Source organism: Astatotilapia calliptera, chromosome 19 (assembly GCF_900246225.1).
Source record: "Astatotilapia calliptera chromosome 19, fAstCal1.2, whole genome shotgun sequence".
Taxonomy (NCBI): domain Eukaryota; kingdom Metazoa; phylum Chordata; class Actinopteri; order Cichliformes; family Cichlidae; genus Astatotilapia; species Astatotilapia calliptera.
In genome coordinates, this window is record NC_039320.1 from 23,281,736 (window position 1) to 23,570,093 (window position 288,358).

At 41.6% G+C, this 288,358-nt stretch overlaps 12 protein-coding genes across 23 annotated transcripts; 5 read left to right on the forward strand and 7 right to left on the reverse strand.

Moving 5' to 3' along the window:
• The first annotated feature begins 30,298 nt into the window (after positions 1-30,298).
• On the forward strand, positions 30,299-32,730 carry id2a (inhibitor of DNA binding 2a). The gene is made up of 3 exons (XM_026152696.1): positions 30,299-30,771; positions 31,101-31,161; positions 32,024-32,730. The coding sequence occupies exons 1-2, from the start codon at positions 30,418-30,420 to the stop codon at positions 31,155-31,157; spliced, it is 411 nt and encodes a 136-aa protein (XP_026008481.1). The 5' UTR covers positions 30,299-30,417; the 3' UTR covers positions 31,158-31,161; positions 32,024-32,730.
• Positions 32,731-34,104: 1,374 nt separating this feature from the next.
• kidins220a (kinase D-interacting substrate 220a) lies at positions 34,105-81,299 on the reverse strand. Of its 7 annotated transcripts, none has more exons than XM_026151219.1 (32): positions 81,147-81,299; positions 77,588-77,746; positions 76,233-76,331; positions 75,444-75,542; positions 74,161-74,259; positions 73,718-73,816; positions 73,404-73,502; positions 72,427-72,624; positions 72,222-72,320; positions 71,817-71,915; positions 70,087-70,185; positions 69,809-69,986; positions 69,534-69,698; positions 69,241-69,420; positions 68,017-68,182; positions 67,666-67,817; positions 66,820-66,920; positions 66,495-66,680; positions 66,171-66,311; positions 65,055-65,292; positions 63,585-63,676; positions 61,073-61,217; positions 60,467-60,629; positions 46,492-46,670; positions 43,293-43,504; positions 42,443-42,556; positions 41,733-41,792; positions 38,489-38,605; positions 38,185-38,283; positions 37,013-37,231; positions 35,889-36,110; positions 34,105-35,530 (listed from the first exon to the last, which is right to left on the reverse strand). In XM_026151219.1, exons 2-32 carry the CDS (start codon positions 77,717-77,719, stop codon positions 34,640-34,642), a joined length of 5,142 nt encoding a protein of 1,713 aa, XP_026007004.1. In that variant the 5' UTR covers positions 77,720-77,746; positions 81,147-81,299; the 3' UTR covers positions 34,105-34,639. The 7 variants fall into 7 exon arrangements, with proteins under 7 accessions (XP_026007004.1, XP_026007005.1, XP_026007002.1 ...); XM_026151220.1 differs by lacking the exon at positions 41,733-41,792 and adding an exon at positions 39,798-39,830 and having other exon boundaries at positions 81,143-81,299; XM_026151217.1 differs by having other exon boundaries at positions 81,143-81,299.
• A 2,378-nt stretch (positions 81,300-83,677) lies between these two features.
• mboat2a (membrane bound O-acyltransferase domain containing 2a) lies at positions 83,678-128,095 on the reverse strand. The gene is made up of 13 exons (XM_026151727.1): positions 127,347-128,095; positions 105,735-105,880; positions 100,547-100,624; positions 95,768-95,863; positions 93,407-93,462; positions 90,593-90,647; positions 89,163-89,349; positions 88,396-88,588; positions 87,706-87,809; positions 87,544-87,608; positions 87,139-87,271; positions 86,196-86,347; positions 83,678-84,636 (listed from the first exon to the last, which is right to left on the reverse strand). The coding sequence occupies exons 1-13, from the start codon at positions 127,428-127,430 to the stop codon at positions 84,468-84,470; spliced, it is 1,518 nt and encodes a 505-aa protein (XP_026007512.1). The 5' UTR covers positions 127,431-128,095; the 3' UTR covers positions 83,678-84,467.
• Positions 128,096-139,891: 11,796 nt separating this feature from the next.
• On the forward strand, positions 139,892-198,608 carry asap2a (ArfGAP with SH3 domain, ankyrin repeat and PH domain 2a). 4 transcript variants are annotated; one of them, XR_003270733.1, is made up of 30 exons: positions 139,892-140,469; positions 158,286-158,358; positions 165,900-166,045; positions 167,880-167,954; positions 175,727-175,776; positions 179,787-179,916; positions 180,778-180,863; positions 181,543-181,618; positions 181,699-181,785; positions 182,185-182,193; positions 182,875-182,978; positions 183,542-183,611; positions 184,388-184,475; positions 185,212-185,260; positions 185,549-185,715; positions 187,164-187,297; positions 187,849-187,943; positions 188,857-189,046; positions 189,206-189,291; positions 189,662-189,777; positions 191,167-191,234; positions 191,341-191,448; positions 192,440-192,665; positions 193,167-193,307; positions 193,697-193,793; positions 194,223-194,281; positions 194,393-194,472; positions 195,057-195,176; positions 195,792-195,854; positions 196,830-196,884. XR_003270733.1 is itself a non-coding variant. In XM_026153075.1 (29 exons), the coding sequence occupies exons 1-29, from the start codon at positions 140,341-140,343 to the stop codon at positions 196,902-196,904; spliced, it is 2,934 nt and encodes a 977-aa protein (XP_026008860.1). In that variant the 5' UTR covers positions 139,892-140,340; the 3' UTR covers positions 196,905-198,608. The 4 variants fall into 4 exon arrangements, 3 of the variants coding, with proteins under 3 accessions (XP_026008860.1, XP_026008861.1, XP_026008862.1); XM_026153075.1 differs by lacking the exon at positions 195,792-195,854 and having other exon boundaries at positions 196,830-198,608; XM_026153076.1 differs by lacking the exon at positions 195,792-195,854 and having other exon boundaries at positions 195,060-195,176; positions 196,830-198,608.
• Positions 198,609-198,785: 177 nt separating this feature from the next.
• itgb1bp1 (integrin beta 1 binding protein 1) lies at positions 198,786-202,698 on the reverse strand. The gene is made up of 7 exons (XM_026153079.1): positions 202,602-202,698; positions 200,993-201,107; positions 200,830-200,908; positions 200,605-200,735; positions 200,390-200,482; positions 199,844-199,993; positions 198,786-199,759 (listed from the first exon to the last, which is right to left on the reverse strand). Exons 2-7 carry the CDS (start codon positions 201,062-201,064, stop codon positions 199,676-199,678), a joined length of 609 nt encoding a protein of 202 aa, XP_026008864.1. The 5' UTR covers positions 201,065-201,107; positions 202,602-202,698; the 3' UTR covers positions 198,786-199,675.
• Positions 202,699-202,947: 249 nt separating this feature from the next.
• Positions 202,948-212,023, forward strand: LOC113012754 (cleavage and polyadenylation specificity factor subunit 3). The gene is made up of 18 exons (XM_026153078.1): positions 202,948-203,154; positions 203,279-203,342; positions 203,593-203,690; positions 203,796-203,924; positions 204,003-204,180; positions 204,289-204,378; positions 204,481-204,631; positions 204,822-204,997; positions 205,085-205,243; positions 205,678-205,824; positions 205,918-206,070; positions 206,179-206,287; positions 206,478-206,576; positions 206,778-206,872; positions 207,291-207,378; positions 211,447-211,513; positions 211,649-211,745; positions 211,825-212,023. Exons 1-18 carry the CDS (start codon positions 203,084-203,086, stop codon positions 211,924-211,926), a joined length of 2,073 nt encoding a protein of 690 aa, XP_026008863.1. The 5' UTR covers positions 202,948-203,083; the 3' UTR covers positions 211,927-212,023.
• Positions 212,024-212,655: 632 nt separating this feature from the next.
• Positions 212,656-214,562, reverse strand: LOC113012756 (dnaJ-like chaperone JEM1). Its single transcript, XM_026153081.1, has one exon. It carries the CDS (start codon positions 214,552-214,554, stop codon positions 213,400-213,402), a length of 1,155 nt encoding a protein of 384 aa, XP_026008866.1. The 5' UTR covers positions 214,555-214,562; the 3' UTR covers positions 212,656-213,399.
• Positions 214,563-218,500: 3,938 nt separating this feature from the next.
• Positions 218,501-223,444, forward strand: LOC113012738 (transmembrane protein 151B). Of its 2 annotated transcripts, none has more exons than XM_026153049.1 (2): positions 218,501-219,076; positions 221,526-223,444. In XM_026153049.1, exons 1-2 carry the CDS (start codon positions 218,963-218,965, stop codon positions 223,125-223,127), a joined length of 1,716 nt encoding a protein of 571 aa, XP_026008834.1. In that variant the 5' UTR covers positions 218,501-218,962; the 3' UTR covers positions 223,128-223,444. The 2 variants fall into 2 exon arrangements, 1 of the variants encoding a protein (XP_026008834.1); XR_003270732.1 differs by having other exon boundaries at positions 219,010-221,352; positions 221,526-221,570.
• Positions 223,445-225,534: 2,090 nt separating this feature from the next.
• lrr1 (leucine rich repeat protein 1) lies at positions 225,535-242,286 on the forward strand. The gene is made up of 5 exons (XM_026152463.1): positions 225,535-226,096; positions 227,488-227,586; positions 228,780-229,032; positions 240,860-241,334; positions 241,435-242,286. The coding sequence occupies exons 1-5, from the start codon at positions 225,914-225,916 to the stop codon at positions 241,688-241,690; spliced, it is 1,266 nt and encodes a 421-aa protein (XP_026008248.1). The 5' UTR covers positions 225,535-225,913; the 3' UTR covers positions 241,691-242,286.
• Positions 242,284-244,917, reverse strand: dnaaf2 (dynein axonemal assembly factor 2). Its single transcript, XM_026152462.1, has 2 exons — positions 242,895-244,917; positions 242,284-242,804 (listed from the first exon to the last, which is right to left on the reverse strand). Exons 1-2 carry the CDS (start codon positions 244,653-244,655, stop codon positions 242,424-242,426), a joined length of 2,142 nt encoding a protein of 713 aa, XP_026008247.1. The 5' UTR covers positions 244,656-244,917; the 3' UTR covers positions 242,284-242,423.
• A 2,442-nt stretch (positions 244,918-247,359) lies between these two features.
• LOC113012439 (Krueppel-like factor 11) lies at positions 247,360-250,965 on the reverse strand. Its single transcript, XM_026152654.1, has 4 exons — positions 250,757-250,965; positions 249,665-249,967; positions 248,361-249,300; positions 247,360-248,146 (listed from the first exon to the last, which is right to left on the reverse strand). Exons 1-4 carry the CDS (start codon positions 250,769-250,771, stop codon positions 247,845-247,847), a joined length of 1,560 nt encoding a protein of 519 aa, XP_026008439.1. The 5' UTR covers positions 250,772-250,965; the 3' UTR covers positions 247,360-247,844.
• A 21,002-nt stretch (positions 250,966-271,967) lies between these two features.
• Positions 271,968-287,806, reverse strand: grhl1 (grainyhead-like transcription factor 1). Of its 2 annotated transcripts, none has more exons than XM_026152489.1 (16): positions 287,637-287,806; positions 285,284-285,476; positions 284,935-285,008; positions 284,304-284,437; positions 283,967-284,199; positions 283,265-283,347; positions 282,830-282,983; positions 282,391-282,502; positions 281,906-282,000; positions 279,037-279,280; positions 278,440-278,567; positions 276,771-276,799; positions 276,486-276,571; positions 274,959-275,044; positions 274,491-274,555; positions 271,968-273,261 (listed from the first exon to the last, which is right to left on the reverse strand). In XM_026152489.1, the coding sequence occupies exons 1-16, from the start codon at positions 287,654-287,656 to the stop codon at positions 273,147-273,149; spliced, it is 1,851 nt and encodes a 616-aa protein (XP_026008274.1). In that variant the 5' UTR covers positions 287,657-287,806; the 3' UTR covers positions 271,968-273,146. The 2 variants fall into 2 exon arrangements, with proteins under 2 accessions (XP_026008274.1, XP_026008275.1); XM_026152490.1 differs by lacking the exon at positions 287,637-287,806 and adding an exon at positions 285,581-287,310.
• Between the last annotated feature and the right edge of the window lie 552 nt (positions 287,807-288,358).

Genomic DNA, 288,358 nt, shown 5'->3' on the forward strand with positions numbered 1-288,358 from the left:
CAATCAAAACAAAAAGATAAAACAGTTGGACAAAACAGAAATAATTTGAGATTATAAATGAGTCCCTTGTAAATGAAAATTATTCCCTGGAAGCGCACGCACGCGGTGTGTGTGAGATTCAGAGACTTTCCATTAACTGCTCTAAAGCTGACAATTCTGACACATTGGGTTCAGATCATTTCTAGTTTTAGATTAATTTAGATCTACTTATCAATAACATGTACATCTCCTAGATGTGCTCTCTGCAGCTCTAACTACATGCAGTATATTGCCATCGCGTACTGAGATGACCTGAAAATGAATGGTATTCAGAACCCAGCTGCTTGCACAGAAAAGTGGGTTTAGAAATGGCAAAGATGCCACATATGCATAACTATAAGATTAGTGCAGATTGATATGCAACTCATTTCCAGGGCTTCAGTTTGATATCCCTATCACAGCGCTGTAGAAATGAGTGTTCACATTTAGCTGTCCAAAAACTGGTCAGTCTGGGTCACAATCCAAAAGTGTAGTTTGGCCAAAACCTTTGATCTGGAGATCAGAGTCTGAAACTTGCACTTTATGCCAGAAATATTTGTATTTTGTACAAAGTGTCTATATGTGTTACGAAAGCATGGTAGAGAGACATGCAGGTAAAGAGTAAAAGATGGCAGACACAGCTTTTAGAGGTAAAAGGGAACCAAGAGAAAAGGCAGTGATCTTTCAGGGACTGAGACGCACAGCATCACTGAGGTGATCAGAGCCGTGACCTGACACGCCGATGTCCCAGCATGCTCGGCAGATGTGGGTCAACTGACATCTGTTTCTCACTGCAGCCTGGGCTCAGCTCAGCTCGGCCTGACCCAACCCTGCTGCCATATTCATCCTAATAACCACTCCCATAATCACCAGGGATTATTCTAATATTAGTGAGTGCACACACACAAAAACACACACAGTGACTGCTCTGATTAAGGTATAGTGCTCCATATGGTTTTTCTGAAGGGTTTTGGGGGGGATTTGTATGTTTTTAGCCTTTCAGTGAAAAGCCTTGAAAAAGCCAGCTTAGTGGGGACTAAAGAGAGCCTCTGCATAAATAATATTGGAAAATAGCCTGGGATGGTGTTTGGGGGGTCAGGCTGGGGTGAGATGTGCTCCACAAGCAGAGGTGCTCTAACAATGACCATGCATCATGAGGTTACTGAAGCCTCGAGGTTAGGCACTGGAGAGAGACAGCGGTGCGCTGTTTGGTCTCCATAAAGGAGGGATTATGAACCACTGACAGGATGTGTGAATCAAGATGGCACACTCACCACACAACAGGACTAGAAAGAGACACTGCAGGGGGCTGTCAAGACAGAGCTAGAGTGAGCTGGGAGGATTACCATATAATGATGAAAGATGATGAAGACTGATGAATGGATTGTTGGCGTTTTAGCTATGGGGGGAGGGAGGACAGCGTGCTCCTGTGAGGTATTTCAAGGATGGATGCCAGAGCTTGGGATTTCCACTGCAAATTTTTTTAATTGCATAGATTTGTTTCAGTTTTACTTCAGTGTTTCTTTAATGTGAGCACTTTTTTTTTTTACTTGTCTCATAATATTACAGACGCATCGTGCGCATTTATGCGATACAAGTCTTTGTTGTGTGTGAAATAATCTTTTCCCCCTCTTTTGGAGGCTCTCATTTTTCTCTAAGAGGTCTATTTGTGGAAGTCATGGCCTGCTGGTGTTTATGACTCTCCCTGGGCCCGTACTGCTGCTGTTTTTTTCCCCCGCACAAACACGCACACACAGTGGGCCCTTACTGCTGACACTCAACTTCATTCTTTGCTGCAGTTGCATCTGTTGTCACCATGGAGACCTTGTTTACGACTTAACCCCCCTTGCTCGCAAACACGCACACACTCACTGTAACAGAGAAATAGACAGGCTGCGTCTCCCTCTGTGTTTGATTTGGTGTTATAGGACCCATCGGATCACAGCCCCCAGCAAGCCCAGGCCCATATGCATAAACACACACACACACAGCAGTTGGCCTGGATGGTTGCAGCAGACCCATGCTAAACACAGAGCCATAAGCGCCACACTACCTAATCACCTCCAGGCTGGTCTGGATAATGACATTTGTTAAGGCTTTGACTCAACCTGCGTGAGTCAGAAGGCCAGTCTGTCTACCTCTGCTCTCACACATCACTGGTATGAAAAGAGAAGCTAACAAATAGCCACACGAATTATGCAAATCAAAGCAGTAGAAGCATTTTGGTGAAGAGGCTTAACTTGAATGCGCAAAGTGTTGGGTGTGTTCATAGATACGTGTCTGTGTGTGAGTGTAGAGGCCGTCCTGCTTAGCAGGCGGCATCATGCAGGCAGGTTTTTCATGAGATGGGGGAATCTGTTATGCAACATGTGAGAGCCTGCTAATCTTGCTGAACAGCCTGCTCCTCCTGGCCACCTCTCGGCCTGTACACACACACACACACACACACACACACAAGTGTGCAATCGCTCACACACACACCTTCTGGCCATCTTTCTAGCCATGCATGGCTACACACCCAGGTGGCCTTAATGGGTTTAAGAGCAGTCTAAGATCCTCCTGCACTTGTGCCCAGACCTGAAACCTCCTGTCGCTGCATGTGACTGTGCAGAAAGGCGCGTGAGAAGTCAAGAAGCCAAGGAGGAAAAAATGATACACATTATTGCAGTAGCATGTTTAAAGTTCAGTGGAAAACACTTTAAATGAAAGGCTTAGACTTCACTCTCAGTCGGGCATAATAAATGATGGCTTGTGAGGGCAATGATAAAAGTATTTAAATGTTACGGTGTCTAAAAGGTTATCACATCACTGGCATTTGGCAATTTGCAATTTTGTTGTTTTTCTGCAGCTCAGCCTCTAAAGTAAAGGTCAAAAGGTCAGGGGTCAGGTGGCTTCACTCACTAAACTAATTCTGAGCAGCATTACTCAACTTGCTGGCATATGTTCACAGGTTCCCAGCCGACTGGCTAAATCTGCAACAGACAAACACATGCACATGGAACATGTACACACACCTATCAGCCGTGACGACACCAGCCAGAGGTCTTGCCTCAAATGACCTCCAGGGGGTAGGCATCCTGCTGTAATTCCCTGAACTCACATGTGCCGCTGCACGGGGCTCCTCTGATGAGCAGAGAAGTAGAGCAAGGCCCGAGTTTGTTATTATTCTTTTAGATTGGCAGAGGAATCATTCCAAGTTCAGCTTATTAATCAGTCGCTTATCATTGTTCTGCAATGCCAAGCTTCTTTCCAATTAGTTCACCCTTTGAACATGCGAATCACGCTAAACTCAGTTGTGCCGAAGAGTCACCAGAGTGATAGAAGTGTGGGAATATTAACCAGTAGCTCGAACTCACAAGGCGCAATCAACAGTGAGAGAGCTTTTAAAAGTCGCTTCTTATCAGTAGCAGTTCTGGCTTATTTCATTTGTGCCCACAGCATTTCTTGCCATTTGGCCCCTGCTCCACATTTATGACAGCTTTGATGTGCTGCAAGGCTTCGGGCCCTCTCAGCATCCACAACTGCAGCGCAATGGTACAATAAATACTTTGATAACAGCGCAATCTGTAACTCAGGCAAAAACAAATAACACAGCAGTCCTTACAAGACTTCTTTTGTCAGGGTTTGGTTCTGGATTCATGAACCGAACAAAACAATTGGTTCCAGATTGAGGCGGGCTTCTGTTCTCCCCAGGGGGATGGTTTAAATATATCAGAGCAGAGAGGAGAAGGAATAACAGTGGAAATGGTGAGAAAGCAACTGAGAGAGGAGGAATGAGAGAAATGGAAAAGAATTCAACCGTGGGCAATGTGGGAACAATTAAAGGGGATGGATGGGAAGAGGCATTAATGGATGGTACATTAAATACATATACAATGAAACAAACAACAAATCAAAATAGAAAAAATTAAGTAATAGCAAAAAGAATTTACACGACGACTCCTTTATGGACTCATACAAAGTATAACATCGCAAAAATGTGCTTAACCTGAAAATGAGTTCTGGGAGAAACAGAAAACATTTATAACAGCAAATTAAGTTCTGTTCACACCGAGGGACAAAGACAATATTAATACAGAATTTTAACAGCTGAAGATATCTGAAATATCTTCCACTTTGCAATAACACCACTTCTATCTGAAAACTTCCCAAACTGATTAGTTGCATCCTAGACGGCATGGTTAGGTACTCGATTTTATACACCCTTGGCCACAGGACTGAAAACACCTGAATACACAGATAAAGCAGTGTGGACCAGTGCTTTTATCCATGTAGTGCATGTGTAAGTGCTTTAAAGCATTTAAAACAGCAATGAAAGCAAAAATTAGTCCATGTTGGATTTATGGATTGTAAGTAAGTTGGGGGTTATACCTGTTGACTAGCAGCTGCTGTGGCGGTGTGGATCTTTAAAAGAGTCTGTTAAATTGTGTCAGCAATGGAGGAAGTGATGAATATCATAGTTTCACCAAGTAAAGGCTCTTTTTTTAGCTTCATAAGTAAACTCCAACTATAAGAGGGGCCTTGAGTGATTTTAGTATATGCTGATTGGTTGACTTGAACACATGAAAACTTCATAAATGAAACAACTGCTACAAACCAGCTACTGGATCACTTCAGTGTTAGGCATGTGTTCTCAGCTCTCCATAGTGTGGTTACCCTCACTGAGTCTACAGAAAATTTTAGTCCGAAAACTGATTTCTTGTTTTGTCTCAACTTACGTCACTTAGCGACCTATAAGGAAGTAAAGGAAATATGAATGGCTTCCAGGCGGTTATGAGTTATGAATCAGTGACTTCTTCTTTTTCTTCTTCATTTGGCTGATCCCTTTAGGGGTCGCCATGGCAGATTATCTGCTTCCAGCTCACTCTATCCCTTACATCCTCTTCTGTCACACCTAATCGCTGCATGTCCTCCTTCACTGAACTTATCTAAATAAACTGGGTACTGGCACTTATCACTTTAAGTGCTAGGCTAACTCGCTCGGCGAGCTTCTAGACTTCGTGGTTTTTCTCTGTTCCTCTTCACATATGATGATTCACAATATTAAGAAAATGTTAGGGGTGGCATAAACATCACGGTTGAGACCAAAGAACAAAGCTCAGGGAGCCACTGGAAGTACGTTCCTGACGTCACAAAACATTAGCCGCGAGCTTTCGAGCTACAGTAGTCCACCGCTACCTTTGGAAATTGTCACTCTAGCACCAAAGGGAGGCCCAAAGGTGAATTTCATCTTGCAAGTTTCTTATGTGGCGGGTGTTTACTGAAAGTGAAAATTAGAGCCAAAGTTTGTACATAAGGAATTTCTTTTAAATCAGAGAAAAAGCCCCTGCCTGCAGACTGTGCTGACCTCTTGGCAACACAGCTTACCATGAGCGCGCAAGAGTGCTCTTTGCACTATTTTTGTACTGCTTCATCTATATGCTAGCTGGGTGCTGGAGGGGCAGAGAGTTTGTGCATAATAGGGTTCTGCAGGGGGGTACTTTCCCTTCTAGATCTATGCCTGTATTGGGCCTACTACAGTCACAAAAAGATCAACAAGGATTTCCTATTATCCAGCCCCACACCCACTCTCATCATTTAACAAAGCTGTGCCATAGTAGTGTCAAATATGACAGGGGAAGAAGAGATGACATTTTCTTGATGTTAATTATAAGACTCTCAATGCTCTCTCTCGCTCATACACGCATATGCAGAATCACTCTAACAAGTGCGTGCTTCATTCTTGAGAGGACGTAGCAAAAAGGACCTGGCAAGGGTTTGGCTAAGGTCCAGCTGCCTTCACACACATGCAAACACATACACACACACTTAGTTCTCATCTTGGGTGATTACATAGCCTTTCAAACTCATTTACACATGCACGCAGTCAAGCTGAAAACTAATTTGTCCCAACATACGCAAATACAAGCACACACTCATGCCCTGACACACACATTCAACCCCAAAGCATAAACATAATAAAAAACCGAGCCAAACAAAAAGGTGGAACATTGTGAATAAAGGCGAAAAAAAAAAGGACAACACACACATCCATTCTCACGCAGACATGCACCGTAACTATGCCCAATCTCAATTTCAGATGCTGAAAAGTGTGAAAAGTGACAATAATTTGACATGACAGCCGTGAATTGTAATATCAGACAAAAAGAATCTGATCCCATGAAAGGATTCATACACTGGATGATGAAAGAGGAAGTTTCCTGCTGTTCCATCCCTCCTTCCTCCCAGATTCAATACTGCAGCCTCAGTCATCAGGTGAAGCAGTACCTGTTTGGTCAGCTAATTACTCATCATCAAAGCTTTCACAGGTGTGGTTATGGATTTGCAAGTGTGTGTGTGTGTGTGTGTGTGTGTGTGTGTGTGTGTGTGTGTGTGTGTGTGTGTGTGTGTGTGTGTGTGTGTGTGTTCCCACAGATGCAAACAGAAGGCGAAGAGACACTCAGCAGGAAGGAGGCTGGTGTTGACTGAGCACCCATGCAGGGTGCAGAGGGAATGAAGACAAACTGCTGCTGTGACGTACAGAAAAAAATGTGCATTTGTGTGTGCGTAAGACAGTTCTCCAGTTGTTGTGTCCCAGAGATGCATCCTCAGGTCATCTGACACCTCTTCCATTTTGGACATAAGGGCCCTGAAGACACACACCACAGTGTGTCCTGTAAGATCCCATATATCAGCCTTGTTGGTGACACATTCGGCTTTTCGTGTGTGACCAGCAGCCTGAGGTCACATGACGGATCTTACAGCAGTTGTGAGGGGACCATACAGAGGAGCATCTGTGTGTACACATAGGGGGGTGGGGGCAGTTAACGTATATAAACGCATGTGTGCATCCTCCAGTCAGCTTAGTCAGAGCTAAACAAGTTTCCTCTGACATCACCTTGTCATCGCTGTGAAACTGCACTAACCATAAAAAGACTGCAGCATAAGGAAACCAATAAATGAGTGCCAAACCACAGCTGACTCTCTGAGCAGGTGGGATCAGCTGTCACACAATATAGAAACAAAAAAAAAAAAGCTTCTTTAAAATGTCGTATGTTCTCCACCATCTTCAGTGTTTTTAGCGTCAGACGTGAAATGCGATAAGCAGAAGCACTCCTGTCCACTTACTTTTGGTCTGTGGCTGTTCATCATGGTTCATGTCAAGTTCATCAGGTTTAAAAAAAATAAAAACATGATATCACAACATGCTATGACATTTTAGACAGTTGTGTGCTTTGAAGTTTGGGGAAACCCAATTTCTGTTTCAATTTTGTAACAAATTGCCCGTGATGCACTTCTGAAGTCCATAACTGGGAGAAGAGGCCAAGAAACTATTGGAGGCTCCAGGAAAGTAAATGATCTTAAGCTGTTTTCACACATGAAATCTGGGCAATGCAGAGAAAATGAAGTCAGGTCATTGCCCATACTTGCCCTTTCTCTCATGTAGCAAGCAGCGGGAGATGGTGCATATCGATACGAGCCAGGCTTGCTTCTTGTTTTCAGTCTGCACACTGAACAATGCTACCCGCTCCTGGAGGTTGCTTCATATTTAGCATTGAGCTATGGCATAGGTAGCAATCTAATCATTAAGAAAGAATCTCAGGTAACCTTAAAGTAGCCTAGCCTTAAAGTGGAGACCGTTAAAGAAGCGAGATGTAGCGTAACGTTTTGGGCAATTCTTGATGAAAGAAAATCTCCTTGTTATTTTCTTGCTCTTGTCTTAGATTAATCCTCTTTAATAAACTGTGTTTGAGAATCTCTAATATACCTAACTGAACTCCAGGGTACTCTGTTCACCTAAATAATTAGAATAATAAAAACAAAACCTTTATGTTGGTAGGTTGTTTAGTATAGTTTTTTTACAGGAAGGTTAACTGAAATACAGTTGTGGTATGTTTAGATTTATATAAAATGTTTGTATTTCCAGTTTCGTTATGGGGTTTGTTTGTTTGTTGTTTTTTTACAGTGTGAGACTACACATATGACCTGGTGCCTGTTCAGATTTACAAGAGCATTTCTGCCCAACTTCTTGTGTCAGCAAGCTTTGGTGTCGTTCTAGCCTTGGGCGCTTTCTAGCATGCCGTAGCATTTTATCCCAGCCACACAAGCTCTGATAACAAAAGACATGGCGCATTAGTTTAGCATCCTAGCCACCAATGCTAGTAATTCCTGCTTCGATATGAGCGAACCTGAGAAAGATGAGTGAAATATCTTACCCAGCCATGCCTTGATACAGGACTTGACGTATGTGGGAGATAGAGGAAGAATACAGAGACTCTGCGCCTCATCTCTGGGCAGCAGGATTAGAATGTTTACCCACTAATGTGTTTAGCTATGCCGGGGCAAGTAACACACACAAATTGGTGCATACTCTACACATAATATACAGACATAAATGCAGGAACAAACATGTCTTGTGTGTGCCTAATTTCACATATATATATATATATATATATATATATATATATATATATACACACAAAAACACTCTCACACATGTATAGATCCAGTACATTCAGCTGGTCTGGCCTTGTTTTGTGTATTTGTGGGTGCTGAGGTCTGCACCCATCTGCTCTTGTGTGTGTGTGTAATCTGCCTCAGACAGGCTACAGTGCTTAGAGGGGCCAGACTGCAAACACTGCACTGGGATGAGACACCTGCCACGGGGCTAAGACCAGAGCCCTGACGCACAAACACACACACAGATGGAGAGGCCACGGTTACCAGGGACAAAGCTGTCCACAGTCACTCAATTACTGCCCAAGCGGTGTAGCATTCAGGTGCTTTGTGCCATTTCAAACCATCGTTTGTTTTGTTTTTTTAATCACAAACTATGTTTTTTTTATGCTGCAATGTGTGGATTTTCTGTCCCTATGTTGCAACCATCAGTCTAATTGGTTGGTATTAATCGGAGGCACACTTGACAGTTCCATAACTACGGCGTTCATAATGCTCCTGTTGAGGAGGGAAAAATCTGTACTTATCCTCGTCTTGAAGTCTAGCTTTGAGCATCTGCTGTCAGAGTGTCACGTCTGAATTTAGCAAATGCCCAGGCACGAGGTGGCTGCGTTCTAAACGCCCAATGCTCAAAGGAGTGTCTGTCGTGCCGCGGCTCGGCGTGCCAAATCAGAGCTGGCTAGGAGCTCCCTATAGGCGAACAGATGGCCATTACTATCATTTATAACTTATTAGTGCCTATAATCCTACCTGCGTCAAACACGCCCCAACGCTTAGGACTGGCTCTCTTTTTTGCCTCATTTAAAACAGTTCTATGTGCCAGAAAAGTCCTTGTCACGATTTTCTCTTCAATCTTTCTGTATTTATAATCTGCAAACTGCGCGGATGACACACGTGCAGAAATATTATGATATGCGGCTATCTCTCGCTTAAAATCAACAGTCAACAGATTGCCCCGTGATGGTGCAGAGCTGGAAACCAACAGTACTGAATGGAAATGCAGACACAACATGTGGTGTGCGGTAATTTTCACCAACTGTAAAGGCTTACAGTGATATTTATTTTCATAACAATGCACCGTTGTCGCCTATATAATGGAATCATTAGGCTAATACGCAGCTCTCCATTTGAAGGCATATGCTGAGAGTGTATGTTACGGATGCCTACAGACACGCTCGTTTCTGCTGATTGATGAATTAGCCGACGCTCATCTTTAACGCGGTGCTTATAGTGCTGAAAAAATTGCTTTCTAGCAGATAGCAGCATCCTAACAAAGTCCTTCCTCCTACTTTGTCAGTCTCTCAGTCTGGCTCCACCGAGGCAATCATCAGTGATGCCTCACATTCACCACCCAAGCAGGTGTGGGCATTGACGTTTCTACTGTGAACAGGCTGCATCTGTCATGTGGCAAAGAAGAAATAGCTCCAATCAATGTCCCCCTCGGACACACACACGCACACACAGATACACGTTTCCGCGCGCGCGCTCCGCGATACGCTCACACATGCTCCACATGCACACACCCCAGGCACCACTGTTCTCCAGCAAACAAGGATATGTGGAACAATCATTGTAAACCATCCCGGTCGGCGGTGTGGGCGATCGATGAGACCGCCGTGTATAGAAAGTCAACACGGCCCTTTGCTTCGTCCCTGGACTTCAAAACAGTCGCCGCTCAGAAAGGCCAGAGAAATGCCGAAACCTTTGACTCAGTGTCACACCTCCCATCTGTCGCCATTTTGAGTCAGGCACTTTGTTGCAGCCATTTTGTGTCCCAGCCATTTAGCACTCTATTGAGCTTCAGCTGGGGATGCCAAATGGCGCGTGTGAACCCCCTCCACCCCCCCTCCATCATTTGTGACCGGTTTGGATGACAGACAAATAGATGGGCAGACACGCAGGCAGACAGAGAGACAGAAGGAAGGCAGATGACTGGCTTTGATGAGCTTTATGGGGATGTGTGCGGAAAGACAGACAGACGAATGTGTGTCGGCAAACAGACAGACAGATAGACAGACAGAAGGTATACATACATGTGTGTTTGCGTGTGTGTGTGTGTTTGCGTGTGCACGTTGTGTGTGAGCGGATGTCAGACCAGGTTGTGTGTTCCTGCAGTGGCAGAGATGAGAGGGAGAGAACAGGAAGCTGCTCTCCTGGAGACAGATGGACTGCCATGCTGTGGACACTCTCTCACACACACACACACACAAACTCACACACACACTCAGAGTGACACACAACAGTACAGCCAACAAGAGAACATATCAGAGCACGACTGCTGAAAACAGAAAAACACACCAACATGCTAGCCTAAACAGGCATCGCGGACACAGATGACGCACATTTGAGATAAAACGGAGGAAATATGCAAACTCTATAAACTGACTTAACAACAAATCACCAGAATTAGCCGCAACCATTGTCTATTTATGTAGCCAAGAACTTCTTCAAGGGACTGAGCCTCGTTTGATTGGCTCGTTGCAAGTTTGTTCGCAGAAAGGAAAAAAAAAAAAAGAAAAAAAAAAAAAAAGAATCCCAATGAATGCAGTGAGATGCTCATTGACAAACATACATGACACACTCGAGCTCATAACAGGTGTTAATCCTGCGAGCTTCAGGTATGTGGTGACAACCTTCTCACACCTGACTTGAGAGCTCTGGCGGATCTAGGTTACGCCAGGTTGTCACACAGGATATGTTGTGTGTACAGACACATGTACACACACACACACACACACAGCTTCTTCTCTTCACTTTTTTCCTGTCGCTCTTTTGAACAGCGACACACAGGAAAAGGAAGGAACAAGAGAGTGAGGGAGTGAAGATGAGAGAGAGTCTTCACAGACATCGACTCCAGCGGCGACAACAGCAGTATCACACCGTGTGTTTGGGTGTTTCTGCGAGTGTGTGTGTGTGTGAGCATCTGTGAGTGTGTGTGTGTGTGTGTGTGTGTGTGTGTGTGTGTGTGTGTGTGTGTGTGTGTGTGTGTGTGTGTGTGTGTGTGTGTGTGTACACCCAGGCACGTGTGTTAGGTGTGTTTCACAGGATTGCCAACACATCTCCTCGCAGCGAGAGCCCTATAGGAACAGAGACATCTGTGGAGTGAAAGGACGCCAGCTTGCATGGTCGTCTCTGGAGAAAGGAAAAGTTGGGGAGAGGAGAGGAGAGGAGAGTCAACAGGAGCTCCAAACCTTGTCTGTCAGCTGATAATTAGAGGCGAGACGCTGTCTAATATAAAATAGTTTAATCTGACCATATTCCTTAATCAAGAATCGAGTCTTCAAGTTAAGCAAGTGAGCAAATCTACTTTAAATCTGCACCTGCTAAGCCTCACACCAAATTTTTCAAGGTAAACGTGCAAAAACTGAGGTCGAAATCATCTGCACTTTCTTCAAAGCTGATAGTGAGTGAGCTAATCTAAAGTCATGTGACATGCGTGGTGACTCAGCTGTATGGCAGCAAAGAAGATCCTTACCATTAAAGCTAAACCTTAACTAAAAGTAGGTGCTGTGTCATTCTTTCAGGATAAAATCGCTCACGGTGAATATCAGCAGATCAGTGAATAAATATCGGAGGCGCTGGCCTTCTTCTGTGATTCATCCATAACCCTGCAGCCGGGGACTTCCACTGCAAATGGAGTTGATGACAATACAAGCAAATGTCCTCCTTGTGTGTACAAGCAAGAGCACTCAAGCAGATGTGCACTGCAGACCTTGGGAGTATGAGCCAGGGAACGGGACACAGGTGCACCTGCTCTCTGCTCTCGATGAAAGGTCAGCCAGATTCAGAGAGAGATGCAGCCTTCTAGTGTGAGGGAGCCAGTGACACAAAAAAAAAAAAAAAAAAAAAAAGTCAGAGAGAGCGAGCTAGACTGACACAGGAATAATCACAGCAACGGTAAAGTGAAGGCAAGATGAAGAAATATTTAACTTTCATTTTTCGCAAAGTTAGTGATACAAACTATTTGCTGTGGACCCTTTTTTTTTTCCAAACCCACTTTCAAAACCATCTTTTTTTTTTTTTTTTCTAAACAGCCATCATTGCCACATGTGGCTCCATGTCGGTTGCCAAAGTGCATTTCCAGCGATCTGAGCAGGTATACAGGAGAAAACATGTGCAGCCGGACCGGTGCCAGAAGAGACAGAAGGTCCGCAATGATGTTTCACTACATAGATTATGCAGATACCGCGGTCAGAACGAGGAACAGACAGAGTGAGGGAAACAGAGAGAGCGAAAGAGAGGGAGGGAGAAAGGGAGCACGAAAAACAGAGTAGGCGACAAACAAATACAGACAGAAAGAGAGGACAGCGACGGCGGCGAACACAGAAAAACGGAGCAAGTGTAAGCATGAGAGGGGGAACATGAGAGACAGAGAGAGGGAAGTGAAGCAGGGAGGGGTGTGTGTGTGTGTGTGCGCAGGCTACAGCTGGCAGAGGGATTCCCAGAGCCAACTGCCAGTGTAGTGGAGCTCCTTAACAACTTCACAGGCCTCTCAGAAAGGAGCTTTAAAGTGGCCACATGGCCTCGCCAGCACAGCAGAGCAGAGCAGCAGGCTTTACTTGGGCTATGTGCACACACATTTGTGCACATGCATTCATACACACACAAGCTCAAGCAAGACTCAGCCCGCCAGCTGCTGACAGGGACAAGAGTGTCCAGAGCGATAAATCTGCAAGTGTGTGTGTGAGGGAAGAAGGGGCGGGCGGGCGGGGGGGGTTAAGCAAGAAATAGCAGGAGAGCAAAAATCCTCATCTAGCTTTAGATACTCCACAGAAGTCACTGCATAGTTTCAAGTCACACTTTTCAATAAAAATATGAAGCCAGCCTCATATTTTGATATTCTGACCAAAGAGGCCACGTCAGGTTTTGCCTCCCTCACACCTGCAAGCCGATTTTATCTTTTACTGAGCTGCCTCTTTGCACAAATAGAAAAAATGCATTTCTCCAACTGCTGCGTTCATCCTCGTCTGTGCTCGTAGGGGTGAAAAAACGTGGTACACGCCACTCAGCAAAGCAGCTTTGCCTTTCGCCGTTTGATTCCTCCGATAACAGTAACCACCAGCTCATTGTGAAATGTCCTCAACAAGTTAAGCCTCCTAATTTCAAAATCGTTCCCTGATCCTTTAAACGCTTGGTGCAAAGCAGAAATTGGTTCTTTTATCGCTCTCTTTATATGCACGATTATCATTATCCCTCTTTGGAGCTGAACTTTGAGGAAGGGATGGATGAGGTTTGGGGGGGGGGAGTGGATGAGATGCCATCACACGACCCAGCTGTGTGTGTGGTGAGATGGATATCGCCCCTTTCTTTCTTTCTCTCTCTCTCTCTCTCTCGCACCTCCACTGGACGTTTGTCCGTCTGGATCGGCACAGTTGATTTTTCCAGGGGTTGTCCAGTCACAAAGGTTTTTCAGTCAGGATCGCGGTCTCTCCCTTTTTTCCCACCATCACTATGCTAGACCACCACTATACTAATGGTGGGGCATTAGCATTTCAAGGAGCCTCCATTAAGGAGGGCAAGAAAAGCTGCTCTCGGCGGGGGGAAATCCATTTTGTCCCAGGCTCCAACATCTGCTGCAGCCGTCCCAGCCAGAAGGACGCTCGGATAAAGCCCGAAGAGCCCTCTGATTTACTGTAATGACAGACAGACAGATAGACAGGCAGAACGGATGACCATATGCAGAAGAGAGGGAGAAAAAGGAAAAAGATAAAAACAACTTCTGTCTCACTGTCTGTCATTTTCTGGTGCTTTCTGTGTGCATGTGCCGGTGGTGGTGGGGAAGAGGGGAGGGGGCTGGGGGGGTCATGGGAAAGGCAGGTTGCCAGATTAGGCTCTCTGGGTAAAATCCTTCATGCCCAAAGTAGTGTGAAATTATTATTTTTTTAATTCTTAGAAGCAGAATGTCATAGTATCATAGACGTGGTATTATAATAACAGTTTAAGAGAAGCAGTAAGAGGACATCTGTAGTCATAATTAGAGGAGCTCACAGGCTGGTTGTCATCTGGCCCCACATAATGGCTGAAAGACCTGAACCAGAAACAGAAGACAAGTCGAGAGAGGGACAGAGGGACACGGGGCCTTGATCCCTACCCCATCTGTCCCGTTTCTCGCAGCTCCTTCTAACTTCTTCATCCCGCCCTCCCTCTGTAGTGGTCTCCTGTTTGCGTTGGTCTAAACCTACTAAGTCCCTCAGAAGCCTAAAGCCCGAACAGCACGGAGGTGAGCTGAATCACACGCCGGCCAGCTGGGAAGTCAAAGCTTTTAGCAGCTATACAGACAGGAAGCAGAAAACACCCGCAGTAGCAGCAGTAACATGAGGCCGAAGCAGGAGAAGAACGTGGGTTTGTTTTGGGTTTCTTTTTTTTAATCCTTACAATAACTCATGTAATATAATGACACCGTGCCCTTCTAATGATAGAGCATATTGCAATTACATGACTTTTTCCCCACCCAAAGGGAGCGTCTGTGATGTCATGGCGCCACAGCGTAGATATTTTTGTCCGTCTGCACAGAGCATGCTTGATAATAGCACATTCTCCGAGATGAACGCCGCAGCATTAGTGGCGGGCGTTTAACAACCTCTGGGTTGTTGTGACACAACACACCACCACGATGATGGATACTGGCTGTTGCCGTGCACAAAAATAAGAAACTTGCTGCAGCTGATAAATGCTGTATTTTATTTATTTTTTTTACAGCAGCAGCACATCTGACTGTCTGGCAGGATAATAACACGAGTTCATCTGTCTCTTTTCTTCTACCATCTTCTAGGAGTAAAGACACAGATACAAAGTGTCTGCGGGAGTTTAAACAGATGGAGGGCCTCTACTGGGAAGGAGTTTTTCGCCATAAAAAAAGAGGGGGAAAATGAGGCAAAAAATGTCTTAACAAGGCATTTATTCTCATTTTCTGTCTTAAAATATTTATTGTTCCATCTCTAAATGTTTAATTTAGACATAAAACAGTACTATTAGGGGCAGAACATTGTTTCCAAAGCATTTACTCTTCAGAAGGGGTGGAAATATGAAATGCTTCAAGATATCGTGAAGCTATTTTTTATGTATGCATATCAGAAAAAAATGAAATTATCTGTTAGTTAGCTTTTGGAAAAATTCTTGTTTCCAAAATGTAGTTTTTTAATATTCTCGGTAGATTTAATGTCTTAGTTTGCACACTGCAAACACACTCACACACACATATGAGAAGGAGGACGATGATGTCATCAAGTCAAGTCTGTGTCTCACATCATCAGCTGACCCGGTGGTGTCGCCTGCGGTGAGCACCTGGCTGCTTTCACCACAAGAGAGCCATTACATGTCAGAAGGTTGTTTAGAGCGCAGTCATTATGCACAAATACACGCACACACATACAGTACATAGAGCCAGCAGCTGGTATGCAACTCCAACTGGACAAAACAATAAAACTTGGAACACCGCAGCCCATTGGATGCTACAGAAACCTGGTGAATTTGGAAAGAGCTCTTTCTGGTTGACTGTATGTCTGTCTGTGTGTCTGTCTGCTTCTCTCTCTCTGTCTTTATTTCTCTGTCGTTCTCTTACTTTGGTGCCACCCAGCCTTGACGCCATAGCTTTTATGAAACACCAGCCTGACGGATGCCTTTTGCTCTGTGTGGTCCAGACGTAAGCCATCCAGGCCACTTGTGTTTGTGTGTGTGGGTTACTTTTTGCTCTCTCTCTCTCTCTCTCTCACACATACACACACACACGTCATCTCTTGCTCTGTCTCCACAGGTCTGGTTCTGAGCTCCATCACTCCTAACAATTATCTTTGGCTCACGGATCAGGCACCTCAGAGTCTGGGGCTGCTACAGACGAAGCACATGCCGGCTTAGAGATGTGTTTACAAGAACTGGGGGGTAAAGTACGTGTGTGTGTGTGTGTGTGTGTGTGTGTGTGTGTGTGTGTGTGTGTGTGTGTGTGTGTGTGTGTGTGTGTGTGTGTGTGTGTGTGTGTGTTCATGACAGAGAAAAGAGAGAAAATGTACGATGTTAGAGCAGAAGGCTAGCCTATAGTGCGCTACAGTCACCAAGACTCTAAAAGGAACGCTTGTAGTGCTCTTCCCAGTACCGGATCATGTCCAGTGTGCACACACAAACACACACAGACACAGCCAAACATGCACATACACATTCGCAGAGCCAGATGGACAGCAGTGCTAAGGCTTAGTTTAATGACAAAAGGACCCTCAATCTGGACATGGATTTATCACTCACTTTAAAGTCCATCTGCGAGAAGTTTGGACAGAAAACACAACTGCTCAATCTCACTGCCTTCCCCAGCTTGTGTTTGAGCAACTTAGCAACTCTCTCTTTTAGACCGCACTCACACACTTCGCCACACAGCGTGTCCCGCACCTCTCCTGTATCTTTAACAAATCTGAATGATAAATGTTTGAAGAGAGGGGCGGCTGCGCTACTTAGATTCCCGGGCCGGTGGCCCTGTCGTACAGGCATGCAACCATAGGCTTTTATTTCCTGGGTTTAGTGGTGTCCAGGGGCCTGGCAGCATGTGGGGTGGTGTGAGGGGAAGCTGAGAGGCAGATAGACAAGAAGAGTGACAGCACGGAGATAGACTAGCTACCTATTTATAGCCCGGGCCATCTGCAGAGCTCCCTCTTGTCTTTGGTCATCCTGTTCACAAAGGCTTGGAGGCAGATTCCAGCAGCCCAGCGCCCAGCCGCTCCATTCACTATTCATTCCAGAGCCGGCAGCACCATATGGATCCGGCCCCACTGCTGGGCCCTGGCCGGCCTGTTTCTCCCTCTCTATCTCTCTCTCTTCAGATTGACATGGTAATGAAGCCTGGGTGGCTTGCAAAGCGTTCTCCTTTCTTTTTCCCCCTCTTTCTTCCAGTGTCTTTCCCCTCTTCGCTCTCAAAGACGCCGGGCTTGAGCATGACCGGACACCCCCTCCTCCTTCCCTCCTGTTCTCTTCCTATTACTCTCCCTCCTCCTCCTCCTTTTGCAGCACTCGCCTTCTGTCTTTCTTTACAAGCAGCCCAGACACTCTCCTCTCCGTAGCCACTCTCAGACATTCAAATGATCTCATTTGATTCTCTCACACCTGTGAGGAGCTAATGTGACCTTAAGTGGCCAAGATGTTCTCTTGCCAGTTTCGCACTGCACAGAGATCGCCATCTCTGTCAGGGCTGACGCTGAAACAGAAATGAGTCAAAGTGTGTCACTTTTAAATCACCAGTGTCACATGTCAGCAGGAACACAGGATACTCCCAGACACCATATCCTCTTTTTCAGCTCACATCCCCTTTCCAGCTTGACCATCTCACTTTAATGAGGCATAAAAGGCGATAAAGCGGAAATAGAATCAGAGAAGGGGATTCCACGCAAGGAAACTGTTAATGAAGCTACAAAGCACAGCCCCTTGGGGGAAGTAAAACGACTGTGAAACTAAACCCAAACAGAGCTACTGTCAGGCTCTCGCAACCCTGCTTGGTCCTCCGTCATTGGTCGATAGGAAACACGAAAGGCTTTAAAATGAAATGTCTTAGTCTATAAACACCACATGCTTTCAAAAAGCCCTACTGAACAACCTGACACCATACCTCTGCAAATTGTTCTCAGAGACTTTGTCTTGCAAATATTAACTACAATCACAAGACTTTTCATCTGCCTTTCCCAAACATAAGATCAGAGCTCTAAGGTAAACGGTTCTTTCTCTACAGTACTATGATCCAGAGCAGTTTTATTTTGAAGTGGCCACTAATTGGTGCGTTTATAATCTGATATTCTCACAGCTACTTTCAGCTGTTATTACTGCTTGAAGAGCTAAGAAAGAAGACCCTAATGATAGCAGAAAAAAGAGAAAGTTTAGCAGCTGTTTGATGCAAATATTTTTTAAGAGGAACTGTAACTGCTAGAGCAAACTTTTGTGCTTTCTTGAGTGTTTCTCTCTAATTGCAGAAGGGCATGAAGAATAACTGTGTCCATGAGTATTTATTGCCGTAATATTTTTAGAAGATGGATAACGTTAAAAGTACATTAGTAGACCGAGGTATTATTCCCGCTGTAGTGTGCCAGTCACCTTGGGATCTGTGGAGCCTGAGGCCTAGGCCAGCCTAGTTAACCATGCATGCTGTGCTGGGCCTAACCTAATTAGGTGCCATCCCAATGTCAACACTGCTGCGTTCAGAGCATGATAAAAGACAAGGCTTCTCTTCCTCCTCTCAAACTGTGAAAGGGCTACAAAGAGCCGGGTAGGAGAGACCCTACCATCTGCAAGCTCCGTGTGTGTATTTGTGTATGCATGACTTTGTGTGATACTCGCATGCTGTCAATTTGCTTTAAAACACTCGCTGGGAAAGAAAACAGCTACAGGTTCTCTGCGCAATTGCTTCATCTTATTGTGAAACTGGTGTGGACTGGTGGGTTTTTTCTTAATTAAATTTAGAGCTTTTTCTGTGATAAGCCTTCAAAAGTGCATCCTGCAGCCAGCGGTACTTCATACATCCATCTACAATTTAATGATTCCACTTTTACTTTAGTCTAGGTGCACTCTGATTTCAATGCCTTTGTTTTTTGTATTCTTTTTTTTTTTTTTGGGGGGGGGGGGGGGGGGGGATTTTCCATCGCATCCAGAGCATCATTAAAGCAAAGACAGATTTTTGCACTGAAATCCCAATTAGGGTCGATCAAATATGGCTCCCCAAGCACAGAGGCGCGCACGCACACGAACTCAACGTTGCCTTTTTAATGTGTCGTCAAACCAGCCACTAATTCCATTTATACGGATAAAACACTCTCACAAATAGATTACCTGCTACATACGATCCTCTCTTTCACTGTGAAATTGTGGCACGGAGCCACATCCTCCCACTGCTTCTTAGTCCATTAAAATACAGATGAGAGCGTTTTACAGCCTGGGCCAACAGCAACGCCTCCCAGCTAATCCACCAACAAACACAAACATCAGATGAATTATCTGTAATGGAGAGGACTCTGTTCTGGCACAGCTGACGGAGAAATGAAACAAAACACGAGTTTATTTTGGTAAATATTTGGATTTCGTTTTGATTCTGCTTTTCATGTATGTAATTAGCTGGCAAATATAGATCTGTATAGAAACCTTTGCTCGTCTATGGAGGGTGTTGGTGTCTTTAGGTGTGCTTCCAGCAGTTCCTTTCAGAGCCGCTTCGTGCCTTTGCGTTCTGAAAGCTAAATGCGAAAGGAAAAGTTTCTTTCCTCTCAGCATTTGAAGAGTTTGTCAACTTCAGCGTCTAAAAATGCACTTTGAGAAGAGAAATCCGCTTTCTGAAACCTCCATCCATCCATCTATCCGTGGCCAGCAGCACACTTGACAGTTTCACTGGCTCAGGAGCCAAGCAAACAATGCTGCTCTGACAAGCGAATCTCTGCCGTGTCGGAATCTCATCTACTTAAAGCACTATTTATTCAGCACACATCCTTTTAATGCTGAATCTTGGCAACGGTGCATGAAATCCAGCACCTTAATTCCATTAGCTTGTTACTCCAATAAGTCCCAATAATCTAAACCTAACTGCAACACATACACAAACCCTGGAAATACACAAGCCATAGCTGCTCCCTCTGGGGCATTTTTAATAACAGTAATAGCCTTTAAAGGTTGATTCATTCTGCTGAGATAAAAGTAAATGGCCACATTAACCTGTTGGCTGGGACTAGCTGTGCTTGAGCTTGTCATATAGAGGAAGTAAAAACTAGCGGCAATGTGAAACACAGCAGGTTTTTTGAGGATTTAATGTAATTACATCACAAAGACGTAAAGATGCCACAGCTTAAGGAAGTTCTCCTTCAAACGCTTTCTCTCGGCTGCTTTTTTTGGTTAGTTTCCCACCGTCCTGAATGAAACGCCTTATGCTTGATCATAGTCGACACACAGGGGTGAAGCTATTGTTGATAAGAGACTGAAACTTCTCTTCAAATGGGGCTTAGCGAGTGTCATTCAAAGACTTTGCTCTTCATTTCAAAAGTGACTCAGCTTTTGTTAGTCAAAGGGTAAAGAGGGTCCTTTAAGACCTAGATGCACTTGGTGGGAAAGAAGCGATAAAATTGTGCAAGTGAAAGAGAGAAAAAATAATTTTTAAAAAAAGGCGAAGACGGCGTCAGCGTCGCGAGATAGATAATCTAAGAGGAAAGAGAGAGAGAGAAAGTGATGGGGATATTAAGAGTTCACCAAAAGAGAAAGGCATGAGAAAGTCCGCTGGTAAGTCTGATCCTGTGTGAGCCGATGAGATGGGTGACGGGTGAGGAGGGGTGAGAGATAAGAGCCAAAGAGGATTAGGGCTGTGAGAACCTTTGTTGTTGTGATCAGTTAAAAGCACTGGCTCTCAATGATCCACCTGACCACTTCGGTGTGCTTACAGCAGCAAATCTGCATGTGAGGCATGACAAGACAACGTCAGCAACCCACTGCAACACGGGGACCCACGACCACAAGTCCACAGCCCTGCAGACAGATGTTTAACAGAGCTGACGTCTGCTTTCTTTAAGCATCTTTACAAATCTTAAATCAAAGCGTCAGATACCAATATGAGTGGAGAACACAAGCATGAGTCATGTGAATCCAAGATGTGTCCAAAAGCATTCACCACATATTTTCCCATGTGTTGTCTACAGCATTGTTCACACTGTTTTATCAAAGTATGTGAACAATTATGAGCCAACGGTACCACAATAGAACTGCCTCAAACATATACATACTGTGACAAAGTGGATGAGCGGTTGAAATACTCTCCACTTGTCCCAGAAGTGACTTTTTGCACATTATTCTCTCTATATATTTATTCGCTATGATTTGTTATTGTCAAAGTAACATTGCAGCACTTACTATCCCGGGTTTGTTTGTGTAAGCATTATGTTACTAGCAAACCAAACATTCGGCAAATTAAAGCAAATACTCAGTTACATGTTGCTTTATATTTTTATTATGTTGCAGAATTCGTGCATACTCACGTTGTTTTTTGTTTTCAGTCTTCATGTAGGTCAGGTGTGAGGAAAGGCCCGCCCAGCATTTCCTGATTTTTAAAGTACTGATGATGTCATGTCTGACATCAGCAGGTTAAACCAAGAGGAGGGGTTTCTTTTACCATAGGAATGCTTCCTTTTGTTTGTTTCGGGATACAGCGGGACTTGTTGAATATTTTTTCTTATAGAGAGCAATTTAGTTGCATAAATGTGTTAATCAGACAAGTGGTGAGCTTTATGTAATTCTCAGTCATTTGTGTTTAGTTTTAGATTCCTCAGCTCAAGCTAGTGATACTGGCTAGACTAACTGAAGGGAAATTGATAGCCCTATATATAGTCAGTCTCTGCTGATTCAGAGGAAGGAGAGAAGAGTTGTGTTACTAAAGCTGTGTGGGTTTGGTGGGGGGGGGGGTTGTTAAGTTTTGCATATGATGGCGGTAACTGTGAATAAATTGCCTATCTCTGGGAACCCAAAATGTCTGCTGAGTCTGCTTACCTGCCACCTTCATTGACGCTCGAGTCAGATTATCTCACACATACATTCTTAAATCTTTTAATAAATTATGCTAAACATCCACTTGTCATGGCCTATTCATTTCTCCTTAAAGGTCATGACTGGCTAAAACTGATACTTTGGCTTTGCCAGCATAAAAAGGATTTGTTTGACACCACTAATTGGATTGATCAATGCTCAGAACAACGGGAAGGTTCAAAGACTACCTTCATCTTCACCTTAACGCAACAGCTAGATGGTTGAGACTTGGCTGTACCAACAGGTCAATGATCCCAAACACATCAAGACTGGTTTTGAAAATGATAAAGCAGGCTAACATTAAGCTGACCTCCCAAAGCTCCAACCTCAGATCTGTGCATTACGCTTAAAAGCTGCGTCTGTGGCAGGAATCCAGCTAATTTAAATGAACTCTACCAATTCTGCCAAGAAGAGTGATCAAATATCCAGCCAGAATTATGCCATAAGCTTGATGATGGCTACAAAAAGCATCTGATTGAAGTGCAACTTGTTAAAGGACATTTGACAAAATATTAGTGTGGGTGTGTGTATATATTTGAGCCTGTATGTATACTGTATGACCCTGTGTGTAGTAGAGAAGATCCAGAATGAATCCAAACTTGCGCACCTAATTCTTGTTTTTAAAGTCATTAAAGATGGATGCTATAGAATAATTCCACCCTAGAAAAGGCTGAAAGAAATCATTAAAATCCTAAAAATTACCATAACATTCATGCCCATGATGAACTTCTAACCACAACTGTATTACAGATAGAGCCATCATGACATCATCTACTGGTTTGTAACTTTTGGGTTTATTACCTGCAGTTTAGCATCATTACTACTGGCATTTCTTACCCTCAAAACAAGCCATTTATCATTTAACAGAGAATTTTGTTAGTGTCCTATACGAGTCTGTAAGTGGGAGTCGAATAACTCACTTTTGGAGCCAGAGTCAAGTGGCCATTCGAGGTACTGCACTTTTTGGAATTGGTACGTTTTGTCTGCCCTCCAGGTTGCAAATTAGGAGATTAGGGATTTTTGAAGAAGGTGTTAACCACTACACGATGGAGCCACTACATTCCATATGATGTAATTCTCCGTAGCAGCTTTAAAACGAACAACTTTTAAGACAACAAAATGCAAACAGCAATTAACATCACTTTAATGGCATGAGAAGGTGGCATGGGGTGAGAGGTGGGGTACACAGGTCCATTGCAAATATGAACACATAGTCTACAACATCCTTTCAAAATGCATTTATGGTGATGTACCGGTGGTCAGTGAATGTATAGGAGCATGTAATGTATCAAACAGGGCTGACCTGTTTTTACAGAAATAAGTGTGTTTCCTACATTAACTCTCTCTTCCTTCTCTGCTGTATAAATAGATAAAGATTGAGTAAGAGCAAGATGACTGTGGTTAGAAGGAAGTGGGCTTTGCTGCAACTAAGAGATACAGCTGAAGGAAACAGAGTTCTGCAAAAGACAGAAGTCAGTCCGAAATGTTTTCTTCTTGTGTTCCTGTCGGAGTGTGTCGCAGCAGTCAAGCATAAGGTCGTGTACCTTAAAGATATAAATCAATTTTTTGGTTGCTTGGCCCAGTGTATTGAACACAAACGTGACTCCAGCTATGACGTGTTTCTTTTAACTAAAAAAAGAAACATTTTTGTAGAGTTTATGTGCATGTGGTGGTCTGAGAATAAACCAAGAAAATTAAGGTTCTAAATATGCTCTTCATGGTTAAATATTGTGGTAAAGTAACCTACATGTCCCAGACAAATCTAGCATCCTCTCCAGCTAAAGATCCTTGTAGGTCTTTTACAGTGGTACAGCTGATTGTTTTTTTTATTGAAAGGATTAAAAATGAACAATTTTAGAACAATTTTGTACCAACATGACCCTACATGGTTCAGTAAAGATCTTTCAGCTTTAATCGTGGTAAGATTTTTTTACATTTTGTGTTATTGTATTATTTTTAGTTTAGTTTAGTTGTTGGGTTTTTTTTCGTTAATTATGTGCTTCCTGGCCCAAAATGTTAACAGCTGCAGCTCAGATGCCAAATCCATTTCTTAATGGTTTGCTCCAGTTTTGTTTTGCTTCTAGACTTATTTCAACAAACCCCTTTAAACTTTAACTGGCTTTTCTCTTGCATGCTCATGCACATTGCTTCAGCATGTTTCCAAAGATTCAAAGACTTGCTTTTGCAATCCATAAAGAAAAAACAACTTGAACTCTTAAACTCTTAAGGTCTGCTGAGGAAAAATGATATGATACAGCTCTCTGTATGCTATTAGAAATGGTCCCTGTGAAGAGATTGCTCTAGTTCCTGGAATGTCTTGCAAAACGGCAGTAATAACTTTACTGAAATTTGGTGTCGTGGATGAAAATAGGGGACCGCTTATGCAAGGCTAAAGCTTATTTAACCAAAATGGCTTTTTTGACACATATCATCTTTGAGACGAGCACGCACAACCGCATTACCACAGAATCCAAGAAGTCTGAGGGCTAGGTGGTATCAGAACCTAGTTTCACGTCTCATATACATTCTCAATTCCCCTTGGAATAGAGGAACCTGACAAACTGAACCCTGGGATTGAAACAGCCCCAAACTTCATCAGTTTAAAAATGACGAACACAATGATATTACACTGTTCCTGCACCTGTCACATCCTAACAGTAACTGACTAGTGGTCATTAACGCCACACGTTAACGTTGACTTAAAAAAACATTTTTGTCACATGCGTGTAGCTGTGACAGATAAGCAATCCCAACTCCTAATTTCCACTCACACACCAGCTCACCTCTCTTCTCCCAGCTGCATTAAGAAAAAAAATCTCATTTCCACAATCATCTTTTAACAATATTCTACTAGAACCCACACTGTCATACTCCCTGTGTGAAAGTGGAGATATGCAGATATCTGATTACGGGGGTGCAGACTGCTAGCTGCAGTGACAGCTGTACCGCAGTGATAGGTGGGCGACACAGCAATGTTAGCGTGTGATTGTATGCCAACGGGCAATATTGCCTAAAAGTTAAACTGCAGCCAACTTTTTCACACTGCCAACTGGTTGGTGGTTGTTTCTCTGTCCAAAGAAGCCGAGCGGTTCAGCAGAAAATAAGTGGAGTTCTAACTTTACACAACTAGTTGCTTGAACGGTTTAAACTATAGAGTAGGGGGTAGCATAATGCACATCATATTGCTGCAGCTCAACTGTCCATCTCCATCCTCCACTTTTTCTCCTGCAGCCAGCTGTGCGTTGGGGAGAAGCAGAAGAGGAAGGCCGGCCTCCAGGGAGGCTTGGAGTGGCCACTCCACCACCAGCCTGGAAGGCACTTGGACAGCCACGGCCTTTGTCTCCCAGACCAATCTGGCCAAGATCTCTCCCAGTGCTTGCATGTGATGCGGCCACAGCCTCTCACGTTACAGTAAAGCCAGGCATGGCCGTTGCTCAGAGAGCAGAGAGAGTCCCATCTGGACCACAGGACAGACTAAAAGACGGGCAGGAGGTGGACTGGAAGACAAGGAAAGCAACAGGATGGAGGATTTTAGTCAGCTGCCAGTTAAATCAATGCAACAGTCTCTCTGATCTTAAAAAAAAAAATCAAACATATCAGTATTTCACATAATCAAGTCACAAATGTGGGCTGACAACTTAGGGTGTCTCACATAACCTTTTAGTTATTCTACTGCACCGAGATAAAATAATGAGTCCAATGAATTTGAAAGAAAATGATTCAACAGCTCTTTTGATAATGAGTAAATCTGTGTCGGCTCTTGAGCAAAAATACCAACAAAAAATCCCAATGGTGGTTTTTGTAAGCTGCTGTTGTCTTATTGATTGACGGGTTTACTGAAACGCTAATGTGCAGATTACTTGACGATGAGCCTGATCGTAGTCTGCAGTTCAGCTGCGATAAATGTAAAAGAAAGCCTTTACCGTGCTAGAGGTGACTCGGGGGCTGATCACGCTTCACCCCACCGCATCACATCAGTGTTTGGGGGTGTGGGCCTATTTTAGCAAACCCCGCCCTGCAGAATAGACGCTGCTTAAAGAGTCACTGCACCACTGTTTGATGTGTACACTCCTCCACGCGACAGGCGCGTGGCAGCCCTACGAAGAAGAGACCGCTCGGTACTGAGGGACGGTGGAGAGCAAAGTGTTACTTGCGGTGTACTCGGCTGATGTCACGTCGGAGGACTCGGAATTGCAGGAGGAATTCAGTGTTAGGAAAGAAAGAGAGCGCGCGGTTTGTACGATCAAACCCACATTTGAGAAATTACGAGTTTAAATAACCGTTGAAAAAAAAAAAGCTTTTTAATCATCGGTGTTTTCTCCTCTCCGCTTTTAACCCTCTCCATCACACGGCTGGGGTCGATAACATCAGCCGTAGAGGGATATTATAACATTTTCTCCTATTTTTCTTGTTTTACTGTATTGTAATTGGTATTATTATTATTACTAGTATTATTATTAGTAGTATTTCTGCTGTTATTATGAGAACTGAAGACCAGTCGCCGTTCGGGTTAACTTTTAGGCGCACGGGGAGGACACTTTGATAGCCTCCACTGTGATTCACTGCATGCAGCAGGGTCGACCAAAAAGTTCATTTCTTTGCGTTTCCCGTAATTAAAGTATTGGCACCAGGAGACGATCGGCACATCGTTTAGAGCCAGCTTCATCTTTTTACCTTGAGAGTTAGGTAGGGAGAGGGGAGGAGGATCAACAAGTTCACCGGAGCACAGTCGGGCTGTAGAGCGCCCGACTCCGCTTTGGGTGCTGAACATTACTTTCTGATCCTTCCCTTGATATTTGAAAGAGAGTTGGTTAATGGGGATTTCTTAATTTATTTATTTTTTCATTATTATTATTTTTTTTTTACTATTCTGTTCGCTCAGATTGGATAATCTCTCTGAGTTACAACACTGTGTTACTTTAGAAAAAATTGGGAAACGTTTTGCAGTACTGCTGGAGTCCCAGAGGCATGTTTCTAAAAGTCTGACTGTGCGCTCACAAACTTTTGTGCAGGTTCTTTCCCTGCTTTTCGCAAGGTGATGCATGAACTCTGACACTGTGGTACAGAACAAGACATACAGCCACATATGGAAATAAGTATGAGCTTCATAGTAGAAAAGAGACAGATTACTTTAAAGTAAAAGAAAAAAGACTGGTTAGGTTTTGCAATTAAAAATAAATCAATCCAAACATAGTTGAACATAGGCCTGCAGTTGGTTTCTTCCCACACACCCACACCTAATCACAGAAAACAGAAAGAAGATGCTGACCGTTTGTTACCATTAACAATATAAAGTTTGGTGCAAATGAAAAGACAAAAAGAATTAATTTCATAATGACACTCAGAAATAAAACAAAGAAATTAAAATCTCCAATCATGCACTGAAACAGTCACAGCATGCATGAAGTCTTAGGAAAGTAAGAAGCATATTCATACTCCATAAAATATGCAAGTGTTCTTATTTAGCGGCATCCGTGGATCATTATGAGTGATTCATCTGTTATAAGATGAAGATTAATCAAGCTATTTTATATTCACTTGGGTTTTAATCTATCTTTGGCTTTAATGTTCCTGTGGAAAATCTTAATCCTTAAACTAGTGACTATAGATGTCAGATAAATATAGCCTAATGGAGTAAAAGTATGTCCACAGTATTTCCCTGCGGGTTGGGATGTAGCAGAAGTAGCATCAAATAAATACGGACCTGTAAGCTTATCCTCCATTAGCGAGTAAATGTAGGCTACTTAGTCACACTAGAGGCATCATAGGAGCGGACACGGCACTCGAAGAATCTCCAATTGAACTTTGTTTTAAAGACAGATATTATAGATCTATATAACTATATAGATAGACAGATATAGTTTTTAAAATCAGATTTGATTGGTGATTCATGCATTTGGCTACAGAAATTTAAAAATGGGCTATTTTAGATAATGCTTTAAAATAACCGCCCAAATAAGGGTCCAGATGTGTTTCAGCATGGCTGCGGGGTTACAAGACTTTCTTCTACATACTACAGAGGCTTTGGTCACATTCCTTTAGTGGTATTTTCTTCTTCTTCTTTAAGATTTGTAATGAGATAATCCGCTGGTCCCTCGAAGCACCACCACCAAAGCAGACTCCTCCGGAGACTCAAACCCGTCCCCGGTGTTAACGCTTCCCTGGTTCGGGCCCCGGCTCGATCAGCTGAGAAACACCTCTGACTGACATCCCCGAAACCCCGTCTCTATGGAAACCGCCTCGGCGGCGCCGGGAGGGCTGGCTCGAGGGCTGCTGTGAATGGGGTGACGTCACGGCGCCGGCGCCAGAGAGTCTGCTCCAAAGACGGAGAGAGAGGGAGAGAGAGAGGAGAGAAAGGAGAAACAGGGAAGAGTGAAGGCAGGGTGAGGCTGCGGCTGCTGCTGCTGCCGGTGATTCGCTCGGCTTTGTACCGACGTGCTCTTGCGCCAATTCATCACCTGTCTGTCAGGCATCAGTCAGAGGCGCAGAGCGAAATGTACACAGCTGTGGGAGCGAAAGGATGAAGGGGAGAAATGGAAAAATCCTATTGCACCAGATGTGGACGCAGACTGCAGGAGTTCCAGATTATATTAGAAATGAATAAAAAAAAATCAGGCTCGTCAGACAGCTGAAGGAGAAGCTGTCCGTGAACTGAACCACGCGCAAAACAATGGCACAGATGGTGTTTCACCGGTTTTTCTGAAATCCCGGAAACATTTCTTTGATGTATATTTATATATATATTTATATATTTTTTATGAGAATTTCAGGACTCAAACCCTTTGCATAGCTTCTACTATTATAGACTAGAGCGTCTTTCTTTGCCATGGGTGAACAGCCTTTTTGGGCTTTTTCATCAGGATCCACCCCTGAAATGCTTCTCTTGTGGTCCATTAAGCTGTAGAAAGCGGATTCTTTTGACTTGTGGGGTTTTCTTTGATTAATCCTGTCAACCAAATTGCCTTGCCAAATTACTAGGCCTATATTTCAATAAACTGAAAATACGAACGCTGACCGCTTCGTCGTCTTTTTAAAAGTACACTGAAACGCGTCATCTGGAGCAAATTTGATCCACAGTGCCAAAATCGCGCACATCACATTCAGCTGCCCCTGGGGGCAATTACTTAGTGCAGTATTAAGCAGCCCCCATCACCTCCAGCCGAAGAATGAAGCGTGTAATTCCTGCTAACAAATGACTCATTCAGAAAACATTAAAGTGTCAATTGTAGTTAATCGCCTCTTCACGTGTGTGGATGTAAAAGCTACATTTGCACTCTGCTGTGCCGAAGTGCACTGGGTCTTTATTAAAGACACATCTCCAACGTGAAAGTGGTCTAAACACGATGCTCTGGATTACTACAGTTTAATACAACTGTGGGGAAAAGTCGCTGGAGTAAATCGACTGATGATTTTCCCTCTGATTGCAACTGTCGCGCATCATGTCTAACGCACACACGCACTTTATTGTGATATATTTTACAGACTCTTGGCGTCAGTGAATACAGTGAATACATTTTAATCAGGTATTGGGTGCGTTAGTTAGTTAAACTGTATATTTCTGCCACCAAAACAAAACAAACATCCATAATCTTTCGTGCACATGGGTACGTTTCCTAGTGCGTATAAACAAACAAAACAATTAAAGGAAAGAAAGAAAAAACTTTGACTGGTCTGAACATTTCTTTCTGTTGGTAGCTGTTTCAGTTCTCCACTTTAAGGTTATTGTTCTCCTTCATGCAGGAACCTGCCTTCACGCCGGTCCGGGCTGGTGTGAATTAAGAGTCATCAGGCGCGCCGGACACGGTCACTATCATCACTGCTCCACAACTTCAAATCCACAGCTGAATGCGCTGATGCAAGAAGGAAAAATAAGTGCTGGCTGATGAGGACTTTGATGGTGTTCCGTAAATAGGATTAGCAGATAAACTCTTGAAAAGATCTCCTTTATTTATTTTTATGTTGAATTTAAATACACCTTTCTAAACCCACTGAAGCTCGACGCCGATCGCAAATCTATGGGGTCAAATTTAAAACGTGCAGGCAAAGGTGCTCGCGCCTTGCCGTTGTCAACTGACATCCATGAGAATCATTAATTTTCTTGATCAGAAACAGGTAAGGGCTTAATTTTCCAAATTGCCCACCGGAGCTGCTGAAGCGCCCTCTGGGTTCCGCCTCCAACATGCGTTGCCACTGGTAACCTGGTGGAAAGGGGGGTGGGGTTTGAATGAGAAGCGCCAATAGAGGGTATAAAGGAAGTTGAGTGACATGTTAGCAGCTCCCAATCAGCGCGTTTGGCCCGCCCGTGCCGCATGCCCAGCCTACTGGCTATATAAACCACACTGACAGCTAGGTAATCCAGTCTGATCGCAGATCGTCTGGCAAATCACAGGACTTAATAGAAGCAAGACATCCGACACAAGCAAACCCTCTCGCTCAACACTTACAAAAATGAAAGCAATAAGCCCCGTGCGATCCTTCCGGAAAAACAGCGTGAATTTATCAGAGCACTCCTTGGGAATCTCTCGGAGCAAGACCCCGGTGGATGACCCGCTCAGCCTGCTGTACAACATGAACGACTGCTACTCCAAGCTGAAGGAGCTGGTGCCCAGCATCCCCCAGAACAAGAACGTCAGCAAGATGGAAATCCTGCAGCATGTCATCGACTACATCCTGGACCTGCAGATTGCGCTGGACTCCAGTGTCGCACTAACCAGCCTGCATCACCCTTCCCGGCCGGGGCAGACTCCGTCCAGGACTCCTTTGACCACCCTCAACACAGATATCAGCATCTTGTCATTACAGGTAATTACACTGTAGCTGAGCGCGTATCCTAATTGAAAAGCGACAGTCCAGAGTGTTGTGAGAGAAAGATTTGGTGGATTTTTTTTCTCTTTTTTTCATGTGCGCGCATAAGCAGTGCGCCTTTGTAGCCTATGCGTAACTCGCACAAAATGGCTTGTTGGAAAGGAGGAGGGGGGGGAAATGGCATGTTATATATTTTTTTCCTCCTTTTGTTCAGAATCAGATGAGGAAGAGATTTGACCTACATAACACTATTGCAAACGCCAGACACATCATTCGGATACTGCTTAAAGAATTAACATTTGGTCGGTTTGTTTGTTTGTTTTCAGTCCCCGGAGTTGCCATCAGAGCTGATGACAGATGACAGCCGGACTCTGCATCGTTAAAGCGGTAAGTAGGCTGTCCTCATGTCTGCTGCTGCATTCTGTCCAGGGCTTTTAGGCTCCGCTACAGCCTGTCTCCCAGTCTGCTGGAGCAGAATGGGCTTGAATTACCATTTACCCATCCATTTGTTCCACCGCGAATGTCGTCTCACGTTGCTGTAATGGTCCCACTAATGTTTTTGTAAAAGAATGCGATGCAACACTGGGGCGTCTGTTATGGCAAGCACGACTTGGGTACATTTTTATTATTATTATTACTATTATTATTATTATTAGTTACAAGGCTCATCCGAAACAAAATTAAAGATCACATCACTGGCTTCTGCGAGACTTTAGTGTCACAGATTGATCGAACTATTTCGTGTCTCATCTGCTGTGTGGAAAGACGTAGCAGACTGATATTTCGCGCTGGAGTTTAGTGGCAAGATATTCGCTCCAGGCTGCTTGGTTTACTGTATATAAGTAGCAATCGTCAGGGTTGTATTATACCCTCTTGTGTCTATAATGAAGAGCATCTGCAACAGGAAAATAATGGCTGTTTGGATTACTGCTACTACGATGTCTGCACATAATTGGTACAAGAAGTGGGTAGGCGCCAGCTGAGCGGCAATTACGCTGATTCTTCCCCAGATTGTAGGCTGAAGTTGTGCGAGAAGTGTGTGTGTGTGTCTGCCTGTGTGTGCGTGCGCCCTCTCCTTTCCCCCTCTCTCTCTTTCTGTGTGTGTACATCTGGAGCGCAGGGTTTGCTTAGTATTGGGAGTGTTTGGTTAAATGTTAAAAACTGCGGCTTCCTCCCTGGCGCCAGTCTGTCCGGATCTCTGCCCTGTTTGCATTTTCTAAACACGCCTCTCTTTCTCAATCTTTTGCAGGTGTTTGGTCAAGACGTAAAAACACACACAGGACCTGGGGAGCAGGACTTCTCTCCCCCCCACCCCCTTCTCTCTCTCTCCCTTCCCTCACCTCCAACCTCTGTCCTCCAGGCCTGGATTTTTTTTTCTCCTCTTCTGACGCTGAAATCAAGAGACTTTTGCTTATTATGGGACAATCTTTATGTGATGTGTTTTCTGTTTGGACACTTCATTATTATTTAACTTAAGACTTTTTTATTATTATTATTTGTGGGTCCTTTCTGGAAATGGAAGGCGCGTTATATTCCCGACAGCGGGAGGAAAAACGAGATTGTCACAAGGATTATCCTCCACCCCACCACCACCACCGACTTAACCCCATCCCTCTTCCTCCCTCTTCACCCCCCCTCCTGTCCTTCTCCTCCTTGTTGAAGTCTTCGCTTTTTTTGCGGAGGTGGGAACGTAAATAGACAGCTTGGTTAGTTACTGTAAAAAGTTTAGTCTTGTCAGAATTGTTGGCACATGAAGGACTGGACGTTGTTTAAAAAAAAAAAAAAGTTAAAATGAAAAGAATGAAACCTTGTGAACTCTCATCGGGAGTTTATCTTGTATAGTTGCAGGAATTTCAAACTTCTGCAAAAGTGTAATGTTGTACTTAATTATGCTGAAACTTTTTATAAAAGTAATGTAAATTGTACCTTTTTATACAAAATAAATCAAAAACGCCATTTGGATATGTGTCATTTGGGGGAAGAACCACTTCGGGTTGGGGGTAAATGTGGTGGGCTTTTGTTTGTTTGTTCAGGAGATATTAAACCAGTGCGTAAAATGATCTAGTCAGATACAGAACAAGCTGAGGTTATCTGTGTTGGCTTTAGGTTGGATGTAAAGAAAACATCTGAGATGCATGAAAAACTAATCGTACAGAGTGTCCTTATCAGACCTGCAGTATGTGACCTATAATAGTCTTAAAACACAGCGTCAACACTTCTCCAAGGCAAACACGACCTGGAGGCACGGTTGCGTAAAAGCTTACTGAGGACGCACTGACTGCACTCTTACTTTCTCACATGCCGCTGAAAGTAAAAGGGATTAACTGGTTTAGGTTGTGAGAGCCAGAAGCCGAGGATCTATTGTTTGGTTTTTTTTTTAAATGGTAGACAATTGTGGGAAAGAGGTGAAACTATAGGTCTGTGATGGGTTGGATTCCGTAAGTCGAGCTATTAACTTGCCTTTCCCCTTTTTGCAAAACAGAAGTACGAGTCAGATCAAAACGTCCTAGAAGCATCTGTATTCAGACCAGATTTTGACTAATCAAACCCCACCGGTGTCCGCAGTTTGGACTTTATCAGCTTGATTCCTGTGAAATTAAACTATAAACCAAGTCAAACGATGACGGGAGTTCAAAATCAAAAAGCCACCCGTGGTCATTTGGCAGTCCACTGTTCTTTAAAGCAGGCATCAAAAGCGGACTGAGGTAGAAAGGGGGGGCAGGGGGCGGCTAATGCGTGCTGTTGGGTGACGTGATGGACCCCGCAGTGAGACCTGACAGTCACGTGTTGCAGGATCTCAAATGTTTCCATACCACTGACCCGCCAAGTAATCTGTGGCCTCCCATTAGGTGATTATTTTATTTATTTATTTATTTTAATAACCCCAAGGGATACTTAAAAATCTCCAAGTGTGGAAACAGTCACTCTTATACAAACCAGGAAAAATCTATTTATAAATAAAGCATGTCTTAAAGTTAAGACTCATTTACAGTTAAATGTAGAAGTACCAGAAATAAAAACGGCTCCTTAAAGGACACTTTAAGAGTTACTGTGTTGAAGTTCAGAGTCCTCAAACCTGACAGGCGGTGTCTGTACAACCAGGCAGTAGCACGTTTGTATGAAGAGTGCGCCATCTATCGGTCAATACGAATCCTACCACTGAAGACATTTGCTTTTCCTCACCACATCATTAGGTAAAATATGAAAGCTATTAAAAATGTGACTTAATGTGCGTATTCTGGCCTATTTACCAGCGAATTCCAATAATGTACTGCACAAGCAGCTGAGTTAAGTCGAAGAAAACAAAAAAGAAAACCCCCGTCAGACTGATTTCAAGAGTCCACATACTGAGGATGTTTATTGATTCACAAAACACACTTACATGTGACGCTTTGCAGTCTAGTTCATGCATTTCTATCACACAGAAAACAGCACAAGTGTCTACACTTTGTTCTACCTGAAATATTCTAGCAACCTCACAACATGCTTTGAAGGCCGAATGCCTCAGAAACACTAGACTTGTTTTCTCTTCACAGTCATGGCTACTGTTCTATAAGCAACACTTTATTTTGTTTTATTTTTTACTGTAACATTACCGTCACTACACACAGAAAATCCAAACTAACGACAAAAACACACGGGACAAACAAACAGACCTTACAAACATTTTTTGGTATTTAACCATCAACTATCAGATTTATCCTTTTCAAAAATCAAGGTGGTTGCTTTATTAAACCTTACAACTCTTCTTTGACTTTGTCCTTAACAACACAACACTCATCTACGCTAGTTCATCGCAACACAATACAAACATCAAGAACCACACTCCGCATGACCCTTCTTAGTGTAACAAACACGTGGCTTCTTAGAGGACGCTCTCCCTCTCGTCGCCAAGGCTGATGGTTCGCAGGTTCTGGTTGTGGTGGATGGTGGCTGCTGTGGTGTTGGCAGTGCTGCTGCCGGGGATGATGATGACATCTGGGGAGATGATGTTGGAGCAGGCGGACTCTGTGCCTGTGATGGTAGCCTGCTGCTGATGGCTGTTGTTGGTGTTAGTGTTGGTGTCGCTGGGGCTGCTTGTGTTGTTATTAAGGGTGGTGTTGCTGGCGCTGTGGTTGAGGTTGCTGACCCCGCTGGATGGCCACCCCTCATCTGGGCTGCTGGCCATAAGGCTGGCCTCAGATGGAGCTTCGGAGCAGATGGACATGCGGGCCACTGTGGCATCCTGCAGGCCGCTCAGGCTGCTGGGTAGGGGGCCTCTCTTCTTCACCAAGCCCTCCAGCTCCAGTTCAATCAGACTGGGCTTCAGTGCATCTCTCTGTCTGCCAGTCTCTCCTTCAGCCTCTTCCAGGGATGGGTCTGAGGAGCTTTCACTGGAGCGCATCCCCGAATCGGACGAGTCCTTCTTATCGATGAGGATTTCGGTGAGGAAGCCAGGCTTGGCAAGCAGCCCAGTTGGCTTGGAGCTGTGGGAAGACAGAGCACCAAATTTTGCCTCTTTATGGAGGAGAGGTGTGGTGTTGTCAGAGTCTTCTGGGCCCGAGTCTTCATCATTGGGCAGCTTGTGGTAATATGACCCAGCTCCTTTCTTCTTGGAGCCTGGAGTCCTGGAGGACGAGCTGTGATCCAGCTTTTCATCCTCTTCGCTGATGGGGTCTAATCCATCGGTCCCTGAGGCAAAGTCTGTGGCATCAGAATTCTTGGAGCTTCTCTTGGTGAAAGACTTGCGGCTGTCTTGATCAGATCCTTCCTTGGCCTGAGAAGAGGGAAGAAGTTTCAATGAGGAGAACATAAAAATATACTGAATCCTCTGCTGCTGACCTCTGAGAGACCACTGACAAAAGGATTCCTATCTCTGCCTCTGGTGCCAAGACAAACAAAGAATATAAGCCAATAATGATGAAATGCAAGAAGCAGTGGTCTCCATTTTCTCAGCTGTGACTTCGAGTTCCGCCATTTCTCAGTACAGCAAAATACAACATTTCAAAATCACAAGTTAACTACACGGTACTTTCCTCCAGTCATGACAGTAGAGACTTATTTGAATGAGCTATTTCTGCCATCAGCGATGTGGTGACAAAAACACGACAGTGTACTTGTGACTGTCCACCCACCCCTTTGTCCTCTGAGCTGGCAGCCTGAAGGAATTGTCCAGGGTGGGGCTGAACAGGCCTCTCTCCCCCACTGCCGGACATCTCCAGCTGGGCCATCTGAGCGATGTACTCCCTGTAGGCATCATGATACTCAGCCTGCTGCTTGTCTGTCAGCTTGCAGATGTCATTAGAGGATTCCTGGGAATTCAGGCTAGACATGCTTGAAGTGCGGTGATTTGCCACCTGAAAAAATGAGGAAAAAGTTTGGTTGGGGTGCAACATTCATCCGAGTCTGTCATGTGCTGAGTACAGAGTGCCTCATGGTTCTGGGCTATTGACTTAAGAGTGCATAAAACAAGAGTGCAACAGCATTTACTCTGTGTGCAATCAGACATATACAGCAGCATTCTAAACTGCATGAATATGTACATGAGCTTTTGTAGCTCAGATTGATTTTATTTGTAGAGTTTATTTTTTGCACATCTTATATTTCGACTGTATTTCTTACATACTGTTTGGCATCTGTCGTGTACAGCAAAGGAAGAGTTTCACTGTACAGGGAAACATGTTTCTTTAATGTGCATATGACTAGAAAACTTTGAAACTTGAAACTGAAACTGATCATTAGATCTGAAATATTCTAAATCTGAGAATTGAATGTTTCCAGCAAAGACCGCGTGTGGAGTGGGAACTGGAGGTCATCTGAAACAGCAGCAGTGTCACTCGACGTGTGACCGTTTGCATGTGTCTCAGATGTTTGCACACTGGAAATACAAAAAGGTGAAAATACCAAATAGGGGGCCCTTTGACACCTTTTGGTTTGCAGTAGTGTCTAAGTATTTTTAATTCTGCAAATTTCAAGACCATCGTCAGCTTCCTCCGCTGTGCTCTTCTTTTTTTTTGGGTTAAACCACATTTATGTGAAACTGCTGAGGCCATCAACACACTGGCTTGGTGCAGCGACCATTCAACAGTTTGGGGTCCGACTATTTCCAAGTGTAACATGATAACAGTTACGCTTAAAAGTAGCAACTTCAATACGGTTGCACATCTGCATGTGTTAAAATAATGTGCCCACACACACACTGGTTGATCACGCCGCAGTTGTGATATTTCTATAACAAGCTCGTGACAGGAAGACTAACCGGCCAGTGTGAGTTGTTGCTGCGTCTCACAGGCTCCTCCAGACCCACGCCGCTGAGTTCCTCAAAGCTGAGGTTGAGGCTGAAGGCGGCTGTTTCGCGCTGGGCTCCCCCTGAGCGTCTGCTGGGCTCCCCGAGGTGCACGCTGCTGCCCTGCTCGCTAGCAGCTCGGGACTCATCCTGAAGTGCTGCCTGGCTTTCAGCATGCCGCTGTTCTATGACCTTAAACAATACAGGACAATATATGTGATCAACAAGTCACTTAGCGTGTTGGTTTTTGGTGTGTTTAAATGTAACAAGTACATCAGACTGCAGCAACAACAACAACAAAAGCTTGTGAGAACAGAATTGGGAGCTGTTCCTTAAGTAGATCTACTCAGCTGTCCCCTCCTCCCTGACAATACCCTCCCTTCATCCAGATATCAGTCAGCAATCTTGAACCAGATGGCTGTGCTAGCTGCATCCTGGCAACACAACACTGGTTTTTACATGGAGCTGCAAGGCCACTGCACTCTCCAGCTGCTTCTACCCAAGCCCTGCATAGGATCTCCGGTAAAACACGACCAATCTGGGGCTCTTGCCTTGGCATTAAGAGCACAGACTGACATTTGATGAAGTGGAGCCGGCTACATGTGTTAGTGATTTGAGCCGACTAGACCTCTGGCTGGCTGACTAGCGCCTTTCTCGTAATACGGATTATAAAATCTCCATCCCAATATCTCAGCACAACACGAGATGTCTTATTATGTGATATTGTCTGGATTCTGGCACAAACCACAACTGAAACAAATATCACCAGCGGGGCCCTGGTATGGTTGAGTATACGTCAGAGTCGCAGAGGGGCAGTTGATATTGTTTGTGGCGGACTAATGCTTTCCCTGTCAGCCTACATATGACCACTTCTGTTCACAAGAGTTTAACGGGTAATTAATAAAAAAACAACTTTATTTATCCAGGAAAGGAAACTCGTGAGATTTAGAGCCTATTTTTTCAACAGTATCACAGGCCCAGAAAGGCAAGATTGACCAAGCATCTTTTCTGGAGCATGAGAAACCAGAGCTTCAAGAGAAAACTCGCACAAGAATGGTGAGAACATGCACACAATATTTAGCAAGATGTTGAGTTGCACAATATTATTGCATTAAAGGCACCTAAATGAAGCAATCTAGTCTCACCATTCCTCTGAAGAGCTGCCAGTCACCAAAGTTCATCTCCATCTCTTTCTTCAGCTCATCTAGGTTGCAATGCGTGAGCACCCGACCATTTATATTGGCCTGCAACGGATAAAAAAAAGGACTGGTTTGCTCACAGATTCAATGCAATTGCCTAGAAAAGCCCACAGAGTAGCGAGAACTTCATGAAGAAAAACACTGCATTCATATGTTGCAATAAATGTGACCATCGAAAGAATGCCACACAAAGATGACGACAAGAAAAAATGAGGTGTTCACATAAACTTCTTTTAGTTTAAACGCGTACCTTCTTAATGGTGGAGGTGTACTGAGGCAGCATGGTGGGGTCGATTCCTTCTAGCTGCCTGAGACGCTCGCACACTGCGTCTGTGTTCAAAGAGCTGAGCAAGATGGCGGGAGAGCCCTACATAATAAAACACATTAACATATAATTGGAACATATTAAGACAGCTTTCATGGAGTTAAAGTCACCAGAGCAAACACACGCACACATTCTGTTAGAGCAACTCATAACTCCTAACACACTGATTAGGGCAAACTGAGCAACAATTCCTGAGAAACAGACGTGCAGGGCTGTTAGCTGCGAGGCACACAGAGGTGCAAAACCACGATCTCACACTGTATTTCTTTCTATCAGTCACACAGTGTAAGTGTAAAAGTAAACATAAATGCCAACCTATCCAAATATGCTGTTATCTTCCCTTATTCTTTTTCTCTGTGTATATATAAGCGCATAATGTGTGTGCTCAACACTTAAGGGATGGAGTCTGTGAGTCTGTGAGCCGACCAACACCGAAGCGGCCTCTGCTGATGAGCAGCTACGTAGCTCGATGTGACTAACACCAGTTGCCTGTTGATGCAACTGGCTGTCTGTGAAGGCCTCACAGACAGCCAAAATGCCACCCGCTGGCACGGAGACCAAACAAACCTCATCCACCCTCCTTCAACCAACCCCCCCTCCCGTCCCTTTTCTCACCCCTCTCCCTCTGGCTCTGCTCGTCTTTGAGACAAGCAAAGTTCTCCTTTCTTTCTTCCTTCCTTCTCCCTCTTCTCTCCCTCCCTTCCTTCCTTCCTTCCTTCCTTCCTTTCACATTCCTCCCTGCTCAGCCTCCTGCACTGACCTCCTATCACTCTCTTTTCCATCACTGTCTTTCTCTCACCCCTCCATCCTTCCCTCCTCCCGCTCCACTCGGCTATTAGCACTATTAAGACAAGGCTTCAGTCTAAGCCCCCTGGCTTTGTTTCTGGTTTCGAGGGAGAGAAGAGCAGAGCTTAGCCGAACTGTGAGTGGTTGTTAGACAAAAAACCTAAGCAGCTCTTACAACACAGTACACAATAATAGGTGCCAACTTTCAGTAATGGCTAGGATGAAGACTGGCACTAAGGGAGTTTAACTACTGATCATATCCACACTCTAGAATGAAACTATGTTAGTGACTCTAATAATTATACTAGTTAAGTTGTGTTTTGCATTGACTTTAAAGCAACAAGTCCGTGTTTCTACAGCATGCAACGTACACCGGTGCAAGTGTTAGGGATGAAGCAGAGATAGGTGGATGATGGAAATGGAAGTAGCATCGAAACCAAAGGTGTACCTGCTTGAATTTGTAAGGCAGCGGCTTTAAATGCTTGATCAGGAGACAAAAAAATAAGAAGCAGACGGACAAGAAGTCAGACAAAAATACACACAGACATTTATAACACTGTGAAACCAGGAGTGTACCTGTGAAAAAAGAAGGCGGGGAGGCAGAAATTTAGACAGACAAGCAGAGAGACTGTAAGGACACATGTTAAACTCATCACCACGACAACAGTGCAGACATTTATCTGTCAAACAGTAGGAGGGGAGACAGCTAGCCAGCCAGTGTTGTCGGCCTGGAAAAGAGGAAGCTATTGGAAGTAGAATTGTCAGAGAAAGAGATTTTGTTTTCGCTGGAGTCAGCTGGCTTTTACAGCCATAATCTTTGCAGACAGAGCGGACTGCGGAGGACATAGAGACAGAAAGAAAGATCCATCTAGAGAATGAGACGTTTCTCACTCTGCAAAGAAAAAGCAGAAGTTTCGATTCACTGAAGGCCTTGAATAAGGCTCCTTGATTCAGACACCAAACGTGTCTTCTAAGAGCGTGAGTGAAAGCATGAATGTCTGCGGGTGTGTCCGTGTGTGTATGTGTTTGTGTGAACCCTCCCAGTGTGTGTGTGATAAGACTGTAATTACAGCTGGGCTGAGCTCAGGGCTGGGCAGAAGGATGGGGAAGAGGAAACAGAGCTCTGTGAGGGAGGAAGCGTCTTGGTAAGGAGATAAGCTCTACCAGCGCTGGGCTCATTGTCAGTATATATGTGTGTGTCTGTCTGTACGTGTGTTGCCAGCCCCAACAGTTGCTCTGATGATAATCCCAGCAGCCAGAGGAATCCATACTTGCACTTACATCAGCTAGGCAATTACACTGGGATAGGGCTGCTTATATATCCCCACACTAGGAATTACACACAAATGTACACATACACATTTGCAGATTTGTAGAAATGCAGGGACACATGAGCACGACACAAAGAGATTAAGTACAAACCAAAAAAGGGAAGGAAAATGTGAAAATTTATACTAAGGAGGAAAGAGCACAAGGGAGATACGAGGAACAAAAATTGGTATTAAAATATAAGAGACTGATGAAGGTATAAAGGATTTTTTTTTTAAATTAAAGACACAAAATACAGACAGATAAGAGTTAGACGGAATGAACATTACTCAGTAATCTATATTTAAATCTTTCATACAGCTCCTCTAAATGCTTGCTGGCAGCAGCCTGATAAGTGCCTTTGTGAAGCAGAAATCTCCCGAGTAGCGTTATCATCAAATTGTTCTAATACTGGCTGATTTCTCTTCAAATGTGTGAATATCTGGATGCAGAGGCTCACTTCTTTTCAGTGCAACTCCAAGCATCCTTGATGTAAGTTCACAGGACCTCTACATCCATTTACAAGAAGAAGAAGAAAAAAAAATCCAACCCGCTGTTGATTTTTGCACACTGCCCATCACTTATGATGGGCACAAAATGAGCAATGGGCAGTGTGTGTTTTTGGCTTTCGTTTTAAGACAGACCATTTTTGATCCCACACACTTTTCACCAAGACTTCGCAGTGTGAAATATCCATTTATAAGAGAAGTAGAGATTGCAGTGTGCCAGAATCAGAATTAACTTCATTCAGCGTGTTATAATTACATGTGTTATTGCTTGCACACTCCTTAGTGGGGGGTAATAATCACACCGGATGCAGCTTACTATGAGTATTTAAGCAGTCTGCAGCACGCAGCAGGCGTGACAGCTTATTTTAGTTCTCCTGGCGTTTGTAAACCACTGCAACAAAATAAGTAGCCTGCCGCACAACGAGGCATGCCTGATATTCGTGCAGCATGTGAAGTTTAAGCATCAGGCCTGCAGGCAGATAATGAAGGACTACTTTTTTTGTTTTTTGCATTAGTGTTGAGTTTGTATGTGCGTATTACACGTCCGCTAATGTTAGTAAGGTTACCATTGTGGGGTCAATGGGGCTTGTGTGGAAGGCTTCGCTGGCATCCTCTGCAATAATGTCCTGATATGGAGTGCAGAATGGAGACAAGGATTGTACAGGGAGACGTGTTAACGAGGGTTGGGGTTATAAGCATGCAGCCTACTGGGAGGACCTTAAACTTCTTAATTTGCGAGGGTAAGGCTTTACAAACAGAGAAATACCCCCGCTAAGGTCAGGACCTGGACTGTGAATGAGAACAGTGATAGTGAAAACAGGGAGTTATAAAATCATTGAGAGGAAATGAAGAAATTTAAAACTAAAGCATATAGAATCACTAACAGGACAAATGAGGTGTGCGACAGAAAAGGAAGTATTAAAAAAGGAAAGGAGGTCATACTTTGCGGTTCACAATGGACTTCACAGCACATTAAACACTGAGTGCTAAAACTCCACGCTGTCCTGAGCCTGAAATTTTACAAGTTTAATTATTTAATCTATTAACTTAACTCTGTGTATGTCTAATCAAATAAGACTTTTCTAGCTGCCAGGAAGCACTGCTCAGATGTCATAAACTTATTAACAAAGTGAACCAGAAGAGTAAAAAGCGTTTAAACTTTCAATCGATCCAGTCAAACAACGTCAAACACACTATTAACACTTCTTTACGGTGTATGTGCTACGGTGAGATGAAAGCACGTGTGAAATGCATTTAGCCCAACTTCTTTACTTACAAGTCCACTGGTGTCTTGCGGTTGACCGGGTGGTTTAATGGAAGGACGCGAGGATGAGGGGACATGGTGGGAGAAATGCCGTGGCAGGTGATACACGTGATGGGGGAAATAAGGCTACGAGGGGAGAAAGAAGGATTGTGGAAAGGCAGGCAGGAAGACAAAATAAAACAAAAATCATAAAATCATATAAAGGAGCATGAGCATGTGTACATATAACAGGAAAGGATGCTGGGGGGGATATCATGGTCATGCGGCACTGTCCAAATCTGCAATGTAGGTCAACTGATAAGGAATAAAGGACTGGGCAGCTAAATCCAGTAACTCTTTGAAATCCATCTTTATTTCAATAGGTGCTTTCTGACCAGAGGAGCCAATCACAGTTCTTAAGAAAAACAATGAGTAAATATTAGTAGAGATTGAAGGACTCTGATATTGGCTGTGTGAGTCTGCACTCAGTGAAAATGACAATCACAACAACCAAAGTAGATCTGAATCAATATGATTTAATGGAGACTATCAATGGTCAAGGATCAGATTTGGAGGCTAACATCAGCAGCAAGCTGCTGAAAGAAGCTTCTGTCTAAAGGAAACAGCTATTTGTAACACTACCTAAAAGAACATCACACTGCTTTCAACTATGTCCTTGCTATATTTCCTTTCCGCCTACATTTTTCCTAATTCCTCATTGGTATGTTCTCACATGGGACCACCCCAGTGGGTAGTCCTTAGACCTGTTTGGCCTGAAAGCACCTATTGTGTGCCATTTTTGGGTTGTTAGCATTGTCATTTGGCCATATAGACACCTTTTAGAGTGAGTTGTAGGTACAGGATGTAAGTCATGTTTCCTCACCCGGTTGTAGAAAGGGTGCTGAGGGCCAGTCATTCCACTGAAGTAGGCACTGTGTGGCTGAGGAGGCAGGGATCCGGTGAAGGAGCCTGCTGGGGAGCAGGCGGCAGAGTGTTGGGTGTAAACTGACTGGGGACGGGCCGCTGCCTCTTGGAGGGGCAGTGTGGGATAGGTCACTCCTCCGATGTGCATCTGCTCCCTGGCCGCACGCACATCTAATAGACGGCAGAGGCAGGGAAGAAGTACAATGGAAAGAGTGAGAGAGAGAGGAAGGGTTTATCTGTGATGCTGATTATCATGTCTTGGCGATGACTATAAAGACCCTTCAGATCCACCCACACATCAATAATTTAGCTTTATTTCATAATCTCTGGAGAGTTTGGACAGTTGTGAATTCAGAGGAAAAAAACTACATATCAAACAGCTGACGTACATGCCGGCAAAATTCTTTGATTCTCAAAGCACTGCAGGGAATACAACAAGAACATTGTTCGTGAACATGTTCTCCTTATCCCAGTAAGAAGAGAGTCAAACAACTACAGACTGGAAAGAAAATTAGCGCAGATGTTACGATTACAGAGACCTTCAACTGTGAATTCCACTCTCACATTGATTCCTATTACTCTGTTTGCTCACAAACAGCAGGCGTGTTGATATTCTCTGTTTTCCAGATTACCGTAATTGTCGGGCTATAAGCCGCTACTTTTTGCACAAGCTTTGAACCCTGCGGCTTTTAGTCAGGTGCGGCTTTTCTATGGATTTTCCATGATTTTTGTGATATCGTAAGACGATTTGTTTTGTTTGTTCTGCTGTTGTACGGCACTACGTTGCCTGGCGGAAGGATCGGGGTTCAAGAGTGGTATGTTAGTCACATGTCCGTCCGCCAGGCAACGTAGTGCCGTACGAAGTAGCGCGAAAAACAAACTTCAAAGTAGCGCTACGCATTCAGCGGGAGTCGTGGTGGATGACGAGCGGCGATAAACTTGCGAAAAGCAAGTTATGCCCAACTCCACCGGTGGATTCTGACAGCGTGGAAAAGTGCGAAAACATCCACGATCACCAACGGATTTTGAAGGGCTGGACTGCTGCATGATGGAGAGGAGGACACCGCCACGGCCCTTCAGAGGGTGTTCGACTCTGACACTGACAACGAGGATTTCTTTGGTTTTGAAAGTGACAACGAAGGAGAGAAGCTGAGAGTGGATGACGAAGCCATCATGAGCCTGTTCGTTTCCGACATTGGAGAAGAGGACTTTGGTGGTTTTAGAGCGCAGGAAGAAGAGAAAGATGGTGAATGACTGACTTTTCTTCTTGTTAAAGCCGTGTCACTGCACCTGAGCCTAAAAGGTAGTCCGAATCTATTTTCTGGTGTGCTGTAGGTTACTGTTATGTACTACATGTGCAAATATGTACCCATAACTTGTTTTTCAAAATATTAATAAAAGGGGTGTGTCTCCAAACAGCCATCTCTTTCCTGACAATTCCCTTTGTGCATATTCTCTTACATATGATAAGTCAACATTGAAACACCTGCGGCTTTTAGTCAGGTGCGGCTAATGTATGTACAAAACAGGATTTTCCCCTGATTTTAGCTTGTGCGGCTAATATTCAGGTGCGCTTTGTAGTCCGGGAAATACGGTATATGCCAGCCACGTGACGTTTTCTGGCACATGCAGCTCTTTGCTGTCCCCGTCAAATAAATTCGCCCATGTAAACAAACAAAGAGGACCATGTGAACTCATAGACATCATCCCGTAAGTGCTTTGCTACAACCGCTTTCACACGAACCATTCTGACTTTGAGAGAAGTCGTGGAGGAGGTAAGTAGGGAGCTTTGGTTAAAGCTCCCAAATTAAAGTTAAATAAGCCCGAAGACAGAACAGAGTAGCTCTGTGCGGCTGGCAAGAAAGGAAGAACCAGAAACAGAAGCAGGCACCAGAATGTCTCCTGGTTATACAAGTGGCTGCTGAATGACACGCTGAGTGAGACCCAATCCAGCCTGTGAACACAATGGGGGCCTTATGATGTGAGTCAGGCTCATGGGCGGGTATCACTGACAGCACTGCCCACTGGTTGGCCACAGGACACTGGGCACCAAGTACCAACTGGTCAGGGAGGGGAGCGCAGGGAGTTCGATGACTGGGTAGGAGCGTTGGTCACCTTCCGTTTCGCCGTGGATAAGAGTGGAGGCACAAACGCCCACAGTTTTGAGCACGTACAAACACATGTTTCATGGATGCATACACTACACGCACCTTTTTAGGAACAGAGTACTGTACTTACAGATCGGGGCGTTTGGTTGTAGTACTTTGTCAGCTGCGCCCTCCGTGACTCAAAGTTGTTTCAGTGGAACAGACTTTCTGTGTGTGCGAGTGTGTGTTTTCTGTGGTCTCATAACGCTATGATGCAGCAGCTTCACACCAGGCATCATCCACACTCCTGTACGGGCCGAATGGACGCTGACGCACGGTAGCGAAAGTACAACTCCGCTCTGGCTTACAGTTTAACAGTGATGCACTATTACGTCAGTGTAACTACAAAGTGTGAAATTTGGTGCTGCACTATGGCCAGATTGGAAACGGGGAGCGAAGGCATTGTCCTGATCGTACAGCGCTGGTCGACATTTGATTGTTTGGAAACAAGACCCACGCTGTGGGTTACTGAGAGCCCCTGCAGTGGGCGATTTTAGAGCAAACCCTGCTACAATGCTATGAGTAATGCCACTGCCAAATGAGCTGGCACTGCACCGGACACATTGCATAGAGGACAGTTTTCAGTGTCTCCATGCTATTGTTCACTATTCAGTTTGGGGGTTTTTGTCCCATCATAACAGCTAAATCATCCACGTGCCAACTGAGCTTGTCCGTTTGCTGAAGATGTCCATGAGATGTGGCTGAAAGCTTCAGAGGCAACAACAGAGTTCATCCCCTTCATGCTCCCTTTCCTTTCCCCAGATTGCAACAAAATAAAACAGATTTGGATGTGGTAGACTGCACTCCCCAGCACTATCATCAAAATACCAAATGAGGGAATATCTTTTGAAAGAATGCTAATCCCTGCAGGAGAGCACAGGAGACTGCCAAAGAGCACTGAAGTTGTTCTGACAGGATATTGCAACTCAAATATCTACTAACACTATGCTATTTATGGCAGGGTTTGTTTTTTTTTCTGCCATCTGTAAAATATACCATGTGTGTACAGACCTGCTATGATCTCCCGCAATTTGGGGTCCAAGTTAACAGTGCAGGGCAGAAACATCTCCACATCTCTGGCAGTAAGAACAGGCGTCCTGGAGGAGAGGAACACTTCAAAGCTGCGGATGTCTCCGTCGATCTCCAGCAGAGGCTCCACGTCCTTTGTGGTCGGGATGTTCTTGGAGATTCTTTAGAGGAATGAAGAATTTTTGAAGGAGTTATTGTAGTGAATATTTACCTTAATTGATACTTATTAAGACGAAAAATGCCAAGGACAACAAAAAACACATGGCACCACTGACTATTTGAGGGTGTTTAGAAATGTGATGTTTGCAACCACTGCTGGCATGACTTATCAGAATGTATGTATGACATTAGTTAACACCATTTTACTACATCTTGTATTGCACGTGAACACTAAATTAGAAATCAGAAAGGTAAATTACCCTTTGATCAAATACTTTAACAATACAAATAACAGAAATTTAAAAAGCACCAATTGGAAACAATATTACAATTTGACACCTTTTACTCCTCTTTATGAGTTAAGAACCAAAGAGAGCACAAGGATGACGACAAACTATTCTGTCTTACTGACAAATATGGCATAAATATGTAACTGCATGCTAAATTCTGACTTGTGGATTCATAGGAAAAAATAGAAATCATTAAATTCTGACAAAAAAAGGAAAGAGGAAACAACAAGCAGTTCTGTTAAGATTGAAAAGATATGACAACGGTCATCATCATCATGAGAGTAGAGAGATAACTGGATTTAGAAAAAGGCGAGATAGTGAAAGCGGGGATGTTCGAGTACAGATAGAGTGAGGGATGTTATCTTTTCTGAGCAGAGGAGGAAACCTGAGAAGATGACAATCAGGGTAATTTAGCAAGCAGCAGACGGAAGCGCGTCATGATGTGCTGCTACGGTTAACGTGATGTTTGTTATCACAGGCCCTAAGTAAACACCACGTTTGGAGGTTGTTCTGTTTCTGCATGATTATAGTTTTCCTGGTCTATACAGCAGGGGGGAAAAAGCTGTACTACATGAAGAACTTTAGATGAGAACAATTTATCGACGCTGTGTTCAGCTTATGGAATATTCCATTTTAAAACACTAAAATTAAAATTGTATAAACCAAATTTTAGACCCCGGAAATGCTGCATATGGATTACAAATGCTGAAAGGTTATGAAGTGAGGACTTTTATTTAAGCTGAATAATGTTAAAAGTGCTATCACAAAATCACAGAAAGGGTAAAATGAGGCCAAGGATACACAGGATACAAACAACAACAAGCCACAGCAATCAGTACATCTCGACCGATCCTATCATTCAGACAGGAAAATATGAAACTTGGAGTGACTTATGACACCGGCCATTCATCATGAGAGTATGCAGCTCTTATCAGATGAATGAGGAGACTTCAGTGGGGAGTAGACATTTTTCTCATCTCGGCTTCCATTTGTCATCCAAACCCTTCATCATTTTCTCAGTAGATGCTTTTCTCTCCCTACATCTCCCTTAACCTTCCCTCCTTACAGATCAACCTCAACTCACCCTCCTCTAATACATCATCCAGTCTGTCTAGTGGTGAGCTGTGCAGGGAATACAAGCTGGAAAAGTTGGGGTTTTTCTCAAAGACTGAGCTGTTTTCAACAGTGAACACAGACTCGTCTTTCTGTGACTTGATTGGATGATTAGTACGGCTGCTGCTGCTGCTGCATGCTAGCTAAGTCAGGATGAGGTCAGCATCTGGCCAGAGCTCAACACAGCAGACTGTTAGCTAATAATCCAAAATATAAACTAACTTAATCTGGTTAACACGGTGGCCTGAAATGTCCTCCATCAGCCCATTCCAGTGAAGTTCTCATACCTCAGTGATGGGTGGTCACAAACAAGTCCTTTAAAGGTGCAGAACACTCAGTTACAAGTTACATAATTTCCATTTCTGGCTGTTAGTTGACACTCCAGACTGCTTACAGTGAGTGAACAGGTAGGGCTCCAGTCCTCTGTTCAAGGACATTTCCACAGGACAGATGGCTGGTGATAGACAGGTCTGCTGCTGCAGCGCTAAAACCTGTGACCTTGTTGCAGGTTCATGCTCAAGTCTGACAAGAAATACTGACATTTGGGTGTCTTAGAGAGACATTCTGGCGTGTTTGGTAGTCATAATAAATGAAAAATAAATATATGACATGCAAATCCCGCATGTTGATAGCATATACATTATTTCAGTTGAATCAAGTGAATGTTTTCATATTTATCTTCCCACTCAGGATCTTCTCTTAGAACAGCCCAGGTGGCTCACAGCAACCCTTTGTACCCACCCAACTGCTACTTAGAAAAGACAGTGAGGAGTAGGGATGGGTACCGGTACCGGACATAAACGGTAGTAACCAGACCGAAAAGCAGCGCACATTTCGGTGCTTTATTTCGGCGCTTTTTTTTCCTGAAATGTCATACACTTTGGATTCCAGCCAATCATTTTACCTTTGCAAGCGTAGTAGGCGGGCCCAGGTACGTACGTTCTTTTAGAGCAGAGCTACAGATTAAAAATGCCCAAGGCGAAGCGGTCAAAAGTCTGGCTGTACTTCACAGCAAAAGATGCAAACTCAGCAGCCTGCAACAAGTGCTTTAAGCTGATACTGTGATACTGTCAAAGGAGGTAACACTTCAAATCCGATGAAACACCTGGTGACGCATAGCGTGTTTTTAAAAGCAGAGAAATGCGCCGTATTTGATAGCTTGCACTGTGCACCGTGCACATCTACTGCGGGTGTGGTGCCTGTTATCGGACCCGGAGTTTGCAACATCCCCCAAAAACCCAAAGAGGAGAGTCCTGGCCCCTAGCCCTGCCAGTGTAGCAGAAATGATGAGGATGATGATGGCAGCAGCAGCCGTTCTTCTCTGCGTGAGTAGCTTAATGTTGTTCGTGTGTAATTTACGTTGAGTAGGCTAACCACGTTATTACATTAATGCATGTAAGGTGAACTAGCAAACATCATCATAGCTACATGCGGCTGTCTTCTTGTTTGATGGCAGATACTAACTTCACCCTGGCCAAAAAGGCTAAAATGACCAAAGAAAAAGTGGAAAACAGTTAAACATGAGAGGTTTTTGGACAAAGTTTGTGTTTTTCCCCCCCATTGTTTAAGCACTGCTTCCAGCCAAGAGTGATGCCATAAATCCCCTATAGCTGCAGAAAAGGCTAACATTGTTGTCTTTTTACAAAAAAACAGCTAAACACGAGAGGTTTTTGGACAAAGTTCGTGTTCTTCATTCTTTAAGCACCGGTTCAAGCACCGTTTAAGCACCAGCACCATTTCAAAAGTACCAGTTTGGTACTGGTATCGGATAAAACCTAAACGATACCCATCCCTAGTGAGGAGACAGAAAAGGCTGTGAGTAGAGAGGACAGAGCAGCACAGCTGGCTCCAGTGGACAAAGCCCTCTCAGTGTTTCTTCCATTAGAACCTTTAATAAGACCCAAAAAGTTGAGGAAGCTCATTGTTGGCACACAGACGAACCCTCTGCTGTGACCTAGCGGATAACTGTGATTCTGAAGGCACAGCTGTTACCTGAGTGTACATGCACGTAAGCACCACCACTGATGGTGTCAGCCTGAGTGCTGATTCAAATAACACTGACGAGAACAATTATGTAATATCCACTGCAGACACCTGGGCAGTCAGGATGGGAAAATTCAAAGGCACAGATGAAGGGTGGAGTATGTGTTTAAGCGCATGCGCGAGTGTCTGTGTGTGTGTGTGTGTGTGTGTACTGTATGTGTGTGGGGGTGTTTGGTTCCTTTTCTCATGAACTGTATTAACCCATACACAGACTGAGAGAATCTTGTGCTTTTCCCCATTTCCAGCTGGCTTAGTGCTGTTTATTTGTGGGTCTGAAGACACAGACCAACAGGAGCCAGTGAGTCACACACACACAAACATGCATGCACACAGAGCACTTCCTTTTGCTATACAAAGAACATCCTCCACAGACTTTCTAAGGAATCTTATATCTTTTTATAGGACCACCTAAAATAACTCTGTAATGTGTAAACAGGAAAAAAAATTAGAAAGGGCTCCAATTATGAAAGTATAACTGAGACTTATTATGCTTAGATGTACACACAGACAGAAATTTTGGTCTACTACAGACTGTTTATATTCATAGATTTATTATAGCCCGAGGAGTCATATGTTAGATGATAAGTTACTAAGAATTATAACTGAAAATAACTCAATAACTCATTTATCTTGTCATATTTTCAGACACATTTGCTTTTGTTAAAACTGAGACAAGTTTCACAAACAAATAAAAAACCCTTAATTTATACTGGACAACAATGGCAACCAAGAAACTGGCTACAATGTGCATAATTCACTGAGTTGTGTGTTTGCTCTTGGTAATGCACAATGTGCAAGCATACAGGAGCACAGACAGATGTCTCTTCTAAATACAACTGGATTTGCTAAGAGCAAGTCAAGTACATCCATCATGCCCAGACAAACTGTGAGAGAATAAGAAGACGACTAAGTTCCCAACTACCTATTCAGACAAGAAAGGAAAGACAGACACTGAGTGGAAATCCTGCTTCAAGGAGGACCAAAACGTGAAAAACAAAACAAATCAACAAATAGTGGAAAAGGAACCCCCCCCACAAAATAAGCATAAACTGTACATAAAAGATGGATATAGCTACTGTGACCCATTGCCATATTGGGTTTCTGAAAAAGAACATGACAAACAGCTGATTTAGACTGGTAAAGCCTACAACGTAACCTACTTAAGCAGCCGACGGCATTGCCAGCATTCATGCGTCTGCATGCTGTATTATGTGTTAATCATCCTGTGGTTGTGTCCCGGTGTATTATATGCACTGGGACACAACCCAGCAAATTATAGTGGTGTGAAAAAGTGTTTGGAAGACTTGCTGTGGTAAATGAAATCATGAATTCTGCTTTCTACCAAAACATCCTGAAGGAGAATGCCCTGCCATCTGTTTGTGACCTCAAGCTCAAGTGCACTTGGGTTCTACAGAAAATGGAGACTTTGGCGTAGCCTTCGCTTGAATCCGATTGAGATGCTGTGGCATGACCTTAAAAAGGCAGTTTAGCTCGTTCACTTTCATTTAGAAAATGCAAGTATAACAAACATACAAAAAAATGGGAAACACTTTTCACACTACTGTAAATCTGGTGCAAGCTACGACTGAAACAAATGAAAAGCTAAGACTTTTTCCTTTCTCTATACATCCATTGAGATCCATTCTGACAGTTTCAGCAATCTCCCTCCAGGAATTTGCTGACATGTGCGAGTCCCTATATTGAGGCTATGATTATTACACCTTATATAATAATATATTACCATAAATGATATTTCAGTACTAATGGACTGAGAGCTAACAACTTGACTGCAGGAGTCTGGGTAACACGCTGAAATGCATGTACCCATTAAATGATAAAAACACTTTTAAAATGAGATACGACCACTTAAAATGCCAATATCTAGAATTCCTATCGTTTGAGATGTTGGCTGCAAATCACTATGGACTAATTAGTCATTCTTATCAGAAACCAGTTGCTTAATGAGAAGTTGGATGTTTTGTTTGCAGTGTCCAAGAAGCCACTACACTACTTTCAAGCAGATGAAGAAAAAATTTTCAGCAGCCATTTTTGTAGCACAATAGGCCCATTGACAGGACCAGGCTTATAGTTGCAGTCATGCAGGCGCACAGGTCCAACCTCTTGCTGTGTGGCGTGGCTACTGGGAGCTTTCTGGGCTTATCCAAATGCTAATAGGTCCCAAAGCTGACTGGGGCATAGCCTTTCTTCTCCTCTCAACTCCCACACACTGCAGCTGATGGGAAGGAGCAGAATTCATCTCGCTCGCTCTCTCTTCAGTACTCTCGCTGGGCACAGAAAGTATGAATGTGCCACTTGACTTTGCTTTATAGCTGCCCACTGTGCTTATGGGTGACATTCGCACACACGCCACAAAGAGGTGGTCTCTCTGCCAAACATTTCCATAAAGGGGCCCAAAGACAGAGAGATGCCTCAGAACAGACAACCGCCTGTGCGCATTGTGTTTGAGAAGCTCAAGAGTTTCGATGTCAGACACTGTGCGACCAGTACAACAATGTGTGGGTGAAGAAGTTAACCAGGCCCGGGTCCGGCACATTCCTCTCCTGGTCAGAGTCATGTCAGAGCTGCTGGTAGTGTCTACCCAGCATGTGGATGAAAACAGCGAGGCCCTCTCTGGAAAAACAGTGGACAGGCGAGTTGGCGCGTGGATTCACAGCATCAAGGCTGAGGGAGGTTATTGTTACAATGGAAGCTGCCAAGACCTCCACCACCCAAAGGCAGAGGGGGAGAGCAAAAATATGTTTTCACTTTAGATGACGCCATGTTCTTTGTCTCCTTAAAAATCCAGACGCATTTCCTTGATTTAAATCAAATGCTTCAAGTACTGTGGACACCCCTGTCTCTGCTTTCCTCTTCGTCTCTAACCTTCCCTTTTCCTTGCTTCCTTGTCTTGGCAGTGCCAACTGACAACTTGCGGCAGCGTCTGCTTTCCATATACATTTGTGGCAAAGTTAAGTCCAGTAATTGAAACTCTCTTGTACTAAGCTGGACCTGTGCATCCCAAAGCAAACCACAGAGACAAGCAGGCTAATGGGAAACACACCATGCTGATAAAAACCAAGCAGTTTCGGAGCAAGCGGCCTCTCAGTGAAACGGGCTCAGGGCTCAGTGGTTCCGTGAAATGTTGATTAAACTCATGTGTAGCGCCGAAATGGAGCCTCCTTGTTCCAGACCCCAAAAACCTTAACTGAACCCTCCACTCAGAGCAACTAGGGCCTCATTCTTGACAAATATTAAAACAGTAAACCTCAACTTAGTGATTTACGCACAAGAAGAGAGTTTGGAGCATCCTTGGGTCATTACACAGTTTGTTCATTGTGACAGTAATTGCACCATGAAGCTCATATCAGCACATGTGGTTGTTTGATAGCTGTAATGGCCAGTTGATAGGCCATATGATGCTCGGTTAAGTGGGGTGGACTGCTAAAGTGAAGACAAATGGGCAGCTGTAGATTATGCAGCTGGAATAAAAATGAATCCATACAGTGAAAAATTAATATGACAAACAAACTTGGGAGTCTCAGACTGGACGAGCAATCCTGTTCAACGTCACTGAAAGGGATACATGTGTCAATAATAAGAAGAGAAACTGGAATGAGAAAAAGAAAAATCAATGAGAATGTGAGAGAAAGAAAAGGAAATTACTGTGGTAAAACAAAAGCTTCTCCAGTTCAATTTGCATCCAAGTTAGAGGCAAGGATGTAAAGCCTCGCGTGATTATTAAGGACTTTAAAAAAAAAAAAGCAGACTGTTTGAGCAACTACTACAGAGGCTGACAACAAGATCACAGAAAGTCAATGATAATGTAGAAAAAAAGCACCTGTGAAACCTTTCAGAGGCTAAATCCTCAATATGTTTCTCTGGGCTTCTTTGCAATTTCCGTGTGGTTTCTGCACACATATTCTAACAAGCCCTAACCTCCATTGACCTTTGAAGGGCCAGGATGTTAATGTCAGTTAAGAGCCGGATGTGTGTGTGTGCGTATCAAGATTGCCCGTGGCTCCCGCAGTGGCTGAGTGGTGAATCTCACTGTCCCCTTAAAGGTCAGCGCCGACCCTCTTGTAACCCTGTGCTGCTATTTATAATCAGCCCCCACCTTCTAGCAGTTCCAGCACAAAGACACGGGAAAGCACGAGAGAGATCAGTGATAATGCTCAACACTGCAGAAATACCAAAGTATCAGGCGGCTGTCAGCTTCTCAGCCCTCTGCTCTTTTTCTTCCATCTAAGTGTCACATTTAAATGTTAACCCAACCTTGTGGTCTGATGGATGGGCTCTAAGACCGGAGCAGAGGTCAGCCAGAGGTGTAGCGGTGGGGCTTTTACTGCATTTAAAAATGATTATTTGTGCTTTGTACAAAAAGAGAACAGAGCAGCTCTCTTGTTTCTGACCAATTAGACTAATCCTTCAACCTCGGCTTGCAGGCACAAATGAAAAAGGCTTTAAGGATTTTCTAGCAAAGAATGCTGCACAACGTTCTTTCCGGTAGCCTCCCTGCACAAATACACACAAGAGCAGTCAAAAACTCCTGTTCCACATACATACACACACACACACCTCCTCCTGTGTCACCTGTACACACTGGCCAGAGCTGTCTTTTTTTTCCTTTTACATTTTAAGTAGCTCAGTAGGGGTTGGGTGGTGTTGGAGCTGGCTGAGGCTGATTCATGCCTTAGTCAACGCCAGCAAACACCTGAGGGATGCAAGAACGACAGAGCAGGCCAAATCGACCCACACGCATACGTGCACTCAAGTGGAATCAGCAGAGGACCGGTTTCACTAATATAAACAGCCACGTGGGACCCAGGGGACATGTGCATGAATTTCTGTGTGTGTGTCCACCACCTGGACTATCTCACTTGGAGCAGCAGCATCACCTGAGGCTTCAAATACACCCGAGACGCTAGCACACCAATGGCAAACGCCTCATGCGGTAATCCTGCTGGTATCTGGTCTGATCCTCTGTAGTATTCACAAGCTTTGGTTCCGTTACCTTATTTTACCTCCAGAGACAGAACTCTTTCTTCTTGCTCTCTCTTTCTTACCTCCCCCCACCCCCCAACTGTTCCTGTTTTTCCATCTTTATCTCACACCAACCCTAGTTTCGTTTTTGTCTCCGTCTGTCTTTATCTTCCCTTCAGTCAGGTGGTCTGTCAGCACACTAGTGTGTAGACTCAGTGGCGGTGTCCTATCAGCGATGGAGCCAGAACTCTATTGAGACACAGGTGACTTCACATTAGCCTTTACAAATTCACACACGTTTGGAGGCCTCTTGGCAAATGGCAGCGCAGTGAACGATCGAATTACCAGTTTTACTCTGTATTTCACTGAAATACCTCCTGGGTACAGGGACAATGGGCTCTCTCAGAGGACAGAGAGAGGGAAGAAAACCATTTTGCGCATTTGTCGTGCAGCTAGATTATAGAATGTGTTGCAAATGCGACAGAACTCCATATGAATGGGCTGTATGGTGAAGAATAAAGACTTTTTTTTCTTCATTTGAGGGCAGGAAAAGTTCAGAAGTGTTCATTATAACAAAAGAACAGGGTCTCGCCATTTTTTGAGTCCAGATTTTTAAGAGCTTATTAAAAGAACTCCGCATAAAGGGAATCACCAGCGTGAGCTTTGGAATGGCGCTTTTATCCCTGCACATAATTGCAACCAAATTACAATAATTGTGCCAATTAAAGTAATCCCGAATGAAGAGAGTGTCATCTTAATGTTTCAGTACTTGGGATAAGAGTCTCCCTAATTAAGAGTGAATTGGTGGGCTGCATATTCATTCAGACTGTGATTAGTGGAAAAAAAAAAAGTTTTTAAGTGTCCATCGAGTGGCTGGCTGTACATCACTGAAAGGGTGATTGTTTAGCGTATGAACGCTGGGTCAAGCCAACAAATCGGAGGTGAAAAGAAGATGAAAGGATGAGAGAAACGGTTCGTTATTCACAAGCCGTGACCTGGTGATTAAAAGCACAGAGGGCACAGAAAGTGGGAATTTTTTTTTGCCCACAATACTACAAAACATAGTGTCACTGTGTTTCTAAATACAAATTCACCTGACAACAATTTCTCTGCTGTGTTCTGCTTCCTGCACTGTGTGAATGTGTGTGAGTACGCATGTTTGTTGAACACAGCCTGCATCTCAGGGTCTGATTAATTACACCGATTCTCAGAGGAGTTGGGGGTGACATATGTTCTTGCACTGGTGTGAGAGCTAGCTAGTGTGTGAATTTTTGTGAGTTTTCTATCAACTGCATGCATAAGATTTGTGTGTGATTTCATGTGTGCACCTGTGTAAATTGCAAAAACTTGTAGTGGCAAATGAGTTTCAGTTGAAACATGCACGGATGACAACTCCTGAGTGTGTGTGTGAGAGAGTGTCTATAAGTCCATGGCATGCAATAGTTTGTGTGTATATATATGAGTGGGTGTGTAATGAACAGAAGATTCAGGTGCAACGCCAGAAACACACTCCTGAGTGCAGCAGGGGCATCCTGGCACACACAGGGTACCAGATGTCAGAGCAGCGCAGGAACCTGCTCAGTGGACCAGTGACACTTTTTTTTTTCCTTTTTCTAGAGCTGAAAACTGGATCTGGGCGTCCAGGAATAAACTCTCTTAGGACCCGACTGAACCCGCCCTCACAGATGATTAGATCCAAGTATGTTAACCCTACATCCAAAATTACTTCACTGTGAAACAAATTATCAAAAAACAAGTACAAGTCATTTGAAAGTCCCTGAAGATCCTGCAGTTAGCATATTTAAATCACATCCAAACCCGAAGATATTCAGTGTTTCAGAAACCAAAGAAAGCAGGAACTCCTTTGGTTCTGGTTCTAGCTACTTGAATGCCTGGAAGCAATATTTAATTTTTTCCACTAAAAAATAGCAACTTATCACATATTTTTGCCAACTGACTCATCCACTCACTATTTACACTCCTCGTGTCTTCATTGCTTATCCTTTCTCGTTGTTCTTTGGGTTTTTCTCTTTGCTAATACCTACCTTCTGTCAGCCATACTGCTACACTATAAAGCAAATTATTTGCTAACTTTGCTGGTTTGCTTTTTATTTCGTCATTTAGACATTTGATTTTTTTGCTGATTGTTGACTAATTCTGCATAATTAATTGCTGAACACCATGTCCTTAATGCCTATCCACTGCTTTTAATCTTCAACTAATGACAAAGAACAGAAAAAAGGACACAGCTGTAGTTAAGTTTAGAAAATATATTCTGATCACTTATTTTAATTTTTTTTTTGCTTTTTATTCACAAATACAAACCCCCATGGAGACTAGTACCAACCGTTCACAACAATAATAACAGATGTGTATTCAACATCCTAAAACTACTTGTTCAGACATTTAAATTCACTCTACAAATGAATTTCCATTAGATGGCAAAATGTAATATAATGATGCTGAAAAAGCTCAAGGAAATAAATATACAGCAATAACCGCAAAGCAGGAGAGGGCCAGGGTAGCTATAATCATCAGGTTTCTAATGGCAGCTAAGAAACAACTCCTGAGAAGAGACAATAACGAAGAGGAAGTAATGATGTAACCGAAAATGATAGTCATAATGCTGCAGGCTCCAGATCCAATTTACTAATGGAAAGAAAAAACTCAAAAGAAAGATTTGGGTTTGTTAATTTGACAACTACAAATTGAAGACTTGCAGATGTTGGTCTAAAGCATCTGAGTTTTTGTTTTCTTCTCAGGTTCTGTCAGTGTACTGGACACACCACAAGGCTGCCTCACTCGCCCAAGTGTTTTTTGCAATTTCCCCTGTGAAAGTAGTGACACAAACATTTTACCTATGCTTCGAGTAAAAGCTTGACTGCTTTGGACCAGTATCTCCTTCAGACAGTGCCGTCTTTGTTCCTCACACACCTCTTTCCCTCAGCTACCATGCATGAGCCTGGGCGGCCCTCAGTCTTAGCATTAACGATAGAAATCGCTGAAGTTATTAACCGATTACGCATTCTCCATCAGATTAAGGCGGCTGTACTAGCCTGTTCCTGCAACGGGAATCAGAAGTGAGCTTTTCTCTGCACGCCACGTCCTAAAATGACAGTTCACAGCCCTTCATTGATGCTTGTCAATGCAAAGCAAGTTAGTGAAAAACATTTAGCTGTTTCGAAATCCTGTCTGTTTGTGTGAGATAGGAGAGAAGGTGGGTAAGCATTTCTGTTTATTATTTCTTAAGAGTTCAGCTCACCCCCTTCACTGAAAGGCCTGTGTGTATTCCATAATAATTTACAGTGTGAGAGTTAATTTAGTTTTAATGTATGGGGCATGCAATCTGAACTGAGACCAACTAATGGTGGTTAGCCCCATTTAAAGCACGTTTGTACTTATGAAGATGGAAACAGAAAAAAATATTTAATTGCAACCACAGCTGCACTGTTTTCAGTCTTATGGTTAACAATAAGTTTATTTTTGATGCTGTGGTATACTTAGCTGTAGACACTTTTACAAAGAGAGGGCAGAGAAGAGGAAGAGCTGCTGCCTTGTGACTGAGATGCAGGGCGACAGTTGACCTATAAGGGGCTGACTCACCCCCCACGTTCACTTCACCACTAATATATTCACTTAGTAACGCTCAGGGGATGTGCAGTTTTGCTGTGTAAAAAAGGCTGTGCATGACAACTCGCACACATGTTTGCAAAATAAAACACAACAAAGAATAGATGAGATCTGAACCACATGAGCAAAAGGATGCTAAGTATAAAAAAAGGAAATTATCAAACTGGTCAAAGTGAAGCTGTGAAACGAGACGTGGGTGGATGTGTGTATTTTTTAACGCTCTGAAAAGGAAAGCAAATAAAAGAAGCTATCCACTTCTCAAACAGGCAGGCAATCCCCGAGACCCCGAGGTTCGTAGAGGTCAGTCAAGTGCCCATCCGTCGTTAAAGGGAATGAGACAGAATAACTCATCCAGAACAAAAAAAAGGGCCTAAAGAGCCTCAGATCATATGAAAGAGGAAGAAAAGAGCAGAGACAGAAAAAGACAGACAGACAGAGGCCTGAGTCTTATCAGCGGAAGATTGGTGTAGGAGATAAGGCCTCTAGGCAAGGCGTTGTGTTTAGCCTGTTCGAGGCTTCCTGTCATCATCATTAAGCCAGCTTCTTCGACGGCCACTGCGGAACAGAGCAGCCATTTGGAAAGACACTCAGCGAGGAGGAAGATAAAGAAAGACAGGGCCGTTGGTCAAAAGCAAGATGATGGCTATATTAGGTCTAATGAGTAGTCTAAGTACAACCCCATGCTGCGGTAAGGAGACTTGAATCCAGGCCTTTTGTTAGATGTAGAAACATCAGTTTTTATGGCTCTCTTATTTTCCACAATAATTACAGCAAAAGTAAGAACGTTTCTTTTAGGGTCTCCAGTGAATGCGAGTAGAGTAAACATACACAGGAGGAAATGTAGTGATATTTTTTCCCATAAAATGCAGAGAGAAACGAGACATTTAAAAATCTGCATTCTGTAGTGCCATATGGAAAAAGAAACGGTAATAACTTTTGTCCTTTAAAAAACCATAGAGCAAAAATCCAGTCTAATGAGGTAGTGGTTTGTGTTTGGAGATGGGGGATGGAGAGTTGTCGGCTGAATCTAGCTGGCTGAATAGCTGACAATAACCGTCTGTGACACTTCCCTGCCGCAGGAGTCGTGGGCGCTAGTGTATTGTGACAGAGTGCAACCTTTAAAGGCCAGCGATTGATGCACAACAGCGCCCAAACCCAGCGACTCAGCCTCTATCGGTCTCCTCCTCTCGTCTGCGGTGAGCACGCCTAAAAGCATTCATGACCTCACAGTATACACACACAGGGACAAGACTTTACTGCTCCTCTTGTAGACTTTAAAGAATTAGTGTCCCTTTGTGAATCTCGAATCCGGGCAATAACTCAGTCATCATTCGCCTTGAACATTATGGTCAATTACAAAATCTGTCTGACAGTTGCCAATTAGTGTGGCACAGCCTTTGGCACTACATGTGTACAGATTATCTCGCCTGCATGGAAAACAAAATCCTCTACTGCCACCTGCTGGTTAGGGTTACTTAAACAGAGAGCAATAAAAGCAAATTCTTAGCTGACATCTCAGGCTTTTTATTCCGGCTTGAAGATGTGGAATTTTACTCATCCAAATACATCCATCATCTAATTTTCACTTAGATAATTTAGTTGATGATCAGTCTGCTAGTGCTGCCCTCAAGTTAGAAAGAGAATGAATAAAAGGCAATAAAACAACCCGGGAAAGAAAGGCAAGAAAGTCAATAAATCAGATCAGTAACTAATCAAAAGATGATGTTTCTGTGTGTGTATACCTCTCATAGATGGTCTTGAGAGTAACCTGATCAGACATCCCATCAGCCTCTTCCAAGTACAGGATGATCCATGATGTCCTGTAAGGCCACTCTTCTGTCAGGTTTATCCATGACGCCAGTCGATCCCAGTTGAAGATGATGTGATTGGCGCGTAACAGACGACCTGCCAACAACGAATCAGAGGATTAGGGGCCACAGAAGTCACTTCCAATCTGCTTAATAACAAACATTTTCTTTTGGCTGCATCATTGACTTGTATAACATATAATGGTTTTGCTCACAAGCACTAATCAGCTATAGGGGCTTGTTATGCCAACTTGCTTAAAAACAAACTGTCAGTGGTAGTGCCAACTGTTTTTAATCTTCTACTCTGTTCTATTACTGTACCCCTTGTGTAATTTATTATAATATATTTATAACCTCTAAATCCTAAGTCTGCCAAGCCTTTGTGGTTAAATTAAAATTACTGTTTAAGCTTACAAGCAAAATGTACTCTTCATTAAAACAGAACTCTTGAAGCGCGGATGTTGATGTAAAAAAAAAAAAATGGCTTTATTACTGTAATAATATGTACAGTTCCCAAGCAGATCATGGTTAATTCCTCACCTGTAATAGAAACAATGTTGAGCAGCCTCCTCATGGTCTGTGGGCTGATGTCACAGAACCAGTCCTCGGTCACCAGCAGCTTGGTCAGGTCGAAGGACATCTGTCTGGTGAGGGTCCTCTGCATCTGACGCCGTCGGTATGTGTCCTTAGCAGACAAACACTCATTAGCATGAGGCTGGAGATGGTACATGCTGCATTTTACTTCACAATAAGTTACATAATGGATCGCCAAAAAACACTTTACACGAGGGACGTCCAACTCATTTTATATCGTGGGCCACACTTTGATCTTAAGTGGACAGAACCGGTGAAACTACATAATAAATGCATAAAATTACAGGAAAGGTTCTTCTAAGGTTCTTCTATATTTATAAAAAGTCTTCATAAATACAGTTAAAAGTTTAAAATCTGTGCCCACATTCACATTTTCTAAAGCTGTTTAATGAGCCAGATTGGAGTCTTTGCCGGACCGACTTTGGCCCACGTGCCTTATATTTGACACCACTGGTTCACAGTATATAATAAAGGGACCAGGAAAACAGGAAGTGTATTCTAGCCACACATGGAAAAGAAATACAGCAAAGGAACCATAGAGAGCCATAAATTTTTCCTGTTTAATGTTAGACTTCTAAACTGAAACTGCAGCAGTTATTGTGGACCCTGACTGATGTTTGTGAGAACGCACCCTTACTGTCCCGCTATGTGCATCATGAGACCAGAGGAGAGGTTTCATGGTCACCATGTGATCTAAGACCATTTTAAGAACCTTTGCTTCATTAGACTACGACTACATCTAGATGGGATCATTTCTATATTATTCCACATACCCCATATTTGAGAGAGAGATTTTATTTTAAAGTATCAGCAGCACCACAATAATTTTTAACAGCAAACACTACCTTACTCTCAACATAATCCAGTTAAGGTTTATACCGATAAGCCCTGTAAAAGAGATGTACATGGGTTTCTTTCCTTCCATATAACCAATCTCTTAATGGCCATGACATACACAGCACTAAATCTCTGTGACTGCACAGAAGAAATCAAAGAGCCGCTGTCCAACACTGAAAAGTCATGACACACAGGCAAGCTATTGACACAGATCTACCGGAGAACATCTGTGATGATTTCAGACAGCTGCAATGGTCATGAGCCAAGACAAGCCTTTTGGTTGACTTTGAAGTTGTAACACCAGTCTCATGACCTCTTTCTCAGAGAGATGAAACATATGGCCACCGCTCAGTCTGAACCAAAAAGGTCTATCATAGAGACACCTCTTTGGGGCTAGCTTTTTGGTATTTATTAACTTTTGCTGTAGCTTCACAGCGTCAATGGTTTATTTTGATGATTCCTTGAAGTGCTAAGAAATACTAAGCAGCAATTAGTTTCAATCCAATAAATGTTAAAATACTACAGAGATATTTACAGCATCACACTTAATTCAAGAAGTCACAGAATTTCAGTGTGGAGAGAGCTCATAGTCAATTTGCCCTCCTGCCCCCTCATTTTAATCTCCACTTCTAGAAATAGGGCCCTCCTGCCAAGTGCTAGCTAGCGGCATATAAAAAGAGAATGCTGCCCTGTATTAAAGGGGCCAACATCAATAATGGAGGATGCTGGGTAAACCCAAGGTACAACCAAATGTCAAACAAACAAACAAACAAGAAAGGAAAGTGGGAAGGAAAGGGGGGATTGGGGGGAAGGTCTCATAGGAGGGTGGAAGGCATCAGCGACAGCAGCAGAGTCACTTAGCCTCCTGCCAGCAGACCTGGTGCCAGTGTTTTGTCACAGGGACCCACTGCTGCTAGGCCTTGTCATTAGGCTGTGGCAACGCAGCAGGAAGGATAAACAGCCATTACATCAATTACACCAGGAACCTTGGCCGCACACCGAGCACCTCTCTCTTTTTGTCTCTGTGTGTCTCCTTCTGTCCTCTGGCCTCTGCACCGCCTGCCAACACCACGCCTGTACTGAACCCCTCCTCCTCCCTCCTTCAGGGAGGAGGCTGAAGAGAGATAGCAGTGAAGGTTTCTCAGCCAGAATATCTCACACGAAGCCAATGTTTTCTGGTCAAAGAGCAGTGAACTGGCAGCTTTTTCATTTTGTTTGATTAATATGTAGAAATCAAACGTGAATATTAAGTACTTTCCTAAACAGCGTGGGTTTTGGGGAAATTATTGAAACAAAAAAAACCCCCTGCCTGCTTTCATATTGTGTCCAAAGCTTCTTCAATGTGCTATTGCAGCCTTTTTGATTTGGGTATTACAGGCTGGTGCAAGCAGTGAACACTCCCTGCTTAAAGTAGAATTTGGACTAATGACACTTTGGAGTTTTTTTATTTGATTTTTCTTTTTATTAACAATCTGTTTTGAACTACCACGGCTCTTCCTCGTCTTCTTAACTTACAAACCTAAAGTTAGGAAATCAACCACTGATGTGTGTTTGTAAATCCCACCAAAATATTACATGTAATACTTTTTTTTTTTACAAACTTGACTTGAATAGCTGTTACCCTGCGGTTTAAGGCATTCTTGCTGCCAAGTTTGGCCTGGTCTTGAGCCAGGCTGCTTTGAGACATCTTCTTGTCCGTGTCTTCATGCCATCCTAGAGAAAGGGATGAAGAGGAAGAGTCAAAGTGTCAACAGAGACGATCAAGCATCACCAAGTATTAGATGTAAAACAGTTTATGAAACTATGAGTTTATAAAATGCCTCAAAGCTCTGTGTAAACCTACTTGTATATATTAAAGTGACCATATTATGCCCAGTTACAAGTTTATAACTTTAATTTGTGGGTCAACTAGAAGGGTGGGTCATGGTTTTCCCTTTACTATACAGGACCACTTTTTATTATCTCACTGAAACGTATCATTTCAGCTGCTGCCTCTTTAAGACCCCACTTACAAAAATTCCAATCTACTCTAGATGGGTCAGTTTGCCTGGAGCGTTGGCTAATTAGCGTAGTTCTATGAGGAGGAGCTGCCTTCTTAGAGCTAAATGGTAAATGCCCTGCATTTGTATAGCGCTTTACTAGTCCCTAAGGACCCCAAAGCGCTTTACATATCCAGTCATCCACCCATTCACACACACATTCACACACTGGTGATGGCAGCTACATTGTAGCCACAGCCACCCTGGGGCGCACTGACAGAGGCGAGGCTGCCGGACACTGGCGCCACCGGGCCCTCTGACCACCACCAGCTAGTGGCTAGTGGCTAACAAAATCCTGGGGTGTAGCCAAGAATATGATCCAGAACAAAAAAAGTCTTGCAGAAGTTGCTACCTTACATAAAGCATAACCTTGGTGCAGAGATGATCATGAGCAAAGGAACAACCCGTTAAAGACATTTGCAAATCTAGATTGTTTTCTTTAAAATAACAGGATCAAGAACAGTGCCCGTCGGTATATTTTTCTACAAATGTACTATGAGGGAATTGCTAACAAAAAAGCATTCACATCTACAAAAGCTTACAAATTTTGATGCCTCAGTGTGACAATTCCAATATACTATTGCTCTGGCTTGTGAAATTAGCCCCACAATGTGCTAACATTGTTATGGGGACACTGCCAAAAGTAATCAATTGGTTATTGGGTTCCTCACATGGGGGAAGTGCACATTGTTTTTGCTCTTGCAACCAGTAACAGAAGACTTAGTGTGTTTGCACTTGGTGAGACATTTTAGAGTTAGCATGGCTTCAACAAGTAAGTAAAAATGGTGTGTCAAACTAGCTGCTGAGTGGAAATGTTTGTTTTATTGTGACATAGATGTGGGGGAAGTAACACTTGACCTACAAATGAGGTGCTTTAAACTGTTCAGTAGCAGCACTCTATTGTGGGAGAGATTAACTCCCTTTGTAGTAAACTTTGGGTGTAACTTTGCAGACTTTTTCACACACAAAAAGCTATATAACACACTAAAAGACGACAGTAAAGAAAAAAATAAAGCACTTTAAAAGGAAGACGTGTAGCCTTTGTCGTCTACCTTCACCAGACAGTGGCTCCCCGTTGGTGGGTGCTGCCATGCTCATCTTTTTAGCTGTGTTAAATCCTCTGCTGTTGAGGAACACGGGCAAGTGGACAATGTTTCTCATGTAGTCGTGTCCATTGATGTTGGAGTCTCTTAGCACACTGTTGAGGTTTTGGTTGATAGCTTTGATGATAATATGGGGGTCACTGGCAAAAATGGAGATAAAAGGGCCTTTAGAAAAGAGGACCCTTACCTGGAAAGAAAAAGAAACACCATAAGAAAGTTTTTCAGTATCTTTCAGTTGCATTAAATATATGTTTACAATCTAATCACTCCATGACGCGACACCTCGAGGTAGTCAGTCAGCTGTAGTACTTAAACATAATGACTCCTGTGAGAGCTGACTGTCCACAGCACATGGTGCTGGGGAATTCCACTCGACTAACTAAGAGACATTGTCCAAGTGTCACAGGACATCAATTTGTGCTAGATGCAGTGCTGGTTTGGTAACCCGTAGCCAACAACCCTAAGGCTCGCCTGCAGGACGATGAACCTCCTGTCCAAAAGCAGCTGTCAGCAGAATCAAGTGAAAATGTTTTCACATGATGTCTGCATCTTTAATGCACATGATCTGTTAGCAAAAGTACACAGACTGAGAGAAAAAAAATTACATTTAGTTAATTGACAAATGTGTTGTTTGAGTCTCTCTCAAAAGAAAAAGGTTATGGAGTGACTGGGACATGCTTGCAGAGATGAGAAGATTGCATTAGCACACAGGAGGCTGCCGTCTTCCCTGGAATTACTTCACCAAATAATAACATTTGGCTAAAGGAAATTATATTAGAGCAGCTGGGAAAAAGAATCTAAACTTGGAGGCAAGCTGAGGCAGCTGGGAACACCAAGGTGGCTGCAGTGCAACAGAGATGTGTGGTCTCTGTGTGCACAGGTGAAAGACCCACTTTGTGTTTAAACCACATGGCAGATGCTCTAAAACTCTCTGGCTCATAGTTATAAATTTTCTTGAGCGGCAGATGTCAAAAAAATCTAATTATTCCATTATCTTGTTTTCAGTCAAGAGGAAGCTGCTCTAATTGTTAATCTGCCTGTACTGACGCACATGAAAACACGCACCGTGTCCAGCATCTGCAGCACTTTGTCCTGCTCGCAAGCATCTAGCCCATCAATGATAACCGCCATGCGTGTCTGGTTCTGGGTAAAGCCATCGATAGTTTTGGCCATTTTTGACATCAGCTCCACTTCATGTTTCAGAACCTGTGAGACATAAAAAACCCCAAAACAAATCAAAGCCAATTCATTTTCTATGAACTAAAGGAAATCAATTGAATTAGAAAGCACAACTTCATAATTTCATAAGCAAACTGAATGTCCCACTGTCATGGCAACAGGATGTCAGAGGATTTCCATTTTCTCTTGATTATGTACAATTACTTTTACCTTCATAAACCCTTCACTCTTGAGTCTATGCAAGTTGTTGGCAGCACTGTGCAGGCGTTTCCTCTGGGAGTTGAGGACAGAGTCAGCCACCTGCCACCAGGTCTTACAGTTGAGCAGCAGGGCCAGGCCAACCATGCTAGCCATCGCAATCAGCACTGCATTTACTGTCAGATTCCTAGGGTCCACCTGAGGAACCAAAAGATAAAAAGTAGGACTGAAACTCTGACACATACTGGGTAGGCTCTCTTCTTGTAAGGCTATTTCAGACCAGGATAAACAAAATACACCTACACAGTATTTTTTTCAGAGAACTAAAAACACCTACCTTAAAAATAGACAACAGTGCCACACCAGTGATCAAGCACCCTAGCATCAATGCAAAGAGTACAAATGAGGGAACACAACATGTTTTCTTCCATTTTTGACCTAAGGGGTTCACAGAAAGGAGACAGTAATATTACACAGATGCACAGAGGGCACAACACACCTTCACATGCTAAAAATACATCAAGAAGGATATAAAGACTTTTTAAGTTGAATAAAACAATGAATTAAAAAAATTCCTGCTACATCAGCAGCTACCGGTGTTTATACTGGGCTTACTGGGAGTTCTGGTCCGGAATCTACTCTGGAGCCTGCTCCTTCTTTCTATTCATTTACTTTCACCATTAACTTGCAAGTTTGTTTTGTTTATCATTTGTTGTTTGCTGTTGAAGCAGGTTAAAACCACTCCTGCATGACCAAACCAAATGTAGCTAACTAAGAGGGAGACAGATGTCGGGAGATTGTTTGCACAGCTTTCTTCAAAGGTCTATTTACTGCGACACAGGTATCTCTTGGTCTCTCGAGCGCTTTCTTTCATTTGTATTTCCGTCATATTTTTTGCCCACAATGACTCACCATCACAATTTGTGCAGTGGTTCACCAAGAAAAGTCCACAATGCTTATAAGACTCCCACAGAATTCCCATCATTAGAATTTTACACAAGTTCTGATTAATAAAAATACATAATTTATATTATTTATCCTTTGCTGAACTGCAGCACGTTTAAAAAAAAACAGCATTTAGTTATATAGTGTATTATTTGTAAATGTAATATTCTTTATTGTCTCAGTAAACTTTTTCTTTACGAGTCCTGACATGACTCATAAAAAAAGCCAGTAACATCACCTTGGATCTCATCACTCTTGAAAACCCTAAACAGCCGGGTGGCTAAGAAGCCAAACTCCCTCTCGCAGGCATCTGACAGCGTTGCAATCATTTCAGCCATTGACGTCTCTCCTCCAACACTGGACAGGCGATTATAATCAGTAAACAAGAACCTGCATAAAGAGCGAGAGAATGCAGATCAGTATTTAGTTTAATATCATCACTACAGCAGACATATACAGAGTTAGTCGACTGTGCTAACAAATGCATTGCATTTTACAACTTACAACAAGAAAATTGTGAAGGTGTATTTTATGTGTTGACTACAATAAATCGAGTGGATGTAGTTCTGTGTCTGTGCATCATTGTCACCTGACAGGAAGGGCGCGGGTGGTCTGCTCAGGGAGTTCACGAGGGTTGACAAACATCAGTTTGAGCAGCAGCTCCAGGTAACCGACATGACGAGCGAGCCGGGTGCTGATGACCCATGCCCAGTTCCAGCTTTCCCTCTCACGCCGGCTTCCAAAGTACACCAATACTAAATGCAAAGACATATCACAGTCAACAAAGAAAAAAATAACATTGTCCACCTTACTCCATTTAACCAATATCTGTGATTACTTTATCTTCTTAAACCTCAAAAGGTTTGGCTTCTGAAATTCAGTAAGATTTTTACCAGGACCAAGCCTCAGTGACAAAAAAAAAATGTGACAGGCAAAATTTTTCAAATGCTGTCAAGTATGGTGTAACCAGGATGATGATGGAGTAGGATTGGTTGTGCTTCTTGTTAAGATTTTACGAATTTAAGACACATTAAAGCATTCACCAAACATGCAAAAAATGCCCTGCTTCAAGACCAGGAGGAGACTTAAAACTCTGGGAGGGTCACAAACAGCATGCAGGATAAAAATCTACTAAATCAAATACATGCTGTGGCGCCCCCTTGTGAATATGAAAACAGCCGAAAGACGTTTCTTCACGCTTTAGTAAATTATGATTCAAACAAAGGCTGATCTGTAAGCACTGAGCTGGATCTTTAAAGCATCCATTTTTCTCTTTATTTTGTTCTTAATTGTTATTTTTCACTCATTGTTCCTATTTTTTATTTTTTTTGCTTTAGTCAATATTTCTATACTGTCTGCAGTGGTTGCTTGACTATGTTTCTACTAGTAATTGTCTCTGTATTAGGATAATAGAAGACCCCAAAAGCCTAACCAGGGACAAGATCTGCAAATTAAGTTTGGCTAGAAGTCCTAGCGTAGCAATGTTTACACGTAATGTCCACTAAACGGAATTAAAATTTAATAGTAGCTAAGCTGGTAATTTTTTTAAAAGGGGTTCATTACAACACTGTCACTGACTCATTATTAAAAGGCTTTGATTTACAGTTTAGATTAAATGTTTTTGCACAGCATAAAAACACGCCACACTGAAACAGGGGTCAAAATATTTTCCAGTTAAAGAATTCTGCTTGACATTCTCTTTGGACAGCAGGCTGACCTTTTATTCTCATCTCACTGCAGAGTGATTCAAATCAAAGCAGAGTTTTCCCACAATCATTCAGTACCCAGTATTCAAGCCGGTCTGTCTCCTCACCGAAAAAGATGTAGAGCAGGGCGAGGAGGCTGAGCGAGACCGCGATCGCCAGTTTGGGATTAACAGTAAAGCCCAGAACGACGGCCACTGAGCCGCAGAGCAGCAGGGTGAGGAAGACTACCAGCCATGAGAACTGGAACAATGGCTCTATCTGCTGGCCTGCAAATGTCTTCATCTCATCTGTTGAACAAGAGAAGAACGGAGAGGCGAAAACAAAAAAGAAATTTAAAAAACAATAAAAAGTACTTTCCACATCCCAGTACCACTTTATTCTCATCCAGGAGAATACATACCCTCCAGTTTCTTAAGAAGGAAAGACTTGCCACTGCCCCACTGAGCATACAGGCCAACGCAGATAGGCGGCTGCATCGTGGGCTCACTAAGGATGTCTGCTAAAGCGCTGCTATACAGGTCATAACCCAACATGTCTCCATCAGACTCAGTGGGGGACAGGTGCTCTGAGAGAAAGTTAGGAGGAAAAAATATTCAGAGAAAATAAACAGCTTCTTTTCTCAAATTCTGAACGTAAATTCTCCTTTTTTAGTTTGCAATGTGAAATGTGTCGTACTCGCTCCAAATATCTGCGTCAGGATGCTTTTCTGGTGGGTGCAATCGATGTTGTACGGTGTTTCTCCAGCTTTGTTGGGACGGTACAACAGGCGGCCATCTTTCGGGTTCCTCAGCAGCAGCTCGGCCAACTTTCGGCTACGCCCTCGAATGGCGATGTGGAGAGGCGTGTCTCCTTTCTGAGAGAAGAAAACACAGAGCTCAGTTAATGACTGTTCACTCCAAGCTGAGAACACAATCTAAAAACAGAAGCAAGACCAAGCGTGCTTTAAACAGTACCTTGTCCACTGAAGACACCTTGGCTCCTTTATCCAGTAGCAGTTCCACGATCTCTATGCTCCTCATTTTCGTTGCTTTGATAAGCGGCGTCTCTCCCTCCTAAAACCCAAACAAACACAATCACTCAATTAACTTTACAATGATTTCCCTTCAGAACTTCAGAACCACATCACCTTCGTATGCAGCAGACTATTTATTACATTACACACTGTTAAATTTCACAGCTTGGCTAAATCAATATGGGACTAATAATGTACAAAGCACAAAATAATCTATGCCTGAGGTTATTTGTTATCAGAGAGATGCAGCATGAACTCAGAGCAAGGGTCAGGCAACATATAAAAAGATTGAGGGGTAAAGTTGTGAAATAAAGTATTATACAGTCTTGAGAAACCCCTCATTTCTTAATATTTGCTTGGAAAGTCTGAAATAGGTGTAGCGATTTTTCGAGTCATGTCCAAACATATATGGATACAGAGTATATAAAGTATAGAAGAGTTTGCGTAATTCTAACAAGCATAAAATATTTGGTGTGACCACCATTATTCTTCAAAACAGCCTGAACTCTCTTGTGTAAGCTTACTTTTAATTTCTTTAGGTAGTATTCAGCTGTAGCTCTCCAGGCGTCTTAAAGGTCATTTAAAGCTCTTCTTTGGATGTTGGCTGCCTTGTTATTTTGTTCTCTGTTAAGATGATCCCACACTGCTTTAACAATGTTGAGGTTCGGGCTCTGGGCAGGCCAAATGCATTTCTCTGTTCCTTGCTGGATTTGTTCCCATTTGTTAGGAGATTACTTTACTGTTCACCTCATGCTCCACTTGTTCAGTTTCTTTGTTTATTTGTTTACTTATTTTTATTTTGCACACCTGAGATATGCTAAGTTTTTCAGCTCTCTGGAATCACCTACAATTTTATGTTTGTGTAAACTGTGTTATTGTTGAGATTTTATACAGATAAAACTAAAATAAAAAACAGAACAAGTATTTTGTTTTTTGCAGTAGGCTTATTGTAAGAAAATGCCTGAAGATACAATTTAAAATTGGGTCTTTGCTAAACTGCCTCATGTGTAGACATAACACTGTGTAGACAATGTGTTATGTGTAGACACAACACCGGTTCATCCTTGACTTAGGTGTCTTTTTTTGACCGGTTTCTTGAATGACTCATAGGTCAGTGTTAAGTGGCTTAAACAAAAACAATGCCTCTGAAAATGCTGTGGTACAATGACTGGACTGAAAATGAGTGAGAAAGCAGCCAGTGTACAAAGACAGACTCTGAAAAACCTTTAGAAAGCCTGGAAAACATTTTTGAAAATGAAAGAATTCCTCTGGAAGCAAAATATAAAGATATCACGGTGACTTTTGCACAGTATTGTATAAATCTAAGGTTTATTTTTATTTATTGTTATCCTCACCATTTGTTTAGTGAAATCCAGTTATAAAAGTGTTGCTATTTAGAAAACGCTCTGTAAAAGTGAAGGTTACAGCCTTCCAGATAATAATTTGTCCTCTCTGAACTTTGTGTGGAAACATATTTGCTGTTGTTGTCTCTGAATAATGGCCAAAATAAAAAAGAACAATGAATCAACACCACACATTTAAAAATAAATAAATAAATACAATTATATATAAATACCAATACCATGTTTTAAAATTTGATTTTCTGGAGGTTTTAAATTGCAACATAATCAAGAAATCAAATTAAAGAAGTTCAAAGGTCAAGAAAGATACCTTGGTGGCGCTCTCGGTGTCAGGGTTGCACTGCAGAATGTCTCTCACCATGGTAGCATTACCTTTCTCCACTGCCCAGTAGAGGGCAGTCTTTCCATCCTGATGAAAAATAAAAGCTTTTTTTGTACTAACAACAACAAATTGCATTAACAAAATCCCAAATAAAATAAAATATATATGGTTTAATATGCATAGCTGGGAATGCAGCATATTATGCTGTACTGTGCATATTTTTATGCACATTAAGGTAGGTCTATGCAACAACAACAAGAAATATCTGTAATTCTAACCCATGGGGAAAAGTTCACTTTACTGAGAAACAATAGGGATAAGTAAACAGTACTGATCAGTAGGGTGACATTTTACACCGAGCACATGAGAGGGCAGAAGGAGAGGAGCTTCTACCTGGCCCCTGGCGTCAATATCAGCATATTTGTTCAACAGAGCTCGCACTATCTCCACATGACCTCCTCTAACTGCTCCTATCAGCATTGTTTCCCCACTCTGCAAGAGAGAAACCAGAGAAAACCAAACAGAGAAAAGTGAGTTGTATTTTATTTCCATTGTATTTCATATCAGCCACTGCTGCTGCTACTGTCAAACATCTCACCCTGTCTGGAACATTGACGTAGGTTCCGGCGTCAAGCAGGTCCTGCACAATTTCTGTGTGTCCCTCCTTGGCAGCGATGGTAAGGGCTGTGTTGTGGTCTTTGTCTGTCTTGTTAACGTTTGGGTTCCTCTTCAGCAGCTCTTTGACGACCTCTGTGTAGCCGCCTTTCACGGCTACGATCAGAGCCGTCATTGAGTTCTGTGAAGCCAAGGAAAGAGGCATATTTAGACATCATTCGAACCCCTTTTTGCTATTCATTCCTATTATCAAACAAAAAATGTGCAGTTATCAGTAAAGATCATCCTTTCCCGCATGCCTGTTTATTTCAGGAGCTTTAAGAGACAATACACCCTTCTGTCAATGAACAATCTAGCTTAAAGAGCCTAATAACCCGGGTTTTGCAAACTCCACAGTCTCTTAGTCACTGCCTTTTAAACTGCTCTGTAACATTAGCTATGACAGTTCCATCCGATTACTGATGCAGCACGTAAAAAAAGCGCATCATTCACTTTGTATTAGCATAGATGCAACATGACTTGAAGCAGCACAGATGCACTACATTGCAGAAATCATTTGGGGGGGGGGGGGGGGGGGGGGGGGTTAAGATTGTGTTTTGTTCGTGTGGAAATAAAATAAATAATGCTGCTACTCAAACATTCCAGACACAAAATAATTAAGAACACTATTTTTATTAATAATAAAAGTGCCTTTGCTGAAACCTTTAGTGGCATCATCACAACTAATGCCAAATGAAGTTCTTGAGTACTTACATCTGTGTGGAGTAGTCCTTGAAATAAATGACAGCACTGTCTTGTTTATAGTTATGTGAACTACAGCTGAGGTGCTGCCTAATGTACAGCTTGACTCGTAATCAAAATAATTTACACAGAAAGGAAAACACTCCCTTTGACACAGTGTGTCCATTTTTATATGAAACGATTAGCATCACTGCTGAATGCTACTGACAGTCTACTTACTGCTCCTTCCTGGTCTACATCAGCTCCATTGGCCAAGAGGTGCATCACACAGTCATAGTGGCCCTTCCGGGCTGCCCAGATCAAAGGAGTGGTGCCATACTACAAATAAAAAATGACAGAGTGCAAGAGATGATTCAATCAACAACCTAGAGATTGATTAATCATGAAGGAAGGGCAACAAATAAGAGGCCCAGGACAGAGGAAAGGCACTTGGGGAATAAGAATGTTCTTTTAGACCGAGTCCTAACCACAAAGCACATCTTATGTGGGATTTAAAGCAAGTAAATAATGAGCATCTGTCAGTATGTAGTTACCTTGTCTGAGCAATTGACCTTGGCTCCGTGCTCCAGCAGGAGACGGACAATCTCTGCGTGGCCTCGACCTGCCGCCCAGATAATGGGGTAGACGCTGTACTGTTGGGGCAGAGGACAGCCGTGTAGTCATGCTGACAGTAACTAATGATCAGTGTTAAGCCCGCGGTCATACAAATGCTTCAAGCTGTAAAAGCAGATGATGGGGAGAGGCAAAGCACTGCGGTGCTTACCCCTTTTTTATCTTTAATTCTCAAATTTACTGACTTTTACCACTTATTTAAAATGAGACATTTCTCTCTATTTCCCTGCATTTACACAGAGTTTAAAATCATAACAAACAAACCAAATAATGTCTTTATTCAGATTATCAGATCACAGATGCCCAAAGATTTCAGAAGACACAGATAACATACAAATAACAATGCTGTGTTGAGTTTTTATACCTGTCCAGTGATGTTAGGGTTGGATCCTTTTTCCAAAAGCAGCTGGGCCACATCTGTACGACCTTTATAGGCTGCCCACATGAGAGCAGTCCAGCCTCCCTAAGTAGAAAACACAGATAATCTAGTTCAGCTAGTGAGGAGTTTAAGTGTACACGATCAGAAAACAGCAACACACACAACACATGTAATATTCAGTTTATTTTATTATAATAAAGAGGAAGACAAACAACAGTACTGACCTTACAGGCTAGTACAGATCTAGACAGATTTTGTGGTTGGAAAATGTGCTATTTAAAGATGACGTGACCCAGTAAGTGAAGTATCACACAGTGTCGTTTATTATAATCCCACTGTGATGACTGACTGTGATCTCTCCTACGCAGCTTAGACACACCATGAACGCCAATGAGTCAGCCCACCTCCTGACTCATTGCCATGGAGTTGCAGAGGCCAAGGATTTATAATGTAGATGTCTGGTACATAATACGAAAGCAAATGTATCCTTTGATACACGGTGATACATAAAGACTGTTAGTTTTCACTATCCTTACTGTGTTTTTTAACATTTCTCCCAGGATTTCAGCCCAGTTAGGAACAACATGTAGATCATATTTCCTAAGCATTGCTTTTAATCTTATTAATACAGAAAAAAGCTTCTATAGTTTGGTTACTGTCGAGTCTTTGCCTCTGACGAAGTAACTAAATCATATCACTGCCTATGCAAAGACAACCAGAGCCCAGTAAATGGGATTACTACTAGAAAGGAGCCATCAGACAGAAAGTAATTTAATTTTAGGTCGATTTCCAAGCTAATGCATTACTCTGTTCAACCAGCAGTGGAACTGTCACATCAAACAGAAAGCATTAATAAATATAAAAGGAATATATACCATTTCAGTAAATTCATAAGACTGATTTGAGGTCTTTTTCTTTTCTGTTGTTAAGCTATCTAGCCTTTTTTTTTATATTATCGTAAATTAAGTCATTTTGGTTGTGCTTGGAGCTTGTTCCAGCTCAGCAATATACCCCAAATACATTTAAGACTTTATTTGGTAACACTGATTGAAAGTAAGGGGAGTTAGTGAGGAGCTAAAGCAAAACAAAAGGCTATTGGCCAATACGTAACAGGTGTTGGATCACGTTTCACCCACAAGGCTAGCTAGATGTTGGGAGCCCAGTTTTCTAGCCAAATTTCATTTTTGCTCCTTTGTATTTGTAGTACAGTAAACACAAACTTTACATATTTTAAATGAGGAAAAATTTCACACCGTCTACATTCTCACCATGTCTCTGTGCTCAAGGTTAGCATTGTTCTCCAGCAAGTCCCTCACCACCTCGATGTGTCCCTCCTTAGCTGCCGAGATCAGCGCCGTCCAGCAGTCCTGTACACAGACACTACCTGTTACTTTGAGAACTCCCATTCTCTAAATCCACTTGACAGAGCATCTGTCAGAGCAATAAATGGGACGCTCGAGGATGGTTAGAAAAAAAAAAAAGAAAACCGCACCTACCAGCTGGTCGTACCAGGTGCTCATGGGAACGCGGTGTCGCATCGAGAGACAAAGGTGTCACAGAGCGCGAGTGTGAGACACGGACAGGACTACGAAATGGAAAACTTCCTCTCTCTTCTTTGACTTTGAGTGCGCCATGTGTAATAATAGGTTACATTACGTGAGATGTTAATAAGTGGTGTGAGAGCAATGCATGCGTGCGTCGAAGTAGGAGGCTGCATGCGTGCGTGAGTGTGTGCTGGGATCTGAAGTCGCAGGGTGTTGGCTAGTGAGTGGATCCTGTCATTTACTCAAATGAGCGAAGGTAAAAGTATGTAATAAGCTGTCATTATGGCTCATGACGGATCATAACAGCTGAGGGCTAAGCCCGAATGTGGTGAGTTCAGCAAGATGGAACATCAAGGCCACTAGTTATGTCTTCTTTGTCAAGTGGATGATGTGGTTTAAATGACCGCACTGTTTTTCACCTGTCCCTCCATTCTGCGTACATTGCGTTTACTCATGTTTGGGGCTGTGCTCTTTATTAAGAGATGACACGTGCGTGTGCATTTGAGAACTTACAATATCGTCCAAGTTAACGTTGGCTCCTCTCTTAATGAGCTCCTGCACTATTTCCAGACTGCCCTGCTCTGCTGCCACCATGAGGGGAGTCTGTCCATTCTGAAACAAGGAGACGCGGAGTACAGGTGGTTGATTATCCAATACAAATGAAATAAGACGTCACTGGAACAAAATGACAGATAGGTCCAACGATTTTATGACTTCATGTACAGTAACATAACTGATTACTGTCCCATACAAGTCTACACGCTGCTTGATATTTTCCACATTAAGGGAGAGGTCTGGAATTGTCTCAATTTTTCTTTGTCAACAAATTCATGTAAAGCCTAAAATTACAAAATCTGCTCTACTCGGGTACCAGACTGTCTGTCGCCGCACAATTTTATTTCTTTAATCTTTTAACAACCTGCTATGTGCTCTATTTTTTTTTGGTAAATGCTCCTATATGTAACTCGGGACTCATTTGCAGGAAATTTAGCACTTTGTGGTAATTACAGCAACAGCAAGAGGGTGTCTATACAAGCACTGTGCATAAACTACAGCACCTATATAGACAAACATGGAAACAAACAGCAATGTGCAACAATCAGATTTTGGCTACATGAAAATACTTATTAGTAGTAGGATCGGTTCAGTTTTGGAGTTCTGGTCTTTTTGTAGGATTTCTTGACAAAATATCATCTCACTGGCATTATCCTTTAAGATTGTATATGTTGCAAATACAGGAATCAGGCTACTTACAGCTGCTACAATCGTACAGTGTACAGTACACATAGTGTGGAGATACTGCATTACCTTTTAATGGCCTCGGATGTTTATATTCCCTTCTAAGCTCTATCCCTCTGTGTCTTTCAGGGTATACTGCAATAACGTCCTATGAGTACTAAGTGCACATAATAAACAATTTCTTTACTGTTGTAAAACAGTAGCTGACCTTTTAGTTGCAGCGACAAGAGATATCTAAAATGTTATCTAAAATAATTAAGAACGCAAAAGATAATAAAATAATAATGTTTTATGAGTACTATATCTTCATCCATCCATTCATTTTCTTAGCTACTAGCTGGAGCCAATCCAAGCTGATTTTGGGTGAGAGATAGGAAACAGCCTGGAGAGGTCACCAGTCCTTCATAAGGCAAGCACAAACAACCATTCATATTCTCACCTAAAGCCAAGAATCACCAATTAACCTAACAAGTATGTTTTTGAACAGGAAGAGGACACAAACTCCACACAGAAGGATTTCAGTTTTCCTACATAACACCAACTAAAGTTATTTTAAAGAGCCTTTAATTACTGCTTATTCTTCCCTGAACTTCTAGAGCCAACATTAAGGCTGCTGTGATGTGGCTTACATCACTCCTGCTGTCCACATCCGTGAACATGTCCAAATGCGCTTTGATGGCAGCCAGGTTCTCCTCGTCCACATAGCTGAACAGACTCTGGACAGCCAGAGAGGTCATCTTTAGGGACGTGCTGGTATCCATGGTTGACAGCTAACCAGCTATACACCCCTGCAGAATGAGAGCAAAAGCAGCATTCACAATGAGCTAAAGAGCACAACAATAGCTTTGTGGCCTGTGCAGCTAAATATACAGCACTTCTAAGAGACAAACAAGAAGTTAAAATCGTGACCGGGAAGAGGTGTGGCGTGCCTTTGAAGTGATGCAGTGGAATAAATCACCACTGTCCAAACCCCAACTTGCATGCATACATACAAGCAATAACAATACAGCAGAAACTAGATGGTGTACACATTAAAGTATAATATTTAAGAAACACACATATAAAAAGTTCGACATGTTGCAATATCCACTCTAATGCAACTATATTATCGATCACAAATTATCAGGACAATTTTTTTTGAGCGTGCATTTCAGAGGTCATTACAAATCTTTTAATATCATGTTAAAGTATCATTATAACCATACTTACAATCTATTAAACAAGCTTATTACACAGGGATGAGCAGGGGCTGTTAGTTCTCTTCAGTTTCGTTCAGTCTGTCTGCTGAGGCTGAAAACACTGACTGAAATTTGTCCACTCAGTATAATGAAGGCTGAGCAATCACAAAGCTCTGCTCAAGATAGTTAACCAAGCCATCAAATACCAATGAAGACAAACAATAGTCTTTAAACTTTGACTCTCTGATGTAATAAAGGCTAGGACAATCGGTGCACTCGACTGTTTGCTCCAATTATATCAGAGCCAGCCTTTTCTACCCTCCTCCACTTCCTGAAATTGGACATTGCGGAACTTTTGTACACAAGAAAAAAGCAGAGTTCTCCCTAAAAGTACTTTAGCACCGATAGGAAAAAAGCAGTAAGACGCAGTGACTATATGACAAATCAATGCACATAACCCACTGGAGCGAGATTATCTATAATTGGAGTGAACCATTCTCAAGAATTATCCTAAACCCAGAGACAAGCATGTTTCTAAATTTACTGAGTCATTTTAAGCCTTTTTACCTTAACTGGACGGCCAAGGTTTGTTTTTTTCTTTGACACTTTAACTACTGGGTATTGACTTACTCTATATTTAGAAAAGATATTCCCAGTTTAAGATAAAATGGCACAAAACTCCCATAAATGTACTGTATAATATATCTGGACAAGAAAAAGCCCCTAAAATATGTTTTCTTTTGAAAGGGGTTTTTACAGGAATTAGGGATTCAGCCAATCGATAAAAGCACTCATTAATCATTCATCAAGTTGGGCTCTTTCCTAATGGTCAGACCTACTTCCTGCCACAGTAACAAAGAATTAATCAGCTCCATTCATTGCTTGTAAGTTGCCCTGGCAATGGGCTTTATATACGGCTCAATATTTCACCATAATCCTTCAGACAAGCAGCTCAAGCTCAGGTCAATAAACACTCAAATGTCACATGCCTCTTGGGCTGTCAGTACAAAGGCCTGGCAGTTTACTCAAATGCAGAGTAACCAATCAATGCAAATATTTAACCTTTTTTTTCTGAATTCTTTATATTTTCAGTCAGGGATCGCCTGGTAACCATTTGCCCATATTAGACAGTGCCAGGAAGAGGTGAGAAAAAAATCCTTTGTTTACAGTCAAAGCAATTGGAGCCTGTTGACACACCCTCCCCAGCTTCTTGCCTCTCAGCATAATGGGTGGACAAATACACCCAAGAACCAATCAGTAAACATTAAGCGCTCTCTCCCTGTTCAGCAGTGATCAGAGTGGAGCTCAATCGCATCTTTTTCACAAAACACATGCACACTAAAGCTCAGAGACAATAAACCAGTAAAAAAGAAAGAAAGAAAAAACGTCAAAAATAAGCTGCTGGAGAAAGAAGGGAAAATAAGACCTACAATCTCCAGAAAACATTACTACAAAAGAAACTCTTACCTTCGTGAAGGGTAAAACTGGCAGTGGTTCTCTGCTCAGCTGCACACAGTTTCAACAAGCACTGCCAGGCTCAGGCTCAGCATCCCCCCCTTTTTACAAACAGCTGAATATTAGATGAGGGGGCTGGCCTACGCCCATCCTCACCCAACACAATAGAGGCACACGACCAGATATTCATTCATTACATGCAATGGCTTGGCACCGACTGATAAAGATAAAAGGCCAATTAGGATGTTTGGACTCATCTGTATGACTTAATTTTACAGATAATGCAATAAAGTAGCATGGGAGCTGTCACTTTAGTATCACTATAATCACAGTGTTTACAATGACTCAGGTGCTGATCAATTAAAATTAAATATTAAACTAACCCTTTGAATCACCCAACAATATAGTAGAAAACCAAACAATTTACTGTTATTAATGAAAATGAACACAGTTCTTGTGAAAGTGAATTAGTGCTATAAAAATGATCTACACACAGGATTCTGGATACAAAAATAAAGAAAAACAAAGGATTACCAAATAAATCAGTCGATCACTGCAAGTTATTTTCTAACCCATTCTTAAATGTGACAATTTATCAAATAAATTGTGTTGCTGCCCTGACAAAACAAGAAACTGGCTTTAGAAGTTCGGTTTTCTGGCATTTTAATGTCCAAAAGTCAAATCGACCAAGAAAATAATAAATTCTAATCAGTAATGAAAACACTTGTTACTTGCAACCCAATTCTCTTTGTTTCCAGCTGGAAAACTGACATAAACATGACATTTATAGTGTTTATATAAAAACACAGAGCACTAGCTAACATCACAAACCATCAAATAAAACTCCACGTCAGCTGTTTGGTTATCTGAACGCATTCAAATGTTAGAAGGGAACTAAGCAACACTGGATAGGGTCTCTAAATTTAACCTGTCAGCTTTTTATGACCAGTCATGTGGGTATGAAACTGCTGAGGATTCAGTTCCCTTATGCATACCAGGGTCTGCTAATGTCATATGGATAAGCAAAAACTGTCTCATGTTTTTGATACACACAGAGTCTTAAACTGCTTGGCTGTGGGCTTTGCAACGTGCACAAAGTTCATGGACACAACAAACTGACAGGCAAAACACCGTATCAACATCGTGCCATTTAAACGATGTTGATACGGTGTATAATATAAAGTCACCAAGTCTATGGTGCGTTCACTGCTCTGACCCCCATGACTCTTAAAAAAAGAACATCTGTATGACGCGCATATAATCAGATGGCTTTAAATGTGACGAGGCGAAGAAAGGTTTAGAAATAGTGTGGCTCGGTTATTCCGGTGTCTTGACAAAGGTCTTTTGCAAACACGATATTGCAAACACAGCAGCGACTTCCCGTTCACTATCACTAGGAAGCAACTTGAAAACACAAGCTAGCCAAACCTGGAAACGGGCTAACAGGCTAGCGTTAGCTTTCCAACAGGTCCCTACATTTTTATTTATTTTTTTTATCTCCTCTAAAAAGCTGGAGAAAAGTACACCAACAATTTTTTAAAGTAGTCTTACCTACGCTGGGTTGCTCTGTATTTTAATTCCGGTCCAGATAATCCAGTCACAAAGTCTTCGTTTTTTAAGCCATAATATCTTTGCTTCTATTTGACAGAGGAGCCTCGACCTGCTACAGTAAGACTCCACCTCCTCGCACCCAAGAGTACAGCAGGGTAACATGTGGCAAGAAAACTAACAGGGGGAAAAAAGCGGGGAGGTGGGATTTGTTTTTACTGTACGACATTAATTTTACAGTTTTAACAGTAACTTTATAGGTTCTGAGTTTAAAAACACAACAAAATATTTTTCTGAATTCAACAAGTAGTTAAAATAAGCTTTAAGCACAAAGCTTACATGCTGTGCGTTGCTTTTAGGCAATTCTGTTGATATAAAGCAAAATATTTAGCTTTTTCTTTGGTCGCCTATTAAAGTATAATATAAATGCTGAACCTGAGTAAAGCATCTGGATACTCCCCCCAATTTGTACTCAATTCCCATTATGATGTGCATGGAGCAGTAGATGGATAATCTAATGATGATGGCAATTTTGTTACACTACAAAGCAGAAAATAAGGCCAATTCCTTTTGTTTGCCTCATTTTTTTGACTTTGGGTGGATGAAGGATATATCCACACAAGTCAAGTATTGTTTTAAAAAAAAAAAAAAAAAAAAAAAGAGACAAAAATCAATAAAAGATAAAAACCCAATTGATAAATATGTTTTAATATATTTTAATGATTCTACTCGTGTTTCTCTTTAACATGCAAGAATCTTAACCTCCTAAGACCTGAACTCTTCCACGACATGCTTTTTTAATTTCTCTTTGATATTTGGTCACATTGGGGCCCAATGAATGTAAAAACAAAGAATTACCAGATTTTATTTATTTTTTTACCTTATTTTTGTTTTTAAGAAAAAACTAATTTTGATAGAACAGTAGCAGTATAATGTCCTCGTAAGTGGATATTAGACCCTTGTAGAGCAAAATTGTGTATTTTGGTCTAAATAACCCATGATGTAATGTCCACATATGTGGACGGCAGGTCCTAGGAGGTTAATGTTATATGCACATGTGATATATGCAGCTAAAGCCCTTTTGTACTAGTGTTTGCATTCATTTAAAAACAAATTACTTCGTTTTTTTTAACAGGACAAAAACAAATCATTTATGACATAATGGCAGTGTTAGTGTTTAAAAATAAGTTCTCTTTATTCCCCCACATAAATCAGAATTGTAATGTACTGTTATACAAATCTTTCAATAAATTTCCTTCTGACACAAAAATAACCAATATGTTCCACAGGCACGCACACGCACACACGCAGGCCCACTTATACACAAAAGAAAAAAAACCCCAAAATGCGCCATTTATGATTTGGCACTTTGGACATATGGAGCAGTTTGCATTGATCTGCTGGTTTGGGTGGCCATGCAGTGCAATAATCGCTATGTTTTTGAACAATGACATCCCTTTCCCCTTGGGTGGGCCGCTCTCACCTACACAGGGCCCAGGCTACAAATATAGTGAAGTCGAGTTCACATCAACGGGTCACATGAATACTGGTACACACACACAAAGTTATGGCAGGAAAATGCGAGTGTTATCTTAGTCTTAAAAACCAAAAAAAAAAGAAAGAAAAATCCCCAACTCATCTCTGCTGCTTTGTTACTACTTTACAGGAAACAAATGCATCAGTTTAACTTAAATTATTGAGAATGATTTTTGGAAAAAGAAAAAAAAAAGGAAGCATAATTTCAAAGTGATGTTGTGGGCTTTGAAATCCCAAGATTATATCTTGCTCTTACAGGTACATTTATGTGTCACTATTATTCAAAGAGCAGCGAGGTGCCTTGTAAAAGGTCCTCTCTGCACCATGTTTTCATTAACTACATCATTCATTAATCCGATCTAAGGATTTCAGAAAAATATCACAGCAGTCGCTGTTATAAGGTCCAACTGAGGGACTCTAGAAGGCTAATAAGGCGAGCCACGGACCAAAACAACATGAGGAAACAGGAACACCATACAGCAAATGCTGAAACATCCCCTAGGCTAACATTAAGTGCACACAATATGAAATAAGACCATTTACCACAACAGCTGACTTATGTGTTTGAAATTTGTACAATACTATAAAGTCACGTACATATATAACTGTAACTGGTTTCTTTATGTGCTTTTATGCACTGTGCATGGACCATTTGACACTTTATTTCTAAGTCAGTGCGGTGATCTGATTAGATTTCTGTTGCGTTTGTAGGACTTAAGACAATTACTGCACAAATAACTCAAGAAGGATGTAAATTCTGTAGGAATTCTGTTAATTAAAATCATTTTGGAGACTTGTTTTAACAACTGAACACAGAGGAAACCTGTCATGAGACAAATATCAGCAGAAATTTAAAAATAATAATAATTCTGAACCCCAAGTCAACAAGCCTTAAAAGGTATTCTAAGTTACCATAGGGTAAACAAACTCCCTTTGAAACACACATTTATCAGATGAGTCTTCTTTGCCCAACAAAAAAAAAAAAAAAAAAAAAAAAAGCAGCAGATATGAAAAATATAAAAAGATATCCAGTTATTAAATCTTTTAGACTGGAGAGGAATGAGATCTGAATTCCACTTTGAGATTCTCTCTTTCAGGCATAGTCAAGTCATCCCACAAAAAACAAAAGAGCATTCAGAATGGATTTCAATTAGTGTCATCACAAACATCTAAGTACAAAACACACACGATGTGAATTCTTCTGGAATAGAGATTAAAAAAAAAAAAAAAAGACATAGAAATCAAACAATATGTTGAGGATCCTAAGGCCTGTTTGAAATTGGCAGCTGATGATAAAGGTTATGTTTCTTTTACATGTACACGGTTTTCTGTTGCCACCTAACAGAGGCTTGTACCCAGACAATGACAAAAACCCTCCACATACTGCGCTTTAAATCTGTTTACCTTACATGAAACCACACTGGTGTAACTGCATTTAGGTTCCTGCAGCGTGCCATTCAAACTGTTATTTCACCTTCAAAGTACATAGAGGGTTTAAGGCAGCTTGGAGGTGTTCGTTTTCACTAATGTATTGTAAAGTAACCACTACCGCTCATTAGTTTACACCTTGGCCATTTCTTCACCTTGGTCTTGTATCCATGTCAGAAGTGTGATTGCTGTCAGCCTTGCTACTGGAAGTTTTTGCCAGGATGTAGACTTGTGTTTTCTGTCTGATAGGAGATATTTGGTTCTTTGTCAGGTAAACGGACTCAACACACTCCAGGTCTCAGTAGTTTATAGTTCGTCTCAGTGTTTCTGCTGCTGAAGGGGCGGCGCGTCACCGTCCCGACCCTCATGTGGTCTTTTCTTTCTGGTTGCAGTTGTTGTCTGTGCTGTTGTGATCTGTCTGGTTGTCCTTCTGGAGGTCGTCCTGCTGCTCTTTGGCCTGCCGGCGTTTCGACTTGACAGGTAGGGCCAGGACCACCAGCAGACATAGAAGATGTAACCCAAAGTACCAAGTCCTGCGAAAACATCGATGAGAGAGAATGTTGTTAACAAGACAACAGTAAACTGCATACTGCACATGTTTGACAACATGACTTTGTAGTAAACAAACAAACAAACAAACAAACAAGCCAGTTTAGCTTGCCTGCAGTCAGACCTTTCATCAACAGAAAACATCTGGCGCATCACAGACATAAAATACAAAAATTAAGACCCGGGACTGAAAAATGAGACAATCTTCTCCCAAAAGTCCAGCCCGGCTCTCCTCAGTTCCAGGATATTCATAGACTGCTACAAGACATGGCTCTACCAATTTTTTTGAGAAATGTTGCTGCCATCAAATTGAAAACAAACTAATATTTTTCTTAAAAATGGTACATTTTCTCAGTTTAAACATTTGATATGTTTTCTGTGGGTGGCTGTAGCTCAGGTGGCAGAGCAGGTCAGCCACTAATCAGAAGGTCGGTGGTTCGATCCCAGGCTGCCTCCTGGCTGCATGCCAAATATCCTTGGGCAAGATACTAACCCCATGTTTGCCTACTGGTGGTGGTCAGAGGGCCCAGTGGCGCCAGTGTCCAGCAGCCTCGCCTCTGTCAGTGGCTACAATGTAGCTTGCAATCACCAGTGTGTGAATGTGTGTGTGAATGGGTGAATGACTGAATGTAGTGTGAAGCACTTTGGGGTCCTTAGGGACTGAGTAAAGCGCTATACAAATGCAGGCCATTTACCATTCTGTACTCTATTGTGAATAAATTATGGGTTTATGACATTTGCAGCTCAGTAATGTTTCTTAACATTAAGAAACCAAGAAGAAGAAGACGAAGCTGTGAGCAAGGAGGGAGGGGGTGAGTGAGTGAGTGATTCGTTCATGCTATGATTCAGCACAGAGGGAGGGGGCGAGTAACTCAAATGTGCTGTTAGCATGCTAGCAGAGCGATGCTACTGTGAACCGAGGAGCTATTGTCTTGATGTGACTCAGGGTTTTTTCTTCCAGTTCAGAGCAGAAATGTTTTTGTTAAGAAACTGGCTGTTGTTTTTTTCCCCCCACACAATTTTAATTATAAGCTAGATATATTTCTACTAATGAAATTAGTTTGCTAATAGCAACAGGGATGAGTCAGTGTGTCAGTTGGGCTTGTGAATCATGAGTCACGAGTCAGTAAAGTGATTCTCGAGTATTGAACGATTCATTCATGATTCGCACATCACTACTACAGTGTCTGTTCTTTACTGCCTGTCTAGCAGCTGTTGTTGATGTTTGGATCGTAATTTCTTTGCAGCGACTGGTCAATGTTAAGGTCACTTGTTTTATTTCCTCCTCATCCTTCAATCATAAAGCTGTCTCGTTAACCATTACCGCCTGACAGGCTAATAAAAACATGTAAATTTCAACACTACGGGCAACGATTTCATTTACATTTTTAATACTACAACAATAATAAAGTTTAAGTTTGCTACAATACCACGGTAATCTCACACAACAGAATTGCTTGCAAAATGAATGTATTTTTTTAAAATAAGAAAGGCTGACATTGTGTCTCCTACTCCACAGTGTATAAGAAGCTCATAGACGTACCTGTAGAACTTGAGTGAGGGTCCTACTGCAAGTAGCACAAATGGCGCCACTGTATAACTAATGGCCACCTGAGTCCATGCCCACGTGATCACATCATAGATGCCCTTGTATGAGTCAGACACCAGGAAGTACGGCCTGATGTTGTGCCTTACCTGAAAGAGAAAGTATTTTTCTTACTGCAAGTTCAACTTGTCAATTTAAACATTTTAGGTAAATGAAGCTGTAAAGTTCGAATTATACTCTACCCACTCTTCCGTACGATAGACTAAAGTTGAGCTAACTGACCTAGTTCCAAAAATCTCCACATGACAGCAGGGATTACTGTCGGCTTCCACTCATTATCTGCCCATCTTTCTTTTGCGCCGTCTCTTTCTGTCCCTCGTAGATCTTAGGAGGAATCTATCTCTGAAACAGCTTTGTGTGGCAAAGGCCAGAAGTTGGCATAACTAGGTCAATGCTCTGCTTGTCTTCCTTCAGATAAAGAAGGATACAGTCGCTGCAGAAACTCACAACTCACTGCCCCGCACACAAAATTGACCGTTTCTGCATTTTATCTCTTTTATCCAGAGATTTAATGCATTCCTAGTGTACTATCAGTCCACTGTCTCTGCATAAATCTCCTCCTGTCTCCTCTTTTGACATAACTGGAATGAAGATGTCTGGCTTTGCTGAGATTAGTGGTAATGGCCTCACGCTCAAAACGAGGTTCAAGTGGCACACTACTTCATTATTATCCACTTGCAATCCATTAAGTGATTTTGTTGTGTGTTCGTTGGTCTGTTAAGTAGCTGTGGTAAATCTATAGAGGTCTTAAAGTCTAGTATGGCGGTGGCAAACAAATCAATTTTTGTAGCAAAATTTTAATGCAAGTTTTTTGAAAGTAAGTAATATGCAAATTCAGAAGCTTTTCATCAATTGAACAGTGTGCACTGCGTGTACTCACTGCACGTGCAGCCATGGTCATGCCGATGCCAGTAAGGAAGGTCAGATAGTAGCCAGGGTACACCCCGTGCCACATGGCTGACAGCAGGAAGGTGGCAGCAGTGGGGTTAATGGGACAGCGCTCGTAGCACACCCTGAGAAGAAAACATAACGCGTACATCTAGCGCTCAGTCCAAAAAAGTGGAGACCAATGAATCAAAATCTCATAAATGGGCAAAACTGTCTAATTTAAGTTCACTGCATCAAATACAAATGCTTCAGATTATAGGTTCTGTAAAATGTCTCCACATAAATGATGCAGGTATCAAGCAAACATTTTTGCTTATGTGTCAAGGACAATATACATGCACAACTTGTTCTCTTGCAGACTAAGAAAGCTACAGCATTATAACAGAAATGCTCTTACCTCTTAAGCCAAAGAGCTGTTTGAATGTTCCAATTGTCTAGGAACAACTTGAAACTGGTGGCGAACTGAAAACGAATACAGAAAAAAATATTCTTTCAGGCTTTACATAAAAAGTAGCTTTATCTGGATACAAAATAATAAAATGAGAACAAAGATCCAGACCTCAATGTCCAGAATTCTGAGATTTGATATCAGATCCCACCGTGGGGAGCCATCTTTGTTGTATCCGTTGAAGCCGAATCCGGCAGCATTGTTGATAGCATCAGCTGCGGGACAGAGGTACATGGGCTTCAGAGTAGAGCGACTACAGTAAAGAATGACAAGAGCTTCCCTCCCTGCAGTTTGTAAATTAGTGACGGAAACAAATGGAGCCTTGGATGCGTTTGTCTAAAATTAAGCACGACACCACTAGATCTTCACCACTAGATGGCACTGTTACCTCAAAAAATATCTTGAGGTTGCATTTCACATAGACAAGTTCAATTATAAAACTTAAAGAGGCAGTGGGGTTGAGCAATATGATCTTAGTAACACTTATAGACACACATTTCATCAGACTGTCCAGCTTATCACCAAATTTGAAAATTTGAATGCCAGTAGGCATAAGGTATTTCCTCCCTCTCCTGTCCCAGCTCTTCCTAACATTTTGTGCACGTTACACATGTTATTTAAAGACTGTTTCCTTTCCAGCATAAGGATATACAGTGTTTATGCAAATGTTTAAAATCTGCATAAAATCAGAATATACAGATTTTATTTGTAAACATTCAAATGACAGATTCAAATCTCTGAATAACACATTTATGGGAGGAAATGTGTTATTCACTGATAAGAAAGCCAAGTCAAACTCACCGAGCGTCCAGACAAAGTAGTACTTTGGCCTCAGCGCCAGCATTGCCAAGTAAAGGTAGACAACCTGGAGATGGAAGGGTGTGGAGTTTACAAAGTCGTCGTCTATCGAGCGCTCCACTGGGAGTAGCTTGTAGAGGGACAGATAGACGGCCAGCGAGATAGCACAGGTACACAGCTTGGAGATGACATCATTCTGGACAAAGGTGGGAGACAATAAAAGCAATTAAGCAATCCAATTAAACTCGGTGCACTCTATTATATTCAAAAACGAACGCTGGCAACATGACGAGAGGTGATGTTATTCTACAGAAACCCGGTTAAGCTGATTTGAAGGTAAATCAAGTCCTTGAGAATCCTTTCATGTTTTATATTTAGCAACATCTGTTTTCACTTTGTTCCTTTCTTTTATGAAACACTTAAACACAAACGCTAATCTTGGACTGTCGTTAAATTATTAATGCATTATGCATCAAGAATATATGAAAAACCTTGAGGTTTCGATATTTGCGTCACAAATTCCCAGTAATGTCCCAGTTTCTGTCACGCAAATCAAAACCCTGTATATGTATGGCAATATATTATTCTTAGGACTGCTCCACTTTGGGCCTTTTATCGAAATGTGCAATTTTACATCACAGTTATGTGCATTCAAGATTCAAGATAGTACCTTCTGTCAAGTAAAAACTGCAATTTTGTATTGACCGTTAGGCTCATCTGCCTAACCAATCTAAATGGAACTTAACTGTGTCCACTAATGTGCTTTGTACCTTGGGCGAGGGTTCGGTTTGCTTGTACTTTCCATTCTCCTTGCCGTTGGCGTTCTCCTGGTGCCGCGGCTGGTAGCACGTTCCTTCAATGAAGGCCTTGTAGTCGTTGTAGGAGCAGGTTGGCCCTGCCAGGATCCCCATGAAGTTACAGTTGTAGCTCAAGTATTCCAACAAACTGGGCATACGACTTGAGGAGACAGGGATTGAACATTAGAAAATATTCATCCATTCATTACAGAAACCAGACCAAACATATATGAGTGACTAAACCCATGTTATAATGCCTTAGAGCAGTATTGTCCATATCGACTGAGAAGAAGTAGGATTTATTCGACTGAACGGTCCAAGCAAAGATGGAGAATCTCGACTGACCCTGGAGACTTTTTTTTCTCCTAGTTTTTCCTATTTAAATTTCATCTGCTAGGTGAAGCACAGTCTGACTGCTGGAACATGCGGGATGTCCTTCCCAGCAGCCATTTCAGAGTAAGCGGCTGACTCAGAGTAGCCCAGCGAAGGATTGTGATGTCTAGGGCCTTAAAGCTACAATGAGTAGGTCTTCTAGTGATCACTATGTTTGCTCGGTTTTATAACCATCTAGGCTGGTTTGTGTAAGATTCACATGTAAAATATGTGTTATTCTTTGCTGTGCATTTTTTTCTATTCTGTTCTTTTTATTGGCTAGTCTTTTCTAACCTTTTTGACAAATATAAACTACCTGTTTCTAAACAACTACTTTTACTTTTGTTTTTGCTGCATTATGGTCTCCAATAGGAAGGACAAATGGCCTGCATTTGTATAGCGCTTTTCTAGTCCATAGGACCCCAAAGCGCTTCACACTACATTCAGTCATTCACCCATTCACACACACATTCACACACTGGCGATAGCAAGCTACATTGTAGCCACAGCTGCCCTGGGGCGCACTGACAGAGGCGAGGCTGCCGGACACAGGCGCCACCAGGCCCTCTGACCACCACCAGTAGGCAAACATGGGGTTAGTATCTTGCCCAAGGATATCTGGCATGCAGCCGGGAGGCAGCCTGGGATCGAACCACCGACCTTCTGATTAGTGGCTGACCTGCTCTGCCACCTGAGCTACAGCCACCCGAGGGGGGGGGGGGGGGGGTCAGTTATACAGCAGGATAGATGGAGGGGATAGGCATTCCCACAGTACAAGTCACCAGAGAGTAGTCAATGTGTTGTTTCCTAGATACAGAGTGCCTAACAACTGCTTGACAGCGCCAGAGAGACTGAAAGGGGAGGGCAGTGTGGCGATTGCCTATGCAGAAAGCAATAACGCCTTTATTAAAGAAAAGAGGATCATTGCTCTCAGACTGAATGCCAATTTAAAAATCACAGCAGCTTTTTAATTCCACTTGATTCAGTGAACTCATCATTTGAAGCATCAAAAACATACCTGAGTCACATACCTGATAGCAAAGTATTTCTGACCGGGAGTCAGCTGCCCTTCTCGCTTGGTCAAACCTACAAATGTAGAGAGACACTTCAATGCCAACAGGTGACGTGCATAACAGCTTCACAACACACACACACACACACACGCATTATTTTAAGCTTGTTAAGGGTCACAAGCATTTTTCTAATACACTATGCTATTTTAGCTCTTTATTCTGTCAACAGGATATGGATTGAAATGGATTACACTCCTGCCACAGCAGCTTAATACCATTTAAAACTATCAACAAAACATTTTGTACCATAGATTCTGCAGCGTTAATTGTACAAGTTAGCGTAGGTGCTACACAGGGCCTGACCAGGGTGTATAACCTCACATTCTATGAGGCGTCCCTAAACTGCAAACTTTTGGACATCGCTTCACGGCTTTATCCAGAAAGTTGCAGGCGCGTAAATCCCCTTTTTATTTGTTTTTGTCCGCAGCCCTGGCCTTCCTTAATAACACAATTCCCTCTTCATTTATGCTCATCAGCCACTTTATTAGGAAAACCTGATTGACTGGTTCTTAAGGCAAATATCTAATCTACAGGAAAGGAACAGGAACTTGAGGTGACAATTCACATGGGATCACCATAATAGAAGACTGGAAAATACATTTCCTGGTCTTGATTTGCTTAAGCGCCACAGCCTACCTGAGTATTGTTGCTGACCCTGTGAGCACAGTACCCATCTTTTGATGGCTGGTAACATGCCCTGATGCCACAAAGCTCAAGTCATCGCAAACCAGTTTCTTGGAAGTGATGATGAGTTCAATGTACGCTCACAGAATAGGTATAGAATGGGTTCAGACCACCATCATGTTGGTAAGGAGACCACCTGTCTAACAGTGGAAATTAACTTATGCTCCATCAATCGCAGGCTGGTAAATTTTCCTTCCTGGCTGGCAGCATATAGCTGAGCGGGACACAACAATATCACTTGCTACAGGAACGATTTCTTTACAATATTAACGACCGTTACATGGAAATTTATGGCTCACACACACCTGATCCTTTGTTACCTGATCCTAAACCCAACACACTCTTTTTTTTTTTTTTTAATATTCATTCTTACATTCTCATCTCTCTATTCAGTGCTTGTTTTTTTAAGATACCCGTCACCCCTTGTCCCCATTTCACATTCATTAAGCTATTATGTTGTTTAAAAATTCAATACAATATCAATCACAGCTGAGTTAGCAGAGGACAGTGAGTGACGGAGAGCAAAAGCAAAGGGTGTAAAGAAAAGATGATGCAACAGAGCAAACAGGGTGTTGTGTGTGCATAACCTCATCGCCTAACACTGGCTGTTCCACTTTGCAGTCTGCTCTTTGTTATGAAGACCAGTGGCTATGCAATTCATTATACTATGAGATTATATGCCTGTTGTGCAAGCTAATATTTGGTTAAACTTTCCTGTTCCTCGGGCCACAATTTAACCCTCTGACTCAATTTAAAACTCAAATTAAATATTGACCTCTGAGACTGTAAACTGTGCCATCGACACATGTATTCTAACAAAGGGAGACAATAAATATTGGGCAGGTAATCAGGATGCGGCACTTCGTTCATGGCCACTTATTAGACCAGGGGTGTCAAAAATCATTTAATTCATGGGCCATTTTATCTCAGTGGACTGGACTTAACAGCGTTACTGCATAGCTACCAAGAGTAAAAGACATCCAAATTTTTAAGCCGTATGTAAAGAATTTTGTGAAAATGTTTGCAAAAACTTAAAATAAAAACATGCTGGTACAGCTCCTTGGCTTAACCAGCTCAGTTCATTGTTGCATTGCAGGCCATGGGAAATGCGTTGTCAGTAAGAAGTTCTGTAAAAGTGATGATGATTCAAAACTCTGGTTGCCCAACCTGTTGATTTTGTCCATGCCACTCACATGTTACATCTTGTTCTTAATGATTTGGCTTCCTACAAAATACAGTGAAATCTCCAGAAAACATGTACTCCTGTGAGACTTTGCAAAATCATCCAGTGACACCAATGCATTTGGCATAATTGCAAAGAGAAGCAGTTAAAATCCTTATATCACACTATTCAAGTAAACATCATCCAAATTGTCATTAGACTGATGACTGTGTTCAGTCAGTACACTGAGGTGACTTAAGCCACCAAGTGGGCGCTAAACAGCTGTGAGTACCTCTCTGATACTCGGTTAGGTGTTCCTATTTTAAACATGATTTCACTTCTGGATCTTTATTTACTCCTCATTGGCACATGTGGTGTTTCAATTATATCAGCAAAGTCTCTATTTGTTCCAGGAGCGGAGGGAGAGTCAAATGCAGGTCAGCCACAGGGAGACAAATTGGACTTTTGCACGTCCACTAAAAGTTGTGTTACCTTAAAAAAAAAAACAAAGAAATAATCACAGGCTCTGCAGTATGTCACAATGTAACACGGGGCTGTTCCATCACATGTCTTGTCTTGACTTGACTTGACTTTTTGGACAGCACAAAAGCACAAAGTCTAGTTTAATTAGATTTGGGATTAAAGAAAGTCTTAACGGTTGAGAAGGGGGAAAAAAAACAATGCAAAGTTGGTCATTGCTCCATTATATAACTATGTTTATGCTCTCCTTCTGGTTCAGTAGCCCACTGTAGGAACTGACAACTGGCTCAGAAATGTGGCCATCTGATCTGTTTTCACACTCCAAAGAGAATTGAACTGACATTTTCACTTCTGTCACATCTGCTACTTCTTTTTTTCAAAGTATGCACACACACGCACGCACACTACACTGGAGACACACGGGCTTTAACGACACTTGTCCTTACCATCATGGATTTCAAATGCCATGCTGGTGATCTTCTGTGTGATAACCATCATGGGCCTAAAGACAGAGTAAACATTTAAAAAAAAACCAAACAGACCAAAAAACAAACACGCAGCACATTTAAGTCTCAGTGTTCTGACTTTAGGATACATACATTTCCTCATGCACTAAACCTTTGTCCTGAGTTTTCCTGCCTGGCTGCTATCCCATATTCATTTAGCAACTATTGTTTGATATTTTATGTGGAATCTTCCAATAACAGTGCAAACACTGAGTGGTAGTATCTTCACAATGGCTAGTTTCCTCCAGGATAACGGCAGCCTTTATTAAACTTCCTGTTGTTGTTTTTTTCTCCAGTTCTGTGCTGGTCAGCCCTCCTTATCCCGACTTAATGATATTCTCTATCAGTGCGGGATATGTATAAGCCTGAACTCAGAAAAACACAGCTCCTCTCCTGGTGCTTGCATCAGCACATTCTGGATTAATTTTATACATGAAAGCTGCTGGTGGCATGAAGTTGAGCTACAAACGGAAGAATAAGCCACAGGGTAGAGATTATTTGCTCTTTAAAGGCCAATTGGGTAAAAGTTGCAACTATGGGATGTTACTATGAGACTTAAGCCAATTATTTTTATTTATTTATTTTTTTTTTTTATCTTGCACGTTTTACGGATAAATATGTAAATGAGGCGTTATTTACCTATAGTACTGTGCAAAAGTCTTGAGCCACATGTCATTTCTTTATATTTTGGTAAGAAGAGAAATAGTTGCAGAGATTCATGGAAATGCAGTATATTAAATACAAACAGTTTGTATAATACTAACCAGCCTGAAAGTCGATATTTGATAAGACCACCTTTATTCTTTAATAAAACCTAAATTCTCTTAGGCAAGCTTTCTTGATAGGTTTTTTAGGCCTGCAACGTTTTGCCCTCCACTTGTCCACGCACACACTGACCACCATGCCAAAATATTTCAAGTTTTCAGCTAATAGCTCTTTAGGAATCACCTTATTGATGCAAAACTACTATTTTATGCCTAACTGTCTCATCTTTTGGCATCAAGCATTTTTGCAGATTCAGCAAAGAAATTGGAAGAAATTGTGTATTTCTGCAAAAAGTGCCTAAAGCCAGAATTTAAAATGCGTTGTATGTTATGTGTTGACACAACACGAGTATGTCTTTTTTCTGCCTGAATGACTCATAGGTCAGTGTTAAGTGACTTAAAGAAAAAAATGTATTTACTGTATATTAGTCATCTTTGAAATATAGTGTGGAGATATGTGGCTCAAGATATTTGAAAAAGAAAAAAAAAAAAACTTTCCTAATTGATTACACTGAGGCAATTATTTTTTGTGTGGAGATGTTTTTGTAATATGCAAAAAATGGATTAACTCAATAAATATGCACTACTACTCTAATTAAATAAACACCTATCTTAGACGTTTCCCCTATTAGCCCGAAAGAAACATAGTAAGGAAACAAAATAGTCCAAAATCTGAATACTGGCCTTAAATAAAATTCCCTTTTTCCGAAGCACATTTGGCTGGGGTGGGAGGTACAATGACATTTAAGAAAACATGTGATTTTGACATTTTGAGCGAAAACAGAGGGACAACAGATGTAGCTGAAGGAGTGAAATCTCACAGAGGAAGTATGGCTTTGCATTAGGTTGCTTAGTAACTAGCCACCCCCAACCTGCTGGGAGTGCGGGCTGTGTGCTCAAACTGTCAGACTGTCTGGAGAAATGGGAACCAGCCACTTGGAACTGCAGTCCCTGCCGACGTCCTCGTGCGGACACAGATGAGCAGTGGGACTCAGTCTTGTATCCATTTAGCTCGAGTCACATCCAATATTCGGCCGATTCTTATCGACGACTTCTCCTTTTAGCGTCATTTGTAGTCCATTTGGGATTCAAGCTCAATCACTGAAGGTCTTTAATGTTAAATTAAGGTCCAAAATATCTTAAAAGTGCACCGATTATGCCTCATTTTCTGTCATTTGGCAAAGTCTCAAATGTTGAGGTCAGCACACAAGTAATCCCCGTGAGCCAAACGTTCAGGCTTCAGTCTACTCAAAACACACAGTTTCCCTCAGACTTTAGAGAGGACAGAGAGGGGATTATTCTTAAAATTTGGTCAGCTCAGGCATACAGTTCACAGATGCCCCACACACCTGATCTTTAAACACACTGTATATGCAAGGGCTAGCCAATCAAACTGGGCTTAAAGGGAGCGTGGTCTTAAAAGGAAAGCATTCGAAATAGCTCGTTTCAGAAAATGGATAACTGATGGGCTGTACAACAAAAAGCATTCTTTTGAAATGTGAAAAATGAGGATGAAAGAGTTCTAGTGTTAGCTTACCCTGTGAAATCTGCAGAGTACATGCCGTAGTCAAAAACGTAGACCCGTGTGATTTGACACAATATCAAATAGCCCAGTGTTACAATGAAGCAGTATCTACACAGAAAAGAAGCAGAGAAAAAAAATTATTAGATTTTATCTGCATTTAAGTGACATTTAAAAAAAAGAAATAAAGTAGTAGTCACAAAAGTCAGACACAAAAACCGCTAAGAAACTTGGGTACGACTTGTTCTCAACTATTCAACATAGCAACGAGGAGCTTTTCAGACCAGCACCTTGATATGTGCAACATAAACAGTTCATTTTAGAGTTCTGGGGAGAAAAAAAATAAACTTTCATCTCTTTTTTTGGATCTCTGTGGTTGAACAAAGATTTTTTTTTTCCCCCAACACAGCACAGTACGCAGTGGCCTCAGGAACAGGGCAGAACTATGCAGCGGGGGGGGGAGGGAGTCGTAAAGTGGACAAAAGGGCAGAGAAGGCTCCAGCAATGTGTCTCTGTCAGGGAGGGAAGACTGAGGACAACACGACCTTTCAAGACAAGGCCCAAAAACAGAGCAGCGCTAAAGGGTCTAACACAAAGCTGCTGCAGAGTCAGCTCAAGTCAAAGCTAGCCAGATAGCATCCCTCCGCTGTCAACAATAAGAGGATTGTGCCTCTCTGAGAAGCAATACAGCATACCAGCTACAACAATGCTGTGCTGGAGATAAGCTACAACGGGACCTCTTGCTTCTCACAGCCTACTGTATCCAAGACGTCACCTGATATCTGCTGCCAAGCACGTATGAAACAAAATAAAAGAAGGCACTCGTACTTCTCCAGTATGAAACATTTGTATAGCTTTCAAGAGCCATTTCTCTAGAAGCAATCAAACACTACAATTGCACACTCCTATTAATCACAAAACCCTTAGAGGAGACAGACAAAGCACAGTAAACTGGTGATAATCACTGCGTAGTCCTTTTTTATTCTCAGAGATTTGTATACAGCCCACACTTGGCATCTCATCCGAGGGTATAAGCAGTTTACACAATATTCTTTCAGCATTCTGCACATATAGGAGACCAAACGGCTCTTTGCAATGTTGCTAAGATTCCCACACCGCTGCCTGTAGCTTTTTCAAAGCTGGTTTCATTATTCTCTTGCATAAATTGACAATATTCTGTCCGTCAGACGCTTTCACATAATATTTCTCAAGGCTTCATTCATACGTGGTCCAAAATTAACACCCACTAAGCAGTAGATTAGTAGGAAGACTCTGCATTTGGTCAGTAAATATTGGAGGGCTATCTGTCACACTGGCTGGTAAATACCGGTGGCAAGAAACAAATGCAATGAAATTATGTAATGACAAAACTCTTTACCCCTTGAAAACTTGCAAGGAGTAGATTAGTTTGTCCCCAGGAAAGTGTGAACGCCCTATTATATCTGCTCCGTGTATCGTTGCACATGCGTCAGATCTGGTGAAAATATACACATTTTATTGAGCCCCCATACGGGGTTTTACAAAATGAGTCAAGTTAGAGAAGGCGGGGTCTCCCTGTGCAGCTATCCTTGGAAAAACCTGGAAACTATTTTTTGATGGTGGTCAAACTACATCTTTAATTATATATTCTGAGGTGTCATGACTCGTCATTATGGGTGCAGCGGAGGTCGTCAAGTGTTTGTCAGGGAAAGAGGTAAGTCACTGTTGCCTGAACAGTCATCCAGCATTGAATTAAAAACTGAAATCTGCATCTGCAGTCTGTCCTAGCTGGGGAAAAGAGGGGTAAATCGTGAAGAGGTCGCCAGTCCATCACACAGCAGACACAAAGAGAATGACTACTAACGCTTATTCTGACACTGACAGCCGAGATAAAAATCACCAATTATCCGTGAGAGGCGGCAGGAGCACCTGGAGAAAGCCCACTTAAAACATATTACTGATGCGTTGGAGTGAGGTACATTGTTCAGTTGCACTGTCAGAAATTACACTCACTTTTAACAAAAAGACTAGACTGTATGCCAGAAAGTGCACATTTAGTGATTTAGTGCAACACAAAAGGGAATTTTTCTTTTGACTCCACAAAAGAAAAAAAAGAAAAAAAAAGAATCTTTATCAAAAACCCTAATTTTGCCAGGATCAGCACTCTGCAGTAGAAGTGTGCAGCCACATTTTATCAGCGAGGATGTGAACTATATATGCAGGACCGGCTATATTTGTACTGAGCCCAACAGGGATCCTGTCTTATCATCACCTGATTTGTATTTGTGTAATTTACAGCTCAGAAGGGGGTGTTTCATTTCCACTCAAGGCATCAGATGGAGCCTGGAGACTAAAGCAGGCTGGTCTCCCGCTGTGGGACAGCGGTAGACAGGTCAAGCCACACTGGAGGTGCAGGTATGGATACAGTGCACGGTGTATACAGAAATGAAAACTAAAAGCAGGCCAAGCAAATTTGAGGAAGTAATTCATACAAATGTCACCCTTAGATTTACAGTCAATTTAAAAAGAGATCAAATTTCCTTAACTCTGTTGGCTAGCACTGGAGCTACAGATGTTTAAAGGGTAGCAAAGTGGTTTCATGAACAGACGGATGCAACAGACTTGGATTCAGACCCTTTTTGGTCTTAATGACCACTCAATGCATGCTACACTATATTCGCCTTTTCCACACTTAAGTGCTTTACCTAGCTTGCATCCACCTACGCCCTATTTAGAGTTACCAATTACTGTGCATGTCTTTGGACTGTGGGAGGAAGTGAGAGTATCCAGTAGAAACCTACAAGCACAGGGAGAATATGCATCATGCCAGTATCTCTTTATCTTTATGTTTTCCCCAAACAAATGACACATAAGTTCCAGACTTATGTGTCATTTGTTTGGTTTAGGTGAAGGTGCTGCCTGGTTAGAGAGTGTGCAGGTGGAAGGATACATTAAGTGCTCTTGGCTGGCTGTGAATTCTCTAGACTATACTCGATTCTCACAAGGGTTCAAGGTGACATCAAACTAGGGAGCTGGCAGGGCAAAGACCATTTGATATCAAATCAAACTGAAGTAGAAAATTGCGTTCTCACATCTAGCTCAGGCCCACAGCTCATGTGTGAAAATGTCTCTTGAGGCCAGTAAAACAAATGAAAAAGAAAAGAAAAACACATAAAATAAAGAAAAACAACCCAATTGATTAAACAGCTTTAAGTAGCTACATGCTGTAAAAGAGCCAATTAGATACAATTACCTCATTTTAAGGCTCAAAAGCTGAAAACTATAAAGATCAGGTACCAACACATTTGCATCAAGACAGCAGTTTTTCTCTCATTTCTGTAGAAGTCTGACTTGTTACAATTCTTTTTTTACTGCCAGTATCCCTGTAAGTGGGCTCTTTCATTACTCTGATAGCCTCTTTCATTAGTTACACTATATCTAACAATGTCACAGTTCTCCCTCTTTGCCGTCAACCAGCAGGCAGTGCTGTGTTCACGCTCGAGGCAAGTTGGAATGCATCTAGAACATTCCCCGTCATTTGCCACATCCAACAGGTGAGCCGTCAAAGACAGCAGGGAGCTGGGAGTGAAAGAGATCTGGAGCTCACGTGATGAATAGTAACTAAACAAAGCACCTCTAGTCAGACTACAGCCAGACTTGGGTTCGATCCACACTTAGACCCAAAAAGCTGTCATACTGAGCTCCCTGTATGCTTGACCTTCCTCACTGTATGTTGTGTATGGGTTCGTTAGATTTCCCCATCTGTCACAGATGGCAGCTGAAATCCAGGATGTCATTTATGTCCCCTACTATGGATTGGCATTTTTTTTTTTTTTTTTTAAACACTGGAGAATATGTCGATTTGCCCTCAGTGTTTTCATGGCAGCTTGAAGTTTCACAGTGGAAAAAAAAATAGTGTATTTAGCTTTATAATAATTCACTGCAAGCCTCCATTAAAGGGGACAAAAGATTATTTCCTTAGGTTGATTACTGCAGACAAGTTTTAAAAAAAGAAAAGAGGGCATTAAGGTAAACGTTTTACCAGTGGCACACTTTTATGTGTTGAGATATTTTAAAGTTTACATAAGCTGCTATGTTAGAAATAGTTCAAAGAACAAAGGTTGCGATCTAAAGTTCAGACTGACGTGTCCAGCCACTTGGCACAAACCCCCAGCTCGATCTCAGCTTATTAGACTGATAATAACTAATTTGTTATGTAAAAATATAATGCAGGTGAAGGTTTCATAAGTGTTACCGCAAGAGGGAGTGGACTGCGCTTATGTACCAACCTGCAAAGACACAACACTGGGCTACAAAGGACAATAAGAGTTGAACCTCTTGCAAAGGGTGATGCATGTCAAAATGTGTTACTCATCTAGTTAACCAAAGTTGTCATTTCCATTCTGTCACTGGGTTTGGAGCCTTTTCTTTCTGAGAGCAGCTGTTGTGATGAATATTTCCTTAGTATCTATTTAGAGCGATCTTCCCAGGGGGAAACATCCAATGTTCACACCTGCACTCATAACCTTGAATTCTAGCAAAAATAACATCTAAGCCAATGTGAATATGCCTGTGCGTCTGAGTGTGTGTGTTTGTCTTCATGAGGCATGGACACAGAAGCCCGGGAGCAGAATCAGTATCAGTGTGACTTAGGCCTATGTGCCCTAAACAGATAAAGCACATGAAGCCTTAAAACAGTCCAATATCTAATGTAACATTAATGACAAGATTCAAGTGCAGCAAACTTCAAGTTTTGGTTTCAGGGTTTATTAAATCAAACAGATTTTTTTATAGGTTTGTGAGTTTTCTTCTTACTTGTGCATGTTCTCCAGCCCAGCAAACACCATCACACTGTAAGACAGGCCACTCTGGACCAGGAAATGAAGGGAATACCTGTAGAGAGACAGATACCACAAATAATAAATACCACTGTTTATTTATCTACCTGTATAGTTGTAAGGAAGAGGAAATTACAGCATTACAAAGCATAGTCACACCAGCAACCATGTGAGGACAGACCTTTGTAACTAGTAAAGTGTCATCTTTAGTCACAGGGCAAGGAATGTGACCATAACATCACACTATGTTCTTAATTAACATGTTAGTAACAGCACGTACTAACAAGATATTAAACCAACTCTGCCATATATCCACCTCTCTCCCTTTGTGCGAGGCACAAACAGTTCAGCAGTGGCAGCAGCTACCGGATGGATCTTTGAAGGGCGCAGTGTGTGATCCTACAGACGTCAAGCCCTCCAGGAGAGGAGAGATGTCACAGTGTGTTAGCTGTGACTCAACAAAGACAACACGTCTATCAGGGCTGGCGAGGAACAAGAGATCATAGGGGTGGGTGAATGGAATTAACTGAAAATACAAGGGTTAAGAGTCCGAGAGGGGAAAAGGCAATAAAATTCTTATACAAAGAGACTCCAACCAGTTTGCCTGAAACGTACTAAATAATCAGTTCCAAATGTTTGTCCAGCAGCATTGAGGAAAAAGCGTATGTTTCTGGCAGAGAGGAAATACAACCTAAAAGAAACCAGTCAGCCTGGAGCATTTGGAAGGAAGCTCCTTTAAGACCAGCAGTCGAGGGCTCTAACACAGAGCAGCAGCAGAATGTCTGTGTGCTATGAAAGCCATGACGAAAGCCATCATATATGCCCCCTGAAAAAAAGCATACACCCAAAAAAAACAAAAAACAAAACAAAAAAACTATTGATGCATTCATGCATTTAATGCCCTTTCCTTCCTCTACATTACATGTTTATCACCAATTCCACTTGTCAAGTTCAACCTTTTTACCCTGTGATTAGCGGCTAATTCAGTCTTAGCAACATAAAACACTTAACTGGGAATACTGAGCCAAGTACAATAAATGCTATATATTACCTCCATAAAACGTATCTTCTTAATGACATTTCTATGGGTGTATAGTCTTTTTATTACCTACTAATTACTGCAGACAATAAAACTCTTTGGCGGGCGCTCACAGAGGTAAATATCAAATAGTGACTATTTGGCCCCTTTGTGCTAAAATAGACGACTGGTTTTGGCCAGAAAAAATGAAGTTTGCTCACATCTCTTGTGTTGTCGGACTAAGTCGGTGTTTCACTTCCTTTATAACTACACTTCCCCTGTTGCCAGTATCTGATGATAAGTTCCACAGCCTTGCTTGAGACGACTTTTCCAAGTAGCCTGTGGTTGAAGTCAAATGCTGTTCATTTACAAAAATAAATTTAAGTCCACTTGGGACCGTTATTGCCACGGGGCCTTGTGATTTAGAAATTGCAGTGCATCCACATGGATAACCACAGCCTGTGTTTTGCCTGAATTTTGAAAACATCTGTGGTTGCCAGCTTCAAAACTTACATTAAACTGATTAGGCTGCCAGATATAATATGTCCACACATCTCCTTCAGGATTTTCTGGTACAGAGCAGAGTTCATAAGTCTATTAATTATAGCAAGTCATTCAGATCCTAAAACTTCAAAGCAGCTCCAGACCATCACACTACAACCACCGTGTTTGACTGTTGGTACGATGTTCTTTTTATGTTAGTTTTACTCCGGATGTGACATGACTCACACCTTCCAGAAAGTTAAATTTGTATCTCATCAGTTCTCAGAATACCATCCCATTGTGCTTTTGGCAAATGTGAGATGAGCCTTTGAGTTCTTTTTGGTCAGCATTGGTTTTCTCCTTGTAACACTCCCATGGATCCCATTCTGTTTCTTAAGGTTGGTGGCTGTAGCTCAGGTGGCAGAGCAGGTCAGCCACTAATCAGAAGGTCGGTGGTTCGATCCCAGGCTGCCCCCTGGCTGCATGCCAAATATCCTTGGGCAAGATACTAACCCCATGTTTGCCTACTGGTGGTGGTCAGAGGGCCCGGTGGCGCCAGTGTCCGGCAGCCTCGCCTCTGTCAGTGCGCCCCAGGGCAGCTGTGGCTACAATGTAGCTTGCCATCGCCAGTGTGTGAATGTGTGTGTGAATGGGTGAATGACTGAATGTAGTGTAAAGCGCTTTGGGGTCCTTAGGGACTAGAAAAGCGCTATACAAATGCAGGCCATTTACCATGAATCATCAACACCAACCTTAACTGAGACTAGTAAGACGTACAGTTGTTCCAGGTTCTTCTGTGACCTCCTGGATGAATTGTCGATGCACTGTTGGAGTGATTTTCATAGGCTGTTCAGTCCTGTAAAGGTTCCCTACTGTTCCATGGTTTCTCCATTTGTGTACAGTGGCTCTCACTGTGGTCGGCTGGAGTCCCATAGCTGTACAAATGGCTTTGTAACCCTTTCCAGACTGACAGATGTTGATGATTTTCTATTTTGGTTCTATTTTTGGATAACGTTTTTCCCTTAATAAATGAAATCATCATTTTAAAATACTAAAGGCCACTAGTGCTACCCCTCACCCTCCACGTAGATGCACCTGTGGTCTAAGTTTGAAGTTTCTAGGTGACTTTCTTCTTGAGTTCTTGGATTCACAAGTCTTTTAAGAAAACTTGACCTCTGACCTTGCAGTCATATGACCTTGACTTTGAAGTCAGGGTCACAGAGAATCAAACAGATTTCTAGTAGTGGCACCAATAGCATCAATTTGAGAATGTTCACAAAGTTGGGTTACCATGCCAACCACCCTCCCACCAGGCTGACAACTCCATCAGCTTTGGTTATCCTTGTCTAACATTAACATTTGTTTGATGATCTGAAACATTTAAGTGTGGCAAATATCCAAAAGAAACCAAAACAAATACTTTTTCATGTCACTGTACATAAAGAGAGTGTTTCTGATACTATATGATTGACTATCATCCATCTGCAGCTTGGTGTCAGCTCAGTCATAAACAGTCTGTTGGTAAAGTGACATAAGACCCCATCGGTGTGATGATCAGATAACACTTTATCTGGCTATCACTTTCTCACTTGCTGTGCAGCTTGAAGTCTGATTAGGAGGAAACAAGTGTTTCCTGCGTTTGCTATATATACACACACGCACGCACACAGTGGCAATGTGCCAGAGGTACAGTAGATGGTCTAATACAGGACAACAGCTTCCTAATGAGACAGCAGTTACTACCCAATCGATTACTTTGCTTTGGCATGAAGGGCTGTGAAGGTAGTGGCAGAAGTGACAAGGGAGTGCAAAGACGATGGCAGGCAAACAGCAGACAAACAAATGAGTACAGAATTTAAAAAAAAAAAAAAAAAACCAAAAAAAGCCCGGAATAACGAATGAGGCAATCGTACTATCAAACCTAACCTCCGAACAACCACCGACAAATATGCAGGAAGTCTGGTTTCATTTTTGGTATAGTAACATCAACACAAATAAACTACAATAATCAGGCCATAGGCAGACCAAAGAGTGTCACTGTGGTATTCAGTTTAACTGATTATTTGGTTTCTTTGCACGCTAACAGATTTTACTAGTGTTTGATGAGCATTTTAGTAGTTTTAGCAACAATCTTATTGTATATGAGCACGACACTTGAGGGTTATCATTCATTGTAAACCATTTGTGTGCAGTAGAGGTAGTAGGGTAAGAATTTTCTTAAAGCAACAGAGTAAAAACCAGCAGTGACATTTTGTTTTTCACACCTATAGTTTGTTTACTCTAGTGTGAATCAGCTGATGAATTTGTTAACTTTTAATCTCTCCCTTGTTTGGTTTCTCTTCACACAAAGAAAAATCCAAGTGCACTCCAAGCGAACCAAAATTCATCACTACAAACCACGTGAAAATGTTCTAGACTACTGGAGAACACGGAGCGTTTACGTTCATTTTGTGGTTAGTTGGTAGCTTATACGAACCTTTGCACATCTGTAGTGCATTGCTGCATCTTGGAGGAAAAAGCAGACGTGGCTTTGGGAAGTTGTTTTAGTTCAACCTTGTAACGTACACCTGGTAGCTTGTTAGGATCAAGGTCAAATCACATTCACGCCATAAATGAACCGCTGTGAAATTCATTTTGAAACGCACTGAGACCACTTCCTCAAAGGGTCTTGGTGCAATTGTTTTGGTCAGCACCAGGGTGTGATTACTGTGTTCACACCTGCATAAATGAAATGCATCAACAGGAAAATGAACCAGAGTTCAATTTAAACAGAATAAACACTGCAGGTGATTAAGAAATTCAAATAGACCAGAAAACGACATTGGAAAGAAAGCCATCAGAGAGGTTTCTTTTTAAAACCAATCTCCTTCTTTGCCATTTGGCACCATTTGGCATCTCTACACTCAAGTAGATTCTGACCTGCTTGCACAGATCCAAAATGCCCTGGACACACCAGGTTAAAAAAAAAAAAAAAAATTATGTGCGTGTGTGTAGGGGGGTGCACGAAAAGCCAAAACAACACCAAGGCGCACCTCAAGTTGTGACTTAATGTTTGGCACGCATTCATATTTACAAGGACAACAAAGGCCAACGGAAACCATGACACTGGAAAATAAGTACTGCTGCAAGAGGGATGAAATCCAAAATGGTTTGGGAGTCTAGCTTTTTTTGGCTTAATTTCTGTGACAGACGAAACCCAAACAAGAAGCAAATGTGGGTGTCTGTGTCACCATTTTTAAAAGCTGACTTTCTATCAAAACAAGTCGTTTTGATAGAAAGTCACTACCTACGTGTAAAAATGAATGCTAGTTTAGCAAAACCAGCAGAGGGTGAACTGTTCACGTACGTCCTGATTTAGGAAGAAGCATTCTGGGAAATGTAGAAAAATAACTTAAGTAGAAATTAACACTTCATTACATAACATTTCTTGTATTATATAACATTACATAACATACTATATACTGATAATTGAACCATAAGTAAAGTCAAATAAAATTTTTTTTAAAAAAAAGCACATAGCCATAACATGAAACTGGGACATGCCCTCTGTTTGCAGGAAAACAAAGTCACTAACGTGATAATGTAGGAAGGAAGGTTGGAGCAGAGTCTGAAAGCACACTGATGACAAGAACAGAGCTGCGGGATAAACAGAGGGGTGACTCACCAGCCAAAGCAGAAGAGAGCCAAGTAGAAGCCCAACAGAGTGGCCACCACATGTCTGATGAAGGGACTGGTCTTACTGGGATGAAGGTAGATCCGAAACCAAACAGCCATCAGCAGGGCAAACAGCTGACATGCCACAAAGTTAACCTGCGCACAGAGACACAGTAATGAATGATAAAAATGTATGCTTTTTCTGTGTATCACTTGCATATGAAAGATTATAGTAGAAGACACTGAGCATAAAACAAAGGTGTGGTCCACCTTGTGCAATTAAATTGTCTCTAATAGTGAAAAATAAAGCAAAAAATATCCATCTATTTATGAAAACAATAATATAATATGAGTCTGACAGGTCATAGCTGGGTTGGAGGGTGTTAGAGTGGGTGTTTGAGACCTTGTTTCATCTCCTAATGTCTCCAAATGGCACAGCAAAGAGGCTTTACACCAGTCAATAGTGAGATTGACTGAATCCAGTGGGAGGGGGCAAAGGAAACCTCTCCGTTTGATTAGTAACACCAAACACAGGTGGAAGATAGAAAAGAGATTCTTATACGGTATTGATCCATCTGGATTTTGCTATATCAAGGCTATTTGACACAATTGTGACAACAGCCCAAGCTAACCTTGTAATAATTGTTTGACTCACACTGTCTGTTAGGGCTGCACGATTTTGCATAAAATGAGAATCACGATTTTTTTTTGCTTAGAATTGAGATCACGATTCTCTCACGATTTTCTTCTCCAATATAAATATTTATTGCACTTAACTGCACATCAACTTCGTAACAGTTGAGACAGAACAACAAATTTCCCACGTGTGGGACTAATAAAGGTTATCTTATCTTATCTTATCTTAGAACATGAAAACAATAAATAAACATAACAAAACAATAAATGTCTCACATTTTGTCATTGAAGCAAAATGTTGTACTGCTTGAAATTCCGTCTCCACCGTTGCTCTACGCTGCGTGTATAGAGCAGGTAGTGCAACAATAGAAAAATAGTTGCGGGACGGCACCGTGTAGCGTTTGTCTAGGGTGTTGATAATTTTCATAAATCCCTCGTTTTGCACAGTGTTGATGGGAGCCATATCTTTGGTCAGGTGATAAGTGATAGCCTCTGTAATTTCTTTGTGCCTGCGGGAGTTCGACGGGTATAGGGAAGCGCTGTATAAGGTTCCCGTTATTGATGTTTGGATGGTTGACAGGGACAGATTTTCTCCTGCCACTTTCTTGGCCTTACAGCTTCGTCTCTCCGTTGTTTTTTCCCTGCCAGCTGGCTTCTGTATCACGTGGTATAAGGCTCCGCCCTTGTCATTTGCTGAGCAGGAAGAGTGAGTGCTTGTTTTCATGCAAATTATGCCCCGGATCAAAATGCGGTACAATCGCCATCTTTTTTCCTTTTTTTTAAAAAAAATCGTTGTCATTTGGAAATGAGATCACACATAAGTATGAATTGAGATCGCGATTTTCTAACGATTAATTGTGCAGCCCTACTGTCTGTCATCATTATATTTCAAGTAGTTTTGGAAGTGTTGGCATGTCTTTCAGTATACAAAGAGGTGAGTAAGGATCTATGATCATTTTAACATGTGCAGGCAACACTGAACCATTTTACGCAGTGTAAATCCTCGTGTGTCATATACTGGTACAGAAAACTAAATAATCTTTTCATGTGTGCTGTAAAACCTCTCACCACACTACACAAATGCTACATGAACATGCCTAACACATTATGAGAAAGGACATTTATTTTATTGACACATATCTTGCAAACATCTCATAGGGTTTTCCCTAAAATTACTATTGAGGCAGTGCATCTGAGCCAAATAAACAATAAAAAGCTAACTGTTCCCTATCATGTTTTGTTGTCCCACGCTGAAGCCTTTCCTCTTTGTCTGACACACGCAGCAGGGCAGCAAAGAGGCAAGCCCAAGCGAAGTGAAGATTTTACAACACAGCTTAAGTACGTGCAATCAGCCTTCACAACAGAGTCTTTTACAGTACTTTAATCTTGATAAAGGTGATTTAATAAACAGAGAATATGAATTGTTCCACACAAGTTATAAGAAAAGCTCTGCACATAGTGTTACTGGTAACTTAATGTGCCAATTATCTTCACATAGCTGAATCTTCCAAAGCTAGTCGTGGGCCAAGACAGCAGTCGATCCCCTCTGGCAAGGTGACAAAGAATGACTGATGCTTAATGTAGCCTGCAGGGACCATGTGTTTTGTGAAAGACTTTCAGTCTAAAACCCCTTGGACTTGACCTCTGTTAATACTGATGAATTTATGGGCTCAGTCACACACTTCAAGGCAGAAAACTTTAGGTCCATTTTGTATAAGTTTCATAAAGCCATTCACCATCAACACCAAGATGATGATGGCGAAAACACTCATCAAGGCTTCATAAAGAGACTTCACTAACAGTGGGTAACATCATTTATATTGTCTATGGTTCTTCAATGTTTTTAAACTCAATGGTTTTCCATGTCTTAAATATTATTGTGTTCATTGACATCTCACTTTTTTTTTTCCATTCCATCCATGTTTCTTTTTTTTTTTCTAAACAGTGATTATCTTAAAAACTATTTTTAAAATAGAAATAAAGAAGAGGATGACAGTATAGCTAGCTAGAAGCTTTACTGTGAATATGGGGAGAAGAAAGAACCACCACACCCTCACCTCTGCAACCTCAGAACCTAACCTTATGATATCTTTAATAATAGTTTTTCTATAACATCATACGTTTTCTGCAATATAGAAGCATGTCATTGCACATTGCACAGGCCTATTCCACATACACCCTCACAAATGCAAAGCAGAAGGCTGCACGGTAACTTCTTTATTGCCTCTCCAAGTCCATCTCTGCCCTCAGCCTCCTTTGGCAGATGCAAATGAACTACAGATACAAAACAAATTTCAAACATCAGTACATTGTAAAGGGAAACAGACTGTTAAGCACTAAGCCCACATTTGTTTGATGTCACGTTAAGCGATGCATGTCTGAATACATGACAGCCCGCCAATGTATATAGGTCATGTTAACAGATCCGTCTGGCCAGTGAACGGTAAAAGACAAGCAACACCATGAGCGCCATCCATTATCTATGGATCCTGCATGATTGATGAGAGAGAAAGGGAGGGGGACAGATATAGCCCTAAGTACTAAAGCCCTCGCGTCTGCAGGGCTATGTAGCCACAAATCATCTGCAGCATTAGCCTGAGAGTTTCATATCAGATGCTAGTTGGTTGAAAATATCAGGGCTTTTGTTTCTCCATGCGCACACAGACACACACACACACACAATGTATATGAGCCTCAACAATAGAAGCTACCCTGCTTTGTTCTTCTATTGTTACGAGTGATATTGTTTAAAAGGGGGAAACCAGTTGGCACTGAGATGAGTGTAATTAACAAATAATCAAGCAGGAGAAGCTAAACCAGATGGCTGTGTGCAGGTCCTGATGCTGATACTCCTTCAGCTTAGCCCAAAAGCAAACAAATCCAAGCAATCCGCTGGGAAGAAATGTGTCATTTTAGCTCCACGGCTGCCAAAAGAAGACTATGAGTCATTTATCTGTCTCATATGGATGAAAGACAAACAACCGCACCCAGCTGTGTGCCAATAAAGATAAGTTTTATTGACAGTGTCTGTCATTTCCATCTTTCAGCTATGGTTAACAGGGAAAAGGCCCAGTTTCAACCTAAATCATCCCCTGACTTGTAGTAATAACCGAGTAGCACTCTAGCGCAACAAATTTGGCAAAATTAAGCCGCAGTTCATTTGCAGATTGCTTCTAATTCTCTAAAGCTCAAGTGCTAAAAATAAAATAAGATGCCCTAATGTAATGACAAGAAATCACATTAAACCAACCTTCTCTGACTCCCTCTCCACCCACCCCTTCTCATGCAAGCCTCTTTCTTTGCACAGTGTTTAGCCAGTCCACAGCTTTGGATGTTGCTTTACACTTTGATTACCTTCAAGCTGCTCACTTGCTGAATATGACTTGTGTGCCTGTACACCGGCCCACGGGGTAACAGGCTGATATGCAAAGCAACAAACAGCCCACATTTTACTATAGTCACTGATTTATCCAAGTGTTCCAGTAAGACAAAAATAGCAGTTAAAGTCAACTAGTTGAATGTTTCTGTGGGAACCCAACTAGTTTTTAGGAGCGTTTAAATGTGCATGACTCCAATGAGCATTGAAAGTATGTCAAACCACAGGTATGCATCTTAAATTAGATCTTAGATTATTACAGCCACAACCCCTCGACTCTGGATTTGTACTGAAGGAAGTTACAACGTCCTTTGCTGACTAGCTGGAAAATCAAGAAGTGTGAATTGGCCCCTCCCTGGATATCAAAATATTGCCCTAAGAGCAAGGAAAGGGCGTGGCAGACAGACAGACAGCATTGTGTGAGTCAACAGTGAAGCGGAGCTGTGGGTGACCATTTGTGGCAAAACCTCAAGCGGGCCAACTGAGAACTGTCAATCATTTATTCTTAAACTGAGAAATGAGATTGCAGTTGTTCACCTATTACGCTTCCAAGCTATTTAATTAGGACAAATAAAGAACAGAGGACCCAGGACCAGTGTTGGGACTAACGCGTTATTAAATAACGCGTTACAATAACTACGTTATTATTGTGGTAACGAGCACGGTAACTAGTTATTATGCCAAAACCAGGAACGCGTTAGTCGTTACTAGGATTTAGAAAGGGTCGTTACTCGTTACTTCGTGTGGTGGCTATCGCGGCGCTTCCACAGATTCAGTAATATTAGCAAGTGGTGGAGGCCAGCAGTTGGAGGAGGGAAAGGGACACAGAAGGAAATGAGACCCGAGGCGGCCGCCGGTCCAAGTGTGAACTGAACTTCAGGTAAGAAGTTATGACCTGCAGTCTCTCTGGGTCAGATATAAACCAAGTTTAGGTGGAGTTTATTTTCGTTATTCTGACTTTTTCCGTACTGCGTGCTAGCTAGCATGACGGAGTTTCTATACAGCTGGGTGGGTGCTATGTTACTGATGTTGAACTTTATTTTGTTCATAAGTTATTAGAGTTGCCAACCGTCCCGTCTGGTATTCAGAGAAAATATTACGCGTTTCTTGAGGTGAAAAGGAACAGTTTGTCCCGTAATTCAGCTACAATGAAAAAGGCACAAAGCTGGAGTTATTCTGTGTTTACGCTGCACAGCTGCCTCTTCTTCTTTCATTCTCCCCCCTCCCTCTCCTGTTTCTACTTCAATCATGAAAACTGATCAATGATCAGCTGATCGGCTCTCTTGTTTGTTTATCGCCCACTTTGCGCCAGAAAGAGGAAACCAGCGGATGTCGCGCTAAACAACAGCAGCATGTTTAAGCTTGATCAGCTGTTGTTAGAATTTATTTAATATTAATTTCTAGTATCAGCTGATTTTTGCTGGTCATGATATGGTTTGGTTATCTGGTGAGAGGGAAACATGAAGATGAAACCAGGAGATGTCCTTACTGGATCATCAGAGCTGAAGAGGTGATGGAGAAACAGGTTTACCTTTTAGGTGGCATGAATGAGTTGAAGTTATGAACTGTTTCTGAGAGACAAATAACACCAGGATCCTTTTCTAAGTAGCTGACAGCTGGTAACTGTGCAGGGGCGGGTCTAACAAAGTGTTGCCAGGGGGGCATGTAGGGCATTAACAGGGAATGGGGGGCACAAAGAAATACTTTTCTTTTTATTCTCATTTAAAATGTCTCGCTTTTAAAAAATAATTATCTGAATCTTACAACAAACAATTGATAGATTGATGCATATATACCATCAAAACAGTGAACATCACTGTCACAACAGTGTTTATTTTCATTCAAAGGCTTTATGATTTTTGCTATAATGGCGGCCGGTCTCTAGTCAAAATGCCCGGGCCGATTTTTTTGTCCCAGTCCAGCCCTGTATGCAGCTCATCTGCAGTCTGGTGTTACCTACATCTTCCTATTCAGAAGGCAGAATTTCCGAGTTCTGAGTACAATCAAAAGCACCACGACTGCAGTTTTTGTGTTGATGTAAAAGGCGCACATGACGCTGTGACGTAGGCTAGAATCATGGCAGCAGTCAATGACGGTCCAGGCATGGGATTTCTCTCGTGGAAATATGCACATTATCTTTTCCTTTCTATTGGTAGGTGGCACAGTGCACTGTGGCAAGTAAGCAAGCTAGAAGACTGGCAAAGTTATGGAAGAAACACATTAACAAGAGAATTCTGAGTAAAACCAAAGTTACTTTCCCTAGTAACTAGTTACTTTGAAAGTAACGAGTAACTTGAAGTAACTGAGTTACTTTTGAGAGAAGTAACTAGTAATGTAACTCAGTTACTATTTTAAAGTAACTTACCCAACACTGCCCAGGACTAAAGGAGAACAGGAGAGTTCATGAAAAATCTGCAGGATTAAGACCAAATGTATACTTACAAATTTACTTCAAGGACTAAAGTCCTTGCAAGAAAAAGTCTCCTTAATAGTAAAGATGACTTTTTTATTACATACTTGCTACTTTACCTGTTGATTGTTATCTGAGATGGAAAAGATTGAATTAATGAGTAATGAAGGGGTTCATTTCTAAAGAAAGCACCTGAGAGTCTTTTATAGTTGCCAAACATTGACTAACTGATTCACACAGAGTTCATTGTGAGAATGCTGTGCAACATCTACACTGAATAGCTAAAAGTAAGCGCACATACATGACCACTTTAAAGAGCGGCTCCCCACTAACTGGTGGCTTATTGGAAATGAGAGCATTTGCATTCATATTCTCAAAGTGTTTCTGCACCATATGTTAGTTAATCGGAATCCTTTTATAGACAAAAGCTACAGCTTGCAGTACCTCTCACCGCTCAGTGCTGTGTGTTCAGCTCAGCGGGAAAGATATATTATTATTGCTCACAAGTCAATTACAAGAGCTCCTGCAGAATCTGTGAAATCATGTAGGAGATTGACATTAGAAATTAATGCCAGCAGTTGAGAAATAAGCTGTCAGGGAAAACATAACCATTTTCGGAACGGTTCTTTCACCCAGGCAGCACTTACACAATGAGACCAGATGACAAGCAAACTTGCTACATTTCACTCGCAGATGTGATTTTACACTGTGAATGGACACTGTAGCATCTGTGATTTTTTTCCCCCTTCTTCGCTTTAAAAAGGTGCTTTCAACCAGAGCCCTCTGCCTTTGACATAAATCTAAGGAATTCTGGGATATGTAGGAACCAGTGTTCCCTCTGGGTTGCATGCAGTACTTTGCAACAAAGTTATATCGTTATAGAAGCCGCCACATGCCAAAAAGAAAAGAAAAGCAATATCAGACTTGATAGTCACAGGATTTGTTAAAAGATTAGGCTAAATGTGTTTTCTCTTGGCCTGGGATGGTTGTTTATTGAATAAACACTTTGCAGTAGACAAGCTCCTGTGCCGAGGTACGTTGTTCCTTCATTCATAATACATGGATCCCCTCTTCCATTATTGATTCACTCTGAAGTCAACCTTACCCTGGGGTACAGCACTCTTATTGTTTCAGAAACTAAGGCAGAATATCTGTGCTGCAGAATCGTTCAACATTCAAGGGGATGAAAGAGGAGAAAATGCTATTCTGGATAAATGCACTGCATTTATGACAAGGAAAAAAGGGACACAGACCAGCTTGGGAAAGGGGGAGGAAGACCCCAAAAACAAAAAGTTGCAGATCTGAGATGCTGGTAAGGTGCCATGTCCATGCCTGCTACTGACAGAATATTTACTTCTGAAGCTGAGAAGTGGCTCCAATGAGGCCTGGTGAGAACCATTGTGAAGCTAAAGCCCCTTCCATCCTTTGTCTTCAGCATACAATGTCAAACAGGGATGTCTCAGCAAATCAATCACATGTCATTACAGAGTGTACAGATCACAGAGACAGGCAACATACGGATGTTTTGATAGGTAGCAAGTGCCAGTGTGCAGCCAGCGCTTAGAGGCCATAAGCTGTCAGGCAGTTTTTCCTGGCAGCTGTGGCACAGGGCTCAGTTCAGCTCAGCTTAAAGACGCTATATTATAGACTGACACAAACTGGCACTGGGAAAGAAGCTGAAAGGAAGGCAGGAAATCACTGTGAATGCTGAAGACAGATAAGCCTGTTTCCTGAAGCTCATTACCAAGTCAAACCCAGTGTCCATGTATGGGTGCCTGCATGCATATGAGGAAACATAAAGGCCTTCGGGGCTGATCTTTTTCCAGTTTTTCCAGTTCGTTTATCACCAAAATGATATCCTCACCCACAATCTGGATTTTAAAGCATGTCTATAAAGCAACTACTTCCCGCTCTGTTCAGGTTTTTATCTGTCTCATCAGCCAGGAATTTTGTGTTGGAGAGGAGCTGCAGCTGAGCAGGGAGGCTGTGAGGAAAGAAAGTAGGGATAGTACAGGAACGAAGGGATGGGCGGCAAGTCCTTTATTATACTCTGGGCAAAGCTTATCTTTTTTCTCTTTTCCACAAAAACAACAGTAAGAGACTGCAACCATGCTAGCGACAGTTTCACGCTGCCCTGAAACACAGTTGTGCTTTGAGCTAAATGTTAACATTAAAACAATTATGTCATGCTCACAAGTTATGCAGCTATAGTGTTTACAGTCTTCATTCAGTGACACCATCGCAATGTCTGGTCCCCACGGAAAATATCCACTTCCTGACTGCTTGACCAGTGGTTCCTGTTGACCATTCACCTTCTCACCACTCAGCCAACATGCTTAAAAAGGTGCGAAATTTACTTTTGCCATTTCCTGTTTGTTTTTGCATTTTTCCCCAAGTTTCACTGCTACTAAGTGAGGAGTTGGACACCTTTGCAGACTAGTCGGCATCTTCCATACAAACCGCGGGCATTCACAGCAATCTAGCGTTTAATGACAAAACCATTCACAAGAATATTTGTGGGGCAGCACTCATTTTGTAACTAGTTTCACCAACTGCCGCAACCACTTGCCAACCATTTAGCAACCAGTAACTGCCAAGGGGTCACAAGGGGTCTGAGATGTTACTCATTTAGCATGCTAACATTTGCCAAGTAATAGTACAGTCACACTAAAGAAAATAATGTCTGCAGACTGTAATTGAAAAAAACTGACTTTTTAAAAAATTCAGAGCAACTGACTGACAGACAGACTCTGATATCCATATCACCTGTGTGACTAACCGCCAATAAACTCAGGATGTGATTAGTAGTGTTTATGTGGAAATCTACATGTGGCCTATGAGGAAACCGATGACAGGCTCACAATCACAGACACACGCCTCAGGTATAAAGCACGAATGCTAAGCAGAAGTGAGAATTTGCATCGAGTCTACTAAAGGGCTTATTTACCCACTTGTGTCAAACTGTGTGTTATGATAAGAGTGGGGAAAATGCAATACAAAAGGTTCCCGTGGGTTACCGTGAGAGATAAACATCTAAAGACTGCCTTGATGAGTTTGACCTGCTGTCTGTTGGTGCCAACACCTTTTCCATAGATGAGATCTTTGCTTAAGGAATGACAAAATTTCACTCCAGTAAGCCTAAGTAGCACAGGTACACACACATACACACTCACAGGGGTAATATCACTTTTCATGAAGAGTATTCCTGTCCTCTCCATGTGTGTAGTCTGTGTTTAACACCCAGGGACTAAAATAGTTCCTTCCTGCACAAAGCCTCCCTTTACTCGCTGTGACGGGTGAGTTCCCATCTCAGCATGTGTGTGCATCTGCTTGTGTGTGTCTACACACACAGAGATAAATTTAGACAGTCATTAGCATAAAGCCCTTTTTTCCATGTCATTAAGTAAACCCACCCTTCCCCCCAAACACTCCTCCACCCATACAGCCTAAGCGACGCTACAGTCCCGCTCCGCACAGTCTCATTTGATTTCCATCAGCTGTAGTCCACAGTGACTCATGCAGATTCGAGTGGAGGGAGGGAACCAAAGCCTCGAAGTTAAACTCAACTAGTTCCACAGTCTGCATTCGATGCAAAACTGTCTGCGGAGGAAATATGGTGCACCACACATACACTGTCCTAATCCTCTTTAGAGAGTGGTGCAGTGCAAGCAACAGTTTTCATGTTAGGTGACAACGAGAAAGAGCACTCATGTTTAATTCCCCGGAAGATTAAAAACAGCTGATGATAAGAGTGTTCTTAAACGTTACAGAAAGCGGGGACAACAAAAGGATGACAGAGGAAAAGAGATGAGGAATTTTCTTTCTGAAACGGAGGTAGGAAAATTATACAAGAGCAAATGTGTCCATGCATATATGAGGCAGTAAATTTCAATAACATGTAATATAGTGAGCTCCATCCTCTGCCAAACAAACTCTCTGCGGGCAAAGACGTGGGAAATGTCACAAGTACTTTAGCCTCTGCCAGTAAATGTGCCACAATTGGTCATGGCTCCCAAAGACAAACTACCGTGTGTGTGTGTGAGTGTGTTTGTGTATGCGTGTGTGTTTGCTCAGCGCAACGAGGTTGTGCTGACAGTACGAGAACAAAAGTGGTCTTGTTCTTTCAGCCAACAAAAACAAAGCTCTGACATGTTTTGTGACACTGGCTATGTCTCTTTGCTAACTCGAATTAAAAAAAAAAAAGAAAAAAGAAGAAGAAATAAAAAAAAAAAAGAAAAGTTTGACACTTTCACAAAGTCTCACTTAAGTCAGTTCAAAAGGCTGTCAGATGAATAAGATAGCCACTGAAAACTGTGGAATAGAGGCCTCACTCAGAGCCATAAACTCACCGTGTTGCCCAAGGCTATATTATGTTGGAGATAATGAGGAAAGTGTCATGCGGATAAGGCTAACCTAAAAGAAGTGTGCACTGGTGCACAAAGACACACACAAACAGAGACGTGTTAAACCCTGCAGTGTGGTGCTTTCCCCCTTGGAGCTGATCCACAGATCCCAGTCAGGCTCTACAGTCACTGCTATTAATAGTCGAACAATCAGACATTCCCCACAAGGTACAAAGTAGCACTGGGCCAGAACCATGCTGATGGTGTGTGTGTGTGTGTGTGTGTGTGTCTCCAGGAAAGTGTTTGAACCTGTCCCAAGCAAAGATTATATGGCAGCTTTTAATCATAAATATCATCTGAGCCCTCCCCCACAAAAATCATCTTGGATCCCTAAGAAGGTGTTACGATAAAGTTGTGCTTCCACAGATGCACTGACCTTGAGCTCGACCTTCATTCCATCCATATTGTACATTACTGAATCAATGCAAACTGAAGAAACAAGTCAAGTCCAGTCCAGTTTAAGATTATGAGTCACATGTACTAAATGGGCCCAAATAGCATGTGAGTACAGTCTCCAAATAGGACTCATATGTGTGGTTAGTTTTACGAGCGATTTACAAAAGTTGAGTCAGAGCAACCAGGCTGTAGCATTTATTCAAGCATCGGGTATCCTATATAGTGCCCAGGAGTAAAAAAAAAAAAAAAAAAAAAAAAAAAAAAAATGCACACATAACCCTCCCTAAAAAATGCATGCAAATAATTAGAATGATTAAATTTTGCTGGAAGGGTTTAAAGAAGCTGTATTATTATCTTATCTCTGTCACATTACCTAAGGGACTGACTCCAGAGCCTGTTCTCTGGACGGCTGCTGTTTCACATGAGTGTGTGTACTGATTCATGAATGCAAAATAGCTGCAGTTTTTAAACAATACATTTTTTTGGTGTAATTGATTGCATGTCAAGTTTTGGCCCAAGGGCAAAAAAAAAAAATACTGGGCTGTTGCCCACACAGGTCATCTCACTTTACTCACACAGAGCTGCTGGGGAATTGCTAATAAAGATGAGCTAGTTACATCTCGAGCGTCTAAGCAAACTTTAATCACCACCCTCATGTTGTTCGAACATGAGGCCACAGCTGTGCACATGGAATGTGCAAAGACAGCATTTCAAAGGGAGGGCAGGCTGCCATGTGTGATCAGCCTTGCTTTAATAATCCCCTTCAATACTTTAAAAGTGAAGTAGAGGAGCTGGATCTAATCTTAAAGACGTCATATCAAGCCAGCAATTAAACTAAAGGTGGCTCTGTTGTCTCTGACTCAATCTGCATGTTTCTGAAATACCTTATTTAAACTTCTCCACCCCCAGCCGAGAGCTATAATAAATTAATCTACAAGAGCATGACAGCTTTGACAAACACTGTCTGAAGGCCTTTTTTTACTCAGTGAACCAGCTCTGCAAAGATTTCCTGAGTGTAACTCTTAAAGAAAGCCTTTTCTTCAGCCGATGAGGACCAATGCAGAGAGTAAAACAGCCTAAGAAAAGTGCGGCCCTAAACTTGCCATAAATAGTCAAATGTATTCAAACCAGTAACTGCTTGATAACACTTTGCAAGTTAAAGGAAACTGGCACTGACCGCTGGCAACGCCACAAATAGTTCACAAGAATTTACAGTTCATATCAGCAACAGAGGATGCAGGCTTTATTAGCTCGGCTATCGGACCTACCAGCACAAAAGACAGGTTTTTGTGTAAAGTTACAAAAGACTGTAAATGCAGGGATAATGTTACATAAGCAAGTTAAGTAACCGACATTAGCTGGATGGATGAATGTTCTGTGGTTGTTCTTCTGTGGTAATACATTTCTATTCTACTACTGATGGTCGCTGAAAGACATACCATCTGAAACAACGTCCCCCTTCACAAGTGTACCCCACAGGAAAGTAGAAGTGGAGTTTGTGTGTAGACACGCTTGTTCTAAAATTATCAACAGTGTGTCTTTGATATCTCTTTGTAACTGAGAGAGAGCGATCAAATGCTAGAGAAACCCAAGCAACTGCGGCCACTTTCTATATTAAAAATAGCAATAGGTGCAACTCAGCATGTGCAGAGTGGCAACTGCTAAAATGTTTCTGAATGGACAAATACGATCAGCCAGGCATCGTACAAGCAAAATGGATACAATGGCTCTTTCTAAATTCAAGGCTGTGCTATCCTTCAAAAAGTATCAAGAACATGTGTTACAATGCTCGGTCAATTGGCGCAGAAGTGACTGGCTATTAGAAGTTGGCAATGTGACAGGAAACACTCGAGGCTGCTTTGATGCACATGTACATAATGTGGCGAAGCTTCAAGCACAATATGCTTTCATGTTTGCAAGTGGGGGGGATAACAATTCTAGCAGACCATGGCACACTAATTTGTAACTTTATCAGCTTGAAGCGTGCACATAGCATTGTTCACCTTTAAGTACAAATTAAAAAGCATCGTGTGGCACAACTAATAAGGTTCAAGGGAATCGATAGCAGAAGGTGCTGGAGAGTGAACACGATGAATCAAGTCCCACTTTTCAAATGACAATACAACTCGTACTTTTTTAGTCAACATTTGTGTTGACTAGTTGGAATGTACAGCCAGACAGAGGCCTGGTGAATGTGACTGTCTTCCAGTGAGGGTCAATTCGTTGTATGCCCACGTAGTACTGTGCAAAAGTCTTCAGCCACTCCTCAATGCTTTATTTTTTTGAGGAAATGGGGAAATAGGAACAACAACGTAATGAAATGTGCAAACATAGATGGAAATACAGTATATAAGGCAAGAACAGTTTGTTCAGCTTACCAATAAACTCCCCGTGGCAGGTTTTCTTTAAGTTCTTTTTTTTTTTTTTTTTTTTGTGTCCCGTTTGGATCTTTAGCCATCAGAATTGTTGTCTTAAGGCCAAGAAAGATGCCAAGCGGATTTATTTTACCAAGTGGATCATCATGGCCTTGCCATATTGGTCCATTTGATTGACCTTTATTATAATTATGAATTTATTTTATTTTCAGTTGCTACAAACGGGACAGACATGACTGGGGGATAGGACAGGGAGAGAGAATGAAAGAAAGAGAGGGAGAGAGAGAAAACCAAAGGGGAGAAGAGACTGTGAGAAGGGGGAGAAGAAAGAAAGAAAAACAAACAAAAAAAACAAAAACACCTGGGTCACCTGTATGGAGAAAAAAAACAGAAGAGAAAGCAAACAACAAAGAGCAACATAATAAAAAAAACGGCACCATCACAATAAACTAGCTAGCAGTAGATATCAGTAGATACTAAATAATAAACGATATTGTGCAGCACGCAAGATAGACAGTGTACAATGTGCTTTGAGGCACATTTGAGGCTTTAAGTTCTTTAAGTAGTCTTCGGGACTAGTTCTCCAGGACATTCAAAGCTCTTCTTTGGATCGTGGCTGCCTTTTGTTCTATTCTCTGTCAAAAATGACCTCACACAGCTTTAATAATGTTTAAGTCCGGGCTATGAAGAGGACAATATGTGACTGATCGTGTTCCATTTTGTGCTTTTTTTCCAGATGGTTGCTTGGTGGATCAAGTTTGACATGATCCCCAACACCAATGGCTTAAATACAGCCTCAAACTATGAGCCTCCACTGTGTCTTACAGGTGGCTATAACCAGTGTTGTACTTCACTCTTGACCACCTCTGCACTGTAGGCGATTTGAACCACCAATCTCTCATTTGGATTCATCACCCCGCAAGACCTATCGCCACTGATTTGCAGTCCAGTTCTTGTTTAATTTGGCATACCTAAGGCTTTTTTTCTTTTTCTTTTTTTTTTACAGTTTACCTTACTTTCTTGGCATTATTGTCCCACTGAGACCAATAATGATGAGGTTTTGGTCTAGATAAATCAACTTAAAAGGTTTTCCTATTTCCTAAGGACATGGAGTTTCATGTACTCTTCCTCTGCTGCCCTTGCAGGCCTGCCACTTGGCAAGAGAAAACAAACAGGTTAGGGTAAAAGGACTGGACTGAAAATGAGTAGAAAAAGCAGGCAACTTAAAATACAAGCTGGGATAACTATTGTTCAAGACTACTTTAATAAATTAAAGTCTGACTCCATAGAAGCAAAATATTAAGAAACATACAGTGCAAGACTTTTGCACAGTACTGTATATTCTCTTATTTATATTTATATTGGATGCATCTCCTTCATCTTGTTTGACGAAATGAAAAAAAACTGGCTGTGGAATGAATTTGACATTTTATTTGTCCGAGGAAGCCCTTGTATTTGATAAGCTTGCGGAGAATATGTTCAGGCGCTGCTTCATGAGTTTTAAATTTGTTTATATGGGTTAAAAAAAATAAATAAAAAATTTTAAAAAAAATCCTTTTTTGCTGTGCACCACTGGATAAACTGACATTATCTATCATTTAATTACTTTGAGAAAACTTTCCGAAGCTGCAGTTTCCTAAAGTACAGCCTCGCTCAGTGACACCTAATAAAGTAAGACTGTGAGCTTTGCCTTCACCATCATAACCTAAAGCAGATCTTCTCAGATGAGTTTTGCTTGGTCACATAAATTCACATTCTGCAACATCAAATTTATAGAAATTTGACTAGCCTGTAATTTGAAACAGCTAAAATGAGCCCCTGAAAATATCTTCTCTGTGCCACCTATATGCTGTGCCACTCAAGTACTAAACTGGCACTCCAGGCCCGAGAGTGCAGGCTTTTTAGAAACCCAATCCATCCTCATAGCACCACACCATTACCAACAGAACTAATGAGTTAGTATAGCTGAGTCATGTGTACATCCACTTTTGTGGCGAGCACTTCAGACTGAAGAGGAGCGACAGCTGCACAGATTTCCCTCTCTTTCTCAATCTACAACCTACCTGCTTTGCTCTACCATGCAAACAGCAAAACCCATAACAACAGGCATTAGTAGATAAACTACATTACAGGATATACGGAAATCACTTGACTGTGTGTGTGTGTGTGTGACATAACAGATGCCTTGTATCACACTTGACTGATGCTTTCAGCCTAATGGCTTTGCCATTCCATGACTGCATTTATGGTTAGTAAGAAATACATCCATACCCATCAGAGTTATCACTTCAACCCTAATACAGGATGAGGTCATGGTGAATACTGAGAGTGGAAGAAAAAGGGGGGAGCTCCAAGTTTTGCTCAAAGATTACCAAAACCAGCTAACCAGTGAGTCTCCAGACAACTTAAGAATTTGGGAAAAATCACTTGAAAGGGTAAATAAAAGGGTGACTGCCACGCTATGATGATAGAACGCAGGTTTGCGCACAGTTTGTCTCTCTATAATGTAGCAGACTCAGTGAGGGAAAGAAATATATGAAAGGCAGTAGCAGAATTTTAATCGCTGTTGAAAAGAAATTAAGAATAAATGGTCCAAAACTCACAAGAGGTGCAACAAATTTAATTTTCCTAATAACATTTAATGGAACTTAATCAGGACATTATGTGGGAGAAGTACTACAAAATGCAGTTTTAGTAATTACACTGATTAAGATGTGTAAATTGGAAAGCTATGGGCTGATCCTTCCTCTATGGTCAGATCTTGTACTTCTCTGGATTTTGCTGTATGTCACACTTGTAACAGATAAGTGTCATAAACACATAATCATTACGTCTAATTGCATTTAGAGGGAGCTTGTCTGCTTGTTATTATTACTGCGTTGCCTGTTATCAGCAATTAACAACAAAGCATTCCCATATTCCCAAGGAGGAATTACACAATGCTTGTATAGTTGATAGCTAACCATAATAACGCAACAGCCACTGGCACTGTATTACAGAGAGCTAAGGGACCGAAATCAATTGAAAGGATACAACTCCCAAGAGGTCAGCCAATTAAAGACAAAGGGGAGGTAGGGAAACTCTAACAAGACCCAAGGGCTTAAAATGAAGACCAGAAGCCCCAAGGCAGGGGACTCTGGGAACTCAGTCAGTGGCAGGAGACTTTGGAGAGGAGCAAACATAGGATTTTTCAGGCAAGGCTTATCCAAGCTCTGCTATCGCTTTACTAAATGAACTGAAAGAAGCAAATGTTTGCTTTAAGGCTAATAAGAGGAACATTAAGTTCATTTTACAGGAAATCAGAGGTATCTGGAATTATTTTGAGTCCCCTTTCAAGATCCCGTTTTTTTACACTATAGATGTGACTACTTTTATCTGCTTTCAAACCTCAGTTAAACGCATTTTAACCTAACCATTAAACTGAATTGTGTCACAGATCACAGGGAATTGACAGTGGATAAAAGAAAAGTGGGAGTCAAACCCTCAAGCACTGTGTGGGCTCAAAGGCCTTACAGCACAATAGCTGGGTAGGCAATCCAGCAGCAGCAACAAAAGAAAGCTTGTTATTGTGATAACAGACATGTCCGTTGACTGTGACAGACTGCAATCCAATATGTAGCACAAACAGAAGATTGATTCTACAGCTGGGCCTTTTGGGAGCACAGGACACAGAGCAGAGCCGCCTGTACACCGTGAGCCCCAAAGACTATATCTTTATATCAGACAGTGCACAGTGAAATTACCACTGAGCTACAAAACCTGCATGTTCACGGAATACCTCTCAGCACGGGTACAAATGCTCTGCTATTTCAAGATGAAATGACAAAGGTGAGAAATTGATACTTTTGTGGCTGAGCCATCAAATCACTGGAGACTAGAGAGAGTACTGTGTAATCCATCAGACAGTATTTCTCTGCATCACAAGGCAGGGCCACTACGGTCTACTGACACACTCACGTCTGCAATAATCAGCTGAAATCTCAAAGCTGTCTCTGAACCTGAATACATGCAAGCTCCTGCCTCCCAGCTTTAAAGGTCACTGCTTACATTAAAAACATCTCATCCAAAATCTCCACTGAATATTTGAGATCTATAAAGACCCTAAGTAAATGAGCAAAATGCCTTTTATTGGTGATGTCGTGCCAGTCGTGGCAGTGTAGCCTATGAGTGCACCACCTGCAAAACACAACATGGTACAGTTGGAAATTTCCACACTGCCATGCTCCTCTGAGACATCCCACACACCTGCACAGGTGGTAGTGCCGTCAGCCTTTTGAATGCAAGTAAACTTTATCAAGTCACATCACGTTTACCCAGAACACTGAATAGAAATGCAAAGTATATCATGCGTGAACTATGTAAACTTAATACAACAAGATCATTGGTTACAGACACGATCACCACCCTGTAGTTTTAGCCACTAGGCCTGAGCGCTGTAAGAAAACAAAACAATAACACGCTGTAATGGCTGCATCAACCATCTGTGCATCACAAAGTTGGTATTTACTGATGTCAGTGGATGATATTTATCTGTTGCGTCACATCTTCTACTAGTTGTTGGGTTTGTGAAAAAAAAAAAAATCTTCATTTTGTCGGTTGAGGCACCTTTTTTTCTGATTTATGCCAAGGCAACAAGTATGACTTGTCAATTATTTATCAGTTGTTTGTCCTATACAAGACACTGTCTTATTAGACGTTAGTGCCGTGGGTCATGTGACTTATCACAGGTGATTTAAGATTGTGCCGCCCAGTGTTTCATTGTCTGCTGAAGAGCAGGTTTGCCTAAAATGTCACAACTAGATGCAATAAGTAAGAAAACCGTTGAGTCCTGTAGTGTGCAAGCCGTTCATTTTTTCCATGTTATATTTTTTCAGCTCTGCACCTGCACCGCATGATGTGCATGGATTTGTTCCCGTTTTATATTAATCAAAAAAAATTCTATTATGGCATTAGCTATCAGCTGAATTGCTTTTTTAAAGGACAGTACAGAAGTGCACAACTGGTGCACTGCAATGTAAATGCAAGACAAAGAATAGCTGCACGTACAAAAAAAAGTTTATCAACTGATCTCTATTGCACTGTTGACAAGCAAGAAGGCTGTATCTGTTGTTTCACATGCATTTGGTATTGCTATCACCAGTTATTATAACTATATTAAGTTAATTCAAACATCACTTTCAGCCTACAAATGTCTAAAACAAAGGGTTAGTGCATATATACTTCATGGAGTCTCTTACTAGGCCTCCAGCTGCTGCATATTGAAAACAGCTGCAGAAGGAACATCACAGCTGATGCTGCAAATTACAAAAGTCCCTTCTATCTTCAGTGTCATCAAAAAGGAGGAAAATTGAATTTGGCCATTACCGAAGTCGTTTCTGGTATGGAGTCATACATTTATAGATGGACTGCATAATTCATTCAACTGGGTTATTTTTGATTTTCTGTCACTCAGCTGAATGATGATATGGACCCAATGAGCCTTGATAACAAGCAAAGCAGCTGTGAGGTTATGTGAACTGGACATTTCAGATTGAAACTGGATCTGCGATGCCTCGACCTGTTTGTAAAAAACAAACAAAAAAACAGGACGTGCAAACATTAAATCCAAGAGATTTGATTTGATTTATTTACCCACCAGCTCTGAAAATGGCAGCTAAGGCAGCTCTGCTTAATTGTGCAAATACGTGATAGAACACCAAGTCCTAAAGGGAGTAAGAGAGAGCAATAAGTGTCCAGCATCCTCACTGAAAGTGGATATCTGAAACAAAAACTGTCTTTCATGCTTCCTGATAAAAAAAAAAGGATCTGTAGACCAGTCGACATAAGAAGACTGAGTAGGAGGAAGATGGGATGGGGATGATTTCTTCATGAACACTGTATCTTTAAGACTAAGTGCATCAATTTGTACTAGATATGGCACAGTTTAGGATTTTGGAATGTAATTGTGTGTAATCTTTTCTCCTATAAAAACTCTTGAATCAGAGTAGGTGAATAGTGTTTGTGTGGGCACACAAAATGCAGTGGGAGGTCTTATTCAAAGTAGTGCCGGCATGTTACTGACAGAAGGCGGGCAGTGTGTGATGGAGAGAAAAAGAAGAGAGAAGGAAAAACAGTGTCATTTTAGATTTTACAGCTTCTGTTATAGCTCTGAGACGAGCCAGTGCCGAGGAGTCCTAACATACAGGGAGGTGCTAGACCAAAGCAGGTGTTGATGTCCACGGGACCGCACAGAGTAGAAATGGAAATGTAGGTATTTTAATGCCAAACGCTGAGGTTGAAACATGCTAAATATTGCAGGATACAAGAGAATAAAAATCTCAACAGCTTAGCATGAGATTTGGTTCCAGTCAGCTACAGATTCCTCTAATAATTCTAAAACTTATTATACAACTATTGCAATCAAAAAACAAGCAAATAAGTTTGGATCCCAGGGATGTACACTCCTTACTTCATGTGACTGAGTCCTCAACACATGACACTCCCTGCAGAAACTGGTACATTCTACGGAGGAGAAAAATAATGGCACATTCTTGTCTCCACATGTAGCTTCAACTGAGGATGAAAGACTGGTTTACTGCTTGACACAGCAAGACAAGGAGTTAAACATTGACTAAGTAGCTGTGTGCAGGGTCTGCCAATGGAGATGCAAACCACGTAGTTTATTCACAAATGACAAAATCCATGATTCTGGACACAACTATTTTGTGTAACAAAGTTACATTTTTACTTTTAAAATATGGTAAAACACTAGCACTAGTGCTTGGCTGGGGAAGCAAACATTCCCCACCAAAAAACCTTCTATAATGACTTCAAGACTTGCATGTGAAGAAAAATGCATGGCATTAGGAGCATGCCACTCTAGGAGGAGAACATTTTTGGGGAACTTTTTTTATGCTTTCACAAAGTGTTATTCAGACTAGTTATGGCAAATGCCGAAAGCAATGTGGGGAATAAAAAGTAAATCGAGGTTTGATTTCAGATCACAGTTAACAAAAAGAACATTACCTGACATTGACAAGGAAGGTAGCAAGGTAGTTATTTCAGTACAAATGCACGAGATTAGAAAAGACACAAAAATGGGCCTTATCTGTCTTAGACTAGTCAGACGCTTTTACAGACAAACACACCATCTCTGCTGTCCAGAGCTTTGAAACCACCATTACAGATCATTATGGACTGATCCACCAGAGTTAGTGGGTGTGGTGCCTGTGAGTGCAGCTAAAGTGCCAATGTTTTGCACTACTTCAAGAATCTACCAGTGACAAATATACTTCAAAATAATCCACACAAGGCACAGCTATCAAAAGTTACCCAACCCGTCTCCATGCTGTTAAAAAAAATGCCCAAAGACCTGGCTTTGGGCATTTTTTTTAACAGCATGGGTCTCTCTTCTGGTGAACAACACAACACTGTCACATGTTTTCGCGGTTTGGGAATTTTTTAAAGAGGGATTCATGAGCTAAGATTCCTACAGCTATGAACCTAAAATAAAGCCTTACATCATAATCACAAGCCTGATTTTTTAAAAACAGCTCACCTTTAACTATACAGCGATAGATTTTGTATGTAAGAGTGAAAAAACAATGCAGTGGGTTAATCGTTCCTGCCTGCATACTGACTCTTTAAGGAATATTTAAGTGAAATTTAAATACATTTAAACTAGTAGACCTCAATTAGACTGGAGGACCCGATGGAATATTTAAGAGATCCCAGTTTGGAAGAGACTGGATTAGGATCTGGGCATCGAAATAAAGACACAAAGGGCATTACCGTTAGTGTAGCTTGGCTAAGAACTAGCTGATGGTGACAGTGAACCACCAACTGTGATATTTGTGTGCGTGTGCATGTGTGTGTAGTCGTTTTCAGTGAAACCGCAATGTATAAATGCTAAGCTAACGATTTGGTAGTGCGCATCACCAGCCTCTGCTAACCTCAGATCTACGGATGCTTCCTAACTGTGACAAACATGTATCGTAACGTGCCTTTCGCTTCACCGATCAATTTTTTTCTTCATCCAAACACATACCTGGTCAAGAGGGAGGTTGATAATTTCACTGAGCGGCTGCAACAGAGTGGATCCAGTGCATGATGCTGTCGTTTGGGTAGCCATGCTTGGACGGTGTCCGTAAATCCTTTCGTTTCCTTTCCTCCCCTCGGTTCACCTCGCTCCCCTAGGCTGCTGCAATGACAAATACACTGCCGCCGCCGCTGTTCCTGCCGCTGCTGCTGTTGTTGCGACGAGCTGTACTGTTGTCATCCACGGCACACACTCAACGAAGATAACACAGCCGGAACAAGAGAGTTACCCGTATGTTCTTTCTTGCAACTCGTAGTTATATATGTATTAGCTACGAGTTGCAAGAAAGAAACACGTTTGAAAACTAAACCACATTTAAGCCCCCTCTCGCCTTACACAGCATGCTAATTATTTACATTGAAGAAAAGTGGCAACTCCTGTTAGGAGCACGCGCAATGTACGTTGTCGTAAAAAAAAAAATATCCACTGCTATTTATTCACGAGCTGAGGGTTGTTTTTGTTTTTTTGTTTGTTTGTTCTATCTAACGTTTAATATAATCTTCGTTCAATTTCATTAGCTCAAATAGGACACAGCGGTTGCTACTTTTGAAGGCCAGCGCGTGAACTATCTCGATTGTACAACACCTTTGATGACAATGACGTCGACAATGGTGTCGGTGTGGGTGGAGAGATGGCGACCCAGCCCTCCCTGACAACATTTTTTGACCCCTGTGTGCGGAGAACGTGAATCCCATTATCCAGTGCCACTGTCGTAAATCCGCATTTGGATTCGGGGTCCTCGAGGCAAATTGAATTTAAACGTGAGGGATGCTGCACGCTCCGCCCCCCTCCGTTCCACTGTCATTTACACCATTCCACACGCGAAGGGGGAGAAAAAGCATGACGTAAGGGGTGTTTTTGGTAATACTCGTTTAAGAAAAAGACAAAAACGAAGTTGGTGTAAAAAAAACAAAAAAAAAGCAAGACCTTTATCTCAAATATCAGCATTGGTCCTTTATAGCGACATTAAAAGGAGGTAAACATGACTTCAGGGGTCACCATCTGTATAACCTGAGGGTGGTTATATAAAGATTATTATATTACACTTAAGTAACTCACGGATATTTCTAACATCGAAATTATGTAATATAATGTCGCTCAAAATGTCAGTATTTGCACATTTCCTTTTTATACCTGCTAGATACTGTTTAAATGTATAGTGCCCCTATTACTTTTCACAATGTCAGTCATTATTTTCATGATGAACGTCATTGTTTTTATTTATTTTATCACTGTTGTGTATATAAACCTTTTTCCGCTTATAGATTATGATTTTTTTATTCTTTAGCCTGTGGCTGTAACAGTCATTTCCATTGCTCTATTTAATCTATCTGTTTTTTTCGATTTGAGAATGTAAGACAGGATGTTGCCTTTCACTTTCCACTGCATCATGAGGCTGAAAGGAAAACACCATTGAAGTCCATCAATCTGAAAGGTGTGCAGGTGCAGCTTTGCACGTTATGAAAATGATGTGTTTTCCCAAAGGCTTTGTATATGCCTTTTGTATATGAAAATTAGCAAACCAGAAAAGTCACACAACTAGTTTTATTCTCCGTCTGCTATCAGCACCATCTAGTGGTTCCCACTAAATTTTCCTTTTAACCTGCTTAGGTATAAAGTATCGGATATATATTTAAAATGGGATTATAAATAACTCGTTTATATTGTCACTGAAGTGTTAGTCATAGTGTGTGGTTAAGTTTTCCCTAAATAATCCAGTTATGTTTTGTTTAAAGCGGTAAAGCTGGTGTCTGCACCAGGCCTCAGTAGCCAATAGAGGGCAGCGCGTACTCATAAACAGCAGCTCATTCGCTTTTTCACTAGTCCTGCAGTATATGAAAACTTTAGGAGTCAAAGCTTATGTATAATCCCAGTATAGTAAACATATTACATTTTATTAGGTTTATAAAGACACAAAAAATACACCATGTGCTTTTTGGTCTCCAGTGCTTATTTGTATATGATTAAGTAATAAAGGTAACTTTATATATAAGAAATATTTTAATGACACTGGTACAAGGATCGGCTTGACTGAGTTAAATGCATTGCATAGCATTGATCAGATCAGACTCATTCAGCATGGCACAGCTCAGTGGACTCCTTAAGTGCCTCTTAATTAAAAGCAGGGTGATGTGTAACACAACTCTCTGATCTTTTGTTCCACCCCAACACCAAATGCATCACCTTGGCACACATAACAGCACGACAGCTGCTGTGGAGATACAGACTAGAGGCCAAATGGAGGATGAAAAGATTAAGATGTAGAGGAGCAATAAACACAGAAGACTCTCAGTTTGCCTGGTGTACGGGCAGACAGATTAGGTATACTATCACAACTTCCCGCTTCTTAGCAGGAGGGAACTGGAGTAAGAGGAAAAAGGAAGCAGAAAGGGAAAGTTAAAGGAAACACCTGCGTCATCCAAAGGAGTCTTAGCAACTTAACAACTTACTGAAGCTACTAAAACTGTGTGAAAATTATTCTTAAATGACATTAAGTTACACTTCTTATATTACATTAAGTGTTACTTAAACCTGTGCCCAGTGTGTGTGAATGCACACAAGAAGCTACTAAACACATCCCAGACAATGAATGTAAATATTTTTTGCAGGTGTATAGATTAAAGTGGATTTCAAGCATCACATTTTATCAAATACATTTTATCAGCTGTCAGAGGTAGACGAGTCAGCTTGATTTATTATTTTTTCTTCTATTTGTGAAGTTTTTTTTCTCTATTTACTCTAATATAAATACTGGCTCGCTGCCATGCATAATCTTAACTGAGACAATACAGCAGCGTAAATAAGCTCAACCTCTAAAGCAATATTTAATGCACGCGTGTGTGAGTGTGTGTCATGAGGAGTGTTCTTGTTTAAGAGGCTTGTGTTTTTTCTCTCACACGTCTGTTTCCTACACTTGCATGTGTTTTTGCTGGCAGCCTTGGTGGTCTTGTTTGCATCACTCAGTATCATTTTTACCTTGACTTTTGCTTTTAAAACTGTATTTTGCAGTTTTATTTGGAATCAGTCTGACCCCATGGGAGAATGACAAGGCTTTTTTTTTTTGTGCTATCGCTTGTGCGTGTCTGCCTGTGAGGATTGGGGATGCTCAATTATTTAACAGTCGCTGGTGTATCATAAGGTTTTCTGAAGCTGCGCATCATACTGGATGCTAAAGGAGTCCATGAAATGTTAAAGAAAAGCTCCATGTGCAAGAAAGAAAACGGCTTGCATAAGAGAGAGCAGAACTGTAACTGTAGTGGGTGTAATGAATTGTCAGTTGATTCATCCACTTAGGAGTGTGTGAGACTGGATGGCATCAGCGCCTTTGTAATTGTCAGGCATTTATTTATACTGAGGCCCTCTGGAGATTGCACCTTCACTACACTATGCTCTCCTGGAACACTCACATACACTTCTTGTACCGCAGCTCTTATGTAATTACCGTTAATCATTCATAACTACACAAAGACAACTGTGCTTTTGTTCTTTACCGATGATATCCAATTAAATTGTGAAAAGAGATGCAGTTTGTTAACTTGACACTGTCATGGCAACGCCGTCCTATTTCTCACTGTGTCTCTCTTACAAACTGATGCTACCTAAAGAGCGTGGAGAAAAGAGGTGGTGAGAAAGAGCAGGGAGAAGCTTTCACTGGGCTATTTAAAAGGTTGTAGCACGATGTGAATGGTGGTGGAGTTAATGGAAGTTCCCACTCACATACTAGGGAGGCCACATGCACACGTATGATAATCCCTGCATTCAGTCTTCTATTTCTGCTACTACTTCTATTTCCAAAAAAACCTTTTCACCACGCTAATATTTGTTTATCAGCAAAGCTGTGCTGAGGCAAAGCTCCTTATTTAGTCAATAGCTCATGTTTTGCACTCATTCTTGCTTCTCAGGAGACATGCAGCCTTTCTCTTTACATATCAGAGAGGAAGTGCCTTTGTGTTTGGGGGTCAGGCCTCACTCCCAAAGCTGGACTAGGCTTCTTGAAATAGAACACAAGTCCACAGAGATGGACTACTACTTTACCACCACAATCGGCAATGTCTGAAGAGCCCGCTCTCTTCCTCACCCCTCCCCTCTCCTCCCTTTCCATTTTGGTTTAGCAGCAATGCCCGCAGACAGCTTACTTGGCACAGGAGAGTGTCGACCGTTTTAATGGTTCTGCAATTCCCAGTGGGAATTTTCTGTGAGCACATTATCATCGTCACTCAAAATAGTCTAGTAGTATAACCTGCGGGAATAAAATGAGCTGTTGTTTAAGTCTGGGGCTGTGTTTTTTAATCGGTGAACAGTGTTATGAGCTTTTACTGACAGATAAATCCTAGCTTTGAGATACTGAAAAACTTTCTGAATAAAAAGGGGAAAAAGGTTGAAATACAATATCAACATAATGCCGCATATTATCCAAATACCAAAAAAAAATAACAATAAATGAAAGTTGAAAGGTGTTTTTCAGAAAAATAAAAGCTGCAGAGAGGAGAAGAGATTTACTAACACTTCAAATAATTAGCATGGTGTGCCCCAGCTAGACTGCAGAGTGCAAACACACACACATGATTTTCCTACATCAACAATACATTTGGAAACATCTTTTTCCGTCAGAGAAACGGGAGCTCTCCCAGCTCATTGTTTCATTTTCTGCCCACACTCAGCTAAAGGGTGGGGCAGTCGTTCATGTACCCTCACTTACAGTCTGACTTTATGTAGTCTCCTAATGTCTCTCTATTTTTCCCCACTCATCCAGGATTGTAGCCATCTCAACTAATGGAGATAACAAATAGGTGACCGATCTTATCAAGATTGTGGAAGAACAGATTAAGCTCACAATATATGTTCCCAAACTGGTTCTCGGACAGGTTTTTTTTTTCATAGTTTTGTCAATGAATGCATGCAGTGTTCAACTGATGTTTGAAATCCATCATGCAGAATTTCAGCTTGTGATCTTCGACCTAAATTCACTTCATGGCCACAAAGTTCAGAAGCACTGCACAAACCAATGCAGCATGCAAAGTGGAAACACAATAGAGGCTTCAGGGGAGGGGAAGAGTGGGAGTGTAACTGGGAGTGAGCATAGCAGAATTTAAGGAGGCCTGTCAGTTTTCACACATGTCCCTGTAATATTCTGATTTCCATGTCCAAAATCTATTTTCTGAATTCTTTAATGTTCCTCTCCTGTGAAACCACAACCAGCCAAGATACAGGAAGGCAAATCTGTAGTCTAAATCTCCGCAAAGTGCTTTTTAAATTCAAGCCTTCCTTTAAATTGACAACAGCTGTTTTTTTCCCAGTAGGATGAATAAATTAAATTAAACACTAGCAGCATTTTTTTTTCTTTTAGTTGACTTTTGGCAAGAAAATCAATAAACCAAGAAGATAATGAATCACAGAGAATCAGCTAATGTCAATCACCAAACGTCTTATTTAGACTAACCTCACGGTGATTCATTGTGGATACGTTTAATAACCAAATTGTGGTGGATATAAAAAATCCCAGTGGACTCTAGTATTGATCCGATCCAGAAAAGAGATCACGCTTCTGTTTCCTCCTCGCATTGTCATTCCGCTGCACTTCCTGTCTTTTCACCTGCTGCTGTTGCATTATGCAGGACAACTTCTTCTATGATGACATTTTCCATATGGATAAATAATTCCATCTAGTCGGGAAAATGGATGAAGACGACTGCTGTTTAGGCTCCACTTTGTGAACAATTTCTGATCAGGACCGACAGAATCATTGTGTTGCATGGAATGAACTCACTGGCCTTTCATTAGCCTTCCCAAGGGGATACTTGCAGGTTCACTTCGCTTTATTCTTTCTGTGATACACCATAACTGTAGCATCCACTCCTAATGCACTTTGAACTGACCCGGCATTTTCAGGATTGTGGAATGAATTGCATCTACCCTCCCTGCTGTGAATCCATCAATAGGATCTACAGTGCAACTTCTTTAAATGCCTCAGATGCTCTCACCTTATCCGTTATTGTATCAATGCAGCTTGGGAATTTGCACCATGCCACTTAGGGGAGCTTGCAGGATTTTCTGGGAGGTTCATTTGGTTTCAAGGTGCAGAAGAGTAGCAGATTTAGAGAGAATCTAAAGCCAAGTTTACCCTGTTTTAATTTCAATGGAATTAGTGTGGATGAAACAGTGACATGTAGTTCAAGGCCCTGTTAGCCTAACCTCCCTTGGTAGATGGATGGAGACAATAACAACATACTAAGCGTGCTTGAGTTGGTGGCTGTTACGTTCCCCTGAGGGGTCTAGGCGAGGAGGGGGAAGTAACAAAAGTGACTGGGTCAGAAAAAGGAGTCAGGGAGGCAAAACAGTTAAATAAAACAGTTTTATTGAAGTAATTCAACTAAAGGAGACGGACAAGCCGTTATCACCATAAAAGAAACAAACAAAACTCAGGCGTCGGTCAGTAAGGCAAAAAGTCAAAAGGAAAGCGCAGCTCACTAGCTGGAAACACCACAAGACACTCAGCTCACTAGCTGGGCCCACACAAAATGGCACTCTGGCCCAGAGCTCACCCTGCTCTGGGCTTAAATACCCTTAATTGCTGATGGGAGTCAGCTGTACAGGAGGGAAAGGTGGCACCTCAGGCAGGAGGTAGTGGGACACGCCCACACAGGCACCCTCAGGAGAGAGAGAGGCCCTGCTAGGGCCGTAACAGTGGCAAAGAATGTAACTGTCATGTCTGCAGCCTAATAATGATTTCCACCTTAAACTATTTTATCCACTTATACTGATCCATAGCTGGTAATGAATCTGTTTAGTGTAGCATCAGAGGAGGGGTTCATTTTTAATTGTAGATATTTAAAATAAATAAATCTAAATATCTGCATTGATCACAAGGAGAGTCCACACAGCACGGATATTATGTTTTCTCGACAGGCATGAGGTCTTCTTAGTACACAGCAGCCTGTGTGCCCATCTGCATGTTTTCAACCCAGAGATACGAGGATTGAACTGGTGAGATCGTTCAGAGATCATTATCACTTTTGTGTGTGTGTTTTGTCACATAGTTTAACAGCTAATATCCTGTGGTACGTGTTGGGGATTAGAGGAGAAGAGTAATATGCACAGCCACTGACCTTTTATTAATTCAGAAGTCTCATGTTGCCCCAGGGGACACTGAACAAAATACGACGCTGGTGTCTCCTACACAATGAAACGTGACAAAGTGTGCTTTCACTCTGAATGGAGATCTTTCTAAACGGTGCTTTACAATCTGATTCTTATTCACCTATTTGCTTTCTATCAAGAGCAACTTGTGGTTCGTCTTCTTTTCCAGAGATGCTTGTGGCGGCTTGAACTGAACTACCAAGCTGCTCTACCTAGGAAACCTAGAGATGGTGACAGGTTGACAGGATATAATGAAGCACGGGGACACTTGATATACTCAGGCTCACAGAGCCAAATCCTAAGAGGACTCATAATTACTGTAAAAGCCTCTCGCTCCTAATGATGACAGTGAAGCAGCTGCAAAGCCTGAGCTCTTTTCGATCATCACTCAGATGGATGCGCGTGGTGGGGGTTGACTAAAAATGTCATGCAATTATTCGAGAGAACATGATTTCTTGGATGTCCTTCAGGGTGGCAAGGTTAAAACCAGGTCATTCCTCTGTGTGGAGTGCATGAATGTGCTCAGATTTGGATATTAATGGAAAACCCAGTGCTCAAGATTGGAATTACTTATCGATCCCGTGACCTTTTGTGTGTGTTATGAAGTAACATTTCAGTATAGGGTTTATATATTGCAGTCAGCCATACTGGACCAATCCCCACCAGTTAAATGATTTCTGTTATTGATTGAACCACATGTAATTGCTGCTAATACTGATCTTTGACCCTGGTGAGGTTTTCAGCTGACCTGAAGACATAAGATGAAAATAAAGATGCATGACTGTGATTTTTCTTTGTTAAGTACCACCACTGAGCTCTACTAAATAGTTTACAATCAATTTTGAATGTGCTGTGCACTGTAAAATTTGAAAAGTTGGCTTTACTTTAAAAGATATGCACACAGATTGCGTAAAAATATGACTTCAACCTAGCAGGAGCGAAGCAAGAGTGAGTTACAGCTGGAGTAAAACACCTCTGAATTTTGTGTATGCACTTCAGTGTAATCTGCATGTGATGCAAGCATCATCTCTGTGCAGACTCGCCATTCACGAAGACAGTAATGCTCCAGAATTTGTTAATTTGTCAGAAAATCTCAGAGAATCTGTAAGGAAAGGCCGAGTCTGTGGACTGATGGGCCCCCTACTGCTGCTCTCTCACCTCTTGTTCCTTTGCCTTTGCCCTCCCTTCATCTGTTCATCTCCTCCCATTACAGAGTCCAAGTACGTGAGGCCACCGCTCAGGTTCAGCAGGCACTGTCTGATCCGATCTTGCCTATCTGCAGCTGCTTCGTTTGTATAACAAGCTCGTCTTTAATCTAATCTGCAGTCAATGACGCGGTCCATAAGTTCCCCTTAGCGTGGAATATTCTGTTTTATTTGCTCGTGTGTGGAAAAGTTTCAGGTGCAGAATGGTTTTAATTAGCCTGTAGATTATTTGAAACAAAGAAGTCATTCATTCCAAGCTGGATTGTGAGCCTATCCCACCTGCTATACAATCATGATGTCATGGCAGTCCAATTAGGAAAAAGTGACTCCCACTGGAGCCTCAGTCCCCTTCATTACTGCAGTCTGACATGTTGCCTTGTTCCCGCTAACGCTGAAATACCAAATCAGTCGAACTTTGTTGGATATTTGTGGCTCATTTTGACCAAAGAACTGGCTCACTGACACGCCCTGTGCCTTTCTGTGCAGGATACAAATTACAAACATCATTTCCAAGAAGGTCTCTGTGTACAGTATGACATCTGCTTTGGCTATTGTTCTGTCTGCAGCTGTCTGGTTGTGTTTGGTTTCAGTTTTTTACGACTAAATGAACTTTGGTTCCGAAGGAAAGCGAAAATAACGCATTTCACAACAATTCAGTGATTAAAGTGGACATTTTCAGTTCGCTTTCTCAGTAAATCATTTGAAGATCCAACAGCTACAATTCTGACTTGTTACTCAGGGCTGGAAGTTTCTTGCATGCGAACAAGCTCTGCGTTGAGCTGCTGAATGAAGCTTCTGTCCAGATTAATAGCGCAGCTGACGGCCTTTTGCTATGACACCCCTTTTCCGTTTGGGCTTTAAACAAATAGAGCTTGACTGTAAAATGGAAACATGGATGATTATACAATACGGTAAAAGTGGACCGTTGATTAGTTAAGCAATTTAAACTGGTGTATTTGAACAGGATTTCATATTTCCTCACTGATAAGCCTGCGTGTTCTTCTTCAGGTCCCATAAAATATAAAACATGCTGCTTTTTATTATGTTTCCAAGCCATATCTTCCAGATGACCCTATACACCTGCTTCTCATTGCAGTACTTCAGAAAGAGACGTAGCACTCTCTGTTTAAGGCAGGTGCAACTGAAAATATTAAGTCCGTGGTGAAGAGGAGGGCTGATGTTGTTTGGTTCTGCTGACCTCACTGACAGAGCGGCTCTGTCTCTGGATAGCAGATGTTCCCTGGAAGTGCATGTATTCATTTCATAAGGGAGTCGAGGCCAGCTAGCCCGGTCAGGGTCAGCCTGGGTCTCGGGCTCTTCATTTAGCAGTTTGCCAGGAGACGCTGCAGCACTGAAAGAATGTGTGAACAGTGCCTATTTTGTGATTTAAAGGCTGCCCAGGGTTTTGCCTCTGCCGCCTCTAGACTATTTATACCAGTAGCTGTCCTGCCAGGGCTGAATGAGCTGGGAAACATCATCCCAAAGCCCAGGAGAAATGCAAGCACTCTGGGAGCAAAGGCTGTTGTTTTTTCAAGCTCCTGTTGACAGAAATTCCGGCATGAGAGTAACTCTTCACAGTTTTAGACTGTGCCTAATGATAGAATATTTTATTTTCTGAACTGTATTTTAGTAGATCCAACTTTTTTTTTTTCATTTTTATTCTTGCCTGTAACTTAAAATACCCATGCTCCATGGGCAAAACAAACATATACTAAACAAACTGAAGTGTAGGCAGATAAAAAGATGATAGAAAGCACACCATCAGATTTCCCTCCTTGCACTGATGCTGGTCCTCTTCAAACATAAATCTGGAACTTTTTCCTTTCTTTATCAAAGATGTGGTAGGAGCTGTGACACTATCGAGAGAACAGGAGATCAAAAATGGGTATTTTCCATTTAATCTTCTCATGCAGCACAGTCACATTAACGATGCTCACCTTTAAGCATCAGCATAATCCAAACAATCACATTCAATCCAGTTATTTTAAGTCTTTATTCTCTGATTCACTGAGCCATGATGAGCGGGCTCCTTGAATGAATACTGTACATGCTTTAGCTACTGCTGGAGTATTTTAGGCTCTGTTTGAAATCACAGGCAACATCTGAACAGCAACCCACTGTTACACAAAATAAAATGTTAATGTGCTCCTGCTGTTTAGGTGTTTAGCCGCATATAATTGGATTCAGAGATTATCTTTAGTGATGATCATTCCTTTAAAAGTAACTGTGTTTGTACAGAATAAGAACTGCTTGCTTTATGAGCATTACAGAAATACAGACCTGCAAAAATGACACTCTAAACCGCACTTTGATTATGATAGTGCCGCCAATTTGTTACACCCGGCTGCTTCTCCTCTCTCCACCTTAAAAAAAAGAACCAGCAAGCGACTGTACACTCAAAGTGATGCTTTAAAGGTCTGTAGGAAATATTTCGGTAGGCGAAAAAGCTGACTCGTGGAACGCGGACAGTGCACTGAGTTTAGCTAATTTAACACATGACATGTATGTTATATTCTATTGTGCATTTAATACACATATTCTTACTTAACCCTTTATGCCACTTTTGATTATAGGCTAAAAACCCCGCATGTAGTATTATTGGTAGGGTGTTTTGCCACTTTGCAGCCCTTTGGTGATGTCCTCAGGCACTAATTTGTGCAATATCAGTGATGTTCTACATTAACTTATATGTTATGTTATGTTTTCCTGCAAGATTTAAAAGTGGCATGTATAAAATTACCATAAAGGCATCAGAGTCATATGTGGACTGAGTACAGCTAGCCTAACAGATACACAATACTGTTGGTGTGCCCTACAGTATTTTCTTTTCCTCAGATATTTTTATTAAAGTTTCTGCATCCATTTTTACAAAAGACCTACAGTATTTTTTGATTGAAATCACAGTTTGTATTACTTTTATCAAATGTAAAGGTTCATATCAACGTGAAAACTGAAGCCCCCCACACTCACTACAGTGTCCAACCTCCTTCTAAACGTCAGTAAGACAAAGGAGCTGATAGTGGACTTCAGCAATAAGCAGGAGAGGAACTACCAGACCCCTGTCATCAACGAGTGCCCAGTGGAGAGAGTGGACAGCTTCAAATACCTCGGAGTTCACATCACGCAGGACCTGTCATGGTCCTGTCACATCAACACCGTGGTGAAAAAGGCCCGTCAGCGTCTCTACCACCTCAGACGCTTGAGAGAGTTCCAACTGCCCTCCAAGGTGCTCAGGAACTTTTACTCCTGCACCATAGAGAGCATCCTGACGGGAAACATCTTAACCTGGTTCGGGAACAACACCATGCAGGACAGACGAGCTCTACAGAGGGTTGTGCGGTCAGCTGAGCGCACCATCCGCTCCGAGCTCCCTGACCAGCACTCAATCTACAGCAGGCGGTGCTGGACCAAGGCCAGGAAGATCGTGAAGGACCTCAGCCATCCCAACAACAGACTGTTCTCTCTGTTGAGGTCAGGAAAGCGATTCCGCTCCCTGAAGACCAACACAGAGAGACTGAGGAGGAGCTTCTTCCCGCAGGCGATACGGTCTCTCAATCACACCACCACACAGTACTGACCCACACATATGGTTCTTACACACACACTGGACATTCTGGACATTGTTTTCACTTCATTACTTAAATCACGCTGCTGTTATTGTGTATATGCTGCTGTTATTGTGTATATATTTATTTATATTTCTTCATACATTCTTATATAGTTCTATATTGTGTATTTTGTTGTACAGTTATTTTATTTTCAACTTTAATTTATATATTTTATCTTATTCTCCCAGTTAAATTTACCCTTCATTCTAATTTGTGTTGTACAGTTATTTCATTTTTAACCTTAATTTATATTTTATTCCTTCCTAGTTAAATTTACCCTTTTTAATTTTTCATATTTATTTCCTATCTTATTCATAGCCTTTTCCTTTTTTGTTTTCTTTAGGTCACGAGCAGTTGTCCAAGCATTTCACTACATATCGTACTGTGTATGACTGTGTACGTGACAAATAAAATTTGAATTTGAATTTGAATTTATATATCACAGAAATCACCTTCCTACTGCGGTGCTATAATTTACAAGCAGCACTGAACGCGGCGTGTCCCCATTGGCTGGTGCGGGTTCATTGAATCCCCTCCTCTACCTTTGTCAGTTCCTTGCGCTCCCGTTGAAACGCCTGGTTGTTGTTTCCCGGGGCTTGGAGGAAGGAGAAGTTACCTCTGCTCTGCTGCAGGTTTTCGGGACACCGAGAGAGGACAGCGGGATCTGCCGAGGAAGCTTTTCTTTCCCCTGTGACCACCCGGCTGGCCGTTAAACTGAATGGAGTAGCGGGATAAAAAGGCAGGAGGGATTTAACCTTATCCATCACCTTGTAAAGCACGGCGCGGTGAGAGCGGCAACGTGCAGCACTGCTGCGCTGGATTGTGTAGGGAGCAAACAAGGGAATAACACAAACAGAGATGGTTTACTACCCGCAGGGACCTTCACACACACCACTGCTGCTACTGCTCCTCTGAACTTTTCAGTCCTAGAAGTGCGCAGACGAGAAGGGGGTTAAGAAAAAGGGGCTCGTTCTTATCAGCAAGAAGGGATTAATGATGCCGGACCAAATCACAGTTGCAGAGTTTGTGGCAGAGACCAATGAAGATTACAAATCGCCGACCGCCTCTAACTTCACCACCAGGATGTCCCAGTGTAGGAATACAGTGGCTTCCCTGGAGGAGGTGAGTGATGGTAGCCCCTTGTTTTGCAAACATAAATGAGTTCTATTCAGATTTTCCAGTATTGGCAGGTAGTGACGTAAACGGTTACCACTCACTTACACATCCCTTAACCTTTATATTCATGCTTTGGCAAACTCAGACATCATTAATTAGAGGTTTTTTTTTTTACTGTTTTGCGTCTACAATGTGCTCTGGTTGTAATTCAGTTTAATTTTAATGTCCAATTAGAGATCAGTCCTCACAGGTTTGCACAGCATTTCCAACATATCTATCCGTAAACCCCCGATTCCCCAAAATGGAAGGAATCTAAAAATGTATAACAGAGGAGGGGTTCTCCTTTCTAAGAGGACTAGACATGCAATAGATGTCTCATGTACAGAGTAAATGAATGAGGTAAATTAGGGGCTGTGAGAGGATTAAAAAAAAAGAGAAAGAAATCAGTCAAATATACACGACTTTTCACTGTTCCTGCACAGAGAGCACTTTGTGTTCTCCTTTAACTTGCAGGTCATCAGGAGGAAGGACACTTCCGCTTTGTTTCCTGACACCCCTCTGCTGCCTCCCTCCCTCTCTTGTTGTAGTTTCCCTACTTTGTGTACTGTAATGGCAGAGCCTCGCCCTGCCTCCTGGTAAAAATAGAATTTCCCACATGAGTAGCTCCGTTTGTTATGTGTGTTAGTGTGTCGCTGCTTTGTTTGCCGTTGGGTGGCATGTGGAGGGAATGGGGGGGTTTAATTCTGGTGTCATTAAGGTAAAAAGTTTTGGAACTGGTGCAGTCATTTTTCCATCCAACACCTTTTTATTTAAAAAAATAAATAAATAAAAATGACAAGATGAGGGAATCTGGTGGCTTAGATAATCCACATATGGGCTCAGTGTCAGCTTAAGCTTCCTGATCCTCCACACCTTGGTGAGGGTTGTGGCTTCATTTTTAACCTGTGTATATATGTGTGTGTGCGTGCATGGAGGACTGAGCCAGGCAGACGGTCACACACCTGCTCTAGCTGACAGGTGCTTCTCCTTGGCATCAGTCACCATTCTGCACATACTTTGCCTCAACCTTTTCATTTATTTATTATTTATTTATTTTGCTGCTGCTCATTTTTTTTAAAAATAGCCACTAATCTCCAGTTGGGAAGGATTTTCAGCACTGCTCGAATGTCTTTTCCCGTAGAAGTAAACATAAAAGTGTTTTTTTTTCTCTTCTTAAATAGCAGGTCAGCTGTAATTGGTGGCTTTGTGAGCTTGAATTGTTGGGTTGAGAGACTAATTCAGCAGCTTTGTTTTAGAGTGCTGCTGCCGCTGGAGAGGCGCACAGAGTGGCGTGTTGTTGTTTCACATTGACCTGCCCAAAGCTGAGGCTCAGGGAACACAGGGCCTTATTGTTGGGCCTAGCGGAGCTCGCTCACTTTGGTCTGTTTGACCAATTAAACGCTGCAGTGGAAGGGGAACACTTCCTCTCATTGTCTGCAGGCCTGCCTGGAATTTCAAGCGCATGTACGCAAACATAAACACATTTACATACACATGCGTGCACGAGCACCTGTTAGTGGTGCTCATCTTCCTGGTGGCTCATCTTGGAAAAAACTGACTAGCAGTCAAATGGACAGCGTACTTCACGCATTTAACCTCGAGTATAATAATACACCTGCATACTGTCTAGTCATGAATGCCGGATGAAGATTTTATACTGCTGTTTTCAGCATTATACCGATCGTCGAACCTTGTGCTGATTCTGGCCTTTCTGTTTGCTGTACAAGTGCTCATTTCTTTGCTTTTACCCTTCAGCTGACAGTCGAGGACAGAGCAGCAGTGTACTCTGTGATGCTACAGTGTGTTGGTATATGATTTCAGGTGACACTTGTGAGCTTTGTTTCCCTGTACAAGCTCCACTCGACAAGTAGAGCTTCTCCACTAAAAATGTGTTTTTATAAAATGACCACACTGCTATCATTTGCACAAAAAATGCATTTTATGGTGCAGTAGTGTATCGTGGTATCTCCTGTTCCACTGCTTTAGGAGCTTGCCCCCCATTATAACTTAGCAATGGGTTATTTATTAGTAGAAAGGAATGATTACTAGTCTTAAAACAGTCCTGTTTGCTGTTTGGGAAAATACAGGAGGTTTATCTGCTTTATCCTGTACTGTTTTGGAGATGCAAACTGCTTATAAACCTGGACGCCTCACCTCTTTGGAAGGTTGCATCCAATAATCCGTTTTCCTAATGAAGCGTGTTGTAAAGTACCTGATGGGCTTACAGTCTCAACTTCTTTAAAGACTCTGATCTTTGTTTCTGGCTGTTTATAGAAAAGCTTTAAACATGTTAACCAAAGCGGAGACTGCACCGCTCTGAGAGTTTATGTCAACGGGTGCACATTGTTGTGTAATTATTTCTTTCCAAACTTAATTGCATCTGACAGAATCTTAATTAGGCTAGTAGCTTTAAAGTGCTGGCTATTAGGAGGCCATTCAGAGAGCTTGTGCGCATGTGAGTGCTCGTTTGTAAAAACCACAACAATAAAAAGCTGTTTATCCAGTAAGAGGATATTGGGCTTTGTGTCATGGCCCCCCTCTGTGCTCATGTAAAACACTTGTGCTGACTTTGCTCTGGGCACACTTTTCAGCAGTCGAGATGTAGGATCTGTTTTTCTTTATTCGTAATAGTCTGTAATCGTTTTTTCTCATTCCTTATTTAAAAATATGACACTGAGGCAATCGTTATTATGTCAGCTGTCAGGTTTTTTTTGTTTTTGTTTTTTGTATAACACAGACTGTGCATATCAGGAAAAACCATGAGCTCAAGTGGAAAGCAGGACTTGCCCTGAGGGATGATCTGATCCCTGTCTATTGATCACGCTGAAGAGTCATGCACTCAAGGCTCACTCGAGGAGAAACTCATGAGTATGTTTCGCTGAAGTCAGAAATTGGCACACATTGTAGTCGTCTCAGGTCTGTTTTTGCACCTTTTTTTCCCCCCCTCTTTCAGTTATTAAAGGCTGCCTGGCAGACAGACACCTAAAACAGCTGCAATCAATTGAGTTGCCTCCAGGAACGAATCTCACGTGCTTTCACTTCTATCTTTGGCAGCAGTACCTGGTAGTTTCGTGTACTGTCACTATGTTGCGCTTGAAACTCACAGAGGAGGTTAAAGAATTACTAGTACATTCATTCTGTGGTAAAGTGGGTCACTTACTGGGTTCGCGATGTGTAACATCAACAGTCCTCTCAAACCGTTTGCTAACGGTATGAAAGAGATGTTAGTCATACTTTAGACTGCTGAGCAGCAGCGTCTGGGGCTGTAAAACAGCCGTCACTACTTGATATTCAAGACAAGCTTTTGTGTTCTCAGCCCTTTGATCAACCCTTTGCAGGCAGACACACAATATCCGTTATGACATTACAGCTGCTTTCTCATTTAAAGTTGTTTGACAGGTAGAGTGCTTGCCTCCCCGGTGTAGCTTCGTATGTAAAAGTATCCCTAACTTGTTCCTCGACCTTAGTATATTTGTCTTTCTGTTGTTGTATAGTTATATGATATGTGTGTTGCTTTTGTGTGTGTGTTTTCTTTTCTTTTTTCTTTTAAGGATCATGTAAACCATTGTCCACCACAATACACACACACACACAACAAAGGAAGACAATTACTTCATGTAAAGTAGCATAAAGTATTTATGAAAGGCCACTTATCATGCAAGTGTTTCAACATTTGACAAAAAGACACCTTACAGCTTGCTCTAAGTGCATGGTTTAGGTAAGGCCTCAGTTAAACAAGACTATAATAATAATAATAATAAACTTTATTTATAAAGCACACTTAAAAACCAAGGGTATGCCAAGGTGCTTAACAAGTAAAATAGAGAATAGGAGGAGGATAATAGAAATAGGACCAAAGCAAGTACTAAATATGCAAGCAGATAACTGTCACTAATACATAGGAAGGCAACAGGTACAGAGCAAACAAGAATTTAAATGAGCATAGAAGTGCATGATATAAAATCATAAAAGAAATATTAACTAGAGGGAAAGGCAAGATTGAATAAGTGGGTTTTTAATCGTGATTTGAACAGTGCAATGGAATCAGATGCGCGGAGGTCGAGAGGAAGGGTATTCCACAGTACCGGGGCAGCCAGAGCAAACGCACGGTCACCCCGGGACTTCAGTCGAGATCTGGGTTGGGTCAGAAGTAGTTGAGTGGCAGATCTGAGTGTTCTAGCAGGAGTATGTGGTTTGAGAAGTTCACTAAGATAACTTGGCACTAATTTATTAATAGTTTTGAAAGTAAGGAGTAATATTTTAAATTGAATACGGTACTTTATGGGCAGCCAATGCAGGCTAGCTAGGACAGGGGTAATATGGCAAAATTTCCTGGTACCAGTCAAAAGGCGGGCTGCTGCATTTTGGACTGTTTGCAGTTTAAGAAGAAGAGAAGAGGGAAGACCATAGTACAAGGAGTTACAATAATCCAACCTGGAGGTCACAAAAGCGTGAATAAGCTTCTCCAGGTCCTCATGCGGAATATAATGCCTAGCCTTAGAGATAAGGCGCAGTTGGTGGAAGCTAGATCTCACTACAGCAGACACTTGCTTATCAAGTTTGAGCGAGCTATCCAGCAGTACACCCAAGTTACTGACATAGTCACAAGAAAAACTAGCAAAGGAACCCAGGGCAGCACAGAGTTGGGCACGAGGGATTTTACTGTTGAACACCACAATCTCAGTCTTCTTATCATTTAAAACAAGGGAATTACTCAGGAACCATTCTTTGACCTCCCGCATGCATTCTTGAAAGTAGTGCAGGGACACAGCAAGGTCGTCAGTAAGTTCAAAATAGATCTGTATGTCATCGGCATAACAGTGGAAGGCGATATTGTATTTTTCAAAGATTGTGCCTAGAGGGAGCAAATACAATGAGAAGAGAATAGGGCCTAAAACTGATCCTTGAGGCACACCACAACAGACCGGAGCGGAGGAAGAGGAGAAGGTGCCTAAGTGAACTGATAAGGATCTATCAGCGAGGTATGATTTAAACCAGTCGAGGGCAGTGCCTCTAATACCCACAGTGTGCTCAAGTCTTAGTAATAAAATGTTATGGTCTACCATATCAAAGGCCGAAGAGAGGTCCAGTAAAACTAGGACCATAGAGCGTCCAGTATCAGTGATTACAAGAATATCATTAAGAACTCTAACCAACGCTGTTTCAGTGCTATACAATGGCTTAAAGGCAGATTGAAATTTCTCAGCAATATTGTTCGTGTCCAAGTACGCCTGGAGTTGGGAGAGAACTAGTCTCTCCAGGATCTTGGACAAGAACGAAAGCTTAGAGACTAGAGATGAGTCAGCAACCTCTAGCTGCTAGGGAAAATGTGTATTTCCAGGGAAAAATGTTTATCTCCTGGCTGTTTGTGACTGGTAGCTGGCACTCACTGTGAAATTGACTGCTAAAGCCCTGCTCACACAGACCAAGAGAGTGTTAAGTGATCTCACTGTTGACCACAGAGTGCTTGGGAGAACTTTATATTCTTTAACCTGTTGAGGTTTCTGGCAGTCGCTGGAGTGAAATTGGCTGCAAAGTTCAGTAGATGGTACTGCACCAAAAACCTTCCCGTGATTGCTTTAGTTGTAACTTGGGTGCGGTGGTTGACAATAGTTTTCATGGAAGGTGCCAACTTGTCTGCAAACACTCGCTGTTTACTGTACATTGTGTTTACTTTGGTTTACAGTGAAACTGCGATGCAAGCCAGAAGTGGAGACCGTTCACTTTCAAAGTAACAGTTGCTTACTGCTTCAACCAGCACTTTCCAAAAGGTGCAACTTTTACTTTGAAAGTCAACATTTCTAATTTTGGTTTGCATCACAAGCGTTTGTTTCAAGTCACCATCTTTCATGCAGTCTACAGGCAACCATGGTGATGAACTAGAGACCAGTTGCAAGGAGGTTGTTGTAGGTCTTTAGCTTACAATGTGAAGCTGTTGTTGTGATTTGGTGCTGTGTAATTAAAGTTAAATTGACTTGCTACAGCAGCCAGTTTCACCTGGTGACAGCCGGCAATGTCTAGAAACCACTTGCCATCTGGTTGAGGAATACATGTTTTTCTGTAGCACCAGCAGTTTCAAGGGCATTGTCAACTGGGCTCGATGCGATTGTAAGTGACGTGTCAGGATACCGCGTGCAGGATGCAGCACCAAAGACATCTATTTGCCCATGCGTGCATACAGATTTTATACAAGGCAGGTTAAACAACAGGTTAAAGATCTGCTGATGTCCGATCAGGCGGTTTAAAATTTGCATTTTTACATGCACTTCCATTTGTTCAAGAGCCTCGGGGCTGCAGTGCTTTTGTGAAAACGGCTCAGGTTACTGAGCCAGAAAACTTAATGAACCATGACAAGGAGCAACTAGAGGTCCAATCTGAAGCTTTAAGTGACTTCAAGTTCATTGAAATGCTAAAAAAAATCAGTTTCTTGATGTAATGGCAATAGTAAATGACTGATGCAGAATACTGCATGGCTTATGCCCTCTAATACACCCACTCAGTGGGCCTCTCCTTCCAACCTCTATCTCATTGTTAAGTTTATTCATTTTTTGCAGATGAATAACGGTTATTTATAGCCAAGTCAGCTTTTCATGGATTGTTCCTGGCGTTAAGGGCAGTTGGGGGTAACTCGGTCTTGAAGGCTAGCATCATTATTCATCCATCTGGCTATTAATTCACCCAACAGAGGTCCATGACTCTGGCATGCCAGCTATGCATTGTAAAGCCTGCTGGATTATTTGCACTTGATTTTGTAGTGAGATTATTTTGTGAGTATCTCTGGGAATGGAAATGGCATTCACAGCATGCACGGGTGCTGGCTCTGCAGCCCATACCAGTCTGCAGTCTGGTTCTCACAGACTGTTACTAACTTTTCTAATGCTGGTGTGCAACATGGGGATGTGGCTTATGAAAAAAAAACAGTGTGTTTAAAAAAACAGCAGCTGATTACTGCCTGCCCTGAGTCTTTAGCCTCTCATCTCTTTATAGCACCTCTAAGCCTAATCTGAAGCCACCAGTTGTTATGGGTACATGCTCTAACTTGACGCTATCCTCTGTTAGCACATGGTGATATCTCTTAATTTCTAGTCTGTTCTGCATAACCGGTTGGAGCAGGACAAAACATTTATTCTTCTCCTACTATTTGCGTTGACATGTTTTACCTAAAGTGCAACAATTTGTGGTGGATGTGTCAACATCTAAAGACAAATGTGGTCTCCTAACTCATTTTACACATGTCATTCTGCTGGCTTGTGTTGATTTTCCAGCAGCTCCCGGGCCTAAAGAGAGCGTGGCCTTCTCCTGTCCTGATTGCTGCCCCATCCCAGGCGTGGTTGGTGTTAACGGCTGTGACCTGGCCAGGGACAGCAGCTGCACCCCCATTGGAACAGGTGGCCTGGAGGAAAGTTTTAACAGCCTTCAGACAAGGATTATCAGTGCAGGGACAATCCACATCTAATAGCTTTAGAGCCACACAGTTGGATCTATAAGCTCTTACACATACGGCCTAAATGCGCCGTCTGGTCCAAGTGAGCAACCCAAACCCCCAGCCACCTTGGCCAGTCTTCTGTATCCCACCAAAGAAGCTTAATGATGCTCTCAGTAATTGAAATGGGATTTCTGTCTCCTCCCTTCATTCTAACTCTTTATCCGTTGTCCCTCGACTTTGCCTTAACTGTAGTTAAGGCACCAGAATAGGCCAAGTATGTTGAAGCAAAGCTAAATCTTGGGATGAGCTCTTGAATTTTTAGCTTTTAGTTTATTTTCTATAGTAATCTTGCTTGAGGTACTGGTGATGGAATACTTAAAGTTGATATCTGGGGAAAGACATGTTGCATGTGATTAAACACTCTCACTTTATGACTATATCTGCGGTAAAAGTCTCTTTTCATTATCTGTGTGGGACTGCTAACTCAATGATTCCCAAGGGTTTCAAATGGGAGGTGGCTGTCCGGCGTCTGGGGCCTGGTAATGCAGTGTTTGTGTTATCATCCTCCTCAGATGGACTCTGGCCAGGACTCTCTATGATGTACCTCATTAAGATCTGTTAGCGGCAAGCGTCCCAGTCACTTCAAAGCATTGATGCCTTTTATCCTCCGTGGCTTTGACTGTTACGATGTGATATGATTTTATTCAGTTTTGTGTGCTGTCTAGACTTGTGGGTGAACGCATCAGGACTTGGTAGCGAATTCATTTTCCTTTATTGCAGCCTGTTAGTCATTGTTAGACCTAATAAGTCTGTTTCATTAGGAGACAGGGTGAAAATAGTCAGAAACTGAGTCCGGCATGGTGAAAAGGACTGAGGTTAAAGGACAAACGTGCTTCTCTCTGTCCTAAACAGAGGTTAGGGGGTTAGACACCAGGGGCACTTGGGGATGCCTGGAAATTAAAGCCCATCTCATCCATCAGAGTGTCCTGGCCCAGATTGTCAGAGACGGCTGCTTTTGATGGCTTTTGTTCCCTCACAGGCTCTACCTCTTCCATTAATGAACTCCGCTATTGATTTGTAGTCCCGTCCACTCCATGTTGCTTAGGCCCACGGTGCCGTGGGAGGGGTGAATCCTCACAGTTGTGCTGTCCTGTTGTCACTTTCACTCAGAGATCTGACCCAGACCTCTCCTTTGTTTGTTCTAGCGTTGCCTCCTCAGAGGCTCTCAAGGCAATCTTAGTTCGATTGCTTCTGACTCGCTTGGGGCCTAAGATCAGTTGTACGGTGTTGGAATTACACATCGGTAGTCTGGAAGGTGTGAAACCGCCAGTCGAACCTGCACCACCACCCTTCAGTTGTAGTACTGCTCTGCAACATCCAACATCTGTCCTCCTGGTGTGCAGTTTTCATAATATCAGTGATAAATTAAATGTTCAGCATAAGTCACAAAGCAAATGCTCTAAAATAGATTTGTAGAATTGATTTGTGGGAGTCTGCTACAGCACTGGAAACAGTGATACTTCCTGTAATTTTTGAAGCATGTTTTATCTGCAGAGATTGCCCGAGTCTGACACTTTTCAGATTGTCTGAGTTTCGTAGAGCGGAGTGAGTTCATGTCAATCGGAGCTCTTTTCAAGTTCTGAGTTCCCGGCGGAGTTCAGAGAGGGTTGTGTGAAATACAGGTCATCCTCGTCTCTACGTCTGAAGTGCGCTCTCAAGCCGACAACGGCACACAAACACAATCGTGGTCTCTGTAGTTTTTTTACAGCAGAGTTTTCCAGGAGAAAACAGGTCATTTTCCCCTCTGTCTCTCAGGCATCATGTTGTAACTGTTGGTCTCTGGCACAGGAGTCTCTGACACCGTGAAGCTGGCACAAACCTCCGTGTGAAAAGAAGCCAAACAGAAACTTTAAGGTGAAGTCAGAGGAGGGTTTTTTCCCCACTGCTTCCTCAAAGTGCAGCACATTTGGTCCTTATTTCCCCCCCCACCCTCTCCTGCAAACTTTTATCAGCCTCCTGCTACTTTTATAAACTTCATTAAATACTCCCCCTCAAAGTTAGGCAGACCGTTTTAGCAGGTTTTAAATACATGGCGCCATCGGGGTCTTAAGCCTGCTGCTCATTTAACCCTCATTTTTAAGATCTTTTATGTTATATTTGAAGTCATGCACAGAGCGTGGCGGATACAGTGATGCAGACCTGAATCTGTTAGTGATGGGCTGGGGCTGCTCAGATGCTATAGATGCATTTCACTTTGATGCAGTGCAGCTGTCTGGGGAAACCAAAAGGAAACCATACTTGCATTGGGGTCTCTCACCTTGTAAAATGTAAAACACCCTGAAATACGCCTCGGGACTTAACATGAAAGTTTGTTTTCTCTGCCACTTAAAGCGCTGCAGTTGATGTTGTCATCCCAGTGTGATTTCTGGCAGCTGGTAGTCAAGGCTGTGGTCCAGCAGCGGTCTTTGTAGTGCTCACCGAGGAGCTGTAAAGCAGCGAGTGCGCGGTACTAAAGTACTTGTGGGTGGATGAGATGTTTTCAGAAACTTGCAGTTGGGGAGAAAACTTAAACAGAAACGAAACCGAAACTTCCCAAGTGAGTTCAAGCTGGAATTATTAGGCTCCCTGGAAAAAGATGTTGACTCATAATAAATGTAGTCACTGTTTAGCTTTGTGCTGGAGTCTTCATCAGTTCTGTCGCCAGAGATGCAAAAATGCACGCATTTCTGTGTTAATGAGCTCATGTCAGCGTGGAGTTTTCCATGCTGACCTCGGGCAGACTAACTTCTCACATCTCTGCAGTCGAGGGAACAGAAAGCCTGCAACTATGGCCCGTTAGCAGTCCACTCCACGAAACCCACCTCTGTCCAAATATTGACTTTTCTCACTCAGCACAGAGAAAAGTTGTGAATGAAACACTTGAAAGTGGCTTTAAAGGAGCTCTTTTAAAGAGGGAATTCATCTGCAGCTCAGCTGAAGAGGTTTAAAATCGAGATTATAGATAAAATCTGTCTCGGGTGGAAAATCAGAAGCAGAGACATAAGAAAACGGCATGGCTTGAGCACAGCTTCCTCAGAGACATGCCTCTTGGTTTTAATGTCTGCATGTTTGGGGACATATTATACTCATTATACATTTCAAAGTAGCCCTTATATTTACTTTGAGCCTCGATGCAACTAAATTCATCCACTGTTGGGTTGAGCCTTTTTTCTTAGCTCCTGTTCCTCGCAAACAAAAGGTTTGAACAGGAAGAGAGACGGGCTTCTGCGCTCAGTGTCGCACCTTTGTCACAAATGAGATGATCATATTAAGCCACATTAAACATGTTGCTTCACATCATACAACATCATACAGAGCCAAGAGTTTAAAAAGCTCTCCAAGGGGATTACTTGTGGCTATTGTGACCTCAATGTTTGTTTAATATAATAATAACCACTGTGAAGGGAGACTTATGACAAGATATAAGGAAAAGCATAGTAGGTCTACTTCAGTGTTCTGAGTTTTGAGCTGAGACACAGATCTTCCTTCACCGACACAGAGCGAGTTTCCCTTCCTGTGTTTACACTGTGAAACATATGGAAGTGCAGACAGCAGCCCGAAGGCTGGTCAGTACTTTGCACTGTGCAGCTGCTTCAACAGCACACCTGCAGAAAACCTGACTTGTCCCTTTTTTATAATGTTTCAGAGAAGACTGCATACAAATGTAATGTTTTATTTATGTTTCTCTTGGGCCCAAGTATACTTTTTTTTTTTTTTTTTCCCCCAGGTGACTCAAAAAAAGGGAAAGTTTTTGATGCAGTCTCACACAGTGTATAGATGGGCGTTAACCTCGTACACCTAATGATAGATGTTCATAAGACACTTATGTAGCGCTAGTGGTCGACCTGCTAACCGCGGTGAGTCAGTTGCTGTTTGGCCTGTGAAATCTTTTACACAGCTCATCTGCTGTTTCAGATATGAAGTTAGATCTGTCTCATTAAGAGATCCTGTTCCAGTTTTTGCTGTGTGGGCTGACCACCTCGCAGTGGGGAAATAAATATCAATGTGATGTTGAGTGCAGTCAAATGATCTTCACATCAAAACTTAGGCTTTTTCTGTCCTATTAACTCACTCTTTTAGTTGTAGTTGTTTTTTCCGTGGAGCTACTGTACCAACACATGCAGCAAATCCTAGGCTGCTGCTTTCTTACTCCCTGGTTTCCACTATATGAAGCAGACGCTTCCTTGGGTCCCCGTCGCAGGCGGTGGGGAGCTTAAAGGGTAAGGCAAGGTTATAAGACGACTTATAAAGACGCACAGACAGAGCGCAGATGTGCGTGTGTGTGTGAGCTTCAGAGAAGTGTGTGAAGATTTCTCGGATTGCCTTTCTTTAAAATTTAACGTGTTTGTTGTCTGCTGATGGGGCCTCTGAGGAAAGAGGGACGGCATCTTGCAAAGCAGACATGCTGTCATCAGCAGATAGTTAGCTGGCAGGAACAATGGGGCTGGGTCTCTGTCTTGTCTGTCAGTCACTCCTGCATGCAATCATCCAGGAATGTGTTTCTTCTTCAGACAGAGGAGAAAGAGGTGGAAACTGCTACGATAAAACAGCCCTGTTAGCTGGACCCACTTTTGCTGGCGTTGTCTATCACTCCCCGCTGTCTCACATGGTCTTCGTGTTCTCTCTACCTCACTGTGTTTTGGGTTTTGTTTCTCTTCTCAAGATATAAAGGTTCTTTTGTCAGTTACAATTATTTTGTCCTTATATAATGTCACTTTTTTCAGTCTGAAACCAGATTTGAAGTAAGTTTTAGTTTAGAGCAGGTCACCTACTAATTGGAAGGTTGTTGATCTGCATGCCAAATATCCTTGTGCAAGATAGCGATCCCAATTTGCTTTCCGATGCATCCATTGGAGAATGAATGTTATCAATGTTGGATAGAAAGCACTTGCATTGGAAAAGCATAGAAAAAAGTGCTTGTATGAATGAATGTTAATGAGTGAAGTTGTATTAAAAAAAATTCTTTGAGTGCTCCGTTTGAGCAGAAATGATATCTGTCCGCTGTTTTTTTTTTTTTTTCTTTTTTTTTTTCTCCTCTTAAAAAACCCTTTAAATTCTTTTAATTTTTTTAAAAATGTAAACTTTAGTGGAGTGGAGTTGAGCATCGTCAGCATTATTCAGCTTTACGGTGTCTTCTTTCCTTCTGTCTCTGATATTATCTATCAGCTGTGGGCTCACGGCGATCAGTAACATGACATATAATACTCAGCAATTCAGGAAATGTACAAACTCAAGTGAATGGATCACTCTGACAGTCACCCCCGTGACCCTGCATTAGTCTGCGCAGATCGGCTGCAGCAGATGCTGCTTTGTTATAATCACCACGATGATGATGCTGATGTCATGCCTTTAAGATGATTATCAGTAGAATTCAGTTTGGGTCTCTGATCCTTCACAAGATGGGAGAAAAGTGCGCTTCTAGTTAGTTTACTGTGAACTGCTAACAGGGAGGAGAAAACGGCTGACATCGCAGAAATGTCACATAAATTTGGCTGGTGAAGCAGCTCCAGGCCGGGTGACGAGGCCTATTGTGTGTGTGTGGATTCAGCTCGGAGCCTGGGCTGATGAAATATTACAACACCGCGGAGTTCCCCTCGCACTGTGAATACATTTCTGGGTTACATTTCTGCTTCAAACAAGTTTTTACAAAAAACTGCTCAAATGTGGGCAGTGCATCGGAGTGCAAATGTGTGAAAGTGATTGATGAGTCATGTGAGAATGAGTCAGAGGAGTGTGTTTGGTGGGTTTATTACCCTGCTGGCCTGTCAGACCACTCTGTGCTGATTGATGGTGTGCTTTGTGCTTGAGCGGGGGACACCTTGTGTGTTTGGGAGGCGAGATGCCTGTTCCAATGTGCGTGTAAGCCTTGGACTCGTCACTTAGTGTTGTTATGAGAGAGGTCAACCAGAGGTTTAGAGGTAACGGTCTGTGAGAGCAAAGTATTGACAGCTGAGCAGCCAGAACATAAAAATTGGCTGTTTAATATTGTGCCACTGAAAATAGCTCTGACCCATCGGATCGCACTCCGGCACCAGGTCATTGACCCAGTGTGTGGGGAGGGAATCGTGCACTCTTGGAGCTTATCCTGGGCTAGTTTTGCAATTAGGTAGGGCACATTTTCTTCCAGCTGGAGGCATCTGTCATGGGGGAGTCCCATTAACCTGTTTGGGGAGAAGTTTTAGGAGGGGTGATACATGTCAAAGTAATATCCACAAGAATGAGAAGACTCTAGCCAATTGCAGCACACGAGGCAGCATGTGAGTAGTGAAATGTATTCTGGGATAGTGCCGCATCCACCAGCGCACCCAGTTTGCATATGCATTGTAAACCTACTGCAACACAAACCTGCTTTATGTGAACAAAGCTGGACTCTTTTATTCATCACAACTGTTATAACCTGCACAGGGAAATGAGGTCACATTGAAATCAATGTTGCCTGAATGTCAGTGTTTCCCTGTGTACTTTGCAGTAGTTGACAAATAACTTCTAACATAGAGGCTGTTTGCTGATACTGATGCAGAACACATAGCTGCCATCTGACTGCTCTGATACAGCATATGCACCAAAATCTTTAGTCACAAAACTAACAGATTGCGGTAAATCTGATCCATTTGGCTCGTCGTCCTCCATGAAAACATGCACTTTATTGCCAGAGAGTCCCGCTGAGTCAGAGTAAGAGTGCTCCATGACTACCGACCTCGTCTTGTGTCGTGTATTTTTTTAATTTAACATATCATTCTTATCTCTTGTTATAGAACTCGCTGTTCAACTTAACTGGAGTGAGCTTGCACCTGACTGTTATCTCAGTGCATGCAGCACACATTTTGCACTTGTGTTTTAAAATTATGAATTAAACATACACAGATGATTTATTTTTTTATTTTTTATGCACAAAACTCGTCTGTAAAATTCTGCCACATGCGTTAGCTTCCGCAGCTCACCTCTGTTTGACCTCTCGTCCTCCAAACCAAAACACACTCAACCTCAGATGATCAATAAACAGATGAAAGGTTCAAGCATGTTTTTCTGAAATTGCTGGCTAGCTTAAATGAATTCAGCTATACGTGAGGCAGTTTTCATGACACCCTGAGAGTTACAGGGTAACTGTGAAATTGCACATCATATCGCCTCAAGCGCCAACCCCTCACTATGTTTGATATGTTTTGAGCCTGAAAATCATTAACTCCACCTTATGTTGAAGAGGGGATCAATGAGATCCTCCTGGAAGCCTTCTACACTCTCGCAGAAGCTCAGATACCAGCAGAAATGCTTTGAGTGCTTTTATGGCTTTCGTTCTTAGCACTTGGAGTAGACTTGATGTACAAAGGCAAGCCCCAGGTGAGATTAGCTCTACTAAAAAAATGCGCTCTGGGTTAAAAGTCTTTGTGTAGTTGAATTGGTTTGGCGGCGTATGCAGAGATGATACTCTTTGTAGGAAAGCTGTACTTTTCCTCAGTCCTTTTTCCGATTGAAGCTCAGTCAGAGCTATAGCTGCAGAGTCTGTCTGAGCCAGACAGAGCTAATGGGATAATGGCATATGTTACAGATGAGTCATTTAACGGTAGCTGAAGGAACTAAAACCACAGAACTGTAAGTCCCACTTACATGCAAAAGCTTCTTTTAATTTGCACAGTTCCTCTGGTTAAATACATCATATTTTATTTTTAGCACGTTACTGTTACCAGACGCTGCTGTCTGGAAGCTTAGTTGTATAAACACATATGTTCAGGGGGGGAAAGCAGTTATATTTAGAAATTTGAAATATTAGCACTTTGCACATGCCTGTGTTTTCACAGCATGAAAAATGCCTGAACTGTATATGGGAGAGATTTGGTCTTCTGTGAAACGCCAAGTAGAGGTTGACAGTGCGGATAATGTGCTGCTGTTTCAGGGGTCAAGGCTAGGTGAGCGTGACCGCGGGGTATTTTTCAGCTGAAATGAGCAGACTAAATGCATTTGTCAAAGGCAGGAGTGTGTCATGTATCTTATTAGTTTAGCATTTGTGTTAACAGTTCTGCACATATAAAAAAAAAACTATTAAGAAGTTAATAAAGAGAGTAATGAAACAGGAAAATGCCCACCAGTGTCTGCTAATAAGGGAAGGTTAAATCATTCATCACTAAAAGTGAGTGAAGTTGATTGAGAGCTCTCCTGCTGGGGTAGTTTCTTTTTGCTTCATGATGGATGTGGGAAATAATCTTCCTGCTATGTTTCCATCCTCAGTCTGCTAATCTGCTGATCTGCTAACTAATTTTCTCATCTGCAAATTAGTGATTTGCATCAAACACGTCAGTGCCAAAGTGCCTTAAGCTAGCATGCTTTTCCAGTGATTCCAGTAGACTGCTTTTGTTTCAAAAGAGATTTCCTATTGTAAAAGACTCCTCGGCTCGACTCATATGGCCGACCTTGTGAATGGTAAGTTGTATCCCTCTGGTTTTCCGTCAAACCCACTCTTAGTTACAGGCCTAGAGACCAGTGGGGAGTCCACTGGCAGTCACCAGTTCCTCCACCCAGTTTGTCAGTGGTTGCTAACAGCTTCTGTGAAGCCGTTTGCTAAAGCTGCTGTCATGTATTTTGAAAGTAAAAGTTTAGCCTTTTTTGCCTTCACTGCTGCTCGGCAAGTGGTTGGATAGTGTTTGCAGACTAGTTGGCAAGCAGCTGTGATATGCCAGAAAGCACAAGGAGGTTTTTGGTGCTCTTTGCGTCCAATTTAACATAGTGACAGCCTGCGTGACATAAGATGACAATGACTAAAATCATCACCTGGCAGCTCCATAATAGTTGTTAGTTTCATGGTTTCTCTATCCATTTTTTTTTTTTATTTACAGTTTTTTGAAGTTACATCGATTTTACATTGAAGTAAGTGTAAATGTCATAGCTCATTAAACTCATTAAAATGCTGTTAAACTATAAAAGTTTCATCATTCTGTTCAAGACTGATCCCCCACACCCCATTAGTCGTTTTTTCCCTCTTCCATGAGTGTAACTGTATCCCCTAACAGACTGACAGGGTCCCCCCTCTTTACCCTTATAGGTGGCCTCTGTGAGCCCGTACTGACAGAAGAGTGAAAGAGGACATTGTGAATGTTCTTGTCTTTTCTCTGAGCTCTGTGTTTTATTCTGTCTGTCCCTCAACCAGTGCCACTTAATTTATCTGTCACTTTCCCTTCAAAGTCTCTCATCGCTTCCTCTTTTTCTGTTAGTGTGGGTGAGATGTGACCTCAGGGAAAACGACGTGCTGAGCAGTTATTCAGCATCTCGGAGCCTGGATATTAAAACGATTTATGGATTTAATAAGTTTTGTCATCGCATCTTGTGCAATTGCAGAGTAGAAAAAGTGCGTGTGTGTGTGTGAAGTATGTGTGAGTACATTGCTGAATGGGAGTCATTGTCTATTTTTGTTTTCAGGGAGTTGAGGGGATCTGATGGGTGTCAGTAAGACGGGGAGCGGGGCAGAGAAAAGTGGCGCCGGCTTTGCCCTGGTCAAGCGGACATACTTAATAAAGTCTCTAAAAACTTAATTTCCTAAAAACCCCCTCACCCCAAAAGATTCCTGTCATCACTGACACAGTGGCGCATTGTGTGAGCTTTTCTCTGTGAGACTGGCCTGAATGCATTGGAGGGAAGGTGTGTGCGTGCATGTGTGTGTGACTTTGGTTAATCATAGACTTGTGTATATATTCATTGCGGGGAAAATGCCCTTGTTGCAATGGACCTCAGTTACTCACTGCTCTTGCCCTACGAGCCGTTACAGTGATGAACACACACACACACACACACACTGACACACACACACACACTGACACACTGACTAATGAGGGAGCCCAGGTCTATTCTTGGCTTTACCTTGAATAATGCATTGCTAGGAGCCACATCGGTGGGTTAGAAACGCACAAACTGTAGCGACCACACACAGGCGTGGATTGAGGTTGTGGACTAAACCGAAACCACTCAACGCCTCATTACAATTCAGAGCAGAAGCACAATCTGGGATTAGGAGGTAACTATCTAACAGTACACATTTAATAAAGGTGGTACATTGTGTTACTGCAAAGCATGGCTGCTTGCAAAACCTCAAAATCTCCACACAAATATGAGCGATTCAGATATGTCCATCTACCTCACAGGAAAAGGCACCGTACAGACTGGTGTTTCTGTATTCTGTGCACACTGTTGCACTACATCCTACTGAGTTTACCTTTGGAAGAAGAGTAAAGACCTCATGCAGACTAAACATACGCCATCTTTTTCACGCCATAAATTTGCACGAAGTTGAACGTTGACTTCTTAATGTGCTCTTCTCTGTGTGTCTGTCCAGGCTCTGGATGTGGATCGCAGCGTGCTGTACAAGATGAAGAAGTCTGTGAAAGCTATCTACACGTCTGGGCTAGGTGAGTCTTGACTACGCTCCATCACCACAGCAGATCGCCGGCCTCTTCTGCATTACTGAAAGAACAATGCTGCATGATTCAAATATTATGAACCATTTTAACATGCCAGCACTGAAGGAAAGAGTTAATTTGCAGTAAGACTAGATGCTTATGTCTTACCTTTTGAGTCTCCTTTAGGAGGAGACTCCTTGTTGGAGTGCAGTGAGCAGAATATTTCTACATCTTTATTTAGTAAAAAAATATTTAAGAGGTTGGTTTGCTGGAAATGCTTTTTTTCAGTTCCTTTGGTCTTTATTTTCTGTTTGATTTTAAAAGAAAGTATATCCTCTGTCTTTGAGGGGGAGAGAGAGGTTTGTCTTTTAAGCCCTGTGTATGTGTGTGTGTCATTACCATGCTCATTATGCCTGGCTGTGCCAGTGTTGGGTGTTTTTTAGTGTCTTTTGTTTGGCCTGCCTGACAGAACCCTGCTGAGAGGCAGAAATGGAGAGAGACCTCTGAACAATGTGCTGAGCACGTCTTTTTCAGAACAGTGTGAGCTCTGTTCAGGCAGGAGGGACAGCTGTCTGATCCAGACCCCCGGAAGGAACAGCTGGGGAGGGGCACAGCCTGTGTTTGTATGTAGCCGCTGAGGCATGGACACACACGTTCTCACGTCACTCTTAAACATGCATTTACATTTATAACGTCCAGCACTTTTCAGTCCCATGTAATCTTTCATGCAGGTGTAAGCGTATAAGCTGCAAAATGTTGCCGTAGGCTCTTCATTTGAATCTTTTTACTGGGACGTTGCTGCATTTCAGACGGTTTTTATAAATGTTTGGAGTAGAAACATTGCTTTGTCTGTAGGAATACCACAGGGGATGCTCTTATTTATGCTCGCATGAATGGAGGTCACCTTTTGTTATCAGCAATTATCAAGGAGAAGCAGCCCAGACACCAGTGTGTTTTGAGTATAACCCAGAGGATTTCAGTTTCATGTCTGTGTGATCCTCATGTGCCGAGTACATGGCACTTTTAAATGGAAACACAATAATGACAGTTGTTTAGTATATTTTCCAAATACAGGCTACTAAATTAAAAGCCATATCTTATACTTAAAGTTTTATTGATCCATATTTCTATAATAACGGTACATCCACTGAGTGTTGTGACAAGGGCAGTTTAAATTACTATCTGCCAGTTCACTTCAGGCTTTTTGTCGCTTACATCTTGCTAACTCGCACTTGTTTTTATTATTAGGCGGCTGCAGACCTCCTCTGTTGTGGCTCAGTGTGCTCCCTGCCCAGCAGCTAAGTGTATACAGACATTTAGCTGCTATGTGGGGAATATAGTGGAGTATGTTGCAGGTGAAGCCAGATAATTACCTTTTGGATTTGGTGGTGATCAAAACAAGAAAACCAGAAAAGTGACTATTATGTTTCTCAGGTGACCAACCCAACAGTGTGTATTTCCTCACTCAGCACACCTGTGTCCCAAATGAGCGTTGCCAGGTTGTTGTGTTATCCCGAAGTCTGACAGACCTCGGTATCATTAAATCTAATGTTTGTCACTTCAGGGCGGCAGGCTAATGCTAAGGATTTAGAATATGAGCGATCTGCTTCCTTTGCTGCTGCAGCCGTCTACAGAAAGCTCGGCTTGCTTGCTAGTGGCTGCATATTTCGTAGTTGGACGGCAAGGCAGCCTTGTTTGTTTGACAGCATGCCAAACTAACCCGCACATCAGTGTAATGTAAATGGGTTACATAGCGCCGTAAATAAACAATCCCTCGACTGTAGTTTAGGAGCAGTGTTCATGTGGGCGGCTTTGCAAACCCTTTTACCTGCAGAAACAAGCTACATACACTCAAAAATGATCCTATTGGCTCTTTAAAACCAGCTGAGATTAATTAGATTGTAAGTGGTTAATGACACCATGCAACTTGTATCTAAAGCCAAGCTCTAACATAAATATAGAGGAAAAAGGATCACTTGAGTTTTCTTAATGTTCTCCAGACAAGGTGTTGTGGGTAAAGTGTGAGTAATGTGACACATAACAGGGAGCCTCAGCACCTGCTATGGCTGACTGACTCTTCCAAAATTCTGCAAAGATATTTTAGGCTGAGAAGTAACGTTTTGTAACGATGAGGAGAAAGAGGAGCTGGGTAAGCAGAGGGAATGTTGAATGTTTAGAGACTGTATTGAGGTCAAATCAACGATTTTTTAAAAGAATTACCATCTCAGGGAAAATCTGAGAGGCTGAGCGTGCATGGTGAGTTTGTAATGTGGATAAAGAAAAAGATGGGAAAGGGAGCGAGAAAGGTGGAGTGGTTTTAAATGAGCAGGAGAACCCTGTGTTGCTGCAGAGACCTGTCAAGGTGTCAGCATGTGGGTTTTGATGAATAAACCAGCAGCAGCATCTCAGACCTCAGAAGGAGCAGGAGCTGATCGCGCAGAGCTGCTCGGACAGGCTTGTCAGAGCTGCTGAACAGAGGATAACTGGAGGGGGATGATGTACCTGTAGCTGGGAAGGACATTTAGTTGCTGAATATAATGCAGAACTCAGACCACGCTGCATCAGAGAAACACTGAAGTTGATCATGTGTCTGCAGGTAGCAGAGAAAACGAGATTCTCCATAAACTTTTAGCACGATTACCTTTAATGTCTGAGATAAATGGGCCGAGGAGAAACTAAAATGAATGCAGAGAGGACTCAAAAAAGAGCTCATGCTACTTGTGTAAAGCGGTTTCTTAGATTTTAGTAAATACAATTTAGAAAATATAACGTTGTCTTTGCAAGACTGAAGGTTTCAGGTGGAGTTTGCAGCTGGTTAAGCTGCTGGGTACATAATTGATATTTAATTATTTATGTTTATATATAAATACGTATATCAATGTTAAAATAAATTATTTGCATGTGCATTGGCTTGCATAGAAATGTAGCTTTAGACAAAGTTAAGTTGGCCGAGCTAACCCCGCCAGTTTCTGTTTTCATTCTAAGCTAACTGGATTTGTACTATAGCACATGTTCTCACTCACTGTCATCTCACTTACTGTCCTCGTTCCAGGAATTTGCAAAAAAAATATTTTAGCAAAACATCAAACTTGAACTTTAAGGAAAGTTTTCTTTCTCCTTTGATTGTCTCTCATGCCTCTGCGATTCCTTGTCTCTGTCCCGTGGGATTAATAGTCACGCTTCCTTTTCTGTGTGCTTGTGGTCATTTTGCTCAGCGTTGTTTTCATTGAGTCCTTAGAGAGATCTGGAATTGATCGGAGGTCACCGGCGCATTGTGTCGCCGAGCGTCAGCTGACCCGGACTTACGAAGCTGTGTGGGAGAGACGGAGAGAGGAAGTTGCTATCTGGTGATTAAATCCCGCATGTGTGGGAGAGAAATGGAAGAGGCTGCAAAAACAAGCCTTTGGGATGTAAGATAATCCTCAGCAGACGCCTGGAAAGCTGTACATGTGTGTGTTTGTAAGTTTAGGAGGAAAGATACAGCGGTGAATGCCACAGGCGTGAGCAGGCTTCTGTCTTGCAGTGAATGCAACTTTATCATTTCCTGAGGTTGAGCAACAGGAATCCTTTTCTCTCCCTTTGACGCACAATATGCTGCCATTTACTTTCAAGCCGACTTCTTAAGCCATTTCTCATGCTGATTTTAAATAGACAATAACATCCACTCTCAAAGTTTCCCTCAAAGGAAGATGAAAGTACTGACTTCAGTTATACAAAGGAGAGGGGACCATCTATCCTTTTATTTTCCTTATCTTCATACATTACTGAGACAATATACGCTCAACAGCCAGTTTATTCAAACTGCGTATTAATGATCTATTGCAAATAACACGAAAAAGCTTGTTTCAGAGATACCAGGAGAAGCTAAATAAAGATGACTTATTATGAACTGTGACTCATGCAAAGCTACACTAGTAGAAACTAAGATTAAAAATATGGACTAGAAAAAAGCACAACATTCCCCACATTGAGTTTTTTGCAGAAGGGTAAGGGTTTATGTTAAAGTGGGCTGAATTGTGGTTATTTGCATACCTGTGCAATAGCCTGAGGAATCACTAAGAACTCGCAGTCAGCCTGACAGCTCTTCACTAATTGTAGCTCATTTAGTGTTGTTATATTCTGAGTTTGTCTTCTCTGAGAAATTTCCCTGTAACCTCTCGTCAGAGCCTGAGTTGGCGTCTTTTAGATCTGCAACAATAAAAATCAGGGAAAATCAGCTTATGTAATGCAACAATCAATGAATCTTTTAAGCTCTAATCATATAAAATCCCAATTCCCCATTTTCTGTTGTTGCATATCTTTAAGTGAGGTTCGGAACACCAGTGTTATTTCATGGAAATGTTTACTCAGTGTCTACACATCTGTAGGTAAACAAGGAATTAGCAGGTTGTGTTTGCAGTGTAAACTACAGGAAAATGTCTCTCCTGTCCTTTGTTGGGTTTTTTCCTGCCACGTAAACTCACACGCCCTCTGCTCTGTACTACGGGGCTGCATGCACGACATGTTTGGGTCATGTTACAACAAATACACATGTAGTCACTAAGCTGCCCTGGAGGGGTTTGTGCTATTTGTCAGCTTTGAGTAGGGCTCTCATGTGCCACTTCAAAAACAACAACAGGACCCCGCCCTGTTGGCTCGAAACCTGGCTGAGCTAAACAGCTGGAGCGGATTTGGAAAGCGGGCTGTGGATGTGTGGCAGTGGTCGGTTTCTGACACATGACTGTGATTGAAGTTTACTACATCTTTGTGTGGTACATCTCACTGCAGGTCTTTGTTATGTAAAAGAGGATTTGGTGCTTTTGGTTTTTTATTTATTTAGTTTTTTGGATGAAGAATTGATCACTTTATCGAAACATGAGATCGTTTTTTTCCCCCTTTATTTATTTTTGTAGGTCTTTTATTTCTGCACAGACCACAGACAGAGGGGGGAAAGTCTCATTATAACACATACTCGCCAGGCTTCTCATTTTGCCACTTCCCTTGTGAGTCTCGCGGCAGCTTTCTTATCATCGACCTCTGTTATTGCGTCAGATGATATTTTGTGGCTTAAATTAGATTCGTCTCGTGAGCATGCCTGCAGGTAGTGACTCAGGCTTTCAGCTCTTCCCTTTTAATAACCTGATGGATACGTCAGCGGCCAAGACGTGAGCTTATCTAGTTACCTGGAACATCTGTGCAGTTGCTCGTTGTGTGTGTGTGTGTGTGTGTGTGTGTGTGTGTGTTACCTCTTAAATGCTGAGTCATAATGTGGTTGCAGGTGTCTTTTGGCATGCATCCTCACAATTTCAGACCCCCCCACCACCACCGCATCCCCTTATTTATTTTTTTCTTTCAGTTGTTCCTACTTACACCCCCTTCCTTCCACCTCTGTTGCGTTTCTCTGCAAGTTGTCGTCATAGCAACAGTCCCCTGGCGCTCCATCCCTGGCTCCACGGCTATCCCAGTGGCATTGGTTGTTATCAGCAGCCTAGTGTGGCGTGAAGTGCATTAAGTGGAATCTCCTAGGCCTAACCTTGTGGTACATTAAACCGATTTTAGACGCACTCTGAGATTTTGGGGCAGCAGGCGGCATTAGATGAGGGAGGCCTTTTGTGTGTGTCTTGCGGATTACATTGAAAACCGGATGGCAAGCTTGACACGATGGTATTGTCACAATACCCAGGAAAACACTCAATAACATTTTTCGATACCACAAGGAAGTTTCACCCCAGATTTAACAAAATAATTTCAGATTATCATCAGAGGTTTCATTCATTTTACAGATTATGAACATTTCTTTACAAAACCTAGTAATAAACCAAGGGTACAACAACACAATACCTAAAGTCACAACAACTTAAGTTAGAAGAGCATAAAAGTTGAACTTTGGATAAATTGTTGTGGTTAACATTTCTGATAACTGGTTAATTATTCAGTGGTATTGAAATGGGAATTTTCCTGACCTTGTTTAATTTAATATCAGTGTTTATTCTCTATTAATATTTGAGTATTGATACATTTTTTTTTCTTTTTGACAACCTTAGTGAGGATTTGAGTAAATTAAAGAAAACTTGAGATTGGGCCGTCTCCGGACCAGTTCAATCAGTGGTGATCAGTGCTGCCACAGGGTCGCTGGGATATCGGCTTAGTGGGAACTGTTGCACATAGTGACCGAGCCCGGCAACCATCAGATGCTAACATTACGTGTAGTAGTCCAGCTTGCTCTCTCTTGCAGCCTTTCACCACACGGGCACTAGGATATTTCCTGGTGGCAATCTCGTGCTTTTGGACGACTGTGAACAGTGAACCGGAGTTGGTGGTTTACTGATTACTAACTGTCAGGATTTGCATACATACATCCCAGGTCTGCACAAGCAACTCACTGGCAACAAAATCTAGATAAGATTGGCAAAATATTATATAAAGACCTTGCCTAGATGATAGCTAAAGTATATGTAACACATTTAAAAGGGACCAGTTGTCCTTTTTTCCTTATTTCTGTCATTTATTGTTACAATAAGCATTCATCAGTCAATTTTAGTGTCAAAATTGGGAAGAACGATAAAAGAAACTGCTGATCTACTGCAGTTTTCCCACCCAACATTGTTCAGTCTTTAGCATGAAGACAATGAAGACAAAATCAAGTCCATCGATGCCATCGAGTGAAAAGGACGGTATTGTAGGAAGAGGAAAGATGGCAGGCGGGGAGAAGATAAAAGAGTTCATTGCTACAGATGAAAGCAAATGCTGAAAAATAACCCTCAGATAGGGACCAGTTCTCAAAAACGTGAGTGAAAGCACAAACACGCTTGGCCTTATAATATTATTATTGCATATCATTTGAACATTTGCTCTCTCTGTGTATCATTCTGTTTAGGCTAATTATCTCATCATTTGTATTTGTACGACCTATAAAATATGAGTATGCTCAGTGGGTGTAGACACACTGTAGCCTACCAAGAAAACACACTTCTCTGGATAGAGTCTGACCAATTTATCAGGCAGCAGATATTAGCCATTTGTCCATCTATTGGTATCGCCAGTTATATCAGTCATTAAAGGGAAAATTTAAAAAACTGAAGTAGAGACTGGAGAAACACCCTTCAACCATGTTATGAGTGTGGATGTTGACTAGTTTGTCCACCAGAGGGCACTGTTTGTAATACCACAAACACGTAAACATATTATTATTGCACATAACAAATATTAACTCCTGTATTGTTGGTCTCTATAATTCACCATAGCCTCATTGGTCTGTCCCATCCTTTTTTTTTTTTCTTTCCAAAAATGATTGCAACTATAACTTGACTGAAACATTTTATCAACATGTAGGGTTAATTTGTAGAATTTATGGTTTGTGCCGGGGGTGAGTATCTCTTTTGGTCCGTCCCTGCTGACCACCTTCACTATAGATGTGTGAGGAAAACCGTGTAATGGAAGGAAACTGGATTGTTTTACACTGGAAGACTATCACCATGCATTATTAATACTTATTGATTGACTTTTAACTTGTTAGGATCAGAGAGAAAAAGACTTTGGTTAATCTGTGTGTATATATGTGTGTTTTTCAGCACATGTAGAAAATGAGGAGCAGTACACTCAGGCCCTGGAGAAGTTTGGAGAAAACTGTGTGTACAGAGACGATCCTGATCTGGGCTCGGCTTTTCTCAAGTTCTCCGTCTTCACCAAGGAGCTCACAGCGCTTTTCAAAAACCTTGTGAGTTCACACTGTGTGTGTATGTGGCTGTATGTGTGGGTGGGTAAAGTCCTCTGGGACAAAGACAAATTTTCATGCTGTCCTTAACTGTGTTTATTCCACCGTGTGTGTGTTCTCTAACACACACTGATCACACACCAAGTCCAGCTTGAACTTAAAGCCCTGAGGACATAGCCCTAGTTTTTCCATCAAGACGTCCGAAGAGCCAGTGCAACACCAAATATCTCCTGGATCTAATACTGCCTGATCTGTTAAGCCCAGGTCTTGTGTGAAAGCCAACGCTTTATTAAAAAAATTTGACTCCATCTTGTGAGGTCTGTCGCTCCCCTCGCACACTTTATCAGCTCATACCGAGAACAGGAGCTTTAGATTTTGTGTTGGTGTGATCTCAGCGTCTTATATTAAAGAAATATGAGCTTCTGCCTGACCTGGATGTGAAGATGTAATCTCCAATAGCTTAAGAAAGCACTGGGTTCCTAGATTGCGTGTAGGGGCTGGCCTTTATAGCAGCTTGGAAACAGCCGAGTTAAAGGCAGAATTTGTGTCTTTAACAAGTTTGAAATGTGATTAAAAATGAAAATGATACCAAGGGTGGTGGAATTTTTATACCCAAGACACTGAGCTATGTGTAATTAACCCTTTTGCACCTTCACTCGATGTTTTCTCACAAGCTTAATGATTCCTGAATCCGTTTCAGACTAAAATCTTAATAGCATTTCGTTCAATTCACTTTTGTTTAGATGCCACCGATTCACAATAACAGTCACTTTGTATAGTAAGATCTGACAGTGTTAGAGAGGATCTCCTACAGTTGAACAAATGATCAATTCAGGTCTCAAGCACACAAATCTAGAGCTAAGTCCGTGACTCTCGTGGCAAGCATGGTTTCCAGGAAAAAAATCTGCATTCCTGGACTGGTTAGCAAGTATAATCAGTCCCAAAGAGCGTGCCGCAATAAAAACCTCCCTGTGATTGCTTTGGTTGCTAGCAGACTGTAGTGATCGCCTATAGTTTGCATGTACATGGACTTTTCTGCAAACACTCACCGTTTACTCTCCGAGAAGCAGTGAAACTTGAAAAAATGGAACACCAACCAGAAATCGAGAGCATTCTCCTTCAAAGTAAAAGATTTATCTCACTGCTGCAACCAGAAGATTTTCAACTTTTATTTTGAAGGAGAACAGTATTTGCTTCCTGTTTGCGTGACATTTTTCACAGTTTCACTGCTGTTTTGCAAGTAGTTTGCAAGTATCTGGAGACTTCTGTGCAAACTACTGACGACTGCAGCAACCTGCTAGCAACTAAAGCTATCACAAGTAGTTTTTTGCTGCCAAATGGTCACCAACACGTAACTAAGCCTGTGTGACTGAGACCTTATCTTCATTAAGATGCTACATACTGCAGGCTTAAAGAATAACAAAACGAATGACCTGATTCAGCTGATTTCCAACCTTCCTTGACTGAGAAACCATCCATACCACTGCTTTTATTGTAAAACATGACCAGTTGTGTATACATGCTGTCGCAGTAGATGTTTACACATATTTATTTTTAGTGTTTAGTGACTGTTTCCACTGAACCTGCGTGACGTGTTCTGTGTTACAATTTGTCTGCTAGTTGCTTCTTTATTTGCGCAGCATTAGCCTTTCAAGGCTATTATTTACTTAAGATGAAGAGCTGAAACTCTGGATTTTGTATGTCCACTGCAAGGAGACGCAGCACACAGGACACTGCTGAAAGGATTACGTCTCAGTGACTTTCAGTCTCCTGCTGTCTTAAAATCTCTGACGTAACCTTTCTACTCTTATTTGTGTCTCTCTTCAACTTCCTCCAGTTCCAAAACATGAACAACATCATCACCTTCCCTCTGGACAGCCTGCTGAAAGGAGACCTGAAGGGTGTCAAAGGGGTAAGGCATATAAACAGCAAGTCTTTGTGTTACTCTCCATGTGCTGTGTTTTATACAGGAGGAAATATTAAAGCCATTATTCTTGGATGATGCCCTGAAGTACCTCTTATTCTGCGATAGTGGACAGACACTAAGGGTTGTTCTTGCACTAATTTCAATGTAAATGTCAGCTGATGAACATATTCATCTTGCAGTTGTTTAATCCGTCAAAGAAACCAGATCGCAGAGTGAAAACGGCTCACTAGACGTACAGAGAGACCTTCTGAGTGGTTCAAAGCTGCTGGACAATTATTAACCTCCTTTAGGTGCTGCAGTCTAGCTATCAAGGTTAATAACACGCTGCTTTGATCTCAGACCACGTTCCTGTTCCCAAAAAAGTAAAAGTGGAGCTGGCAACACAGAGAGAGAGAGAGAGATGGTGGATGAAGCAGTTCCTGGAATATACCTGTCTGCAGCAGAGCTGATTCATCAAACTGCAGAATAAAAAAATCAGCCTCTGACTGAATGAATATTAATGTTAATGTTTTTGTGTAGTTATGCAAAACTATGAGGGATGGAGTCCACAATCTCTCAGCTTGAGTGATTATTTATTAATGTCTTTAATTGCTGCTACAATGGTGCAGGTTCATATTAAAATGGCCATAAGGTCAGCAAGCGTGCAAATAACAACACCAGTGAGAGCAGATATTCTTAATAAGGTTCTCTCAGGAGCACAGCTGCTTACAAACATGCTATTTATATGCTTTGTTTGCAAGGGGAGGCCAATCAGATACTTGACTTAAAGGGAGAAGGGCGCTAGCTAATAATGTATTGACTTTTTCAGATCGAGGATGAACAAGGCCCAGAAAATAAAGATTATTTTGAACCATGAATTATGCAAAGCTACTTTTTAGAGGCCGTGAATAGAAATGCGGAGCATATGAATGTTTGAGAACGTGTTACTGTGCATGTGTTTGCAGGATCTACTGCAGTGCTTCTCACTTTTTCTGTTGTGAGATCTAAAACAATATTCATTTGCTTGGCTGGTTCAATCTATAACTGTGTGTTTCTTGTTTAGCTTGGAGAAGCAAAATAGTTTTCTGCCCATCATGGGCGGTTTGTTTAATTTTGCAGTCCTTTCAGGTATAGAATAATAAATATGTTCTCCTGTAAACTCTTCTTCTTGAAAGCCTACTAGGAGTAAACCCTGAAGCTCTTCTCTGAACTTAGTGCTTTCTGTGACATTTCAAGCCTTCTTATAGAGGAAATTAACTGTGTGTGCATCAGAAGTTAGCTGGGGTGGTCTCTGCCTGTGCAGCTATGCTCTGAAAAACCTGGAAACTATTTTAATAGTCCTTAAACGGAGTCTTTATTGATATTTTACGAGGTGTCAAAACAATGTCGTCTTTATTGGGGGAAGAGCTAAACAACCGTGAAATGCCACCAAAACAAAAGCAGTAAATTAAGGTGGGAATAAAAGACCGTAGCTCAGTATTTTCGCAGGTTTTTAGTGCTACGTTTGGAGACTGCAGTAAGCGAGGGAGGGGTGACACAAAGACTCGCAGCAAGGAAATGTTTAATGCCTGCAAACACGCTTTGGTCTGAAATAAAGTGTGTTGAGGTTTAATAGACAGGCCTGTGCCTTGTGTATTAATGCAGTCTGCTAGACGGTCATGTGTGTCCACCAATCAGACTAAACCCAGACAGACACTCATCAACAGTCTCTGCCAATCTGTAATGCAATCAGACTGTCCACAGTGGTCTGTGACCTTTCACTCTCTAGGCACATGATTAGATTTGGTTTCCACTGAGGTATGATGTAGTTAAGTCGGCTCTAATGAGGGTGGTTGCCATGGAGAAGCCAGTTGTCCCCATGACCCCTGGCCACTTTGTGCTGTCTGGCCCCTGAACTGCCCCCCCCCCCCCCTTTTTTTTTTTTTTTTTTGCGTTCTTTCCTCAAGTGTTGTCGTTTTGGCTTCAATCTCCTTTTCTGTTCTGTGATTTCCTGCCTTTGTCCTCTCGTCTCTGTTTTAACTCTGCTGATATCTCCGCCTTTCTCTCTCGACACTCCCCCCCCACCCCGCCCACCCGGCTTTGGCAGCCAGTTGTCTCCGCAATGCTTGCCCACTTATTGCTCATTAGCCCACAGATGATTCTCATTACCCCAGTGGCAAAGGACTAATGAGCTGCTGGTTATTTTATACTTCAGGGCACACTCACATTTACACACACTTATATAAATGTCACCAGTGATGTAGTCACTAAACCTGGAAGTTAGGCTTCTACACAAAGAGAGAGAAAAGGTCACAGAGATGTACAGTAATGTTTACCTGTTGCTCACTTACACAGCCCAGAGGCTTTCCCTCGTCTCTTCCTTATTGCCATTCATTATTCATTATTCCACCACTACCACGGGAAGTACCTGTTAGGAGAGCGGGTGGGGGAGTAGGAAGAAGTCCAGACATGCACGACAGGCTGTTTACACTACAGGGAGAGGAACAACTGAAGTATAATATATTAATTGGCTGATGTGGATGTCATTAAAGAGTAATGTATTTAAAAGATCAAAGGAGCTTACGAGGAGGAATGCATTGCAATGCGGATGGGAATTATGTACTTCACCAGTCACAAGCAGGAACAAGATTTACACATTTGTACGCTCATTTTAAACGAGTTGTGGTGTTTTTGGAACAAATATGCAACAATTTTACAAGCAAATCAAACTCGCCTCGAATAAATGTTGATGACGGAAACCTGAGTTCACTTTTATTAATGTAGCTTCGAAAGCAGACCGTGCTTGAGGTAATAAAAGGAACTTGTGCTGATTTCCCTATTTTGTTCTTTGACTTTAATAGAATGGCTTTGCATGATTTAGGGTTCAAAATAATGCTTGTTTATGTTATACCAGTCCTGAATAAGACATCTGAGCTCACCTACCGTTTTAGCACCTTAAGCCCGTCTTACCTATAAGTCCCCCCCCCCCCCCCCCCCTTTTTTTTAATAGGTAGGATTAACCCTAACTTCTGCCAGTAACTCTTTACTCAGCATTTAAGGCTAAATGTATATCTTGATCAGATCATTTCTCAAAAATTTACACACAAAAGAGGGCAACTAACAGTAACACCTCAACAAATGAGAAGTATGCTGCGTATTTTGAAATGTACTTCCCTCTTGCCGTTCAGTGCAGATCAAAAATGCAGTTTGGTCTCTTAAAATTCTCCACGTTCAACGCTGCGGTGTGGCAGCTTCAGTAGTTACCAGCCTTTACATTTGATTTAATTCAGGATTTAATGGCTTTCTGGTGACCGGTGCTCACATAAACCCTGTTAATATTCTGCCAGTGCTGTCTTCAGCAATGAGTGCAATGAACTCACTCTGCAAGAGGCAGCAGCTAATGGCTCTGGGATTAGAGGGCTAACACTTAACAACCTGTCACTGCTGTTACTTGATTAAAAACCCCGACCATCTTATCACAAAGGAGAATCAAGATTTCATGTGTAAAAGTCAATTTTAAGGCAATGCAACACCCTTCTTCTCTTCGTATTTTGCTAGGAAAATGTGAAATGCATTTGTTATGACCATCTTTATTCTTCAACACAGCCTGAAGTCTCTCAGGCTTTTTGTCATTTCTTTATGTAGTCTTCAGGAATAGTTCTCCAAGATTCTTGAGTGACATTTTGCTCTGTTTTTTGTCAAGATAATCCAACACTGCTTCATAATGTTGTGCTCTCTGGGGAGGCGATCCATGTCTGATGGTGTTGCACTGTGTGTGTTTTTTTTCCACTCATTATGTCTTTACTGAGATCATTGTGATGCTGAAAAATGAATGTATTCGTGCTGCCAGTGAGAGGCTTTCCAGATGGTACTCCATGGTGAATTAAAAACTGATGGCAATTTTCTGTGTTCATAATTCCATCAATTTTCACAAGCACCAGTGGCTAAAATGCACCTCAAACCACGACAGTGTTTTACAGATGGTCGTGGAAGTTTTGGTATACCTCAGCATTATTTCCTTGTTTCCCTTCTTATAGAAAATGGTCAGGTACAAGGACTGGACTGAATGAAAAATCGGCCAATATCCAAAGCAAAACCTTGAAAGATTTCAAAAAACATGAAGAACTATTGATCAAGACCACTTTGAAAAAAATGACAGGAGTAGAAGAAAGTCTGGCTGCTATGAAGAAATTAGTGGTGGCTAAAGAAGTTTTGCACAGTAATGAAATTAAGCCCTTTCACTGTAGTACCAACAAGAATGCCGCTGTGAGGGTCAGTGGAAAGCCCAGTAGTGTTATTGCTGGAGATAGACACACTCCCACTCAGGAGAAATTAGAAAGTGTTGATTTCACCAGTCTGTTCTGCTAATACTGAATTGTGAGAGTGGATGCCTGCATGACATCATACCTGCCGTCTACTCGCTCATCACATGCTTATGGAGAGGTCTCTAACACACCGTGAATCATATCAACTTATCAGTATTCAACCCCAGTGACTAAGGGGTGCAGAACCTAGTGTGTGTGTTTGGAGCTTTGGTGGGGGGAAGCTAGTGTGGACTAATGCATTTGGATTGAGGGATATTAGTCCAGCTGTGTCCCCCCCCTCATTGTGTTTCAGTGGATCGTGAACACCCGAAACCGCCCACGCATGCTAGCTGTTGGAGGTTTTTTAGATGAGAGCTGATCTGTGTTTGCTGATCTCATTAGTTTGCAAACCAAATACTCTGCAGCATTAGTGCTTTTAAAAATGACATTGGCAGACATTTAAAAACAGCACAAGGAAGTAGGTTAACGTGCCAGTGGACCTCCGCTGTAGTAACCCTTTCGTAGCACCACGTCACATGTAACACAGGCTTAGTCATTATTCTGGTGGCCTCGCATCAATTCAACTCCAAGCATTTTTATTTATTTTTTTGCAAGTCATCCCTCTGCTTTCTCCCTACTTTCCTGCCTCTCTGAACCTCTCTGTAAAAAAATAAAAAATAAAAGGGAAAAAGTAGGTCAGTAGACAGTTCTACAAAGTTTTAAAGTTAAGAGCCTCCACATCATTGATACATTCGAGTTTCATCTTATTACATCCCTTCTTCTGTTTCTCCACTCTTGCCTGATCATATCTAAGATCCCGCTGTGACATTCAGGGGTCTTTTTGCTGCTCACACTTTCTTCCTTTCTCTCTAAATATTCTTTAGCCAGTCTGTTAAATGATGACAGTAACATTTCATTTGTTTCTCTTCCTGATAGGCCCCCCAAAACATGCTTCTTTTTTTTTTTTTTTGGTCCATCTTTGGCTGTGACGATAGAAGGATTATGGGCTGCCAGCCAATGCAAATGCTACGTAGTTCTTTGTCTTTTGTGCCCTCTGTCTTCTTTGCAGCAGGCGATAAGCTAACACACAAAAAAGATCCCAAACACAAGCAAGAGTAATCCACAGTACTGTTTTTTTCACATGTTTTTGACAGCTGCAGCATGTAGTGATTCTGCCAGGGTGTACATAGACCCCACACTCCCCCAGTGGCACCCTTACCTCTCATCAAGAGCCCTTGAAAAGGACTCCGATCTACTTTAGGTTGCACATTTAGTATATCTGTAGGAAAAGGTGTGAGGCACGTATTCCAGGAGCTGCTAATCCTTCACATGTATGCTCCTTGTATGGTCCTGGGTAGTAAAAGGTCGCCTTCTCCATCTTTAGATTCAGCCAGACAGGATGCAGAGTGCTAAAAGCCTGCATATCTCTGAGGGAGTGTTTTGCCCCTGTGCCTTGTCCTATTCTGCTCTGCCCTTCCCTGCCCAGTGATGCCTCTGTCTGGTATTTTTAGCCATTGTTACCATTTTTCCTCCTCTCTCCGGCTCTGACATTTCCTTCCGCTTACCCTCTTTTTTTCTTTTTTTTTTCTCACTTGCTCTCTTGACCTGCAGTTCATTCTTTTAGTGGCTTCCTTCTACCCTTTGACAATTTTCCCCGCAGTCCTGTTCTTTTACGTTGGATTTTTATAACCTTTTATACTCTCTTTTCTCTGGCGGTTTCTGCCGTTGAGCTGGATGAGTGAATGGCTCCCTGCCCCTTGAATTGGCCCAGTGAACCATGTTGTGATCCTGTGGGCCGACAGGTCGAGCCTGTCACTCCTCTGCTGTTGAAGTGGAGGTCAGCGGTGGGGATCAGCTCACTCTGGAGATCTAACAGTGGCACTGAAGCCGTAAGCAAAACCTAAGGCAACAGAAATTCATAGCAAGGTGAAGAAAAGTGCTGCATGATTTGGTTTGGCTTTCTGTGGTGAGCTCACTGTAATGTTTTAATTACAAGAATTAAAGCAGCTTAATTGCAGCTAAATCCTTTAGTTTTTTTTTTCTGTTTCTCTGCTGTACAGCAGATTTTCCTGGCCTCCTGACCCCCCTCCACTCCTCATAACAACACAACAGTTGATTTTGGTGTATTGGTTGTTTTTTAGGGAATAAAATGGGCAGCTGTACCCAGTAATGTCTGCTTTGTGCGTCCTAATCACTGTTTAATCAGCACTGGAGGACCAAAGAGGTGCTTTAATCAAGAGTTTTGCTCAAGCAGCACACGACGGCAAGAAATCGTTACCAGAGAATTTGCGTTATGAATGCCAGAAACAGTCACCTTGTGCTCCTGCTCACTGTTGAGACAAATGCCGGCTGTATAGATTAGCTATATTTTTTTTGCAATGTTTTGCTATTGACGTGGTGAAGGCTGTGTCATTCTGCATCCAGTTTCTTGATTTCTGCTCGCTATTTTAACAGTGTAACCACACAGTTCCCGAGTTTTCTGCTTGATGCGCTTGTCTGCGTTCATTATGTATAGTACATGTAGGGCTCTGACTATCAGTTACTTTCATTGTTGAGGACCTAAGAGTATTTATTAACCGTGTTTGGAAGTCATATGTGAATAAAATCTTTGCACCTTGAGAAGCTTTACATAAATACAAGAAATGGGTAGAAGCTGCTAGTCTGTCTTTCTGAGAGGTAAAAAATTATTTATTTATTTTTTTATATATATATATATATATATATATATATATATATATATATATATATATATATATATATATATATATATATATATATATATATATATATATATATATATATATATATATATATATATATATATATATATATATATATATATATATTAAAAATAAAAAAAAAGAAAAAATTTTTCTTTTTTTTTTTTTTTTTAACCTGCTAGCGCCTCTGACTAAGTCTGAGGCCGGCCAAGATGTAGACAACTTCCCACAAAAGTGCAGCAACTTGGACTCATTAAACTAAACAGCTGTCACGAGTATATTAATGAGCTTCAGAGGCCTTTTATTATTTTTGGATAAACACAAGCTGTTTCCTCCTGTTTTCAGTCTTTCTTGTAACTTTTTGGCTTCTCCTTCGTGACGTCCGAAAGTAACTTCCCAATGGGTCTCAGCTTTCTTAATTAAATGTATGTGAGGATCCCAAAAGTTGCACCAATCACAGGAAAACCACAGAGTAATGTTTTTTTGTTTGTCTGTTGTTGTTTTTTTATGAAGATGCAATAAAGGCTTTGTTCTGATAAATGAACCAAACAATTAATAGACTGTAAGAGCCAAACTACCCCGTTCATTCAGCACCTGCAGCTTTGAATGTTACCATGTGCTCCACTTAAGAAAATGTCGTCCCAGTTTATTTCTCGTCTATGTTCTACTCAACCCTCGATCGTCTCGCTGTCTTTCAAAGAGCTTGTTGCTGGTTTTGTTCAGTTTTTAAAAATAATTATTATATTAATTAATACTTCCTTTTGTTTTTTCGCAGGATCTGAAAAAGCCCTTCGACAAAGCCTGGAAGGACTACGAAACAAAAGTGTAAGAAACTAAGCGCATCTAATCAGCAGTTCTTTGTGTGTTTTCTACCATATTTGATGTTTGCACTGTTGTTAGTCCATGACTTGTGCTCATGTAGTTATACGTAGTTTAACACTTCAAGTTAGTTTTGTTTGAATGATTTTGGGCAGTATGTTTAAAATCAAATGTTTAGTAAGTGTCTTGTGTCTGTCCTCCATGTTTCCCTTTTAATGCCTCTTCCCTTGATTAACAACTCAGGCAATTCCTTATAATGTGAATAACCCACTGTCACCTTTTCCACTTCCACACTGAGACTCCATTTTCACCGACACTCCTTTGTGATTGTGCATGCAAAGAACTCGGGAGTTTTTATAGCACTTTCATATATTTTACAAGCAGCAAAGGACATTCTTTACTGAAAGGGTAATGCGTCTTCTCTCCAAACCGTTTTGATCAAGCAGTGCAGACTGTGTGCTGACATTAAGGGTTCATCTAGATGCCATGTGACCATTCCCGACCGTCCTAACTTGTTCTATTTTGTTCGACTCCATTGATGGCTAATGGAGGCCATCAATAGAGTTTTCTGCCTGATATGAAAAGCATCCAAACATATCAGTGATCATCTAATCTATCCGCTGTCTCCATTTCATAGGCTCAGTCAAAGAGCAATTACAGTATTTGGTCAACATGGCATTGATTTCTGGTTTCCTAATTTTGTTTGCGAGCTCTTTGCACCCAATGCCTGATTTTGAATTCCTTGTTAGGGGTTCATCCCACATTAAAAGCTGTTTATTCAGGAAGTGTTTTGCCTTCATTTTCACAAGTGATTCATTTATATTTTGTTTAAATGTAGAAAAACTCCAAGTCCTTTGTCTTGTGGGTGCTTTGCTTCCTGAACCAACAGTAGTGAAAATGAATGGACTCTCAGCCCCGTCGTCATTTGAACAACTGTCAGTTTGGCTAGCAGCCAAACAGCCTGGCTAACACGTGTCTCTGTATTTGTCGGGGCTGAAGATTCATGTGCTGACAAAGGCCGGCAGTGTAAACCTAATGAAATCGGGTTTGGCACCTTCAGCAAAGCTAAACAGAAAGTTTAGGACAAAAACCAAAAAGCTTTTGGGACTAATGTCTGTGAGTGTGAGGTTGTTTGTGTGTGGTGTGCTAACTGTGTCTAAGGTTTTAACACTGTACCCATGAATATACACTCACTGGCCACTTTGCTAGATACACCTGTTCAGCTGCTCATTAATACAAATATCTAATTAACAGCTGAATTGATGCCAGATGCCACATTGCAGCAGCTCGGTACATTTAGGCATGTAGACACAGTTAAGGTGATGTGCTGAAGTTCAAGCCAAGCTTCAGAATGGAGGAAGGTGACCTAAGAGCCAGATGGTCTCTGAGAGAAAATATCTCATGAGCGGCTGTTCTGTGAAAATGTCTCGTTGATGTCAGAGATCACAGGAGAATGGCTACAGTGTTTCGAGCTGGTAAACAAACAGCCACTTGCTGCTGCCTAAGTATGCAGAAGAGCATCTCTGAATGCTCAGCACGTCAAACCTCTCACTCCATAACCACTCCTGTCAGCTAAGAACAGGAAACTGATGCTGCAATTCTCATGTTCCCACCAAAACATTGCCTCACTTTCAATGATGGCTGCTTCCAGCAGATTAATGTGGCGTGTCACAAAGCTCAGACCATGACGATGAGTTCACTGCACTCAAACGGCCTCCAGATCTCAGTCCAGTAGAGCACCAATAGACCTGATACCTCAAGATTTAAGGCACTTCTGAAAGCAAGAGGGGGTCCAACCTGATACTACCCAGGTGTACCTAAACACAGTATCCAGTGAGTGTACCTCCAATGAAACCTAGACAAATGTGACTGTACAACTAAATACAAACAGCTCATAATGTCACAGGTAAGACAAAATATTTAATTAAATAATTAATGGACTTGAAAGTAAAATTTTAAAGTTGCTTTTTTACTTTTGCTAAGATTCTTAATTTGAAGTTTTGAATATTAAGTTTAAGGTTAATAAGTGAGTTAAACATCAGGTAGTGAGCTAAAATGTCTCGATGCATGCTCAATCCATCCAGGTAAGGAAATCCCAAAAAGTCGATTGTGTTCATGAACACAATCAACTTTTGTTACTTTAACGCACATGAAACAGGCTGGACTCTTACGCAGCTTTCAGTCACATTTCTGCATAACTGTTTAAAAAATATGCTGTGAGAAAATGCGGCACATCCAAAAGAATGACCTGTTGCATGAAAGGTTCCCCCCCCCCTCCCTTTGTTGTCTTTCTGTGTTGTCCTGATTGCCTGTGGAAGATGGAGAATTTATGGGAAAAACTGGCTCTGAGCGCTGGCTGTCAGGCAGCATGTATCTCATTGGCTTGTAGTCTCTTAGGTCCTACTCCTGACCTTTTTAGTACACTAAACCCATGGCTAACCTTAATCATCTTTAACGTAATCATCCTCAAACACTAAAAAAAAAACCATGCACAAAAGAATCCTGCAAAAAGTGTGGAATCGAATCGCTGAGTCAAACCCCTCTCCCTGGTCGACATCTGCGCTCTAATTCCTTCTGCTTTATGTACTGATCTCAATTGTCGTCATCAGCGAGAAACTACAAGTGTTTGATTTCCCAAACAAGCTCTCAGCTAATTATGGAAACCTTCCAAAAACAGCGCTGATGAGCTTAGTGCAGTTTGACTCTTGGCACTTCTGTTCAAGCAGCTTGGATTATTTATTTATTTATTTGTTTTTCTATCATCTCAGTGAAATCGGTGCAATGAGCCGTGCGTTCCTCCTGTGCAGACACACCTACGCATTTGGTGTGTTTGCTTCAGGACACGATACATCTGGCAGTACAAGGTGATTAAAAAAAGGCGAAATGAGACACCAGCTCGAATTACTGAGGAATGAATGAAGTCTGCTTTGCAAGAATTACTTTCTAATTCATCATGATTGTCTGACATAGCTGGTGGATCATTTCTAATGGGGTGTCTGCAAAGGAAGCAGTTCGCTGATCACAAATTCGGAGAAAGTCGGAGAGATTCAATGATGACGGGTAAAAAAACAAAGTGGGCATTCCCCCGAGTTAAACTTTTCCCACTTTCAAGGCGACATGTGACAGAGTTGTGAAAATTCGAGGCATCGAGGCAGCTAGAGCCTGGAATATCAAACATCAGCTGTATTCTTTGTTCTCATTGGTTGACACTTCAATCACTTGCTTTGGAGTTGAGAGAGGTTTATCTCAGGACCGGTCCACTCTTCATTCCCGAGCCTTTTTACACCCGTCGCTTGTCCCTTGAGCTTCAGAGCAAAGCGTGGCGAGTTAATCGTTCCCCGTATGGATGCCTTTTTGAACATCTCTCAACTCTGAGGCCAGTGACTGAAGCGGCCATCAATGAGAGCAAAGGATACAGTTGATTCACAGAGGGTTACCTAGGCAACTGGAGCCTGGAATGTCCTCTAGCGGGCTGGATCACTGACATAGGAAATCACTTCCTGTGCCGACGCCCCTCGGTGTTGCTCAATACTTTACTACGCAAGAACTTTAGGCACTTGACTAAATCTGCGTCCACGCAGCATCACTTTGTCGCTAACGGATGGTTTCTAGGAGACGTTTCAGGCTCCGGTTGCCTAGGTAACCCAGTAACATATTTAATACCAGGTTATGTCAATCCTGTGCTCTTATCAGGAGCTTCTTCAATTGCTCGCCTCGATATTTTCAGGTCATGAGACAACTTTTTTCACTCAAAATCGCCAAATGTAATCAACACTCTATGGTTTCTAAACATTAAGTTTTAATAAAGAGAATTTCTGCTTCTTCATGTAAGCCCATCTACTGCCTTGACACTTTTACAAAGCTGGCTTTTTCTCATCTTATATGTAGCTCAACCATGAACTGCCTGACAACTTTAGGGCTGATTTTTCACATTATGCCTTCTGTATGCTTTCGGTGCTGTTATGGATCTATTGATTGCTCTTTGACACCCTCTGCCACGCTGTCACTCTTGCCAGCACCAAGATAGAAAAGGAAAAGAAGGAGCATGCGAGACAGCATGGGATGATTAGGACGGAAATCAGCGGGGCAGAAATCGCTGAAGAGATGGAGAAAGAGAGAAGATTCTTCCAGCTGCAGATGTGTGAGGTTAGTTGGAGCGATTATCAAGAGACGGGTTTCATTTGGTTACCAGTGTTTTAAATATATATAACATGAATTAATGAAACATTAAAATTGTATGAAATCCTGTACTCAGCATGGATGATCTGATATCCTCGTGTTGGTGTTGTTCCCAGACCATCATGAAAATGTTGTTCCAGGTTCAACATTGCAAGTGACCAATCACATTGTTGTGACGTTATTCCTTTGTGCGCCAAGCCATTCGTGCATTTATGAAATTCCAATGTTGCAAGGACAATATTAATTCTGCTTACTGTTTATTAAAGGGTTAGGGTCAGGGTCCGTTGATCGGCGGACAGAGGCGGTTTCACGCAGCTTAAGTACAGTTTTTTGTTTTACGCCGGTTTTTCCCGAAGTCGCAAAGGTATGACGTCACAACATTCTGATTGGTCACTTGCAATGTTGATCCTGGAACAACATTTAGTATGATGATCTGGGAACAACACCAACACGAGGATATCAGATCAACCACTCAGCATAGTGTTTATCAAGAAAATAACAGGCAGTGGTGGGTTGAGAAAACAGGGCAGTTTCTGTCAAAGTAACGGTAAAAACTGAATACTGCGCAGCCTGATGGAATACAAAAATCCCATTACATGTAAGCATGTTTATGTGCTGAATGCCTTTTTTTGATGTTTCATTTTAATGAAGCCTTGCTTGAAAAATTACATTTTTGCCCTTTTGAAGTGTCTGGGTATGAGATGAAAGTGATGTATACATTTGAGATGGTCCATGAGTATTTGAAGTCTCAGACTTCAAAGTTGCTTTTCCATCTGTGTGAACCTGGACTGACCCCTCTTCCTGGATCTGGATTCAATCTGTTTACAGTATCTCCTCAAAGTCAATGAGATCAAGATCAAGAAGGGGGTGGATCTGCTGCAGAACCTCATCAAGTATTTCCACGCACAGTGCAAGTAAGACGTGCATATTATATACGTCAAATTTATTTTACATCGTAGGCCACGTACATACTACTTTGATGCTAAGTGGACCTGACACATTGTGTAAAATTACAGAAAAGTTCTGGTAGTTCATCATCATCCAGACAGTCTTGTAATTATAACATAAAAAGATTATGTTATCATATAGAAAACTTTTGTCCTTTCTGTAAATTCACTGTTAAAAAAAACAAAAAAACACGTGCATTTATGTAGCAGATGTTGAAAAAAGTTTGTTATTTAACTGTTGATGAGGCTCCTTTTATCTAAATAAAAGGCTGTAAAACCTAGGAAAATGTGGTTAAACGTTCAAGATCTGTGCACTCCTTTACATTCTCAAAAGCCATCTAGCGGGCGGAATAGGAGTCTTTACCAGGCCCATTCTGGCCCCTAGGCCCTATGTTTGACACCCCTGATACACGTGGTTAAATTGAGTATATATGAAGAGCATATTTTTACTGTCTAATAGTAAAGATTTAGTTTGAGGTATGCATACACAGTTGATGTTATTTTTAATGTATTATATCAACAATATATTTAGGATTTAGGCAAATCCAGTGCCCCGATCCACTGTCACTGCAAAGAAAAAGTTACTCACGTATACTGTAAATCTGTTTTGTGGCACTGGGATAAATTTGTGTGCTTCGTCATTCAGTTTCTTTCAGGACGGTCTAAAAGCTGTGGACAACCTCAAACCTTCCATAGAGAAACTGGCCACAGATCTGCACACGGTCAGAGCCGTTTCAATCCCGCCTGTTTGTCCACTCTTAAACTTTCCTTCATGACTTAGACATGACTTGTGTCTGTACAGATAAAGCAGGTGCAGGACGAGGAGAGGAAGCAGCTGGCTCAGTTACGAGACGTCCTCAAGTCGGCGTTACAGGTGGAGCAGAAGGAGGTAACACCCACAACAGAAACGAAACGATCAAATGCTTTATGATGTACCGGACAAGCTGAAATCTGCTTATTAAACTTCAGCTTCTCTCAGTGATGACATTAAGTTGGGACTCACGCACACACTAATGTATATACGACTCCATTACTAATCTATCCCTCTGGGTTGGGATCTAAACTATAATTGAAAAGAAGCACATCTTTTTTTCTTTTCTTACATCTGTCTTGTTTCTTGCATGTGCTATTAGTCGTTTACTTCTCTACCCAAATGAACTGAGGTAGACTGCTCATCAGCTAGATGCTCAGTGAACTGTTAAATATGCTGCAAAGCGCAGCAGCTTCAGGTCTAATCTGAAGATTGTTTTCTTCTCTCCTCTGCCGCCGCCGCCTTTTGTGAAACAAGTCCAGAAGAGTAAGTGGATTTGTGGAAAAAAAAGAAAAGCTATAGCATCTCGTGTTCCCTGTGGTGATGTCGTTGCTTCCAGTGCTCGATGTTTTCGATGTAGTCGTTCAGTGAGAAAAGTTTGAGGTGGGCCTGTCATATCTTTTTTTGTGTGTCTGCTGATATCGGCACACATCAAGCCGCTCCACCACTCAGAAGTCGTCCTCTCTGTTTCCCGTAGTGTTTCCACAAAAAAGGAATATGCAAAAAAAAAAAAAAAAAAAAAAGTCTGGGTCCTCTTTCATGGTAGCTGATGTATTTAAATGAAGCCTATTCAGGCTGCATGTGTTAAAACAGCAAGAATTGCTAATGAGATTAAAATGCTAATGACACAATTTGGCCAGCTGCTGCTGCAGACTCTGACTTCAAAGGTGTACAAGCTCTTATTTTCTCCCTTCCCTTTATTTGCACAAAATCACTCAGGCTGAGAGGAGCAATCTTAACATAATTGATATTTGCTTTAAAATCCTCCGCGGAGCAGGAGACCCAGAAGCACAGTGTAATCCAGAGCAATTTTGCGCTTGTGCAGCTTCCCCTCGACTTCATACTGTTTTTTGCTAATTCGGTGTGTAGCTCCTGCCTTCCGCACCTCATTTTCTGAAATGACAGCTCTGCTTTGTCGCCTGTGTTTTTGCTGTTTTTTTTCCTCAGGATTCACAGGTGCGTCAGAGCACCACCTACAGCCTGCACCAGCCGCAGGGCAACAAGGAGCACGGCACCGAGCGCAGCGGGTACCTTCACAAGAAAAGTGATGGGTATGTTTAGAAAAGGGCGTTCAAAAGATCAGATGAGTCACTACACAACAAACTATTTCTTCAGTGAAGAACGCAGAGAAGGCTGTGGCGTTTAGAGGCCTCATTATTCCTCCACCTCTGTCTCTCTCGTGTTGGTGGGTTACTAATGAGTGTTTGTCAGCAAGATTGTGCAAAAAATTACCTGCACAGTTTCATGCAGCGGCTTGGTGGAGCGATGGCACACGTGCAGTAAAAGAGCTGGCAAAATAAAAGATGTGTGGTTTGCTTTGTTTAAAACGAGCAGTCTGCAGATCATCTTGAATGCTGAAAATGTCCATAACAAGTAGTCAATGGTTACTTTGGCGATCCTGCTAGATGACATTAATTTGTCAAAATTGATTCAGATCATTTTGGCTTTTAATTCTTTTTATTGTTTTATTGTAGACATGCTCACCCCGTGTGTCATAACTAATGCATGTGAATGCTAGTGGTAATGTGATAATGATAAATATTTCATAGGCTTTACCGATTCACTGCACGGGTGTACGCGCGACATACTAATCGCTGCCGTCTCTGCGTCGCAGGTTGAGGAAAGTGTGGCAGAAGAGGAAGTGTACAGCGAAGAATGGATTCCTCACCATCTCACACGGCACAGTAAGCAAACAGTGGAAAGAAACACAAGACGACATCTTTTCTTCTGAAAACACACACAAACCTTTTAGTTTGTCTGCAAGCCTCATCATTGCTGCTTGTCTTCATATACATTGCAGTGAAAAAGCACAAAAGTGAATTTTTAGCATTTTTCACACACTTTTAACACACTTCAGTGTGTTCAGTGTTTTTTAAAGTTTTTAAATGATCATTTTTATTTATTTAAGGGGAAATCTATCCAAAAGAAGGGAAAAAAGTGATTGCCCCCTTGTTAAATTGTGATTTTTTTTTTTTTTTTTTTTTTTTTTTGAATAGTCCATCTCTGATTGAGGTTATTAGGTTTAGAGGACAATGGCTTTTTCACACAGGGGGAGGTGAGTTTGGATAACTTTTTTCCCCCTTTAATTGAATTAAATTATCATTTAAAAAACTGCATTTTATATTCAGCCGGCTGATTTTAAATTGCTTTGATGATCTGAAATATGACAAATAGGCAAAAACTGAACTGCACATTTACATTTTCCACAGATCAAAGGACAAAGTCTGCAAGTTTACACTCCTCGGAGTTTCAGTTCACTCGGCTCATTTACATTAAAGATTCGGTCAACCCCTCTCGCTGACACGGTTCATCTCTCACAGAGCTGCTTATCAGATGTTCTGTTTGGCTCCAGCAACAGTCAGATACACTTAAACCAACACTCCTGCTCACTTGTTCTCTCATTTTTCTCCTTCTCCCCCTTTCCTTTCTTTCCCTCCCTCCATCTGTCTCTCTTTCATAGGCTAACCGGCCACCAGCTAAACTCAACCTGCTCACCTGCCAGGTGAAACACAATCCTGAAGAGAAGCGGAGTTTTGACCTCATATCACGTACGTTCAGCCTCTTCTCTTTGCTTTCTGCCGCCTGTGTTCTCCAGTGTGTTGTTGTAACCAAATGCCTCTGTTTAATTGGCTTCGAGCAGCAGCTGGCTGAGATTTGTTATGTAGCTGAGCAGATTTCAATTATTTCCCATGCAGCAGAAAACAGAGATGATTAAGAGACAATATTAACACGTCTGACGCATCTGAATCCAGCGTGTAGACTAGACTCAAATACCAAAGAGCAAAATGATGGTCGAATAATTGCTTTCATGGCTGAGAGAGATTGAAAGGCTACAATGTTGCTTTCTTTTGTTTGTTTCTGGCGAACAAATATTCAAATAACACTTGCTTGGAAGTCTGGTCATAAAGAGATGGCAGGAAAGGAGGATGGAGAGAGGGATGATCTGTGTGATGATCATGTGACAAACATGGCAGTTTGTGGCTATTTAAATGAAGACTAAACTTCAGGCTTTAGGGATATAACACAGTTTAAGTTTCCTTTCATTTAGTTGTATAAAAAACTCCCATGTGAAGATGGAAACACTCGTACTTTATGTTTTTGTTTTGCAGCGCGCCCTCAGTCTGACCTTTCACTTGAGCACTTTAATGCCCTCTGGAGAGAATCACTCAAAGCTTTTTACTGCATATCTGCAGCTCTTTGACTGATCTTCTTCCTCTTCAGTTTTTTTCTCCCGCTCATCTTTTCTATTCCATCATTTGTTTCCTTTCTTTTTTTTGTTTTTAGATGACAGAACGTATCACTTTCAGGCCGAGGACGACCAGGACTGTCAGATGTAAGTGCTTTTCCCTTCCTTCCTCTTGTGTGTGGGTGCGCCTGTTTATCACCTCCAATGCTTTCCACACACTTCCTCCCTGACACACACTCAGTCACTTTACCTCCCACCTCATGCCCATTAACTGCCCTTTTACTCCAGTCTGAACCCCCCGTGTCTGCCTTAGCTGCGCCTGTTTTTACCCACTTTCCCCCCTTCTCCTCCCCGTGCTTCTCCTTTTGTCATTTTTCCTCTTTTCATCTGCCCGACTCATGTCTCCCGTGATCCTTTACTCTGTCCCTCCTGCAGCTGGATCTCGGTGCTACAGAACAGTAAGGAGGAGGCGTTAAATCAAGCTTTTAAAGGGGACCATCATGTCGGCGAGAACAACATCGTGCAGGAGCTGACCAAGGCGATACTGGGGGAAGTCAAGCGGATGATAGGAAATGATGTTTGCTGTGACTGCGGAGCCCCGAGTGAGTGGCACAGTTGGACGGGGGAAACCCTCAGATGCCTTAATAAAGTTCAATTTAAGCCTAAACAAATGGAAAACTAACTATGTTTTGAATCTTACATGATCATTATGTGATATCCCACAATTTAGATTATGCTAAACTCTTATACAAGCAGCTTTTTAAGACCAGAAACGACTAAGTATGCCTTTTTTCCATTTAAATACAAGGTTTACATGCTTTTCATGTTTTGTTTTGTTTTGTTTTGTTTTTATAATTGAAAGCATAGTGATGCCAGCTCATTTACTTTCATAAATGGACCAGATTGGGTTGAATAACAGGCGTTGAGAACTCAGGATTTCCTGGGATTTTCCTCCAGTATCAGCTCCTTTTTCCCTGAAGAACTTGTTTATGTGTTCGTGTACTAAGAGATGATTTATGGGAAAGACACGATTGCGTAACTGCTGTTGTGTAGACCTCAAATTGTAGTAATTCAGAAACCATAACGATCTCAAATTTTAGTAGGCTGGCGTGCGCACATAGTTGGTGGGTCTCCAGTCATGAGGATCTTCCGATTTCTTCAATTCCTTAAACATCATTCGGATTAAAGATTTTTAAGTCTTTACATTTAGCTTCAAATATTACTCTTATATAATTTCAGGTGTTTTTTTTCTGTCTTGCTTACAGCTGGGATCTTAGTGAATGCATATACAGTGGACCCTAAGAGTATTGTTCCAAATAGAGCCGCACCGAGTGCATTTTACACAGCACAGCAGCCGATAACTTCATTAATTATTTAAATCTCCTGACACAGGGGACTGGATCAAATCAGAAATCTCCACAGTTCTGCAGTCACGATCAGATTTTCTGGAAAAAGCAACATTGACTTTAACATCCTTCCGCTTGTATCCTCGATTCCTAAAGGCAGCGGACACTTAGAAGCCTGCCTGGAGGCAGATCAGACATGTGCACACTGCTTTGGCAAAGTGTTTGCTGTAATTTAATGTAGTATACAGCACTTACGGGGAGCGGGTAGTGTAATTCATGCACACCAGTGGTATAAATTCCTCGTATTGAAAACTCTTAGAGTGGTTCCCCTGAGGAAATATTCTGCCACAACCTTGAAATTAGTTTTGTGAAATCCCCCAAACCCATGAAATACCCCCACCACAGATCTGTACTTTATTATAGTATGTACGTACGGCAGGCACATATACCTACACATGCACAGAGTAAGCAGTCCAGCTCGGTCACTTTCCTGTGACAGTGTGTTAGTGTTAGTAAAAGGCTTTTCAGGCAGCCATTGGATTTCCACAAGGACACATCAAAGTTGGCTCACAGGCTGCTGAAGTGACTTCTGCTTCAGTGCTTTTCACCCACATACACTCCTCTCTCATGTCACTCATGCATTGTTTATGTCCCTTTTTCTCCATTTTCTTTACAATGATCTTTCCTTTTTTACCCCTTAACAGACCCGACATGGCTATCCACCAACCTGGGCATCCTCACCTGCATTGAATGCTCAGGGATACACAGGGAGCTGGGAGTCCACTACTCGCGGATCCAGTCCCTCACACTGGATGTACTCAGCACCTCAGAGCTCTTGGTAAATCACTACCCATCTTCTTGTTCCTCTTTTTCTTATCCAGAGCTCTCTGGAATATTTTAAGCAGGATAAGCTTGGAAAATGAAACAAGAAAGGGAAAAAATAGAGGGAGATTTTAAGGACAGGTGGACAGTAAATAAAGATTGGGTGAAAATGAGAAGCCTTACAGTGCCTTTTGCGTCTTCCTCTTTAAAAGACCTCTGGAAGTCTGCACACTCAGAATAGCTGAGATTTTGTTTGGCTTTTCTAATCACCGTTTGGAGTAGTGATTTACTGCCTAAGGGACGGTCGGGATTAAATGCTTCCAGCCATCATTGCTTTCCCTGGTGTTAAGACGCCAGTCATGTTGGCCACAGTCAGACGGGGCGTTGTGGAGTCTGTGAGGCTCCACACTTGGAGCTCAGGATGTCTCCTGCCTCCCGGTGGGGGCGTGATTGGAGCTGATGACTTTTGAGTTAATCGATGTGGCTCAGAAAATGACACATAACTAGTTTTAATTACTGTGTGTGTGTGTGTGTGTGTGTGTGTGTGTGTGTGTTTGTGTTCCACAGCTGGCCAAGAATGTGGGGAATGTAGGCTTTAATGAAATCATGGAGGCTTGTTTAAGCGCTGAAAACGTGGTGAAACCCAACCCGGCCAGTGACATGTAAGTCACCCCCTCACACTCCATTCTTCCTCTATCCCCTCACCTCACCTCCATAGCTCTTCTGCTGCTCCCGTCTCCTCACTGATCTCAGTTTACACTCTACACATCGATTTGCGATCCTTTTATGTGACCCTTTAACACATTTTAAGTAACAAGTTTGACATGTTTTTATTGATTATCTCTTCTGTTTTAAAAAAAAACTAAGAAAAGAATCTGAAATCTGATCAACTTTTTATCATAATCACAAAAGCTGTTTTTGATCCTCAGAGTGAGAACAATTAAGGCGACTTCTGAAAGAACAGTTTAATGCATTATTGAAACCTGGAAAGGTAGTGTTGAGGTGTTGTCTTGAGGGAAGAAGTGTGATTGGGGGGAAGAAAATCTTGAATGATTCTAACTTTTGATTGGATGGTCGTAGATCGCTAAACATTAGCAGAATTCATGGCTCTTGTTAATGATAGTGAAAATAAGAGCATTTCCACATGCACGGTGCAAAGAGGACTCAAGGGTTTGGGGCTAAGCAGCTGGATAGCCTTAAGAAAACCATTTGCCAGTGAGACTAATCGGAGAAAAGGGTTTCAGTGTGAGATTCAGCTCTGGAGCAATAGAAAAAGGTTGTGTGATCTGATTACTCCAGATTTAGCCTGTTCCAGAGTGATGGGTACATTGAGGTAAGAAGAGAGGAAGATATGGTCATGCACCCTTTATGCCTGGCGTCCACCCTACAAGGGCCAGAGTGATGATCTGGGGTCACTTCAGCTGCTAGAGCTGATAAGTTCCAGGTTCAGCAAGATTAAAAAAATGAAGACAGCAGATTAGTTTTTCCATCAATGGATTTTTTTCTTCCCTGATGGCACGGGCATATTCCAAGATGACATGCTAAGAGCATCTGTGTCCTCGTGTTCTCCCCCAGGCAGGCGAGGAAAGACTTCATCACAGCCAAATACACGGAGAAACGTTTCGCCAAGAAGAAGTGTCCGGATGCGATGTCGCGGCTTCACACGCTGTGCGACGCAGTGAAGGCCCGAGACATCTTCTCCCTCATCCAAGTCTACGCTGAGGGGGTGGACCTCATGGAGCCCATTCCTCTGGCCAACGGGCATGTCAGTGCACAACATATGTTAACATTTTCCTGCGTACCGTTTCTCCTCCTATTTATAATAATCTGTGGCATTATTATTGCTCTCTATCTCCTTCCATGAACCTGAAATCCACCACACGTTCCAGAGATTTCATGCAAATGCTTGATCGTTTTATTTCAGGAACAAGGAGAGACGGCTCTTCATCTAGCGGTGAGGCTAGTGGACAGAACGTCCCTTCACATCGTCGACTTCCTCACTCAGAACAGGTAAACACAGCACTGAAGGCAACCAGAAATCAATATGCTGAGATGGTCTGTCGGACCATCATAAAAAGACCAAAAGCTTATTTTCAGTCCTGCTGGTTTCTTGACATCCACTTTTTTTCTGTTAACTCTCTTTTCTCTATGGACAGAAACTATTTGCTTAATAATAACAATGATGCATTAAAAACAACAATAGAGCTTTGTTTTGCTGTGGTTTGCGTGCTAAAAACACAATTTTACAGAAAGTGTTTGTATTGGCAAAACTACTCCCTGGTCTTATGGAGCACTGAGGCAGGACAGAAGAAAGCTGGATTTTATATCCTCTGTGTTGGGATTTAAAGTTTTTCCCCTCTTTGTTTCTCTTCCCTGGAAGTTTAAATTTGGATAAGCAAACAGCCAAAGGCAGCACAGCGCTGCACTACTGCTGCCTGACTGACAACAGTGAATGTCTGAAGCTGCTGCTGCGGGGGAAAGCCTCCATAGAGATTGGTAAGGAAAAACACCAGAAACAAACAGCACAGCCGCAGTGCATCAACAGTCCATTGTTCTTTTTCTGCAGCAGCTAACAAAGTGCAAGGACTGAAATATTGTAATTACAGTTTTGAGGTAATTGTGCTTTGGGTGTTTCCATGTCCATCTATTTCTCTCCCTGTACATTTAGTCCTTTACATTTTTCTGACAGCGTGAGACACCGGTCATTTTAATCAGGAATCACAAGCACAAAAAAAACAATTTTGCAGATTAAACTTGATCACAGTACAGTTTAAATTGCACATTACTGCACTGTGCAAAAGTCTGAAGACCCCCCTCATTTCTTGATATTTGGATTTCAAGGAGTTAGACTTTCTTATAGTTGTAATATTAACTGGTTTAAGCACTAGCTCTCCAAAGCTTTCTAAAATTGTCAAAAAGGGCCTTTTAGGACAATTTTCTATCATTTTCAATCCACTCCTTGTACTTGATCATTTTCAGAGTATTATTTTTTTTGTGTGTTAAGCCACTTAACACTGACTTCTGAATCATTCGAGCTTTAAAAAAAAAAAAAAGCACCTAACTTAAGGGATGAACCATTTTTTCTGCCTGCATATAACATACGACTTGGCAAAGAATTGATTTTAGGTCTGAAGTGGTGTCAGAAGCCATTCTTAAGGAAGGGAAACTGAGAGAAAAGGCTGAGGTGTGCTGTATTATGCAAGAACTGGACTAAAGAATCAATGAAAATAGATCTTATATAGTAATGAAATGATAAAATCATCAGTTTGTGTGGAGGAGACCATGAGGGGCACAGTGAGTGTAAAACATGGCGTCATGCTTTGTGATCTGGTCAGAACTGAATATAGAAAAGTCACTTGCGTGCAATACCATAGGAAAAACTTCTAATCAGCATGGCAATGTTCTTATTGCTGCACCTATTTACTAGTAAAATATAAAGAAATGAGGGGTGGCTCAAGACTTTTGCACATTATATAGAGGCCACTGCAATGGAATTTCTTCATAACAGTGTGCTTAATACATGAAAGCTGCTCGTATTTATAAAGTTGCTTTTGAGTGAGACTTTTGAGTCCGGGAGTTTGTTTTCTCTGGTGGCCTATCTTCATCTCACACTTGGTTCCCAGAAAACAAGCCGTGGCAACTTTTTCTCACAGCACTTATCTTTCTGCTCTGCTCTGCTCTGAAATCAAACAAAACAGCCAGATAACAAATGAATGGAGACGGAGCACAGAGAGACACCAGAGAGATGCTCGGTGTGGGAAACGGTTTAATTATACATTTGTCTTGTCACAGTGACAGGAAAGGGAGAAAATGGGCCGTGTGTTTGTGCTCATGTGGCTTGTGAGTACAACAGTGATTATATGTGTCTATTGTTTTGCCTTCTAGCTAATGAGGCCGGGGAGACACCGCTGGATATCGCTCGAAGGCTCAAACACCTACAGTGTGAGGAGCTGGTGAGCTTACTATGTTTAGACTTGGCTTAATCCTGCAAGCACATCGTCGCTTCGTGAAATGTAAGAGCTGTCAGTCATTTGCGTTTCCGTACGTATGTGTTTACAGCTGAACCAAGCACTGGCAGGAAAATTCAACGCCCACGTCCACGTCGAGTATGAATGGTGCCTGCAGCACGAAGACCTGGATGAGAGCGACGAGGATCTGGATGAGAAGGTGAGGGATGCTTTTGTGAATAGTAATAGTTCCTTTTTTTTTTTTTTTTTTTTTTTTTTAAAGATTTCAAGACAAAAAAAGTTTTATAAAAAGTGATAAAGAGACAAACAAACAAACAAACATGAAAGGGATGAAAACGACTAACGCTTGAGAGAGAGATCAAATCAGCTTTGTAGTGAGGCTGCTGTGAAAAACAACCTGAAGAGCTCTGAATTTCTGCAAGAGGTTTATTTTATTTTGTTTCCACTAAATACAATCTCCTTAAATTAAACACTAAACTCCTTATTTCCTTTGTGCTTTTTAATGCGCTTTGTCATTCTTGCTGCCTGAAATGATTGAATGGGATTGGATTTTGGACAAGTTTAATTATTGATAGTTAAACATGTTGTTTTCAAGGCTGAATTTTAACACAGGAGCCTTATATATATCTAGGAGGAGAAATGGTGCATTTTAATGCAGGAGTTAACCTGCCTCAAGTGGCCATTCGAGGAACTGCAGTTTTGGCGCTGGCTTGATTTTTCAAACCCTGAAAGTTGCCACTTAGATTTGATTGGACCTGAGTTCATTATTGAAAACTCATCAGATAATTGAAACTGGTTCAATTTTTGGGGGGGAATAACCATGTTTTAATTTTATTTTTGTTGTGTTGTTGCCTTTGTTGAAGTGTTGTAGCCAAATGAGAAATCTCCTAAATACTAAAATAATCATTCAAAGTAATGCTAGAAGATTAGTGAGAAGCTTTATTAAAAGGCAAAGACAAAGTCCCATGACTGGGACATTGCTGCCTGCGCAGAGCGTGCAGGAGTCACATGACAGCCATACTTCACTATGAATGCTCACGTGCACCTATGTCAAGTAATGTCAATAAAAAGTTCATGATTGTGGTGCATGTGTAAAGTGCATGGTACCTAGGTTAATCATATATGATGTGCTCCTGTCTCACATTGTGTAACTGTAATGCTCACATCCTCACATGCATGCCTCCCCTCAGCCGAGCCCCCATCGGAGAGACGAGCGACCGGTCAGCTGTTACACTCCGAGCAGTAACTCCCACCACGTACAGTCCGGCCTCGGCTCCGCCGGCCGTGAAGCTAAGGACAAGCAGCGCCTCTTCATGCCCAACCTGGTCAACAACGAGACTTACGGCACCATAGTCAACACAAACCCCCCTCAGCCCACCACCAACTCTGCTCCACCTCTGCCCCCGAGGAACCTGGGTAAGCTCAGACAGGAGAAATAAAGGCGAATGTAGGTAGAAACCACTGTGAGCGAAACACACCGGCAGGCATTTAATAAATCTGTTACGGTTTATATGAATGGAAAAAAATGATCTCATTCTCCAGATAACACAGATAACCTCACTTCTTCTGAAGCTGGCCTCTTTGCCTGCCTATAAGGAAGTGATATGAATAAAAAAATCAATAAATAAAATCTAGTGACTTGCCACAGTCGGCCTATAATACCATTAGTGTCTGTTTGGAGTGCTGCCAACAGAGCAGAGGACGAACAGCCAGCTGTGTCGCCCCCCTCACGTCCCCACAGCTCTCAGCCTCGGCATTCATTGCCCTCATTAACCGTCGCTCTCAATTACACTGAAATGGAAACGACTTGACTTTATTAGTGGACGCTGGTTCTGGCAAACAGCCCTGCTCTCTCTTAGTCTCCCTTCTTTTTCATTTTAATAACCCCCATCTCCTTTTTCCCCATCTCGTCTCCAGTCCAGTTGTCCGGCCCGGGAGGCTCAGCGTCCAGCACCTGGAAGCCCAGTCCTTTAGACCTGACTGGCCGACAGAGGTCGTCCTCAGACCCCCCTAACATGCATCCTCCGCCGCCGCCCATGAGGCTCACTTCCACTGGAGGTATGGCCCCAGTTTTGTGCACGCTTAAATGCTGCCTTTAAGGCATAGAAACTCGTTCTCAGTCTTGACCAGAGCTACAGTGAAGTGATTTAATAAGACGTAGTGGACATTTTATAGATGTGTTTGGATCGCAGCTCTTCTCAGCGTCTAATAAAACATTTTACTGGAAGAAAGCTGTAAATGTTTCATTTACATAATCGACACATGCACTTAGCTCACGTTCAGTTTTCTTTTCTTTCCACATGCATATGTCAAAGGTTCTTCTGACCTTAATTTATCAGTTGATCTATTTAAAACCAGACTTCCTGACTCATCACAACATCAGCTTAGTCACATTTTTCTTCACACTGTAAACAAATGAGCTAAAGCAAAGGATTGCTGTGTTCCAGCTCTGGGTCTTCCTACTGCGATGAAGATTGACTCCATGAGCAAGTCAGGTCAGGGGCCACTGGGGTCCCGGGCGGTGCCACCTAAATCTCCCGCAGGGTAAGAACATAAAGGCGCATTTATTTATGCACAGCAAAGTTTTAGATTTCCTTAGATGTAAAAGGCGTGTCGACATGTACTAGAGCTTTCTGAGCTACACAAAAATATTCATGCATTCACACATACACATGAAGATTGTGCACTGCGGTCATGTGTCTTGTTTTGGCTGCTTGTTTTGTGGCGTTTCTTTCCAAGTGGATAGAGACGCTTCTTTAGCTTCTAGGCTAAGCTCCACATCAAGCCAGACAAGTAATAACTTTCCTCCACAGTCGTCCTTTTGTCCTTTTTTTTTTTTTTTTTTTTCTTTTTCCTTCCCACAGGCCTCATAGTGTTGTGATAAATGCCTTTGAGCTTCCTCAAGAGCTCTTTTCTCCATCTTGGTACGACTATCACTCTTCTTTTTTTTTTCCTTCTTTTTTGTATTTCCAGAAATGATAAAAGCTTCAGCAGAGGGCCCCTAAATCGAACAGAATCTAAAGAAAGAGCATGTGAGTAACATTGTGTGTGATGTGTTTTGAGTATTCGCTCAGATCCCGTTTCTCCTCTGGAAACGTGGAAAGTTTTGTTGTCACCGTGATCTAATTTCCTTTTCATTCCAGCTAAGGAACTGCCAGGATGCCCTCAGAACTCCATAGGTCAGTCTCTGCCTCCAGCCCCCATGCCGAGGAAAGCATACCCAGTGAGTCCCTGATTTTTATTTTTTCAATTAACCCCCCCCCCCCCCCCCCCCTCCACCCCCTTTAATTATCATCCAGATTTTACTTTGCATATTCATTCAGTTTGCAGTACAGACTCATCTGCAGCTTATTTCCTAATTCATGGCTTACTGCCTTTGTAGAGCTGTGTAAGTCCCCTCCCTATTGTTTCAGTGATTCTAGTGCTTGCTTGTAAATTCAATCCCTTCTGCAGCCTGACTCCATAATTTGGCCTTATTCTGCATGTGAGAGGGCTACTGCTGGCATTATGTGTTTCATGTTAGCACATTTTAAGCGTTTTAATATTGCAAAGCGATTTGAAATTGACTAGAAAAACCAGAAAAGAGTGCACGTCTTTCATTTGCATGGTCTGTACACTAATCCCCCTCGCTGGCTTCTAGTTGTTGGTATTTGCCAGTCCAATCCCATGCAGTGCCGCGATGATTCACAAACCTCATCTTCTCGTCAACTTTGCCTTAGTTTGCTATTTAAAAAGTAAAATCCCACAGATTAACGCAAATGCCCTTGAAATCCTGTGTGTGTGTCTGTGCTTGTTCCCGTGTCCCAGAAGCAGAGGCCAAAGCGAGTGAAAGCCATGTACAACTGTGTAGCCGACAACCCCGATGAGCTGACCTTCTCCGAGGGCGAGGTGATCGTGGTGGACGGAGAGGAGGACCAGGAGTGGTGGGTCAGTATCTGTCACGTTGAAGACTCGGTGTGCAAGTTGTTTTGTGCATCTTGGATGTTTGCACGTGTTTTCAGATTTGAGATATTAAGCATTCTTTGATGGATGTAACTTTGATAAACCATGAGCTCATTCCCTCCTCCTCTTTTTCCGAATGCTGCTGCTTCTGCTTCCTCTGTGGAGCCCCTTGTGTGAACGCTGACCAGCTGCAACTTGTTTTCTCTGAGCCACCCCTGCAGATATGACCGTATTTAGTCAGTCTCACTTTGTGTCCCTCCATGGATCCAGAGTTTCCCCCCGAGGACCCCGTTGCCATGCTTCCTCTCTGTCCTATGTCCAGCTACATTATCACTCTTTTTGTGTCTGAGATATCAAATAACAGCACAGAGCTGCGGCTGCACAAACGGGTCTATCATACACTATATAAAGTCTGTTTCCTATGAAAATATTCTAGAAAACCGGCATAATGAGGAAAGAATGCTTTACAGTGTTTAAAACGTGACTTTTATCTCTGACGTAGTTCCTCTGATAAGCTTTGATCAGCATTTGATGTTGTTACTTGCCATGTTTCATTTAACTTTATCGGAGCAGAAACATGTCCTAGCTTTTTACTTTCAGGTATAGACGACCTTTAAAATGTCTTTAATGGAGATAATAGGTACTGTCTTCTTTATCCTCAAGGTAATTTAAAAGGGGAAAGTCTTTTACATGTAAAGCTCTCATGTTTGTTGTGACGTAGCCTTTTGTTACTCTTTGCAGATTTAGATGGCGTTTCTGTTGATTCAGTTTTGTTTGACAAAATCCCGATTGATTTACATGGATACATGCTCATTTTTCATATAGCTGAAGATGTATTTTTTAGATTCTGAGCCAAACACAGAAAATATAGAAGTATATCAACTAAATCCAAGCACTTTAGAGCCTCTAACGCTGCCTGCTGTATATCCTGATGATACTTGCACACATGACAAATGCTCGTTTCCCCCTCTGTGAGCACTGAGGGACTGTATTTGTGCATTTTCACACTTTTAGCTCAGTATACTTGTGTCAAGCATTATAATATACACCAATAAAAGCCAATGAAGTATGTAAGTAGTAGTTTTGGGATTTAAAATCTCAAAACTGAATCACATGGGTTGAAATCACAAATATTGGAAAAGTCTTCCCCACCTGTTTTTAACTACTCTGTCATTTTCTGTGGTGTTTGGTACTGTCGTAGACTGTATGTTAAAGATGGGCGTAGCTTCCTGCTCTAAAAAAGTGAAGCCAATGCTGAAGTGCCTGAAAGCTGCATTGTTTTATAACGGCCAGCAGGAGGCAGCACTGCTTATTGCCAAAACAGGTGCAAAAACAAACCCTGTTGCTCATTTGATTTGATTTCTAACCTCAGTAAACGCTTCAAGTCTTATTGCATACAGCTCAGTCAGATCCAGGTGTTTGTCCAAACGCTCAGCCTGAGGCTACACAACTTTAGTCAGCCAGTAGGTGACTTCCCCGTGGCTATGTCCATCTTTTAGATGAAGTCTGTGCATACTTTAGTTGACTCAAATAATTTAAGCATTTCTACCCAAACAGACTAAACCCCTCTGTTTTCTTGTCATGGCTGCCTCATATCGTCCTCCGACCTCACGTCTCATCTGTCTTTGCTCTTCGCAGCTGGGCCACATCGAAGGCGAGCCAATGAGAAGAGGCGCCTTCCCCGTTACGTTTGTGCACTTCATCGCCGACTGAAATCCGGGACTCGGGAAGTATCACACGTCCCACTATCACCGACAAAACATCCACCATCGCCCCAGTGTTTGCAGTCGACGTCATCGGCACCATCATCACCATCTTCGCTGGCGTCTTGAGCGAGCTCGTTCAAGCGTCACTGCTGCTCCAGCGAGTCTGGGTGTCACAGGGGACTCATCGGACTCTGTGGTTTTAATGCTTGCAGTTAAAAAAGAAAAACAAAACAAAGATGATTGTAGTGAATGTCCTCTCACAATAAATGCACTTTTCTTGTCTTTTCCCTTGTTGACATGTATGTACAGGATTCCTGTCATCCATTTTCTCCATTATACAGACAGTCCTTAAAGCGACAGCACTGAGAAGATCACAGCGTTGTGTTTTAACTTACTAACAGCTGTCAATGTGAACTTAGTCCCCATGCTTACATTCCATATCTGTGCATGAGCAATTCTGAAATGCCTGCTTTTAGGTGCAGCTTTCCACATATGTAGTAGCCCTCCCGTGTGGAGGTTTTTCTAATGGTGCTAAGTTAACCTTAAAATATGCTGGAAGTTGCACCCAAGGGAGCCTTTCCCTGACCCAATTTCAGTGACGGACTGGCAATCGAGAACGGGGATGCTGCATGTTAAAATAGCCTCCAGCCCATCACACCTGGGAGAGTCCACTTTCCCGAGCCGGCATAGAGTAATAGGAACATGCATCCTCTGCAAGGCTTTCCCCCACACATGCACACTGTCTGCCCCAATTTAAGCTGCGGGGCAGGGGGTCATATTCAAAAGCAACACTCCAGTTATTCCTCCTCCTCCTCTTCTTCCTCCTGATGCAGTGCTGACTGGAGCTGCAACAGGCAGTAATTACCTTTATGCTGAGTCCTGACACCTCAGGCCATCTCTGCCTGTCATCTGCCTTATTAGAGGAATAGAAGCGTGTGCTTGTATGTGCGAGTGCATGTTTTGTCTGTACGGAAATAAGCTGCAAACGAAAGCATATTCAAATAACAGGGAGCAAAAAAAATGAGAGCGTGGGAATGAGATGAAAAGCGGGAGTAAGCTCTGTGACTTTTGTTGCTTCCTCGAGACTTTTTCTTCACAGATGAGCTAAATAGAGAGGGAACACCCTTCCTGCAGCTTAAGCCTCATATAGTACTTTTAAGACAAGTTTATCTAATGCATTGTGAAATAAATATTAAACATAGTGTAATTAACTTCATTTTAGTTGCAGAGCAACTCTCTCTGTTCATATTGTTGATATTTAGGCATTTAACCTGAAATCGGAGCCTTTCGTGGATTTGTGAATGGCGAGAGGGTGGTAGCTGATGCGCACTCTCTCCACCGTGTTGATTATTAACTCACTGGATTGTTAAATCTGTTTGTGTAAATAGAGCAGGTTTTGTTTGTGGATATTTAAATGTAAAATATTGAAAATAAAAGGAGGGGAAAAAAAAAAAAAAAAAAAAAAGCAGGTTAACCCGGGCAGTAAATGTCTTTTAATGCACTGTGGTGATGAGCAGTCACACAACCTCAGCTGGGCCTGTGTGTGTGCTGTTAACATGAATACAGATACTAATGTGTGCACGCACACACACAAACACTATTCAAATTCATTCATTAACAGTCTGTGAATCACTGCATTGACTCCTAACTCTGTTGTGCAAGTAAATCGGAGAAAAACAAACAAACTGGAACAATAAAATCTGAAATAGTGCAAGGCGTCGGTGTGTTTCTTCTTCAGAGTTTGTGATCCAGCAGCAAGTGTTTTTTCTTCCATTACCATATTTCGTGACCTGCATTTTAAAAACAATCTTGTCAAGCTAAGAGTTAAATGATGTCTCATGAGCTCCCTCTGCTGGCAAATGCACTCAAGAAAAGGAAAACGCTCCCCTGCTGTACCTGATCCACGTCTTTATTTTCCTTCTTCACACACATTTTCAACTGGACCAAAGTATTATTTCACAAGGTGAAGTCAAGTTAGTACCACAACTGTAAACAAGTCCCACAAAATCTTACATGTGTCGCTACCAGCCTGTTAAAATTTACTTTTTCCCAGCTAATCACACTTTTGGTACCAAGAGTTAAAAAAAAAAAAAAAGAATTTTAAAATAAGCTCAAGTAAATCTTTAAAAATGAATAAATCCCACAAATTAAGATCAATGTGTCCAAAAAGTCAGGCGATATTTGTAACATTCCTTCTGGTCAAAAAGTGACCACTATTGTACCAATACTGCTGTTAGAAAACAAAACACTCACAGGGTTTCAAAACCTGAAGAGGGATTTGAGTGATTTCCTCTTGAAGCCAGCTGTCACATCTGTGTACCGAGCAGTTAATCCGATGATTGTCTTCCGTGAATTAACATATGCCAGCAAAGTTTTAGCACTATGTAGTACTATTGCGTACATTAAATACACTTAACGTTACACTTGTAAAAGCTCTGCATTGTGTCCCAAAGCTATATTTAATGCAACCGTTTGCCTCCTTACTACACCTTCTTTTAATATTTATTGTGAGAAGGCAAAAAAACAACAAATTCCAGGGAAGTGACTCAGAAAAATTCACCACAGTTCTGTTTTAACTGGATGGATTACAGGAAGGGGAACAACAGCTAGCTCACGCCAGACTTTTCCATCAATAACAAAGATTACGCACCATCAGATCTGCCCTTTAGATGACCTCTCAGAAGGGTAAGAAAGCAAAGGTGCAACATTTTTGCCAATAACAATGCTGGTTGTCTAACTGTTGCTGGTTTTGCAGATGTTTCGCTCTCATCCCAACTCTCACTCGGAGCCTCTGGACTTGTCTGATGTCAGAACGCAGTCGAAGGAGGCCGACAACACTTTGCAGATGGACTGCGCCTGCTCCTGTTCAGACAGACAGCAGATGTCACGCATCAGGGAAAGGAAACGCACAGTGACCGTGTAAAAGACCTTCCATTTCGTACTTACTGAGCTGCTGCACTGGTACACCCAGATGCTGCACTCTTCTTGCTCTGTGTCAGTGGTTTTCAGAGCCAGCAGGTTCTTCCCCGCGCCTAGCCCGTCATCGTAGCACAGCATACGCACGATCAGGTAGAGAGGATGGCGATGCAGCACATTCTGAGAGTGTAGAACAAAAACACATAGTAGGGGTCTTTTTCAATTTGTTAACTCCGTTTCCAAAAATGATTTGCAAATCATTTGTGTGCCATGTTTAATTTAAGTTAAATTACGTTAAAATTAAACTGTTAAATCAAATCACATCAAAGGTTGGAAGTGTGAAATTTCACTGCACATTCACAGAATTCACGCTCACTTTGAATTTGATGCCAGCAACATTTTTCAGTGCATTGAGGGCAGGAGCATGTTTACCACCCTGTTGCATCACCTCTTCTTTTTAAAATTCAGGTAACCGAGGAGCTCAGTTGTTGTAGTTTAGACACCAAAATGTTCCTCCGTTCTTGGGATACTCTTCGAAATGACTGTGTACCACCTTTCTATTCCTTTACTACTCACACACTGGTCCAGCGACGCCACCTTGACGCCGTACTTGGACACTACGAGAACCATCTCCTCATCTCCGGGAACAAATGGCAGCTTTCCATCTTGCTATGAGAAGAGGAAGCAAAATTTGCAGTACCTTCTCTGTTTTATATCAGAATAATTACAGCATGTTTCCAAGGAGAAAGGTTAAAGTTAAAATGTGCCCAGATCTTTCTCCAGCTTCTTACCTGAGCAGCATCAATGTAGTTGATGAGGTCCAGCGGTTCCTGGAGGGTCTTGCTCATGTCAAACTTTAACTTCTCAATAGCACCCACATATTTCACCCGAAACTCAGCGCATGTCTCAGATGTGTTGTTCCCTATAGACAAAAAACAACAACAACAACAAAAAACACCAGTTAGAAAATTAAACTGCGAGGCTGCTTCAAAATTTTAACAGGAAGACAAGCTGACCTGAGCTTTTGGTGGAGTCCGTGTCAAGGCTGGCAACAGTACTTGATCTGGAGAGTCCTCCCAAGCTGGAGTCCACAGACTGCAGTGAGACAGAAACATTAGACAGCGCCGCCTTAATGAAACGCAAAGACACACGTGTCTGCATGCTTGTGTTGTTAACCACCTTGCTCTTTGTGCTGATCTCACTGCTTTGCGAGCTGCTGCTGCTGTGGCGCTTTTTGCCTTTCCGGAACATCCTTCACCATGACGACCGCATCCAGCCCTCCAGACCCGCTGACCTGGATCATCACAGGGCTCAGAGTTAAACGCGCAGCATGGCTGCCTTCTCAGGTGTTAATGGAGCCCATAAATAATTAAATGCAGGACACAGGAGCATATACGGTTTGAATAATTGATACCTAGTTTGTTCCTCTTTGGGGGTCTGGGCTTTGGGGAGGCCAATCCATGACTGATAGTGTTCTACTGTGTGTTTCTCTACCCTGGTATACTTTTACTGCATTGGCAGTGTTTTTGGGATTACTGTCATTCTGGAAAATAAAGGCGTTGCCAATCAGGCCCTTTCCCGATGGCACTGCCCAGTGGATTAAAATCTGATGGTACTTTTCTGTGTTCATAATTCCATCAATTTTAAAAAGGTCCCCAACAGCACTGGCTGAAAAGCAGCCCAAACCATGAGAGAGTAGTGTGTTTTACAGATGGCTGCACACATTCACCATTGGACCGTTCTCCTCTCCTCCTTTATACATGCTGATGACATTCTGAACCACTAATGGCAATTTAAAGAAAGAAAAGATTCATGGGTGTGTGTTTAGTGGCTTCATTGAAAGTAAAATATTAAGAAATGAGGGCTGGCTTAAAACAACTGCTAAATATCTTTCATGAAATTCATGAGATTTCTTGGATATTTATATAATTTGTATTACTTTGGCAAGTACATGTTTCCGGTTGGTTTCTTTTTAAAAAATTAAAAAATAAAAATTGGGCTTTATTTTTATTCTAGCGAACTAAAATCCTTTCCCTCAGTCTTCTAGACCAGTTTTAGTTAAACTATAATAACCTTGAGTCATCCACACAAAAAGACATCCTAATTAAAATAACAACATCCACAAGTGAAAGGTGAGATATTTGTTCGAGTAGTTTCTTCATGTAGGAAGGTGTACTTGTCCTGGGAACTCTGAAAGCAAAGTTAAACTAAGGCTAGAAAAGCTACAGTATATTCAGTCACCACCGCTGCTAAACCGCATTTCACTTTCAACTTGAGTTTAATCACGTCTGAGTCTGAAAATAACTCAGGACCAGAATACTCAGAATAACAGACGATATAACACTCAAACAAGAGCCTAAATTGATAATATCGATTATAAACACAAATGTGTGAGATTATTTGTACTTTTTAACATTATAGTATAGTATTACAGTACTATTTAACAACGCGTACAACCACCAAGTTTAAAAACAGGAGCACCATTTAAACAGGAAACTACACCTGCAACTGTAACAGCCTCGTTTAGGTGCGGCTTGAACAGCGTGTCTGTAAACAGATGAAGCTAACGGAGTCCCAGGCTACAGACACCAAAGGTTAAGACGCCTATCACCCAAACTACGAGCTGCTCTGTGCTTGTAGTGCTGTAGCTACAAGAAAACCTGAGTGACTCAAACTTATCCTACTCACTCTTGGTCGCATTCATTTTAAAAGTTACAAGCCGAGGACTTCCTCGGAGGGGCTTGTAAAGAGAGTGAATTATCTAACGCTAACATGACTTGAAACATACCTGTTGTAACGAGGTGCTCTCAGTGTACCGTTTATCTGCTTTTCTTCCAATCCACTTTCTATTTATCCAGTTTGACTCTTCGGCTTCCCTTTGAGCTTTGAAGCCTACACCCAACACCACTTAAAGGGGACGCAACGCAGAGGAAAAATAAACACATAAAAATCCTACGAATAATACGGATTATTGTGTCGATACATTGCTGAACTTAAAATAGATAATCCTAAATTGAGCTAATATATTTAACTGCCGTGCCTCTTTTTGCGTCGGGTTGTTTAATAAATGTTAGATCAAAGCTGGTAAAAGCCAACCGACGTGCGTCTCGGAACTTCTGTCACACGACTTGATTCCAGTCGGGCGTATTTTGGACACGCCCCCGGAAGTTCATTCAGAAAACACATTGAGTGCAGTATTATCGGATTTGTTATTATTATTTTATTTTATTTTTTTGTATTTTAAAAATGACACTAAAATTTTAGAACAGAATGGCCACAAAACGCAAAATAGAGATAATTGTCCCTGCCGAGGAAAGCGACCAGCTCCTGATTCGTCCACTGTGAGTTAATTTCTATTTTTTAGATATATGCACATACATATAAATATTATATTTTATGGCTGATTCATTGTGCCACCATAAAACCACATACATGCACTGATACCGTATTTGGCTCATGTTGCAGCGGTGCTGGGCAGGAGGTTGGGCGGTCATGCATTATCCTGGAGTTCAAAGGAAGGAAAATTATGGTAAAATAAATAATAACAAATAATTGGTTATACACTTATATCAATAGCAATAATAACTATATTACGGTTACCTGTTTGAAGGAGTACAAAGTGCAATTTTTTGTTTTTGATCCATTCATTCAATACAATTAAATTAATTTTATTATTTTATATATTTTGACATATAGTTGCCATTGTAGTATTTCATGTCCGAAAGCAGCATTGATGCAGATTGGATTTAAATGAACAAAGCTGTATTTGTGTGTGGCAGCTGGACTGCGGCATTCACCCTGGATTGGAGGGGATGGACGCTCTCCCATACATAGATTTGATTGACCCAGCTGAGATAGACCTGCTGCTGATCAGCCAGTGAGGCTCAACTGCCCTGTCTCCTTTACATTTTCACATTTTTCCTGCACAGAAACGACAGTTTAGATCTCTAATTATTGCTGGTTTTATGTGTTCTCATTTCAGCTTCCACCTGGATCACTGTGGAGCTCTGCCCTGGTTCCTCCAGAAGACCAGCTTTAAAGGGAGGACCTTCATGACTCATGCCACTAAAGCCATCTACCGCTGGCTCCTATCAGACTATGTTAAAGTCAGGTAGGGGCAAAGGTGCCTAGAGACAATTACCTTTTAATTGCAGTGCAGCATACAGTCATATTTTTATTATTATTGCAGTAACATCTCGGCAGATGACATGCTTTACACTGAAACCGACCTGGAGGAGAGCATGGACAAGATAGAGACAATCAACTTCCACGAGGTCAAAGAGGTGGCTGGGATCAAGTTTTGGTGCTACCACGCTGGTCATGTGCTGGGAGCTGCTATGTTCATGATCGAAATAGCTGGAGTCAAAGTAAAATTGCTGTTGTTTAATCGATAATGATAAGAAAGGATTGTTCGCTTAATTTTTTTTAAAAAGCTAACCTACATGTATATTCCCCATCTCCTTTTCCCTCCAAAGCTTCTGTACACAGGAGACTTTTCCCGCCAAGAAGACAGGCACCTCATGGCAGCTGAGATCCCCAGTGTCAAACCTGACATCTTAATCATAGTATGACATTATTTAACTATAATAAGTCATATTGAACACCTTTTTAAAAGGCTCCGTAGGTGATCGAAACATAGTCAGAAACTATTATTTGTCTTTCTGCAGGAGTCCACCTACGGCACTCACATCCATGAAAAAAGGGAAGAGCGAGAAGCTCGGTTCTGTAACACCGTCCATGACATTGTCAACAGAGAGGGTCGCTGTTTAATCCCTGTGTTTGCTTTGGGACGAGCACAGGAACTGCTGCTTATCTTGGGTTAGAAGTCATGTTTGACTCCCTGATACTGAAAATGTGATAATGTGTGTCAATATTGTTAACCTCAATGTTCAAATTTATGTTTAGCACTGGATTTCCTCTGATAGTTATGACTTTGGTTATTTGTCTTCTCTTTATCCCATTATCACTCATAGAAGTCTGTAAGATTGGGTTTAATGTTCTCTTGCAGACGAGTACTGGCAGAATCACCCAGAGCTCCATGACATCCCCATCTATTATGCTTCTTCCCTGGCCAAGAAGTGCATGGCTGTGTACCAGACATATGTTAACGCAATGAACGACAAGATCCGCAAGGCCATAAATATCAACAACCCTTTTGTCTTCAAGCATATCAGCAATCTGAAGGTAGAGACTGTCACAGAAACCCTGTGCATATTCTCAGGCTTGACTGTCTCTCTCCAAAAATAAAGCAGCACTGTCTATTCTTTCCAGAGCATGGATCACTTTGATGATATTGGCCCCAGCGTGGTGATGGCGTCTCCGGGCATGATGCAGAGCGGGCTCTCCAGGGAGCTCTTTGAGAGCTGGTGCACCGACAAGAGGAATGGAGTTATCATCGCCGGTTACTGCGTGGAGGGCACACTCGCCAAGGTTAGAGCACAGCAGGACAGCAAAAAAAAATTTTCTGAGCAAAGTGGGAAAAGATGCTGTGATCTAATAATCGATATGCTGATTCAATTGCACCAGATTGCCGTTATTTACAGCAATTTTCAAGCCATCAAATTTAAAACTCAGAAGCTGTGACAAAAGACAGGAATTACTCATTTTTTAAAGAAAAGAAATTAAGTTGCCACAAGAAGAAGGAAAAAAAGTTTTCAGTGTTCTTTGTTCATTTTCTCTAATAAAAATGAATCGAACATGTGAAGTTTTTAGGTCATTAATTTGGCAAAGCAATCAAACTGAAGGCTCTAAAAGCAATTTACGTGCCATTTTCTTTAACTATTTTCTAAATCCTTTCACTGACTAAATGATTTATCAAGAAGATAATTGTAAAATCAGTCCTCAGTTATTTGCACACTCTACAGCACATCATGTCTGAGCCCGAGGAGATCACCACCATGTCGGGACAGAAGCTGCAGCTAAAGATGTCGGTGGACTACATCTCCTTCTCCGCCCACACTGATTACCAGCAGACCAGCGAGTTCATCAGAGCCCTCAAACCGCCACATGTGGTATGAGAAGAAAACAGTGTGGTGAAATTCACAGTTCTCTTGACTCGTCTTTTTTTGTCCTTTGCATAAAATGTTGCACATGTTTCATTTCAGATCCTGGTACATGGGGAGCAGAATGAGATGGCGCGCCTGAAAGCCGCGCTGATCAGAGAGTACGAGGATAACGACGAGGTTCACATCGAAGTCCACAACCCTCGCAACACTGAGGCTGTCACGCTGAACTTCAGAGGAGAGAAGCTGGCTAAGGTGCAGTACGCTTTTTGTGATCAGCAGTCGCTGAATTGTGCGTATGCTTTTTAATGACACTGTTAAAAATGACAAATCCACTGAAAATGGATACACTTCTCTTCTCAGGTGATGGGCTCACTGGCTGATAAGAAGTGTGTTCAGGGTCAAAGGGTATCAGGCATACTGGTGAAGAAGAATTTCAACTACCACATCCTCAATCCCTCTGACCTTTCCAGTAAGTTCACTTTCATTGTCCCCAGATGGAGAACAGGGCCACAAAAGCATTTTAGTAGCGTTGATGCTTCATGACTCTGTCATTGTTTTGGGGTATTTGGCCTCAAAACTAAACCAAAGTAGACTATGAATGAATGAATGAAACATTCCTCCTCTCGGAGCTGTACTGACCTGATCTGTCTGTTCTGCAGCGTACACAGAGCTGGCCATGAGTACAGTGAAACAGACCCAGGCCATCCCCTTCACTGGACCCTACTCACTGCTTGTCTGCCATCTGAGGAATCTCACAGGTAAGACTGCGTGACCATTTCTGTGGGAATCTCGATGACCATCTCTGCAGACAGTAGACTGTCTGAGACCATCCAAACTCATAAAAAGAAACAAAAAAACACAACTGCCCACATTGTTGCAGTTTGACACGTACTGCAAACTTTTGAGTTTTGTCAGCGTGTGAGTGATTTTTACCCCGTAGTGGTGACCGTCTTTCTCAGGTGATGTTGAAGAGCTGGACGGAACTGAGAAGAACACTTTGAAGATCTTTAAAAACATCACTCTAATCCAAGAGGCCGGCATGGTGCTGCTAGAGGTGAGAGCCCACAACGTAGCGCTGTGCTTTTCACACCAGTGTGCAAAACTGGGAGTCCTAAATGTATTTCTTTAGAGGATAGACACAGGGTTTGATATCACTGAAACACTCTAATAATCCTTTTAACAAGGTAAGAAGGTGAACACTGCACCAGTGTGCCACGTAATAGCAACTACTCATTTATGTTTTCTGCTGCTTTCCACGTGCATGTGTCCAGTGAACTACAATCCTGGGTTTGGTTCGGTGCAGACTATTGACTGGATCACTCTCCTTTGTAGCCATATAAAATCTAAGGGACAACTTTATGATTGGTTATTTCTGCTCCTAGCCACAGATTTTTAAAGGGAGTGTACGTTGTGATGCTCAGAGACAGCTTGGGACTTGTGTTTTATTAATTTGTCTTTATCTGCTGTTTCAGTGGATAGCTAACCCTCTAAATGACATGTATGCTGATGCTGTCACCACCGTGGTACTGGAGGTGCAGTCCAACCCAAAGGCTCAAAAAGGTCAGCTTGGTTATATAGACCCATATAAAAGATGGATGTAGGTAAGATGAAATCGCACACTGGTTTGTTCACACACACTTTGAAGCCTGAAATTAAACAGTTTGGCTGTGACATTTGAGCTAAGGGCTGTTGAAATCCCCAATCCACCTGATGTCATAGAAGTCATAGTCTTGGTGATTCTGGCCATTAGATTGTTTCTTTAATCATTTCTTTTGGTCGATGATCATGCACTCCTTGTTAGTTTTTGGTTTTTATGACATATTAAGTTCCCCTTTGTTTTTCTCCTTGCTATAATCAGGACCTTTGGATGTGTAATACACCTATTATGGTCTAGCATCCAGAAACTGCACAAATGGATTGGGTTCTGTGCACAAAGTACTCATGCACTATATTAACAGTTCACTCAGAACTTTATATATGGGATTGTTATCACGAATACCCATGAAACACCTGGAGTTGCTTCATGGCACACTTTTTGGGAATTATTGTCTTTAATCCTGCATTTGTGTGATTGAAAAGTGTGTGCAATGACACAGTTTTAAAGATTTGGCCTAAATAATTCTGGAGTGAATGAGCCTAAACATGATGACCGGACTAGTGACACCATATAACCTGTGACTCTCACACATGCACGTATGACTTGCCAGTTTCAGCTGAAACAATTTCAGTGTTTCAAACCATGTTCCAGAGTTTTTAGTTCACCATTCATGAGGTTTCAAGAAGAAAATGAAAGACAGATCTGAATGTTTGAAAGTGTTTTGGAAAAACTCTGTAAAGATTAGATGAACAATACTCAAAGGATAAATCCAACTGGTTTATTTTGTTAGATAAGTTGAACAAAAAGTTAAACAAGCAAGTAAATAAAGAAACAAGGTAAAATGAAGTAAGAGCAAAAAAGTTAACAAGTAAATAAAGAAACAAGGTAGAGGAGAGAAAACCCCAACAATCCCCTTAGAGCAAGCACTAGGCGACAGTGGGGAGGAAAAACTGCCTTAAAACGGGCAGAAACCTCCGGCAGAACCAGGCTCAGGAGGGGGCAGTCAACTGCCGGGACTGGTTGGGGGGGTGAACAGAGGTGGAGCAAGACGAGGCTACATCAGTTGAAGAAGCAGCAGAGTTCCTCTTCCGGAAAAAGCTGAAGAATTTTTTCTTCTTTTTCATGGACTTTTCCACGAGGGCCTTTTTCTCCAGGATGAGGGTTCTCAACTCATCGATGGTTTCTGTGTTTTGCCTCTCAAGTTTCTTGCATGTTTGTTCCACCTGTTCTAATGTTGCTTGTGTTTCTTCAAGCTTTTCTTTGAGGTCTTTGGATGTTGCCTCCTGTGTCAGCTTTGCCTTCTGCAGGTCTGCATTTCTCAGTTGATCTTCTTTGTGCAGGCCTTCTAGCTGCTCATTTCTTTTCTGGATATCGTGGAGCGTACACTGCAGGTCTTCATGCGTTCTGTCTTATTTTTGCTTTTGGGCCTGCATTTCTGTGTTTTCCCGCTTCAAGTTGTTGAATTCCAACAATATCCCCTTAATGAGCTCTGAGTTGTTTTTGGCCATTTGATCGATCCTTTTCTGCATCTGTGAGCATCGTTTTTCCAGAGTTTCCTTTTCTCCCTCCAGCTCACTTGTTTTGACCTTCAGTTCATTACAGAATTCTTGCATTTTTTGATTTTTACTCTCAAAGTCCTTGATAATGCACTTTTCTTCTGTCAGTCTTTCTTGCTTTTGCTCTTTCTCTTGAAGGAGGTCTTTCTTTTGGACCAGTGTTTGATCCAACCTTACCTTCACCATTCTGTACTTTTCCTGCATGCCTTGGAGTTCGCGCTGCAGGTCTTTTTGCTTTGTGTCCTGTTGTTCCTTCTGTTGGAGGACTTCTTTATTTTTTTCTTCAGCTTCATCAAGCTTTTTTTGGAGCAGGTGATTCTGTTGGTCCATGTATTGGAGATCCCACTCTAGCTTATCAATCGTGGCTTTCCTGCCTTGAAGCTGCTCGGACATTTCTTTCACTTCAGCGCTCTTTTGCTTGTTTTCTTTGATGAGGAATACAATCTGCTCTCTGGCTTGAGCAAACTTGATCCCCCAGCCCTCATTAATAATGTTGATGTCGGGCTGGCGCTGTAGTGTTTCTTCCAGGTGTTTGTTTTGTGCTTCCATTTGTAAGCACTTCTTCTCCAGGTGAACTTTTTCTTTTTCAAGTTGTTGAATTTTGTTCTGGAGATGGTTGTTTTCACTCCTACTCTCCTGTAATGCCCTTTGGGTGGATAAGAGGCCATTTGGAGAAGTTGGCCGGCCACGCAAGGAAGGAGAGGCGGCGTAATCGTTTTGTCTCGGTTGCCGTAATCTTGGATACATGCTGGCGTTTGTATCCGATGACTCTGAGAGGTTTCCGAATGTTTCTGTAGTGAACGTTTGAAGGCTGCGAAGTAACGAACTAAAAATTGCTGTTTGTCACCCCTATTTAAGGAAAAACTTCAAAGGATCAAAGATCCTTGTGACATCATCACTCCTAAGCCAATCAGGTTGTCACATGACATTCTGGAATGTGGAATGGGGATATATATTTTTTTAAACAGTTTTCAAATTTAACTTAATATTTAAGTGTTTCTTACTTGACCTGCTTAGTCGATTAAAAAGTTAATTGCCACGAACACCCCTAATGTTATATAACAGACCACAGAAAAAAGACAGGTTTTTTTCTGCGTGACAGAGCTATAATAAATGTTTTGTTTTTTTAATGATCCTACTTTTTATAAAAGGGAACATTATTTAAAGAATATGTATTTAATTAAAAAACTCTGTATTCATCTAAAGGGTATAACAAGAAGGGTGAGCTTCCTGCTCCAAAATGAAATGACCAAAATAAATGTATTTCTCTGCAATTACAAACTCTGTGTAAACAGTCTTGGTGTCAAAATAAAGCTAACGCTGGTGAGATGTCATCAGAGCTGTAAATATTACTGCAGAAGTTACTGTGACTCAAACATAGAAAATTTGATTTTTTATTTCCCTCACCTAATTTTTAAAAGTATTTTATAGCAGCGGTCCCCAACCCCCGGGCCTCGGACCGGTACCGGTCCGTGAGTCGTTTGGTACCGGGCCGCGAGAGTTGAGGCTCAGGTGTGAAATGTATAGTTTTCAGGGTTTTTATCGGTTTTCAGCGTTATTTTGTTATCGTTTTTATTGTTTACTCGGTTTTCCTGGGTCTCTTCACGTGTGTTATGAATAAATTTTCTTTTTTTCGGTACCGGTACTAGTTTTATTTTGTTGTATTTATCCGCGACACCTTAAAGGCCGGTCCATGAAAATATTGTCGGGCATAAACCGGTCCGTGGCGCAAAAAAGGTTGGAGACCGCTGTTTTATAGCATATAACACCTTTGAAAATATGCTTTGGTTCCCATTTAAGTCCAGAAAATCCTAAATCAAGATATGGATATTACCTGTCCACAGATTCATGGTGACGTAACTGCTCTTTTAACTGTCTGGTGTCTTTGCTTTGTTTGTTGTTTGCAGACATGGTTTACATGAGCTTTTAGCTGAGATTCAGAGGTTTCTGTGGACACTACTCATGTCAGCACTTATATTTCGGACCTCGTGTTATAATCGATTAAACGCGATCTCCTCCCTTTTGCCCCCATTTTTGATGTTTTGGGTGCAAATGATCAGGCATTACATTCTCATAATAAATCAGATAAGATACTGCAAATAATTAAGCATACTATACTTTGTCATATATATTATGTTACATGTGACCATAATTTAAAAAAAATATTTAAAAGATATATAGTCTTAGTCTTTAATTGAAGAATGTTTTTACTAAAGTCATAAATCAAATGAAAAGCAGGGAAATTATAACATAAAAACTGACATTTTTTGCTGTAAGAGGAGTCGCCCCCTAAGGGCCATTAGAAGTACTGCATTGGTTTCACATTTCAGAACTCGATGTTACATCCATCTTTTAAACACAGTTAACAAAGCGCCATTAAGCACGTGGTGTACACGTGTGTTTAGTTGCTGCTGTAAGTTTGAGGCGGGTGCTATCTGGTTAATGCCAGTGATCTGCTTTCTGCCTTATGAGCAGTGATGGAGACCCAGAGCAGCACTATGGACATGGATGTTTTCCATACTCGGCTAGAAGTCATGTTGCAGTAAGTGACAGAATAAATCCATAAAACATTTTTATAATGCAGTAGCATGAATATTTTTATGGAAATGAAGTTCCTCGGATAAATAGTTGCTAAGCTCTTAATGAATTATGTTATTTGTCTGCTGTCTGTTTTCAGGGACATGTTTGGAGAAGAATGCGTGAACTTCAGCGATGGTAAAATCATCTCTGTGACTGTGGACGGGAAGACGGTGCACATTTGCTTGAAAACAAGGGTGAGGGTCTTTTGTCCTGTTAATGGGAGCTGCTGATTTGGTGTTTGAGTATGTCGCTGACTTCTTATCCCCTCACCAGTCTGTGTGCTACGAAGATGAATGCACAGAGGACGATTCACTCAGAGAGATGGTGGAACTGGCGGTGCAGCGGCTCTATGACGCTCTAAACCCCGTTATCTGAAGAAAGACACACACCTGCCTGCGGGTCTCCAGACATTGTTAGTGATCAGATATACACACACAGTTGGGACATCGTGTTAATGTAGATTAAAAACAAAATGCTGTGATTTGCATTGAAAAACACATTTTATCCACAGAGCATAGAAAACATCAAATGTTTAAACTGAGAAAATGTATGATTAGCTCAAGACGAGCTCATTTTTACTTGGATGGCAGCATCACTTCTTAGGAAAGTTGGAACAGTCATGTTTATCCACCAGATTGTCTGTTTTATGTATTGTAGATGATGAGACAGTCTTCGTAATTTTACAGAGGAACATTCTGAAATTGTTCCACAGTTTACAGAGCTGTTTCACAGACTGAAGAAACACAGTAACAAGTGAGCAAGACTGACTTGCGAGAATAAGCTATGTGATGTTATTTAACAGATTCTTGTGTTGTTTGTATTGTAAGCACTTTTAATTATAAAATACATCATTATGTTAACTGCGTTTGAGTGTAGATTTACTGCAGGTTTCATTTGACCTGAGTTCATTATTAATATGCACTGATATGACTTGTTTACTTTTAAATGTGATGATGTGTGTGAATTTCTAAATGCACTACATGTGCTGTAAGTATTTGTTGTTTTAAGAAGGCTTCTACTTTAAAAACAGTGTTGTGTTTACTTTTGTCGATTTTAAATATACAGTATTCATTGTAATCGTGTGATCTTTGGACATACACATGCTTGTTTTATGTAATTTAATATTTATTTTTGTTTTAAAATCTGTTCTCACTAAAAGCACTACATGCATTGACAAAATCAAATAAAAAGAGGCAACACAAACAGTGCCCATAAGTCTTTTATTCATTAAATATCTGAAAAAATATACCCAGTAATTTCACAATAAATATAATCAAAGGCACATTCTTTAAAAATAACCATCTGATTTTAACCATAAAGTTGCTTTAATTCCCATTTCGGCTGGACTTTCAAGATATTACCACACCCTTTACTTATATTACTATAAATATGTCATAAATAGTAACACATTACCATTGAAGCTTGGCTTGTCATTAACATTTGTATAATTTCTACCAGACAAATGACTTTATTAAAGCCAAAGGAGCTGAAGTGAACGGTTGTAAACCAACCACCGAAGCGCTGCTGTGCAAAAGGTAATACAGGATGAACCAAGACCACAAGTGATTTCTATTTTGTCATATTTAACCTCTTCTATATGATGTATTCACAAACAGCAAATGTGCATGTTGCACATATAACTTTTTTTGCTGATCAAAGCTCCAGAATGAGCTATTTTTAACAACACATTTGAACGGGGGAAAAAAAAGCTTTAACTAATGGATGCTTGTTGTTTATTTTCATGACAATTTACTACCCGACTTAAAATTAGGTGAAATGTTTAATAGTGTGATCAGTGGAGGAGTTTCAAGGGGGACCACAGTGTCCCTCATTTCCCAGCAGATTTATTCATCCCCGTTTTAAGTTGATTAGTAAACCTATGGCTACCACCAGCAGCATACCAACTCCCAGCTCCATCATCTTGCCCATTTCCTTCTCGCCTATAGTGTCCTGTTTCTTCTTCAGTATCTCCTCTTTGCGGACTCGGATGTCTCTTTGCCTCTGCAGCTGCTCGCTGTAGTGGGACTTGTAGAACTGGTCGAAATCAAAGATGCCTCCTCGGCCGTCTGGGTCCACCACGGAGCGTCGGCTGTCGGTTTGCCGTCTGCCTGCGCTCCCGCTCGTGTCCTTGACGGAAGGCCTGACTGTAGCGGTGAGGTCTGCCAGACTCAATAGTCCCAGGTCATATTTCTTCCTGAGCCCCTTGTTTCCCAGCACGGTGTAGGCCTCGCTGATCTCCGAAAAGCGGACTGTGGCCTCTTCGCTGCCAGTGTTTCTATCCGGGTGGTAGGTGAAGGACTGCTTGTAGTACGCTGTTTTTATCTGGGTTCGAGTGGCGGAAGGTGCCACTTCAAGGATATCATAGTAGCCAGTTTTGGTTTTGTAAAGAGGCTCGGATCTGGCTCCATCACCGCTGTAAGCCCTGATAAATGACCGCTGCCCGTGTTGCCAGTACAAATGCTGACTATAAGGGCTCTGCTGTCGGCGGAAAGTGCGGGGCGAAGTCCTCCAAAACCCGGCGCGTCTCCACTGTCGAGACAGATTCCTGTTTTCTCTTTGTACCTGGTTCTTATTATAAAGAGAAAACTCCTCAGGAACATAGTAATGGTAATTTTCTGCAACCGCTCCGTTCTCCCAAATAGCACCAAGCACCGGCTTTACACTTGTGTAACCGTCCCGAGAAGCTAGAGCACGGTCTGTGTGCGCGGCGTCTTTGGCTCCATACGGCCTGCCATTATTACTATCACCCCAAAGAAGCCCTGCTGGCAAAGGCGAACCGTGTGAGGCACCTTTCTCGTGTTTACTGTGGCTGACACGTAGGCAGTAGTTATTTAATTTGTGTAAGAAACCGTGCGCCCTCCTTCCAAAACAACTCCTGACCTCCGCCATGTTTCCTCTGACGAGTGCTACGTTCGAAGCGTGTGTCGGGTAATCTCGGGGAGTTTTTGTCTTCTTCTTCTGTATAGGGTTTACTGGCGGTCGGCAAACAGCAAAATGGTGCATTACCGCCACCAACTGGTGTGGAGTGTGGACTGAAAGAAAGAAAGAAAGAAAGAAAGAAAGAAAGAAAGAAAGAAAGAAAGAAAGAAAGAAAGAAAGAAAATCCAAATTCTCCCGAACAAATGGGTCTGCCTTAAAAACCAAAATACAGCCTGATAACTTTCACCTATAGAGGTCGTGCGAAACAAATCAAGTCGAACTTCACTTCCAATATAAAAGAAAAAAAAAAGAAAAAAAAGTATTTCTATTTATTGAATACTTTCTCTCTTTTTAAACTGGGACGTAGAAACACTGAAATAAGAGGTCATGCATAAATAAACTAAAAATCAAGACACTTATATGTAATCAATTATCATCTAGCTTCTTAATGAGAGAAAGGTGAAGCCAGATACATCAGTAAAAAATATGGACACTCTAAGTGACTTAACAACAGTGATGGGAATAAAGGCGTTACAACTAACAGCGTTACTAACGGCATTACTTTTTTCAGTAACGAGTAATCTAACTAATTACTATTCCTATCGTTACAACACCGTTACTAACAAGAAAATGCGGAGCAGTCACGTTACTATTTTTCAACAAACAGACGGTTGAAGCTGTGTTTAGGTTACTGCACCTTATATCAGTTGCACGGAAGTAGCTGTAAGTAATCTGGACGCTAGAGCTGGGCGATAGAACGATAACGATATGTATCGCGATATAACTTTTACTCGATAGAGAAATTAAGCTATCGCGATAGACCTCGCCGCTCTTGTCCTCTTAAAATAAAAAAAAAATTAAAATAAAAAAAAAAGGTCAGCCAATCCAAACTAAGTAGCGCAGAGCCGAACCAATCACAGCCGCAGCGTCACGTCGCGTGACTTGTTACGTACAGCACAAGTGCCAAGCCGCACGTGTGTTTGTTTGGGAAGCAGCCAGCGGGTAATGGAGCCAGCGCGTAATGGAGGAAATGAGTGTGCCGACTAGAAAAATCAACCGAGCGTGACCGAAGAGAAAACAGATGATGGTTCCAACGCCGGAGAGATTGTCGAACGGAAGAGCCATAGAAGTTCCGTAGTGTGAAGGTATTTCGACTATTTCAAGTCTGACAAAAAACAGAGTAGCGCGCACTGTAAATTGTGCCGAAAGCAAGTCTGGAAATACAATAAACTGGTGCATGCGTCACACTGCGCGCCACGTTATTGTTTCGGTGAAATGAATTTCTACAATACTGTTACTGTTAATTCTACTCTCTGCAGTGTTTAAATGCTTACATATACACACAGTTACTGTCCCTCCACACATACGACTCTGTTCTGCTTCTATGCCCCAGCTTTGTTTACTTTTTCCCACCGAGGCTTCTAGACTTCTGATTGGCCAACATTTCTGCACGGTTAGGAATCCAGCGCCACCTGCTGCTTTGGCATGTTCATAGCAGCGTTTTCCTTCATTTCTCCCTTTATGTGTGGACGGGATTATTTTTTTAAAACGAAAACGGAAAATCTCCGTTTTCAAAAATACCCGTGTACGTGTGGACGTAGCCTCAGTCTCTGACTGGAAGCGCTAATTCGTCATTCGGCTTTTGTCAGACTAAAGTAACTGTTAAAACTGTTTGAAAAGCTCAGCTATACAACAAGGAGAGATTGAGAATTTCCTTTTAGTTCTCAGTTTATTTGATATTGACAAAAGTTAGTCAGTTTTGTCTGTTCTTCTGTAAAACAAACTAAGATTTATTTTTAGAATTAATATTTTGTTTCTAAGTGGAATTGACAATTTAGTCTGTTTCGTTTGTTCTATTTTGAAACTTAAACGCTTTAGCGGCTGCCTTTTGTGTAGTTTGCAATATTTGCCTTTATTTATCTGAAAAAGTCTCATGTTCCTTAAGTACATCTACCCTGTTGAACTTATTATGAGAAATAAATATTTAAATAAAAACAAGCTGCTGATTATTTCACATTTTACTTGTGAGCAACGGCACATTTAAATCTTACAAATATAGTTATTTGGCTTATATCGTGATAGATATCGTTATCGCCTGAAATGAAAAAAAAAACATATCGTGATATGAAAAAATCTCATATCGCCCAGCTCTACTGGACGCTACAGCTTTAAGTAGCTGCGCGTGCTCCTGCGGGTGGCAATCACTTTCTGCCCAACGATCACTTTTTTGCACAACACCTGGAGCTAAGGGGGCAAAAGAATCGCATGAGTGCTGCTGTTTAACTGAGGAAGAATAAAGTAGTCGTAGTCGGTAAGCCAATCACATGACCACTTCAAGATGACAAAGCAACAAGGTGATATTTTTAAATTTTGAATTTTTAAATTGTGTTGATAGGCCACGTAAAACCAGAGTCATGATAAACAATATATACATGGCGTTTTTTCCTCAATAGTTTTGTCAAGTTTACTGTCTAAGGACAGCGCTAGCAAGCACTCTGCTTATGACCAAAAAAAGAAAACAAAAACCCACCCCTTTGGTGTTGGTGGAAAAATTCACAATGTCCACCAATCAAAAACTGATAGGGCAACCTGACATTTGGTTGTTTAGGAAGAGGGGGAAGTTTTAGGAGTGATGAGAGAGAGAGAGAGCAGAAAAAGAGAAAGAGAGCGAGTTTTGAGATGTGAGAGGTTTGTGACGCTTAACATGTTTGGAGTGTGTAGTTAATGTGTTGTCTCGTGTAGTTAGTTAGTGCGTAGTGTTGTGTGTGTGTGTGTCATAACAATGAGGTGACTGCTGTCTGCAGGTATCAGGCTGTGATGTTCTCCTTTATAGTGGACAGAAATTATTTTTTCGGAGTGGCACAAACAATTTGTGTAGCATCTTATTGAATGCAGAACAGCTGATTGTTCTGTAAATAGTTTGAAATGGTTATTTAAAAAAGGGTAAAAGGTAAATGGCTGCAAATAACTTTGTCTGCGAAACTTGTGCATATGATTTTAAAATTGGCAATTTATATTAAAGTTATGAAATATGATTAAATAAACATGTTTGTGGTTGTTACAAAAAACTTTTCTACTTGGGATTTATGTTTTTTGTCTGATTTTGGATCAATTTTATTAATACAGTATGTCAAAATGAAAACATAACTGTAAATTCAAACACGTGAGGTTGTGCTGAAAACAATGATACCAAACAAGGCAAAGTAAATAGTTTTTAACGGTGAAATGTAGAGGAAACATCAAATGTAATGAAAAATGACCAATTATACCCTGGACCCCAGAGGGTTAATTTTTTTTTTAAAGTAACGCAATAGTTACTTTATAAGTAATTCATTACTTTTAGAATATTGTAACTCAGTTACCAACTCAGTTACTTTTTTGAAGAAATAATTAGTAACTATAATTAATTACTTTTTCAAAGTAACTTGCCCAACACTGCTTACCAATATAAATATCACTGAAAAATGATATGACATATATTAGTGGACATGCAAATGTCAGACTTTAATGTCAATTTTATTTCTATAGCACATTTGAATGCAACAAGGTTGAGCAAAGTGCTTTATAAGTTGGTCAAACCAAAAAAGATAAAACCGTAGATCGATCGAATTAATGGAATAAATATGGAATAAAAACAAACAAAAACAATAAAATGAGCTATATTGGTGGCGGGGTTAGCACAGAGAGACAGATAACCATTCACCATCCACAATCATAACATAAAAAAAACACATGGTACTCAAACTTAACCCAAGTTAAAAAAAAAAAAAAAAAAAAAAAGCGACCAGAGCAAAACAAAACACACAAGTAAAATATATGTGTCAAAAACAAAGACATAGCCTAACATATTAGAAAACCTAGCCTTATTGTAAGGCTGTATTTGTTGTTTGGTTAAAATGTAACTAGTTATAAAAACATTATAACTTGACTGACTTAAATTTCATAATTTCTAGAAGATTCTTTTGTCCTCAAATATAATGATTAAATAATAACAATTTAACGTATATATTTTGACAAATCTATTCTAAATCAATTTAAAAAAAAAAAAAGAATGCATTTTTATTGTGAAGGATGCCGTTTGATCCTAACCGGAAGTGAGTGCGGTCTTCTTTGTCGTCGTAAAACATTTCATACCAGCGTTTCGGATCCACTTAGTGCCTGCGTTAACAAATGCAGCGATGCCCCTTTTTTATGGTCTTTCTCAGGTAACTTCAGCTACTGACTTAGTACACTGACTGCATCATGGTTAACCTCTGCTGTCTCTGCTGCGGTGAACTCCCTGAACCCCGCCCCCCTCCTCCGGGAGCAGCGCGGGACTCCCGCTCCGCACAGCAGCAACATCAGCAGCAGCAGCCTGCTGGCTCCGGCCCAGACGCCTCGGGGCTGAGGGGGCCACCAAAGGGGGGAGCGAACGGAGCGCTATTAGGAGCGAAGCAAGTGAATAAAAAGGAGTGAGCTTCCAGTTTCTCTCGGACATGCGAAAAAGTGCAGCATGCTCTCATCCGATCAGGACTCTGCGGAGGACGCGGCGGCCAGCGGTCTCAATGATGTTGATGGAGAAGAGGAGGAGGAGGACTCACCGGCTGAGAGTGATGTCCCGGAGGAGGTAAGAGCAGACAGATGTAGTCATTATTTTTTCTTCTCTGATAACTTCCAGAAAAGTAAGTAGTAGGTAATAAAGAGCCATATGTTCATTGTTCAAATGTAGGAGGAAAAGCCACACAAAACATGCGGTTTTGTTTCATTACTGCCTTTTTGGTGCCCCGTGCAGTCATCTCTGTGCCATCACTTTCACCTGCAGCCAAACAGCATCATTGCTTCTTGAAATGTCACAATAGTTAATTTGACATAGTGGCAGCACACTCGAGTGATGTGGAAAAGTACTGTAACGACAAAAGCACAGATTATAGTCTTGCACAACACAAGTTTACATGCATGTGTCTGCATTAGTTCCTCCACGCCCTTGGTGTTTACTGTCATCGCGTAATTACTGTGCTTCTGTCTGCAGGGGGATGACTCTGACCACATTTCTGTGGTTGCAAACAACTTGTGCCTATTTTCCCCTTACATTTCCTGAGTTCAGCTTCCTGTAAACTGTCTCCATGACCAAGGATCTAGCATATATGAGTCAGCTTTTCTTTTTTATTAAAGGGTAACCTTTTTCAGATGTCGCACCTATGATGTCTGCAGTCACAAGGCTTGGGCCGCTTCAAAGTCCGCCTTCTCTGGTTCACAAGAACCGAATCCCTCATTTGCTCCACAAATAACTCAGGTGGAACCGACAGTGTAAGGCATCTCCACCCCTGTGGCAGTGCAGTAATGAATGGCTGGCTGTCAGGATAAATCCTTTCACTCCATAAAACACCAGAGGTAGTCAATGTGGAGGAATATCACCACGAGACAAAAACAAATTTAAGCATTTGAAATCAGGAATCTCAGATAATTGCTTGACAAAATGCAGTCAATTTAATTTCAGTAAATAGTCTGAGCTAAGGTTCTCTTTATGCACTCTGGAAGTTTTGACTGTTAGTGTTACTGATGAAATAGCATTCAGCCAGTGTGTTTGCTGAATAGGACTGTTTGACCGCTGCTCAGTTTTGCAAATGGGAGCACTTTATGTTTCTGTTTGGGCGCTCCGCTCCAAACCTCCCAGTGCTCCGCAGAGTGATGGATGGGTTTGTGACAAAGTGGTAACAAGAGAAGCTTTCAGGACATGTACTCAAGGGAGAGTGAAAAAAAAGTGGAAAAAAAGATACTTTTACCCTACTATTTCTTTGGGTAGCTAAAAGCTTTGAGATATATTTTATTCTTTACTAAGAACAGTATAGGCCAACTGCAAGTAGAATAAAATGGACATGTTCAAGAGAAGTACTGGTGCTTCATAACTGAAATTAACTGTGGTCCATCTATAAATTTTCTTAACTGCTTATCCTGTTCAGAGGTTGCGGAGGATGGAGTCTGTCTCAGCTGTTATGGGGCAAAATGAGGGCTGCAACCTGGACAAGCAGACACCTACGGCAAGTTTAGAATCACCCATTAACCTAACATGCAGGTTTCTGGAGGAAGTCAGAGTACACGGAGAACATACAGCTCCATGCAGCCTCACCCAGCTGGTGCATGTGAAGCCAGGACCTTCTTTGTGTGAGGAGACAGAGCTATGAGCCACTGTGAACCCACTGTGTTCAGTTACAGTCGACCTCTATTTACTTTAGCTGTAATTTAGCTGTTAATGCAACTAAAATGTGTTGTTTGGAGATGGAACAAACAAACTGCTTCCATTATTGATAACTGGTGGAACTTTGTTTTGCAAAATAGCATGAAAAAAGCTTGTATCCATGCCGACACTTCCATTAAGAGTCTTTCTTTCAGGAATAAATCTTGTTTCTCTCTCAACATCATGCAATACTTGATTTCTGCCACTTTATTTTTTACCTTTATTATGGTGATCTGATTTTTACGAATACACCTGACCTTACCTAAAAAGATCAGATGCTGTCTGCCGTTGTTATTTACATTTTTATCAGATTCTATCATAGTCATGTACACCATTGTTCTCTGTATGCTGCTGTTAAGCGGCTGTCTCTGTGCGCCCGCAGGCACAAACGTTTGTCTCCAGACTCAGAAGAGAATTAGAAAATAAGACTCTTTAATAAGCAGCCGCTATTATCCAGGAACAATCTACAGAAGGTGGTCCTCCACAGTAACCGGTGTAGGATCAAGAAAAAAGTTCCCTTGATCTGCTTAATTGCTCTCATAATTGCTCTTGTTTTTGATATGGTATTGCATATGATCCGGTTAACTCACTTGTACATGTTTTACTTACATTACAGTCCCTGCTGAATCCCAGTGTTCTTCCTTCAGTGTGATTTTCTCTGTGCTTAGGTAGGGAAAAAGCGCTTCGATTTATAGCTTAACCACTTTCATTTGCATTTCTGCTGCGAGCCTTAAAATCGCTGCCATGTTTAGCGGGTTCATTGCTTTAAGTGTGTTTTTTCATTACTCTCCCCTTCATTTCTTTTCCATCCCTTTCCCTCGCTCTCTCTTTCTCTCTGCAGCAGCGTCCAGTCAAGCAGTCCCTGGGTGCTTGCGTCTGTCGGGAGTCCCACTGGCGCTGCCTGGTGCTCTCCCTGCTCATGTACAGCTGCCTGGGTGCAGTGGCCTGGTGTAAGCTGACCCGGGTCACCAAGATAAGCTTCAACTCTGCCCTCACCTCCTCTTTAACATCCTCCTTTACCTCCTCCCTGCGGGGCGCCTCTGGGGTGGGCATCGGAGGACACGCTATGATCTACCACGACAGCCCCTGCTCGGACGGCCTCATCTACATCCCCCTGGCCTTCCTGCTCATGCTCTACGTGCTGTATATTGTGGAGTGCTGGCACTGCAGGGCCAGGAGCGAGCTGCAGTGCAAGGCAGACGTGGACAGCGTGTACGAGCGGGTGCTTCGGATGCAGCGGGCCCAGCCTTGCATATGGTGGAAAGCCATCAGTTACCATTTTGTCCGGCGGACACGACAGGTGACCCGGTATCGTAACGGGGATGCGTACACCACCACGCAGGTGTACCACGAGCGAGTCAACACTCACGTGGCCGAGGGCGAGTTTGACTACAGCCACTGTGGCATGAAGGATGTATCACGTGACCTTAGAGGCCTGGAGAGGCATCCAGCCATTCGCCTGCGCTTCACCAAGTGTTTCAGCTTCACCGAGGCGGGCCCAGAAAATGATTACCTCAGCCAGAGAGCCAGGTTCTTCTCTGAAATCGAAGGTTTGGATGATTACATGGAGGCTCGGGAGGGGATGCAGCTGAAGAATGTGGACTTCAGAGAAAACCTCTTAGCCTATGTAGACCCAGACAGCATGCCTTGGTACACTTCCCAGGTTGCCTTCTGGCTGGCAGCTCTGCTCATGCTTTCCTGGCCTCTAAGAGTGCTCACGGAGTACCGCACTGCTTACGTGCACTACCGCATCGAGAAACTGTTTGGGTTGGAGTACACCCACAGCAGCCCCTCCCCTCTAGATGAAGACAGGCCTGTGGGGAGAAATATTGGTTGCGTTATTCCCAGAGTTGACACGCTGGACAGCACTGAGATGGAGTGGCACATACGCTGCAATCGCCAGGTGATTCCCAGCTACTCTGAGGCGATGCTGTTAAACATGAGGACAGGGGCTTCTAATTCATTACAAGACACGTCTTCCTCTAACTGCCTTCTACTGGACAGCAGCCAGACTGCTGAGAGCTACGGAGCGCTCCAAAGCCAGGACGACTGCGAGCAGTGCAGCGAGCTGAGCGGACAAGGAGCTGGAGGAGGCAGGAGGAGGACGATCACCAGCTCCAGCTGCTCCTCCATCCTGTCCTGCCGCGGAGCGCTGTTCCACTCGCACCTCTCCTTGGACACTTCTCGCTTTTCCCTCTGCCGCATGTACGGCTCCCATCGAGGGAGTCGCAGCAGCAATCTGACGGAGCCCTGCTGCGCGGACGAGCAGTGCTGCCGGTCGGACTCCAGCCAGCTGGCGCTCAGCAACAGTCCACCAACGTACAGAGACGCACACTTCTTTCCTGTTCTCATTGTGCACCGGTCCGAGGGCAGCGAAGGCGGGAGGGAAGTGAGGCGCTACTATGTACGGAGGGGGTCATCCTGTGTGGAGACGGCCTTGTGAGACAGTGGTTAATATCAGATATGATGGAGGGTATGGTGGGGTTCATTGCTATGTGGATCAAATATGCACTTTTAGCAAGTTTCACAGTAAAAAGAAATTAAAACAAAAGGAAACCAAGAGTGTTAATTTATTTATTTTGAAAAAAGTTACAGATAGCGATAGCACTGAACTTCATCCACATCCTGTTGCTACACCAGGGAGTCTTATCTTGGAATTTTCATGTCTTTGCTGCATGATCTGCGCATCCTGCTAATTTCATCATCTGTCATTTGCAGAAATATTTTCATTGTGTGTGTGTGTGTGTGTGTGTGTGTGTGTGTGTGTGTGTGTGTGTGTGTGTGTGTGTGTGTGTGTGTGTGTGTGTGTGTGTGTGTGTGTGTGTGTGTGTGTGTGTGTGTGTGTGTGTGTGTGTGTGGGTGGGTGGGTGGGGTACCTTTATGGTTACAGAGCGTTGATCCATTCAGAGGCACATGTAAGAAAAAGAGGTAAAATTTAAAAAGTTGCATGTTGTTGCAGACCATTTGAAAAATTAAGACATGCCAGGTTGAAGCCAAAGACTTTTTTTAATGTTATTTTTTATTGAGACCTAGAAAAAAAACTATGTGGAACATGTGAACTGAAGACCGTGATGTGAATGTCTAAGTGAAAACAATAAAGGTGTCAAAATGTCTAAAATCCCAATGAATGTTATCACTAATAAAATGACTTTTTAATAAACTGTAACAAATATTATAACATGTGTGTCTGTGGGGCCCTCAAAGCACAAGATGAGAAAGAAAGGAGACAAAACAAGGAAACAAGATCTGAGTTAAGTTTTTTTTTTTTTTCTCTGATCACATTGATCCAAAGCGACAATGTCACACACTCTCAGACTCACAGCTCACTGTTACGTCTCCTGTCCTTAACTGCAAGGGCACAAACTCTAAAGATAGAGTTGGGACTTCACTTCAAATAACACCAGAGGGACGAGTGGTACAAATGAAGCATATATTGATACAAAAATAAATTCAGCATGCCTTTTAGACTGGAGAGTTCATTTTCTGAATAGCAAGCTAAGTTTTTGATTCACTCTACTTTAAATTCACCCAGTCTTATTAGCATAGTAAGTAACTGCGCATTGTTAGAGACTTCAAAATGTTTTTCTAGAAGAATTTCTAGTAAAATTTGGGGTTCTAAGACTAAGATCTTTAACTGAGGAGAAAGATTTGATCCTTTTAAACTGGAAGTTATCAATCCTTTTATCTCATTCAACTCATGCAACTTATTGTAACAATTGGTGGATTTCCCCCCCCCCCCCAAAAAAGAAAATGTTTAAATAGTGACATTCTTGTTATCGAATGAACAATTTTTTTCTTTCATCTGCCTACTACAAAGCACCGTTGGTAATACTCCGTTTTCCACTTATTTTCAGAGGAGATTTTCTATTTTGAAGATTGTTACACATCAATATTATTCAATTAATATTAACCAGATTAATGTTTATAAACAAATTTACAATTTTAATGTAAAACCATTCTAAATTTGCACACTACAAATTGTAGTTTGAAAAACACAAGGCCACTTAATATTTTATTTCATTTTATTTTATGTCAGGCATTTACATAATTTGCAAAAAGTCATTAGTAGGCTATATAAAATAACCTATATGTGTTATAGAGAGATCTTTGTTAAAATTATTATCATCTGAGAGGCCGATATTAGTTATTTGCCGATATATCTGTATCAGTATTTATAAGGGCCAAATAAATATGTTATTAGTATTGATGTTGCATAGTTTGTCCACTAGTGGCCACTCACACAACTGGAGGAAGGAACACATAAGCTGAAGTAACCAGTGATTTGTTGTGACAATAAAACCATTTTTAAATTCATTTTTATATTATCTTATTGAGGACTCATGAGTTATCTGTTTATGTTTAGTGTGTCTAAACACTGGCGGATCGCTTTTTAAAATCCCGAAAATATCAGCTAGTCTTAAAGATCCTGTACCAGTCAGGCGCTAGAAATTATAGGAATTTTGCGTTATACTTTGGCCGGAGTAATACAATAAATAAATATGGGCATTAATACCAAATCTGTAAAAATAATAAGTATTCATATCAAAGTATAAAATATTTGTAAAACCCAAGTAAAACTAAACATTTTCAAACAATAAAAACTACAAACTCCCAAACAAAAAGTCAAAACAAAATAAAAACTAGTAAGATAATATAAAAGTATAATAACTCATATTGGAAGATTAGAAAAAACTTTGGATGGCCTTAATTTTTACTTTTATATTCTGATCATAGGGTAGGAATTTGTTGTACAAAACACTAAAAAAATAAGAATTAAAGCACTTCTTAAGTCAAACTGGAGTACCTAATGAAGTGGTCGGTATGTGTACATGTTTATCGCGGGCTTGGTCTCGCGCCTCCCTGACGTCACTTCCCTATACACGCGAGGTTTGTGCTAACGGCAGCTAACAAACCAACTGACAGCCGAGAACGTTCACTGAGCTCTGTAGCTTAGTCAAATTAATGCGAGGAAAACCCAAGTGACTATCCCCGCGGTAGATGCCGGCTCATTTTTTCGTCAGCGGTTTAAATGCAGCTGCGGCTCTGTGAAAAAGGCTGGTCTGTTGTTGACATCCATAACGAGCACGGATGTGTCGCCAGCCTAACCACAAACGCTTCGAGCTAGCCTAACTTTCTCACGGAAGTTTTCCACCTGGTATGCTTTTCAAGCATTTGCTCACTGTGACGCGGCGTTAGGCCGGACTTAAGTCTGTTACTTAAGAGATTGCGATGAAGCTCCAGTGTGATGTCGAGGTGGTGAATCGGATGCTGCCGACGTTTGGGATGAAAAGTCGAGGCAAAGGGACGAGAGCAGTGCTCTCTATTGGAAAGCATTTGGACAAGACGACTCAGCGCAGCAACATCTACTTGATGATCTGCACAGCCAAAGACAGAGCCGGATCAAAGTACAAGGTATTTTACTCCTTACTTTAAAAGCTATTGTACAGCAAGTACTATCTGTTCAGTCTGGAGCTAATGTTTATCTCTGGGTGTGGTGCGTCTGTTTTTATTTGGTCCCTAAAGTAAGCAAATTACAAGATGATTAAAGCTAATTATTTTATTTAATTTACTCAATTTTTCAAAGTACATTTTAAGACCAGAAACGTGTAATTTAGTTCTTCTGGCGTCTGTTTGTTATGTCATGGATGGCATGAGAAGTGAAGTGACGCTATCCCATCATGCCTTGCTTTTCAGACACTCAGGGGGAAAAAGTAAATAAATATATAATGAAACCCAACGGCACGGCTCTAAAAAGTTAATAACTTACTAAATCGTGAAAACTATCAGTTGATCCGGCGACTCAGCATTGTTTAGAATATTTAATAAAGTAAAATATACTTGAAATGTTACGGTGTTGTGCCAAAAAGTGATCGCTGATGTTTATGTGTTTTTAAAATCTAATATCTTTCCTTAAGTTGATGAGTAGACTATAGTCAACTGGATTTAGTAAGGGGGTATATATAAAATAGAGAAATTACCTGTTTTGCTGCTCTCTTTATGACTCTGTTCTGTATTATAGTGGCCACCTACGATATCTTTATAGAACTAGTATGTTATATTTGTTACAATTTCTGCTCTCCTCTTGTTTAGACCTGTTTTGGTAAAAGGCATTTTTAATGTCAGTGACACTTTTTACCTGGATAAATGAAAGATATAGAAAAGCCACTTTGCCAAAAACATATGACATAATTTTTGACTCAAAGTGTATTTATATCATTAATGAGAGATATGTTTTAGATGTGTTTGACAGATTACACCCTAACAAGTCATTTAAGACAGTTTTAATACCAGAAAACCACTGCCTGTGCTGTTTATTGGTCAGTGAGAACACACAGACCTTTTCTTTTCATTTTCAAGCTCCAGCAGCTAATATATTAATCATTTAGTTTATTGATCTATGACCAGTTTTCATAGTGAGTTAAAGATTGGATCATTTTTCAAATAGAAATTCACTAGTTCCTGTGCACACACACTAAATGATATTTAAGAAAAAGAAAAAAAAAATCCCAAATTTACCTAAAGAACAAACATCAGGAAAATCTCACTGGAAAGTACTGCTGGAGTTAATCAGATCTGCCTTTTAAAATATTCATTATTTTTCCAATAGTGACCTAAACTGGAAACCCTCGTCATATTGTTTTCATTTTGTCAGCCTCTGATGTAAACGTTTGCAGCTGTTGTCACCTAGCTGTTGAATGTTGAAATTCAGTATTCCAGTCTTAACTTGCTTGATGCACCACCGCCCTGAAGTTGTGTAATGTTTTTTCCCACCGCTGAAATTTGACCATTTATTTCTCTTCTAGCTAAAAGGCAACATAGAGAAGTTCTTCACTTGGTTTGTGGAGGAAGGCAAGGCCACTGTGAGATTAAAGGAACCTGCTGTTGACATTTGCTTGAGCAAGGTATGACATAGAGCACACCGTGACTGCAGTCTTAGTAAGGAGTATACAACTGAAGACCCTGAATTAAATTAGAAGATGTATGTACATTACAAGAGTGAAACAAATTGTTTTGCATTAACTAACTGTCCAATTCCACTGTTACATGGTTGTTTATTGAGCTTTTAGTCAGCTAGTTAATAAAAGTTTGACTGTAACATGTAATTTTTACATTGTTTTTACATTTCTCACAGCAGAGTGATGTATTTTATGAGGATGTTTAAACTGTAATATTAGAAAAATACACAAAACCTGCTTCAGCCGCCTAAGCAGTCTTGTTTGAGTCTGTGTAATAGGAAAACTCAGAGGACAGAAGACACTTTGTTTGATTAACAGGCTGTTGTTGGATGTGCCTGGAATAGTCTTAGCCTTATTCTTTTAGTTGGTGTTCAGATTTCTGAGAACACTGAAGAATGAATATAAACACAGAATTCAAGCCAGCAAGTAGGCTTAGCTTACTTCCCTGTCATAGGATCATGTCACTGTATTAAAGCCCCCTCCCCGCTCACTAAGTACCTTGCTAAGAGTCTAATTTTGCATTGTAGTGCTGGCCCTTGGAATGGTTGTTCTCTTTGTCTGTCCTGGAAAAAGAACTTTATGTTCTCTGACTCATTTGTCAACCACAGACACACACACACACACACACATACACACGTCAGTTTCAACCCCAGTTCATGCCATAGCAGAGAGCTTAGATGACTTATTGTTTGTTTTTCTTATGTTGCACAGCCCTCCGAGGTGTTTAACGCGTCACACTCTTAGAAAGCACACAGCTTCTCACAGGCTTTTAAATTGAGCAGGTAAACATGGAGAAATGTGTAAACCAAACCTCGGTTAACCTGCTTGGCCACAGTTTTGTAAACATTCTACTTCTCCTACAGTAAATGGATTAAATTACCTGTCAGTGCACTGTACAGGTGCACAAACCTGTCTCCAACTCCTCTATTTTCTATCCAACCGACAATCTCTCACTCCCAGCTGCATATAGTCCATCCTGTTCATTCAAAAGAAGTATGTCAGAGCATTCTAGGTCAGGGAATCTGGGTTAGATATTTCAGTGAATCTAGTCATGCACCACAGCGACCTTTGAGGAGCCGTGAAACTGCTGTTTCCTGTTAATCCACTGATCCAGAGTAACTGTATTTATCTATCTCTAGGCCGACTCCAACAGCTTGAAGAACTTTCTCTCGGCGGCTCGTCTGGCAGACAGAGGGAGTGACACGAGCAGCCTTCCTCTGTCCACACTGACTCCTGTTCGCGCCAGAGACGTAGAGCAGCCCAAGAAGAAGCTCGCTATCGTCTCCAAGAAGGATTACCCACTCACCTCCAACTTCCCTCACTCCCTGGAGCAGCTGCAGGTGTCGTACTGCAAACTGTCACGCGTGGACATGCGAATGCTTTCACTCAAAGGTAAATTGATAAATAAAATAAGTGAGTCAAGTTGGTTAAAGGTACCATGTCTCCTTGTCTATGCAAATCCAATAATAATTAAAGCTGCAAGCAGCGTTATGAGGGCCCTCGCACCCCCGGCGCGTCGAGCCACGCCCAACACCTAAAACCAGCACGTCCGATGTGATGTCACATTGATGGAATTCATGCATTTAACCACCAGCTAACATTTCAACTCATTCATTCATGATTAGTTAGTCGTTCCACTAGGTGGCGCTCTAACCATTATGTACAAATGGCATAACAAACACTTCCAAGCTCGAATCTCATCACACCTGAGACGTTTGGGAGAGATTGGACATTGTGTTTTTGAGTGACAGCAGATTACTGCTTTTTGGCGAGTGATTGAAACTCCACGTGCCGCCATAACCACCCCGTTTCCCTGGACGTAAAAAGCTTCGCAATTTAACATCACAAAGGTCTTTAGATTCCACAAACTGCAGATCGGTCCAATCTGATGAAATCCCTTGGAGGAGTTCGTCAAAGAACGATGCCTGAAAAGAGGGGAAAATGTTGCCAAAATTGCACATTAATTTTAAAATGGCTGACTTCCTGTTGGATTTGGGATATTGCTCCAAGAGACTTTTTTGTACATCTTGATATCTCCTATAAGCTTACCAGGTTTCAGACTCATACATAAAACACAGAGCAGGGGCTGTGATTTTGAAATTTTGTAGGGGGCGCTGTGGAGCCATTTTGGGATATTCAATGAAAATGATCACATAACAACAAAGCCTTAACCACATTGGAGGTGTGCGCCAAATTTCAAGACTTTTTAAACTTTCCAAGCCCCTCAAAAGCCACTTCATCTTTCATGGTGAACAGCGTTGCCACCAGGGTGCGCCGTTCAGTTTAAAGTCACAATTTTTGCACTGAAGCATCACGAGGGACTGATGTTGATATTCACCGCTTTTGAGGTGGCCACGATGAACCTGTGAAAATCAGTACAACAAAATTAAAGCCATGACATTTCCTGTTGCCACTAGGTGGCGCTGTCCGTATTTCGGACAATGGGCACATCAATCTGTTCAGGGCGGGTCTGACATCATGCCTGTAAAGTCTGGTACTGATCAGACTGGATTTCATTGAGTTATACTAATTTGTTTCTTCATGGCGTGACATCAAAGTTCGCCATGCTGCTGGGGTCACACCCTTTTGCGAAAAGTCACAGTTTTCACTGTAACCCAAGACCAACTCCTTAAGGCTTTCCTGGAGAAATTTGAGGCTGCAGATGTCACCCATCACTATACTGTACCCCAAAGTGTAAAACATGACATTTCCTGTTCCCACTAGGTGGCGCTGTCCTTGATGTCAAATATGGCAGTTGAAATATGTTCAGGGGTGGAGCCTTATCATATGTGTTCACTTTGGTCAAGGTCAGAAAATGTATGACAAAATGAGAGGCAATAAGATTTTCATGGCGAGTCATCGAAATTCGCCATGGCGCCACGGCCTCATAGTATTGTGAAAACTCAAAAGCTCCGCAATTTAACATGGCACAAGGGTGTAGTTGACACTGTCCAAATATGAAGGTTATGAAATCAAACCCCAAGGAGGAGTTCGCAAAAGTTCGAGGCATGGAAATGGCAAAATTAGAGCCAAAATGTCACCTTCTCTTCCAAATGGCGGACTTCCTGTTGGGTTTGCGTCAATGGGCCCACAGACTTTTTTGTTCGTCTTGGCATGATACACATGTGTGCCAAATTTCATACATGTAGCTCAAACGATGTGGTCGTAGGGCTGCATTTAACAAGGCATAGGTGGCGCTGTAGAGCCATTTCCCAGTGCTCATATGTAAAACCATTAAAATACAAAATTTTTCACCAGACCTGGCATGTGTGCAAAATTTCATGAGTTTTTGAGCATGTTTAGGCCCTCAAAAAGGCCCTTGTTTCGCCTGAATAATAATAATAATAATAATAATAATAATTAAAGCTGCAAGCAGCGTTATGAGGGCCCTCGCACCCCATCGCGTCGAGCCACGCCCAACACCTACAACCAGCACCTCCGATCTGATGTCACATTGATGGAATTCATGCATTTAACCACCAGCTAACATTTCATCTCATTCAATCATCATTATAGTCCTCCCACTAGGTGGCGCTCTAACCATTACTGACAAATGGCATAACAAACACTTCCAAGCTCGAGTCTCATCACACCCGAGACGTTTGGGAGAGATTGGACATTGTGTTTTTGAGTGACAGCAGATTACTGCTTTTTGGCGAGTGATTCAAACTCTAAGTGCCGCCATAACCACCCCGTTTCCCTGGACGTAAAAAGCTTCGCAATTTAACATCACAAAGGTCTTTAGATTCCACACACTGGAGAATGGTTCAATATGATGAAATCCCTTGGAGGAGTTCGTCAAAGTATGAAGCCTGAAAAGAGGAGAAAATGTCGCCAAAATTGCACATTAATTTTAAAATGGCTGACTTCCTGTTGGATTTGGGATATTGCTCCAAGAGACTTTTTTGTACATCTTGATATCTCCTATAAGCTTACCAGGTTTCAGACTCATACATAAAACACAGAGCTGGGGCTGTGGTTTTGAAATTTTGTAGGGGGCGCTGTGGAGCCATTTTGGGATATTCAATGAAAATGATCACATAACAACAAAGCCTTCGTCACATTGGAGGTGTGTGCCAAATTTCAAGCCTCTATAAACTTGCCAAGACCCTCAAAAGCCACTTCATCTTTCATCGTGAACAGCGTTGCCACCAGGGTGCGCCGTTCAGTTTAAAGTCACAATTTTTGCACTGAAGCATCATGAGGGACTGATGGTGATATTCACCGCTTTTGAGGTGGCCACGATGAACCTGTGAAAATCAGTACAACAAAATTAAAGCCATGACATTTCCTGTTGCCACTAGGTGGCGCTGTCCGTATTTCCGACAATGGGCACATCAATCTGTTCAGGGCGGGTCTGACATCATGCCTGTAAAGTCTGGTACTGATCAGACTGGATTTCATTGAGTTATACTAATTTGTTTCTTCATGGCGTGACATCAAAGTTCGCCATGCTGCTGGGGTCACACCCTTTCGTGAAAACTCACAGTTTTCACTGTAACCCAAGACCAACTCCTTAAGGCTTTCCTGGAGAAATTTGAGGCTGCAGATGTCACCCATCACTATACTGTACCCCAAAGTGTAAAACATGACATTTCCTGTTCCCACTAGGTGGCGCTGTCCTTGATGTCAAATATGGCAGTTGAAATATGTTCAGGGGTGGAGCCTTATCATATGTGTTCACTTTGGTCAAGGTCAGAAAATGTATGACAAAATGAGAGGCAATAAGATTTTCATGGCGAGTCATCGAAATTCGCCATGGCGCCACGGCCTCATAGTATTGTGAAAACTCAAAAGCTCCGCAATTTAACATGGCACAAGGGTGTAGTTGACACTGTCCAAATTTGAAGGTTATGAAATGAAACCCCAAGGAGGAGTTCGCAAAAGTTCGAGGCATGGAAATGGCAAAATTAGAGCCAAAATGTCACCTTCTCTTCCAAATGGCGGACTTCCTGTTGGGTTTGCGTCAATGGGCCCACAGACTTTTTTGTTCGTCTTGGCATGATACACATGTGTGCCAAATTTCATACATGTAGCTCAAACGATGTGGTCGTAGGGCTGCATTTAACAAGGCATAGGTGGCGCTGTAGAGCCATTTCCCAGTGCTCATATGTAAAACCATTAAAATACAAAATTTTTCACCAGACCTGGCATGTGTGCAAAATTTCATGAGTTTTTGAGCATGTTTAGGCCCTCAAAAAGGCCCTTGTTTGGGGTGAATAATAATAATAATAATAATTAAAGCTGCAAGCAGCGTTATGAGGGCCCTCGCACCCCCGGCACGTCGAGCCAAGCCCAACACCTAAAACCAGCACCTCCGATCTGATGTCACATTGATGGAATTCATGCATTTAACCACCAGCTAACATTTCAACTCATTCATTCATGATTAGTTAGTCGTTCCACTAGGTGGCGCTCTAACCATTATGTACAAATGGCATAACAAACATTTCCGAGCTCGAGTCTCATCACGCCTGCGACCTTTGGGAGAGATTGGATATTGTGTTTTTGAGTGACAGCAGATTACTGCTTTTTGGCGAGTGATTGAAACTCCACGTGCCGCCATGACCACCCCGTTTCCCTGAACGTAAAAAGCTTCGCAATTTAACATCACAAAGGTCTTTAGATTCCACACACTGGAGAATGGTTCAATATGATGAAATCCCTTGGAGGAGTTCGTCAAAGTATGAAGCCTGAAAAGAGGGGAAAATGTTGCCAAAATTGCACATTCATTTTAAAATGGCTGACTTCCTGTTGGATTTGGGATATTGCTCCAAGAGACGTTTTTGTACATCTTGATATCTCCTATAAGCCTACCAGGTTTCAGATTCATACATAAAACACAGAGCTGGGGCTGTGGTTTTGAAATTTTGTAGGGGGCGCTGTGGAGCCATTTTGCGCTATTCAATGAAAATGATCACATAACAACAAAGCCTTAAGCACATTGGAGGTGTGCGCCAAATTTCAAGCCTCTATAAACTTTCCAAGCCCCTCAAAAGCCACTTCATCTTTCATGGTGAACAGCGTTGCCACCAGGGTGCGCCGTTCAGTTTAAAGTCACAATTTTTGCACTGAAGCATCACGAGGGACTGATGGTGATATTCACCGCTTTTGAGGTGGCCACGATGAACCTGTGAAAATCAGTACAACAAAATTAAAGCCATGACATTTCCTGTTGCCACTAGGTGGCGCTGTCCGTATTTCCGACAATGGGCACATCAATCTGTTCAGGGCGGGTCTGACATCATGCCTGTAAAGTCTGGTACTGATCAGACTGGATTTCATTGAGTTATACTAATTTGTTTCTTCATGGCGTGACATCAAAGTTCGCCATGCTGCTGAGGTCACACCCTTTCGCGAAAACTCACAGTTTTCACTGTAACCCAAGACCAACTCCTTAAGGCTTTCCTGGAGAAATTTGAGGCTGCAGATGTCACCCATCACTATACTGTACCCCAAAGTGTAAAACATGACATTTCCTGTTCCCACTAGGTGGCGCTGTCCTTGATGTCAAATATGGCAGTTGAAATATGTTCAGGGGTGGAGCCTTATCATATGTGTTCACTTTGGTCAAGGTCAGAAAATGTATGACAAAATGAGAGGCAATAAGATTTTCATGGCGAGTCATCGAAATTCGCCATGGCGCCACGGCCTCATAGTATTGTGAAAACTCAAAAGCTCCGCAATTTAACATGGCACAAGGGTGTAGTTGACACTGTCCAAATTTGAAGGTTATGAAATGAAACCCCAAGGAGGAGTTCGCAAAAGTTCGAGGCATGGAAATGGCAAAATTAGAGCCAAAATGTCACCTTCTCTTCCAAATGGCGGACTTCCTGTTGGGTTTGCGTCAATGGGCCCACAGACTTTTTTGTTCGTCTTGGCATGATACACATGTGTGCCAAATTTCATACATGTAGCTCAAACGATGTGGTCGTAGGGCTGCATTTAACAAGGCATAGGTGGCGCTCTAGAGCCATTTCCCAGTGCTCATATGTAAAACCATTAAAATACAAAATTTTTCACCAGACCTGGCATGTGTGCAAAATTTCATGAGTTTTTGAGCATGTTTAGGCCCTCAAAAAGGCCCTTGTTTGGGGTGAATAATAATAATAATAATAATTAAAGCTGCAAGCAGCGTTATGAGGGCCCTCGCACCCCCGGCGCGTCGAGCCACGCCCAACACCTAAAACCAGCACGTCCGATCTGATGTCACATTGATGGAATTCATGCATTTAACCACCAGCTAACATTTCAACTCATTCATTCATGATTAGTTAGTCGTTCCACTAGGTGGCGCTCTAACCATTATGTACAAATGGCATAACAAACACTTCCAAGCTCGAGTCTCATCACACCTGAGACGTTTGGGAGAGATTGGACATTGTGTTTTTGAGTGACAGCAGATTACTGCTTTTTGGCGAGTGATTCAAACTCTAAGTGCCGCCATAACCACCCCGTTTCCCTGGACGTAAAAAGCTTCGCAATTTAACAACACAAAGGTCTTTGGATTCCACACACTGAAGAATGCTTCAATATGATGAAATCCCTTGGAGGAGTTCGTCAAAGTACGATGCCTGAAAAGAGGGGAAAATGTTGCCAAAATTGCACATTAATTTTAAAATGGCTGACTTCCTGTTGGATTTGGGATATTGCTCCAAGAGACTTTTTTGTACATCTTGATATCTCCTATAAGCTTACCAGGTTTCAGACTCATACATAAAACACAGAGCTGGGGCTGTGATTTTGAAATTTTGTAGGGGGCGCTGTGGAGCCATTTTGGGATATTCAATGAAAATGATCACATAACAACAAAGCCTTCATCACATTGGAGGTGTGTGCCAAATTTCAAGCCTCTATAAACTTTCCAAGCCCCTCAAAAGCCACTTCATCTTTCATGGTGAACAGCGTTGCCACCAGGGTGCGCCGTTCAGTTTAAAGTCACAATTTTTGCACTGAAGCATCACGAGGGACTGATGGTGATATTCACCGCTTTTGAGGTGGCCACGATGAACCTGTGAAAATCAGTACAACAAAATTAAAGCCATGACATTTCCTGTTGCCACTAGGTGGCGCTGTCCGTATTTCCGACAATGGGCACATCAATCTGTTCAGGGCGGGTCTGACATCATGCCTGTAAAGTCTGGTACTGATCAGACTGGATTTCATTGAGTTATACTAATTTGTTTCTTCATGGCGTGACATCAAAGTTCGCCATGCTGCTGGGGTCACACCCTTTTGCGAAAAGTCACAGTTTTCACTGTAACCCAAGACCAACTCCTTAAGGCTTTCCTGGAGAAATTTGAGGCTGCAGATGTCACCCATCACTATACTGTACCCCAAAGTGTAAAACATGACATTTCCTGTTCCCACTAGGTGGCGCTGTCCTTGATGTCAAATATGGCAGTTGAAATATGTTCAGGGGTGGAGCCTTATCATATGTGTTCACTTTGGTCAAGGTCAGAAAATGTATGACAAAATGAGAGGCAATAAGATTTTCATGGCGAGTCATCGAAATTCGCCATGGCGCCACGGCCTCATAGTATTGTGAAAACTCAAAAGCTCCGCAATTTAACATGGCACAAGGGTGTAGTTGACACTGTCCAAATTTGAAGGTTATGAAATCAAACCCCAAGGAGGAGTTCGCAAAAGTTCGAGGCATGGAAATGGCAAAATTAGAGCCAAAATGTCACCTTCTCTTCCAAATGGCGGACTTCCTGTTGGGTTTGCGTCAATGGGCCCACAGACTTTTTTGTTCGTCTTGGCATGATACACATGTGTGCCAAATTTCATACATGTAGCTCAAACGATGTGGTCGTAGGGCTGCATTTAACAAGGCATAGGTGGCGCTGTAGAGCCATTTCCCAGTGCTCATATGTAAAACCATTAAAATACAAAATTTTTCACCAGACCTGGCATGTGTGCAAAATTTCATGAGTTTTTGAGCATGTTTAGGCCCTCAAAAAGGCCCTTGTTTGGGGTGAATAATAATAATAATAATAATAATAATAATTAAAGCTGCAAGCAGCGTTATGAGGGCCCTCGCACCCCCGGCACGTCGAGCCACGCCCAACACCTAAAACCGGCACGTCCGATCTGATGTCACATTGATGGAATTCATGCATTTAACCACCAGCTAACATTTCATCTTATTCAACCAGGATTATAGTCATGCCACTAGGTGGCGCTCTAACCATTATTGACAAATAGCATAACAAACATTTCCAAGCTCGAGTCTCATCACACCTGCGACCTTTGGGAGAGATTGGACATTGTGTTTTTTAGTGACAGCAGATTACTGCTTTTTGCGAGTGATTGAAACTCTACGTGCCGCCATGACCACCCCGTTTCCCTGAACGGAAAAAGCTTCGCAATTTAACATCACAAAGGTCTTTAGATTCTACACACTGAAGAATGCTTCAATATGATGAAATCCCTTGGAGGAGTTCGTCAAAGTATGAGGCCTGAAAAGGGGGGAAAATGTCATCAAAATTACACATTAATTTTAAAATGGCTGACTTCCTGTTGGATTTGGGATATTGCTCCAAGAGACTTTTTTGTACATCTTGATATCTTACACAAGCTTACCAAGTGTCAGACTCATAGATGAAACACAGAGCAGGGGCTGATGTTTTGAAATATTGTAGGGGGCGCTGTGGAGCCATTTCGCGCTATTCAATGAAAATGATCACATGACAACAAAGCCTTCATCCATTTGGAGGTGTGTGCCAAATTTCAAGCCTCTATAAACTTTCCAAGCCCCTCAAAAGCCACTTCATCTTTCATGGTGAACCGCGTTACCACCAGGGTGCGCCGTTCAGTTTAAAGTCACAATTTTTGCACTGAAGCATCACGAGGGACTGATGGTGATATTCACCGCTTTTGAGGTGGCCACGATGAACCTGTGAAAATCAGTACAACAAAATTAAAGCCATGACATTTCCTGTTGCCACTAGGTGGCGCTGTCCGTATTTCCGACAATGGACACATCAATCTGTTCAGGGCGGGTCTGACATCATGCCTGTAAAGTCTGGTACTGATCAGACTGGATTTCATTGAGTTATACTAATTTGTTTCTTCATGGCGTGACATCAAAGTTCGCCATGCTGCTGGGGTCACACCCTTTCGCGAAAAGTCACAGTTTTCACTGTAACCCAAGACCAACTCCTTAAGGCTTTCCTGGAGAAATTTGAGGCTACAGATGTCACCCATCACTATACTGTACCCCAAAGTGTAAAACATGACATTTCCTGTTCCCACTAGGTGGCGCTGTCCTTGGTGTCAAATATGGCAGTTGAAATATGTTCAGGGCTGGAGCCTTATCATATGTGTTCACTTTGGTCAAGGTCAGAAAATGTATGACAAAATGAGGGGCAATAAGATTTTCATGGCGAGTCATCAAAATTCGCCATGGCGCCACGGCCTCATAGTATTGTGAAAACTCAAAAGCTCCGCAATTTAACATGGCACAAGGGTGTAGTTGACACTGTCCAAATTTGAAGGTTATGAAATGAAACCCCAAGGAGGAGTTCGCAAAAGTTCGAGGCATGGAAATGGCAAAATTAGAGCCAAAATGTCACCTTCTCTTCCAAATGGCGGACTTCCTGTTGGGTTTGCGTCAATGGGCCCACAGACTTTTTTGTTCGTCTTGGCATGATACACATGTGTGCCAAATTTCATACATGTAGCTCAAACGATGTGGTCGTAGGGCTGCATTTAACAAGGCATAGGTGGCGCTCTAGAGCCATTTCCCAGTGCTCATATGTAAAACCATTAAAATACAAAATTTTTCACCAGACCTGGCATGTGTGCAAAATTTCATGAGTTTTTGAGCATGTTTAGGCCCTCAAAAAGGCCCTTGTTTCGCCTGAATAATAATAATAATAATAATAATAATAATAATAATAAGAAACGGAGCAGATACAATAGGGCCTTCGCACTCTCGGTGCTCGGGCCCTAATAATAATAATAATAATAATAATAATAATAATAATAATAATAATAAGAAACGGAGCAGATACAATAGGGCCTTCGCACTGTCGGTGCTCGGGCCCTAATTAAAGCTGCAAGCAGCGTTATGAGGGCCCTCGCACCCCCGGCGCGTCGAGCCACGCCCAACACCTAAAACCAGCACCTCCGATCTGATGTCACATTGATGGAATTCATGCATTTAACCACCAGCTAACATTTCAACTCATTCATTCATGATTAGTTAGTCGTTCCACTAGGTGGCGCTCTAACCATTATGTACAAATGGCATAACAAACATTTCCGAGCTCGAGTCTCATCACGCCTGCGACCTTTGGGAGAGATTGGATATTGTGTTTTTGAGTGACAGCAGATTACTGCTTTTTGGCGAGTGATTCAAACTCCACGTGCCGCCATAACCACCCCGTTTCCCTGGACGTAAAAAGCTTCGCAATTTAAAATCACAAAGGTCTTTAGATTCCACACACTGGAGAATGGTTCAATATGATGAAATCCCTTGGAGGAGTTCGTCAAAGTATGAAGCCTGAAAAGAGGAGAAAATGTCGCCAAAATTGCACATTAATTTTAAAATGGCTGACTTCCTGTTGGATTTGGGATATTGCTCCAAGAGACTTTTTTGTACATCTTGATATCTCCTATAAGCCTACCAGGTTTCAGATTCATACATAAAACACAGAGCTGGGGCTGTGGTTTTGAAATTTTGTAGGGGGCGCTGTGGAGCCATTTTGGGATATTCAATGAAAATGATCACATAACAACAAAGCCTTCGTCACATTGGAGGTGTGTGCCAAATTTCAAGCCTCTATAAACTTGCCAAGACCCTCAAAAGCCACTTCATCTTTCATCGTGAACAGCGTTGCCACCAGGGTGCGCCGTTCAGTTTAAAGTCACAATTTTTGCACTGAAGCATCACGAGGGACTGATGGTGATATTCACCGCTTTTGAGGTGGCCACGATGAACCTGTGAAAATCAGTACAACAAAATTAAAGCCATGACATTTCCTGTTGCCACTAGGTGGCGCTGTCCGTATTTCCGACAATGGGCACATCAATCTGTTCAGGGCGCGTCTGACATCATGCCTGTAAAGTCTGGTACTGATCAGACTGGATTTCATTGAGTTATACTAATTTGTTTCTTCATGGCGTGACATCAAAGTTCGCCATGCTGCTGGGGTCACACCCTTTCGCGAAAAGTCACAGTTTTCACTGTAACCCAAGACCAACTCCTTAAGGCTTTCCTGGAGAAATTTGAGGCTGCAGATGTCACCCATCACTATACTGTACCCCAAAGTGTAAAACATGACATTTCCTGTTCCCACTAGGTGGCGCTGTCCTTGAGGTCAAATATGGCAGTTGAAATATGTTCAGGGGTGGAGCCTTATCATATGTGTTCACTTTGGTCAAGGTCAGAAAATGTATGACAAAATGAGAGGCAATAAGATTTTCATGGCGAGTCATCGAAATTCGCCATGGCGCCACGGCCTCATAGTATTGTGAAAACTCAAAAGCTCCGCAATTTAACATGGCACAAGGGTGTAGTTGACACTGTCCAAATTTGAAGGTTAAGAAATGAAACCCCAAGGAGGAGTTCGCAAAAGTTCGAGGCATGGAAATGGCAAAATTAGAGCCAAAATGTCACCTTCTCTTCCAAATGGCGGACTTCCTGTTGGGTTTGCGTCAATGGGCCCACTGACTTTTTTGTTCGTCTTGGCATGATACACATGTGTGCCAAATTTCATACATGTAGCTCAAACGATGTGGTCGTAGGGCTGCATTTAACAAGGCATAGGTGGCGCTCTAGAGCCATTTCCCAGTGCTCATATGTAAAACCATTAAAATACAAAATTTTTCACCAGACCTGGCATGTGTGCAAAATTTCATGAGTTTTTGAGCATGTTTAGGCCCTCAAAAAGGCCCTTGTTTGGGGTGAATAATAATAATAATAATAATAATAATAATAATAATAATAAGAAACGGAGCAGATACAATAGGGCCTTCGCACTCTCAGTGCTCGGGCCCTAATAATAATAATAATAATAATAATAAGAAACGGAGCAGATACAATAGGGCCTTCGCACTCTCGGTGCTCGGGCCCTAAATAGTTGGGTGTAGCTCCAAGTCACACATGGGGAAAAAGCCATTTCAAGACCCCAGACTCCTAAAAAGTGAAAATTTGTGTGTCAGAGTAGACTCTGCTCTCTAAGCTGAGGTGTTTCTGTTTGATTTTTTTCAGCTCTGCGCAAGCTAGACCTCAGTAACAACCATATCAAGAAACTTCCTGCCACCATCGGTGACCTCAGCTGTCTTTCCGAACTCATCCTTCACAATAACCACCTGGAAGCCTTCAGCGAGGCACTCTGTCTGTCCACCCTCCAGCGGACCCTCCAACACCTGGACCTCAGCCAGAATCGCTTACAGACGCTCCCTGCTCAGTTCTGCCAGCTCAGAGAACTCGTGAACCTTAAACTGGACGATAACGCACTCCTGTGTTTGCCGTTCCACATCGGCCGACTCTCGAAGCTGAGGTTCCTGTCCGCGGCACACAACCAGCTGACTGTACTGCCCGGTGACTTCCGCAAGCTGAGTCTAGAGAACCTGGACTTGTTCGGAAATCCATTCATCCAGCCCAACCCTCTGGACCACAAAATGCAGCTTACATTCCCACTTCCACTTCAGGAGTTGGCCTCCAGAGCCGTGGCCAATCTCAGGTTAGATTTACATGCTGCTCTGCATCCAGTTTAGACCTCACTGTGGTTCTCTAGCAAGTATAAAACTCATTAATCCTTTATTCTTTCTGTCACTTTACAGAATCCCATATGGACCTCACCTTATCCCTGCTCACTTGTGTCGGGACCTCAAAATAGCCAAGACCTGTTACTGCGGTTGCATCTGCATCAGTTTCTACATCAAGACTGCAGTGAGCATGAACCTCCACCAAGTCTCTCACACAGTTGTGCTGGTGGATGACATGGGAGGCACAGACGCACCGGTGGAGCAGCACTTCTGCTCGCTTTCCTGCTACTCCGAATTCTTAGACAACTCCCTCCAGAGAGGAACCAGATGAGGACGGAGACCTATTTGATCGAAAAACATTGCCGCCTAGAAACCTCTGTGCACGCGCATGTGTGCGCTGCAGTAGGTAGCATTGTGGGATACAGTCTAAGAGTACGTGAAGAGGAAGCTGCAGTGGTAAATGGCTTTGCCGTAGTTTCCTTATGCTGCCTTTGTGTGAAAAGACAATATTAAATTTGTTGTGTTTTTAAAAAGAGCTTCAAGCTGTTTGTTATATGCTTACATTTATGTTCTGAGGCAGTTTCCGTTTATCAAAATGGGCTCTGAGACAAGCATGAATATGTTACCTCTTGCTCCATCTGAAACAGAGTGGCACTTACTGTACGTTATGATAGCAGGCAGCACAAGACCTTGTGTTGCTGGCAAGTCTCTTAACAGTATTTTTTTTTCCTTCCTTGTGTTTAAAGAGACTGCAGGTTCACCCACTGACCTACTTCCATCAGACAGGGGAATTACAAGATTAGATAAATTTCCTGAAAACAGTGCCTCAGGGTCAATGACTAACAACCAAAGGGAGGTGCTTTTTACTGTGCAAATGACCCACAATTTTTACATATGTGAAAGATTAAATAAAAGTATTCATTGTCATGTCTTAAGTACTTTATTCTGTTGGATCCAAATGATTTATTCCCCATTTTTGTCACAAGTTTGCATGAAATCAGCAAAAAAGGAACGTCAGGTTTTTAAAAATTACGAGCAATGTTTCTGCATCCTTCACAGCACCATCAGTCCAGCTCGTACATTAGAGTGTTTAGGAAGGTGAACCCAGCTGATGATGTATGATCACTGATTACTATCTCATTTCCATCCTTATCAATTTCCCTCAGTAATACAGGTGGAGGCTTGTTACGTTGTAAGACTGGTGAGATTTGCTCCGTCTGCAGGTCATCTTCATCCATTTCCTGCTTTGCTGAGCCTACAGTGACGTCTTCAGAGCAGAAGGTGACCCGCTGGCCCGATTCTCCTCCACTTGATGTCTTCACGTTACGTGTTGGATGCGTATCCTTGGACTTCACAACCCTCTCAGAAGTGTCGCACTCATCCATAGCTGTTTTTCTGGCTTCGTCACTGGATGTCTGGTTCTGAAATGCTGCATCTTGTTCCATCTGGCACAAAATTGATGAAAGAAGAGGAGAGAAAAATCAGTAGTTTGTAGAAACTTGTACCAACAAACTGAATTTTACAATTGATCTCACCTGCGCCTTTCCTGCTACATTTGCTTTTTTCTTTTCAGTCTTTTCTTGGATATCTGAAGGTTTCATTTTGGATGCCTCCTCCAAACTAGAGGCCAGATTTACATCTTCCTCTCTTATTGCACCATGGGATTGTTCAGTGGAGATTAAAATGTGCTGATTTTCAATCACAAGGCCCTCATCATCAGCCACTGGGCCTCTTTTCAGGGCAAAAGCTTCACACAGAGTATCATCATCCTCTGCTGCTCTGTCGCATCCACCTTCACTTGACTTCTCATCTTCATTCTGATTACCTTGTTTTGCCCATTGCTTCTCCTCTTTTAATTTGTCCTCCTCCTGCGCTTTTCTGCCTTCGTGACCTTCAGTTACTGTTTCCTCCTCCACATGTTCCTGGCCCTTCTTCCATTTTGCCTCATCTGCACCGATCGCCTCTTCCCTAATTTGTTCTCCTTTCTCTTGAACTCCGTCTTCCTCTTTTTCACTATTTTCCCCCCCTTTCTCCTGCATGGGATTTTCAGTTTGTCTTTCTTCCTTTAATTCAGCCCCTTTCTGTAGCTCCTGCTCCCTCTTCTCCCCTTCCCTGTTTTTCTGTTTGTCTTCTTCTTCAACCTCACTTTTGTCCTCCTCGCTCTCATCACAACTTGCACTCTTATTGTTGGCCATTGCTGGCCCTTCAAATAAATCAGGAGGCAAATTATGAGGAAGAACAGGCAGGGTGACGATGAGCTGTCCTCTCTGTTTGTTGAACTTGGCCTCTCCTTTGTCTTCATCCACGGGGTAGGCTAAATGTAGTTCCAATCTGTAGGCTGGTTTCTTGGTCTCCAGCAGCAGTTGCTTCTCTTTTACTTCAAGGCTTGTGTCTTTGACAGATTTTAGAAGAGGCAAATCAACAGTCACCACAATCTCTTTGGGCCTGGGGCTTTGGGCTGAGTCTCTAGAGCATCTAAAGTCCTGGAGATCAATAAGTGATCGATACTTTACTGTATAGTTCGGCTTGGTTGGCTCTCTGGTTTTCAGTAAGCTTTGAGGTTTAGAATCAGTACTGTTTTTTGTTGTTCTTGGTGCCTCTGTGGGCTTTGATTGTGTGCTCGGTCTTTCTTCATCTGGGTATGGAAAGGCAAGGGGGTCTGGAGGGTCTGAAGACTCCTTGGCTTTGAATCCAGGTATGGCTTTTCTTATAACACAGGGCTGTGGGGTGCCTTTGTATTTTGTTTTCATTTCTCTCATGTTCTTTTTGTCCAGAGTCACTTTAAAAGTGCCCTGGATTCCCTGGATAGCTATACTGTCCACCATTTCCAGAAAGCTCTTGTTTTTGCTTGCCATGCGGGTAGTGTCAGGGTGGAAAACAACATCATAAATCATCATTTTGTTACCTTTAGGATCTGTGTCCTGCCTCCCAGGGTGCAGACTGTGAGGCAAGGACCAACACTGACCTCTGCGGCCATTCTCCGACACAACCCACTTAGATGAAGGCTTCCCAACTTTATCACTGGCGCAAATGTTGATGAAACATTTCTGCTTGCCGTCCACGCTGGTTTTGATGGCCCTAAACGGTTCCGGGTGGATAAACTCGACGGTGTTGCCTCGCTCCTGCTCCAGGATTTTGATCCCTTCTTCGTACATTTTCCTGTTCTCGGGGTCTGATATTTCTTGGGTGTAATCCCGGAGCATTTCCCGGAATTTCTCGTCTTTGAAAGCTTTCGTAAACCTGTCGACTTCATACGCTGTCAAGTTGAGCTCTTTGAGCTTCTCCCCGAGCTCCATGCTGACACTGGGAGAACAGAAGCGCTAAGCTGAACGTAGCTCGGAGGACAGAAAATGGCCTCAAATTTCCGTGACTTTTAATCTTTGGATAAAATAAAGAGGTGAAATTCAAAACACATTTATCACCTGGTCTTACTAATGTGAAAGATACGCGATATATTTTTCTTCTTTAGGTCCAATAATAGACGGTCCAGCGACAGTGTAGCGGAAGCAACAGTTGTGTTGATGTAACTATAGCAACGACAGGCCGGCGCAACCAAAAATACCGACTGATAGCCCCCCCCCCCCCCCCTTTTTTTTTTTTTTTACGGATTAAAGGTTAAAATCCAATAATAAACAATAATAAATGTCGTCATTTAACGAATGAATACCAAAAAAATGAAATATGAATGAGAATATGAGACACTTTTAAATCCCATATTTGGGAAATTATTTTGTTAGAGCAGGTGAAGTCATGATGAAATGTGCTAATAATATTAATATCATTATTATTTTATTATCTTTTTATTACTGTGTTACACAATGTGACAGCATGCGGTATCAAAGGCTCGCTATATCTGTCTTAATCAGTGTATTCAGTTTGTTGATGCCACAAGTTCCAACTATGGCAAAGTGCACTGCCTTCCCATCATTTTGCTTCACGTGTACATGTTGAAGGACCTCAGCTTCCTTAGGAAACTCAATGTGGACACTACTCTTCTTATAACAGCCTTTGTGCTGTTCTTTCAGTTCAGCCTGTTGTCAATGTAGACACCCTGGTACTCATCCAGTGTGCTGATGTCCTTGTGCTGAAATGTGCTCCGTCTCTCTGATGTTATTTCCATTCAGAAGCTGATGATTCTTGCCAGACCACTCTATCCAACCAATGTGGAAGTATAAGAGTATTTCTGTACATGGCACGACTTGGAGTTGTACTGGAAGGCTCAGGTGTAGAAGGTGAACATGGATGGAGACAGCACACGCTCCCTGTAGAGTCCCCGTACTGCACATCACCAAATCAGACAGAGAAGGTAGTCAGAGATGGTAGATATGTTTTCTGATATTACTACCAATTCACTCCCAAATCTCTTAAACCCAGGTTTGTAACAAAATTGTGTGCAAGCGAGTGACTCTGAATAGGGTTCATAGGCACAGGGTGTTACCTAAAAACACACTGGAAGAGACTTCATCAAAGAAACACCAGATGGACTTTAGTATTAGAGCATTGCAGAAAACATTTCAAAGTTACATTAAAAAATTCCACTAAACTGCTGACCTTAAATGTGTAACAACGTAACGAAATTGCAAAATTTTATTTTAGGTTACAAAACAACATTTACGTGTGTCAAGGTTTGTCTTCCTATTCTCTTCTACAATGAAAAATTCCACAAACATGCCACTGCTACAGTTTTTTAAACAAATGTTTTCCTGACCTTTAATAGTTTAGTCTTTACTGTCATTTCAGAAAAATCTTAATTAACATTTTGATCATTTTTAAAATATGATCTGTTCGGAACTGTGATCAAGGAGACATTGTATAGTAGATACAATTGGTCCCAACAATAACTCCCAGTAATACCTAAAATCTCGTCATTAGAGCATGCCACCTAATCACAACCTATGAATTAAACAAACTCTATTAATTAAAGCTTTAAGCAAATAAATTTGAATAAAATGCATAGTACAAATAATCAATTAGCTACCCTTGAACTCTATACAGTATACTTTTTAATTTCTACTCATTATGTTATCATGTTAATGATGACATAATGGGTAGGCCGCTATTTGTGAAATATCCTTTTTTTTCTTCTTGTTTTCTTGTTTTTTGTTTTTATATTCCGGGCGTGTTTTTTCCATCGTTGCAAGCAATAACATTACACAGTCCCACCAGCAGGTGTCTCCGTAGACCACAGTTCAGGTGGAACTCAGCCAGTTAGTATATCGGTTAGTAAGGCAAATGGGCGGGTGTGCGAGCGAGAGAGGTGATTGGTCGCACCCCCAGCAGTTCCTGTTCCTCACTGTGTGATTGGAAGGGGTGGACTGTTACTAGGTATGGGACCACTGCTTATGAAACTGCGTGTGTGTGAGAGAGAAAGCGGCATCACAAAGAGACAGTACATCTTTATGATTCATAAAAAAATAAAGTTCTAACAGTTTCTCAGAACTTTGCACGAAAAAAGGTCAGGCATGTGACTTTATTCTAAACACCAGTCCACATATGCTAAATACACCAGGGACATTATAATGAACTTAGTAGAGTATTATGCAAGAGCTGTAACTCGTGCCCTCCTTGCTCCCATGTGACAGATCTGAATGTGCTCAAATATGCTTCTAATGAACTCCAATACAGAACAACCAACTTGCCTGTCTGTTCTGACTCATCTGGCTCTGTCTCTGAGCTAATGAACAGGACGCGATGTCCCCAGATGGATTTGCCAAAAGAGCTTTTATAACACCCAGAAAAAAATCATTCAACCAGCAGGAAGCTACCCACAGGCCAGTCAGCACATTTGAAAGAACATGAGTGAGCTTCAGTTGAGGGCGGTGGCGGTAGTGGGAGTCAGCATGACACACACACACACACACACACACACACAGGATGTGGGCAGGCACCACTTTTGTGTATTTGTGCGTGAGATGACTGGGAAAGATTGCTGACTTCATCTTGATCCCACACATGATTTTTTTCATTTTTAGAATATGGGAAAGGTCACAAGACTCATAATCACGACTCATTTACCCTTGTTTTTTATTACAAATATGTATTAAATAATATGAAAAGGTAGACAGGGAGATACAATCAAGGTATAATTATGGTACTGATGATTACTATTCATATGTACATTTCTTTTCACCCATCCCCCCCAAAATGTGACAAATTCATTTCATAGTACAACAAACAACACATTCACATACACGTACATGACTATCAACACAAACAAAGGAGAGGTGCAGAAGGTGAAATGTATAAGACAAAACTTCATACAAAGGCTTTGGCAAGAGTGCATACATATAATCACAATTATATAAACAAAGAATCTTTTAGAGAAAATATGTGTACAAATGAGCAGTAGAGCAGGAAGAGAGTCCAGTGCATGATTTCTTTTTCATTCCCATGATTCAAAAGAACAGCAGTCCCATGTGCTTGACTGCTTCCTGTGTGTCCCTCTGGTATCTTGGGAGTGGGTCGGGTGGCAGGTTGTTCATTGTTTAGTTTGAGCCAACAGGTACCAGCATGCTTAGCGCTGCAATGCCAGACTTCGAGGGAGGGATTTTTCCTGTGGCCATTTTGTTCAAACTCCTGACGTCAGCCTGCCAGGAGGGAATTTTCTTTGTGGTCATGTGGCGGCGGGCGTGTTTGGTCAGGTGATCGCTGCGCATGAACCGCCGGTCACACACGGGACACACAAACTTCTTCTCGCCAGTGTGCGTACGCCTGTGACGGGAGAGCTCGTCTGAGCGGGCGAACCTCTTATCACACCCGTCCCAGCTGCAGCTGAAGGGCTTCTCACCTAAGGGAGGACCAAGTGAAGAAAACAAGTGAGTCACATTGTAGTCATAAAAACTTGACACATAACTGAGCTTGGCTTACAATAAAACAATGAGCTCACTCTCTTTCCCGACAAGAATAACAAGGTCGGAGAAGGAATGTTTTACAAACAGGATGCAACACTCATTTTCAGTCCACATTCTCACAAGCAACTCTGAAGGCAGTAAACCCCCCACCTGTGTGTGTTCGAAGATGAGCTTTGAGGTGTGAGCTCTTGAAGTATGTCTTCCTGCAGCCTGGGAAGTTGCAGACATAGTTCCTCCTGCGGGAAAAATCCATCTTTGTGGCTGTTGTGGTGCTGCTGGGTCCTGTTGACAAGTACACAGGGGCTGGGGCCAGAGGTAGTAGCTTGGTGTTGCCCAGGGTCATGACAGTCTGAGGGCAGTGGGTACCCTGAGAGACGGATGACTGAGGGAGGACCAGCATCACTGTGCCTTGGGGCACTGAGGAGCCCACAATCAGGGACTGCTGGACAGGGGGGTTGTTAGCTGAGGTGGGTTGGGGGAGGATGGGTGTGGCAGCAGCCCGAATGCCAGAATTGGATGTCTGAACCGCACTGGGGATGAAGGCTGAGATTATACCCGATTGGCTGCTGACAGGGAACATCTGGCAGATGATTTGAGGGCTTGCAACTGGAGGAGGGGACACAGTTGTGGGAACAGGGGGAGAGGGTGGGCTATTTTGCGGTTGGCTGTTGACAGGAGTTAGGGTGGGGACACTGTCCAAACAGGATTTGGGGGGACTGGGTGGCTGCTCTGTTTTTGAAGGTATGAGAGAAGCAGGAGGGGATGGAGGTGTGGTTATCTGCTCTGTGTTTGTGATGCACTGCTGCTCCTGCTGCTGGGAGACCATTGTAGTAGCTGTTACCATGTCCCTAGCTTTCTCTGGATTGGGGGCCACTGGAATGTGGTGCTGGCAGAGGGTTCTATCCGCAGTGTGGCGGATCACGCTTGTCGCCATTGCTTTGCAGGGCTGTGTGAGGGGGAGAGAGGGGGTCTTTTCAGCAACGGTTGCCAGGACAAGTTGCTGTGTGGATGCGACCAAGCCAGAACTTGACTGCGACGCGGTGCCTGATGATGTTTCAACAAAGCTGGGACTGTGGGGCGGGGTCATACACTGCAAAGAGACAGTCAGAGAGTTAAAAAGTGCATCTACTGTCTCTAGTTGCATAAGAACCTACATTTGCAGTGATAAGCATCACAGGTGGCAAGAAGATAAGACATAAGAATAACCATCATAATGAGCTATAAAACAGTGATTTTTATGACCCTGCCTCTGCAAGAAGGAACTCTGCCTGACAGTCAAACACCTAACTGTAACAAGGTTTTTCTTGTTGTAGCAATTGTCAGCTGCCCCAACCTCATATCATTAACACTTATGCATCACAAGGTCAAACCTTTCAGTCCTTTTAGTTCAAACTATGATGAAGAAATGCTGCAGTGGTGGTGCCCATATGTTGGTGCTATATGATATGTCTTACCAGGGAGGAGAAGGACACAAAGTCCTTTGGGGGGTCTGGAAGTTCTGATGGTGGGAGGGAGTCGCCGGAGTCTGAAGCTGGGGTTAGGGGTCTTGGTTTGCAGGTCTTTGGCTTTGGTTTTGGCTTTTTGCGGCTAAAGAAAAGATCTGTGCTCCAACAGCTCATGCACACCAGAGCCTCCGCTGCTTCCAGGTCAGTGTACTCCAGACCAGAGCAGTCGAAACCCAATCCACTAGAGTCAGAGTGCTCGCTGTCATGCCTCCTTCTCTTTACATTAACCTCACAGGCATCCATATTCTCAGTCTGGGGGGGTGGAGAAAATTAAATTACATTTCTGTGTTCAGGTCACTGACAACACACGTACAAACACACAAAGCTATTTTCCACGCCTATTCCACATTATGTTTATTCAGCTTTTCTCCGATCGCGCTTAGAAGGAGACATTTTTTTATTCTATGAACCCGAATGGAACAAAAAAAAAATTCTATTTCCAGTTATCATCTGCTCAGTCACTCTTCCTGTACCTGAAGTTCCCGGGCCAAAAAGGAGAGGGTGCTGGTGACTACACCCCACCCCATGCACTGCCTCTGGCCCGAAGCCAGGACACCTCCCATGACCAAATATAGACCAAACAGTGACGTGCTGCCGAGATGAGCCATGTGAAATCCCCATAAAGCGGGTTTGCATCAGGAAGTAGGCTTGTCACGTTCCAACTTTTATTATATATTTTTCACAGTAAACAAAGCATATTAGTAATTCTCCACAGAAATACACCCGGACTAAAAAAAATTGACAGCGACAGAGTTGCGCGTGTCGTTGCGTGATATTTTTTTATTTTTCTTATTTTATTTAAGGTTGAATAAAATGCTAAAAATAGTGTTCATGTTAAATATGTTTTTTGTGGCACTATTGCAAAGTTAATTAGACAAAAAATTATAATAAATATACTTTTTTTAAAATGTCGAATTAAGCTTTTCATTTATGTAAGTGCTGAAATGTCAAAGTAAACAAGTGGACGTTAAAAGAATTGAAGTGAAAACAAACAAAAATGTTGCGTAAAGCTAAAGTGACAGTTTAATAAAATTGCCTTACCTCGAGTGAGTCCATTTCGTTGAATTTTCGCGATGGCACTGAGGAATAAAATATTTTGATATCGCGTTTTTGTTTCTGAAGCCAGTTTAGAACAAAGAGACGGCGGTTGCCAGAGCTGCTGCCTGTTCCGATAGGGTTGAGGTCGTCTTTTCTCTGACTGGCTCCCTTTTCTCTCAGCTGTGTGTGTAAAACGTGGGGGGTGAAAAGGAGGAGGGGGAAGGGGAAAAAAAAAAGAATAACAAAACTCACAACACGCAAAGGCGGGTGGCAACACTCCACCAATCACGAGCGTGCGTGTGAAGAGCTTCAGCCAATGGGAGAGCAAAAAGCGCGTGAACAGTGCGTGCTCGCTGGACGGTTGGAGGAAACAGGGTGCGTGGTCGTTGGTGGGCGTGGTCACAGGAGTCAGCAGTGTCAGGGTAAACCCGATGAACTGCCATCCGCCAAACTAGGCGAAAGGTCGTTTCAGTGTATGCTGCATTCATGGGCTGTAGGAATAATCTCTCGGAAATCACACATAACATTAATTTGGAGCTTAAGCACAATGTATGTCCTGGAGAATGGTAAATCGGATTTATTTTAGTATATGTTAGAGTAATATATTATAAGACAAGAATGAAAAACAATGGCCAATAAATGTTCATAAGTGATGACTGGTGATTAAAAATTATTATTTTTATTAGATCTACCTTTCACAGTCTAAACATTTCATCAGACATTTTTAAATATTCAAATAATAGCCGCTATCTCTCTCTTCTTTTTGATATTAAATAAGAAATTGCAGTGAACCCTCTTATATGAAGTTTTAACTGTATTTTTTTTCTGCTTTTTTGTGATGCTGTACGATATGTTTTTTAATAATCTAAAATAGAATGAATAATACAGCAAAAAGTCCACGTCTAGTTGATTATTTTTGAAAAGCATTTGCAATAGCTCATAAGCAAGCAAACATTTGAATTTGTAGTTAACTATCTAGAAAAACATTTCAGTAGGCATATTTAAAAAAAGCTTTAAAAAAGCACCGATTTAATTGTGCTTTATACTCAGCTGATTTGACTGAATTTATGGAAATGGGTCTATCTGAGAAAGGTAGCGAAGTCATTTTTACCAGCTTTTCCCACAATACCTTGAATGCAACACGACTGCCTGCCGAAACGCGGGGTTCTGTCTCCCGCGCTCGTGTGTGTTTTGTTTTGTTCTGCTGTTTTTCAAGGTGTTTATGTCGTTTTCTTGCAGCTGTTAAGCAATTGATTACGTATCAAATTCACGTTTTATAACACAATGATACTCAGCCAAGTTTCCTAAAGCTTGTTGTTGCGATCTTTAACTTTGTTGCCAGAAATAATGTATCACTCCCATGTTTCAGTTTTTCCCCCTCCACTGTAAACTAGGCCATCCAGGAAAACACACCAATTCACTGTCAGTCATGTTTTCCTGTTTTGTTTTTTTTGTCATAATCCTCGAGCCTTCTTTTGTCTTATTTGGTATTTTATTTTTATTGAACATCTTCATACATATGAAGACATGCTATGGCTTAAAATAATTCAAGTCTCCACAGGGCAGTACATGCTTATTTGTCCTGTATGTAGGGCAAAGGGCTTTCTGTGTTATGCATTGTGCTTCTGACTCTAAATATGTTCTGAAAGCTTTATGTAAGTGTGTGCTGCATGTTTTTCCTGTGTCCTATTGTCTGACCATTTGTATGAGCACATCTACATGTAAGAGAAACCAAACTGGTCCTGACCTACATGTGCTGTTAGTTACATCATCACCAACTGTATTTGGACAAAAGGGGGAAAAATGTGTCAGAACTTCTAACAAACTTCTGGAAACCACAATATGAAAAAAAGTAAAAATCAGTGCTTTAAAAGCATTTTCTTGTTGTTGTTTTTATTTTTAGTATAATCACAAACTTTGAAGGGAATAGCAGGTCCACTGTGATTGTTATGATTACCATTGTATTTTATATTTTATTTCTAGTCATTGGTGCTTATACAATAAGAATCTGAACACAGTTTACCTAACTGTTAAGGTGCTGCTTGCTTGCAACAGGGAGGGGAGTAGCAGGTGTGTCGGCTCAGCCTTGGCAGCGCATGGCTGCTAAGGAGGGCCTGGTCTCGGTATGACTCACATAAGCATGACCTCAGGGAGCATTGAGGGCTTTGGAGCTGCGGTAATGCAGTTTCATTGCCAGCTGTTAGAGAGAAGAGAGGGGAAGAGGGAGGAGCTGCTAAGAAAACCAGTTAGCATGCAGGCATGACAAGCAGCCGGGTCTTACGACAGCAGCCTGTTTGTGGGCCAGTTCACTTCATCTTACTTAAGGGAATCTGGAGGAAAGGTTATGCTGGCCCTATCTGGGCCTCTGCATGCACAACTCCCCTGTCCAACCCCCCCCACCTCAGCAACTCCTGGACCGGAGTCAGGAAATGGGGGAGTTGCCCCAGTGAGGTTAAATATATCACCAGGGGCCACATTTCACTAAGAGCCTCTGAACTTTGACACCCATCCACAGAGAAGGGTTTCTTGTCTAAAAATGTAAAATATCATAAATATCACTCACATTAATCCAAATTTATTCATCTGTTTGCTAAAATATGAGGGTGTGCGCATTCATAACTTCACTATAAACAAACTTAGCACGATCTCAATTCATTTTTATGGACCTGAATTCAAAGTGAAGCCTGCAAATATGTGGCAAGATTGTTTACCTCCCAGTTAAAGAAGACATGCACAACCAGTTTGTAGTTCTTGCTGTCCTTTGCAGAGCTACGTTGTTGTTTGCAGATCATTGTTGCAGCTCGAATGTTGCAACCCTTGGCAACACTTGCACGGTTTCCTGATAGTCACACACGCTAATGCTAATATTACTCAGAGTGCTTTGTGGGCTCATAGAAACACTGTCCAGCAGTTGCTCCTTTTCACCATAACTACAAACTGGCATCTGGGTGAAAGGACACAATACATAACTACATGGCTGATAAGGAACATTTGCAGTATGTGTTGAAAATGATGAATTACACACTGACATAAAGACACTATTTTACTTTATTATATGTGAAGTTGAGATTTGCAAAGTTATGAGAAAAACGTGTATTGAAAAACAAAGCAAAAGACAGAATGGATGTTTCCTTTAGAAGAAATTATTAAAGTGTGTTTTTGTATATTTTAGAGTCGCTATTTAGTCCGTAAATATATGTTTTTTTTTAGCTTAAATATTATTTTGAATGGGCCTTCCAATGGACTCTGACCTGTTTAGGGTGTACACCACCTTTTGCCCTATGACAGCTGGGGAAGGCTCCAGCCCCCCTGCCCCCACAACCCTGAACAGGATAAGCGGCTAAGAAGCAGCTGTATAGTGCTTAACAGATACATTAGACCACACGTCATAAAAACAAGAAAACACAAATATTTTAGAAATCTGTCAAAAATATATTTAAAAATAAATCCTACTGAATTCATTGAACAAAATTCAGGTTTTTGTACACAGATTTGAGCAACTGTACATTTTTGAGAAGTGAGAAATGAATCATGTAGAACATTCAACCACTAAAACATTTTGTTTCTGTTCAGGAATGCAAGTAAATACATTTAATTTGGCATTTTAATTAAAAAAGCCAAATCATTATTTTTTCTGCTTTTTTGTAAAGCAATACATTTGAAAGCTCATGGATAACAACAATTATTATATTTTTAGTATTAAATATATCATTTCAATTGAAGAGGTCTAATAAATTGTTCTAATAATTTTTACAATGACCAGTTATTGTGTCAATTACTGGCACAATTACTAGTTCTAAAGGAACTTCACTGAAAGAATCCTTTGAGTGTGCATGAATGTAAAAAACAAAAACAAAACAAAGCAAAAGCACTGAAATACGACTGAACTCTTCATCTTAATAATCACAGTTGGTATGCAATCGCTCTCAACTTTATTGGAAAAAGAGGAAAAACCAATTTTATTTCCTGCTCCTGATGAAATTTTTTGGTGTTTATTTCCAGCCACAGATGACCTGTAGTAGTCTGCAGTGAAGGATGTTTTATGTACCTCACACCATGTGACTCCTCCCCCTCTCCTCCTACACATAAGAGTGGAGCAACAACAGGGAGTTCTCATCCAGCAGCCGACTCCTGATTGGTCAGAATGGGATTCTGAAGACAATCTGTTGCTATGAGAGACTGACTTGTGTGCTGCAAGCTTGCTGTCTGTTGTCCTGGCAACATGAGGAACAGGAGGCAGGTTTGAGGGCTCCCTGGAGGAGCTTTCCTAGAGGAGACGATCTAATGATGTGTGGTGCCTAATGATGTGGGCTCCATGTTGTTATTAAATATTACACTTTGAATTTTGTTCTGTGCGGCTGTCGGGCCACTTGGTTCTCTGTGCTGCTCTATTCATCATCCCCACTTTCTAACACCTACATTAGTTACATTACAAACTATTTCTGTGCTCCATTGTAAGTCTGAAAACAGCTCAGGTCTACTCAGTGTGTGCTCTGTTGAACCTCACTATCCTATGTGCTCTCTGTGTTTTTAAGATATGGACTCCAGCCAATTGTCTTTCTAATTCTGGGCATTCGATGAAACTCAGGGGCATTAAAAGAAATACAGCATCAAAAAAGAATTAATAAAAAACAACTAGCACATTTTCAGGCTCATGAGCAACCCCAAGACCTGGCTATGAGGGCACCACAAGTTACAACAAATACAACACATAACAATATAACAATTAAAAAACAAATACAATATTCCATGCAGACAAATGAACATAAATAAGTGAATAATGTGCGATAAAAGTGTGCGGCAATCGCACTGACCAAAAAGGCTATTCTCTCACTCCTTTAAAATGGACTTAAACTCCCCCATTGTAACCATTTCTGAGATTTGTATGCTGTTGTGATAGCGTAGGCTATATTGTTTGTGGCTTTTACACAAAGAAACACACAGATAAGAAGGAACCAGCCAAAGCAAAGATTTATAGATAAAAGCCAACCAATGGGAAAGTCTGCGGATATGAAGAGATGGCCAGTGATGTACACAATTTCCACAGGCAATAATAAACCGTAAAGAACAAAAGCACAGTATCACAACTGCACAGGCCTTAAATGCATTGCTTTGTGGTGCGGTGAAATTATTTGGAACCTTAAGGAAAAAATCATAATCCTACTTAGGTAACTGTAAAAATGGTTTTGTGCAGAGTAGTCTTTTTCACAATATTAAACATTAGACTGTATCACTGGATCATAATTCATTAATGTATGTATGACTTTAACACTGCAGCAGGAGATAATTTTAATTAGATTTCCACTACTGGGCATCTTTCCTTTTAGTAATAAAGCATCCATTTATCACTGCACCTGGGTTATTGACTGAATTTTGAATTTTGTGGGTTTATGAGTTCTGCTGGTTTTGAGAAGGGACACCCACTTTGGATCCTATCAGTCCATTCAAAGGGTTTTATTAGAGGTAAACAGACCGATAAGAGCCAGACTGGGCCCTCTATCATCCATTCAGATGGATGGCCACCAGCTGTATTATAACAGAAGACTCCAGAATGAAGGGATTATGTAATATTTATAGTCTTCTTTTAGTGATGCAATTTCATATTCCCTGGTGTTTTTAAGTTTCTTTGCTTGATTATAGATGAATTTGGGTTTATTAGTTCCTGTTTGTGCTTCTACTATTGTTTTACTGGTTGTCTTTCTGTGCCTAGTTTGTATGTTTGAATCCTTGTCTCTGTGTCTCTGTGTTTGGTTTTTGGTCTCATGTGTTTTATTGTGTGGATGCCTTAATAGGCATCCACACTATTGAGATCCTGTTTCTCTTTCTTCTTTATTGTGTGGATGCTTTAAGCATCCACACTATTGAGTTCCTGTTTCTCTTTATTCTTTATTATTATTATTCTTAGGACTTCCGTACACTTTTCGCCGTAGAACTACTTCCACAATTTTCAGCCGATTTTCACCGTTCAAATTTTAAACTATTCAGCTATTTTTGCTCTTTCCGGCTATGACTTTTGCTATTTTTAACTATTATACTTTTTAAAATATTCCACTTTTTTCCTTTAATTTGTCCCATTGAAATGAATGGAAATCTTCCAAAATTCTGCTAAATTTTGCTTGTTTTTGAAACTTAACTACTTCCTCATACTTTCACCTAGAACAACCATTCAAATTTTAAAATGTTCACAAATTATTGGGCTATTCAGGTATGATTCAGCTTTTTCAAATCTTTTACTGTTTTACTTTTATGCCTCTTAAAGTTTTGAGTTGCAAAATTGTGATTTTTCACAAAATACATGCGTTGTTATGGTTGCTATGCTCTTGGCTTCCAGTGTGCCACTGAAGGTTTTGCAATTTTCACTTCATGTCCGAACAACTTCCTGCTACTTGCTCAATTTTCACTCAACTTCCACAAATTATACATCAAAACGTAGGTATTTTTGCTGGCTTTCAGAAAATGTCACTATCATTGTTGTGGGATTTATAGAATTTTTGCAAATCTCCTCAGACTAACACAAGGTCAGAAAACTCTCCATATAAAGTCAATGGAGAGTTTGTTCAAAATCACCGCTGCATTTCTGTAATGAGAGGCATATTCGAATCGTCATATCTCCTTAACGAAGCAAAGTTAAGACATGAGGCTTGTCCCGGCATATCTTCAGACACTCCTGACGCTCACAATTCAAGAATTTCTTTCTCAACTATTACCGTTCTGAAATGAGTTGGACTTGTTTGAGGGTAGGAAATTCGTCCTTCGCTCAGATTTCTTCAGATTTCAAACTGTGGAAATGAACCACTTTTTTCTCTCGTCATAACTTTTTGTTGGATTTCCACAGAGACCTGAAAATTTCCATGATTGTTCACCAAAGCCTGCTGTCTCTTACGGTGAAAGAATGATATTGATACTCCAAACAGATTTCAAGTTACAAAGCGTTGTTTGAGGGCAAGTCAAGGCAGTTTTTGCTTCGCTCTACTCAGTTATGGTGCATTAGAAGTCAAATATCTTTAATAATTCATATTTTAATGATAAATTGTAAACACTGGAAGATTCCCCCATGTCTTCTGAACAAAACGGTGTAAGAATGACCATTCTAGCCCCTACGGTTAGGAAATTATGGTCATTTGTTTGAGGAGATCGTCACTATGAGAAATAGACTGCAATAATCCTGTGCCTCTCTCTGCTGCGTGTGTAAAAAGATGCACCTTTTTTGGCGGGAAAACGTAAACAGCCACTCTGATTGGTGGATTTAAATTCGGCAGCTCTCTCCCTCTGTGTCTGTGTGTGTGTGTGTGTGTGTGTGTGTGTGTGTGTGTGTGTGTGTGTGTGTGTGTGTGTGTGTGTGTGTGTGTGTTTAGTGGGAGAGAGAGGACCCTGCCCTTATTTGGCAGCATGTCATTGTAGGATTTAAATTGAATATAGTTAGACTGATTGACTGGATTAGAGCCTGTGTTTGTGTGTCCCTCTCTGCATTTCTGTTTCAATATGCCTCCATATTTGTAATTTTGTAAGTTATTCTGCTAAATCATAGTATTTCTGGTACTTTTTGGTACTTGTGCTAAATACAGTATTTCTGCTAAATTATAGTATTTCTGCTTTATTATACTATTTGTGCTAAAACATAGTATTTCTACTAAATGTAGTATTTCTGCTTTTTATACTATTTGTGCTAAATTATAATATTTCTGCTTTTTATACTATTTGTGCTAAATTATAATATTTCTGCTTTTTATACTATTTGTGCTAAATTATAATATTTCTGCTTTTTATACTATTTGTGCTAAATTATAATATTTCTGCTTTTTATACTATTTGTGCTAAAACATAGTATTTCTACTAAATGTAGTATTTCTGCTTTTTATACTATTTGTGCTAAATTATAATATTTCTGCTTTTTATACTATTTGTGCTAAATTATAATATTTCTGCTTTTTATACTATTTGTGCTAAATTATAATATTTCTGCTTTTTATACTATTTGTGCTAAAACATAGTATTTCTACTAAATGTAGTATTTCTGCTTTTTATACTATTTGTGCTAAATTATAATATTTCTGCTTTTTATACTATTTGTGCTAAATTATAATATTTCTGCTTTTTATACTATTTGTGCTAAATTATAATATTTCTGCTTTTTATACTATTTGTGCTAAAACATAGTATTTCTACTAAATGTAGTATTTATGCTTAATCATACTATTTCTGCTTTTTATAGGATTTGTGCCTAATATAGTATTTCTGCTTTTTATAGGATTTGTGCTTAATAATATAGTATTTCTGCTAAATTATAGTATTTCTGCTTTTTATAGTATTTGTGCTAAAACATAGTATTTCTACTAAATGTAGTATTTATGCTTAATCATAGTATTTCTATATATTTCTGCCATGTCCCCAGGCAGCCAATCCTCTGTGAGGACTTAGACATTCAAATTTTCAAATCAGGGCCTGCACGGTTTCCCAGCCAATCATATATGTGTCCTGAGGCATTCAAATTTGCATATTGGGGCCTTCATGGCTTCTAAGCCAGCCAATCATATCTGAGGGCTGAGGAATTCAAATCCACAAATCAGGGCCTGCACGGCTTCCCAGGCAGCCAATCATATATGTGGCCTCAGGCATTCAAATTTGCATATTGGGGGAATTCGTGGCTTCTAAGTCAACAAGTCATCCATGTCGTATATCTCTAAAAATTCACATTTTAATGATAAATTGTTAACACTGGAAGATTCCCCCATCTCTTCTGAACAAAACGGTGTAAGAATGACCGCTCTAGCCCCTACGGTTTGGAAATTATGGTCATTTGTTTGAGGGGAGTCCTCACTATGAGAAATAGGCTGCAATAATCCTGTGCCTCTCTCTGCTGCGTGTGTAAAAAGATGCACCTGTTTTGGCGGGAAAAAGTACACAGGCTCTCTGATTGGTGGATTCAAATTCAGCAGCTCCCAGGCTGACCTAGAAACTTACTTCTCTCTCCCTGTGCATTTTTTTGCTGATTTTTTCATTTAACAAGTATATTTGAGGGACCCTCAGCATGTTCAGCATTTTTTCAGCTGTCCATTTTGCTTTTCCAATTTTTCTGTTTAACTTATTACTATTGTGCTAAATAATACTATTTCTGCTATTTTATAAGATTTGTGCCTAATATAGTATTTCTGCTAAATTACAATATTTCTGCTTTTTATACTATTTGTGCTAAAACATAGTATTTCTACTAAATGTAGTATTTATGCTTAATCATAGTATTTCTATATATTTCTGCCAGGTCCCCAGGCAGCCAATCCTCTGTGAGGACTGAGAAATTCAAATTTTCAAATCAGGGCCTGCACGGCTTCCCAGCCAATCATATATGTGTCCTGAGGCATTCAAATTTGCATATTGGGGCCTTCATGGCTTCTAAGCCAGCCAATCATATCTGAGGGCTGAGGAATTCAAATCCACAAATCAGGGCCTGCACAGCTTCCCAGCCAGCCAATCATGTATGTGGGCTCCAGGTATTCAAATTTGCATATTGGGGAATTCGTGGCTTCTAAGTCAACAAGTCATCCATGTCATATATCTCTAAAAATTCATATTTTAATGATAAATTGTCAACACTTGAAGATTCCCCCATCTCTTCTGAACAAAACGGTGTAAGAATGACCGCTCTAGCCCCTATGGTTAGGAAATTATGGTCATTTGTTTGAGGGGAATCCTCACTATGTGAAATAAACTGAAAGAAGCAGGTCTATGTCTCTGTGCTGCGTGTGTAAACAGATGCACCTGTTTTGGCGGGAAAACGTAAACAGCCTCTCTGATTGGTGGATTCAAATTCAGCAGCTCCCAGGCTGACCTAGAAACTTAGTCCTCTCTCCCTGTGTGTGTGTGTGTGTGTGTGTGTGTGTGTGTGTGTGTGTGTGTGTGTGTGTGTGTGTGTGTGTTTAGTGGGAGAGAGAGGACCCTGCCCTTATTTGACAGCATGTCATTGTAGGATTTAAATTGAACATAGTTAGACTGGTTGACTGGATTAGAGCCTGTGTTTGTGTGTCCCTCTGTGCATTTGTGTTTCAATAAGTTATTACTATTCTGCTAAATCATAGTATTTCTGGTACTTTTCGGTACTTGTGCTAAATACAGTATTTCTGCTAAATCATACTATTTCTGCTTTTCATAGGATTTGTGCTTAATATAGTATTTCTGCTAAATTATAGTTTTTCTTCTTTTTATAATATTTGTCCTAAAACATAGTATTTCTACTAAATGTAGTATTTATGCTTAATAATAGTATTTCTATATATTTCTGCCAGGTCCCCAGGCAGCCAATCCTCTGTGAGGACTGAGACATTCAAATTTTCAAATCAGGGCCTGCACAGTTTCCCAGCCAATCAAATAAGTGTCCTGAGGCATTCAAATTTGCATATTGGGGCCTTCGTGGCTTCTAAGCCAGCCAATCATATCTGAGGGCTGAGGAATTCAAATCCACAAATCAGGGCCTGCACGGCTTCCCAGCCAGCCAATCACATATGTGGTCTCAGGCATTCAAATTTGCATATTGGGGAATTCGTGGCTTCTAAGTCAACAAGTCATCCATGTCATATATCTCTAAAAATTCATATTTTAATGATAAATTGTCAACACTTGAAGATTCCCCCATCTCTTCTGAACAAAACGGTGTAAGAATGACCGTTCTAGCCCCTACGGTTAGGAAATTATGGTCATTTGTTTGAGGGGAGTCGTCACTATGAGAAATAGACTGCAATAATCCAGTGTCTCTCTCTGTGCTGCGTGTGTAAACAGAAGCACCCGTTTTGGTGGGGAAAAGTGCACAGCCTCTCTGATTGGTGGATTCAAATTCAGCAGCTCCCAGGCTGACCTAGAAACTTACTTCTCTCTCCCTGTGTGTGTGTGTGTGTCTGTGTGTGACAGGGAGAGAGAGAGAGAGAGAGAGAGAGAGAGAGAGAAAGCCTTTTAATGGGATGATCTCATTGTAAGATTCAAATTCAATATATTTAGACTGGGTGACTGAATTTGATCTTGTGTGTGTGTCTCTCTGTGCATGTGTGTTTCCTTATGTGTAGATATTTGTGATTGTGTGGCTGTTATAGATTTTTTTGCTGATTTTTTTCATTTAACAAGTATATTTGAGGGACCCTCAGCATGTTCAGCATTTTTTCAGCTGTCCATTTTGCTTTTCCAGTTTTTCTGTTTAAGTTATTACTATTGTGCTAAATCATACTGTTTCTGCTATTTCATAAGATTTGTGCTTAATATACTATTTCTGCTTTTATAGGATTTGTGCTTAATATAGTATTTCTGCTTTTTATAAGATTTGTGCTTAATATAGTATTTCTGCTAAATGTAGTATTTATGCTTAATCATATTATTTCTGCTTTTCATTGGATTTGTGCTTAATATAGTATTTCTGCTAAATTTAGTATTTCTGATTAATTATAGTTTTTCTACTAAATCATAGTACAGTATTTCTGCTTTTTATGGGATTTGTGCTAAAACAAAGTATTTCTACTAAATGTAGTATTTGTGCTTAATCATACCATTTCTGCTTTTTATAGGATTTGTGCTTAATATAGTATTTCTGCTAAATTATAGTATTTCTGCCAAATTATAATATTTGTGCTAAAACATAGTCTCAATTTAAAATTACAATATTCATAGTTCATCACAGTGTCTCTGGTAAATCACAATATTTCTGCTCTGTTGTACTATTTTTCTAAATCATAGTGTTTCTGTAATGTTTAAGTATTTTTGGCTAAATATATTCTTTCTGTTATCTTATACTATTTCTCCTAAATTCTTGTATTTTTGAGAAGTTATCATGTTTCTGGTAAGTTACAATATTTCTGCTAAATTCTGCTATGCTATTGTATTTCTGCCAAGTATTATGTTTCCTCTAAGATATTGCAGTTCTGCTAAGTTATTCCATTTTAGCAAACTTCTTTTGCTTCTGCAAAGTTTTTACAATTTCTGCAACTTTTCAGCTTTTTCAGCTACTTTTTGCATACAGCTTCAGCTTTAAAGCATCCACACTGCATTTTCGCAGGAAATGCAAATTTTTCTAGTTATTATTCCGGGTGTTTCCGTACACTTTTCGCCGTGGATCTACTTCCACAATTTTTGTGCTATTTTCACCGTTCAAACTCTAAACTGTTCTGCTCTTTCTGCTAATGCCGGCTATGACTTTTGGTGTTTATTACTATTATACTTTTTAAAATATTACACTTTTTTCCTTTAATTTGTCCCATTGAAATGAATGGGAAACTTCCACAATTCTGCTAAAACTTTCTTGTCTTTGAAACTTAACTACTGCCTCATACTTTCACCTAGAAACTCCATTCAAACTTTAAAATGTTCTCAAATGATTTGGCTATTCCTGTATGATTCAGCTTTTTCAGATCTTCTACCGTTTTAATCTTATCCCTCTTTGAGTTTTCAGTTGCAAAATTGTGATTTTTCAGAAAATACATGCGTTGCTATGGTTGCTATGCAATTAACTCAGAGGGGACAGTGAAACTGTTTGAATTTTCTCTTCATGTCCAAACAACTTCTTGCTACTCGCTCAATTTCCACTCAAGCCCCACAAATTATACATCAAAACGTAGGTATTTTTGCTGGCTTTCAGAAAATGTCACTATCATTGTTGTGGGACTCATAGATATTTTGCAAATCTCCTCAGAGTAACACAAAGTCAGAAAACTCTCCATATAAACTCAATGGAGAGTTTGTTCAAAATCACCGCTGGATTTCTCTAATGAGAGGCATTTTCAAATTGTCATATCTCCTTAACGAAGCGAAGTTAAGACATGAGGCTTGTCCCCGTATATGTTCAGACACTCCTGACACTCACAATTCAAGAATTTCTTTCTCACCTATTACCGTTCTGAAATGAGTTGGACTTGTTTGAGGGTAGGAAATTTGTCCCTCGCTCAGATTTCATCAGATTTCAATCTCTGGAAATGAACCACTTTTTTCTCTCGTCATATCTTTTTGATGGATTTCCACAGAGCCCTGAAAATTTCCATGACTGTTCACCAAAGCCTGCTGTTTCTTACGGTGAAAGAATGATTTTGATGCTCCATATAGATTTAGAGTTACCAAAGGTGTTTTGAGCGCAAGTCAAGGCAGTTTTTGCTTCGCCTCTACTCAGTTACAGTGTATTACAAGTCATATATCTTTAATAATTTATGTTTTATCTCTGAATTATGAAGACCTGAAGATTCCCCCATCTCTTCTGAATAAAACGATGCCTGAATGACCGTTCTAGCCTCTACGGTTAGGAAATTATGGCCATTTGTTCGAGTGGAATCCTGAATGTCAGAAATACACTGAAGAAAACTCACACCTCTCTCTGTGTCTGTGTCTGTGTGTGTAAGGGCTGACTACAGCAGGTGCAGCTAATTTAACTGACCTACATATACCAAGCCCAGACTCTCCACAGCTCCTTTTCCCTTTACTGTCTGTGTATGTGTGTCTGTGTATCAATATTTCTCCTATGTTTAGGTATTACTCCTCAATCATAGTATTTCTGCTAAAGCAAAGTACTTCTACTACATCTTAGTACTTCTGCTAAATCATAGTATTTCTGCCAATTCATAGTATTTTTGCAAAATCATGGTATTTGTGCAAAATCATGGTTTTGGGGCCAAATATTTCTGTTATTTTATAATATATGTGCTGAATATATTATATGTGCCAAATCATAGTATTTATCCCAAATTATAGTATTTATGCCAAATTACAGTATTTCTGCTAAAACGCAGAAATAGTACCTTTTAGCAGGAATTTCTACCAAAAGATAGTATTTATGTTAAAACATAGTATTTCTGCTAAACCAGAGTATTCCTGCCAAATCATAGTATTTGTACTGAAACATGGTACTTCTGCCCAATCATAGTATTTGTACTAAATCATAGTACTTGTGCCAAATCATAGTATTTATACCCAATCATAGTATTTCTGCTAAATCATAGCATTTGTGCCAAATCATGGTATTTGTGCAAAAACATAGTATGTCTGCAAAACCATAGTATATCTCTTATGTTATAGTATTACTACTAAGGCATAGTATTTCTGCCAAATCATAGTATGTGTGCCAAATCGCAGTATTTATACCAAATCACAGTATTTGTGGTAAAACATAGTATTTCTGCCATATTGTGGTATTTGTGCAAGAACATTGAACTGTTATGTTATAGTATTACTACTAAGTCATAGTATTTCTGCATTGTTATAGTATTTGTACTAAAACGTAGTATCTCTGCCAAGTCATAGAATTACTGCAATTTCATAGTTTTTTTTTAGGAAATCTGTTATGTTATAGTATTACTACTAAGTCATAGTATTTCTGCCAAATCATAGTATTTGTGCCAAAGCATCGTATTTGTATGGAGTCATAGTATTTCTTCTAAATCATAGTATTTCAATCAAATCTCAGTAGTTGTTGTTAAAACGCAGTATTATTGCCAATCATAGTATTTGTACCCAATCATAGTATTTCTGCTAAATCATAGCATTTGTGCCAAATCATGGTATTTGTGCAAAAACATAGTATGTCTGCAAAACCATAGTATATCTCTTATGTTATAGTATTACTACTAAGGCATAGTATTTCTGCCAAATCATAGTATTTGTACTAAATCATAGTTCTTGTGCCAAATCATAGTATTTGTTGAACATCATAGTATTGGAACCAAAACATAGTATTTGTCGCAAAGCATCGTATTTGTATTGAGTAATAGTATTTCTTCTAAATCATAGTATTTCAATCAAATCTCAGTAGTTGTGTTAAAATGCAGTATTATTGCCAAATCATAGTATTTGTACCCAATCATAGTATTTTTGCCAAATCGTGGTATTTGTGCCCAATTAATAATTCTGTTATGTTATAGTATTACTACTAAGTCGTAGAATATCTGTTATGTTATAGTGTATCTGCGGAATATAGTATGTGTGCCAAATCGTAGTATTTACACCAAATCACAGTATTTTTGCTAAAACATAGTATTTCTGCCATATTGTGGTATTTGTGCAAGAACATTGAACTGTTATGTTATAGTATTACTACTAAGTCATAGTATTTCTGCGTTGTTATAGTATTTGTGCTAAAACGTAGTATCTCTGCCAAGTCATAGAATTACTGCAATTTAATAGTTTTTTTTAGGAAATCTGTTATATTATAGTATTACTACTCAGTCATAGTATTTCTGCCAAATCATAGTATTTGTGTGAATTTGTATACTGTAATATCACTGTATTATGTAGTGGCTAAGTAGGGGCTGTTTACTAAGTGCATCAGTGCAAATAGGTCATCTCTTGTGTTGGAGTGCCCTCTTGTGGTGCCTTTTGGGTAGTGCCTTAGTAAATGGGAACCCTGTAAAAAGTGGCATCAGACTGATTTGTAGTGGAGGAATTTGTTACCAGTTTTCTTAATCTTTAATCTGTATGCATGTTGTAATGCATACCCTGTTCTTAATCATAGAAACCACACCATATCACCTCTCCACATCCTCCTACTGTATGCCATACCTCCCTGTACCATCCATCTGACCGCTATAAACTCCACCTGTGGTAATCTAATCCCTGGATGTCAGCCTCTCCTTCTGACCAAGGATAGTTATAGTATTTGAGCCAAATCATAGTATTTGTGCTAAAACATAGTATTTCTTCCAAATCATAGTATTTGTGCCAAAGTATAGTATTTCTTCCAAATCATAGTATAACTGCACAATAAAGGTTCTTGAGCCACATCAGTGTTTGTGCCAAATCTTAGTATTTCTTCTAAATCCTAGTAATTCTGCTCAATGATAGAATTTCTGCTATGCTTTAGTACTTTTTTCCTAGATTGTAGTACTTCTGCTAAGTCAAAGTATTTCATGTAAATCATAGTATTTCTACCAAGTCCCAATGTTTCTGCTAAATCATAAATAATGTTTTAGTACAAATTGTATGATTTGGTGGAACTTTCTGTGTTCCAGCACAAATGCTATGATTTGGCAGGAAAAAAATATTATTTAGTATAAATACTAAGTTTTAGCAGAAATACTATGTTTAAACTTTAAAAAATTCTGCTATTCCTGCTGATGTGTGTTATGACTTTTGACCATTGAAATGAATGGAACACATTATCAATGTGGTCACTGATTTTGCATGATGGGCTGAGCTGTGTTTTACCTCAGTGAGATAAGCATCCGTTCTCAGACTGGGAGGCCTGGGTTCAAATCCAGCTTATGGCAACATTTCTTTCACTTAACAGTTAAACTTTTTTTAAACTCTTTTCAACACAAATTTCATCTTTTTCACCCCTTTTCAGCAAAATTTTCAGTTTTTTTAACCCCTTTTCAGCACAAATCCAAACTTTTTCAGCTCTTTTTCAGCAAAAACCTCTTTTCAGCAGAATTCTGCTCATTCAACTCTTTTCAGCAAAATTTTCAGTTTTTTCTGCTGTTTTCAGAAAAAAACTCTTTTCAGCAGAATTCTGCTCATTCACCTCTTTTCAGCAGAAATTCTGCTGATTGAACTCTTTTCAGCAGAATTTTCACCCCCTTTTTTTGCCCAAATTCTGCTAGCACAATTGTCAATCTCTCCACCTTTTCTTTGTGAGAAAGTGTTTGGCTCAGTGAGCTAAATAGCTGCCCTTTGACCAGGAGGGCCAGGTTCGAATCCTGCTCAGGGCAATGTTTTTTGTTTTCAACTTTTTCAGCTTTTTTCAGCAGACATCTTCAACGTTAAGGCATCCACACAGCATTTTCGCAGGAAATGCAAATTTTTCTAGTATTTCATTTGACTTCCCCTGGTCTGATTATTCCAGATTTATTCCCACTGTGTTTCCCACCTGTTTTCCCCTCACCTCATTACCTTGTGTATATATTGTCCGAGTCTCCCTTTGCCCTTTCTTGTGTCCTCCCTCTTTGTAGTGTGCCTCTCCAGTTCCCGTAGAGTAATTTGGGGCTTTTGGTTATTCATGTCAATGTTCAGCCTTAAACCTGAAAACAGTTGTATTCTAATATTATTAGTAGATTTATATCTATATTATATCTATATATGTAATCAGAACTTTTAAAAAATGACATGGAGTATAAACTATAGTAAAGTAGAAGTAGAAAATAGTATAAAGTATAACAAATGTACTATAGAGTAGTAGTAAATTAAGAAGAAAACGGTGCAAATATATTAAAACTGCTCTTCAGTAAAGCACTTGAGTTCCTGTAGTACAGTTTCTGTACTGTAGCGGGAACTCCGAGGATCTCTGCAGGAACAGCCAGCGCAAGCTCGCTTTGGTTCTTCACTATAAGTGTTAGCAACTCTTTGTACCTAAGAATATTTTCTAAGTCTGTTGTAATTACATTTACTAAGCTGTGGTCTGTTGGGTATTAAAAGGAAAAGGATGGTGTTAAAAATGCAATGAACTCATCAGGAGCGGACACGGACAATGTTCATGCAGCAGGGAGAGAAGGGTCTTCTGAAACCTCCTCTTCATCCGCACACTTCACTAGAGATGACTCAGCTTTCCTATGCAATATATCTTTACAACTCTATACAGCAGTACTTTAAACCCTTCATTTTAACCCTGAACTGCTTGTTGTACTTTACACTTTGTTTACGCAGTCACTTTAGTTGTCTTTTTCGGCTACATTTAATAACCTGTTGTTATCTGCTGTTGTAACAATGCCGTATGTAACTATAGAAATTTTGAAATCCAGTGCCAACGCTTAACTTACTAATTTCAATTTAAATCAATTTCTTTAAATCATATAAGAGAAGAGTTGTGATCAGCAACCACTTTCCTGATCAGTCATCCATACTTACAACAGAAGTTCCTTCATGACACCAGCAGTGGGTTTAATGCAAGACGTTATGCTAACTCAAACTAGTTGAAAGAAAATGTCCAAAACACACATTTTTATTTGTCTTTACAGGATATATCCACTATCATTTATGCAAATTAGTGCATTTCAATAAGAATAAAAATCTCATTGTGGCTTCATAATGTGGTGGTTTACACTTTTTTTTCTCCCAGGAGGAGACAAAAATCCCTTTGGGTTTGTGTCAGAAAGAGCATCTGCTGTAAAAAAAAAAAAAAAAAAAATCGGATAAATCAAACATGTGGAGCTACCTGCTGTGGTGACTTCCTGTGAATAAGGGAACAGTTGAAAGTAGCTTTCAGGGCATTTTAATGAGATCATTTGCATATTCAACATTTTAGAATACAAAAACATAATAACAAACAGTTTTATTCAGTAAGCAAATAATTCAAGTTTATTTATATCGGGCTTCCACAGCCATAAAAAAGTTTCATCATGTGTAATAGTAGAGTTTTTTTCTAATCTATTCTCCTGCAGAATGAGAAAGTAAAAGACAACAGATGGTGGAAGACACTTGAAGGCATCGCAGTGTGGCAACATGGCAACATGGCAACACTGGCGAGGCTGGTTGGTTAAATTCTAACTGAGTGCTTTCTCCTCTTTATAACTGCACAACTGAACCATAAGAGATCCCCCTCTTTTATGATCATATGTTTAAAGGGATCAGATTGCTTCTGTAGCCACAAATGGTAGTACTGCATGAGTCTACCTACTGACAGCTGTAAGCAGGGCCAGGTGGGTAACTTTGGTGAGACAAAACTGGAGGTTAGAGCAGGTAGCTACTAATTTGCAGGTTTTTGTTTTGGATCCCTGTTTAGATGCTGAAATGTCTGCTTTTGTACATGACCACTAATAAAAATAGACAGACTAAACAACTAAGTTCAATAAGCATGACCTGCATTCACTGGTCTGTCTGCTTTCCCAGGTGTTTGGCTATTCTTTACATAACTTTCCCACACTATAAAACTCAATGCTGACATCATGGCTCTAGTCCAATCATCTTTCTGACCTCCTTCTTTAAGCCAATCAGCCTTCACTCTCAACCTAAATCACACTGCTAATCTCTCATTCTCTCTTGCAGATTCCTTCGTGCAACTTGCCTCCTCTCCATCTCCGCCTTACCCAAATCACTCCATCCAAGCCTCCATGTTATCTTCTCCACCACCAGCTTCTAGACTCTGGGGAGCAGGGTGAGGGGGTTGTTTGCCCTAAATTCTATTAATGCTGGGTGTCTATTCAGTAGTGATGGACCATCCAAGCTTAATCACTAGATAATAAATTCTGTATATCAATAAATCATGTTCAGCTCCTTCTTATGATCTTTCCTTATTGAACTAATATTAAGAACATTAATTTGCTCCAAAACACACCGATAGAAGCTGTAAGATTGTCTCCACAGACAGGAACAGCAGGAATCAACATCTGCATCTATTGATAACAGGATAGAGAGAAAGACGTTCTCCAAAAGCTGTGCAGCTGATTATAAATGCAGTTATAATTAATGCTGTTATAGCAAGCTGTAGGCTGTTCGCCCAGTTAGAAAGGGTATTTCTGTTTTCTGTGATGTTTTTTTTTATTGGCTGAAGAAAAAGAAAAATATTCCTGTTTGGTTTTGGTTGGTTTGGGTGGGCCAGACAACTTGCTTGCCTGGCAAGATTCAGTAAAACAACCTCCAGGGCTGGAAAATGAAGCAAATGCAAAAGTACCAAAACAAAAAAACTGCCATTAATCTGACCAAGGCAGCTTGAGGTCTATGGACTCAGTGGTCTTTATCAAGAAATGACTAAAAACAATTTTTTTTAGACTTGTGTTTAGTTAACTCTTTTTCCCCATTTTTAAAAAAATACTCTGTTATTTTCTGGAGGAGCATTTTGTGATCTTAGTCTTGAAAAGTGATATATTTCAATAAGGAGAACTCATTAGAAGGAAATGAACATGATTTATTGATGTAAAGAATTCAGTTTGAGGTATTTGGCGGTTAGACCCCAACGGCCCATCATAGTGGTGATAGGGTTTAGAGCAGGACCCTCCCAGAGTCTAGACGCTGATGGTGTAGATGAAGATGGAGGCTTGAATGGAGTGAAGAGAGGCAGTGATGGAGAAAAGGTGGGCTGCATGAAGTCGAGTGCAAGGAAGAATGACAGCTGCGCAGGGAGATTTAAAGTTTTAAAGTCAAAGCTGGCCTGAAGAAGGCCAGCAGAATGCTCACTGGACTAGACCCGTGATGTCACAATTGGCTTGGCAGCGTGGGAAAGTGGAAATGGTGCAAAGCTTAGATTACCTGCCCACAAAGGTTGATTCTGTTCATCTGGATGTAGCGTTTTTTAGTGGGAGAAACGATTCGTTACTCATCCAAGTGACTTCTTCAGTCTCAGCTGACTGCAGGTTTCCCCAATCTTATAAACAGTACATTTGCATAATGAATGAAACTAGCACCACTGAGGGAACAATGGACTGGGAGGTCATTAATATGCAAATTCTCATGATCATTGATTAACAACCACTGATCAAAGATCATTGATCAAAGACCACTGATTAATGGCCATGACTACCATTCACAGAGAGTTGGGGAATGGCTGATGTACACATCCTGGACAGGGAGGAATGCTGGTTTGAGCGCGGAGTCAAGGAGGCAATTTACATGAAAAGGAAAAGACCATCTCTGAATTGAGGAGGGGGCCTAAGGGTACGTCTTTTGCTATCTTACAATTCTGCATTTTTACACTTTCTAAATCACCAAGTTAATACATGCACAATTCTGTGATGCAGACTTTGTACTTAATTCAGTGGTTTTAGTAATTTACAACTTGACAAGTTGCACATATAAAACATATTCTCACTTACACTTAAAACATGTTTGAAATAAAAGAATCGGTGAAAATGAATCAGTGAAATGTAATGTTTCCAAATGATTTTAAACCGAAACATGAAGGATAACCTGCCTCCGATCAGGTTTGATATAGCTCATTAAGTCATTATAATCGCTTTGTAGTACACCGCTCTGATTGGTAAACTTTATTTTAAAAGCGTGGGTACTGTGTTTTTCTACATTTTTACAAAAATGAGTAATTTAAATGTTAATTGTAGCATTAATGTATCAAATTTCAGGACCTAGCGCAATCAAAGCATGCCAGCTACTGTATGTGGAAATTTGTGGCCAGGTTTCCGACAGAGAAGCTTCTCTGCACCAGGCTATCCTGTCATGCCCACTTCCTGTCTGCAGGGTTGGAGTTGATGCCCAGACATCTGCTCCTGTGGACCGACAGTTAATCTCTGCCACAGCCCAGCAGATCAACCACCATCATATCTGATATTTAATAAAAAACATCTTATTAGAAGAAAGAAAAAAAGTCTTACACAACCAAAACAGCAGCTACAGCAGAGCTTTTATTAGGGAACAAAAACAACAAAAAGATGTTAACTTTGTGTTCCTGAACGTGTAATTTTTGAATAACTTCATATAAAAAGAAAAAAACAACAACATTATATTATGATGAAATAGAAATCTATATATGGTTAAAAAACAATGACCCACATCCATTCTCTTAATAAATATATACACAATAAGTACTGAGATACAAAAGAGAGATCATTTAGATCCCTTTTTTCTTTTTGCTATGTACAAATAAAAAAACAACAACATGATTTCTATAGTGTATGTTATGGCAATTGATGAGATTTGTTTTCTGAATCATCATATTGCACTTCCAGGACAGCCATTACAGACTGTGCTAGATATTAATTGACCTATTTTTACAGCATTTGTGAATCTACTCTAGAGGAAAAGGGTAGTTCTGTTTTTGCAATATTATCAACATATTTAGTGACCATTTAATACTTACAGAGGAGACCATTATTTAAATTGATCTGAGAAAAAGCATTTTTTAATGGCACCTAAAAAAAATCTTCTAGGCTAAAAAAAAAATACATTTACAATATTCTACCAAATTATATGATGGTTTTACACACTAAATACTGCCACGTTTTGTTTAGTATTAATACACTGAACCTCTGGAGCTTCATCAACAATTCAAGGGCATTTTACTACGAATTTCTGGGCGCTAAACTTTGCAGATCATCAGCGCTGTGGCTTTAGAATGGGAAAGATAATCTCTTTCTTCTGATGAATGAATGAACTCTGCTGCTTTGTATAGCATGAGGTATAGCAGCACTTCAACTGCTCTGCAAGCCTGAGCAAAATATACAAAAGCAGGCACTGACATTTGAGGCTCAGCTCATATTCTCACTAAATGCAAAAGTGTCATGTCAGTGTCAAATATGTCCTCACTTGTTAATTCTTATGCACAAACAAACAGCTTTATAATGATCAAAATGTATAACTTACATCTCTAACCAGTATCCGTTAAGAGCTATGGCTTTTAAAAAAAGGAAACAAACAAACAAAAAAACATCTGTTGAACGCTAATACAACACGCAGACAACATGAATGACAGGTCCATAATCACTGCATAGCCAGAAGTGTAAACTTGACGGCTCCATTTGTCCTCAGCCCCTCTTTTCAGGGTAATCTATCACATCTCCAATCAGATTTCAGTGAGGGTGAGTTTGTACAAGCCGCCCAACTCCTCCATGGAGATCTGGAAGGTGTCTTCGTTGGAGTAGTGTTTGATGATGTTGTCATCCATGTGGACTAGAATGCTGTCAAAATGACAAAATAGTGTGTTGAAGTGAAATATTTTAAAATGTTTTTTTAATATTATGAATTATTGTGACATATATGTAATTTTGCAGTGGTACATATTCATATGAATCATAGCCAAAGTTTTAAATACGTCAGTGTATCCACAAATAATCCATATGAGCCAAAAACATGGGCTTCAGTATGATCCAAACAAATCATTTCAGACAGCTTTTTCTACTCTTAGCTCTGTATGACATCAGTGACAGGGGAAATACTTAATATGGTCATTTAGGCTTAGTAACCCCTCCCACCTACTTTCTTTCAAAGAGAAGACAGCTGTTTTTTAAGGGAGGTGAAAAGACTGATTTTTTGCTTCACATAATGGCCCAGTATACAATAAATACACTTATTTTGAACTGTGACTCATGCAAAGCTACTCTAATGGAGTTCAAGAATAAAGACACGGAGCTGGAAAGGGGCATATTAGAAAGCATTAAGTTTGGGTGCGTGCAGGACTAAGCATGCCAGAGCCACCAGCTGGTTAGCTTAGCATAAACACTTTCTCCCATTATATAAGTGTAATTCTTGTAAGGCATGTGCGTATTTCCTCCCAGGTCGTGATTACCTCATCTGCATGTGCTAATTGCTGATTGGTCAATTAATCCCCAAGTTTACCGTTACTTTATGTGTGAGGAGAACCTGTTGTGATTTAATTATAATAGTGCTGTCAGCATTAATATTGTTAAAATGACGTTAATGCGAGTTAGCGTGGATCGCCCCGTGCTGCACGGCGTCAACACATTAACGAGCTAACCGCAGTAACGTGTTGACGCCGTGCAGCCCAATGCACGGGGCGATCCGCGCTAACTCGCTGACAGAGATTTACTGCATTAGTGCGGTTGTGGCGTTAACGTCATTTTAACAAGATTAACGCTGACAGCACTAAATTATATATATTATTATAATATAAATATATTTTGTTATAATTTATATGATATAATATATATAAAATAATTTGATGTAAAGGGGAAAAACCAATCATTAGTCTAGAAATACAATGGAAAAATATGATTGGTTATAACTAAATGATCTATTTCATCTGCAGGTGAAACAGTTCAGTAAAGCACCAAGAAATATAGAAATACACTTTATGAATTTTGTATTCATTTGTTCATGGATAACAGATTTCCTCCTTCACAAAGTTTCAAACATAGTGTGGAAATGTGATAAACATGTATACACTCACCCTTTCTTGCACTTCTTGTAGACCTTTCCAACCTTATCATAAGGCAGTTCATACTTCTCCGAAATCTGGTTGGAAAAAACAAAACAAACACAAATTTGTGTTAAGAGAAATACAGAACACCTCTACTACCTGTTATCTCACCCACTCCACATAAGTACTCTATTACTAATATCCATGACCTTCACACTCTTTTTCATCTTTTTAAACTTGATGACCCCTGAAGTACCCATTCCACTTTTTTCCCAGGACATTTCCACGTTCCATGTCTTTTCTAAATCTTTTCCCCTAACCCTCCCCTCCATTAACACCTTTTGTCCCCTGTGCAATTCTAAAAAACACATTTTTATTTTTTCCCCAATCACTACTTTGCACGATTCCTGTGTTAGTGGCTCAGCAAAGCTTAGATGATGCAAGAAACTGTTCTTTAGTACAATCCATAGCTAGTTCGGTGAACTGAGGACAACTTACAGCTTCCACCAGGCCTTTCAGCGTGGGATTCTTCAGCATGAGGGCATCAAACACCTCGTCTGTTTCCTTGCGCACGTACAGCAGGACTGTGTGGTGAAAAAAGAGAGAGGAGGCAAGCAGGCGTCAAAGAAAAGCATGCACGCTCATGGACTGAACACAAACACAAATTCAACCTCAGACAAATGTCAGCGGCAGTCATAAAAGGGTTTATCTGCGTCAGACCAGACTGCTTTACTGATGCTTTGGTACATTTGTGTGGGTTTGAGGATTTGAGGTTTTACCACATCTCCAAAGGACTTTCAGAGTGGTGAAGCTGCATGCATATATGTACACATATGCCTTGAGCCATTAATACATTTGCAGCTATACTATATATAACACTGCAAGCCATCTCTTTGCTAGACTGCAGAAGAACATGCAGAGATCTCAGATAGAGCGCTCCTAGAAGGTTCACTGATACTACACTAGATCTGGTTCCAACAGATTTTTAAGACAATTAAAAAATAATACAGTTTGCTGCTGTAATCTGAGTATGTGGCTAATTTATCTACTTCTTTATGTGGACTAAAAACAAACAAGACAGGGGAAACTGAGAGATGCTTTTATGATGACACAAGCCAGATTTACACATTTACACTGAAGTAGCCAAACATAATGACAGATTTCAGTTTGAGGAGCCTGCACAGGAGCTGACTGACTACTCTCTACGTCACTGAGACGTCAACAAGTCCCCAGAGCTTACAGTTTTACAACAAGGAAAAACATGACTGCTGTGGAAAGGTAGTAAACCTTGCCACAACAGTAAGCCAGTACAGAAGGGTTTGTACCACTTGCAGTGTTACAGCACCTTCTAAATGTAGTTACTTCCACTTTTCTGCCTTGTGTCCCCTTGAAATGAAGCATCATGTTTAAAGACCACAGAAGAGAAAAAAAGTGTCCAGTTATTGATGAAATTATTTTGAAAAAACATGCAATCGGTGACTCCTTCCTCCCCTCTCTGTGGTTAACATCATTCCGCAAGAATGTATTTAACAAGGTCGAGTGTGGCTTTGTGAAGGTACGAGAGGTGTATTTGTGCAGAAGCACTTTGAAGCAGGCCTGAATGTTTAAAACATTCCTCCCTAAGCTACAAAATATTTCAAAACATGCATTTACAGATTTGTAATGTATTGAAAATTGTAGTGTCTATGAATGGGATAGGTGGTGAAGGGCAAATGCTTGTTTGCATAGATGTCTGCATGCACGCAGTGATCTGTGGTATTTCGTTGGGTCAGTGGAGGGCTGGGGCACGTGTATATGTTGGAAGACTTGGAATTATCACATGGCCCAGAGAGAGAGCGAGAGCGAGGGAGAGTGTGTGTGTGTGTGTTTCTGTGTATGTATGTGTGGAGCTACAGGCGCTGACCACAGCAAACACAGACGGACACGCACGCACACGCAGACGCACAGGGGAGCATCACTCAAAGGCTGCTGATTAGAACATGAGCAGTGTGGACATTGCACTACAGCAGCAAACACACGTAGTACCTTTCTTTGCTTCCTCCACTCTCGGCAGCTTGTTTTGGGGTGAACCGAACTCATCGTCACTGAAGGGTAATCTCTTCATGCCCGAGCTGTGGTTGAAACACACACGCACACAAACAGCTGCTTAAATGGTCTCAACAACCGGCTGACAGGCCATAAAGCACGAGCACAGACAAAAAAGCTCACGTACATTTCCTAGAAACCGCAACCCTGTATGCATTTTACCGGGAAGTGTCAAAGGTCACGGCAATTCAAAGCTACCATGAAGCAAATGTGAAGTGAACTCACCTGTCTTCTCCATCATCTGTGGAGAAGGGCTGCAAAACAGAGAAAAATAAGAATTTCACTCAAATGCAACATAAAGGTTACAAACTACATACAGCATCTCACAATACATTTTATTTGCCTTATAGTTAATTGTTATCAAATATTTATGATGATTTGTTAAAATATATCCAAAAACGTTTTTAACCAATTTCCTGCAGTTGTAACTTTTCACGTAACTCTTCATGGTAGTGGCTAAATCAGTCAACTAGGCCAAAGGTAAAGTCAACAGCCGAGTCCAAATAGTTTCCTGTGTTGCCCCATTTATTCTTCCTTTATCACTGAGAATTGGAACAGGTCAACATAAACCAGTCTGTACAGCTGTGGACGGTGAAGTGCAGGTCGGGTGGACTGACAGGACTCACTGGTATCTTGTGGCTCACGCAACTGCACTCCTTTTTTATCTTGTTAGCGCTCGTGTTAAATACCAAATATCGATTAGTGTCATTATTTATCTATCACCCGATTGAATAAATTTGACTGCAAAATGTGAGAATAAAGTAGAACTTGTCCATTTAGTCTCAAACACATCAACTTAATGCCTTCAGATTGCAGGCTCTTAATAAATATTAGAGTTTTTTATCATATGAAACAAAGTAAAAAAGCAGATCCTCTGATTTAAAATGATCCAACTCTTTTTTTTTTGTAATTCCTGGAAGGCTGTTGTTTTTCTAGCCTTTCGCCCTTTGACTGTATCGATTACAGGCATTGCTGTGAATAGATTTTCTATTCTGAGAGGAACATCAGCAAACCCGTTGGTTATCAAAAACTGATAGCGAGGCTGCAGAGAGTTCGGTCAGGTTCAATGTCAATGGCATCCCCAAAAATAACCAACCTCCTGTCTCTTCCTCTGCTTTCCTGGTATTAATGTAAACGTCACATGCATGAGAGAAGGGGGGGGGGGGGGGGGGGGGGGGGGGGTGTTGGTGTCCTACTTGCATCATTTACCAACAGGGGGCAGTCAAAGCTCACACCTAGTGGAATTTCTCAAAAACAGTATCCTTTGCCGGGTAAACTCATGTGAGCACGTCAGGTGTGCATGCTTCGCCGTGTGGCGTGCTCATCTTGAAAGTGCCATGTGACGTGTTCACTGTGGCAGAGCTCAGAGTCCAGTTCTAAAGAAGAGGCGCTCCTTCAGTTTAAAACTCATAAAAAAGCCAGATAACCTGCAGAGTTCAGGTAAACTCCTATATCTCTCCTCATCCTCTGCAACATGTTTCCACAAACCGACAGGAAAACTGCACTCCTCTCTCCCTGTGCACCAAGACTATTTTTTGCTCTGAGCATATGAACACATAAATCAAGGTGGTTGTATGCCGGTTTGTTTTGAGTCACTGGTAAATGAATCATGGTGTGAGTAACCAGTTTGAAACCTAGCCATCAGTATGTAGGACTTGTATCAAAGCTCAAAACCAGAACTCTCTGTTCTTGCCAACTAGCAAGCAGGCAGGTCACCTCAACTCAGCTGGCAGCCGAGTGGGCGGAAGCTGAAAAACAAACTGTTTATGGACCACCTAAGATGCTATGAATGTTGCAACAGACACGTTCGTGCTTTGGGAATGGCAGGAAACATACAGTTTTCAGTGGTGGCCTAAAAAAAAAAAAAAGTTTTGCGGCTTTGATCGGCACTCACATGACGTTGGAAGGTGGAGAAGTGAATGTCGGGAATGAAGAGGACAGGCTGGGTCTCGAGATCAGTCATCATCTTAAAGATGGTCACATCGTTACGTTTCTGGAGCATTGGTACTTTCATGTCTGCAACTTTGAGGGGAAGACAGCAGGAAGCAATTTAATATTCATGCAGTAGGATGAAGTCAAACATAACACGACATGAGTGAAACAAGGTTTGATTGAATACATGTTTGCTGAAAGTTATCCAGCAAATGCAGAGGAAAACCTCCTGGACACATGAGGACCACATTTACTCTTGTCTTTGCTCTATTCTGGTTTCCAGTGTTAGAGTGTAGTTATAGTGAAGTTGTAGCGTAGGTCTTCAAAATAAAAATGTTTAGCTGAAGCAAGCTGAAACATGCTGCAGAGCTCAGAGGAACTACAGCTGCAGGGGGTAAACACACTAAGGGGATGTTTTCATCTACATACAGGAAATCATTTTAACAAATACACGTGTCAGGGCGACTTGAAATGAAAATTGGTCGTACTGTGGAAGCCTCTGGTCATTTTAGTAATGATATGTTGTAGCTGATTATCCTAAAACTTAAGAGCAACTTACAAGCCAGCCCAGAGTTTAGGTCGACAACTTTCCCTTTCCTGCGGGACTGTTTCCTCTCCTCATCTCGGATCTTCCTCTCGGCGCCTTTGTCACAGAAGACTTTGATCTGGCAGTAGGCACGGTGGATGGGCTTGTTGCTGCGGTTGTTGTAACTGTAAGTGTCGATCTGCAGATTCAGGGGAAGACCCTTCACCCCTTTCTGAGAGGAGAAGTCTGTGCTCAGACAGTTGACGGAGATGAAGATCTGTGAGGGGAGGAGAGAGGAAGAAAGTTGAGGACCGAAGCAGACTAATGTACAACTTTAAACTTAAAAGTTTGTTTATTAAAGTAGAAACTGCTTCTTAATCATGAAGCCAATGCGATGACGTTTAACTTTCAGGAAGGCCTTGATGCAGCAGGTATCTCATAGTCAGGCCTCACATGCTTTCAGTGTCTTTTGCTGGCCTCTTTTGGTGGGCTTTAGTAATTACATGCTCATTTTACTTTCCTTTGTCCTGGTTATTTGCTTTGAAAACACACTCTAACTGTGTTAACACAACACACAATCAAGACAGGTTTAAAAATACCACATAGAAAAGTCTCAAGGGGAAAGTGCTTAACAAATTTATTAGATCACCACCAAATGTAAGGTTTCTGCCACACGTGTGCGTTTTCTTGTCTATATATATAATTTGCTGTTTTACAAAAGAGCAGAACAATAGTAAAGTAAATCATTATTATGCTCGAGTTATTTCTGACTTCTCAGAGAAGTCCAGTGTTGAAATTTGGCTATAACCACCTGAACTATGTTCAGTGAATTTGATAGATTTTAGTTTGAATTGATTTAATTAATTTGTTAAGCAGTGTACAAATAAATATAGCCTTTGTCGTTCATTTGGTGTATTCCACAAATGAAGACATTTAACAGTCTTTAATGGTCCTTAATGGTCAACAACTATATTTTAAATGTTAAGGAAAAAGTCTGTTTGGAGCAGAAACATTTTATACATCATTTTATATCCATAAAACCTAATTGGGGACAATAATTAATAATTAATTTAAAAATTCACACACACTAAAGGAATACCAGGTGTTACTTTGAATCCAAATCATTCAATATAATGTCTTATAGTATTTAAAATGTAACCAGTTTAGTATTACGAGTAATGGAAGTCATGGAAATCATATGATAAAACTGCACTTAATAAATCGATGAACTCGACTTGATAACAAAAGTACTTTTAAAGAGAACTGATGCAGCGTCACAAGCTTTTCCATAGAGCATGTTACTGTGGATGATCTAATACTCTTTCTTCCTTTTTTGAGCTGTTTCAATCAATAACAACCACACACATGCAGACAGTTTGGATGTTGGTGCTGTTTTGATGTAAATATACTAAAACAATATGATTTGCAACCTTGATTTGATATAGTAAAGCCTTACATAACTTTTGCCTTTGTTCCTCATCTTATAACCTTTATTACCTCCATCATCACAGGACTATATAAGGGTTACATATACAGTACACTTTGATATATGCACATATACTGCTATGCATTCAGCCCAAGGGCAAACCACACACATACAGGTACTTCCTCTAACGGACTTCTCACCTTAACACACACCAAGTTTAACTAACACAACCAAATGATTAAACTCCTAATTATATCCTGAAATCCCATCAGCATGTAAATTGACCTCACTTCCCAAGGTCAGAAACCCAAACTGATCCTCTCAGACATCCATCCAAAGACACACACGCCAAACACCTTCATCTGTAACCAAACACCTCGCTGATGAGATGCTCAAACAATGTGGCTGGGCGGTTATACAAATGGTGAAGTAACAAAAACACACAAGGATGAACATCCTATGAATGCATGCCACAAGTCATGAGACAGTTAGACCCACATCCTGGTATGCAAGCGTGAGTGTGTGTATAAGTGTGTGTGTGCTTAGGAAGGTCTGTTCATGTGACTTTATTTATCCAAAGTGTAGCCTAAAGAAAAGTACGCCGGTGATGAGCGGCAGCGCTGTGTTGTCTCTTTGTCTGTTTGCCACCTTGTCAGTAGTCTTCCATCTCAGGCCGAGAGCAGAGCAGAGCCACAGGGCAGCACGAGGGTTGGGAACAAAGAAATAAACAATCATGAGTGGAGACGAGGACAGGAGCTCCTCCTTTCTGACGGATTTTGTTTGACAACTGTTCCATCTGGTCACCTCCCTTCCCAATGAGTTTCCTCATTCCTGCACTCTTTGTTTCTCATGTCCAAAAATACCTAAACATGCGACATCACAATAAGGGTGACAGGCAGGTTGGACCAGTCAAGAATATAAGAACAGAGTGTAGGAATACCTCTCTCTTTCACACACACTCACACACACACCTACACCTCTGTGTTTTTACACAACCTGAGTAACCACACAGGAGAGGAGTGACTGCGACATGACCGCATCCTCACTCTTCTTTTTTAAAACCACTAATTATATTTAACAACTGTTTTTGGGGGGATCAAAGTGAGCAAAGGGGATGACGATCACCCATAAAGGGGACTCGGCACCTGACACTGTCATTCAGGCACGGGGCCTTAACAAACAAAAAGAAAAGGAGGACTATTTTTAGGTGTCTAAGTTTGTTGTTGTTAAAAGGTCAAGCCTCATATTTAAACGTTCAAGACCAGGAAGTACGCGGAAGCCTCGGATCACCGGTGATCCTGAGAACCAAACACTGTTCTTGTTTTGACAGGAACACTGAAGTGCAAACAGTGAACTGTCATGTTTGGACTTGGTTCAAGCAACAACCGTGTCAGAGATGTCAGTGGGGGTGTCAGGCAGCCGTGTACCTGTGAAGGTGTGGATGTGGGTGTGGATGCGTTAAGTCCACTGACTTACTTTGGCCTCCTCGTTTGTGTCCCAGGTGAAGGAAATGGCGTTATATGAAATCTCCTCAATGTTGCCGATGGTGTTGAAGCTCTCCTTGTAGTCAGCTGGAGCAACAGATGTTGGTTATTAATAAATGATGTATTGAAAGCATATTAACTGCTTTATGCCGAGTAAAAAAGAAATTAGCCCATTTAAATAAATCTAAATAAATGATAAAAAACAAACCGGAAAAAGTAAGAAAGGTAAGGTAACTTCAACATATGCTGAGATTTATGAAAGTTACAGACTAACAGTAATCCATCAAAAGCAAAATGAGCTGTCACAATCAAAGAACACACCTTTTCCTGCTAAGATGTGCCTACAAACAGCTGCTTGAGTTTGCAGACAGATGAGGATTAGTGTGTCCGCTATGTCTCCGCACTCAAACTGGTCGGTTTGGTTTGTTTTATTTCACGATGTGGTTTATTATGAAAACATCGTTTTTCAGAACTTACCGATGTCGAGGCACCTCTGTTTAGCCGTGTGCTGTCTGGAGTGCCAGTATTTCCAGTGTTTTAGCTGGTCGTCTCTGCACTTCTCCTCTCCAAACACAACCATCACCACGCTCTGAGGAAAAAAAATAAAGCACAGTGATACCTTAATATGACTGTCAATAATCAGATTTTGCAATACACTTTCTCCTGTCTTCCTCCCTTCATCCCCAACCGGTCATGACAGATGGTTGCCCCACACTGAGGTTTCTTCCTGTTAAAACTGAGTTTTTCCTTCCCACTGTCGCCAAGTCCTTTGGGTTTCTCTGTATTTTGTAGGGTCTTTACTTTACAATATAAGGGACTTGAGACAACTGTAGTTGTCATTTTTATATGAATAAAACTGAATTGATCTGAAATGAATTATATGTCATTTCCTGGTTTTTTAAGTGCTCTTTCTTACCCTGACTTTGGTGATGGGTTGCTGCAGGCCTTTGTTGTCAATCTCCCTGAGGGTGATGGGGTAAAATTGGCCCTTGTTGAGGTACGTCATTGTCCCGTCACCTGTCTTCTGACGCAGAGATTTGGATGCCTCGAGAGTGTACTCAAAATTATTCCTGAGACACACAAAAATAAGGGTCAAATCTAGTGAATACCATAAACAACAGCACGCTGCGTTTAAAAAAAATCCCTTCTGTAAACAAATCCGAGGAGACGAATGAAACAGCAGAGTAACACCTAGCGGGCTTTAAATATGTGCAGACACTTGTGAGACACACAGACGGGAGTCTGGTGTCTCCCCTGTGACTGAGATGAATGAAGCCATTCTGCTGTGCCGTGTCAAAAGCTGAATGGCGGTGTGGAAGTTGGACGGTGGGCCGGCGGCAGGGCGACTTACCCCGGCACGGTGTCAAACTGAGTGTAGTCCTCGGGCGTCATGGAGGTCATCCGAAACTGGAGATCTCCTGGGAGGGAAAACACCTGAAGCGCAAAAAAGGAAAACAGAATCAAGCAAAGCATGGGAACAGGAAATACAACAGCTGCTTTGCATAAATTTTAGATGATTTTCTTCAACTAGCAAACTGTGTAAGCAACTAGATGAACACTGTGTTTCATTCTAGTCATTTATTAGGCTAGGCTTTCTCTCATCAGGTATAACAGTTTGTTTTGGTGTTTTTTATTCCCCTTCATTTTGGTTTTTGTTTAAAAAAAATGGCTCTGCGGCCACCTCCACCCCCTCCTGTACAGGGGTTTTGTTGGCTTTTCTGAGGTAATTCCCCTCCAGGTTAAAAAGAGAAAGAGGAGAGAGAAAGGGCTTTGGCTATTGTAGGAGAAAAGTACAGCACTTTATTGTGTTGGTGAGACAATGGCATAATAACACACTGGCCACTATTTTGGCATGTTCAAATAAAACCAGGGAAGGTTGAGCCCACCGCTGGCTCCATGGGATCGGGTGAATATCCTATTGTCTGATGGGAGAGATCTGAGAGGGGAGAGGAGAGGAACGCGAAGGAGAAGGAGGAGGTGGGGTGGAGGGGGTGCTGGAAGAGCATTGGCAGGGTTTTGACGGGGGGGGGGGGGGGGGCATCGAAACACTCACTTCCTGGGAACCATCCTTAAAGCTCTCGGGAAAGGTGGAGTCAGGGGGCGTACGAGCCTGGGTGCCAGGGCTGAAATGGACCGCGTTGTGGGTGAGCTGGCGGTCAAAGACGCCCACGTGGCTCTCCGTTTCGCTGCAGTTGTTTGGCACAGTCACCGAGAAGCCGTGAGTGGGCACCTCTGTCTTGATAGTCTGGTTTGGCACGGTGGCAATGGAAACTGTGACAGTAGTATCTGAAAAAACAAAACAAAGCAAAAAACCCCAAAACAGTTAACTGATCATCAGGTTTCTAAATTTTTCTGTTTTTTTCTGTTTGTGTTGCTGAATCAGAGCAGACCTGGTGAAGAAAAGTGGGCTCTCTTGTCTGGGCCCAGCTGAAGAATATTGAAGGGAGGCTTGAGCACCGGGATCCTGTTTTCCATACTGGCTTCCTGGAGTTGGACTATGGAGTGTCCGGTCTGGATCTGGTGCCTGTGACGAAGTAGAAGTGCACATAAATTTTAGATCTCCAATACAATACATCATTGCTTTGATAAACCTTGAAACAATGGGTTATTTATATGATATGTTTTTCTGCTTCTCCCTTTTCTCAGTCCTGGGTTTCACCTTTGGTGTTGCCATGCCTGAGAACTGATTAACGACCCATTGATAACACAAAGGAATTTGTACACCGGACATTTTCCTTCCTTTTTTGAGAATTTAAAGTTGTCTTCTATGACACTCGGAGCAGCTATTTTAGTACGCCTGACTAAAGCAGCAAAAGAAATCCTAATGTCAATAATCATTTTTCCTTGCTGCTCTGGAGAAAACAGGTACACTCCTGAGAATAAATGTGCATACAGTTTTTAAATAGAATTTAAAAATCATATCACAAAAGCTTGAATCGCTCTCTTGTTTTCTGCTGTTGCCCTCTGCTGTGCTTTTATTTTTAAAGGGGGAGGTGGTACGCGGAGAGGACTGCCGCTTACCTTTTGTTGGGATCCACATCAGAGACCAGTGTGTCTGTCTTGGGCTGGTGTATTGTTCTCTTTTCCCTGGGCACCTGTATATGAGAGTAAACACAGCCGCTCAGCGTCTGACCACATCACATCTACCAGACTGGGTCATCCTGCTGTTTGTACTCATAGTTAGATCAGTTACATGACATAATGTAGACTCTGTCTCACAGATGTTACTTAATGATCAGATGTCACTAAGGGTGAGGATCACAGAGGGAAAGTTTGCAAGAACCTGGCAACTATTCCTCCAGTATGTGATTTTGCACTACTCCTCATAGAAGGAGGGGAGAAACTATTCCTGCTGAGCTTTTCCTGATACCTTATAGTAGTCGTAGAGCAGACCCAGAGCTGCGGCACTATCCTCGTCTCCATTTATGCTCATCATCGCCTTGGTGGCAGCTGTCAGCGGGTTCTCCAGAAAAGATTTCCAGGCTTCATCCTCTGTGGTGAAAGAGCGACGCTGGCCGCCATAACCCGGCTCGTTCTGGAGAACCAGGACCGCACGTTTACTGCTAAAAGGGGGAGAGTGTGTGCTTTAGTTACCGCATACAAAGCAGTTAATGACATGAAATAAAAGCCATGGATGTGCGCAGCAAAAGGGAAGAGCCGTCCATACTAGAAGGGATTCATCTCCTGTTATGGACTTATTTTCCACACTGACTCCACATAAGCTCTCCAGACCGGGACCTGAAATCTCAGTGACGCTCAAAACAGACAAACAGGTTATAAGAGCGAGAGATCACCCATGTAGATGTTTTTTTTTTATCTGCAGGACCAGTTGGTCAGGCTTTTCGAGGATTGTGCAACAAATCTCTGCCGCTGAACCACAGAGGCAGAAGGTGTATCGAGAAAAAGATGCTCTACAGGATCGTCCAGTGTAACGACTCTAGTTCGGGGATCACTCATTGGTTGAGAAGCCGCCCGCATGTGACGCATCTGACCCGGCTGCATTCCTGCGCTGTGCTTGCAAACGAACTTGTTTGTGACAAATAATCATGAGATTTTAACGCTCAGTAGCCGCCTGCCTCGCGCTCCTTCTCTTCCTCTTCAAAATTCAACATCGCCTTGGTATGCTGTGCACAGTGTGCAACCTTAAGCTATTTGAACCTGGGTGCATTACATTTAAAGTAAAACAAAAACGCCTCTGCGTGTACGAAACGGCTGATGATGAGCCTGCGACGTTTGCACTGAAGTCACCTGTTTACAGTAAATTTTAATGTTTACACAGCTTCTGTTTGCTGAGACGCGTTAAGCCCCAGTCAGAGTAAAGTCATTAATGGAGCTCTTGTTATTAAAGTTTCATCCACAAACTTCGGAAACCGCATATATCCCCTCTTCAGCCATCCTGCAACCACATCCAACAAAGTAATTATTATAAAGTGTGAACGGACTGGATCAGTTTCCATGTTGAGTATCTACAACAAATACAACTTTTTTGTCTCCCAGTGGTCAGAGAAAGTGATAATTAGTAACCCTATATCTAAACGCAACCTGATATAATCCATTATGTGTTGGCTATAAAAAAATATATCTAAGGTAAGGCAATATAAGCCATTATTTACTAAAACAATGGTAAATGGTAAATGGCCTGTATTTATATAGCGCTTTACTAGTCCCTAAGGACCCCAAAGCGCTGAAGAGTCTGATTGCTGATCAGGCAAAAATTACACTGAGATGTCAAGAAATAAAGTGAGTAAGGCAGCATGAGTCCAGACTTCTGTCACTTTAATGTACAGGAGCAGTAAAAAAAAAAATAACACTACTTTTTTGGACATTTAGAGAAAAGAGCTTTAATCCCTCATTTTAAATTAAAAAAACAAAACAAAACACACACAGCAGTGTAGAGTAAAATCCATGAAAACCTCAGATAGCCCTGTGCTCGCTTGTCTATGTTAGTCGTGGGGCCAACGCCTAGCAGGTGTACGATTTCACTCCCCTCAAATGTCTCCTTGTCACTGCCCTCAAACCCCCCCACACACAGAATACAGAATATATCTCAAACTAAACATTTATATATCTGAAAAACACTGATTTATTTTTATTATTTTATTATTTTAAGCTCTATCTTCCATTAAATCTCTTTTACACCTGTGCAGAGGCAGTTTTCCTTGGCTGACACCTTGCTGCCGGAGACTTGTGCCTATTCCTGAGCAAACATCATTTCTACTATCCACATAACAGTTAAAGCTTAAGGCAAAATCAAACAACCGCCCATCTCTACTCCGGGACGGCTCTTATTCCAACAGTCGCCTCCAGCTCGCACGACAGGTGGAGGTACACCTGTACAGGCTCGAACATGACAGGTGAAACGAGCGGAGTTACAACACCATGGGAAACTATGAGACTACACCAACTCCCCGCTTGGCAACCCGCTGTAACAGCGCACACTTACCCTTTTAAAAGGAGCTATAATGATCGTAGAATAGGCTCATGCTTATATGCGACACGAACATCAGGACACGATTTTGAGAAAAATACAGAAGGCTGCAGCTGCAGGTCACAGTGTGACCTCGGCTTTTGAAAAATCCGTCAGTGCAATGAATGTATTTGTTTAAAAAAATAAATTGCAAAAATAATCAGAAAATCCACAAAAGCAATTAAAGTCAGTATTACAAGCTTATAGTGTCAACATGCTCGTTGTGCGGGCTAACAGAGGAGTCAGGACAACTTACTTGTCATGCTCCTGTGACATCTCGGTCGGTCGAACTGGACTTTCTAGTTGGTACTGAAAATCCGATCCGTCTTCTTTACCACCCTGGAAAACTCCGCTGCTAACACTGGATAAGGGCCACGGCAACAAACAAGGTGTCCCCTCCTGAGAGAACGGGTTTTGTCGGCTTTTCTCGCTTTTTGGGGCAATGCTTAGAAATTAAGGCCGGTTTTACCTGTGACAAGGACGCGGATTGGATTACAGGTGGACGGGAGGCGGGGTCTTACTGTCAATTGCCCTTGCCGGGCTTGTGATTGGCTCACCTGTTGGCCTACCTGCAGCTGTAGGGTGAGTTTGGAGAAAGCAGTGGTAAAACTGGGTTTTAAAAGCTGTGATTTTATCATATTGGAATATTAAATGAGAAATATATTCCCCCTACCCCTAAAAAAGGCCAGTGCAAAATTTATTGGGATGACTTAAAAATTAAAATGATTTACAAAAAAAAAGGAAAGAAAGTCTTTGATGATTACAGTCACTAAGGAAATATTCACTTATTTGTACACACCTGCAGGCTTCATAGATGTCACTATGTGGGAGCTGCTATGATGGAGATTATTGTGGCAGAAAGACCTGATTCACTTCACAAAGACATGAACAAGCGCGCTCTTTTAAAGTCTACACTGATAACTCCTGTATAACACGGTAATAAGACGTTTAGTAAACTAATAACGTAATTCACTGATA

Excerpts from the sequence above, each read along its gene's own strand:
- id2a (XM_026152696.1), top strand. The coding sequence starts at position 30,418 with ATGAAAGCAATAAGCCCCGTGCGATCCTTCCGGAAAAACAGCGTGAAT. Across the intron at positions 30,772-31,100 it reads TCAGCATCTTGTCATTACAG|TCCCCGGAGTTGCCATCAGA; the intron begins GTAATTACACTG and ends GTTTGTTTTCAG.
- itgb1bp1 (XM_026153079.1), bottom strand. The coding sequence starts at position 201,064 with ATGTTCCGGAAAGGCAAAAAGCGCCACAGCAGCAGCAGCTCGCAAAGC. Across the intron at positions 199,994-200,389 it reads TGGCGTCGCTGGACCAGTGT|AATGTGCTGCATCGCCATCC; the intron begins GTGAGTAGTAAA and ends CTACACTCTCAG. Across the intron at positions 199,760-199,843 it reads TGTACCAGTGCAGCAGCTCA|GAGCAGGCGCAGTCCATCTG; the intron begins GTAAGTACGAAA and ends CTGTCTGAACAG.
- mboat2a (XM_026151727.1), bottom strand. The coding sequence starts at position 127,430 with ATGGCTACCCAAACGACAGCATCATGCACTGGATCCACTCTGTTGCAG. Across the intron at positions 95,864-100,546 it reads GGGCTGGAGAACATGCACAA|ATACTGCTTCATTGTAACAC; the intron begins GTAAGAAGAAAA and ends TTTTCTGTGTAG. Across the intron at positions 88,589-89,162 it reads AAACCGAACCCTCGCCCAAG|AATGATGTCATCTCCAAGCT; the intron begins GTACAAAGCACA and ends ACCTTTGTCCAG.
- LOC113012439 (XM_026152654.1), bottom strand. Across the intron at positions 249,301-249,664 it reads TTGTGTCCTTCTCCTCCCTG|TGTATGACCCCGCCCCACAG; the intron begins GTAAGACATATC and ends GTCTCTTTGCAG. Across the intron at positions 248,147-248,360 it reads TCATCTTCGAACACACACAG|GTGAGAAGCCCTTCAGCTGC; the intron begins GTGGGGGGTTTA and ends GTCCTCCCTTAG.
- lrr1 (XM_026152463.1), top strand. The coding sequence starts at position 225,914 with ATGAAGCTCCAGTGTGATGTCGAGGTGGTGAATCGGATGCTGCCGACG. Across the intron at positions 226,097-227,487 it reads GAGCCGGATCAAAGTACAAG|CTAAAAGGCAACATAGAGAA; the intron begins GTATTTTACTCC and ends TTTCTCTTCTAG. Across the intron at positions 227,587-228,779 it reads TTGACATTTGCTTGAGCAAG|GCCGACTCCAACAGCTTGAA; the intron begins GTATGACATAGA and ends ATCTATCTCTAG.
- LOC113012738 (XM_026153049.1), top strand. The coding sequence starts at position 218,963 with ATGCTCTCATCCGATCAGGACTCTGCGGAGGACGCGGCGGCCAGCGGT. Across the intron at positions 219,077-221,525 it reads AGAGTGATGTCCCGGAGGAG|CAGCGTCCAGTCAAGCAGTC; the intron begins GTAAGAGCAGAC and ends TTCTCTCTGCAG.
- dnaaf2 (XM_026152462.1), bottom strand. The coding sequence starts at position 244,655 with ATGGAGCTCGGGGAGAAGCTCAAAGAGCTCAACTTGACAGCGTATGAA. Across the intron at positions 242,805-242,894 it reads ATGTAGCAGGAAAGGCGCAG|ATGGAACAAGATGCAGCATT; the intron begins GTGAGATCAATT and ends ATTTTGTGCCAG.
- kidins220a (XM_026151219.1), bottom strand. The coding sequence starts at position 77,719 with ATGGATACCAGCACGTCCCTAAAGATGACCTCTCTGGCTGTCCAGAGT. Across the intron at positions 66,312-66,494 it reads AGAGTGAAGGGTTTATGAAG|GTTCTGAAACATGAAGTGGA; the intron begins GTAAAAGTAATT and ends TATGTCTCACAG. Across the intron at positions 60,630-61,072 it reads CAACATTGTTTCTATTACAG|GTCGTCTGTTACGCGCCAAT; the intron begins GTGAGGAATTAA and ends CGTTGTTGGCAG.
- asap2a (XM_026153075.1), top strand. The coding sequence starts at position 140,341 with ATGATGCCGGACCAAATCACAGTTGCAGAGTTTGTGGCAGAGACCAAT. Across the intron at positions 184,476-185,211 it reads GAGTTTTGACCTCATATCAC|ATGACAGAACGTATCACTTT; the intron begins GTACGTTCAGCC and ends TTTTGTTTTTAG. Across the intron at positions 187,944-188,856 it reads CCCAACCCGGCCAGTGACAT|GCAGGCGAGGAAAGACTTCA; the intron begins GTAAGTCACCCC and ends GTTCTCCCCCAG.
- LOC113012756 (XM_026153081.1), bottom strand. The coding sequence starts at position 214,554 with ATGCACCATTTTGCTGTTTGCCGACCGCCAGTAAACCCTATACAGAAG.
- LOC113012754 (XM_026153078.1), top strand. The coding sequence starts at position 203,084 with ATGGCCACAAAACGCAAAATAGAGATAATTGTCCCTGCCGAGGAAAGC. Across the intron at positions 204,181-204,288 it reads TCGAAATAGCTGGAGTCAAA|CTTCTGTACACAGGAGACTT; the intron begins GTAAAATTGCTG and ends TTCCCTCCAAAG. Across the intron at positions 206,071-206,178 it reads GAGGAGAGAAGCTGGCTAAG|GTGATGGGCTCACTGGCTGA; the intron begins GTGCAGTACGCT and ends TTCTCTTCTCAG.
- grhl1 (XM_026152489.1), bottom strand. The coding sequence starts at position 287,656 with ATGTCACAGGAGCATGACAA. Across the intron at positions 284,200-284,303 it reads AGCCCACTTTTCTTCACCAG|ATACTACTGTCACAGTTTCC; the intron begins GTCTGCTCTGAT and ends TTGTTTTTTCAG. Across the intron at positions 282,503-282,829 it reads AACCCATCACCAAAGTCAGG|AGCGTGGTGATGGTTGTGTT; the intron begins GTAAGAAAGAGC and ends TTTTTTCCTCAG.